Genomic DNA, 287523 nt, shown 5'->3' with positions numbered 1-287523 from the left:
TCTAAAACTATTCTGAAATAAAAAAATTTTTAAAGAGTTGCTTGAACCTTTATTCTAGCATTTCCTTAAACAAGCCTCACCATTGACCTTTCTTTTAAAACAATAAATTCCTTTTGCTTAAGTCAGTTTCTGTTGGGCTTTCTGTCACTTGCAATTCAACAAGACCTCCTGGTAAATTGACTGTGTATGGAATCACCATTACTTCCATACTATTTCAAGATTTGTTTTGCTGCTGAGGGTTTTTTCCTAAAACTATCTGATATACAATAACATTGTATTGTGTACTTTAAAATGTGTTGAGAGGGTAGACCTCATATTCAGTGTTCTTACCACACACAAAAGGGCTAATATGATGTGCCTTTGTGAATTTAGACCTGAAAGTGCTATTCTCATGACACAGATGAAAAAATATGGTTTGTTTTCATACATAGGAGAAAACTGAATGGGCTACCTTTGAAGTCCAGGGCACCCTCCTCTATCTTGTTCACTTCCTCATCAGGCACTATCTACGGACTGAGAAGAGAAGGACTTTAAAAGAGTGGTAAAGAAGGCAACAAAGACAATGACTGGAAAGACAGAAGAATTGTACAGAGAAAGAGGTAGATAGAAATGGAAGTCTGTTGTTCCCCTCTGTGTCTATGTGTTTCCATCATTTTGCTCCCACTGATACGTGAGAACATGCCACATTTGGTTTTCTGTTCCTGTGTTAGTTTGGTAAGGATAATGTCCTCCAGCTCTATCCATGTCCCTGCAAAGAACGTGATCTCATTCTTTTTAATGGGTGTAAAGTATTCCATGGTGTATATGTACCACAACACCCCTGAACTTAACTTAAAAGTTAAAAAATAAAAAAGGAAAAGCTGAGTTAAGCTATACTATCTTTGTAACTCTTCTGTAAATCTAAAACTCTATCAAAATAAAAAGTTTTAAATGTATTTAAAAAAGAAATGGAAGTCTGACTTGGGAAAGCATTATGACAATTCTAGCAGTGAACATTTAACACACATCTAATGCCCACTTTGAGCAGTGGAGACTTGCTTAAGAAAATTCCACTGTTCGATATGCAGTGGGGTATACAGCAATTTCCAAGACAGTCTTGCTGGAGAGAGCCTTCTTCCAGCCATTGCAAGTTCTCCTGATCCTCAACTGTCACATCCTATACCTGAAACAGAGTAGATTTATCTAAAGTATTGTGTAATCCCTGATTGACTTTAACATGTCTTAGCATGTCTACAATTATGCATATTACGTGAAAGAAGAAAGAGACAGAAATAGGGAGGAAGGAAGGAAGGAAAGAAAGAAGGAGAAGAAAAAAATTTTTTCTAAGCACATAATGCAATGCTCAATTCTTTGTAGATAATGGGAAGCAGAGTTTGAATTGTTCCCTTTATAAAAGATAACTCATTTTAGCTCCATTTCCTTCCTGGAGGTAGGAAAGCAAGTTTGGTAGTGAATAGGCCAGTTAGTACATTGTATCCAGGCTGGTCAGATCCTGGGACTGTTGAGACAGATTCTTGTGCACAGAACCACACAAATCAGAGATTCAGAAAACATGAGAGTAATGAAAGCTAAGACCCATATGTGAAATACATAAGGGTTAGTCAGATTTTAATTAAAAATGTATTATTTTTTTAGAGACAGGGTCTCCCTCTGTCACCCAGGATGGAATGCAGTGGCATGATCATAACTCACTGTAGCCTCAAATTTATGAGCCCAAGGAAGCCTCCCACCTCAACCTCCTGAGTAGCTGGAATAGCTGAGACTGATGCATGCCACAATGCCCAGATTTTTCTTTTCTTTTTCTTTTTCTTTTTTTTTTTTTTTTTTTTTTTTTTTTGAGACAGGATCTCACTGCACTACCCAGGCTGGTCTTGAACTCCTGGCCTCAAGTAATCCTCACACCTTGGCCCTCTAAATTGCTGGGATTATAGGCGTGGGCTACCATGCCAGGCCCCTAAAAAATATATTTTTTTATGATAAGCCACTTCTGCAGTTCAATATGTGTACTTGCTTTAAACCCTACTTTGAATCTAAATTACTTCCTTGATGTTAATTGAATTAAGGTCTAGAGGTACCCTCCTACCTGACACAGACACACCCTGATTTTCAGGACTTACGTATTTCATAAATCCTTATCGATAACTTTATAAATTAATTAGGCACAAGAAGATGATTGTAAAGTTTTCATAAAATTTGTAGAAGAAAAATAATTTGTGTTTATAAGAATATCACAGGAACTTTAGAGACAGTAGTTGCTGATGACAAACTAGAGCAGGAGAAAGGTTTCCTGAGACAAGGATGGTACAATTATGCTGACAGCTATGACGGCTCCAATTTTCCCTACTTTAACTACAACCTATGAAAACTGACATCCTATCAATATTCCCTAGCATTACTCTTGCATTTACAGCACACTGTTATTTTTAAATTCTTTAATAATTCCAATATCCAGACAAAGTTTACTTATGTAAATCTACCCATTCATTACCATTTTTTCATATTTACCTACTTTAAACAGTCAATGCTTTGGAATCTTTTTTTGTTTTTACATAGAAACATTTGAAACATTAAAAAAGAAATAGAATATAAAATATTCAGATGAGTGAACTTAGCAGCCAGGGAACATTTGAATAAGGATGATTGTTCCCAGAGACTGAGACAGTTGAAAATTATTGCTGGTTGATCACGAATTTTTAATAAACATCCCAGAAAATCCAATGGCTACTCGATTATAAACTTGAATTTAGAGGGAAATAAATATTCTATTTTCTAAGAAAGCTTCAGTCATGAAAAACTGCCTCTCTTTAGTAAGATTACTCACTATTTTGGCTTCTGAGAGAGAAGTAATGTGGAAAGTGTGTCTGAGACACTGTCTTTCTACCTGACCTTACTGTGAAGGGCACTCAGCAAATTGCCCTCTACCACTCAAAGCACTCCCATACCACTGTTACCCATATAGTTATGCATAAGCTCTGCTGATACCACCCACATGAAGGCATCTACTTCTTGGTGTGGTGAGCGGGCACAAGATAAAGTCTTAAATTAGGAGAAATTTCATGATTTTTGCTAGTTTTCCAGTGCTGAGACTATTAGAACAATGATAGCTAAAACATACTGGATGCTGTATCTGGAATGTTTTATTTGATCCCACAATATAATCCTTTGAAGCAGTTGCTGAGGGAGCAGTGAGAAAACTCAGATGCAGACAGAATACATATCCTGCACAAACTACCTTGTTTAAGCAGTGCTGACTAAGATGTCTTCACCCCTAGGGCAAGCAATTGTCTCTGATGCGAGAGGATTAGCCTGGTAATGAAGCTCACCAATATCCCTCCTCACCCTTTCCATCTTGGAAACACTTTTCCTCTTACTTTTGGTCTTTGCATACAGTAGAGAAAACCGCTCCCTTGGAAATAACCTGTTCCTTTGGGGTTAGGATGTTCTATCACATTAATCTACACTAAACTCTAAACGAATAAGAGAGTGGTGATTCAGTTTTTCTCCCTCTCAAGAAATTATCTCTTTTCTTCATAAAAAACATGTTTCCCATTTTTCATTTGGCTTTTCAAATATATTTTGCTATAAAGTATGTATAGTAGACCACCAATTGTGTAAAGCAAAGTAATATGCATGCTTGTATAGTCTTGTATACTTTTTCTTTTTTCTTTTTTTTTTTTGAGACAGAGTCTCGCTCCATTGCCCAGGCTGGAGTGCCGTGGTGCGCTCTCTGCTCACTGCAACCTCCGCCTCCTAGGTTCAAGCAATTCTCCTGTCTCAGCCTCTCAAGTAGCTGGGACTACAGGTGCGTGCCACCACGCCCAGCTAATTTTTTGTATCTTTAGTAGAGACGGGGTTTCACTATGTTGGTCAGGCTGGTCTCGAACTACTGACCTTGTGATCCACCCATGTCGGCCTCCGAAAGTTCTGGGATTGAAGGCGTGAGCCACCGCACCCGCCTCTTTCTTTCTAATTGAAGCTGATCAGAGTGGAAGGGTCAAGAATGTACTACACACTCTGCAGGAAATGCTCCTCCTCAAATTTTCTGTGTCTAGAATACCTTAACCCAAATTATTGTTGATTATTAAAACTTCTCTTACACACATACTAAAATATTTACCATTTAGAGTTTTATAATTAGATTAGGTTTTAAAATGTTAAAAATTTAAATGTAACACAATTAAAGTTTCAGAGAGAATTCTGAAATACTCTTGAAGAAAAACTTGTCTTCTTGTTTACTTACTGTTAGTATACATGGATGCACTTCTTCAAAGTAACAAAAAATCATTACCTTTTAAAAAACAAATGCTTAGATTGTAGTGACTGACCAACATTAATTAACATAAGTGTAAAAATTATTTATACCTTTAGCAGAACTCTTTTTGTACCTACCATTCTTTGGAGCAGCAATGAAACTCCAAAACTGTAATAAGGGAAGACATGTATCTTTTCAATACTGTCACATTTCTAAACCAACTGTTATATCACTGAAGGTAAGCATCAATGAGTCGGCATAATTTTTCCTGCTTTGTGATCTTTGGCATAGTCACAATATGCAGAATGTCTGGTGTAGAGCAATGGCTGCAGCTAAAGGTGAGGATCAACAATCAAGCAGGAATTATATGTGGAAGTCACTGCAAGTCATATTTAGGCACTACATATAGACCTTATCCTAAAATCAATAGGAAGCCACTGAAGTATTTAATTTACAGATTAAAATGGCCAAATACCAGGGTTTGTAACCTTAAAAAAATTATTCATAACTTATACTTTGAAGTAAAAACATAATTATACATAAATGTATATACATATATACATATATTTGTGATTATGTTTATTAAATGCAGTTTTTTTATTTCTTTTTTGTTTGCTTCATTCTTCCACATCTTCTCACCCTTCCTCCCACATCAACTCATTCCCTGCAAAGTCAATTGTTTTGAAAATATGATACATGTTCTATATTTTTCTCCATTCTCCTTTGCAGCTCACCATGGCCCCTAAATATCACTTCGTGTTCTTGCTAAGTAGGCTAGATTGCAAGGCTTATCAGTTTTCTCACACCAAGCAGTTTCTCTTGTCACATTTGTAATAACATAGGTCAAGGAGACCACGGTTTGACTCCCTATCACAACTTGACTATCTATTGGATAACTTTTTGCTCCCAGCAAGAGGGGGACTAGCTTCTTTGCTGCATACTATGGTTTTTTGTTTGCTCAAAAAGTACAGGACTCTTGGCTCTATCCATTCTATAATGCAACCCTCTTCTTCTGCAGATGTCAGGTGGCTTTCCATGTCACCCCTGTAAGACTCCAGGGCAAAGGGAACTATTACAAATATGAAAATGATCATTCTGTTTTCTGTGCCATGAGTAATAAACCTCTTAGTTTCTGACCCAGGAGTCTCATGTTTTCTATCAACATCTGTAAAACATAAGAAGGCTAACTTGTTAGTTTGCAAATAGAATAAAATCTCAGACCCTTTGCAGTATTGATATTCATATAATTCAAATATGCCTATTCAGATAGAAATAAAGGGCTTCTTGGTTATTTTATGTTTTACAAAAATGGATGACATTATATTTATCTTTTCTCCTCTTGCTTTTCTTACTCAAAAATGCCTTATAGAAAAGCATCTAAGTCAACTTGCATTAATACAGTTTATTTTTGGTGGCTATATTTTACTCTTTGATGTACATATAATGGAATGTATTTAATCTTCCCTGTATAATGCCACCATGAGCACTATCACAATAAAATTCATGTACATGTAATTTTAATTAATGATGCTTTGCTTTTTATAGTAAAGTTTCTGAGAATTACAGAAGAGCTGGATCAAAGTATGTGTTTGTTTTTAATTTCAATGGCTATTGCCAGATTGCTTTCCCCAAAAAACTATAAAACCTCACATTTTTATCTGTAATATATACACGTACAGCTTTCTCTTTAATTTTTCACTCTTCTTTGGGGATAACCTGATATCTCAATATTACTTTAGTTTTCATTCCTCAACAAATAGTGAACTACAGTGTCATTTTTATGCTTGTCATTTCAATTTACAATATTGTAAAATGTCTTCTATCATTTTCCTATTTTCTTTCTTTTTTTTGTTCTCTCCACTATTCAGTAGGGAATTCCCAAAACATAGACTTTCTTCAATTCCTCCAAGTAAAATCACAGAATTTTAAGAAATCTATGTATATTTCATTTATTCACAAATTTTATACTGACTTTATACACACTGTAAAACTCAGAATTGTTTTCAAAAGCTAGTTACCCATTATTGTAATTACTCTGTGTATATATATATATTTTTTTGAGACGGAGTTTCACTCTAGTTGCCCAGACTGGAGTGCAGTCATGCAATCTCCACACACTGCCACCTCCGCCTCCTGGGTTCAAGCAATTCTCCTGCCTCAGCCTCCCGAGTAGCTGAGATTCCAGGCATGCACCACCACACCTGGCTAATGTTTGTATTTTTAGTAGAGATGGGGTTTCACCATGTTGACCAGGCTGGTCTCGAACTCTTGACTTCTTGATCCTCCCACCTTGGCCTTCCAAAGTGCTGGGATTACAGGTGTGCCCCTGTGCCTGGCCTATTTTCTATAATATTCTTGTCAATTTGTAAATATTGATATTAGGCCTTGGCCTATCAATTCTGTTACAAATATTTCTACAATTACCATCTTGTTATTGACTTTATTTCTAATATTTTGTGAAAAGAAATAGCTTTCAAATTTCCTGTGGTCAATTGTGGCTATTTTTAAAAAATGTATACTGAGTTTACAATCTTGATTAAGAATATTTTGTTAAACCTTAGATTGTATAAACACATTCCTTGATATTCTTGCAAGGTTCTTGTATTTTATTTTTCCATATTTATGTCTTTAATTCATCTGGAATTCATTTTTGTGTAAAAGACAAAATAGATTCCAATTTCTTCCAGGTGGATAGACAATAATACCAGAAATGTTTTTAAAATAATTTCTTCCTTCTCATTGACTATCTCATTGTGTACATTAAATTTTTAATTTTATGAGATTTGTTTATGAAATATTTGTTCTATTCTTATAATCTGTTCGTCTGTTTCTCAACACTAATACCATATTGATTTGTGTTTAGTGGTTTTCAGTTTTGATATTCTGATAACTGGAAAGTCAAGATCCTTTTCTTGGTCCTTTTGCATACCCTCTTCAGCTCTTTCAGGCAATAAACATTAATATTATTTTATACATTTCCCCCTCCTAATGAAACATTTTGGGATTCTATTAATAACTTAATTAAGTTATTAATTTTAGAAGGAGTGACTTCCAAATGATAGTAAACCTTCCTAAGACATATTAGGCCTTCCTATTTATTCAATCTTGTTTTATGTCTTTTAATAAGATTTCATATTTTTATATCATGAAATATTTCCATTTCAAACATATATTAGAATAATAAAAATCACTTACTATATACCTTTTACAGAGATTAAACAAGGATTCTCTCACTTGAGAAAATATATATAACTGCCAGTTATTTTCATGAGTTCCTTGATATAGATCAATTAATTTTGTCCTATGAAGTATTCTCTACTACTTCATTTCATTTGACTTGTTTAATAGTGACTGGATTTAGCCAGTGTCCTCTAAAAACTATTTTCAGGTAAAATTCTATTTAATTTTTAAACTCATTTCTAATCAATATATCTGGATTGGTTGCTTCCTCTTGATATATTGTGCTATAAAACACCAAATAAATAACAAAGAAACATGGTACATTCAAATAAAGGAATTAATAATTTAAGATCCTGATTGATTCAGGTTTAATCATTTCATACTACCTTCTCTTCCTACAGACCCCTATAGGCTTCCATTCCTCTCTTCCTACTTTCTTCACCTCCCCGTATTTAAATTTCAGATGATTTAAACTCTATATGTGGTTTTTATGGTCTTCAGAAAAAAGAAATAGAGTCAAAAATGTAATAATATTTATTCAATACCTATGTGTTTATTTTATGTACAATGCTCAGTGCTACGCATTAGTTATAAGAGGGAGGTGGGGATTTAAAGATGAACGGTATATGGTTCCTTGTGTCAGAAAGCTTACATTCTAATGATTACTTATCTGAAAAATTACTCCAGGAAGTTACCGTTTTAGTAATATATAGTAACCATAAAATCAGACAAATGTTACCAAAACAATGACGGAGAGGGGAGATACAGCTTGGGTTGAGAACAAAATGAAGACTAACAAGGAGGAAAACAATCCCAAAAATTAAAAGAAGAAAAGCGAATTCTACAATATATAATGACATGCAGCTATATAGAATACATTTTGAAAATAAATTTTAAACTTTATGATATCATAGTTTAGTTTCTATTTAAAACTGTAATACTGATTTTATAATTTCAAGGTCAACTATCTTTCTCTCAAGTGGCTCTGGAAAGTTCTGTAAGTTTAGTGCTCAGACCAGCAGCAGCAAGATCACTTGGAAACTTGATAGAAATGCAAATTTTTATGTTTATTTCACTAAAATCATTCCTGTATTTTTATTTATATCTGTTTTAAAATAGAAGATAATTCTTCCCAATAGATCTGAAATCTTAGCAAGGAAATAGTTTAAAAACAGAAGGTTATCCAGGAAAATTATAGTTCCATACTTCACAAATACGTATATGCAAATTCAGTGAAACTGTCAGTGATTTAGCAAATATACTAGTTTAACATGCATTTAATCATTCTCAAAATATTTGAAAACCCTTGATTATCTAATCATTAAATCAGAATTGTGAATGATAATTTGCAGTTCATCAGCTTATAGTCTAGAATTTTTGAGACCACTCTCTTCCTGAGAGTCAAATTTTTAAAAATTTTAAAAATTTTAAAGTTTTTAAAATTTTAGATTTTTTAAAATAGTATTATTTCTACTTCATTTCCATTTGATATTTAAATAAATGTGTGAGAATAAACAATATGTGGTAGTAAAAGGCAAATGTACTTAAGTAAAACAAAAAATGGAGTATGCCATCACCAAATGGGAATTAGTGGTTGGTTTTGTAGAAGTTAGTATGCTGTTTTATTTATTTTAAAATATGTTTGTACTCAAACTATAACAGCAAAACAGCAAAAGAATTAACAGGCCAGGCACGGTGGCTCACACCTGTAATCCCAGCACTTTGAGAGGCTGAGGCAGGCGGATCACCTGAGGTCGGGAGTTTGAGACCAGCCCGAACAACATGGAGAAACCCCGTCTCTACTAAAAATACAAAATTAGCCAGGTGTGGTGGCGCATGCCTCTAATCCCAGCTACTCAGGAGGCTGAGGCAGGAGAATCACTTGAACCCAGGAGGCGGAGGTTGTGGTGAGCCGAGATCGTGCCATTGCACTCTAGCCTCGGCAACAAGAGTGAAACTCCGTCTCAAAAAAAAAAAATAGCTAACTTCATTTTTGTTTAAGGGGCCTTTACCTATTCCTGTACATAGGCAAGGATAACTTAACTTTAGAGCACTGAGATACTACACAAAAACAACAAAATATAGTTTTTTAAAACTAACCCTGGAATTAAAGGGTAAGTATGTAAACAACTATGTTTTGTTAAAGATTTATAGGAACACTGTGACCCGATCAAGGACAAAATGATTCCCAACCTCCTTAGAGCCTTGCTGGTGCCGAGATGTCTGTGATCATCAGTCACCTCTTCATCCCAACTCCATTCTATTCCCCCCACCCTTAACATAAAAAGAGCCTGAAATGTGTACTGACTTATTTTAGGATGCAAGTCCGCCATCTTCTTGGTTTACTGGCTTTCCAAATAAACCAGTTGTTTCTCCCACCAACTCATGTCTCTCGTGTTTAGCTTTTGAGCAGTGAGTAGCTGAATCTGGGTTTGGTTACAGTTTTATGGCACCCAGTGTGGAGCTGTGTGCCTTGGGTGTCCTAGCCTGCGGGATTTCCAATGGATGGAGAAATCGGCCACAGCAGTGTCCCAGGAGTTACCCATTCACACTATCAGGCAGATCAACAACCAGTCAAGAGTGCCAGTTGCTCATGGCTAGCTGACACCATGACTAGAATTCCAGAGACATCCCAGCAGCTGCCAATAATGCTTTTGTCTCAGAGATTCTCCCTTCTTTCTTCCTTCTTCTTGGTATCAGCTACCTGTAAAGCTTTGCTGGTGCCAGGAAAAGAAGTATTGACAGGCTCCAAGACTGGGTAAGTCACTCCAGTGTGTGCAACCAAGAACTGCCTTCCCTTCCATGTGGGCTTTTCCTCAGAATTCACTGCTTTGTTGTTGTATTTGATTGGGGTATCCTGTGGGAGAGGGAAATAGTTGTTGGACTTTTACCCAATCTGAGAACCAGGTCATTTGAATTTGTCTGTTGTTTTTTGTGGGCCCTGGGCTTACACTTCAAAGGCATGCCAGGTTTTCTGGGACTTCAGCGGGTTACATACTGTGGACTGTTTTGTGCACATTTTAAAACTAATGGGCAAATTGCAGTAAGAAGAATTCAGAGCTCAAATTGTCAATCTACAACTATAAAGTTAAGTAGTGTCTTCTAAAATTCTATTTTTCTCTTTTCTGCCTAATTTGAATCTGCTGTTATTAAGCTACTGATGTTGATATAAAACTCACAAATTTAAGGTTACTTGGAGATTTTGGTTTTCTTATAGTGTTCAACCAATTCTAGCTAAAATGGAATCATTAACTCATTTAACTGCTCTGCCCAGTAACGCAAACAGTCCTGGGACGCTACCGTGGCTAATTGCTCCATTGCTGTTGGAAATGGGGCAAGCTAGAACATCCAAGACACACAGCCCCATGCTGGGCACTATCAAATTGTAACCAAAACCAGATTTGGCTACTTGCTAGTCAAAAGCCAAACACGAGAGACAAGAGTTGGTAGGAGAAAAAGCAGGGTTATTAGGAGAGCCAGCAAACTGAGACTATGGTGGACTTGTGTCCTAAAATACCATCTTAAGTCAGTACTAATTTCAGGCTCTTCTTATGTTAAGAGTGGGCAGAAGAGAACACGGTTGGGATCAAGAAGTGACTGGTGATCGCAGAAATCTGGGCACCAGTGAGGGTCCGAGGAGGGTGGGAACTTCTTTGGCCTTGAACAGGTCATAGTGTCCTATAAATCTTTACCAAAACATAGTTGTTTATGTCCTTACCTTTTCATGCCAGAATTAGTTTTTTAAAACTACATTCTTGTGGGGGCCGGGCGCGGTGGCTCATGCCGGTAATCCTAGCACTTCGGGAGGCCAAGGTGGGCGGATTGCCTGAGCTCAGGAGCTGGAGACCAGCCTGGGCAACGCGGCGAAACCCCGTCTCTACTAAAATACAAAAAATTAGCCGGGCGTGGCAGCGTGCGCCTGTAGTTCCAGCTACTCGGGAGGCCGAGGCAGGAGAATTGCTTGAACCTGGGAGGCAGAGGTTGCAGTGAGCCGAGATCACACCACTGCACTCCAGCCTCGGTGACAGAGCGAGACTATGTCTCAAAAATAAACAAACAAAAAAACAAAAACTATTATTGTTAGTTTTGCATATCGTTAGTCTTTAAAATTATCCTTGCCTATGTCCAGAAAAGTGTAAAAGCCCCTTAAACAAAAATGTAGTTATACTAGCTCTTTCGTTGTTTCACTGTTACAAATCTAACTCAACACTAGATCTATAGAGCTACTCTAATGGTACTTATAAGGTAGTACTGTTATTAATCAGCTTGTCAGAAAATATTTTATAATTATAATGAACTCAAAAAATAAATTGTTCAAACTATTGTTAATTGAAATAAATCAATGTTATGTTAGAAATATATCAACCTTTTTCTGGTTGATGAAATTTTCCTTTGGACACAGCCGTTATTATTGTGCTAAGAAATTTTAATTTGTAAATTCTAAATATAAATTTTTTCCTTCTTCATCCATTTTGTCCATCATCTATTTGAGGGTTATAAGTTGTTTTCTTTATCTCTTCTTTTTTATTGTTTATGTATTCATAGTGCTAAGTGGAGCAATAGAAGTTTGAACTCTTACTATTTAACAGTTTCTTATAAGTTGTTTAAACACCCTAGTTGTTTCACATATGAAAGATATTGCAGTTAAACTGCCAAAAATATTGAAAGAGTGCAAAGCCTCACTTCAAAGTGATGTTCTAATGTGACCTTCCTCCAAAAGACCAGACTATTTTCTGCTAAGGCTATGGAATCATTACAACTGGATCACAAGGTGTAATTAATCTGTATTTTATTTATAAGAAATGAAAGTTTTTTACTTAGAAGAAAAAAATCTCTTTCAATTGAATTTACTTCCATAGCAAACATAGATTCAATTAAAAATGTAACATTTTCCTATTTAGAGTTGACCTTTGCTAGTGAATAAGATTCTCCTGATATATTTGAAATAATGAGTTTCGAAAGAAAAAGAGGAAGGTGGAACTAAAAATAAAAGACAAAATTTTATTCTTACCAATATAAAAATATTAACTGCTTATAAAATAGTAAAGAAATCTATATGTAATAAAATCTTGAATCAAAAAAGATGGGTTTAAAACCAAGAGAGAGCAAATCAGGAAAACATTAGAGAACATTTCAGAAAGCTAAAAATTGTAAAACTCCAGCTGTCTACAATTCTTTGAATAACATTATTTTGCATAGTCAGATTTCATAGACATATGATGTTTTACCTCTAAAAGTTAAAAAGCAAAATTTTGGTTTGTAAATGTTTCTAAAATATATTATACATTTATCTGAATCCTTAAATAAAAAATTCTGCTGAGAATGTAAGTCTGCATCCAGATGATGAAACATGATTATTATGAACATCTGCTATTTCACTATCTGTATATAAAAAGTGCATAAGACTGACCATTTTAAATGTCTCCAGACTTTGTACTTTGTGATCATAATAGCTACTTTTCATAATTATGTGGTTTCCTCCATTGTGGATAATCTGCTCTCTTACTTCTACATTTATCACTGTACCTGCATATAGCATCACTCTACAGTTTATTTTGTTGTTTCTAGTCTATATAAGACATGTTAATATTGTGTGCAAAATAATATTAAATATCCTCTGAAAGAAGACCTAATGAAACAAGTTGTCATTAACTTATGTGGAATTTCTTTGGCAGGAGGCTCTTTTGCTTACCTCCTGATGGTAGGTAGAACTTCTATTCAGGATAGACAATATTGCTTGCCGGTGAATTCTAAATAGTTGAAATGTTATTATATGAAAATACAATTAACATAAGGGAAATAATATATTTAGATTCAGACTCTTAGTGTAAACCACTTTGTGTAACCAAAAAAACCCTTTAATTTAAAGCATTCATTATAACAGTGTTTTTAAAGACATGCTGTCATAGATTCCTTAAAGGAGCCATAATAAAATAATCTTATTTAAATTTTTACAATTTGTGCACTTCCTATTAAGAGATATTTTAAAAACAACAAACTGTTCCAGTAATTTTTTTACATGTGTGTTTGAAAACTTCAGAATCTTAGAATCACAGAGTTTTAGACCTGGAAACTTTCAAGATAATCTTTCTGATCCTCTTCCTTTATAGATGATAGCCTGATAAATAGACCAATTGTGCCAGTTCATAGTAGAACAAAAAGAACTGGAAGCCAATAAGCACACATTCAGGATTTTGCTATTCTTACTAACGCATGCATTTATTAATGCTCAACAAAATAATTCTAAGGTATGTCAGCTGTCAATTCTTACACGAAGACCACCAAAAAACTGTTGATCAAGTAAAGCTGAGTGATCTTTTTTTTTTTTATTTTGAGATGGTGTCTTGCTCGGTCACCAGGCTGGAGTACAGGGGTGTGATTTCGGCTCACTGCAACCTCCACCTCCCGGGTTCAAGCAATTCTTCTGCCCTAGCCTCCTGAGTAGCTGGGACTACAGGCGCGTGCCACCACGCCCGGCTAAGTTTTGTATTTTTTCAGTAGAGTAGGAGTTTCACCATATTGCCCAGGCTGGTCTCAAACTCCCGACCTCGTGATCCACCCGCCTCAGCCTCCCAAAGTACTGGGATTACAGGTGTGAGCCACTGCAACTGGCCAAAGCTGAGTGATTAAATTTACTTCAGCAGGAAAGAATATCAATTTGACAGTTTGAGTCATCTCTCAAAGGTAGAGAGGTTAGGGAAGAATAGGAAGTTTTAGAGTTTGTGCTCATGGGGTATAAACCAGGTCTTCAAGAGGGCAACTAGTTAGAATTGGCAAAAAGGGGAACTAGTTAGAATTGGCCAAGTTAATGCCCTAATAGTTTAGAATTTGAAATGAAAGTTTTAAAGTAAGTCTTAATAAATTAATTAATACCCTGATAGATGATGTTTGTTCAGGTGACCAAACTAATGTTCTTACTAGTTATTTGCCCAGACAAGAAAACTATTTGCCCAGAAAAATTGCTTTGCAAAAAATTTTCTGAAGCAAACAACCAAGATGTTTATTGGTGTAGAGTCTTATTTAAAATGCCCTGGCTCAAGGTAAAGTAATGTTGACACAGGTGGTCTCAGATTATTTTCTGATGTTTGGTCTGATCTCAGGCACATCACTTAATTAGTTAGTGTTTCATTTTTCTCATTAGCAAAATGAAGCTAAAGCTGTTACTAAGCAAACAGAACATCTTTCATCCTTTATCAGTCATCTACTGCTACAAAAACGTGGTCTTACAAACCACTCCAAAATTCAGGGCAGACAACATATGTGTATGTGACTCAGCTGGGGTTCGGCTGATTTAGGCTAGGTTCAGCTGGCCTTGACTCCAAACTTTGAGTTGAATACAAGTATTTTCCATGTCTTTCGTCATCCTTGGACAAGGCTACACAAAGCATGTTCTTCTCTAGCAGAAAGCAACTGCACAAGAGAGCAAATATAACCACTCAAGCATATTTCAGGCCTCTGCACATGTCACACCTACTAAAATCCACATTGACAAAAGTAAAATTCAAAAACCAAGTCTAAAAATCACCTGCCATGAGGCCATTTCAAGGACTGAAGAATTGGGGCCCAGGAATTCAATCTACCAAACCTTAGGAAAACATTCTTAAGTTTAGCCTTCCACCAGCCTGAGAGATATAAGAAGACTGACTAAGGCAATATGGTTTGGAAAATGAGAAAGACTCTATGCAGGCATAGAAAAGTGCTTGAATACAATTAACATGGATAGTTTCTCCCTAACATCATTCATTATATCATTTCCACAAATCAGTTTCTTGCCTGTTAGAACTAATGAAAATTTTGGCATTGTGCCAATCAAGAAAATAGAAAATACTGAAATTCTGATTTTGCATGAGATTGCTTCCATGTTAAATTACTTAAATGTACTCAATAAATCTATCAGTTTATAATGAATATGTAAGACTCTTACAGAGTTTACAGAACTTTTTCTATGAGATAAAACCGCTCCAGTGCCCTTTGATTATTCAAGTGGCCCCAAAAGAGCTATCACTGCTCAAGTTATATCCTTCCTTCTTTATTTCTAAATTCTCAATTGCTGTTCTCAGAACTACAATGTCCTTTTGTTCCCATGAGCATACACTATGTTTTTGCTATAACTACTATAAAAAATAATGAGTACAGGATGCATTATAAAATACAAAATAAGTATTCAAAATTCACATTAAAGTAATTATTCAAGTACAAAATATCAATGCACAGTTATCGTTTTTTTTTTTTTTTTTTGAGATGGAGTCTCGCTCTGTCACCCAGGCTGGATTGCAGTGGTGCGATCTCGGCTCACTGCAACCTCCACCTCCCAGGTTCACATCATTCTCCTGCCTCAGCTTCCCGAGTAGCTGGGACTACAGGCGCGTGCCACCACGACCAGCTAAGTTTTTATATTTTTAGTAGAGACGGGGTTTCACTGTGTTAGCCAGGATGGTCTCAATCTCCCGACCTCTTGATCCGCCCGCCGCAGCCTCCCAAAGTGCTGGGATTACAGGCGTGAGCCACTGCGACTGGCCTATAGTTTAATTTTTATTTTTAAGGAAGGCAATCTTGTAGTGGTATTGGCCATAAGTCCAAATGTCAGCCTAAAAAGGATGAGGGTGTCAATATCGTACCCACAGTCTACCTATGGTCGATACATAGAACAAGCACAACTCATGACCTGGTGACAAAGCACCATAAGCTTTTTTTTTTTTTTTTTTTTTTTTTGCCAGAGTCTCAGTCTCATTCTGTCACCCAGGCTGGAGTGCAGTGGTGAGATCTCAGCTCACTGAGATCCCAGCTCACTGCAACCTCTGCCTCCTGGGTTCAAGCAATTCTCCTGCCTCAGCCTCCTGAGTAGCTGGGATTATAGGTATGTACCACCACGCCCAACTAATTTTTGTATTTTTAGTAGAGATGGAGTTTTACCATGTTGGCCAGGCTGATCTCAAACTGCTGACCTCCCAAAGTGCTGGATTACAGGCATGAGCCGCTGTGCCACCCAGCCACACCTTCAGCTTTCATGACAATGGCAGAAATTTATTAACCCCAGTTAATGAATAAATACAAAGAATAGATTGGAGAATAAGCAATATTGCTGAGATACAATCTCGTTTAAAAAAATAACTCTTCTGAAGTGACGTTAATTCTAAAAAGTTTAATGGAATTTGTTAGCCTTATAAAACAAATAACATCATTATTTCCACATTGTACCAGAATCTTATAAAAATTACTCATATCAAATGTGAAGACAGGAAAGGATGGTGTGTCATGACTGCTTTTTATCCTCTTCACATGAGTTACTATTTTTAAACCTTATACAGTATTTCTATTACATGTTAATAATACTAATAATGGAATACCCCCTCATATCTGTTAGGATGGCTATTATCGAAAAGAAAAAAGATAGGTTCTGGCAAGGATGTGAAGAAATTGGAAACTTGTACACTGTTGGTGGGAATTAAAATGGTGTAGCCACACAGAGACAAATACTGAATGACCTGCCTTATAAGTGGAATCTAAGAAAGGTAGAACTCATAATGACAGACAATAGAAGGATGATTACCAGAAGCAGGGGAATGGGGAAAATGGGGAGATGTTGGTCAAAGGCACAAACTTGCAGTCTTAAGATGAATAAGTTCTGGAAAACTAAGTATAGTATGGTGAACATAGTTAATAATAATGCATTTTATACCTGAAATTTGCAAAGAGAGTAGATTTTAAGTAGTCTCACCACAAAAAAAGGGAACTATGTGAGATGATAATATGTCAAACAGCTTGATTGTGGTAATTATTTCACAATGTGTATATATATATCAAAATATCATGTTGTACACATTAAATTTATATACCATTTTAATTTTTCAGTTATACCTCAATAAAGCTGGGGAAAAAGAAATTACTCCAGAGTTACTTGGTATGTCATCAACGACTGGATTTCTAAATAATACTCAATTAACTCTACATACGTCTGGTTATATCTAACACACTTTATGAACTAACTTTACATGAAACTTTCCTTTATGTAAATACTCAGGTTACAGAGTATTGCTGTTTGCAAAACTACGATGTCCTTTTGCTCCCATGAGAATACACTGTGTTTTCACTATAACTACTATAAAATTACTAAATTTATGCAACTAACTAAAATCAGGCCCCTATCTACTTATACACTTGATAATAAAATGAAGAGAGAGACACTTTAGCTTGCAAAAATTAAGGATATTTTACTGACTTTGTGATTCCCAATAGTCTCCTGGAACCAGTTTCTGCAATGCCTCTGTTCTTGCTAAAAGAAATAATTTTCCATGGAAGCTTATATGAACAGGCCCTTTTTTTCCTACTCATAGTAGCTTCTTGGTTTCCCTCTCAACCCAGCCCCTTCCAGTACCGTAACAACCTATTTTCAGGCAGTGTCATTACCAGGTGAGGCAGAATTGGAGCTTTTGGTGTTTTATGTTCTACAGCAATTAGGCTATAAAAACTCTAGATGCATCACAGCCCCAGATTGTTTTGTGTCTGAGTGTGCCATTACAATTCCATGTCTTCCCCCGGCTGTCGAGAACATCACAACAAAATTCTAAATTACATAAATCTCACAGAGTGGCTGAGGATAAAAAGATCTCCTTCAACATATTCCCATAAACATCAACCAGGTTGTAAAAAAAAAAAGAAAAATCTCCTTGAGGGATTTTGATCAAGTGAGACCACGAAAATTTTAGGTTACAGGGTAAAGTGTTCTTCAGCATAAAGGCATGGAGAAACAAAGAGAAACAATCCCATACAGTTATAAAATACCTTGATTATGCAAGTCAGTTATCAAATGCAACTCGCCCTGTTCTGTTTGAATATCAGGCTACACAAAATCTGCTTGAACAATATGCTTCCCTCATATAAGCAATACTTTAAAATATGAATATGATTTGGAAATAATGATAATAACGGCACCACTAGTAAAAGCAAACCCTATGAATTATAGGGTTTACCTCAGCTTTACAGGAGAGGAAATTTCACAGAGAAGTTAAGAACTTTCCTAAGGACATAAATCTACCAAGTGATGGTGCTGGAATTAGAGAAGATCAGGCACATTCAGGGTGGTATGGCTGGAAACAGTGCTGGGATTAGAAACCCAAGAGTTGGCTCCAAACAATGTGCTTCTTAGTTTGCATCTAGAAGGTGACCAGTAATCCCAGTGACGAGAGCTTCAATCTTCATCTGTCCTAGAGAATGTACTTGGCTAATGATAACTCTCTTTATTGGATGTATTGAATTCTTTCTGTGTATTGGACATCTGTATGGATTAGACTCATCATACCCTATAAATAGACAGTAATGTCTTCCATTGTACAGATTAGAAAATGGAGGCATAAAGAAATTAAGCAATTTACTTGTGATTCTTTTTTTTTTCTAGTTTAGGCTATCTCTTTTATTCATAGAACTATTAGAAAGTAAAAAACATGTCACATTTCTCAGGACTTAAACAATTTTGAAAAATAACCCAAACTTTTCCCCTTCCACATGTAATTAATATAAATTACCTCTTAGAAATGGAATGGCTATTTTTTTTAATACTTTAAGTTCCAGGATACATGTGCAGAACGTGCAGGTTTGTTACACAGGTATACATGTGCCATGGTGGTTTGCTGCACCCATCAACCCATCATCTACATTAGGTATTTCTCCTAATGCTATCCCTCCCCTAGCCCCCTACCGGCTGACAGGCCCCGGTGTGTGATGTTCCCCTCCCTGTGCCCATATGTTCTCATTGTTCAACTCCCACTTATGAGTGAGAACATGTGGTGTTTGGTTTTCTGTTCCTGTGTTAGTTTGCTGAGAATGATGGTTTCCATCTTCATCCATGTCCCTGCAAAGGATATGAACTCATTCTTTTTTGTGGCTGCATAGTATTCCATCGTGTATATGTGCCACATTTTCTTTATCCAGTCCAACATTGATGGCATTTGGGTTGGTTCCAAGTCTTTGCTATTGTGAATAGTGCTGCAATAAACATATGTGTGCATGTGTTTAGAGTAGAATGATTTATAATCCTTTGGGTATATGCCCAGTAATGGGATTGCTGGCTCAAATGGTATTTCTAGTTCTAGATCCTTGAGGAATCGCCACACTGTCTTTCACAATGGTTGAACTAATTTACACTCCCACCAACAGTGTAAAAGCATTCCTATACTCCACATTTTCTCCAGCATCTGTTGTTTCCTGACTTTTTAATGATTGCTGTTCTCACTGGCATGAGAAGGTATCTCATTGTTGTTTTGATTTGCCTTTCTCTAATGACCAGTGATAATGAGCTTTTTTTCATGTTTGTTGGCTGCATAAATGTCTTCGTTTGAAAAGTGTCTGTTCATATCCTTTGCCCACTTTTTGATGGGGTTGTTTGTTTTTTTCTTGTAAATTTGTTTAAGTTCCTTGTAGATTCTGGATATTAGCCCTTTGTCAGATGGATAGATTGCAAAAATTTTCTCCCATTCTGTAGGTTGCCTGTTCAATCTGATGATAATTTATATTGCTGTGCAGAAGCTCTTTAGTTTAATTAGATCCCATTTGTCAATTTTGGCTTTTGTTGCAATTGCTTTTGCTGTTTTAATCATGAAGTCTTTGCCCATCAAAAAGTGGGTGCTCTTAATGCAGTGGGAATGTACCCTGTGTGTCATAAGGGCTACAAAATACTGTTTTTCTATGTAAGTTTTTGACGGGGGGGTTTATTAACTTTAAGGTAGAAAATAAAACTTCTTTGTTGACTAATGCTAGGAAATTTTCCCTCCCATTTTTTAGAAAATAAGAACCCATAATTCCCTGCTTGTTTCCTGTAACCCAATATAAATATCCTGCCTAGGTATTCTCTTATCCTCTATCTCCCCCATTGTTTCCCCTGTAGCAGCAGCTATGGTTAAACGTGTTTGCTTTAAATCATTAGTGTTAATGTTTCAGGGTTCCTCATTTACACGTCACTTCCATGGCCCTAGATGATACCTAGGAATGTATTTGTACTGAAATAAAGGTTTGAAAATTTTGCAAAAAATATGATGTTTTACTGTCAATTAAGATGTCTCTGTCCACTCTAATGTCCTCTCATCACAGTTCTATCTTGTATAATGGGATATTAAGGTGGTCACCAGCATTTTTGGTGTCCTATGCCCACTCCATTCCCTTGGTGACTTACCCAGGATTGTGCCAGCAATGTGAAAAGGTACAGGTTGAATTTCTATATGAATATGTCCTATGGTGCTGAGAACCAAAAGAATGTGTGGAGTGGAAGATGAAAATGGTTTGAAATGTGTGGACCCAGAAGCTAGCCCATAGAAAATTCTTCCAAATATCAAGCCTGTAAAACTGTGAGCAAAGAATTTTATTTTCATAGTTGACAAGTGAAAACAGAAATATTCTCCTGTTATGAATAAACTCGATAATGCAACATTTACTATTATAAACATTATAATAGGTAACTATAAATCACCTATTCCCTCTGTTTTGAAAATATTAAAAATTCATCACATACACAAAAAAGTTATTTTAAAAAATCATATAAATGTTTTTTAAACATACAAAATAACATTTTTATTGAAAAAATAGGCAGCTGAAAATGTAGGCCATAGGTGTGTTATAAACAGCTGAATTTTAAAAAATTGTATTTTTTCTGAATTTCGTGATAGTTGTGTTTGTCAGCTTTTCAAAATTTGTTATTTATTGTAATTTCTTTTTTATCATTCAAAATAATTATTAAATTTTATGCTCAGTTTTATTATCATAATTTTTTCTTTTTGTCTGACAGTACCCAGAATGATATAAATTTGAAGTCCTACAGAACTGGATTCTCAAGTAAAGAATAGAAATAATACTGGAGCAGTGAAATTACAGATAAAAATCCTATGCAGTATTTCTTAATGGGAGGTGGGTGATTTTGCCCTCCAGGAGACATTGGACAATGTCTGGAGACATGTTTGATTGGCCGGATTGGAGAAAGTACTACTGGCCTCTAGGGGGCAGAGGTCAGAGATGTTGCTAAAATACGCAAGACAGTCCTGCACGACCAAGAATCATCTGATCTAAAGTGTCAATAGCTCCAAGATTGAGAACCCTTGGTCTGTGTACTGAGAACGCCAGACAGAAGATATCGGTGCTGATACAGGATATAACCATTCTGACATGAACTGGAATAAATAAAAAAATTAGATGTAGATTATCCCTAATTGCAGGAGCAGATGATTGAGAACAGGTATGATGGCAGGAGACAACGAAACCAGAATTAGCAAATCTATTTTGCTAACATTTCTGCCTGAAATTTTGACTAATATCCCAGTAAGAGAAGACTGATAGGTAACATTGAATTTACACTGGCATCATGCTGCTCTGTGATATGCTGTTGCTACATCTTTGTCTTTCTAAGTCCACTTGGAAACAGGAGCTAATAATCCTTTATAGAGGTATTACAAAGATTTCAAAAGTCCCCAGTACTCGTTCCTTATAGAGTTCATTATACTGTGTTAAAACTGGGATGGGCCGGGCGTGGTGGCTCATGCCTGTAATCCCAACACTTTGGGAGGCAGAGGCAGGCGGATCACGAGGTCAGGAGATCGAGACCATCCTGGACAAATGGTGAAACCCTGTCTCTACTAAAATGTACAAAATTAGCGGGGCATGGTGGCATGCGCTTGTAGTCCCAGCTACTTGGGAGGCTGAGGTAGGGGAATCACTTGAACCCAGGAGGCGGAGGTTGCAGTGAGCCAAGATCGTGCCACTGCACTCTAGCCTGGTAACACAGCAAGACTCCATCTCAAAATAAAAAAGCAAAAAACAAACAAACAAACAAAAAACAAAAAAATACTGGGATGGTATGAGAGGCATTAGTTGAAGTGCCTCCTTCCCATCTCATACTTCCACACAAGTATGTTATCCTAGAAGGCTAACAATCAATGTCTGAAGGAGAGAAACTATGTAGAAGAGTGCCTATGGAGGAAGGTGTTTGCTTTGTTTTGCTTTGCTTTGCTTTTCACCTTCCTCTTAGATCAGGTAAGAGCTTCCAAGAGGAGTGGAAGAAGAGAACCTACGGAGTCAACATTGACAGAATGTCACCCTGGTATGGGAAGACTTGGGTCTTGTTCTCCTTTAGGTCAAGTGGGTGATGATGGAGCAAGGAAGGTAGAGAGAAAAGTAGTAGACCGCTACATAAGAGTGCTGATCCAAGACGAAAAAAGAACGGCCCACTGCACATCTGGAACTCCTAGGAGCAGTTGCCTCGCATGTGATCCTAGTGCCAGAGTGCAATGGAGCTGGAGAATAGAGATGGCAGCATGAGATGCAGGTCACAGTTGGGTAACCTGAGGCAACCCCAGAACTTTCTACAGCCTCATGATTTAAAATCCAATTCAGACAGAAGGGAGCAAGATGAAACCCTGAACTTAACTGAGTTTAAACCTCAAATGCTTGAGAGAAACTTCAGAAATAACTAAAATCACCTGAATGTAAATAAATCACATTTTCAAGTTCATAGATTGTAAAAATCACACACTACACATGTATGGTTTCTGTACTTCTCAGCTAATCTTTTGTATTGTCTTGCTGAAGTCTCAAATTAAAAAATAAATGTGACCCAGCAACAAGAATCTTCAGGTATTTTTCAAAGCAAGGCACAAGTAGAACAGAATAATATTTTTAGGAAACGTCTTGGTCCCTAGAGAAGGTGGAAGAGAGAATCAATGCCCTGCTTAAAAGACAAGCTGACTGAGTAGTCCCTGGCAGATTAAACTTTGAAGAGCAAATTGTCAGGCTTATATAGCCAGCTGTCCTATTTAAAGCTTTAACAAATAATTTGCTGAACGACATACTAGCCTGTATAAGGCAGCATACCAGGAACAGGACACAAAGAGGGATAAGACTGTTGCTCCACTCCAAGGTACACACACGAACCTCTCCTATTTGAATTACAGTATAAAGTGCCTAAAACACCTACAGAGATAATATTCCTTGTCTTACATGGATTCTAATGAAAACAAAGAGGTCAAAGCCTTGAACTTGATAGACTTGAACCAATTTGAAATAGAAAGTAGAGATAATTTTATCTCAACAGCTCTAATAATAAGGCTGAGGCATTCAGCACCAGCTGCAAGCTATTTTGCCGCTAATACCAACCATAAATACAAAGAATAGCAATACCTATAGAATAGTAGAGTTGACTGATGCCAGGCACCTAGACAAAATGCAATGTCAGATCTCTTTTAATCTTCCTGTAAACATGTTCCACCTTTGTTTATACCATTTCAGTTTAAATACAAAATTTTCAAATCACTTATTTAAATTTGGCTTTTTCTTGGCTCTAGTAGTGGATTAAATATAATGTATAGAGGAATCATAGAGTGTACCCTTTATGCCCAAATTACTTGGACTAAAAATGTCTTTGTAACAGATAAAAGACACTCCTAGTATGTCGAAGAAAATCACAAACATGTACACAAGACCAAATATAATAATTATCTTTCACTTTTTTGAGTTAAAGGAAAGCACAATAGCAAATAAAACAAAAACAGATAATCACCCTAGAATTGCTTCCAAATAATTCCTCTATCAATGCATTATTTCACACCATTAATCAACTATGAAAATCCTTGAAAGGCAGACTCGATCCCCAAGATTGAAGCAAAATGAAAATCCTAGAATTGCAAACCCTATTTTTTTGATTGGACCAAAAACAAAAATTGCAAAAGAAGATTGACATGCCTAATTGCTCCCATGAAAGGAACAATAGCAAGTAGTTTTAGAGAAATGCTTAGAAATCCATTTGTGCCTGTCAATAATATCCACCTTTTCAAGCTGCTAATCCATTAGTGACTAATGGCTGACTTGGTATTAAGCTGGACAATACAAACAGCCCATTCATTGCAGGGAAAAGTAAAGAACTAAATTTTTGTTGTTGTTGCTATTATTGTTTTGCTTTTTTTAGGATAAAAAGTAGCAGTAAATGGATTTGGGATTGACAAAAAGAGCTGAGGGAGGTAATTTCAACAATTTGCAAGAAAATGTAAACACAGATAATCTTCCCCACAAAAATTAAGTTGACTCTAACTTTCATGATCACCATTACGTTATACATGCAATACTATTAAAGAGGGATAATAAATATCAAAGGTGAGTAAAGAGTTTTAGTATCCTTACCATGAAGAGATAGATTTTTCTTAGCATCATTTATGTAAAATGTTGTTCTGTTGTGCCAGCAAAAGCAATACAATATTTAAAATCAAATTACACATCAAAGAATTTTAGACAACCACAAGAGAGCAATTAACAGTAGAGGTGTGAAGGAAATTTTGTTCTTTTAAATGAAAGAGTGGCAAAAGAATAAAACCTTGGTGTCATTTCCAATTAATAGTGACTTCCAAGATTGATTCTTGGATGGTAGTCCTGCTTTAAAAGAAAAAATGTGCGTCTTTTGAGCTGAGCCCACTCTGACTCAGCACATTGTTAGAGAATAACAATAGTGCCATCTACTGTCAAATTATGGTATCACTTATTTCAAACTGACTTAAATAGGGGGTTCCATCCAATACTGTAAAAGAAATCTTAAAATTATATGTTAAGTAATATTTATCTAAAATATTCAAGAAAATGAAGAGACTCTTTCCACATAGGCAAGAATTTCGTTCTGTGCTTTCTTCCACTAGTTATTCTGCATGCTCTTATATATTACTTAAAGCACTGTTTTACAAGCGTTATAAAAAATAAATTGAAAATGTACCTTACATGGCACCAGTAAAGATTTCATGGATAATTTTGAATTAATTGTCCCTTATTTCTAAGTTTATTTTTTCATTAGTTTCCAGGCTGTTTCCTAAATCTAATTAGCAATGTAATTTTCCTTGTTAAATTTGGAGAATTTGTTTTGGGAGACAACGGCACAAAGCAAGATAGTAAAAGAAACATATAGATGTGTTTATAACATTATGGTATTGCTGCTAAGCACTGTCAATAATGAGTTTTAAATGGTAATTGTGAATCCCTAATGTACTTTATATATTAACTATCCTATAGAAGAAAGTTTGAAGTCACAGAATAAATAGACCCCATACATGTAATTCTAATTAAAAGGCATACAGATTAATTGCATTTGTTATGTAAGTCACGAAGACCTTATAGACCTAGACAATGGCAAAAATTAAACAGGCATAGAAGAAAGTAATAGGCTTTAAGTCAAAGAATATTTTTTTAAAAATATACAATATGACCAGAAGCAGTATACATGTTTGCTAAAGCTATTGATAACATCATTTTTACAGTTGGGCAATTGATAAGGAAATTGGTTGGTTGCAATAGTTAAGCTTGGTTTTAAATTTAGAATCAGGAATACTCTACCATAGTTTTTAAAATGCAGGATATTTTTATGGACACCAAGTTACCAAGTGATTGTGCTGAGATTAGACGAGACTAGGCACACTCAGGGTGGCATGGCCACAGGCAATGTGAGTATTAGACCCCCGAAGTGGGCTCCAAACAACTTGCTTCTCATTTTTCATCTAGGAAAGTAACCAACAGCCCCAGTGACTGGAACCCCAGTCTCAGTCTTTCCCCAGAATCTCTGTAGCTGATAATAACTCTCATTATTTCACGTATCAAATGCTTTCTATGTATCGTGCTAAACAACCCTTTGTATGGTTTAGACTCATATACTATAAATTAGACCTTAATATCTCCATTTTATAGACTAGGAAATGGAAACATAGAGAAGTTAAGTAATTTACCTGTGATATTCCCTTAAAAGTATGCTTGATACATGACTCAAGTACTTAAGTTAAATGAATATGGCCACAAAAGTTATAAACACACAGCTATGCTCCTTACTTTTTCTAGTTTGTTTTGTCTGTAAGGAGCCAGTAGGAACACCATAAGAAGCCATTATTATGAAAGATAAGACATTTTCTTACGGTGGTGCAGCAGATCTCAAGGTGAATGGGAGGGGCAGGGTGTAACTACATAGGGGTGTTGCTGACATGGAGTAGAATGTCCCATTTTTCTCTCCAAAGATACGTTTTACTTGGATGCTCTAGGAATTATAAAACCTCTCCAACCATTTCAGAAAGCTTTACCTTTCCCTAGGGATCCCTAAAGTTCATTTTCTTCCTTTATTTTACTCTGACTTCTTTAACCCCAAGCCAAACCACTACTCAGGAATGCTGGATTTGTGAAGACTAAAATTCATTTTCTTTGGGTTCCCTCAAGACTCTCCCCTAGTCCACCAGTCACAGAAGTCAACTTAAATTAGTGTGCTCGGTTACCTTTATTTCTTTCTCAAATTTTTCTGTTTACATTTTTGCTCCTTTAAATTATCTTCTGTGGTTACATATATCTGTCCTGAACGACAATAGAAACTAAAATGCAATCCTATTTTTTGTTTCCTATCTAGTCAGTTTTTTTCCTACTACAAAGTGAAGTCTAGCTTATTTCTTGGTGCATTCACTGACTGTGAGCATCAGCACAGCAATTAACTTGTTTGAAATACACCTCATTTCAAAAAAAATCAAATGCGGACAGCAGACAGCGCAAACATGGATCGTAACTGGCTCCTGTTAAGTTAACAACCTGTACCCTCGATCAACGCTAAGGTCAGACTGTCAGCTTCAGAAAACAATGAAAGAAAGATCTGCCTCAAAACTGGGCAACAATGAAATAGCCAGGATATGGAGAGGGGAATCTTTCAGATGACAGGGCAGAAGAAAATTCTGTGGTTTATAGGAGAAAGATCCTGTGATATGTTTTGAAAGTGGAAGTAAACTGTTTTCAGAGTTGTGTTTTTGTTGTTGTTGTTGTTGTTTTTGAGACAAAGTCTTGCTCTGTCGCCCAGGCTGGAGTGCAGTGGCGCCATCTCAGTTCACTGCAATCTCCGCCTCCTGAGTTCAAGCGATTCTCCTGCCTCAGCCTCCCAAGCAGCTAGGACTACAGGCGCCTACCACCATGCCTGTCTAATTTTTGGTATTTTTAGTAGAGACAGGGTTTCACCGTGTTAGCCAGGATGGTCTCAGTCTCCTGACCTCGTGATCCGCTTGCCTCGGCCTCCCAAAGTGCTGGGATTACAGGCGTGAGCCACCGTGCCCGGCCAGAGTTATGTTTTTGATAGATGATGAAGTGGAAAAGAGGAATGTCAGGGTGTGAGCACAGATAAGAAAATAACCCCATGGTGTTTGTGGCAGAGCCCAGCATGGCCTGGGAAAGGTGAAGAGGCCACACTGGGAGACAAGCAGTAACAAGCTGGTTAGGTATCGGTGCCATGCACACGCTGTGGAAGTCACGTTAGTTCAACAAGATTGGGTAATCAAGGTACAGGTCAGGTATGGGAGTGGACTGGGAAGTGTCTGCATCCAAGGGAGTGATTCAAGTCAAAAAGTTTAGCCAAGTATCAGAATCCACAGGCCCCAGTGAAACCAGATGACAAACAGGTTAGTGAAGTCAGAACATAGATCAGAAGGCTCAACAGTAAGGGAAAAGGCAGGGCGTCAAGGGTTCATATAACCTACATGATTCAGAAATGCTGGTGGCAGGCAAGACCAGGCAGCAGGAATCCTGAGCCCAAGTTGAGTCTAAACAGCAGAGTGATCAACATTTATGCAACTAACTCTGCAGTAGTCTATCCACAGCAAGAAAATTCTGAGTGGAAAAAAAAAATTAACTATATTCAGCCTCATCTCTGACGACTTTAGGCCATTTTAACTTCCTGATGCATAAATCATGAGTGAATCCAGCCCAGGTTCCCAGACATCAAAATGCATATAAATTTGTACATGATAATAAATGGACAGGTGTGGAGTGGAGATAAATGTTACCATAAAAGGAGTACATTCTGGAGGGCTTTGAAATCTCAGAGAGATCTTTGAAGGTCTTCAACAGGAAAGCAGGCTGGGCGTGGTTGCTCACGCCTGTAATCCTACCACTTTGGGAGGCCGAGGTTGGTGGATCACCTGAGGTCAGGAGTTCAAGACCAGCCTAGCCAATATAGTGAAACCCCATCTCTACTAAAAATACAAAAATTAGCCGGGCATGGTGGCGGGCGCTTGTAGTCTCAGCTACTTGGGATGCTGAGGCAGGAGAATCGCTTGAACCCAGGAGGCAGAGCTTGCAGTGAACCAAGATCATGCCACTACACTCCAGCCTGGGCAACAGAGTGAGATTCTGTCTCAAAAAAAAAAGAAAGAAAGAAAGAAAAAAAAGCAGTGGATGAGAAATTCAGTCTGACACCAGCAGGCTGAGCCACTGGAGAAAAAGAGTGCTAGGAAATTGTTCCTGAGTAAGAAAAAAAATAGGTTTTTGGAATACTAAAAAACAGTTTCCTGGTTTAGTTTGTAGGCTTCTCTCTGCTTCCTTCATAGTTGTCTTTCACAATAAAGTAAAAAATATCGCTTAAGTATTAATATTGGAAGACAGAATTCATGCTTGGCACATAAGCTCATCGTGCCACATGGGAATTCTATTGTTCAACAGGAGGGATACTTTGACTCTTGCCACGTGGGAACGTGTTTAATCCTGAGGCATAACAAGACTACACCAGGGACAGGGTGCAGGGGAGAGGGAATGATAACTCTCCTAATCTGCACTATTGTAACATTTTTAAATTCACTAAATTGCATGTCCCTTGAGAATAAGGGACATTTCTTCTTTATTCATGAAGTCCCAACACTTTCTGCCTCAAAATAAAAGATATTCATAATGTTTATTGGATTAAATACTGTAGATGACTTCCATATTTGTATTTTAGAATACTCTTTCATTACAAAGAAATGGAAGTTTTGGAGAATAATTAACTATTTAAAATCCAAACTAAGTAAAATATGTATCTCCTCAGGTTCTGAAAGCTACCACAATTTCATTTTAATATTTGTCATCCTTGAGCACATTCTAAACTTGAGTTTTATAAATAAGGAAACAAATGAAGAATTAAATCTGTTCAGACTCATTCACAGTAATAAGAACAATAAATGTTATTTTTGTTCTGATAAAACTTTTTATAGAAAATAAACTATGCATCAGACATAGTTTTAAAATTAGACATTGGAAACATTTTAATCTTTCCATTTAACTAATCTGCACTGTAAAAATAACCAATTGGAAAACTCAAGTGACCTCTCTAGAGAAAAATATTTTCAAAGGAAGAGAACTCCTTACTGTGTTGTGGGCATGCAGAAATTGCTCAGATGGCATAGAAAGCAGTTTCTATTACTATCACTATAAATCATAGCATTTATTTCTTTTTAAAAAATTGGCTGATAGCAAATGATTTCAGTATATATGTATATATAATTGCCAATTTGACGTTAATTCTGAATTACACCATTTACAACCATGGATCACTTGCACCGCCTAGTGGTCATGTGTAAGTATTTCTTACTCAAGGTGTTGGCATACCTAAGATAATATTTTAAAGGTTTGAAGTACTTTGTTTTGAGTATATTATTTTAAACCAAATTCGAATAAAATATTCATTCCTATGTAAATATGGAGTATAAGATAGACACCCAAGTATATAAGGACATGTCTATATTGTACAATATACATATGTAAATAGATCCCAAAAAATTATGTGGTTCATATAAATGTCCATAAAATTTGTGTAAGCCTGAAGCACATCTCTCAAGATTATCTCTTCTCTTTTCTATCACAAGAAAAACTAAACAGAGGCTTTTCAGCTCTCAACAGCCATGATTTTAAGTGTGTTCTCAACCCTGACTCCACATTAGAACTGCAAGGGATATTAATAATAATAATACAATGTCTAGGTGTCAGCAAAGAGCATTAAATCAGAATTCTTAAGTATAGGTATGGGAACTTATAGTTTTATAGTTTTTATAGGTGACTCAAGATACACCCAATGTTTCACACCTCTGATCTAAAGGGAGCACATAAAGATTCTTCAGTTGAAAGAGAACATACAAAATGAAAAGATGAGTCCACGTTACCTGAAAGTGTGAGGATGGTGATGTGTTGAATCACTCAGCTCTGCCTGGTTCTGCACTGGGCCTATTATTGTAGAATTACAAGAAGAAGGACACTTGTTTCCTCTCCTAGAGATTTCAAAACTTTTTTTTTTTTTTTGAGACGTTATTGGCATACCTGAGGTAATATTTTAAAGGTTTGAAGTACTTTGTTGCCCAGGCTGGAGTGCAGTGGCGTGATCTCGGCTCACTGCAAGCTCCTCCTCCCAGGTTCACGCCATTCTCCTACCTCAGCCTCCCGAGTAGCTGGGACTACAGGTGCCCGCCATCACGCCCAGCTAATTTTTTTAAATTTTTTTAGTGGAGACGGGGTTTCACCATGTTAACCAGGATGGTCTCGATCTCCTGACCTCGTGATCCGCCCGCCTCGGCCTACCAAAGTGCTGGGATTACAAGCATGAGCCACCGCACCTGGCCGAGATTTCAAAACTATTATACAAATGCACCAGATTCACTTGTTATTTGATAAAATACATTATTGTGCAGTATACTGCCATTGTCCAAAATATATTTTGGAACTCACATTTGTGAACTGCTTTCTATGCTGGAATAAATAGAGATTATATAGAAAAAGATGTGGAAGGATTATTTTTTCATGGAAAAATCACTACCAGATTTGCGCAAGATCTGTTACCATATTTTAATCCATCCCCAGGCGTATGGACAGGTGTTTGTCTTTAAGATACTCAGGTGATTAGTCTATAGTTTGAAACATTGAAAAAAATCAGCATTAAAATCTTGGATGTTTAAAGGTGTAATATGAACTTTTGGGCCATGTGGGAAAACCAAGCTTTTTAAATGAAAAAGCTAGTTTTACTACCAGTAGACACCTAAAAACATTCTGCAGTTCATATTAATAAGACTGAATGTAATTGAATGTCAGCAGATATGGTGATTTATAAAGTATTTCATACCCTGTGTATAATAAAATCCCTGGCACTGAGTCCTAATATTTGATGAAACATGATAGTGGCTTTATTTCCAATAGAAAACTTGATCTAGAACCTTCTATTATTTTTATAGTGAAGTACTTTATCTGTTTCTATCTGTACTCAAGTTTTCATCTTAAATTAAAGAAAAAAATTACACAATATGGATTTTAGCCAATTTCCTTTTTGAGCTATTTCATACATCTTCAAGACAATAAAATAAATATTTTAACAAATATATCAGAATTACATATGTCTAAATGAGTGCAAACTTTTTGAAAACAGACGCTTGAGGAAATTGACATTTACTTCACTGATACTGACTGCCCTTGTCCAAAATATATTTTGGAACTCACATTTGTGAACTGCTTTCTATGCTGGTAGTACATTTTCAAATATCTGTTTTATGAGAAAACTTTGTTTTTGATGGTGGATTTGAATTTTTTAAACAGCATTAAATGACATTTGCAGCCAAGACTAATGGGTAATTGCGTTAAGGTGGATGATAAGTAAAACAAAACAAAATAGAATAAGATGTGTGGGACTATAAAGTAAGCACGAGGGGGGTGACGGATGTCACACTAAAGACTATTTTGAAACTCTCCTTAAACCACCAATGAGACATTTCCCAAATAATATCAGCGATATCAGCACTTTGGGGATATGCATAAAGTCTCACAAAACACCTGCTTTAAGGGTAGTAGATGTGCTGTCTTGGTATAGGTTTCTTTTATCAGGGTAATGTTTACTGAACTATTTATTAAATGTTCATTAAGTTGAAATATTTATTGAATTGGAAAACAATTGTAATTAAAATGTTTTATATACACTCACAAAATTGTATATGTATCATGAACATAGAGCTTGATTAATTAACACACAAACTGAACACACTCGTGTAACCAGATCAAGAAAAAGAACATTGTCAGGTTTGTAGAGTATTTAAAACAAGCTCAGTGCTTTGTATTCACACATTTATTTAAAATAATGTTGTAAAAGAACAGCATCATCCAGCCACAAAACTTAGGAAGAAATGTAATTTCAACTTAGAGAGCAGGCTCATAGTTCATTTTAATCTATTAAAAATTAAAATGTTTTAATATGATAAAACACATAATGGGGTGCTTTTAACTAAACATGCTTTATAAATACCTTGATAATTTTATAAGAAGAAAATTGAGAGAAGTAAAACAGATTTTGATAAGATTTCTAATATTTATTCATCATTTTAAAATGTGAAATTTGAACATTAAATAAAAATTTCCTAGTAATTTTGATAACTTTAAATGTATATTTCTATTCATGTTGATGTTAAAAAAAAAAAAAAAGGTTCCCCAAACTTTACTCTCAAATCTGAATGTGCATTCTACCAGCCTGTAGGCTATTGTTAAAATGCAGATCTTGGTTTGATCTTTCTAGGTTGGGGCCCAGGAGTCTGCGTTTCTGACAAGTTCCCATCTGGTGCTGATGTTGCTAGTTCTTGTGCCACACTTTCAGTAGCAAGGGTGTAGACTTCAACTTGGATATATTTAATAGATATCATCACGTAATATTTTGTCGTCTTTCTAGCTTTTTCCCAGTCTCTGGACGTGCCATTTATTTTTGACCTTTTCTTTTCTTCCCTGTTTTTGGTTTGTAAAAAAAAGCAAAAAAACTCCTATTACTGTGAATTGTCTGCCTTCATATTCTCAGTGGCGGAAATTCCCTCAAAAACCTCTCCCTTCCCCTTGCCTTGGCACGTTCTCCTCCCACTCCCCACACCTGCAGCTTCCTGTAAGCACTTTGATTTTCAGAGGTTAGTTTCTACCTCCGTCTGAGGTTCACCTTAATTCTTCAGTGTGGTTCTGTGTAGTAAAATGAAACTGTAATATCAATGTCCTGGACCCATGAAGGCCAGAAAGCTCAATGATTCAACAGTTTAAAAAATCAATTCTGCTTAAAAACAAACAAAACCCAGAGATATCTAAGGCAGCTGGGCTGTAATACTACAGTTCATCAGCTGGTACCACTATCTGATAAATTTTGTACAATCCTGAAATATTACTGGTTTTTATGTTTTGATTAATGCAAAAAATTAGTTCCTTTATATCAATTCTGCAAGACTGAAGTGCAATAATTTCAAGAATGAAAACAACAGTTGGTGATTTCCAGTATGAAAAAAGGGTCTATGATGCTAACTTTAAAGGTTATAAGACAAAAACAGAACATAAAATTATAAATTTAATTATGACTGGATAAAGCATAAATAACTTTAGATAATGGTTGATTTTCAAATAATATAAGAATTTATCCCATATAGACTTTTAATTCAAAGACTTCGTAAATAAAGGCAATAAAAGATCAATAAAGTTTAAACCAAGACACAAAATCTCCAGAATTCTTTAATATCAACTTTGTATAATGAAAGAAAGAAAAAGAAAAACCTATCAGTAAGATGAATACATGAAATTATGTCTTATTCAGCAATTTGCTGGTAATGGAATTTTCTGACCTGAAAATCACATAATTATTAACAATCTATAATGAATCCATCTATATTCAACTCATTGAGATGTATAAATAATAATCAGAAAAATCAGTCAATTCTAAGCCTTTCCAAGACAAATGTATATATATTTTACAAGATAGGTCTATGAATTACTTCAATTTATCTGTTCCATAATCTGATCTAAATTTTTAATTCTCTTTGCCGTTATGAAACAGTAGTGACAAATGAACATATCAAAAACAATTAAATATATCTATCTGCATTTCTGATTCATTCAGATCATGTTCTAATGAGCCCTGGTGTGAGAATTGAAAACTTGGAATCTAATTTTGTCCCCAGCACTAATTAGCTTGTGATCTTGAACAGGTCAACTAAATTCTCTGACTTCTAGTATCTGATATTGCAACAGATCTTTGGTGCTAGACAGGAAGATTGTAAGAATCCCAGGAGTAAGCTCAGAATCAAGTCTCATTCTGACCTTAAACCCAGCTTCTAAAACTTAGCTTCTTGACACTTAAGACCAGATATTTTGTCCCCACTCCTGGCCTAGGATTCTGGTCTCTGCCTTTCTGCCCATACTTCTGCTTTGGTTCTCATCCAGGATTGTAGTTGCTCTAGGACTAAGATGCAGACTTATTCTTCTAACACTTGCTTAATACTTCAGATTTTCTTCTAAGCCCCAATGTCCATAGCTACCTTCTTCCCTTTGACTCTTACACTGCATAGATTTCTGGCTAATGTTTCTTGCCAAAACCCTCTTGATTCTGAGATTTGCCTATCTACCTGGTCTCCACTTGCTGCTGAATCTCTCCTCATCATACAGCCAGTGTTTTGTAGGGTCTCCACGTCCCACCCTAGCCTTCGCGAACCATGCAGTTGTTGAAATAACATTGACTTCAAATATCAGGGTCTACGCATGGGATGATGGTCTGCGGGTATAAAACTGAAAATGTTGTTGCAACAAGGCAAACAGGTCAGATGGGGGGAAAAGTGATGAAGTGTTGCATCACTTCAATAGTATGTTTTCTTGACCAAATATAATTGTCATGAAAATTAGCAGATTCAGAGAATAAATATAGCTTAGACAACTGCTTGCTAATATCAGTTCTAAAAGCATGGTAAAAGTTTATTTCCCATAGGTCATTCAATGACATGTGCTTCTAAGTTAAGTGCCAGTATCTGTAACCAATATCTGTTCTAGGAGCTCTCATTTAAACAAGTGAAAATACATCAAAAGAACTGAAACAAATCAGCAGTCACCATTCGGGATTTATTTGTATTAATCTACTTACTCAAAACACTTTTTTTCTTGATCTCTACTGTTTACTGCACCTATATCTTAAAAAACCATAAGCCATATACAACAAATACAATAGATAGGAATGTGTATAGCTGGCCAATATTAAAACATCAGGATTGCTTCGCATCTGATACCTCTTATTGCAGCAAACCCTGCATCTTCAGTCACTTGCCAGTCATTTCTGATTGATTATTTTTAAAGTATGTATCTGATTTTTTAATCGTTTGTATATTTTTAACAATAGATTCTTAGAAATATAAACTTGTCTGTGTCTAAAAATATGGGTTCCTGGGTCTACAGAGTTAGAATATCCAAGCATGGATGAGAATTTGCATTAACAAACTAACCAAGTCATTCTGTTCTTATCTTTCACAGAGGTCACTGTAGAACAACTGTTGTTTTCATTTAGCCCCTCTGCCTAAAATGTTAGGAAAGCAAAACACTGGTGAACAGTGTTTGAGAAAAATGTAGACTAAATTTAAGTACCTGTAAGCAGAGTATACCAACCTCTCATCTCAATTCCCACACCAACTTAGCAACTGCAGAGGTTACTTACATGCCTGGCTGCAGAGACACTGGAATTTGCTACTGTTGACCTCAGTTATTAGGGGAAAATTATCATTACCTGTTGTAGAAAGATACTAAGCATATAAGGCAGACAAGGTACTGTGCTGACTTATATTATTTAATTAAAGTAAGCTTTCTTTCTTTATGTTCTGGAGATCTCTATAAGTTGGAAAGGCCACTGGTCAATGTTGTTTAAGAATAAGGATCATCTTTCAATTAAAATGTTTTCAATTATAGATAGACTGAGCTACATTGGCACAATGGTTTTAAGATAAAAGTAATACAGTTTTAAACACTAATCCATGAGATCTGAAAATAAATAAAATCACTCTCAAATGCTAGGCACTATTTTAGTATGTCAAACTTAAGTATGTTTATTGAGTTTTGAATATTCAATAAACTTTTTTTAATATCTACTATTTTTAGAGATTCAATAACCAAATAGTGTGGCAAAACAAATTCAAATGAAAAATGCATGCTATTTTTAATTTCTTTTGGGTTGTTGGGAGCGTATATAAATATATAATATATGTGTGTGTACATGTGTGTATAAATAGATGTTTCACTTTTAAATGACTATTGATTTTCACCTAACAAATATTTCTCCAATTATATATTTTTTATGATGTCTTGATGCATATCTGTATATTCTATACAATATGTATAAATAGGAGCCTTACAAAAATAACGATATTTTAAAGTATAAGTGTCCAAAAAGAATAGCCTGTGAGTACTAAACAATGCTCTCTCAAAGGAGAGTTTTTTGTCTGTTTGTTTGTTTGTTTGTTTGTTTTTTGAAACGTAGCTTTGCTCTTATTGCCCAGGCTGGAGTGCAGTGGTGCGATCTCAGCTCACTGCAACCTCCACCTCCCAGGTTCAAGAGATTCTCCTGCCTCAGCCTCCTGAGTAGCTGGGATTACAGGCATGAGCCACCATGCCTGGCTAATTTTTGTATTTTTAGTAGAGACGGGGTTTCACTATGTTGGTCAGGCTGGTCTCGAACTTCTGACCTAGCGATCCACCCACCTCAGCCTCCCAAAGTGCTGGGGTGACAGGCGTGAACCACCGCACCCAGCCTCAAAGGAGAGTTTTACCTTTGAACATTCACTTATTTTGCAGGCTTAGTATTTTTTTTAAGTTAAATTAAAGTTAAAGTTAACCGAATGTTATTACATAAAGTCATATAAAAATAGAGCCAACAACTAACCAATAGTTTTTGTCTTTTTTATTCTATTTTAAAATATGTAATTATTCTTAAATCAAAACTAAAATCCTGGCAACTAATATTGTTCTGTTATAAAAATAAGCCTTCATACTTGTTCCTGATTTCAAAATATGTAGAGTAAGAAATCCACCTCGGTTTTGTACCTATGTGAGAACTTGGTGTTTACATCTGTTTCTTTCATTTATTGACAACATGCATACTAGGAACAAACTGCCTCTCTTCTTTATGTGGATAGTTCATTCTAATCTGTGTAATAAATATGACCATTTTGTCTCATTTCATAGTATTCTGAAACAATCTCCATTTTTCTAGTGTGAGTTATTTCTGGCTGTCCTTGTGTCAATAAGGCACATGATGGCTTGGTTTTAGAAAAACTAAACTTTCCAGTTTGGTAACTATAGAAAAGTTTAAAATGGAGTTATCTCAGGAGAAGGAATTACTTGTGTATTTTTGCAGCTTATGAACCTTAAGTGTGAATGAATTTGATATTCTGACTTTAATATTATGGCACTTACTCTTGACTTCTCAACATGGCTTTGGCAACACCCCAAGTCCCAGTGCAAAGGGTATTACACGTTTATCTGTTCTGATTTTAGGTTGAGCAACAAGACTGCTTTTGTTCAAAGAATAACTAACAGATGAGTAATGAAGTCACTTACCCAAAACCAAATTCCATTGTCAATAAGAGGAGATTTGGATTGTACAGTTTCATCTGACAACTATGTTGGAATTCAACTTTTTAGCAGAAGTCAGAAAGCAACTGTTCTTTCAACCAAACTGCTTTTTCTCAAGAATACACCAGCAATCTCTGAAGCATTTTCATTTGACCACTTTTTTTAGAAGGGGTTCGTAAGCTTGTGTTATACTAAAGCTTAGCTCCTCAAGCAAACTGGTGTTTTCCCTTTTTGTTATCAGTAGAGGACTTTCATTGTTGCTTTTTTTCTTCAGTAGAGTTTTTGAAATCTGCAGGGGCTTTTCTGTTTTTCTTTTGTTTTGCTCTTTTTTGCTTTTTTTTAAAGAAAGTTTTTAAATGTTCATTTAGTAATGGAGTCAAAGTGGAACCAGGAAGGCAATTCTTAAAAAAAAAAAAATTGTCCAAAATTAAAATTCCTGACCTTAATGGAAAATAAAAAATTTTACCATTAAATCATGAGACAAATGCAGTTAGGATATATCAGCTATCAAAGTGCAGAAATCAAGTCTCCATGAGAAATAAACCTTTGCTGCTGGGTATGTAATAATAAATTTATTTATATTATATATTTATTTCTCATGAAAATGCCTACTGCTTAGATAGGGGTACATTGATACTAATTTCTGTGTAGCACTCTTGGTGGGTTCCTCCCAATTCGGCAGACTTAGCACTTCTCCTCAATATAGGAATAAATTTTAAGATAAAATAGATTAAAATATTTTCAATTTTTCTTCTCTCATGGAGACATCTACAATGCTGCCCATGTAGGGCAGCTGGTTAGGAATACATGTTTACTAGACTTATATTTGTACAATTCTCAACTTCAGTTGTTACAGTAAATTAACAATTGCCCCAGCCAAAAAACGATTTTCTCTTTGTTATGATTTTTCTGTACTTTTTAAACAGATTTCTCTGCCTAATTTTATACACATTTTCTGTTGCCTTCCCAGTCATTTTTTTCTTTTTTTCCCAGAAATGATTCTTTCTAATAAATTTTGACTTTCACATAATTATGCTGATTTGGGGTGTCATGTTTCTACAAGGTACCTTTCTCGTGAACTCCAGCATCCACGACAGCCTGCTGTCTTCTCTCCACGGTATTCTGAACAAGCCACCAGCCTTGGTCTCTGATAAACAAAACTGAGGCTTAAACTGCCTTTTATTTCACTTGTGCTCTTTTTAGCCTAATTCCTTATAGTCCATATTCTAATATTATTTCTCAATTTTAAACCTTTTCCTATAATCCAGAGTCAAAGTATTATTTCCAGTTTCTAACTATAAAGTAACTCTAATTGCTTTTTTGCATATGCAGTAATTAGGAAGTGTTTAGAACATGGTGTTTTAGCACATATGATGAAATTTTAAAAACAATCTTGACTTAAATCTAGAATGTTTTTCAAGACAAGCATAACAGAATAGTCACTAATACATTTATGATAAGGGTCAGAAATGGTAGATCAATGTATGAGTAAGAACATATGCCTTTCCTTTTTTCCTATAACCATGGCACAGTTAATCTAATAGTTTTTCAGTATTCTTTGAACCCTCAGTTAATAACTATAGCTAAAGACAGCACATTAGGTCACCCAATTATCTGATTTATTTTTATATGTTCATGTTTATATTTTCAGATTCTTTCACTATGATGGCAGAAAATCAAGACTTGGAGGAGACTGTTATATAAAGTTTCTCTAACATTCATTACATTTATCTAAGGACTCTATCAGATACTTTCAGTGTGGTCTCTCCTAAGTTCATTGAAATTCAAAATAATTAATTGAAGTAAAGCCCTGTATTTGTGCATGCGTTCTGAGCAATTAAGTGGAGTGAAACACATGTATTGCTAATCTTGCATGCTGTGATTAAGATAGAAATGAAGACGTCCATCAAACGAGATTACTTCTTCATCAACAAGGCTCAGAAATATTTCTACAGCTGTTTAGATCGTTTTAATTGTATCAGAGCCTCTCACATCATGGTTTAAGTGAGGCACTATTTCCCCCCATTAAAAAAGAGACTATGAAGATATGAGAGTATACTAATCCGCATGTGAAAGAAATCACAATGCATTTAAAGGTTTCTTTACCAATAAAATTAGATTAGCTAAAGAAACAAAAGGCATTTGTGTGTTTATGATCTATTTTCATACTTAACTGCACAAACACGGAGCTGAGAGGACCAGCTGGGTCCCAGTTTTCATTATCAAATATTCCCGGATTATTCCCTCTGGCCACTCTAACTCTTTTATTTGAAAAAAGAACAGGGAATGGTACTACCTTCCCTATGTAAAAGTAAATCTAACTGATGACTCACACACAAAAAAAACCATGATACTTGTTACCATTTCCTCAATTTCCATTCCTCCTTCCAATAGAAACATAGTTTTTTTAAAGCAACTAATTATTCCAAAAAGAAAAGAACTCACTTATTCTACCAATTTTTTGGTTAGTTACTCAGAATTATTCCTAGTAATATAAACTTGGATTTTGAGTCCCTCAATGGGACTGAAGAATAAGACCAAATGTTGTCTCAGAATAATGAATGATTTGACTCAAAGTGATTTCTTAAAAGCCAAAGTTACCATTTCAGAAAATTCTTTCTCTTGTGGTTCAGCGAGCTATGAAGGAGGTGAACTGAACAGAATGAGAATAAATCAAGATTGGACTTTTCATAGGTATAGAGCCCTTTCTTTGGCTATCTCAAAATACTACAAGTAGTACCACTGTCATATCTCTCATGTAATTAATATACTGAGTTTCATCTTAAAAACCAAGTGCAAAACCATGAACTTGAGTGATTTGAGACAGAAATATATGTATTTGTATTCATAAAAGCTTGAACCAGCAAAAATACCTTTCTATCTAATTATATTACTTTAGCAATTAGTTGTGAAAAGAAGTAGTTTTAATTAACATTTATTTTTTTCACTGTTGTATATTTTAGGATTTCAATTCATTTTAATAGATCTTCAAGTTGAACATAAAAGAAACTCTCAGACTTTAGGAACCTATAGGTCAGAGTGGTTCCACTGAAAAAGCAAAGAGAAACATGCAGACCCGTGGTGACAAATGGCTGAACCTTACACTTTACTGAAATTGGACAAGCAAATGTTTATATCACTAAAAAAAAGAAAAAGAAAAAAGAAAAAACCTGGACAAAGTATTAAGTAGTGATAGTGAAAATGACATGTTCTTATAAACAGAATTCAAATATTAAAAATAATATTTTTATGCTTTACAACTTCAATTACAATCACTAAATCAAATGGCAGTGTTAATAACAAATACACTGAAAAAATATATGTTAAGTTAGGAAAAACAAAACAACAGGAAATTGGAATGTCCTATAATAACTAAAAATGCTGTTGTTAAAATGCACTTATTGACATAGAAAAACGTTTACGTTATGCTAAATTTTTAAAGTAAATTATAACAGTGTTTATATTGTATAATGTAACATAATACATAAATAACATACTACATATAATAATATTTAAATAGGTAATATCATCTATTATTCTATAAACTACGTATTCCAGAAGAATATACGATAAAATTTTGTGGTGAGGATGTATTTATGACTTTGAATCATTTCTGTCTCCTAATTTTCTTCAATAAACATATGTTACTTATGTAAAAACACTTTTCCATTTAATTCTAGAGCCCTTAGGTTCACTCTAGCAGTTAGTTAACAATATGTGACTCAGTCTCCTCTGTCTTTCCAGTGAAATATTTTCCAATGAAATATTAATAGAAACAAAACAGTATAATTTCTCATCAGCAAAGAAAATAAAGAAGCTCCATCAGCTAACAGCAGGAATTACTTGAAGGAATTACTCCTAAGTACAGTATGAATGAAACCAATTGAGAAATTATGAGGATCAGCCAATCATAAGAAGATTTCTCCCTCCGCATTCATTACCCCCTGCCTCCAAACACACCTACAACAGAGATGCAGAGCCTCAGACCAGAAAAACCTAAATACTATATTATTCACAAATTGCCTGCTAAGATTGTCAGAATCATCTCCTATTCTTGCATCAGGTCTTCTTATTTTGTACGTATTTGGCAGGCTGTGCTCACAGTGACCCGACAAGGCCAGACACACAAGAGGAACAGCAGGGAAAAGTAGGAAAGAAACAGGAAGAATACCTGGAGAGTAAGAAAAGGGAATATCAACAATGAATTAAAGAGAAATCCAGGCCAGTCAGAGCACTGTCCCTGCTCCTTGGGGGCAGAAGAAAGAGCGGAAGCTGTTTTCCCTTGGGAAGGGAAGGGAGCATAGAATTTTCCTCTCCTGCCCAGTACTCTTCATTGTTCTTAAAGCAAACCCAATGAGGTAGAAATAATTGTGTCTCTTTCACAGGGAGATCAACAAAGCTCAGAAAGATAAATACTTGGCCCCAAATCACATAAAGGAGATCTTAAAATTCTGAAGCTTCATAATCAACCTTAGTACTCCAAATAATAAAGTCAGTGTTTTTAATTACAAATGCCAAAGATGAAATTAATCCAATGGCAGCATCCATAACCAATATAAATTGAAAGAATATGTGCTTTTATTCAGTCTGTTTTCAAACTAGCAATTTCTTTATTTAACTAGTGGTTCTGATGTCTTTTAAACTAGTAAAAGTAACAAAATTATCATGATTATTACTTTTTATAGTCTCAATCATTTTTGAAGGCTTATGATTTATAACAATGTTATGATTTATTAGTAAGACAAAAGACAAGTAAATAAATAAAGCCAATAACTTTCTGGATGTGCCTCATCACCATGACCTACCATTGTTTTCAAAATAAGTTGATGGTGGGATTTGATTTGTCTCTATCTTATAGTTTTTTAATGATTTAGGAAGACAAATAATACCTGTAACCACATAAACTTCTCATATCCTGTTTTGCATACAATGTGAACTTCAAAGTATTTTTAACAGAAATTTAATTAGTCCTGGGTAGATTAGAGATAATGGTTGTGGGATCCTTTTTATTTGCATGACTTTTAAATTCCTTCTGAAATTTCTACTATACATGGTAATTCTACTTAAACTCCTTTTGATAGAAAAATCAGTGCTGTCAACCAAGGACAACATCCTTTCAATTCATACCAAATAGAGATTTAAGTACTGCTAAATCCACTGCCAGCTAAGGACAACCATAGATAAGGCAAGGTTGATTTGAATCACTTTCCACTAACTAATGGAGAGCATTTTTATTTTAAACAGGATAATCTTTGGCTGATAATCTAATATGCAAACTTAGTGTGCAATTTATGCAATTATGTCATTATTAAAGTGTAGCATCCTATATCTTCTGCAGATTACTAAATATGCCCCCTCATCTAGCAATCAGAGACCTGTAAAAAAGATGAAATTCGTTTCTATAAGATAGGTAGAAAAGTCAGTTAGCCTATGTTTTTCATCAAATAGCCTTTGATTTGATGCTTAATATTAATTGTTTTTAACTGTGTGAATGTTATGTTATTTAGTGTGTCTAAACCACAAATGGCTCCTGGCAAGACCTCATACCATTAACAATGAGATTAGCAGAGGAAAATTCAAAAACACTCATGGGGATTGTTTGTACTGTTTTTTGTTGGGTATGTTTTTGCTCTGTGGGATAGAAGACAGTTTAAAACAGCACTGCATGAAAAAAGAAGCGACTGACCGCAGGTTGCAAGTATGCTTCAGTGAAGCAGAAGTTTCTACAGCTCCGTCTCAGCAAAGGGGAGGTTTCTAACGGTCCCCTGCTGACTTCAAATGTGTTCACAGCCTGCACGCAGCAGCCACAGTGGAAACTTACCGGTGTGATAATAATCACTTAGAGTGAGACTGTGGTGCAGACCCTCTTCCCCCAACCAGAAATCCCCTGAGTAAAAGCTCTATCCCCTGGGGAGACACAGAGATGTAAAGACTTGAAAACAGGTGTACCTTTCCCTGACATTCAGAAAAATTGGGTATGAACAGCTTTTCACTCTTCATATCCTCAGAGTCCCAAAATTAGCCCAAGCACAGTGTTTCCTAATCTTTAGGCATCTAAGAAATGCCTTAAAACATTTGTTGGGACCATTTTTCACATGTAAAAAGGGACAATTTTTGTTAAAAGAAAAATAAGCCTCTGGTGAGAGAGACAGAGAGAGTGTGTGTGTTTGTGTGTGTGTGTGCATATGCATGTGTGTTTTTCTATATAAATACAGTCCTGGAGTGACACACAGTATATGTCTCTGTAACATGAGGTACAGGATAGAAGGGCAACTATTCCTTTTATTTTTCATATTTCTGCATTGCTTGCCTTTGTTACAATTACTGTTTGGTAGGTTTATAATTATTTTTAAAACTTACTTTCACAGTTATTTTGAACCGTCTCCTCGGATGAAGGTGAACTATGTACACTTTCTAAAAAAGCGAACTTAACTTTTTGCAAAAGGTGTGGTATGCAAAAGGTGTGCATAACGAACTGTTGTGCAAGGATCAACATCTTATGATTCATTAAATTCATGAAGGTGATTTTTAATTTGATTCCACTTTTTTTTTTATTATTTACAGATTACAGAGTGCTTTGCCCACTCCTGACCGTATGTTAGGCAACCCCATCCCCTCTCAAGAACAAGTCATTTTTGTTACATTATAATAACACTTATATTAAGATATTACAATGAGTTATTATATTTAAGGAGTAATATAATAAAAGCAAACCTAAAAATATCAAAGTTCAAGAAAATACTTCATAAAACACAAATATTTTTGCTACATTGAACTGAGATATCATGTACTGCTGTCAAACCATTTTCTAACAAGAACTCTAAATGCCAGCACTGGTGTATTAAAAATTCACTCAGCAGGTGGGCAAATGTTGTAAGGATCAAACAGAACAAGAGAACACAAAAGCAGTTCTAGTTTTTACATAGGTGGACATGGTGATGGGCCCTCATGAATCTAGATACTCTATTAATTATCTCCCACATTCTTATTTTTCTACTCTAGCCAAACTCACATAAGATTGGAAAACAGAATTTCTGGGGAATCAATAGCATGTTCTTTCTCCAGCTGTGCCTGCTAATACTAGAGAAAAGCTAACCTTACCTTTAAAATTAAAAGATCTATGAAAGCAAAAAGACAGGTTAATTAGGGACACATTTTAGAGTCACCTGGGGACCATTTTAAATGTATAGCTCCCAAGGCAGGCTAACTGAACAGAATTTGTGGGGACGAAGCCCTAACATGTATATACATATTAAATATATTTTATATTTAAACCTCCACAGATGATTAGAATGTCTGATTATCAAATATTTGTAGAGGAACATACAATATTTATCCTATATAATACAATTACTATATAGGATAATAATTATCCTATTATCCTAGGATAATAAAAAGTAAAAGAATCTAGTGGTAAAATAATGTAAAAATCTTTGCTCATTTATCTAATTCCAAAGTTGAGAATTAAGATCATTAACCATTAATAAAATGCATTTAATAAGACAAATGAAACAATTAATTTAAGTCCTTACATAATGTTAATCTAACTCATGTCTGCCTTAGCAACGTGAAGTCAACATGGTGATGTAAGGTAGGTATTTTCTAAATTTCTTTTATCAGTTTTCAATAATTTTTAATTTTAAAAAAGTTAAACATCATTTAAACAATATGTTAAACATATTAAAAAACTCAAAAATTCACAAAAAAGTAAATTTCCATTAATAAACACGGTTTCCTGTTTACAAGCATAGCTTTTCTGTCACCAAAGCACTTTTTTAACTGAAACATATATGACCTAATAATATAAACCTTTCTTATATACACTGCTTACTTCAAGAGAACTCAGAGATCTATGGATGCTAAATCATCACTCCAAAATTTCTATAAGGAGTTAGTTTTATACCTATATATAAGAAATTGAGGTATACACATATTAATAAACTCACAGGAGCCTATAGCTAGACCAGAAATAGAATCCAAGTTACATATTTTTAGACTAGTGCCTCTTTAATTTTCACACACAATATGATACCTACCCATATGCTTCAAAAGGACGCAGATTTTAACAAGGAGAATAGCAGGAAAGAGAGAATTTGAATAACCCTAGAAATGAATAAAAATCTGCATGGTGTTGCCATAAGCATTATTGAAGTCTTCTCTTTAAACCACCCATGGCTTCCTTCAAATTGTTATTTTTTTATTCTAAGTTCAACTCGCCACTTTTCCTTACTCTAAGGACACATATAGCTCTCTCCAGGACATAACAACAATTGTGAGAATAGCTGCTTATTCTATATTCCAGGCACCTCCTATATGCCAGACAGTTTCAGGCATCCACTGAGGCTCTTGGGACATACCCCCAGCAGATAAGGAGGGACTGCTGTACACATGTTAGAGAAGAAAATGTTAAGGAATTCATCAAGAGGCAATAGAGTATAGTATCAAAGTATTAACAGATACTCTGAGATTAGACTGCCAGTTTTAAATACTGGCTCTGCAATTTGTCACCTTTTTTTTTTTTTTTTACCTTGGGCAAATTCCTTAAATATCATTAGGTACTTGACACAAATTTTATTTAATGGTCGTAACAACTCTATAAGTTAGATATTACTACCGTTAATAGGCGAGGAAATTGAGCCTCCATGTTTTACCAAATGAAAACTTGAGTTATTTGGACACATTGGTGGGGAAAATGAGAAACTGATATTTCAATTTTTTCTATTTGATTTTGTGTTTACTTCAGTTTACTTCAGGTGAGCAGCCAGATAAGGAAGGGAAGGATAACTCAGTGGTGACCAATGGTCACCCTTAAGTTCACTCTTAATACAGTAGTTTCCTCTTCTTGGTGGTTTTGCTTTTCATGGTTTCATTTATCCATGGTTCAAAAATATTCAACTGAAAATTCCAGGAAAAAATAATTCATACATTTTAAATCGTCCGTTCTGAGTAGTGTGATGAAATCTTGCATGGACCCATTCTGTCCCAGCTGGGACGTGAGTCATCTCTTTGTTCAGCATCTCCACATTGTTTATGCTATATGCCCGTTAGTCACTGTTTAACTGCCTCAGTGATCAGAACAACTGCTACGGTACCACAGTGCCTGGGTTCGGTACTATCCACAGTTTCAGGCATCCACTGGGCTCTTGGGACATATCCCCAGCAGATAAGGAGGGACTGCTGTACACACGTTAGAGAAGAAAATGTTAAAGAATTCATCAAGAGGCAATAGAGTATAGTATCAAAGTATTAATAGATACTCTGAGGTTAGACTGCCAGTTTTAAATACTGGCTCTGCAATTTATCACCTTTTTTTTTTAACCTTGGGCAAATTCCTTAAATCTCTGTTATTATTTATCTTCTTTAAAAATGATACCAATTGTTCCTATCTCAAAGAGTTTTGTAAGGATAAAAAGAGACAATAATGCATTTCAATGTTTAGTTTTCCACGTGGCTCATAACCAGTGCTCAACAAATATCAGCCACTGCTCTTCCAGAAAGGCTAACACTGTTTGAGACCCTGGTGAGGGCCCCAGCACTACTGATTCTGATAATCTCTTTGTTATCAATAACAGCACACAGCCAATCACAAAACTGTCTCTGGGCAATCACATTTCCCCAAATAGTATATTAATATTTAAGGTAGTAAAAAAAGAGATTTTCTGCACATTTTGTTTAGACCTAAGTTGGTTTGGAGTTGTTAAAATACCTACCACTTAAAAATACCACTTACTATTATCCAGGCTGTAAGTGTATTATTTCTTTTAATTCTCCAAATCTTGCTATGAGGAAAGACACTATCATCAGAGATAGGAAGTAGATGCATAAAGAGGTTATATAACTTTACCATTTAACAAATGACAGATAACGGGTTGTGAAGCCAGGACTCAGATCCAGATATCTAGGCCATATAGTGCTCACTTATGCATTTTACTATAGTGCTTCTCACTATGCTATATATTTGATTATTTTATTCCCATAACTCTGCTTCACAGAAGTCATCTAAGACTTGCTTTATTACTCCCCATTCCCAGCATTTTAAATCCTTGAGTTCTTTTGTGATATGGATAGGCATCATGTAGGCTGAGTCATGAAAGAGGATGCAGGGTGATCTGATTTCTTATTACCTGACAGGACCTTTGCTTTGGGATTATAGCATTCCAGAGTTCCACACCTGATCCCACCATTTGCTGCTATGTGCTCCTTATGTCAAGTCAGCACATTACCAATGTCTTTTGAGTATTAAAAATTGAAAAACAGTGACCATAAAATGTGATACTGCTCATTAAATTAAATGTAAAATGAAAATCTTGCACAAATAAAATTTAGTGTTAATTCTTTCTGACTCGAAGGGTAATATATTAAGAATAGTGTGTGCATTTTAACACGGTGCAAGAATGTCGACATTACAAGTCAGGCTCCTGTTTGGATTGTATGGGGGCATCCTCACCAGGATTATTGTACAGGTTCTCCATGAAAGAGTGCTGCAACTTAATCCAAATTTCCAGCCACCTATATTATGTAGAAAAAGATTTGTTTCAAGACTTCCAATCTTATCTGCAGTTTGTTGATCATAGAGAGTAAGACTTTATCTGAATAAAGATTGTAATTATCGCTTGAACCTGAGAGGTTAAAGTTGCAGTGAGCCGAGATCATACCACTGCACTCCAGCCTGGGTGACAGAGCAAAAAAAAAAAAAAAAAAAAAATTATAATTAAGTACTCTTTCTTATGAAGCATGCATGCATGTGCAGACACACACACACACACACACACACACAGAGCTAGAAAAGATTTCTTACACTGTGTTCTTTACATAAACACAAGGCCTTAGCCTCATTTTTTCCCCTCAAACTTAAAAGTATGTCTCATCTCTGGGACAGCCAGGAGGAGCTTATGGTGGCCTAAGTAGTCTAATCTCTTTACTCCACCGCGATATCTTATACATTGTTATTTTCAATATGTATCATATGTCCTAAGTTTGGGGAGTACCAGTGAAGACATTGTTCAGTGCTCTCAATGTATAGGTAGAGTCTATATTAATCACCAGTGCACATACTTTCAGTGAACAATTGGTATAGTTTATAATTAGGGCTTTATATTATATGTCTGGATTTGCTGTTTATTTTTCAAATAATTCATTATTATTATTTTACAAAGGTATCTGCCCATGGTGAAGTTGGGGAAAAATGGTCCTTTAAACATAGTTAGAGAGGGACATGCTCCAGGCTACATCTATCTCAATAAAAGTAAGTTAATTTCCTCTGCTCTTCTCCAGTGCTGGATTCCCTCCCAAATGCTTTTTTATACTCAAGAAGAATTGATTTTAGTTTCTCAACACTCAAGCCAGGACCCACACCTGCTCCCTTGAGGTTGGAGGAGTCATAATCACTTCCTGATGGCAAGTGCACTCTTGCATGAGACCATGATCCTGGTGTGGTCACCAACTGCAAAGGCCTGGTGTTTATGTGAAACCTAGCTAGTAGAAAACATACTTCATTTGCTTCCATATGGTTAGCATTAGGGTAAGTTTTCCTTGTCTGCTGAACTTTCCCAGGGCTGCCAATGATAAATACCATTTCTGCCCATTATAGTTTTCTTAAACCTTGACTGTCATGCCCTTTTCTCATGTTACTTGGGTTGCAGTGTTTGAACTTACTAGACTGCCTCACATAACCTGTTCCCTGGTTAATAGGGACAGCATCTATTCTGTATCCTTCATGGATTATATTGCCTCATTAATTCAGAATCATGATTCTCATTCACCAACATGACCTGGTGTAGGAGTCAGCCCAGCAGCCCCATTTCTTCCTACGTTTACGGTAACTTTATCTTAGAGAGAAATTGCCTTTGTATGTTAAAAGACGTAGGACAATGCTAATCCCAGCAATTGCCACAACTTTAAATCTAATGTGGAAGAAGTTTAGGGTCTTTATCCCTTTTCTACTAAATAGCAGCTGGGTTTGATCATCTCCTTCCCCAGCAGGCTTCAAGCTTTCCTCATTAGTAGTAGCTTTTGCCAAAGAATATACACCACATACACTAATTCCGCTTCCCCGGAAACTCCTTTACATATTTTTCCATTTTTGTTCACCTTAACATTTTTCATACATCACAGTTCATTTTCGACTTTAGTACCTTTGACATTATCCTGACAGTCAGTATCATTGTAATATTTAAGTAGGTAGCCTTTCTTCTTGTGTCTCACCAATTTAAAATCTGATCTTGTCAGTTGTTTCCTGGGAAGTTACACTGGTTTCTTTCAGTACATTGCCCTGTATTGTGTTTCTTCCAGACGATATGAAAATGTATAGGCCAACAGTACCAATTTCCCCAATAGCTTTCTTCACCTTTTACTGGATGAAAACTATCAGTGAGATAAAACAAGACCTTATCAAATGCTCAGCTTTCAAGAAATTAGATTTTCAGTTAAATGTGCACTTAAAGTCCAACTTGTCATTTGCACCAGGTGAATATTATGTATTCACTTTCTTTGGTCAAGTTCTCTCTAATACTCTTCTACAGTGATAATAATAATTAATTTTTATTGAGCACCTTCTTTATGTCTGGAGATTTGCGTTTAATCTTATTTAATCCTCACAATAACCCTATGTGGTAGGTATTATCATCATCCACATTCTACAGATACGGAATTTGAAGGACAAAGAGATTAAATAAGTTGTCCAGGGTTCCACAGCTATAAGTGACATATTCAAGATAGGAGCCCAGGCAATCAACTTTAAAGTTCAGCCTGGTAACCACTGGGAGATACTGCCTAATTTTGTTTCTAATCTCTTTTTAGCCTCACACACATACCCTCCACAATTCTATAGATTTTCCTGAAGGAATATATCTTCACCGTACTGCTCTACCATACCTTTCTTAATAATAGTTCTGTTTCTTTTGAACCCAGGATCATCATATCCTATCATAGTGTATTCTAGTAGTGAATTTCCTCCTTCATGCCCTCTCGTGTCACGTGAACTTCCTTATGTCACAACCTCAGTTTCATTTTGTTTATTAATCATGTTTTTCAACTACTCTGGCCCCTAGGTAATACAAGTAAAACAGACGATCTGACCAGATGAATCTAATTTACTTCCCTCAAAAGTATATGAAATTTTGACAAATACAGAGAGGAGCATACCCTGATAGTTCCATTACTTATCTTAGATAGTTTTTAAGTGAGAACATTAAAAGAAGGGTTATTTATAAGGTTAAAGTTGGAAGAGATTTTGGAATTCATCTAATTTGACACCCGCTTTTACCTTTTAGAAAATGATGCTTTGGTATGTTAAATGATCTGCTTACAGTTAAAGCAGCTAGTTTATATATTATTTTTTCCGTAGTAATGCTTTCGGTAAGTTATCAACAGTGAAAAAAATACTTCTTTTTAAATTTATTTATATTAACTTCATGATTATTTAACATCTTTTTCCCCAATTTAATATGTAGTAAACTTAAAATACACCCTTTTATCACTTTGTATTTTTAGTTAAGAAGGTTATAGTTATTTCAATTAATGTGTAGAAAACTAGATATTGTTATGTAAAAACTTCTACTTTAATTAGGCAACACATATTTTGGAAGACACATGTGATAGCCACGTACACAAAAATTTTATAGTATTTCTGATCAAAAAAAAATTCTAAAATGTCAAATATAAAAAAATTGACCAGAAATTATAATGACAAGAACACGAAATGTCTTAATTAGTGACACTAATTAAGCGTCAAAATAATAAAAATAGTATACAGGTTATAAAAGTAATCTCAGGGAAATATACATACAGTGGAGAAACATACAGCGACATTTTCTCTGTTTTCTTTCTCCCTCCTCAGAGATTTAATGGGTTGCTTCTCTCATCCTAGTAACACTGGATTTGATAAGTATATAGCAGTTACCTATGGTTGTTTATTTCATTATTTTGCCATAAATGTTATTTACTGACACATGTTATAAAAACTATTCTGGTTTTAAACATAAGCATTATTTAAAAAATAGTGGAGCATTATGAAGAAAAAGTTTTCAAAATTTACAATTTGATGATAAAAATCTGCATGAATAGGTCAAACTGGATATGCAGGAAGTCTGAGAAAATTAAAAATTGTGGAAAAACTCAGAAGTTTCAAATGTGATTTAGCTTTAATTATAACCAAACTCATATCCTTTCATACATCTGATCTTCATATTAAAAATAAAATTCAAAGGTAATGTGGAAACTGAATTTCATTGTACATTATATACTTCATTTATGAGAATACAAGTTTGCAGACAAGGGCTTGTGGGGTGATGTGACAATGATATAATGGAGAAGTAATGATCTCAACACAGAGGAGCGCATTTCTTTTCAGCTTTTATTCTCTGTGTGTGTGTGTCTGTGTGTGTGTGTGTGTGTGTGTTTTGTAATAGTAGTCAACCTCTCTACCAAGCTTCTCCTCCTTGTAGGTCACATGATATGTAGGATTCACCTTCTCCTCCTGTTCCACTAGAGGCTTATCCTTTGTAAGTAAGAGACTGGTAGCTGACTAAAGTGACTCGCCTACATTTAAGACCTATGATTACAAAATTGGGAAGGGTTATGTTTCAAAAAGTGAATAGTTTACTTTTTCAAATACAGGATTAACACATTTAGTGTTCTGGTCACAACAAGCAACCTGGCTTCACAGCCATCCTCAGAAAAGTCGGGAGTTCCACTGAGAATAATATTTCCAAACTAGAAGTGCTTGAGCTCTAGGGCCTAAATTGTAACTTTAAAAAGTGCTAATAAATTGAGAAAAGTCACTTATCCTCCCTGTTCTACAGCATTCTTATCTATGAAAATGACATGATGCTAATTGTTGCACAGTCTTAATTGATCATTTGTATTAGTTTTATGTGTCTATTCATACCTCAATTTCATCTGAAAATAAATTTGGGAAAGCTTCTAAAATAAAAGGAAAAAGATTAGGTTAAAAAGTTAAGTAGGAAGATCAGAACAAAAGGAAATATAAGGAGAGAAACAAAAAATCAAGTCAAGGAAAGGATTGGTAGACAGTTTGCATGACTTTACATTTGAATATTAGCTTCTCCATAGCCAATGACTCTCATCTTAGTGTAAATTGACGTCCTCATTGTCAGAGATAAGCTGTTGATAGTGAGAAAGAGTAGAGAAAGCATAAAAATCCCAACTGCTTCAGGCACATAGGATAAATGTACATTTTTAAATTATATTACAGTTTTGCCTACACTAGAGCACACCCGAAAATAAATAAGATAATTTCTAAAATTTAAAGTGGGTCAGTATTGTTTGGCTCTGGCTATGTAACCAAACTGCTATATAAACTTTGGGAGGCCGAGGCAGGCAGATCACGAGGTCAGGAGATTGAGATCATCCTGGCTAACACGATGAAACCCCGTCTCCACTAAAAATACAAAAAAAAAAAAAAAAAAAAGAAATTAGCCGGACGTGGTGGTGGGCGTCTGTAGTCCTAGCTACTCGGGAGGCTGAGGCAGGAGAATGGCGTGAACCTGGGAGGCGGAGCTTGCAGTGAGCTGAGATGGCAATACCGCACTCCAGCCTAGGCGACAGAGAGAGACTGTCTCAAAAATAAAATAAAATAAAAAATAAAATGAAAACATCATAATTCCAGAAGTTGAAAGATCTTTTAATTGATGCTGACATAGGAAACAATCCTATAAAATATTTGCTTTTCTGATACTATCATCACTAAAACATGTAAAATCGTCATGGGTAACTGACCCTTGCAAATATTTTCTTTCATTTTTTGCCACTCTCCAATTTTTGTCTTCCTCAACTCCAAATTATGGAAGCAGTTTTCAAGGTCTTACAGATGCATTTCCTTCCAATCCAAAATAAGCCTTAATGATGTTAATGTCAGAAATTAGTTCCATAGCAACTACTATAGGAGCTTTCACATGCACACACATTTCTAGAGAAACGATGTTTGTAATTCACAATAGTACAAAGAATCTTAAACTAAACTTATCTTTTGCCTCTGGTACAAGAAATAGGAGTACTTCAAAGATCTCGAGGAAGTTTCTTAAGAGCTCTCCCTAGGTCAAATAAGTTGTATTATTTTGCTCCCAAGCTCATGTTATTTTAAAGCAAGATCCAGAGCCTGGAAGTGACACTAACTCTTCTATCAAAGTGATTTAAATGATCATACTTTCCGAAGATTAAAAAACTAGAATAATTTTGCCACTGTATTTTACAATTTCCTTTCTCACATATAAAATAATTTTATTATTCTAAGAAAACCTGCTGAGTTAATATGGGAGACATTTCCACTACAAGTACTAAAAAATCAGTCACCCTTACAGTTCATAGAAAGAAAATCAAATTCTATTTTAGTGAAGTTTTCATAACAGCCTTTTGGTAATAATGTTGAAGAATCATGATATATTTAAGAGATATTAATTCTAGTAATAGTCATTTATCTTTGATGTCAGAGAGAGACAAAGGCTTGGGAAATAGAAGATTTACGATGACATATTATAGACTTACTTGGTAGATGTTGGATTTTTTACTCTTCCTCTGAAATGACAGATAATGAAGCTTTATCAACTTCCTTTTATTAAGGCTAAAAATATATCCTATAATAGGATCATAAACATTTAATGAAAATCACAGCTGTACTGAATTTTAAAATTAGGTGAGGATGGGCAAGTAGTTCATAGAAAAGTAAATCAGTATAACTCATACACTATGAGTTTACAACCCAGCTTGTTTTAATTTAATATATCTCTGGCTCTGACCTCTTTCCTGTAGTCCAGATATATACTGCCAATTTCCTGAATGAAGCTGGATGTCCAAAATGAGTTGATTTTCCTCCCAAGCACATCTGAGACATGTCAGTGGAGAAAACTCAAATTTAAGAAGATAGAACAGGATGACAGATCTTCCCTTTATTCTTCCCATTGCTTTCTGGGAAGAAGATTAAAATTCTTATTGTTATATCTCTGCCTTAAGTTGTATTCCCCAGAAACAGACTCTCAGAAGATGACTCATGTGAACACGATTAATAGAAAATTTTCCCAGGAAAATCAGGGGCATGGGGTGTGTAGCAAGGAAATAGGACTAGTAAGGTAAGAAGGCTAAGGAGGGGTATATTATAAAGCAAAGTTTCATGGAGGGTAACTTTGTCTCTGTCCCATAGAGGATATCTCTAAACAGTGTGGATCACACCTCAGACTTATCCTGATCAAGCCACAGTGGCTGAAATATTTAAACCCCTGAACCTATCACTGATTGGATAAGAACTACTCCTGGAAGGATATAAGTCCCCAAATACTTCTACCACAGTGGAAAAAAGTAGATTCCGGCAGTCAGGGGCCATCCCTGCAATAAAAAGACACAGTGCTGTCAATGTGAGAATAAAAACACACGTGGAGACGGAGAGCCTGGGAATGTAAAAAATTCAAGAAAGCTATGGCAGTGCACTGACTGTCTGCTTTAATCTACATACTGGTCACAATGTAATCTTATTTTCCTAATACCTACACCTTTATCACTTTCCATTTATTTACTCATTATTTTCTTCTCCTTTATTCCTTCTATGTGCATCCTGCAGGTGGGGTGAGGTCCTGGGACATCAATGGCTAGCAGTAGAGTGCCACCATAGGTTGGCACCAAGGTTGCAATTCCTTCCTTCCTCTCTGTTCTACTGCTTAATAAAATCAGGAGATATACATCGTTGGCCAGCTCAGTATTTTAAAAACTTGAATATGAATGCCTTCAGATGAGGTCTTTTTTTTCTAGTTCACCAGAATCTCCTAACACTATCAGTTAGGATTTGATTCAACTGCATGTAACAAAAAACCCAAAGTAACAGTCATTCTCAAAGTAGGGTTCACGGACCAGTAGTATCAGCATCATGTGGCAGTCAACAGATACTACAGTTCTTTTAAGTCATGAAGAACCCAGTCATCTCTCAGCTTCATGGCATAAGAACGCTGCTTTAGCAGCATCCATCACCTCCCCATTCCAAGCAGCAGGTGTGGAGGAAGATGCAGGGGAGAAGATGCAAGGGACTCATGCAAGATGTTTTTTGTTTGTTTGTTTGTTTGTTTGTTTGTTTTTAAAGAGGATAACACTTTCCAGTTGGTTCATTGTGCAGAACCAATAGTGCGCTGGAAACATTTGACAAATAGGCCTCCAATCTTCATTGTGTAAATATACCTGCTATGGCTGATTTCAAGCTACCAACTCGACTTCACTGAACAGTGATGGAGAGAGATGTGCACAAGTGACTCTCCCAGCCTAGCCAGCTCCAGCAAACCACTGTCCATGACTAACATATAGCCATCCCTAAATACATTGGAAGTTTCAAAAAGAAGGCATTATTCCAAGGAGTTATGTGCTCAGAGTAAAATTTGAGTATACATTGTTAAAGTTGAAAAGAAGAATGGCTATTGTGCAGACATTGGCTCTTTCTGCTGCAAGATTGCTGTCCTATACCCCTTACATTTGTTTGTATCCATCCTTCTTGGACTCTGTATAAATATATCTTTGTCTGAGATAGTGCCAAAATTCTAGTCAAATGGCTTTCAAAGACAAATACAGTTGAACCTCAAACAACATGGGTTTGAACTGTGCAGGTCCACTTATACACACATTTTTTTCCAACCAAATTAGGATTGAAAATACAGTATATGCAGAATGCAAATCCCACACAACCAAGCACTGCCTTTTCATATACTTGGGTTTAGCCTGCTGATTGCAGGACTTGAATATGCAGATTTTGTTATATGCAGGGGGTCCTAGAACCAATCCCTGTGTGTTCTAAGTAACGACTGTAACTGCTCACAGAAATTGCTAGGCAATATATTATAGATGCCAAAATAGCTCAAAATACATTGCATGTGATCACACATGAAAAGCAGCAAATATCTGTAGATAGATGAAGCTTATTTACTAACTAAAAGGTCATATTTTTGCAGTAGGAAAAATAGAATATTAAATTGCCCATTTTGTGATGCTGTGATGATTCATGTGGTGTGCTAAGAAGCACCAGCTCTGTTGACTGGCCGACCTGGTTCAAACCACAACTCTTCCACTTAGACTGTACAATGTATTCATATTCTTGAAACTTGCGTCCTCATATGTAAGTAAATAACTAGTTAAGCAGAGGAAGAAACATAGTATTGGGTACATATTTAGTTCACACATATATATATATATATAGATAAATTGCTTAGAAGAAGGAGCAGCACTAAAAAGGGATGCTAGATACAGTTGCATAGTAACTTTCCAAACTAAAGGTTACTGCTGTTCTGTATATTTGTGAGGTCAGAATATGTTATGTTAAAGGGCTTTCACTAGCTCACTGTAGTTCAAGAATTTCCTCATAGAAAATGAAGCTATTAGAGCTCTCCTGCCTCTTCCTCCTCAGAACATTTTTACTAGTTAACACTTGGAGCAATCTGTAGTCCTCTTTCTTGCTACCTGTCTTAGTGATGGTGGTTCCAAATCTCACAATCTATCTGAATTTCATCTTTTTTCTATGACTGTGGCTAAATTACTTCTGTCGTGGTTATACTACTGGGCTCTAAATTCAGTCTAGCTGAATTTGAAGTCAACTCTGCCACCTACTATTTAAATAACTCTAGAAACCTTACTTAATCTCTTTTGTGTCTGTGTGTTCCAATGAAACTGTACCCTTTCTCAAAAACAGCGTTATTGAGATATAACTCACCTACCACTCAATTCACCTACTGTAAAATTCACCTACCCCACAATTCATTTAACATTGAAAGAGTACGATTCAGTCTTTAAATATATTCACAGAGTTTTGTAGATCTGACAATCTAATTGTAAAACATTTTTTCACCCCCAAAGACAATCTATTAGTAGTCAATCCCCATTTCTTCCCTCAACCCTCCCAATTTTTGCAGCCCTAAGCAACCACAAATCTACCTTCTGTCTCTGTAAGTTTGCCTATTACATACACCATACAAATGGAATCATATAATGTTTGCCTATTACATATGTCGTACACATTGAATCATATGTGACTTTTGTGTCTGGCTTCTTTCACTCAGCATAACATTTTCATGTTTCATCCAAATAGTAGCATTATCAGTACTTCACTTTTTTAATTACTGAGTAATAGTTGTTTTTTATTACTAAGTAATAGTTGTTTTTCTGTCTGGTTGTTCTATTATTGAAAGTAGAATTCAAGTTTCTAACTATTATTGTTGAATTTTCTATTTTGTCCCTTCCAACCTATCAGTTTGCTACATATAATTTGGAGCTCTGTTATTAGGTACACATATATATATATATGTACACATACATATATACACAAATACATATATATGTACACATACATATATACACATACATATATATGTACACATACATATATACACATACATATATATGTTCACATACATATATATGTACACATACATATACAAATATATATACACATACATATATTATATATATCCTTCTGATAGATTGGCCCTTTTATTATTATTTAGTGACAGTTTTTATGTCTAGTAAAATTTTTTGTTTTAAAGTCTATTTTCTCCAATATTGCCATAGCCACTCCAGCTCTTTTATGACTGCTATTTGCATGGAGTATCTTTCTCCATCGTTTTACTTTCAACCCATTTTTTAATCTTTGAATCTAAACAGTGTCTCCTGTAGACAACATATAATTTGATCTTTGTTTTGTTTTGTTTCTTTAAATCATAGCTCTACAAGTGATTACAGGGGCAGATGGTGGCTTCCCCTTGTCTTCTTGGTTTGATCTTCTCAATATGGAACTTCAACCCTATGAGTGAGCTGAGCCTGGGGAGGGGTATGCAATCAAGGCCTCGGTATGTCTTTGTGTGTGTGGGTTAGGGCTTCTATGTCTAGTGTGCCTGGGTTAGAGCTTCTGCCCTACAGGTGGGGCCTGCATGGGGAGTAGACCCTCAGTCCACTCAGCCACACCTGCTTTTACAACATGAAGTTGAAAGGAATGAGAACTTCTGGTAGCCTACTCCTCATGGGAAGATATTGTAGCCCTGGACAGGGAGTTGGAGAAATAGGGAGTTCCTGTATTAGGTGCATATGCTGAGGTAGAGCTTCCAAAACACCAAGCTGAATAATGAAGGAAGTCACAGTTCAAATGCCACATACTCTTATTGTTCTTATTTAGATTTAGTGCATTTTCTTAAATGAATATTTCTATATTTTTTGTATGTCTGTAAAACAATTTCTGGATACTTAAATGAATGCTTTTTATACTTTTCAGCAGTTAAACTGTTTCATGGTGAGACTTTCTTCCATTATTGTGGAGATCCTGCTCTCTAACCTCTTTAAGCATCACTTTTCTCATGTGTAGCATTTAGTTGATAGCAATAATGGTTATATGAAGATTAACTGATATGATGCTATAAATAATCAGAATATGCCACTCCAATCTATACAATTTTGGCATAATAATTATTTTGAGCTGAAGGCAATTAAGAAAAGGCAACAGAAAAGCACTCTGCCCTTCCCCTACTTGCCTAAAATCTGAGTATATATCTCCCTTGGGAAGGTGTCTCCTTCTCTCATGCTAGGAAAGAAAGAACAACTTTTATCACCAGAGATGGAAACAGCAACAAGAAAAATTTGCATAAACAAAATCTTATTAAATAGCCTTTGTCTTCCATTAATTTCTGCTATATATTTACTGCCTGTAAAAGTCCAAATTTATTTTCCTTTGTTTTATCACTTCTTTATTGACTTTTGTTAGGATATTATGTAATCCCTTCTATTTCAACCACTTATTTGATCATTATTTCTTTCTATGAAGGCCTCTATGCATATCAAAATTAAAATGCTAACATCAAATAAAATTTGTATGCCTTCTCTCCTGTTAATCTGTGTTTTGTCAGATAAAATTAACGAGTCTCAGCTGCTTAATATTCTTCCTCTATTTTAACAAAATTATCTATCAATACTGTTTTTATTTACCAAAGAATCAACAGCAATGTATTACAGAATAGAAAAAAATAGAAGATCTGCTCCTCAAGCTATAGAATGTTCTATGTGTGTATATACTTGAATTTTAATTTCAGTTCTGTTTCAGGAACTCCTAATGAAATTTTGAATACTCTGTTTTACTGCACAAAATCACTCCATATTTGGTCTTGTTTTTTCACTTCACATTGTACAAAATTATCAAATATGGAACTTGTTCTAATAAGGAAGCAGCTTTCTCAAGGGACAGTACTGTTTTCTTTATGTGAAAGGTAATAGAGAAAATAGTCTTGAAACAAATTCCTGGCACACGATTGAACTATATGCATCAACATATGTGACATCGAGACAAAATGTTCTACAGCCAGGAGGTAGTTCCATCTCGCTTCTTGGAATGCTAAAACTCTATTTGACCCTGGAACGAGATGGAATGGAAAACAACCAGTTATTTTTTTAAAAAAAGATTCACATTGTAGCTTCTCGTGACTCATTTAGCAATTGAACTTGACCAAACTGGTTCTGGCTGTTCCTTTTTTTGCATTAGCAAATCAAATCCAAAGTAAGCTGGTCTTGAGTTCTTTACTAGACTAAACTTGTTATTTTTAGTTATCTAAATGAATTTGTACTCATTCATCTGCAATTTCTTGCACAAACAACTTATATATGTTTGTAACAATACAATCTGAGCTAGAATGAGTTAGAAACATTCCATAAGAACTTTATGAAAATTATTTTTGTAGATGTACTCTCAACATTTAAAACAATTTTCATGAGGTTTTTGAGAAAATCTGTTTAAAAATCCTTCACCAATTTTACTGTGTTTGATACATAATTTATCTGACTTTAAACCATTTGCTCTTATTTCTATGCAAATAATAGTGGAAGAGGTATTGTATTAAGCTATGGTGAGTTGTGAACAATTTAGTTTATTGTATTATTTCCAATCATGCAACTGTTCAGAGAAGTCTTTGGTCAATTAAGGAAGTGATTAAGAGCAAAGGAAATTGAGAATAGTAGTCAATGGACTGGTCTTTCAATATAGGATAAATGGCATCATGGAAGATTATATAGACTCCAAAAAGAAAAGTAGGAATTTACCCTCTCACAACTGTCTTAGTTCAGGATGCTATAACATCCTCCACTCTCCACCAAATTCATATGTTGGAATTTCAACATATGAATTTCGTGGAGAGGGGAGGACACAAACATTCAGTTCATAACAACAACTGTCCCTATATCAATATAGAATCTCAGCTATACCACGTTAAAGTTTTGAAGTATATAAAGTATTTGAAGATATATCAAAATACCTCACTAATGTGTACGTCCAAAAAGCCTCTATGATAGTTTGTCAGGGGCATTGATGCAGTACCATTTAAAGAGAACCTGACAGTTCTTTAAAGCTTCAAAACAAACATGAATAAAATGAGTAGCATCGAAGAATCTAGTATAAGATGTAGGATTATTTTTCAACGGTACCTTCATAGGTCAACAAACACACATAAGTCAACAAACACACATCATTTATTTATTCTAGTTATGTCCCCATTTTTATTTCTAACACTGGTTATTTGTACCTCCTGTTTTTTGTTCTTAATAAACTTTGCCAGTCTCAACTAGTTTTTTGTTGTTGTTGTTAATCTTCATTTTTTATCATTCAATTCATCAGTTTGTACATTTGTACACTGTTTTCCACTTTCTTGATTTTATTCTACTGCTTTAAATCTAACTTTCTAAGTTCAATGCTTAACTCATATTTTTCTGTCTTGTTTTCTCTTAGATACGTATAATGAGCTAAAAATGTCTCATTAAGAAATTCTATAATGGGATCCCACAAATTTCTAGTGTAATGTATTCACTGAAATTCAATTCTAATGTCATAATTTACATTACTATTTCTTCTTTGATCCAAAGTTGTTTATAATTTAATTTTTTAGTTTGCCAAGATAAGAGTAAGATCTTTCTTTCCTTACTTATTTTATTTATTGGTTGCATTTTGGTCTAGAAAATCATTCTACATCATATCGATTTTTTATTATATATAGAGATTTCCCCTGAGGGTGATGGGTAGATTATTTTTGTAAATATTCTATATGCACTTGAAAGAATATGTATTCTGTATTTCTTTTGAGAGCCTATAGATTGACCATTAGAATAAGCTTTTAAGTGTGTTATTTAAAATTTCCTAATCATTACCACTTTTGTTTAGCATAATTTATTGATTTTGAGCAAGGTGTTAAGTTATCCAATTGTATTTTTTTCATATAAACCTGTCCATTTTTACTTTATATATTTTGAACCAACATTGTTATATGCCTACAGACTGAGAAATATTTTATATTTCTGGTGATTTGAAAGTTATTATAATTACGGGAGTCTCTGAATCTGCTGTGATTCTGTAATCTTCATTGCTCAATTAAACTCCTTTAAATTAATTTGGCTGAAGTTTTGTTTTTTTTTTTATCAGAGGGTGTCAGAAGCCGGATCTGAAGTGGAGCTTCTAGCGACCCCAGGAGCCCTGAGTGAATATGCAAGGCACCTGCAGGACCCACTGGTGTCCATTGATCTCTAAGAGCGCTGGAGATCGTGGGTAAGCTACCTCGTGGATTTCGCAGCTCCACGGATTCCTGTTTTGAGCTCTCCGAGTTTCTTTAAGCAAATTTCTGATCCAAACTGGGTTTGGAGTAACGACAGAAACTGGACTGGATCCAGGAATGGATTTGATTTGGGAATTAACTGGCTTGGATCCAGTTAGAAGCCTCTTACGTCTGACTGGGTCAGAAAGGAGTTAGTAGTAAGCAGCAATATTGCAGGGATTATAACATTTGTCTTTTGAAAATTCACAGGGATTTTTGAGTTCTACCCCTTTGTTTCATTTTTCTTGCACGCTTAGGTAGGAAAAATAATTGGCTAAGTTAATTGAGAGAACCTGAGAGTAAAGCCAGTATTTCAGGTAAAAATGAGACCCTTAATTTCTGGAAAACTGAGTTCCTTCTGGCTTATACATTAGGCCTGGGAGGCAGTGAAGTCTTACAGAAACAGCAAACTCCTACTGAAGATAACTTACTGTGGAACATTCCAAATTAACAACAACGCATTAAAGTACATTTAAAAAATGAGGGCGCTCGGTAAAGTCCCTTTTGGCTAAGAATGAGTTTGGCACTACAGCATGTCAAATGCTATTCTGTTTGGAATAATCTGCCTTGCAGTCTTTGCTGTCAGCTGTGGGTGACAGGATTAGGCATGTACAGGATCATGGGACATGGGGAGCTTTTTCATCCCTAAAAGGGGAAATTTGAGAGATGATGGGACTGCTGGAAAAGATCCCTTTGCTACCCAGAAGCAACCGCCTGAACTTTTCAGGGTCGCTGCAATGGGTGGGTCTTTCTTTGGCCTCCCTGATCATTTCGCCTTCCCCACCCTGCCACAGGTAATGCTTTTCTCTCTCACCTTTCCCTTTCTTAACTTTTCTATTACTTAGGGCAATCATCTTGTGTAGACACCACGTGTTGAAGCTCCTGGTCAGAGGTTGGGTTAACAATGATGGGGCCTAACTAGGGGCAAATTTAAGCCTTGCCAGTTTGATATTGGGTGCTAAGCAGAGTGGCTAACGTCTATGTTTTATCACACATATTTTACTCTGGCCAGAAGAAAAAGGTAATTTTCCTTTATGATGCGGCTTGGCTCCAGCACGATAGTGTGGCAAGCTGAGTCACTGGGGCCGCTCAGGGAAAGGGAACCCAGAAGCCTGGCATGCCAGCAAAAGGGTAGGAATTTCTTGCCAGTCAGATTCTGGCTTCTCTCTCTGTGTGCAAATGGTTGAATGAATGGTAAAAATCACTGTTTATCTCTTCTGTAAAGTTTTGATTAATGCAAAAAGTAATTCTGAGGCGAGCCTTAAACTGATGTATTTGTGTTCTTTTTTCTGGGTCGAGGGGTACCTTAGGATAAAACATGGGCTTAGGACCACATAAGCTCACTGATCAATTTGGCACAGCAAGCTGATCAATAACAAACTTTCCTGCAGGTCACTGAAACAAACCAAAAAAACTGGATGGGGTCTCCATCTTGTTTTATGTCCTTGAGAACGTAACCTTGTAACCATGTGGCAGTATTTTCTCTTGGTCTCCACCTTCCATAGCACAGGAATTTTTGGGTTTATATCATAGCTAGCTGTAAAAATTATCTTGAGTAGTTAAAAGCCTTCACAAGCTCAAAATTAACTACTCTAGACTCCTTCTGGGAAAGACAATAGATATGACCCTGTGCTATAGCTCAGTAGCTATGATTTTGGCCTTGTACACTGGTGGTCCAGGTTTGGTTCCCTGCTTAGGAAGTAAGTCCATTTTGGTTTAATATCTGCATAGCCTTGTCTAGTCTCTTCTCTTCCACAGACTATCTTAAATTTTCCTTTCTCTGAGCACCTGGAAGGTTACATTTGGTAAAGTTCAAAAGCCAGAAATATCAGCTGTTTGGCCTGGCTAAAATCAGGTAATAAGAAATTTTGAAAGGACTTCATTAAAGAGTGCTATGGTTAAAAGTCAGCTTAATTAAAAGTGAATATTCAAGCTCTAACTTCCTGGAAAAACAGGAGGCAGCAGATACCCGTTTCCTGGCCCTGTTCTTCCAAGGGCTCCACCCAAAAGCCAATAACCAATTAAGAAACTTAAAAATTGGCAAATGAAAAACCTTACAATTACTGTACTAATCTTCTTCTGTCTGTCTGGGTAACTATATATGTGTTGTGTGTAATGTTTATATAAAATAGCTCTAATTAATGAATTGACTTAAACAAAAATAAGCACTTAAATAAAATATTTTGCAAGCAAAATAAAACTGTAATGCCTTTTAGTTCATGTAACTTTAGTAATTTTGGGGAAATAAAAACAGATTTAAAGATTATTGATAAAATAAAGACATTTTTATCTAAATTATGCAGGTCAGATATGAGGTTTGCTAAATGCTCTAAGGTCATAAACTGCTTCAACTTTTGAAAATTGTTCAATTTATTTTGGAGACATTAAATTCTAAATAAGTCCTGGGGATATATGGAATTAGCCATAGCCCTAGCTATACAAAGAAGGTTATAAAGAAAAGAGATACTATATAAGAAAGGATGTTGTATGGTAAATTCTTGTCCTAAAGTAAAATGACTGATTGTTTAAGAAGAGGGATGTTTAGAGCAAGTCAGAAAGTCTAAACATGTCATACATTGTCTGTGTAAGTCATGAAAGAATTTATTAAAAGAAATGTATCCCAGAAATGTCATACAATTTAAAGGTGATTATGCTAAATGCTTCATAAAATGCCACTGTGACTCTTAACTATACAGCTTGCCTGTTTTACAGCTAGGTAAGGCCTGCAACACGTGGAGTTAGATCCTGGAAAGAGTCAGACCTTATCTGCATTTCTGCCTGGGTCCTAGGCTCCACACCTAGTACATAATAAAAATCCCTTATTTACCAAAGTTTTCACCAAAAGTAAAAGTCACTAAGAGTTAACATTGTAACATGTAATTGAGGCTACTGAAAAAATAAGTTTACATGCAAGGTGTGTAAGGAGAATGAACTGTGTTTTTTGTAAGAGATTATAAGAAAGTACAGAAATGTAAATGTTTGCCTGGGTTAGAGAGTTAAAGGATTGTTTTAAATTAAATAAAGTTTGAACAAGTTGTGGATGGCTTATAAAAATTAATTATAAGAGATTCTGTGTATGAACATTTTGGCTAAACTTAAAATGGCATTATTCAGATTTTTTCCCATAAATTGGAAATTGGAATAGAAGCACAACAGAGTTTTCTTAGAACATTGCTCTGCTCTGAGAAAAAAATTGTAAAGGGTTATAAAAGGTTTATAAAAATCTTACCTTATGGTCAAACGAATTAAAACTGAATAGATTTATAAAATGTTATTTTAAAACTAGCTTTAACATGAAAAATACACTAAATGGAAACACAAAATTTGGTTTTCTCTTTTAAAAAGGATTTGTATGTAATATTAAAAGATAATGAAAGGTTTTTGTTTACCTTTTAAGTAAACTACAAAAGAAAAAGGGGGAAAGGGAAAGAAAGGAGACAGAGTCAGTTGGTTTCATGCTATCTCCACTTGGTCTTATTTGGAAAGCTGAGTCTCCTCTCTATCTGAATAATGTTTTCTCCTTTTAAAAGTTTTCAAGTTATCATTTTGGTTAAATGAATACCTTTTGGTAACCTAAGATTATATTTTGTAATATCCAATGTTTTATACTTTTGGTATTTAACAAACCTTTCAAAATCAAGCTCTAGATTATCATGCTAAATCAGCCAATACTAAAATTGTTTAAATATACAATTTGAAGGAAGTCCATGGCCTGTCAAATTACCTACAATAACCCATTAGTTATCAGTGCTATGCACCTAAATTGGAGAAGCAACTGGTATTCAAGAGGATATAATTCCAGTGTTAAGCATGGACTCATGAAGAATGAGGATGTCTGCCTTGTCCTTCCTGAGTCCTTAAAACTTTTGTTATTAAAGGTTCTACATTCCATGACCTGTCATGGAAAAGATAAAATAATCCAAATTGAATATATTGATATGGTGACTTATAAATTGCAGAGATGGTTTAAAGCCAATGTTTGGTTCCATATTCCTGGGAAGACAATCAAAGCTTCAGGTACATTTAGCTACCTCATGGGCCATTTTAACATTTATAAAGGGATTTCATTCAATTATCATTTTCAGTGCATGTTTTCTGGTTGTATGAAAGCTTTCTCATGCAAGAGGGCTGATGTTATAACAGTAGATTATTATGATACAGTGTATTTTCACCAGGTAAAGAAAGCTTTCTATGGTACACTGAGGACAGTCCTTTCACAATCTATAACCCAAAAATTGGATCTTCTGAGAACATCAGAGAAAGACTGTCCTTGCTGCCCACACTACAGCAAAACTTTGGAGTTTTGAACCTTGGGTTCATAATCTCACAACTGAGGAGGGTCCCTCCACACTCCTGGAACTGTAAACCCATTGGAACCCCTAAGTTAAAACTAACCAGGAAAGTTTTTACCCAGAAGAAGATGGCATCCTTGATGTGAACAGCTTTTCCCAACATCACGGATCAAAACTTGTACTATCACAAGACTCTTATCTTTGAATATTTTTTCCTTGTTTATGTGTCTATGAACGATAGAAATGAAAAGGGGGTCTATTATGTGCACTTATAGGGCATACTTTTATTTGTGAAGAATTTTGCAGACAGCCTTATACATGAATAAACATATATATAAAAAAACTTACATTTAAGTTTATTCATGAATATATAAAGTTTATTCATATATATATATATATATATATAAATTTTTTTTTCTTTTTTTTGAGATGGAGCCTTGCTCTGTCACCCAGGCTGGAGTGTAGCAGCATGATCTCGGCTCACTGCAAACTCTGTCTCCCAGGTTCAAGCGATTCTCCTGCCTCAGCCTCCCAAGTAGCTGGGACTACAGACACACACCACCGTGCCCAGCTAATTTTTGTATTTTTAGTAAAGACAGGATTTCACCATGTTGGCTAGGATGGTCTTGATCTCTTGACCTCATGATCTGCCCACCTTGGCCTCCCAAAGTGTTGGGATTACAGGCATGAGCTACCATGCCTGGCTTAAACTTATATTTTAATAGATAAAAGATGAAGGCCCAATATGGGTGAGAAACAGGTGGCACAAGCATTGCCTCATAATCAGTCAAAAATCCTCTCAACCCACATCATGGATTAGAGAGAACATTGTCAGGAGGCCTTCACTCTTCTAAAGTACATCATTTGTTAGGTCCTTTTTCCATCGTTTAGAATAAAGGACGCAATAATAAGAAACGTCACCCTCACAGTAGGTTCTACAGCAAATTCTACTTTAAAGGCTATAGATACACAACAGACTTTAAATTATCTTGTGAGAGTTATGCTAAATAATAGAATTGGCTAAACAGAAAAGTACCTGCGCAGCTGCTTACACTTGTGGCCTATGGAGAAATACATCAAATGTAGATGATAAAAATTCAGTTGAAGGGGATTAATGAAAAGAGCACTTAATCAAGTGAGTAGATTCTTCATCTGGCTCATTCTTTAATCTATTTAATTTTATATGGTTTGGTTTATGGGGAACCTGGCTAAGGAGCATACTCCAAACTCTTGGTATTATCCTCCCAATAGTCATAATAGTCTCCCTGGTGCGCTTTATTCTCTCAAAGGTTTTAAATGTTTGCATGCAGCCATCTGTAGAACGTCAAATGGTCTCCAACTGGAACAACAAAAGCTGAAAGAAAAGTGTGATCACAAATACACCATAACCTATAAATAATGTGCTGAGACTGGAAATCCAAAATGATGGTAACTGAGAGTGGTGCTAAGGCCCTAAATTTTGGTCAGATTTTCATCTGACAACGTGGCCAAAAAGGGGGAATTTTTTAAAAAACAAAATTATGGGAGGCCTTTAATTTGGACTGAGCTCATGCACTAGTTCCCAACAAACTAAACAAAACTAAAATGGAGTCACTCATGCTAAATGTGATATTAATCAAACTAAGACTTTAAGAAAACACATAGATCCTACAATAGACCAGGTTTTGTTTTTCTTTTCCTGTAAACAGAATGTTCCAGCATAAGGAGCTACTCTCTACTCAGTCCTTATTCTCTCCTTGCAAAACCCACTGTTCTACTGTTTCCCAGTGAGTTTCAAAACCATGTAAGTACATTTACAATAGTGATAGTAGCATCAATGACTAAAGTTTCAGTCAGTCTCTCAAAATTGAGAAAATGACCAAAAGGGGGGAATTGTTAAAGCAAACTAAATATGACCTGAAAAGGACTCTGTACTTCTATATTTGAGTCCTTGTCGATGTACTGTAAACTAGCTTAACAGTCAGACAAAATTGAAAACCTAAGTTAATAGTATGCACCTGTAACAATGGCTGAGTGTTGGCCACCAGCGGCCATACTTCAACCACTCACAGACTGCTGAATGCTCAACCTGCATTCAAATAAGGCAAACGCTGAGCTGTAACCAATCTCACTATGTCTGTACCTTACTTCCGATTCCTGTACATCATTTTACCTTTTTTGTCTATAAATTTGTTCTGACTATGAGGCACACCTGGAGTCTTCGTGAATCTGCTGTGTTTCAAGGGCTGCCCAATTTGCAAATCATTCATCGCTCAATTAAACTCCCTTAAATTATAAAAAAAGAAAGTTATTATAATTACATACCCTATTAACCCTAATAATTTCTTTTCTTAAGGTCTGTTTTCTCTGATATTAATATACCTGTGCCAGATTGTTTTTGATAATTACTTTGTGGTATCTCCTTTTCTATTCATATACAATTATATTTTAAGTGAATGGTTTATACAATCAAAGTTTAAGTGTCTCTCTTATATATAGCTGGGCTTTCATGAAACTCTAGGTTGAGAATCTGTCATTTAGTGAAAAAATTTTACCAGCATACATTATCATGGTGCTATCCAGTGTATTTGGATTTATTTCTAATATATTATTTGAACTTTCTGTTTACCATGCATTTTTGTGCCTCTTTTTTCCACCCTTCTTGCTTTCCAGTAGGCTGATAATTTTTATTTCTTCTTTTTTTACTCCACTTATTGTTTAGAGGTGTATTAGTCCATTCTCATGCTGCTAATAAAGATATACCCAAGACTGAGTAACTTATAAAGAAAAGAGGTTTAATTGACTCACACTTCTGGGGAGGACTCAGGAAACTTACAATAATGGCAGAAGGGGAAGCAAATATGTCCTTCTTCACATGGCAGCTGCAAGAAGAAAGAGTGCCCAGCAAAGGGGGAGGCCCCTTATCAAACCATCAGATCTTGTGAGAACTCACTATCACAAGGACAAGATGGGGCAAACTGCCCCAATGATTCAATTATCTCCACCTGATCCCTCCCAAGACATGTGGGAATTATGGGAACTACAATTGAAGATGAGATTTGGGTGGGGACACAGCCAAACCATATCAAGAGGTATATTATTTTTCTATACTTTAAATGTTTATTCTTAATATATAACACATTTACTTGCTTAATAATATTTAAAGGTAATCATTATACAGAGGGGATACTTAGTTCATTTTTATTATTTCAAACAATAGATTATGAGGTAGTTCTATATGTACTACACTTAAGCAGTCCTATATGTTCTGATACAGAACAATCTCTAATTATGGAGTTCAACAAGAAAATTCAAGGAACATTTGTGTGTGTGTGTAATATGTTACTTTTTTGCATAGATATATATACACACACATAACTATATGTGCAAATAAATGAATAGGAACAAAATATCTCTCTAAAAGTACACCTATGAAACTGGTAACAGTGTTTCATTGGGAACAGTGTTTGCTTCTGGAGGGAAGAAATAGGTACATATGGGACCAGTGTAAGAAGGAAAATGCTTCTCACTGAATACCCTCTGTACACATTGAATTTTGTATAACATACATATATTACATTTACAAAAAAGGCAATAATAATTTTTTACGAGTTAATATTTCTTCTCCAGAATAATTCGGGGGACTTAAAATGTTTTAAACTCAATTTTTCTTACTTTTACATCCTTCTTAGTATCTAATGTATCAGTTAGAGATTGCTGCTTATCTGCAAATCACAAAATCCCAGGAGCATTCAACAAGAAGCAATCATTTATCACTTTTTGGCTCAGCTGGGCTAGGCTACACATGGCTGGACTGAACATTGGGTCCAAACTCTGCAATGGGTCCAGGTCTGTTTCCAATATCTCTCATCTTCCTTGAACTAGTGGTTACCTGAATCATACTCTTATTGCAGAAAGCTGAAGAGTAAGAACAAACGCAACAGATATGCACATTTCAAGCTTTTTTTCTCTCAGTACTTCTGTTAACATCCCATTGACCAAAGCAAGTTACAAATTCAAGTCCAATATTTATGAGTCAGAGAACTATATTCCTCCCATGGCTATGAAGGGTGGAGAGTGAGCGAATACTTGCTGAATAATAATCAAATCTATCACACCTGGTATTATAGCTCTTCTTTGCTTTGAAATATCCCCCAAATTAGTCTCTTTTCAACACTTGATATTTACTTTGATTTTCCTAAATCTTTATCAATCTATTTGCCCAGGATTGCTCCTTGCATTCTATTTTTTTTTTTACTTTATTCAATTTCCTTCTTAGTAAAATAAATATTTTAGTACAAAGCCTTTTCTGTGAATCCTTGAGTATTAAACTCTCACTGTATTTGTCTAGAACTATGTCTTGAATGATTACTTAGCTACAAAGCAGAAATGGCTAGAACTTAGACTTAAATAATTAGGTAGGTAGTTAATAGTACTAAAACATAACTTGAATTCATAACACTGCCAACTTCTTTGTGCGAAAGTTAGACGTAGGGAATGAATGAACCCTAGAACATGAAATAAACACATCTTGGTGTACTCAGACAAATCTGGGAACTTGAACCCTGTCAAATTTCTCCGAACCTCCCTTCCCAGCAAAAACACTCACTTCTCTCCTGTCTGAGAAGACAACCATTATTTTGTTTCTAGGCTTTAGTAACATCACTAGAGTAGTTACTTTGCAAAATAAAGCCCATTCTTCTCAACACTTACCTTCCAATAGTCTTCATTGCCTCCAGACCTATAACTAGAGGCAAATCCAAGCATGCCCCAGGGGAAAGTACAAAGTGTAACCACACCTAATAATGTCTGAAATTTTGCTAATTTCTATTAACGAAGTTCTGAGGAATACAAATTCTAACAATGTCAGGCAAATGAAATGAAACAAAACACTGGACCAGACCAAAGTTATCAGTATAATTTATGTCTCAGAAATTCTGAGTGTAATGTACAAGCTTCAACAGCAGATTCTAAAAGTCAGATTTTTTTAATTTTTAATTTTAATTTTAATTTTTGCTTAACTGAAACTTGGATCCTTGACAGATTATGGTTAATGAGGGTGAGATTCTAGAACTTTTCTTTCATAATATAGAGGAAATAATTGAAAAGCTTAGGAAGATGGGATGTGGAAGTACATATGTTGTATGTATCTTGCATACCCACCTTTCCGTGATTTCTCACAGGAGGGCCCAGAGCATGCTCCCTTCTTTAAGACATTGAGAAATGCAAGACAGGAGATCAGTGGCATCTTTGAATAGCTCTGTAAAATCTGGCCTATGGAGGCCTGGGAAAATGGTGTAAATGCCATCACTATAATGTACTTCCTGATTTCAAAGGGTATAGTGGGATCTCAAAGTGCCAGATAGGTACAAATACCTCAGAGAAAGCAAAGATACAGATTGGGTGGCCAACACCAGACATGCATCTTATATTTTAAGACCCCTGAGAGTTTTCTTAACAAGGTACCATGACCCCAATACACACACACAGTCTGATTCTTGCTCTTAAGATGGCATTCTTGACCCTGTTACTGATGTGAAAAATACCTCAAAGGAAATATTGAGACAATTTGGCAACTTGTAATAAGATCTTAAGTGGTACCCTCTCTGTTGCCCCAAAACTGGTAACTAGGACCCAAAATTTAGGGGAAAAAAGCCTTAAGTAACCTTATTCTCTAAATATCATAGCAATAATTGAGTCCATTGTAAGAACTAGATACCCATTTTGAAGATAAGAGGCAGCTGAACCAGCAATCCTCTCTCTTCTCCCCAACTGTTATCCCTGCGGCATCCTGCCTCATGATCTGTATAAACAGAAAACACAGGAGGATTGAAGCGTGGTGGCTTTCATGTATCCTCCCCCACCATAGGTGGAAGAAGACAGTGGGATGGGAGGGGCGTTTACCTTCCCAAAGGCCAACAAGAGAGGAATTCAAGAAAAATCACTCACGCAAAATTAGAAATACTTGCTGGAAGTAGAAAGTGACATCTTAACCAGTTTAGTCAATGAATTTGTTGTTGTTCCCTGAGCCTACCAGAATCAAGAAAAAATATTATTGGAAAATAATAATAATAGGTTAGAGACAAGGAGGCAACATATCAGCCAGCTTTTCATTTCATTTCTTTTCTTTTCTTTTCTTTTTTCTTTTTTTTTTTTAACTGTTTTTCATGGCAGGGATGCCTAAATTTCCTGAATCAAGAAACACAAATAGAAGATAGCCAGGTTCGAACTATCTTACTGGTGTATAAGAAAACCTGCCAGATGGGGGGACTATTAGCTGAAAGCGGTCATAGGGGATAAACATGGGCACTGACCAATGTCAGTGCAAGGAGCTCCAGAAGGATGGAAACTTCTCCAAATGTCATTAACACTTAGCAAAGTTTTGACCATTAGTTGAAAGCAGTGATTCAAAAAGAAAACTTTTTTCTTTTTTTAATGTTTGTGCCAAATTGACTTCAGAAGCTTCTGCTAATACATTGTAAGTCTATAGAATGTTGAAAGTGGGTGAGATAGAAAAGAAGTAAAGAAGAGTCTGAGAATTCATATTTGAGTGATTTGGAGAATGATGATTCTCCTGACCAAAGGAGACGGAGGGAGAGGCCTACTTAGGAGGGGACTGGAAAAAGTTGGGTTTTAGACATTTGACTTCAAGGAGTGCTGAGATATTTCCTAATGGAAATATCCAGAAAGTAACTGGAAATGTACTTTTAAAAGGGGTAAAAAAGAGGTCAAGAAGGACAGATATGGTAGACATTCAGAAAGAGATGATCACCAAAAATATAAAAGAGAATAAAATCTTCATGGTAAGGTGCTCATTAAGCACACACAGACATCTCTCCAAGTCATAATACAGGGTTCCTTTTGTCTCCTTTAGGACATAACAGAAAATTAAAATATTTAAATAATGCATTAATGATGGAAAAATCAAAACAGAGTGGCCTGTGCCCTTTAGCTATTCTGATTACTTCATTAATGAAACACTAAACTATTAATGTTTGATGATGGGTATTGTGTTTATAATAAAATCTCCTGCTTGTTATGAAAAGGACATGCCTTTCTTTTCAAGAAAGCCAAACTTTGTTGAAAGATCCTGTCACTTGATAACTCCAGTTTTGCTATTTAAACAGCCTGGATTTGTCCTTAATGACCAGACAAATGTCTGTCACTGTAAAATTAGGCAAGTCAAACTTTTAACTTTTGGAAAGTTCAGGTTAACTTCCCGAGAACCATGCTTCACAGGACTGAGAGGACAAAATGGATAAGGGCCTAATTTCCTAGACATATAATTTCTCTCCACCAAAGATGTTGTATTTATTTTCTTCTGTAAATTTGGCTTATATGACTTGAACTTCATTCATAAAAACTAAAAAAGATTAGGGTGTCCATTCCAAACAGGACAAGTGTGTGCATCTGGATGTTCATGAGATTTAACAAAGCATGCCCTAATGTGAATAAAGAAAAAAAAAATCATCTTTAGTCTGAAAGCATGGGTGTTTTCCCCCCTGTGGCACTTTATGACACTTGGCAGCTCATTATCACACTTCACAGAGTCTCGTGTCAGCGTGTCAGATTTCTCTAAATTTTGACAGAATTAAAGTAGTGCCGTTTGATATAATTGATATTGTACAGTTAATCAGGCAGTGGCTCCATCACAGAGTAACATTCTCAAAAGGCTTAATTACTGAACTGTGAAGATTTACTGCCATCTGGAAGTTCCTTCCCAAAGTTCTGTTCCTGGATTTTATGTAGAGTTCACAAAAATAACTTGGTCCATTTAGAAATCATGCCCTCGATTTGGAAATTAAAATTGTTATTTTTGGAATCTCATTTGGCCTAGAGATCATAGAAGCCTTATGAAAAATAAAGGAGCAATGGCAAATGAGAAAAAAGGAAAGAAAAGTGGAAGCTCTGGAAATTATTTTCTTTATGTAACGTTTAAAAGGGCAGACACTGGAGCCAGATGGCTTGATTTCAAACCCCATTTCTGCTACTTACTAATCATGTGACCTTGGGCAAGTTAGTTAAACTGTCTGTAAAATAAGGATATGAATAGTGCCTACATGATAGCATTAGAGTCACAATTAAACGTATTAACAATTGAAAAGTAATCAGAACTGTGCCTGGCACGCTGTAAGAGCAATGTTAAGTGTTTGCTGTCATTATTATTAAGGCTTTTAAATTACTTTGTCCTCAAGATTGTTCTCACTTTAAGAGACAAACATATCATTTGAAAAACTTCTCCTGAGATAGTAAACTTCTTGTGACTGAAGACTAATAAATTAAGTGTAAAGCAGCACCATCATTTGTCAGGAATCTTATAGCTGGGGTTTCTTTTGAGTAAAAGCTTGAATTGGATTCCCTCTAAATTCATCCTAATCTAAGAGTTTTTGATTTTATAGACTCTGTAAAATCAATTATAAGAAATAAGGTAACTGATAAGAAATTTCAGAAATAGAGGCTTTAATCCAGAAGAAACATTTATTCATCATCTTCTATTCTGTGAATCAATACCTATAAAGAAGGAGGAGGAGGGGGGAGGAAAAGGAGGAGGAAGAGAGAAGAGGAAGGAGAAAAAAAGGAAGAATCAGTGTTATGATGGGAGTTCTCTATTGGTAGGAAGGTAGAAATAATCCCTAGAGAGGAAATTATGTCTTTTATAGCCTGAGTAGAACCCCAGTAGAATATAGTGAGACATACAGAAAAAAAGAAAAGATAAAAAGAGGTATATAAAATTTATTCATTCCCAATAATGAGGAAAATATTGATTTAGACAAAAAAGAATTGGTTTTATAAAATCAGGTCATATATTGACAATATCGCCAGATTTGTCCATTTAAAATGCACTGTGAATATTTTGGTATCATTATATATTCTTCTATTGTATTATTATTATTATTTTGATTAGGGATTCATAGTGTTTCATTGAACAGACATACCACAACTTATTTAACAAATCCTGAATTGATGAAAATTTGCGTCGTTTTTATTAGTTTAATGAGATGAATGTTCTTATGACTATAATACTGGACACCTTTTAAGTACTCCTTTAGATCCTCTTGACCTTACATGTCTTTATTTCAGACACTTTGTGACAATCAATACTGCAAAAGCTCTGACCAGCTTCTTGGCTCAGGCACCTATGATTAACCTCTTTCCCCTCATCCCAGGAATTCTCCATTGACTCAAAGGCATTAGATTCTAGGGAACTAGTTGGTGTCCACAGCCCATGGGGTGGAACTTTGACCAATGGGAATGAAAACTGAGTGATACATGCTTATTACCTTTCTCTCCTGGGATGGACAGACCTGATATGCATTTTATATGGTTTCTCAGATGGTCCCACTGGATTTAGCAACATATGCATAAAGCCCTTGTTTCAGGTTCTTCTCTCTGGGGAAACAGATCATGAAAGATGGTACCAGGAATAGCCTTGGAAAGCAGACCCTCAGAAAAGGGTTTTGAAACTGGATTACTTAATGGTTAGACATTAATAAGAACTCCCTCCTCCCCTACTGGTGGTAAGAACCTCTGTTATTCAATAGCATCACAATTATTAAGACTTTCTCCTTCAGCTGATTAATATGAGGTATAGGTAGAAGGTGAGACATCTGAATGGTATGGGAGCCATGATAACTAGAGTGATTATAAGGATTTTGGTATAGGCTAGTTTTTATTAAGTGTGTTGGAAGCCTTGAAAAAAAAGAAAATGAAGTCTCAGAAGAGCCAATCATCAACGCTAAACAAACTGTGAAACCCAGAGGGCCTATGTGGAAGCTTTGAAGGAGAAAGTTGTCTCCTTCAGCTACAGGGCAGAGTTGACTGAAAATTGGGTTTGGAATACAATCATAAGAATGGCAGAGCTTAAACTGGATTAAGATGCAGCATCTGGATAGATCTTCTAGATCAGAGTCAGATGCCATATAGGTAAAGGGTTGGACTTGAGAACTGAAATGAGGACTTTAGGGTGGACAAGCCCAAGAATCACAAACTCCAACATTCTCCTGAATCTTTCATTTTGCTGAAGTAGGCTCTTTGCCAGAAGAGAGGAGGTTCCCTTGCATGGAGAACTTGCAATGACCTCATCTGAGGCTAGTGCCTTGCAAGATGATGCAAGACTTACCCTTGAAATACCTCATTGCCTCCAGGCCAATGACCAAGGTCAAATCTCTGAATAATTACTATGTGCAGTCTCTGCTCTTGGAAGAAATACCTTAAATAGCATGGAATTGCAAGAACTAACTAATAGTATTAGCAGGATTTAGGAGACCATGTATGAATGGACAGTTAGTGTAGATAATGAGAGTGTTGGAATAAAAGTCTAGATAGGGGAGAATTTTTTGATCTGGGATTTCTCAACTGTAACTCAGGATTCAATGCCACGTCAGAACTTATGGACATGATCCTAATACTCTTCTGGGATGACTCCTTGAAACTTGACCTAGAGCAAAAGAGATAATTGTAGAAGCCGGAACTTCTTGGAATAGATTGAGAAAGTGGTCCAAAGGTTCATGGAGGTGGGACTGTAAGAATGGATATTTATTATGAGTCCAGAGAATGCATGTGATGATTATATTTTTCAAAGATAGCCACAACATCATATCTTACCTCACAAGTTATTCTACAAACTTACCACTCTCTCATCAAGAAGTGGAGTCTAATTCTTCTCCCGTTGCTGGCATTTGCCTATTTCTATTAATAGAACGCAGAAGAATTGACGCTATAAGATTTCTGAGGTTAGGTCACTGGCTGATCTACTATAGAGATGACATCACATTAATTGGACCAGGTGAGCAGCAAATGGCAAGTGACTTGGACTTCTTAGAAAGAACCATGGATGTCAAATGTTGCCAAAAAAACTCCCCAAAAATTCAGAAGGCTACCACATCAGTAAAGTTTGTAGGGGCCCATTGACCTGGGCATGGTGGAGCATCCTCTTGAAATAAAGATATGAACATGTGGCCCAGACACTCCATCTCAACCACTCTGTTGTACCAATACCCTTTATCGTTAGGTTAGAGTGGTATTTTAGTGTTAGTTAAGAATGCACTGGTGCTGCATTATAGCATGGCTTGGGGATGACCCAAATTTCCCAGTGGTAAAGGGAAACTATCCAAACGGGAAGGCTGTGAATGGTACATTTGGCATTCAATTCATATGGAAGGAAAAGAGATCTAGGATAAGGATATATATATGGAGCCCTAAGCGTTGGCAAATGGCGAGGCTGGTTTTTGGTGATCTAAAAAGAACAAGATTATAAAACCAATGACAAATCTGTGAAAAAGGTATGTGATTGGACCTGTCACACTGGGCACAAAGCATGAGGATTTGTGTCTAACACCTGTGCATACCAGAGCATATCCACTACAAAGAACAGTATGACTTTTCCTGTGGATGTCAACTGACCGACTCTCTCTTCTTAGCCATAGTAGTGCAAAAATGATAATTGTCATGGTGGAGTCTGTACATGCACTCAACCGTATAGCCTCCCTCTCAGCAAGGATGAGGATAACTACTGCCACTGCTGAATGATCAACCTGCCAGCAGCAGACATCAACACTTGATACAGCATCATTCTTTGGGGAGATAAGAAAGCCATTCTTGATAGGTTGATTACATTGGATCTCCTCCATTCTGGGGGCCAAGTGCTGGCCAAGAGTAAGGAAAATCTTGAATTGATATTGAAGGAGGTAAACCATAAATAGTAATTACAATCTCAGGAGCAGCTGTATCTGCGGAGATGGTAGGTTTCTGTTTTGTTTTGCTTTTATTTCTCACTCATCATCTTATGTTAAGTCTTTGCAGAGACTGTGGCTGTCCTCCATCTTGAAGGAGACTCTGGCACATTTGACTTGTACCTCTCCTCTTTCAGGGAAGAAGTGAAGGAAACTTATTCTGACCAAAAATGAAGGCTCCATTACATAGTAAGGGAGATGCACGCAAATGAGGGACACAAACCGATCATTGTGTTGCAAGGGATGGACTTTATTGGATACCTCATATGCACCACTTCAGATCCTCTCAGTCTTGTATTTCAGACACCTCAAGGGCATTGATGCATTCTAGACATGTGCAAACTGACAGCACCTCACATCAGACTCAGACAGAATGACCCTCAAACAGACACGTGGGATACTGTGAAGTGAGGGATAGGGAGGAGCTGTTCCTGTGTAACCAGGAAATGTACTAACTTTTGTCCAATGGGGATGAGAAGAGGTACATAAATGTGCCCCTTTCTCCTTCAGATGGAAAGCCTGAGACACATTTCCTATGACTTCCTGGACCATCCTGCAATAACAGGCAACCTCTTGCCTATGATGGTGACTGAAGTGATAATGCACCCTTTCTGGCTCTCTCCTTCCTCATTTTGCTTCCCTGTCCTAGTGCTTGCTCCTTGGGGTTGACATTCCAATATAGGACTCACCCATGTGGCTTCGTTTCAGGTTTGGCTTTTGGAGGACACAGGCTAAGAAACTAAATTTCTTCACAAATGTATGTTTCTTAGGATAAATTCCCTAGATCTGGAATTGCTGAGTCAAAGCACATTTTTAAGGCTTTGATGCATATTGCCAAAATTGCTCTCCAGAAAGATTTTGCAGTTCCCTCTCATGTGTTTGCTATCATGAGGAATATATAAAGTGGCCATTTCCCCACATACTCGTTAATGATTGGTGTCATTTTTTTACTGTTCTTTAATTCAGTATGTTTTAAAATGGCATAATCTTGTTGTAATGTTTATAATTCTGCGTAAGAATGAATTTGAACTTTATTCAGTATGCTTATTGCCCACTTGTTTATATTTAGAAAAGTTTATATGCTTGGTCATTGTTATATCCAGTTTTCATGTAATTTCAAAAGATCTTTTTAAATTAAAGTTATGAATAAACCCATTATCTTTCCTACATGTTGAACGTGTTTTTCCAGTTGTTTGCCTTTTAATTTTGCTTATGATGTTTTTAGACATGCAAAAACATATTATTGTTGCTGTTGTTTTGGAGATCTGACCCATAAAGCTGGCTCTTTCTACATGAGAATCATATTATTTTATTATGATAGTGGTATGGTCATTATATTTTAATATAATGCAGGCTTCCAATATGCTTTGTTCATTTTAAGAAATATTGATGGCTATTCTTATACAGTTACGGTCATCTGATGTGCTTTGTTTGTTTTAAGAAATATTCAAGGCTATTCTTATACAGTCATCCTTTTTTAAATCCCATTAGTTTGTTGAAGTTTAGCAATTACTTTGGATATCTGACATAAGTGTTCACATGTCATTTTCATTTTGACTTATTTACATTGTGAATTATAGAAATGTATCTCCAGATTAAATAACATTTTAATCTCTTGTATAAGCCCAACAGAGTCTCTTTCTATTTCCACTGCTGCTACCTTCGTTTGGAACTTTAGCATCTTGTTTATTTGGAATTTTAATATCTGGTTTATTACACTATCATCTCTAAAAGGCTGAATACCCACAATGCCCCCTCTCCAAACCATTCAAATAATCAAATCTGATGTGTCTGATGTGTTTTTCTGGTTCTTGATATTCTTCAGTGTGAGGTCCATTTAATATAGCACCCAAGCGTCTTCATTATCTAGCCTTTTCGATATCTCTGCTACCTCATCCCTTGCCATTTCTCCTGCACTTTCCAACCCCAACTCCAAGTGTTGTTCCCAGGATGGGCAATATAGCCTGTCTCTGGTGCCATGCCCAGGCTGCTCTGCAAACACTATCACATCCTTTTACTGCTCATCTTTACCTGTCTAACATCTATTTATAATACTTGACTCAGGCCTCACCTTCTCTGAGATGCCTTTCTTGACCCCATTTTGCATGTGTTTTCTTTCATATGTACTCTCTGTACACCTCATATTTACTGCTATCTTTACAATGCTCATACTCCATAGCCACTGTTAATGAATCTTTAAAGTCTGTCATATAATAAAAAATCAGTTGAGGCCTGGCACAGAAGTTCACACATGTCATCCCAACACTTTGGGAGGCTGAGGATCACTTGAGATTATCCTAGGCAATGTAGTGAAACCCCGTGTCTACAAAAAATACAAAAATAAGCCGGGTGTGGTGGTGCGCACCTGTAGTCCCAGCTACTTGAGATGCTCAGGTGGGAGGATCACTTGAGCCTGGGAGGCTGAGGCTGCAGTGAGCAGTGATTGTGCCACTGTGCTCCAGTCTGGGTGACAGAAGAAAAACCTTGTCTCAAAAAAAATAATAATAATAAAAGGTCAGTTAATACATGGTGATAGATGGAATGAATAACTCAGCATCCACACGTAAAAAATGAGGATAATATTTCAAATGAACATTATATAATCCTAAAATCAGATAAATATATGAGAGGGCTTTAAACACTGTAAATTGGTATATAAATACAAAGTGAGAACCAAAGAGGAAAAGTTATATTCCCAAATGATTGGAGTAATGGAGCTTTTACTTCATAGATTGAAGAAGAAAATGTAGTGATTTACATATTGAATTCTGTTTAACCCAGTGATACTCAGGAACAACTTTGAGTTTTTAAATATTTCATTTGGGATTTTTTTCATTGGTACTTGGAAATGTGCTTATGATACATAATCACAGTTATTTCTACCTAACCTTTATATTTTGTGACATTCTCAAGTTTAAAATTTTTCTTTTGTTAAAAGGTTATATTTTACCATTTTTATAAAGCAGTTTTATCAACTATCTTAAAGGAAGAAATCATAATTTTTTTTTACAGTCTAAAAATTGTAGATATCTATATTCACTTGAGAATGCCTTTAAAGGGCAAGTGTGCATCCTAAATAACAAGTTAGGTATATTAAATGAGTATAGTAAAAGTCAGAAAGACCAATCATAAATGTCTAAAGTTGCTGACATTCTTACCACATAAAAAAAGAGCATTCAGTGGAAAGCTTTTTAAGTGACTCATTAAAAAGCAGTTTATAAATGGATTCGGAAACTGTGATCTTCTATAACTTAAAGACAAATTTTTATGTTAAAAAATGTACCAAACTGATCTATGAAGGCCATTCCATTTAAATGTTTTTATTTAAAAATATGTTTAGCTAGGTGCAGTGGCTCATGCCTGTAATCCCAACTACTTGGAAACCTGAGGCGGGAGGATCACTTAAGCCCAGGAGTTTGAGTCCAGCCTGGGCAGCATAGCAAGACCTCATTTCAGATATATATAAATGTATATCTTAATATATATACCTTTATATATGTATATTTTTATATATCTTTATATACCTTTATATATAATATTTATATACCTTTATAAGTATATATATATTTATCAGTTTATCAGTTTTGAAACTCTGATATACATATTAGGAATAGACTTCCACTTTAAGAGATACATATAAAGATATATAAAGATACATAAATATATATAAATGTATCTCTTTACATTTGTCTTAATATAATATAAATTTTATTTTATAATTTTCAGTTATTTTAATGCAAAATGGTTGTAATAAATTTACCAGCGGTGAGGTTTATTTAAACACTAATATGTATCTTAAGAAATAGGCAGAGTAATCTGAATCTTGTGCTCATTTAACTCATATTCAATTTATTGACTAAACATATATCTAAATATTCACAAAATTTTTGTAAGTGCTCACTTCCAATTTTATTCAATTATAATCTAAAAGTATGTATGTTTTAGCATATTAAATTATTTTTGGATTGCTTAAATTACTGTTCTAATTCTGCATCCTTTTTAATTTCTTAATACTGACACTTAAAAAGCCAACATTGCTTTGATTTCTCCTGAATACTTTTACTAATTTTAAATCTATATAAAATATATTTAAGGACAACTTTTTTCTTTCTTAAAAGTAATATAAATATATAATGGAAATTTTCGGTACAGTGCTTGACTCATAATATCATGAATTAAATAACACATTCCATAAAAAAAAGCACTTCTGTTGGATGTTTGTTAGGGAAAAAAAATGGCAGTAGTTGCCTTTAAGAAGCATTTGAATACAAAACTTCCCTTGTACTTAGCAATTTTCACCTTTAAAACATTTTTTCCATTTTTTGTTTGTTTTTATTCTTCCGGCTTCCAGGGCTGGAAGTTCACCTTCCACAGAGCCTATACTCCCTTCGCACTTCATTCTCTCTCTTACAAAGTTCTCAGCTCTTTCTTTCTGTACCCTTAGTGCCAAAACTCTTCATTCAACAGATACAAAAGCAAAGTGAAGGTGAGGCTCCATACCTGCATATACCATGTTTATAAAGGAAAACAAAACAGATGGGATGGTATGGAGTAGGACATGTGACCAAAATCCAATAATCATCCCTTACTTGTTGATATTGTTCTTGACACTAAATGCTAAAGTCATACATGTTGGTGCTTAAATGGACTCATGATAAATGAAAATATATTTTTTCATCTTTTGGCACTAGGCTTGTTGAAAGTTGTGCAGTATGCTGTTTCACTCCCATTTGAAATGCCAGCCTAGAATTTTTAGCATCATGAGTATGTTGTGGGATCAACACAACAGACTGAGTATTGAGTTTGTAAAAATTGAACTTTTCGTATTTTAAAATACACTTTTTACTTGGTAGGAAGTAAAAAGACAAAAAATAAAATTAAAAAAACACATCATATTAGGTATAATACAGATTGTCAGCAAAGAACTTCCTATGCCATAAGTAGTATGAACATATTTAATCTTTTAAATATGTCCATTAAAGTGTCCATTAAAAAATTAAATGTCTATTTTAAAAAACTAAACAATTCAGAAGCAATGCTTTATGTAGTGAGAAAACAATACTTCATGCATAATGAAAGAGAGAAATTACTTAAAACTTTCTTTAATCCTAAATTGTTTATCAGTTTTGAAACTCTGCACATAGTAGGGATAGACTTCCACTTTAAGAGATACATTTTGGGGACAAAATTTTAGTTTGGCAGGGTGTTCCTCTTCCACTATCCACATGTTTCTTAAACTCTTTTTCATCAAGTGTCGAGGGGCCCTTCTTACTTACGACATTCCATCTTCAGACAGCTTAAAACTTTCCCAGGAAAGCTCTAAGTCCATGTTTCCCAAATGTTTAAGCTGATAGATATTATAAGACTTCTTTTCCTCTATTTTCTGAGCCCCCTCATCAAGCACATGTATTTTATCTATTCCCATTTTATGTTATTTTTTAAATATCTGTTTCTATATATGGAATATGCTTTTCATTTCTACAAATGGTTGTTTTTAAAAATGAAAATAGCTTGCCTTTCTGATTAGCAAAATATTCTATGCTCAGTGTAAATAATTCAGATCATATATTACTACTTTTCATCATGTATACTTCTATTTATATTTTTTACATAAATGGGAACATACTATAATTTATTTTTTTCACTTAACATAACATGTTAAAGATTCTAGGTCCATTCCCGGAAAACTGATTTACTATGTATTTCCCTAATGACTAAAAAGTATTCTACTGGGTAACTGGTATCTTAATTGGCTGATCTAATCCCCTATTTACTAACACCAAATTTGTTTCCTATTTTCATTATCTGATACAATTTACATTCTTGCACATATATTTCTACTCACCCGTTGGACTACTCCTTTAGGATACAAATCTAAGAAATGGAGAGGAAAGACATTCTTTTAGTATGTTACAAAACCCAAATTGCCCTGCACAGTACTTATATCCATGTTCTGTCCCACCAACAGTGTGGGAGAGAACTTATACTGCCCTGTATCCCCATAATCTTACTTATGCTAAGACATCAATTTTTTAAAAATCAAATCAATAAAAAATGAGATTTGTATTATTTTAAACACCTTTGATTTCTAGTAAGATCAATGACTGGTCTGTCTTTGAGGTGATACTTAGAAAATACTTCCTGTTACAGACTGAATTGCATCCCCCAAAATGTGTATGTTGAAAGCTGAATGCCAGTGTGGCTTATTTAAAGATAGGGGCTTTAAAGAGGTAATTACAGTTAAACGAAGTCTTAAGGGTGAGGCCCTAATCCAGTGACTGGTGTCCTTATAAGAAGAGGAAGAGCCACCAGGAATGCACATGCTCAGGGAAAAGGCCACCTGAAGACATAGGGAGAAGGTAAAAGGCCTCAGGAGAAACCAGCCCTGCTGACACCTTGACCTTGGACTTCCAGCCTCCAGAACTGAGAAAATAAATTTCCGTTAAGCCACAGGTTTTTTTTTTATATTAATAGCAGACCTGGCAGACTAATACACTTCCCCATTTCAAGATTGTAGCATCGTTAATCTGAATTTTCTCCTCATATTTTATAATCTTATTCTTTTCATTCAAATCTCTGTTCTGTTTTGTTTTGTTTTGTTTTTCTTAAAGACAGGATCTGGCTCTGCTGCCCAGGCTCTAGTCTAGTGGGTGATTATAACTCATTGCAGCCTAGAACTCCTGGGCTCAAGGGATCCTTCCTCCTCAGCCTCTCAAGTACCTAGGACTACAGACGGCACCATCCCCCTGGCAAATTAAAAAAAAATTTTTGTAGACACAGGGTCTTGCTATGTTACCCAGACTAGTCTTGAACTCCTGGCCTCAAGTGATCCTCCTACCTTGGCCTCCCAAAGTGCTGGCTTTTCTGGTTTACAGGTGTGAGCCACCGTGCCCAGCCTTAAATTTCAAAATATAATTAAGTGGGAGGCAGGGTTCTCTTATATTTTTGCAAACACTAGCCATTTGTTCCAAAACATTTTTTTGAAAAACCCATTCAGTACATTGATTTGAAATATCACCTCTAAATTCCCAGGGACTTACAGCTATGTTTGCTTCTTTACTTTTTAATCTCTTCCATTGATCTGCCTGTTTACTCCGATGCTGTTACTCAAACACTATCACAGTTTCAATTGTCACACCTTAAAAATATGGCTTAAGGCCAGGCGCGGTGGCTCACGCCTGTAATCCCAGCACTTTGGGAGGCCGAGGCGGGCAGATCACGAGGTCAGGAGATGGAGAACATCTTGGCTAACGCGGTGAAACCCCGCCTCTACTAAAAATACAAAAAATTAGCCGGGCGTGGTGGTGGGCGCCTGCAGTCCCAGCTACTCGGGAGGCTGAGGCAGGAGAATGGCCTGAACCCGGGAGGCGGAGCTTGCAGTGAGCCAAGATCGCGCCACTGCACTCCAGCCTGGGCGACAGAGCGAGACTCTGTCTCAAAAAAAAAGGTTTACTACACCACAGGCAAATTCCTACTTGTTCCTCTTTTTTTCTCAGAATGTTTCTGGATATTCCTACATTTAGTCTTCCAAATAAATGAGAGTTATGTTGTCATGTCAAATGCAAAATGGATCTCTGTGTTATACTTACAAATAGTTTGCAGAAAATTTACATCTTTACAATATCTGTCTTTCCAAAAAGACATGTCATGACTCTCCATTCATTCTATTAGTTTAGGCCCTTCATTTGGTTGGTTGGTTTGTGTTTTTTTCTTCATACAGGTTGTGTATATTTTTTGTTAAATTTATTCTTAGCATCCTTTTTATCGGGCCTGGACTTTGCAGAGGAAGATAAGATGCCCTGCTGTGTTGGTTTAAGCCTGAAACTCATCCCTCCTTCTAAGGCTTGGCTTATTTCTAAAAACACCATTCTCGAACTTTGATAGGCTTCCAATCAATTTTGTTCTTGCGAACTCCATGGTTTAAAATACAGAACCAGAAATCTTGAAATGAGAGGCTTCTCCCTGCATCGCTACATCCACCTTGTCACTGATTCTCAATAGCTGCAAACGTGACCCGACAAAGCTTTAGTCGCTTAGCAACAAATGGGACTAGCTCCTCCCCTCCCCATTCTTCTAGAAAGAAAGGCTTAAACCTCAAGGCCCTGAAGGGAAATATCAGTCAGAACTCACAGTAAAGGCCCTTTCTTCCTTAATCTGCCTTTGCTTATTTCCAAAAGCCAGTGCTGCATTCCAAGCTTTGGTCACAGGATGGACTTAAAAAGGGATGTCTCCTCACGTGTGGGAGGGAGCTTGCATTGGTAACTGCCTCAGAGAGGCTCGAGTGCCAAGAATTCTCAGCTCCCCATCCTGCAGGATAACCTTATTCACTGTCAGGATCCCAACCTTATCCTTAGAAACATAGCTAGTAGAAGACTCTACTGCTGTCATTGAGGGCTCTGAGGGCCGAAATCAGGGGCAGAGACGGCTTCCTCTGCACAGATACCTAACACCTTTGCAGATCCGGGACTGTTTCCCACCAGGCAGCCCAGGGCAAGCTTGAGTTCCTGTGTTCCTTTTCCCGCTGTACTTCATTTAAGGCTACAAAGAGTTACTGATTCACACTTCCGTTCAGCTCATTTATTTAATTACCCAAATTAAAAAAAAATTTGATCCTCACCAGAGCCTTTTTCTACCGGGACATAAAGCACAGGGTGACTGTCCTTGGTCAGGTGTCTGTCCTTGATCCAATCAGCTGTAGCCAGAGGTGGGGTAGAGTCAGAGGAAAAAGAACGTGGCCTTTATTCCTGTCTTTGGATACTATTACAAGGAGACAATGTGACTAGGCAATAGTGATTAGCGTTTCTAGCAATGTCCTTTGCTATTACCTTTTGAGTTGCATTATTTCAGCTCTCTTTTACATATCATATGGACGACTTTTGATGTCATTGGAGGTTTTGTCTATTAAATAAGTTGTTTAATCTCACTTTTATGTAGATTTAGTAATAGCAATATTTAATTTAATAACAAAGTAAATGTATTAAATGACTTAATTTAATAAAAGCAATCAGCATTTACAGAACTCTTGGTATGTGCCAGGTATTGCCATAATCCCTTGTGATATAAATAACATATTATCTTTTAATTCTTACATGTATGTTATTATCCCCATTTTATAGATGAGAAAACTGAGGCACAAACAGGTTAAGAAACTTGCTCGGTAGCACATACCAAGTAAGTAAACAGTGCACTAGGACTGGAACCTGGGCTAACTGCTTGCAGAGTGCAAGCTTTCCCCGCTCACCTTAGTTTCAGTCTTCTGTTATTTATGCTGTTTCTTCAACTTTTAATGTTTTGCCTCCTGTGGTCTCCTTGGTACTGTTCCTGTCCACTTCAGACCTCCCCTCTTCAGATTAGGGTTCTCCCTTACTTCATCTGAGGGAACTTGGTAACTACGAAAATGTCAGATCAGAGAAGCAAAGTGAGGAGGGGCAGAGTGCTCACTTTACATTCCAGAGATGCCAGCATGGCCTAGGAATGTTGTTGAACTCTGGTGGGAAAGAGGCTCAAGGCCCCGTCATTCCTCAGAGCCTGCCTGCAGCGCCAACCTTTGTCTCTCTAATATTAGGATTTCCCAGAATTTCCTCACTTTCCTATAAGTCTGTGCTACCCTGAAAAAAAAAAAAAGGTATATGGGTTCTAAATGCTGCCATATTTGGAAGAACTTCTTTAAGATTTGTGGTCTGTGTTTGGTATCATTCCCGACATCAGTATTACTCCCGTGTGCACCCTGCATCCCACTGCACTGTACCTGTCATTGATTTACTTCCAATCAAAGAAGTACATTTTTGTTCGGGGGTGGAATATGTGCCCTCATGCTGCCATCTTTCTGGAATTGTTAACTTCCTTTTGATTCATCCTACATTCCAGCAACATGAGGAAAATTTTTCAGCTATCCACTATAGCCATTGAAACTAGGCCTAAATATTTTAAGAATAAACAATCAGCAAAAATTTATTGTTTCTGTACATAGGCTGCACTTAACTGGGGTGCATAAAAAGTAAATTTAAAGGAAACTAAAAATAATGATAATAATAAGCAGTAATGTTAATATTTTATGTAAGAAAATCATTTAGCATATGTCTCTAGTATAAGTGAATAGCAATCTACCAGGAATCTAAATGTCATTATAAATGCTATTTATTTATAAAGAAATCTTATTGAAACCAGGAAAAACATTAAAAGAACATTACCCTGCTACCTGGTACAAAGTTAATCAGTTTCTCGTTTGTAGTTTGTATTCTGGGATGTAGCAATGAATTAGATTCTGGATGTCTGACAAAATTTCACAGACTCGAGTAAAGTCAATGGAAGTTTTTCATGAGTCAGATCATGTTCCTTAAGTTATTTAAACCCGAAGTACGGATTTGGACTAATAGATGGATGAGAAATCAATTAAGGTCAAGCAGTTTATAATTAATGTCTAGGCCAATGAACATTGCAGAAAGCTCATTCCAAAAATTATGCCAAAGTAAGACAAAATAATTTTTCAAATAACTGAGAGAGTGCTCATTGAGTCTTACATTTTATTGGGAAAGGTAAACAAAATGGAGCAGTGATGTCTCCTTTTAAAAGTAATTTAAAGTTCCCATGCTGGGATTATTACACATTGTACGCCTGTACCAAAATATCTCATGTACCCCGTAAATATAATATACCTACTATGTACCCACAAAAATTAAAAATGAAAGTAATTTAAAGATTAGCTGAAAAATCTTTATATTCCATGAGAATCATCTGTCACATCTTTCTTGAAATCTTACCAATAAAAGTAAATGTGTGTGTGTTTGTATTTCATTAATATTCCACAAACTAGTATAAGAAAAAATTTCTGAAGTATTTTTTCTGCTACAGAAAAAAGTCTAAATATAATACCTACTAAAACTCATGAAATACAAAATCCTTTCTCACTGCCAGAGTCCTATAAGGGGGATGCAATATGATCAGAATTATTTCTGGTTTTGCAAACATCATTAGGATTGTGTTTTTACCAGTAACTGCTTACCACATATCTGGGAATTTGGTATACTTTTCACAAATGAGGGAGCTAATGCAGTTTTATGTTATAACTTACCTCAAAATAGTACCATACCTCTCAAGGCACATCCTAGGTCTTGGAGATACTGAGTGCCCCACAGGAAATTGTATCTATGCTCTGAGGGAAGAAGAAAAATATCACAAGACATGTAAACTCATGCAAAGGAAGGGGATAGAGCAGAGAGAACAAAGAGAACAGAGAAAGGGATAAAAATTTTAAAAGAGGAAATTATGACTGCTATTTCACTACAAAGTAATGATTCTGGTTTTAATGTGAAATTTTTTATTGCTTTTTAGTTATACTCCATACATCTTCTAGAAAAGAAAAAAATCGTTTAAAAAATTATGGCATATGGTTGAAAGCTAACCTTATGCCCTCAGTGAGGGGGCAATTAATTCAGTCAGTGTTTAGCATCCAGTTGTAACCCTGTGACCCTTACAATCCCTTCCTGACAATTCTGGTTTGTGGGCTATTCAGTGTATAATCTTTCTACATTCAATCATTTCTGTAATAAATTTTGTGGCTCTTTTTATTATATATGAAATTATCACTTTACTTTAAAAAATTAAGATAAAATGAGTCTTCTTTACCATATTTTGAAAAAAAAGGATTTTGAAAATGTTTTGACCTTTTGCTCTCAACTTTGAGGACTGATCAAAACTAATATACTGATATTCATTGCATACTGACATTGCCTTCTCTAAGAAGATGCCAAAAACATGTATATTATTATTCAAGGCAACCTGGTAATTTTCCCTTGAAAACACAATTCCTGAGCACCCACAACCCAGCAGCTACATGCAGTGTGCCAGCTTCACAGTTCAACAAGAAGAAATTTTAAAATTTCAAGCAGATGAAGAATAATCTTTATTTGCATTGAGAAATATCTTTAGAAAGTGGAGTATTTTCCAGCTTGTCCTTTCTCTGCCGTGACTGACGTTGGCCTGGATCTAAGGAAGCTGGGACTAATGATACATGATTTCATCTGCCATGTGACATTTGAGACAAATAGCTTGTAATAGAGCATGGAGTAAATAAATAAAATGGAAAGAACCTAGAAAGAAGGACTACTGCTGATTAACAAACTCCAATGTCAAAGGAACAGACCAGTAATATAGATGAGTGACAAGGGCCCATGTGAGTGCAGATGCATAGCTGAGTGGGTAGAGGGGACCCTGGCAAATTACAGTGAGTGAGTCCTGTCTAGAGGGATAGAATAATCTGCTGATATATATACATATGTATGTATGTATGTGTGTGTATGTTTGTGTGTATGTATACATATTTTTAGAAGAGAGCAATTCCTTAGACATTTATTAGCATACCCTGATCAACACTTGTTCCTGAGTATCCTCACTCAGCCCACGGCTTTAAAACCATATGCAAATAACGGACAACACCAAACTATTCAGCTGAACTCTATACTTTCATACCCAGCTTCCTGTCTGATATTTTCACTTGGACATGTACCAGCCATCTGAAATATCACAGGTTCTTGATTCTCTCCATTGAAATCCAAATATTAATAGGATCTTCTCTCATTCTTTCCCATCTCAATGAATAATGCCAGCAGGTGCAGTTTCTCAGGTCAAAACCTTGAAGTCATCTTTCTCTTTTTCCTATCTTCAAATCCATTAGGATACCTGTGGCTCTACATTCGAAATATGCTCATTCAGGCAACTCCTCACCATGTCCACTACTACAACTTTAGTTTTATATCTGCCCTAAAGAATTGCAAATCATTCTCTTAACTGCTCCCCTGCTTCCACTCTAGCTTCCTCATAGTCTCTTCCACAAAGCAACTAGAGATTCTTTTAGATAATAAAAATTAATACATTTTTCAAACATAAAGTGCCCCAGAAATATTTAGCTTTGAGATGATACTACTGCAGAAAATAAAAGGCTATTTAATACACCTCCACCTTGAAGACTTACCCCCTTTTTTCTGTATCTCTGAATACTACTAAATATGCACATCAGTTTCATCACAACCGTCACTCCAGAGCATTTTATCATCATCTGAAGTACTATACTTCTTCTTTTGTTAATTATTTTGTGCCTCTAAAATAAAAGTTCCAGAAGGGAGGCTTTGTCAGTGTTCGCTGCTGTATCCACAGAGGCAAGAACTATGCCAGGCACAAAGTGGTTACTCAAAAATGAATGGATGGATGGATGGATGGATGGATGGATGGATGAAGAGTTCAGATTTAAATGCAGGCGTATAATCTCAAAACTTATGCTTTTGCCAGTAAATAAGTTGACTCCTAGGATGGTGCTAGGTCACAAAAGGCAGTAGGAGTCACAACAAAGAGTTTCAATTCTATTCTCAGAGCAAGCAGTTATTGAAGGGTTTCAAATGAAATAATGGTGCAATTATATTCACACTTAAGAAAGATTGCTTTGACAGCATCCAGGAGAATATTTTGGATGAAGGAAAACCAATAATTCAGATTTGCAATAGCCTAAGAAAGAGATGCTGGGGACTGGAATTGGATTGTGGCAGTAGAGATTAGAAAGACGGACCACTAAAAGTTATTTATAAAATAGATTCATCAAGGACTGGTGACTGACTAACTGTGGGGAACAAGCAGACTGGAGTTAATGGTAATTCACAGGTGCCATTCTCTGCTCTAAGTACTAGCAGGTTTGGAGAGATGATTAGTTCAGTGTAGACAGGTTGAGTTTGGATGTCAGTAAGACATCCACTTGGAAGTATCCTAAGGCCAGCTAGATACACTCAATATAGAGATCTAAAGTCTTGTGCCTTATGTTTTTTATTCAGTAGATAACTTATAGTTGGAGATATTGAAGAAGAGTTCATCTAAGCAGACCATGAAGATTAGGAATTGAAAAGAACGTAAGATAGAATCATAAAGAAAACAAGTAAGAGATAGGCAGAGGAAGAAAATCTTGCAAAAGGCAGTAAGAAGGAGTAATTAGTGCATAAAAGCAAAATCTACTGTTGTCTGCCCAGAAAAAACTAAAGCAGCTTACTGAAGTGCCTAACATATTCTCAAGAAGTAGTATGCACCAGGAGACTCTGAATCCAATTACAATATCATTCAAAAGAGCTAATGTGTAAAGCCATCAGAATCGAGTAGATGGACAAGCTGGAAAGACATAATGGGTTGATCAATACAATGTCATGCTTGGTATTAAATATGGTATATGATAAATAAGCAATAACAATAACAGATAGCGAGGTGCTGGGAAATGTCTAGTAGAGGAATGTTGACAGAGGAGATAAAAGAGAAATGAAATACCATACAAAGCCAACAGCTTATATACCCATTCTACCTCAATTTTCCCTCTATACTCAACATTTACTTGTAAAATTTAGCAAAACTCTGAAATCTCTGTAGATTGCCCTTCTCAGCATATATTTTAAAAACTCACTTTAGTTAGCAAACTTTTATGAGTTTCATTCTATTGTACATAGCCAGCCCTGTTGCTCACTGTTAATTCTCATGATAAAGAAGTAATTCTAATGCCAAAACCAGCTAATTGTCCATGGTTATCTCTGAGTATTATAGCAAGATCTCTTATATTGCTGTTTTAACAATTATGAAAGATTTTTTTCAATATAATTTTATATATCAGGGTGGGTACTCAGAATAAAAGTTGAGATTGCGACTGAAAACATGTCTTATTTAGTAATAGCTGACATTTATTGAAATAATTATTATATACTTGGGAACCTTTTAAGTGAAATACGCATATCAGATAATTTAACCCACACAACAACTAGAAAGTAGATTCTATTATTATTGTCATTTTGCACATGAGGAAGCCAACGCCCAGAGAGTTTGAATGTTTTGCTCATCAGAGCCAGGAGCTCTTGCCTTCTGACTCCAACACCTAAGATTGTTTTCTTTTCAGTTATTTTGCTTCCAATATTTTATCATGTTGGCCATTCACTTAACATTTATTTTGTGGTTAGAGCTAAATCTCATACAAAGACTCATCTCTGTCATTTTATATGATGTAGTACTAATTTTTTACAATTTGCAATAGAAGCAAATTCTATTGTGTTGCTATTTGAACTGAACAATCATACAGAAATTGAACTCAATAATGAAGCACTTACATATAGATTTTAATATGAAATAAATATAAAATTCTGATCAATATTTAATCTCTTGCAAATAATGGGCTTATTTCCATTTCCTGGTGAGAAAACCTCAAGAGATCTGATCAGCTGACAGAGCAGATGACTGGGAAGGGAACACAGCTAGGTCAAGTATCTTCAAAGTAGTTCCTGAATACCTAGTCCCTTTGCACTGAGATTATTTAAAGCACGCACAGCACACCTTCTGAGTTCATCTTGCCACATTTACCCTTTGTTATCATAAATTTCCAGTTTTCTGTAATTTCTTACACCTTCATCAATATACTTGTTGACTGATAGGCATTTCTGACTAATTTTACTCTTAGAAGACATTAACAATCTAGAAATAATTTTATTTTTAATACTTATATTTATTTTAGCATTTTATATTTAAAATACAAATAAAACACCACGTGTTTATATTTTAATATTTTCCATAAATGGACTTTAATGTCATATACATCTGATAAACATAGGTAAAATGCTATATATAAATGGTGAAATTAAATCTTGGAGTGACCGAACCAGACAGCAAAGTCACGAGTTTGATTTAATAATAATGAATAGATTCTTATAATTCAAACAAATGACAATGGAGCATGGAGTAAGTAAATTAATGAGACTTTGTATTCTCAATTGCATTCTAGACAGAAAGATAAATAAGTATAGAGATGCTACAGTAATATATATACAGGCACAAAGATACACAGTCAGTAGGGCATGTTAATGAGTGTTGCTCAGGGAAATTTACATCAGAAGTGTATGACCATTAGCAAATGAACCTGGACCTTTGTAAGCTAGCAGTGGAAATAGCAAGCAATAGGAGTGCTTGATTCATAAGGATTTTTTTGGTTTGTTATTTATTTTTTTAAAAAACACAACTAATTTTTAATTCAAAAAGTAAGTACAGAAAGGATGAGAGGCGGGTGTTGTGTTGGAACTGTTCAGTATCTTGACTGGCAGATACAGGCATAAACGCAGGAAACGAAATTGTAAAGAACTTCACACACGTATGTACACAATACACTCAGGCATATGCATGAACCCACAAATGAGTACAAATAAAAATGGGAAGTCTGAATAAGATTGCTGGATTGCATCAATATGGTTGTAATATTATATTACGGTTTTACAAAATGTTACCATTGGAAGAAACCAAACAAAGTATACAAGGAATATTTATGTATTATTTCTCACAGTGTCATGTGAGTACATGTACAATTATCTCAATGAAAATTTCAATAAAAAGTAATTATATAATTCTAAATTAACTTTATTAAACAGTGAGTTAAAATGAAAATCAAATTAATTTTTTAAAAAACTACTTTTTTAACATGAAAAACACTACAAGTATTTCTCAACTTGGATGATAATAATAATAATATCACAACAATATCATAGAAGAACAAGAAAAATTGCCAGCACTTGTTAAGTATTTAATATATCTGACATTGATGTAAGTGTTTTGGTTTTATTAACTCATTTAAACCTTATAACAATCTTATAAGATTGATATTATTTTTATCACCATTTTATAGATAAGAAAACTGAGAACAAGAGAAATGAATAATTCTACCCAGATCAAGTGTAGTAAGATGCATATATATGATATATAAAGTAAATATGGTAAGATATAGTATATCAAGATCAAATATAAGTGTCAAGACTTGAATTAAAAGCAAGACAAATTTCTTTCTTTCTTTCTTTCTTTTTTTTTGAGACTGAGTCTTGCTCTGTCGCCTAGGCTGGAGTGCAGTGGTGTGATCTCGGCTCACTGCAACCTCCGCCTCCTGAGTTCAAGTGATCCTTCTGCCTCAGCCTCCCCAGTTGCTGAGACTACAGGCGCCCGTTACCACACCTGGCTAATTTTTGTATTTTTAGTAGTGATGGGATTTCACCATATTGGCCAGGCTGGTCTTGAACTCCTGACCTTGTTATCCGCCCACCTCGGCCTCCCAAACTGCTGGGATTACAGGTGTGAGCCACTGCGTCCGGCCGGCAAATTTCTTTTGGCCTTTGACTATCTTCAATGTACCCAAATCTTAATGCAAATCCCCCCTTACTCACGATAACAAAATTAAAGAATAAAACAATGATGTTTTTATGTTCAGTTTATTCAACAGTTTTAAATTATTAATAAGTGTTAACTACAACATGGTGGTAGTGAGATCAAATGCACAAGTTCACAAGTTTGATTTACTCATTCTACAAATGTTCATTAAGCATGGCTATATGGAAAGCAACATCATGAAAGCTAGGAGAAATATGAAAATATGTAAACTATAGTCCTTGCCCTCAAGGAGCTCAAAGTGTGTGAGAAAAGATAAGAAATGTAAGTAAACAGATTTAATGCAAGACAACATGTGGTAAGATTGAAATAAATGGGAAAAATAAAATATTTAGAAAAATAAAATATGAGTACAAAGGTAATTCAGAAAGGTGTCTCAGTTATGATATTTAACTGGTTTCAAGGCAATAAAAGGTAATTTATGAACTTATAAACTTAAAAGGTCACTAGCGGTGGAAGTTGCAGGCAAGGCCTGATCCAGCAGCTCTATGATATTCACCAAGGAGCAGTTTTGTTTCTCTAAGTTTCTTTCTATTGTGGCAAGTTTATTCCAAGGCTGGTTAACCTTGTGGTTGTAGAATGACTACCATTTTGGAATACACAATTTTGCAACGACATATTGGAATGACAACCATGATAAGAGGGTAGGTGGGCATGAGAGAATGAGAAAATGGTTGATAGATTAAATTTCTTACCCAAAGCATCAACTAAAGTCTTGGGCTTCCTTCTAACTTGACCACATAAGCCCTGTGCTGACCCTTGACTAATCTCTTTAACCAGGAGAATTCTGTATATTAAGTTGGCTTACACCCTGATTCACACGTCCTGTCTAGGAACGTATCTCTACTGTAAGGGGAACTGTGACTGTGTCAGTCAGATTGGCATCAGCTAATCAGGATTCATCTTAGGGTAACTGGATGGCTTAATTCCACCCAAAATATGCGGCTGTTTGACAGTGAGGGTGGTGTAGAAGGGATACTAGCGGGCAACCAACTATGTCCGCTGCAGCCCTCTCCATGCATCCATACATATCCTCCTTCCCATATGAAGGCCTTCTTGGAAGAGGTGGCATTTGAGGTGACTGTTGAACAGGAAATAAATATACAATTCACACTTTTCTCGGTGATTTCAAGAAGCATTTCAAGATCTTTTAGTAAATTAAGGACATAATTATATTAAATTTATTGAAGTGAAGAAACAATGAAATGTTGGTTAGTCAAATCTCCCAGATGAGTATCCCGTTTCAAATAGAGAAAGCTGTTTCTAGAGGTAAAGTTGTTTTGGCTCCTACATTCTATGAAGAATCTCCCCTTCCTCTTGCCCTTTCCCCAACTAACATCTGAAAGTCAAGTTTTCAAAACTGAAACATGATCAGTTTCATGGATGAAGGTGGGTGCTTAATTCATGGGGAGACAGTCTATTCCAAATATTGAAATGGATTTATATGTTCATGTTTGTGGAGAGGCTTGATATCCCTTGCCTGGAAATGTCTTTGATGTTCTGCAGAGGCCTCTCAACCAGCTTCTCCCAAATTCCTGTTATTCATTCTTTCTAGCTGAGGTCTGAAACTCCCCTGCTACTGCTTCCCAACTCCTAAGTTTGAGTCTACCCTTCTATGTTTCTGTTTCCCACAGTGAGTCCAGTTTTTCTAGTATGTCTTGTAAAACTTTTATTTCACTTACTTAAACTCCCGGCATAGTTCCTTATTTATAATTGTCACAAATAAATGTTAAGTAGATTGGAGTCATCATTTTCTGACCTTATTTCATTACTCACTCTCCTTAAATGAGACTGGATTTCCTCAGAAAATACCACAGTACATATCTAGTCTGATAGAAACTATACCTTTGCTTGCCTTTCTCATGCCTACTTGATGGGGAAAAGAGAAAATAACTGATTCTTGGATCTCCAGATTTTTCACTCACACTTACTATTCCGTTTTTTTCCTTTGATGTTTAGATATCACAATATACCACTTTTTAGCCCTTTTGCATTTCTACTTTTCTCTCTGTCTCCACCCCCCAGGAAAGATTGGCTCTTCCTCGTTATTTTCAGAATTTCATAATCTGCCTCATGTTTTTCTCCTGGTATTTAAAATTTGGTTGCTATCCTCAACAATGTCAAATTATTGGTTGAATCTTCACATGATATAAATAATTTAAAATTCTTGGCTTTCCTTAAATCCACCAGGCTATGTGTCTTCTCCATAACGTCTCTCCAGCAATCTGACCAACTCCTTGCAAATGGTATCCTCACAAGGTTCAGATTCACTAAGATTCAAGCCTTAATCCCTTTCCTCTTTGACCATAAACTTGCCTACTGCCTGTCTCTCTTCCACTGTACTGTTCTCCCTCTCCATACAGAGCTTCCATCATTTCATCCTTTCCACATAAAACTTAAATATTCAGTTGACACTTCTTGCTACAACTTCCTAAGTCTGGAAACTACTCCTCAATGCTTCAATCTCAAAGAAACTAGGTTTCCACAGTGCAGCCCCCTACCTTAAAATCCCTTCTGTTTTTCTTTTTCCCATCTCAATATCTTGACCCCATCTTATATACAAAACCTGTTTCATGGGGAGTACTGCTTAATTTAAGGCTTTGCTCATCCAAAGTCTACAGTGATTTTCCATTACCTAAAATGATACTAGGTTTGTTGAGCAATCACTCAGTGAGTGCCACACTATGCATATTATTGATAATGCACAAGTCTGACACACAAGTATGAGGAAACCACAGCTTTGGGAGAGGTTTAAAAGTTTGCCTAGTGTTCCACATCTAGTGAATGCGGCTGCTGAAAATCAGCCCCAGGTCCTGTCCTTTGTTCCACAGAGGGAAAGCTTTGGCTGACCCTTCCAGGCTTTCTGTAATCTGTTTCGAATTTTTAATTTCTCCCTCATTACTCCTCAGTATGAATTATACATTCAAGTTAAACTGGTTTACTTGCAACCCCATGGACAAATCAGTGATTATTTTCACCTTGTATTCTTTGTTCACCCTATTTCCGATAGAAAAAAGTAGGTGTAGAAACAGTTTACTCTTACTTCTGTATTTACTCAAATCCTTCTGAATTTCTAAGGAATCACTCAGCTTTCACCTCCAGAACACTTTCTGCACACAGTGGTTCCTCTCTCTTCTGAATTCTCACAGCACTTGTCTGTATAACTCACTTGGAACTTTATCATGTTGGTTTTATATTCAAGTTGTCATATGCATATATGGGCTCTTATTGTTAAGAATATATGATCCCTGAGAACAGAGTCTGTGTCTTATGTCTTTGTGTCTTCCATACAGTGCTAAGTATATGAGAAGGTCATAGCCCAGAATGTTGAATAAAGTAAACTTAAAAAAAACAGACTTGGGTCTAAGGTGGGAGATTTTTGTTTGCTTCTTGGCTTGTGTATGTATTTTCCCTGCAGGAACACAAGTTTAAAAATAGGGTGCTTGTGATGATTAATTTTATGGGTTAACTTGACTGGGCTAAAGGATGCCCAGATAGCTGGTAAAACTTTATTTTTGTGTGTGTCTGTGAGGGTATTTCCAGAAGAGATTAGCATTTTTGTAAGTAGACCAAGTAAAGAAGACCACCCTCACCAGCCTGTTGAGGGCCTAAATAGAACAATAAGGCAGAGGAAGGGTAAATTCTCTCTCTCTCTTTTTGAGCTGGGACATCCATCTTCTTCTGCCCTGGGATATTGGAACTTCTGGTCCCTAGGCCTTTGGACTCTAGGACTTACACCAGCCTTTCCTCCTACCCCCAGTTCTCAGCCCTTCAGACGCAGACTAAATTATAGTCATCCTTTGGTATCTGCAGAGGATTGGTTCCAGGACTCATGGAAAGTACCAAAATCCACAGATGCTCAAGTCTCTTACATAAAATGGAGTAGTATTTGCATATAACCTGTGCACATCCTTTTGAATATTTTAAATCACTTATAGATTACTTATAATACCTAATAAAATGTAAATGTTATGTAAATAGTTGTTATACTGTATTTTTTAAATTTGTACTTTTTTAAATACTTTTCTTTTCTGAATATTTTCTATCCATGGTGGATTGCATCCATGGAACCCACAGATACAGTGGGCTGACTACACCACCAGCTTTCCTGGTTCTCCAGCTTGCAAACAGTAGATGGAGGGACTTCTTGGCCTCCATAATCATGTGAGCCAATTCCCATAAAAAATCAATATATCGATGTCCTATTGATTCTGTTTCTCTGGAGAACCCTGACTAGTAAATTCAGTGCTAGAGCATAAATTTCTTCTTCCTAAGCCTTCTCTGTTTTCTTGGCAACTCAGTGGCCACTTCTTACTCTTTATGCAGAGTAAAAATTACCAAATTTCTTCAGAGTCAATTAGTTAACAAATATTTGTTGAGCACCAATGTAGTTTCTTTGTGGAGTTTTAGGACTTCTGCTTCCAAGGGCATGGAGTTTAAGTGTTAAAGGGGCAGTCACACTCCGTCATTTTGAGTTTGTTCATTCTCCTCTTTGGGTTATTGGGCAACAAGCTTCTAAGTTACTATAGACTCATCCAAAGACTGGTGACCTTCTCAGACTTTAAAATGTTGTTCTACTTGCTCCTCAAGATGTACCTCCTTTTTTGTCCTGGAGTTGACAAGGAACTTCAGTGGATTCTGGGTTCATTTTTATTAAACAGTAAATAGAAATTGTCAGTCACTTGGGTATATTGATGACAAGCTATATCTTAAGTGAAGGTAAATGCTCATCAGCCCCTAAAATATTTGCCCAGAGGGCAGCTTTAAACTCTCCTGTATTTACTTAAGAAGACCAGAGGTCATGGCTCTGAATTCTTATTCTAATTAAGCAGGGTGTTTTTATTACCCTAAATCCCTGGAATATGGCAGTGTTATCTCCCTACACAAATCTTGGAATTATTGCCCTGAAGTAACATTAAATGCATGTGATTTCAAAAAATGAAAAGCAAACCAATCCCAACAACTAAACAAGTAAAAAAAAAAAAACTTTGAAGGTGGTTTTGGAACTGAGAGTGAATTGTAGAGTTTAGTTGTACAATTTTTGCAACTTTTTTCCTGTAAATCTAAAACTAATCTAAAAGTAAAAGTTTATTTAAAAAATAGATTCTAACAACAAAAAAAGGATAGAAGACAGCATAAATGTCATTAGTCTCCCATTTTAGTCTTTTCTGTTGTTTCAAATTCTTTTCTTACTATGATGACATTGGAGTAGGAACAGAAAATTCTATCCATTGTATCAACTGAATTGTAAGATATTTCTACTTTTTCTTTTTAAGACCTCTTTCTTGATTTGCTGAGAGTCAATCAGATAAAAAATAAAAGCCATTCCAACCTTCATGAGAGATAAAGACTTAAGTGAATTGACATAATATATTGTCCTTCATATATAATCATAAGGCTGACACACTGTCAATAGCAGTCAGTTTCGAATTAAGTAGTGATGACATGTTGATGCTGAGCTATTCACAAAGAGCTAGAGGACATATTCAGTGGAAGATGGGCCTGGAGCTTGGTTGGAAGTGGTACTGGGACTAAGTCAGATTCCAGGACACCTGGATGAAAGTCAAAATAGTGCCTGAGGCAAATTTTGCCCACAGTATGAAATTCTTCCCACCTTTGGCCAGGATTATTACCAGGAACTGGGCTAGAACAAAACTTGCCAATAGTGGTCCAATAGTGCACATTTCAGCCCAACAGCTTCAAAAGTGGTATACCCTAAGAGGTCTGCAGAAAAATCTCTCAGGTTAAAGAAAGAAAACATTACAACTTGTACTTCTATTTATTTTTATCTAAAAAGAAATACATTACACTCTATTGATATTTAGTATATGAGTTGACCCTGGTATCCTCACTGGATCTGCTCGTTAGCCAATCTTCAGTAGAAGGGAACATGGTTTTCACAAACCTTGTTTCTATTAGAAGGGACTTTACTAGGCAAAGTCTTGGTCTTTCCACCCCTCCAACCCGATACTGTCAGTCCTCTCCTTGGACTACTGGAATTCTGTCCTCTCCCTGGGGGACACCTGCCTCTCTATAGCAACACCTAAATGGATTGGGTAAATTTGCTATATCTGGGGTCTTTGTAGCAGGCCCATCTGGTACTTATATTAAGCTACATTCTTTAATCTAGATTTCATAATACTAAACATGAGAATTTGCCTTCATATGTTACATGTTGCTTCATTTCTCAGTTTGTTTAGAAAAGAGGCTCCATTAGAGACCCTAACAGTCTTTTCTCACATATGATTATATGAGTTTTTTTGAGGGAAATGGAGGAGTTCCATAACTGGAGGGCTTGACAAGGGTAACTTCATTCATTTATTTTCTTTCAGTCTCTTACAGTTCACCCATGTGTGACTGATTTTATGTGTGTCAGATATCTTTCATTGGCCCCTCTAGATTTATTTTTCACTCCTTCTTCTTAGCCCTGAGAAAGGGCTTGATTGTCAGCTTCTGGTTGGTGACATTTTCTGTCATAGCCAGTGGCTATACTGCCTAATAGATACCTGCAAAAATATAAATAAGCAATTCCTTAATGGTAGAGGTAATATTTTAACAATAAGTGAAACAGTAATTACTTTCAAAAAGAATATACATTTTGAAAAGGGATTTTGGGGATGGTCTCTACTAGAACATTCTTTTACAGCTGAAGCAATGTAAGTAAATCTGCCATCTTTAAAAACACTTTTCATATTCTGATAGCTAAAAAATTTAAATACAAAATTTTCTGACATGCCAAAAATATTACAGTATGCTTGAAGTACATTTGTCAAAAACAAACTAGCCAATCCTTTGATTACTTTGTAAGAACTACTAACATTAAGACGGAAATTGAAATTTATAAGTAAAATTTCAAAATCATCTTTGTATAAATTGGTGAGTAGGACTGAAAACAGAGTATTATGATGTTTTCAGTGCAGACAAATATATATTTCTTCCATTTAGTTCTACCTCTGATTGTAAGGAGTCTTTAACTATGACAAGCACTAAATCCAAGCATTACAATAAACCAAATTACTTTTTTATTTGTTTTGAGACAAGGTCTGGCTCTGTCACCCAGGCTGGAGTACAGTGGCGTGATCCTGGCTCACTGCAACCTCCACCTTCTGGACTCAAGCGATCCTCCTACCTCAGCCTCCCTATAGCTGGGACCACAGACGCACGTCACCACACCTGGCTAATTTTTGTATTCTTTGCAGAGACCAGGTTTTGCCATGTTTCCCAGGCTGGTCTTGAACTCCTGAGCTTAAGTGATCCATCCACCTCAGTCTCCCAAAGTGCTGGGATTTCAGGATTGAGCCACCATGCCCAGCCAAACCAAACTTCTAAACAGGTCTTTTAATTGCTGCAACTAAAAGTTTTAAACCAAGATTTTCAAAAATATAAGTTTTTGTCATTCAAAATAAAATAAAGATGGAAGAAGCCTGGTATTATAAACTCACAGTAATACGTTATGTCAATAGAAATTAACTATTAGTATATTAAGGCATTGAGATTTTGGTGTTTGGTTACAGTAGCTATTCCACCTTGCTAAGTACAGAAATTGATACTTTGACATGTGCTACTATAATCACAATATCCAAAAATAAGTGGCATTAATTTAGTGGCTGGCCAACAGAAAGTGAGGCTATGATAGAGCAGCCTGGCTGTTTGGAGAGTTCTGCTGTGTCTCAGCAGGTTTTCAGTAAAGCTGTCATGGGAGAGCTTGGAAAGCAGACCACACATCTACTGAATCTGTGGCTCTAGGGCAAGTAGTTGGAACTGTCAGAGGGTTAGTGAGTTGGCCACAACTTAAGCAAGAAAGATATGCACTCAGGTGAGCTCGAGCTGATTTCCAAGCAGAGAATGGACAGAAGAAAGTTCAGAGATCAAGGGCCTTACATGGTTGAAAAGTTGATAGCTTTTGGACCCCAAATAAAAAATGGTCCTGAGTGACAAAGAGCCGGTGAGATTTCTCAAACAACTCAGCCCTTCAGTAAACATCAGATTAAGAGAGATACTTTTCCACTGTAGCATATTGTTTCAGATAGCCTCAAGGTACCTGCCATCAAGCTGAAGAAGAAACAGGACTAAGAAACAAAGAGTAAGGAGAGTTGAATAACTACATCTAATAAAAACCTTGGCGCATGGAATTAACTGGAAGCAAATAGATCAGAAGCTTACTAAGAAATTTTTGAAGAAATTGTAGTGCCAAAGAAATCATGTGTTAGGCTAAAAAGGCCTTAAAAATAACCCATGGGAAGGAAGAGAGATATGAAAGCTGTGCAAGCCCCAAGAAGATAATATTCCCCAACAATTATTTCAGATATTGCCATGGAGGGCAGTAATGGTTAAGAAAGAAGCTGAGAGACAGTAGCCAAGAGCCATGGAAAGAAGAATCATGAACAGACAAGAAACTACCTCACATTTTGGGTAGTTGCAGTGCCTACACAGAAGGATTTAATAATTTCTCTGGGTCATTGACTGCTCTGTGTATCCTATTCTTCCTTTTTCTGAATGGAAGCTTTTATTACAGTTATGCCAGGGAGACAACATAGATCACCCAATTGAGGTCTGGCTAAATAATTTGCAGTTCAAATTGAAAATGTAAGAACTCTAGTTCAAAGAAGCAAAGAAAATGTGCCATTAAAAGTACTAAAATATAAAACTTTCTCTTATCTTCTGTTGTATGTTTTGAGTGGTAATGGTGTTTTATATTTGTTACTTATTGCCATTCTAAATAAGGGAAAATCTAATTTTAATGTTCATCTTTATCTTGTGCAATGCCAGTTTTAAATACAAACACAATAGCACTAACTTGAATGTAGAATTACTGAACTTATACAATTTGTATTTCTTGAGCTTATATATGCCTACACATTTCGTTTTTCCCGGAACAGTGGAGATGCTGCACACAACTAATTTGGCTATTTTCATTTTGCTTCACAATGTGTGCATAGTCTAGCAATGCTCTCTACCTTTGGCTTACGTTATTCCTTCCTAAGGCAGGAATAAAAGGAGAAGGAACTATGATTGCTCTATCATTCCCTTTCTTTCCATGACATCATTTTAGTGTAAATGGTTGGCAAATACAGGGAAATATAGCAAAAGATTCTTTGGACTTTTGTGCTTCTTAGAATGCTACTGCCTTCTTTTTGTGTCTGAAGCATGTTTTCGTCCCAATGGAAAAACTTGGTTTCTCGAAGCTGTCAGTGCCCTGCTCACTCAGTCGTAGAAGTCACATGGTTACCTTGTACTCCTTTTTTTTTTTTTTTTTTTTTTTTTGAGACAGGGCAGTGGCATGATCACGGCTCACTGCAACCGCCACCTTCCTGGTTCAAGCAATCCTCCCACCTCAGCCTCCCAAGAAGCTGGGACTACAGGCGCACACCACCACCCCTGGCTAATTTTTGAATTTTTTTTTTGCAGAGATGGGGTTTCACCATGTTACCCAAACTGGTCTCAAACTCCTGAGCTCAAATGATCCTCCTATCTCCACCTCCCAAAGTGCTGGGATGACAGGCGTGAGCGACCGTGGTTTTCATTTGCTAAACTCCCTAGCATCATAGGTCTACTGGAATTCTGTGCTCATGGGACATTAAAAATGCTAATATATGAATGGGACAGAAAGGAACAGCGGACATACTTATTGCAGATATCTTTTCTCACATGCATACTCCGTTATCCCATCAGATTTGATTTAAAAAAAAAACGAAAAACAAAAAACAAACAAACGAAAAACCCCACAAGCTTAAAGATAAAATTATTGGCCAGGCACGGTGGCTCACACCTGTAATCCTGGCACTTTGGGAGGCCGAGGCAAGTGGATCACCTGAGGTCAGGAGTTCGTGATTAGCCTGACCAATATGGTGAAACCCCGTCTCTACTAAAATTACAAAAATTAGCCAGGCATGGTGGCAAGCACCTGTAGTCCCAGCTATTCAGAAGCATAGGCAGGAGAAATTTGGAACCTGGGAGGTGGAGGTTGCAGTGAGCTGAGATCCGTGCCACTGCACTCCATCCTGGGTGACAGAACGAGACTCCATCTCAAAAAAAAAAAAAAAAAGATAAAATTATTAGTAATTTCAAGACATTGATAACAGAGCATTAAACCAATTCCAAGGACCCACCTAAGTAGGCCCACCTGATGATTTCACTTGGGTTGAGGATAAGTAAATTCTTTGTGTGGACAAAAGAGTAAAATGGATGTTTTAGGTGAATAAAAAGATTAAGACTTTTGACTCACCAAAACCTATTTCTTTTTTTCTTTCAGAGCACACACACCTATTTGCCAGCCCCCCTGACCCTTCTCTTACTGTTAGGTATGCCATGTGACTGATGCACGGCAGTTCCGTGCTGGACCCCTAGAAACTCCCCCTATGATTCTCTGCTCCCTTCCCTCCTTTGTCTGACAAGTTTATGCAGAGGGGCCAGGGGAGGATTCAAATCTTCCGAAGAGACGATTGATCAACAGTTTAGAAAGGTCCTGAATCTCTCTAAAAGCTTTGGGCAATATATTAAGAGATTTAGGGGCTTATTTGTAACAAATACTAGTTCTCTCCTTACTAGAAGAAACCCCCACCCTCCTAATATGTGATTTGCAACTCAGGAACTTATCACTGAGGGCTTAACTGGCAACAAGGCAAATCAGATTAAGGATGTCAGCTAATCTTGGAAACTGGACAGACATATGAGGTAATTCAGGAGTGTAAAGGAGATTTTGGTGGTGAGAATCACTGGGTGCAGGGGGTGTCACTGGTTGATAACAAAACCTGGGAATGGGGCTAACCCTGGATATATGTGTTAAGTAGCTGTAGTTTTAAATTTGGTGGGCCACAGAGCTGTGGGTGGAGGGTGAGGTAAAGAATTTTTTTTAACCAATGTTCTATTCTCCAAGTGGCCTTAGCATCCTCCATAGCATCCTCTACCCCATTGCTTTATTCCTTTTCATGTCATATTTTATCCATGACACATAATACACATTGTGATTGTACATGCATTTGCTGAATTAATTATTCATTTTCTGTTTAACCCAGTTTAATGTGTTTCATAAGGTTAACTTTGTCGGTTTTATTCAATCCCTGTGTCTAATAGAGTGTTTATCACTGAATGACCAAATAAATTTTAAAAAAATCTGGCCCTCCATATTTATGGGTTCCATATCTGTGGGTTCTGCATCTGTGCGTTCAACCAAACATAGATTGAAAATATTCCAAAAAAGTAGAATGGTTGTGTCTATAATGAACATGTACAGACACTTTTGTTCTTGTCATTATTCCTTAAACAATTATTTACATAGAATTTACATTGTATTAGATTTTTTTTAGTAATGTAGAGATAATTTAATGTATCTGGGATGATATGCACAAGTTACATTCAATTACTACAACATTCTATATCAGGGACTTGACCATCGATGAATTTTGGTATTCCTGGGGAGGTCCTAGAATACTAGGATACTGAGGGACACCTGTATATGAATATATGCACATGCTATGCTCACTCATTGGGACGTTTACTACTTTAGACTGTTGTCAATTGATTCCTGTCTTGTCCCTTTGTACCACGGTGAATGGATACTCTACTTCTGAGCTCAATTTTCCTTGACTGGGGCCCTGATTCCTGCAACTGGACTTTCCAACACTGAACACCCCACTGCTTAGATCTCTTTCATTTGCCTGCCATTTTGACCATTGCAAAACACCTGTCCCACCTCTCCTTAGATAGATCACCTGGGCTTTCTTCCCTTGATTTGGATGGTTTGTCCTTGTTTCTCATGCTGATCCTCTCATTTCTGACCTTTCTTGAGACTCACAATTCTGTGTGTTTGTTACCTCTATCACCGATATTGGCTTCATACTCAGGTCCAAGATCACATATCCAATTGCTGCCATTCTGAATGCAAGTAAACCCAGTCAACATCTGCCTCTGAGTTCTATATCTCCAATTGTTCTTAGTATTCAACACAAAAGAGCTTACTTAGGCCCAGTTAACCAACTCTCCTGAACTAATTGTGGTTCATATCAAACATGTACACTTTTAAAAATAAAATGAAACAATTTAAAGGAATAAGGATTTAATTAAAAATATTTTGGTAGTGCTGGAAAAAAAATAGTGACAGGAATAATTAGACATTAATCTCAAAGAAAGGCTTAGGAGGTCAGATATTGTGTCTATACTACTGTTATTTCACACATGACCCCCAATACAAGTACTCAATAAATACTTCTTTATGGATTGCTTGACTATTGTGTCTAAAAATTCATAATTTTAACAAATATTGATGTAGTAGAACATGCTACAAAGTCTATTCCTAGTTCCGGTGCTTTTTACCAGCCTTGGCTGTCTGGCTATCCAAATGATTATGTTCTGAGGTCTTTCATAGCCACATTTCATCACACTAGTGACACTACTAAAGTGGTTGAGTGAATGTAGTGCCTGTTCATAAAATCATTTCAAGTAAAGGGCTTCAAGATTTTTCCAGATGTTATTCAAATCGATATAATTATTTACAGTAGGACATAAAACACCAAGGTCTCACATATTTTTTTTTCCCTTAGTGAACTAAGCAAAGCCATGTGACAGGGCATTAAGGTACAATAAAATTGGTCACTTCAAAATTCGTTTCCTCAAGCATTCTATTTTTTCTCTAAATTGTGGATAACAGGAATTGACAGTCACATGAACTTTAAGGGAATTAAACACAATAGGCTAAAGCTTTGGTGCCTTGTAATGAATGGGCCACACAGTGGGTGCAGATCACTAAGAAGTTATTATGTATCTGTTTTGAGATAAACACTTTGCTGCTGCTAATGTTCTGTAACTTTTTATTACATTTTCAAAGAAAGTAAGCCAGACTGGTTGCCATGGAAATGATTATGATGTCACAGAGGATGATGACTTCTCCTAATCTATAAGCAGCAAGAGCAGATGTGCTTGTAAGAAACAAAGATCTTGTTTTCATACAAATGCGCTCAAAATAAAACACAAAGGAAGAAAAATACCCAGAGCACATAATGCAAAGAACAAGAATTGCTTCTAAATAGAATGTTTTACAAAGTTTTCCATAAAGCCTCAGCTGCTCCTCAAGCCACAACCAGCTTGAACATGGATGGCAGACATGAAATTACAGTATTCACAAAATTAGTATTCAGTTTGCAGAATCTCTCTTTCCAAAGCCTTCAGGCATACTTTATGCATGCACAATTACAGAAGCAGGTAATGAGAGAGATTCTGATTTCTTCCTATTGTTGTTATTGTACTTAGCCAGATAAGTCTTGATAAAAAATTGCTTTGTTAAAAAGAAATCTAAGCAATAATTTATTAATTCTATTGAAAATATCTTTTGGCTCTTAGTACAAGATATACTGGATGATTTCTCTAAAACACACATTACTGTGTCTATGGAGACGGGTGGTGACATATCAACTTTTAGTAACGCATCAAAAAGTTCCATAACAATTAATAATCTGCAAGCTACACTAATTTTTTAAATAATTTTATTATTTCATATCACAATTAATTTCACCTCAATTATTAGAGATTTTAAAAAAGGATATTCACAGTTTATGACTATGACCTCCTGAAATACATAGATATGATAAACAATATATCAAATGAATGGGTTGTGTCAAAATATATTACAATGTTTTCATTACATCACATTGAATTTAATCTTATATGCCTTCTTGGTCATTGACACTCTCCTAAATTAATTCTTTAGATTCTCAAATATTTCTCACAGTAACTTCAACTATTCTTAGAATTAATCAAAGTTTAAATGACAAAAATGAATGACTTATAATAAAGTTCTCACTCCCTGCAATGAAAAATAAACTTCCATCCAGTTTGCAACATGGATTTGCAAATAAGAATTTTAAGTTCTGCTATAACTAAATGAGAGATTTGAACTGAGTGAAAATGAGATAAGTTAACTATTTTGATGGCTCCTAAGATCCTGCTCCTAAAGAAATCTACCACCAAATAACCTTTTACATGAAAACATTAAACATTAAGACTAAGATACATTGTGCTACAATTCTGCATTACTGTTAAGTGTATGTATGTCCAATTTTACATTCAATTTATTGTCAAAATTAATTTTTTATTTAGAAATAAAAAATATTATGAGAATTATATGATAGAAAAACAAGTAAAAATAAACAAGAAAAAAGTAAAAGTTCACTATGTTCTGTAGCCTGAGTTAAAAGAAATTGAGAATAAGTTAACAGGTGTTTCTGAATGCTGGACTTTAATCCTAGTTTTAGTTCTGCTATCATATTGAAGTCATATACTATTTTAAGACATAAGCTCACTTTTTTTAAAGTACATAGTATGAAGATAGTACTCTAAATGAACACCAGTGTTTGAGTTGTATATTAGGAACTGAAAGACTATGATAATATAAATTCTGAAAAGAGGCTAAAAACACTTGACAGCCTTTTTATAAACACTGAAAAGATTTAAGAGACACCAAAGAGATGTTTGTTTAAGAACTACAGAAGACCATAATAGCTTGGTCAATTTAGACAAAGTGCAAAGGCCTAAATTTAAAAAGAACGTCGGTATTTGAATTTAGAAAAAGAGAAAGGAAACTGCATTGAAAGTGCTTTTTAATGAATGAATGATTAGACAGCAGTGGAATATTTTATAACACTTTATTGATGAAGGGTTTTATCTCTATGATAATTTTTATTACAAAGATAGTACCAAATCTGTTTAAAGCACTGTATTAAGAAATAAGAGCACTATAAAAACAGTTGACTGAGTCTTTCTCTAAAATTGCTCTAACATAGCAGTGTAGATAAGATACACATACAAGAAAAAATATATTTTATTGAGATAAATGATAACATTATTGATGTAGATAGTAGGTGCTAAATAAGTTAACCTAAAGGGAATCACAAAGCATTCATTTATAACATATGGTATCAGCATAGTTCAGGGGCAAAAATAAAAATGTGGTGTAGCAATTTAACAGAATTAAAGCTGTATATAAATAAAGTGTAACAGACTATGTTGTCTTTCCACATACATAGGTTTTTGTCTATAGTTTTTTCAAGCATATTTGATCTGATTTCATTTAAAAATGCTTAAGCAAAAATTTTTCATTTTAAAGACTCCCAATGAGGGCAAACAAACAAAAACTAGGCAATTTTTAGTCCTTGGAGGAGAAAACTTAGTTGGCAGGTTGTCCTAAACTTTGCACTCCCTATGTAAGCATAGGTTAGTTCAGCTGATTGTTGCTATGTGAGGTTTTTCTAGGCACTTACATTATACAAATGCTCTAATTTAGAGTTGACCAAGGTCTGGATAGAAAAATTTGAATCTGATATATGTTATTTGGGGTACTACATTTTGAAGAGCAAGCATAAGAAATCGGTACTCTGATGTGGAAGAAAATATGTTTTTCATTAGTTTGATTTGTTCGTTTAAAAAAATGACATCAGACATTTGGGAAAAGGTTTTTAAATATTGGGAAGGAAATCAATATAAAGTTAAGGTACAAGCCTGAGCAACATAGAGAGACCCCCATCTCTAAAAGAGTTTTTTTAGAAATTAGTCAGATGTGGTGGTGCACATCTGTAGTCCCAGTTACTCGGGAGGCTGAGGTGGGATTATTGCTCAAGCCCAGGAGTTCGAGGCTGCAGTGAACTATATAGTCACAACACTGTACCCCAGCCTGGGCAACAGAGAGCTATCCTGACTCTCTTAAAAAAAAAAACAGAAAAGAAAAGAAAATTAAGTTACAAAACAATGATCAGCTTTTATGTCACTGCAATAATTAACTGTAATAATTTCAATCACACTAATTTAAGAATGTTCTTTGTAAAACTGCTATTTAGAATATTCATTTGCTTATCAAAGAAATGCAAATAAAACCCTTAGCCATGAATGAGGCATTTCTCTAAGCCTTGATTTGATCAACTATAAATATTAACTCATGTAAACCATATTAAAAACAAAACTTAGGTAAGTTTTATTATTTTCATCTACTATTAACAGATGAGAAAACTGAGACTATTAAGAAACTTGTCCAACTGTTAAGTAACAGAGTAAATCATAGGAGCCTGGATTTGACAGCAGGCCTCTGGATTGAAAGATCTTAATAATTATATAGCCAATGGTACTTTTGCCAGTATCCCCTGGGTCAAATTCCTCTTGGAGTACTGACCTGGAATTTTTTTTTTTTTTTTAATCTGGGCTGATGATTTCACAGGCTTCCCAGACAATATGAGCTATGTAACCAACACTGTGTTTCCTCTTTTATCTGATTACTATGTTTGCAGAAGTAAGTTTTGTGTTCAATTGTGGCTTTTTCATAACCAAGATTTCTTGATATTTTTCTTTCCCCTTTGCATCTTAGTTTCTCTTATTATTTTCTGAATTTACCATGAATTCGAATTCTTGTAGGAAGTACTGGTGGATAAATCAATCAACCAGCTTCAAAAGTACCCACAAATCAGTCTTGAAAATAACTATTTCATGTTTTCCCATTTATAAATCAAAGGACTAGAGGCTACTATCAATTATTTAAGATAAAACATAGCTAAACTAAAGGTTCACTTGACAGTGATCTTCACTGCTTTTAAAATTTAACAGGGAAAACATATACACATTCGATTATATTTGGCCTTTTCAAAATATTCATTCTCTCCTTCAGTAGCATAGGTCACAATGCCCACTTCATATAGTAAGATGAGGATAATGGTAATCTCTTGATTTTACCATCCTACATAAAATGATGCCATGTCCTTTTATCTTTCATCAAAGGCATAATTACAGGGTAGAGAATGAAACACTATGATTCCAGATGACTTCTCTCTATCTAGCCTGAGTTCTACCATTAGCTAGCTGGTTAACTTCGAGTAATCATTTAAATTCTATGAGTTAAATATTAGATGAGTAAATATTTTCATTACACAAATCCACTTCTCCTTCCAGCCTGACTCTTTGATCATTCTCTGGTATTATCCCTTCATTTCACATAGGAAGAAACAAGGACAAGAGCAATGAAGTCACCCAATCAGAGTAAAACAGTCAGGTAATGGCAGTCAGAATTAGAATAAAGGTCTCCTGTCTTCTAGAATTGTGTTTATTAAGAAATCAAACGTTGCAGATGCATCTCATCCTCCTCTCTCTCACCCTGGAGGTTACTGCTATTCCAAAAGTGGTGTCTTTATGTTTTATAATACTTTTACTACATATACATATGTACAAAAACAATACATATTGTTTTCTATGTTTCCAAGAATTAACAATTTATATAAGAATCCTTTAACAATTCACTTATCTTACCCTGTATAATATTTTAGGGATTTTTGTGGTGGTATTTATGTATTTATATATGTATTGATTTATGTAGTACATATATATGTATGTGTGTATATATATGTATTTGTTGTAGTATTTAGTTGCTGTGAAATATTTCAATGAAATGATACACTTCAATTTGTTTATCCATTCTCTTGGCCAGTAGCTTTCAGTCTTCTTTTGACCATGTAATCCATAGGGAGTAAAAATAGCTTTTACATGGTGAGCCAATAGATAGATAGATAGATATACCTCTGATACAAAAAGTTACCTTTTATTTATCTTTGTTGTGTGTGATAAACGTACTGTATTCGATTCTGTTTTTTTTTTAGATGCTGGTTATGACTGACTAAATACACACAGCCTGCTAATGGGTTATAACCAGGCATTTGAAAAATACTGTTCTAGGGGGATAGTTTTCAAACTGCTATAACATTTCCAATACTCTGATATTCCTGCAGAACATAGTGGGAAGCTAGTGGGGGGTGAGTCCAGCTTAGAATTTTTTCTGTCAATGAAAGATGGAATTAAATAGGAATATATTTAACATGTGGATCATTTAGGTACAAAAAACAAGTTTGAACCATGGTTTTAAGCAGTGAGGCTGATTATGAGGTAATTCTAAAAAAATGTGTGCAGATTTTTAAACAAATGATTCACATTTTGAATTCATGCTGCTAGCTTACTACTTTAAGAATTCCTGTGGACAGTCTATTTGTAAACTGGAAAGAATATTTTTTAGAAAGTGAATAAAAATCCCCCATTTTATTTGTCACAGTCATTGAAGAATACCCCTAACTCAGAGAAATGGCTTTACCTACATTTCCATAAAGTACATCAATAAGCTTTATGCCTTCATTGCATTACAGTGATATATTACTTGCAGACTAAAATACAAATGACCTCATTGACTTAAAGGTCTCCTGTGATGATGTCGTAATGAAGCTTTCTGTGTTTAGTGAGTTGGGATCATTTCGTTTTAAAAAAGGAATCTTCAATTACAATTTGGTTACATGTTATACTGCTCTTTGAAGGTGCATTTTAGCCTATGGTTGTGACTAGAGACATAAGAATATTTTGCTTTTAGCAAGGGTGGTTAATTTCTGCTTCCTTTTTGGCATTGGCATCTGACTTGAGTACTCTAATCCTTTCGTCATCAGCTCTCAGTGTACAATGCTTGGCAAAATCTAGTGACTTCGATGAATAAACCAGTCTTCGTATGATCCAGAGGCCTTAAGCTGCCTTGTTTTTTTACCCTGATTTTGAAGCAAGTAATGGAGTTGGCAGAGACAGAGCTGAATCTGCCAAAGCTCAGAATAAAGAACACTCAAAACATAAGTGCAAAAGAAAGCAAATAGTAGGAGGTTATCATCTCAATTAGGAATCATTGTATGGCAGTGATCTGGAGGAACTTGGACTCTGGTAAACGTTTATAAAGTTTTCTTACCTGTATCTGTCAGTTTGCAGTACAATAACTGCTGCAATCACTTGCAACAATGCAAAGATATAAATATTAGTAGGCATATTTCACCTATGAAGGCTTGATTGTCCACTTGACTCCAGATGGAAAGAATGAGAAAGTTGACACAAAGATTGAAATGGAAGATGGGAGCTAAAGCTGAGGTTAACTCCTTTCTTCTGCACTTTCAATTACAACACTGCTTAGAACCTCCTTTCTCCTGAATCAATATCTCACTGCTCAATATGCTCTCAAAGCTTTTTCATTATGGCCCCTGGAACTCCTCTTTTAAGAAAAAAAAAAAAAACAAAAACAAACAGGTAAATCCATCTATAGCCTCCTACCTCTTTAAAAAAAAAACATTGCCTAGGCTGGGTGCGGTGGCTCATGTCTGTAATCCCAGAACTTTGGGAGGCCGAGGAAGGTGGATCACTTGAGGTCAGGAGTTCAAGACCAGCCTGGCCAACATGGTGAAACCCTGTCTCCACAAAAATTACAAAAATTAGCTGGGATTACATGCCTGTACTCCCAGTTACTCAGGAGGCTAAGACAGGAGAATCGCTTGAACCCTGGAGGCGGAGGTTGCAGTGAGCCGAGATTGCGCCACTGCACTCCACCCTGGATGGCAAAGTGAGACTCTGTCTCAAAAACAACAACAACAAACATAAAAACAACATTGCCTAAATGAAAAAGGTCTTCTTTGAGGTCATTACTCCTTCTCATCTAGGATGAATATGTAATGTCACACAGAAACCAAGACCCTTAAGAATAAAAGGGGGTACTATTAATAATGATGCCAGGACCACAGGGGTAAACTGAGACAGTTCTTGGCAAACCAGCTCATATGGTCAACTTACCCATAGTCCTCTCAAGTGAAGGCTTTTCATTTTCTATTGATTCACCTTGCTCAAGTTTAGACTAAGGAGTCAGCATCCCCTATGTAGTCCAAAGACATTTTCAGAACATACACACTTTCATGTAAAATCCCGGTTCCTCTGATGCTCATGCTTTCCAGCTACCACCTCACAATTCTTCCTCCTCGCTTTTATTTATCAGTTTTCCAGGGATTCATTCTTCATAGACTTTTGCACCTAGTTCAGTATTTCCGTCTCTTCCCCAAGAGCTACATCTCCCGATTATCCTTTCATGTTTCTGATATTCCACCCCCTAGAGGCCATGACTACCCAACCTCCATTCTGGATTCTGGCACCTTGTTCTCCATCAGAAATTTCTGTTCACAATCTTCTATACCTTCCTATCTCTCACTATTCCCTCTTATGCAAATTATTTAACCTCACTGGGACCCAATTGAGGTCTCTGTACCCCTCTACTTCTATCTGTCAGTGCCCTCTCTGTTTTGTATAGCTTACTTGATGATCCATTACTCCAATTCATTTCTTTAAGTCAAGCTCAACTTCTTTGATTCAATGTCTTCCAGCTCCACAGCCAGTGGAATTTTTTACACTGGATCAATCCTGTGGTTCATTCTTTTCAAGATTCTATCTGGGCTGTGAGCCCAGTTACAGTTATAGCATTGAGCTTATTGATGGTTTATTTGTGGTCACCAGCCTCAACTGGGTCCTCTATTCAGCTTGCCTATTTTTCTACATTTTTTTTCAGTTAGCCTCTCTCTATTTTTATAAAAGCAACTATTTCAAATTTATTCACTCTTCTTACATTTTCAATCCAGTGGCTTTTCAACCTTAATAAATAACATTGATACCTTCTTCATACCTTTCCTAAACTTCCCACCATGACAACGCGCAAAATTACTTACATCTTCAACCTTCCTTTCTTACTTATCCTAAGCACATGAGGTATGTCCTCTTCTAGCTGAAGCTACTCCTGCCAGTTGCGCAATAGATTCTTTTCTTTCCTATTCCCTCAGGGACCCCACTTTACCAATTTTCTCATTAGCACTGAGATATGTCACGGTCTTACTTAAAAGACAAAAGAAAACAAACAAGAAACTTCCCTCAATCCCACATCTTCCTGTAGCTACTAGCTTTTACCTCTCCTTTTATAGCAAAACTTGAAATTACCATCTATACTGACAGCCTCCATTCCCTCACTTATTCTTTTCTCAACAACTCTGCTGTCATTATTACAGGCAGAATTTGATGGTGTTAATCTCTCCTTTTCTCATTCTTAGATCTTTTGGGTTTCCTCTCAGATCTCTGCGGGGCTCCATTGAGACAGGCTGTTTCAAAAATACTGCTGTCCCTCATGAATCGACTTAAGAAGGCTGTCTTGCTTATGAATCCACTGACATTCTAAAGCAGGTAGAAGGATGGTGGCCATATTCTCGAGGGTCAGGAGAGAAGTCTGGCCAGGTGACAGGGACAGTGCTGAATGGCATGACCTTAGTGAGCTCCACTTTCAAGAGACTGGCTATTAGCCTTCAACTCAAGTTTACAGATGCAGTACTGTACTGTTCTTAGAAAGGAAAACCATGCATTTCTAAACTCATAAGAAATAGGTGGAAAAAACCCAGAAATATCATTTGTTTTTAAATAAAAATATAATGATCATGTATATTCCCTTCACATAGGAAAATCACATGGAGAGTGAAAATATCAGAAAGTTGCTAATGTTGGGCTTAGAACTGATCAAAGAGTTTTGTGTATGATAGACTGCCTAATGGTACCAGGCCTGACAGCCTGCAGTGTCCCCCTCACATCAAGAATGACCTCTGAAGGCAATATTTCCAAAGACTTGGGGGTAGGGTACTCCTCTGTCTTCCATATTACGTTGTGAAGGAACATCATTCCTTCCTTTTTAAATATTCAACCAGTCTGATGCCAAACATTCATCTAAGATAAATATGGGAAAATGTTAAACAATATATTTTGAACATACCAGATACCATATTCATTTTATTTGTTGGCTACTACCTGATGTTTTAGGAAGCTCTTCTGGGTTAGGTTATTCAAAATACCCTTAAGCAGAGTTCCCCTAAAATCACTGATTGGCTTTTCAAATAAATAGTGTCTTTGTTATCAAATAAAAGCATTATTTCTTTTTGTTTTTGAAAAAATAACCTGTAATGAGAGAGCAAATATGTAACTTCTACACGCATGGGATAGGAAACCCTAATTAAAATAATATAGTTACGTTTCTCTACTCCAGTATTCACTGTATTTGTAAATTAAAAACAAGAGAAACATTCTAATTTCACAAGCTTCATGTATAAACCCTAGCAAAATGTTCAACTTGACTTTTACTATAAACTGAGAGCTGTTCTCCACTGGAAAAAAAATCTGTTTCCTGAGAAATATCGTTTAAGAATGCCGTAACCATTTACAATTACAGTGTTTATCACAGAAAGCCATGCATTCATTATTTACACATGTAGGTGAAGTATGTCTACAAAAGGGAGCTGTATGATCCATCTGTTTCTGGGAGTAATAAATCTGAAATGGTCCCCTTTGAAATAAAATGTGCAAATATGCTTGGTGACCCAGACTTTAAAGTTATGTTCTTATCTGGATCTCTGTGTCACCATTGATTGTTACTCAACTCTTCATAGGGTGACTTTCTTTCAATTCACTCTCAGTGATTCTCTCATGTCATCCACTTATTGAGAAGAGCTCTAGATATTAATAAACATCTGATATTAACATACTAAATGCCAAATAGGTAATGTTTCACACATAGATAAGTACTGGGTTTGGTAAAAAGTTCTATGTTGATACCACATTCAATTAACCTTCTTAAAACACCCTGGACATTCAGTATGCTTTCAAGAGATACAACAGTGGACTGTGTATTACTCATGAGGCTGGATTTAACTACAGTAAGACGTCTGTATGATTGATGAAAATAATTGGCAATTTAGAGAGACTATAGTATGATGGTTATGAATATGGGCTTTCTAGAACTTAAAATATGTGTTTGACACTGTCTAGCTCTGAAACTGTGGGACCAGGGACAAGTTAATACTGTCTCCAAGCTTTCTTCATGTGAAAAATGGGGTAGTATTACCTCTCTTAAAATGACAGTGGGTGTTAAATGAGATAATGCATGTAACATGCTTACCATGGTATCTGGCACGAAATAAATGGATATAATTATAAAAATGATATATGTGACTTTCCTAGTCCCACTGATACTCTAACTTCATTGAAATCAGTTATATCATCAATTTAAAATGCTATAGATTCTTCATATGGATTTATTTCTCAATAATAGTACACTTCAAAAGTACAGTCTTCCAATGTGGCCATTTCTGCAATATAGTTTACAGGACTTAGAGTGATATTCTTAGTCTACTGAGTGGGACTTTCCCAGGTGTCTAGTACCTCACCATGACGTCAGGTTTTAAATACTTTTGTGAAGCTTTGGCACAGCTGCTGGGGGAGATACACTGATGGTGTTACTCTCTCCTTTATCATGTCTTACGACAGTTCAGAATGCCACCCTAAGTTCTATATTAAGCTAACCTTTTTCTAAACCACAGTCATGAAAATTGGGGGAGATGACATTTGACTTTACTACTTGTAAATGACCTTTCTTTGATTTAATTCCCTTTTCCATAGCTCACGCCCTCTTTCAGAGTTATAAAACAGAAAATGGCTCCCCAGTTCTATCCCTATATGGTTCTCAATTCCCTAGGTTGTAACCATCTGGCTATAAAAATGGGGAAGGTGAATTCTCTGGATTATTTCCTTTACTATCTGTTGGTAATGTGTTCCTCTATTTTTTTTTTTCCAGCTTAACAGGATTGTTAAGCAAGTGATTAGACTTTGCTTTACTGTGAAAGAATTTTGGTTTATAAAGAGTTGAAGCTTCTCACAAACACTGGGTATGTACTTCCACAAGCTTTTCACAGGATTAAAAAGACAGTATCATACTGCTATTGGCACTGGTTTAACCACCAAATGTTTCCCTTGAGATGCAACCTGTCATCACTCTGCTTTAGAGTATGGATCTCTCTTGCAGAATCCAACCTTTGATATCACAGATCTTTAGGTTAATCTGTCCTATTTTCACCTCCCAATTCCAAAGTCAAATGATTATGTTTGGTTTTCCTGCTGGTCCCCAGCAAAATAAGTTTCTTTTTAATCTCTTGCATGTAGCTGCTGAAAAATATTCCAAATAATAAGAGTGGTTTTTTTTGTCCTGTATCTAAATTAATGCTCGCCAGGCGTCTTCTCCTTTGTTACCCTCTTTTGGTAAGTTATTTCTTTACAAAGTTGAATCATATCTTTTTCATTTCTTGAATTAACACTTTATTGAGGATTCCAATAACTTCCCTGTACTTTTTGTGCTCTAAAATTTTAGGGTTTCTTAGAAGAATGGTCTTCTCAATCCTTTTCAGAGTTGACTTTGAGCATCACCACTTGACCCAGTTCAAAATTCCCTTGTTTTTGCATTAATGGAACTCATTTTATCAAATGCTGAAGAAATCTGCATTTTAAAAGCAATTATGGTGGATTTTAATGACATCTTTAAAAATGTGTGCTTTCATTTTTTTCAGGAACCTCTCTGGTCCTCACCCCACTGGTTTAACGCCCGTAATTTATCATTCTCATTTGGGATAGAGTAGCTTATCACCTGCTCTACATCAAAACACTCTCTCTGGAAGAAATCTGATAGTATTCTATCAACGTGTGAATTTAAGTCATAATGTTACCTTTTTTAGGGACATGAGTATTTGCATAAGAGCCTTATCTCTAATTGCAAAGTGACACTCTTAAGACTGTTAAAAGAAACTATTGTTCAAGGTAGATGGAATTAGAAGACCCTCAGCATGTGGGACTTATATGCCAGCTGAATAGACCCCAGACTAACAGTGCACTCAGGGAAGTAAAGTTTGACAGTATTTATATGCTTTACTTATGAACTGGATTTGGTATCTTAGAATATTTTCTTTGAAAAGGTAGTTCCATTTTTGGCTTTCTTGCTTCTTCATAGTGCCAATCTAGGTCAACAGGAGTAAGTGAGACCATTGTTCCATATCCCGCTTAAAAAGAGAACACTACTTCAAAGACAAGAACAACATCACCTGACAAAAATAAAACAAGTTATCGGTTTTAAAACATTGTGCTTATGTGTGCCTGTTATTCTTAACTTTTTCAGGGATTCAAGTTATTTTAGGGTACCTATTCTGGTTGATTATATATCTAGCACAATAAAGCCATTTAAATAAAAAAAATAGAATTCATTTCCAAAAATTTCTTCGATTTTAGGAAAGAATTATAATTTTCCAAATTGTCCCCTCCCATCTTCTGCTAAAAAGACCCCCCAAACTTAAAAACGTACAATTAATTCCTTGAGCAAACAAAAGGGGATTTTACCCAAATTCCTTTAAAGGGTACTTAGGGCTTTTAAATCTAAAATAGATAAAACAAACTACCTAAAGAAAACAAAACCAATACTCCATAATGTACCTTTTAGCTATATTGCCTTGTAAAATTTTTCTTTTGCTGATCACACTTAGTGATTACAAAATTAAACCTGCTGCATTTCTTGATAGTCACCCTGGTTCATGAATTGTCAGGTAGTAACAGGAAATAATTCATTTTTGAAACAGAGGCATTACATAAATGTATTTTATCCCAAATTGCATTTTATATACAATGTTAGCCACTTTTCATATTTATATTTGCAAAATTAATATATAAATGTTAAAAATATATATTTATATATAATTTTATTTTTAATTTATATAACATTTTATTTTATATACATTTTGTAAATATAACTGTTATCTACCAAGAGGTTCAGATCCTTTGTGTGGCTTGTAAGCCAGAGCTGACCTGTTAAAGATATTTGTAATATGACTTATGAGCCAAGATCTGACCAAATTCTTTATGAAATCAGCATGTATCTTGGAAATGGGACCCTTTTTGTCCTTTGAAAATAGAGTTTAATACATGAAAGCTAGCTGAGTATATAATTTCCTCCATATTCATTCATTTAATAAATGTTTATTGAGTACCAACTTGTACCAAATACTATTCTACTTCTGAGAAAACAATGTTATGAAGGAAATATTCAAGGTGCTACAATAGAAGTTGGTGCAGGAAAATGTTTGGGTAGGATGGGACAGAAAGGATGAGAAAGAACCAGCTACGTGAAAAATGGTAAGGGTTGAGGGGTCTGTTTCCTCCCCACCCTGCCACTTCTTCCCTAAAGTAAAAACTTAACTCTCCAAACTGGATACAGTGGCCAAAGAACATGGTACTCCACTTCCCTAGTGGTATATTTTAATGTACAGTATAGTTATATACGTACCTTAAAAAAAATGTGTACAGTCTATGTCTTCTGGCAAAGGACAGAAATAAATGCACTCTCTAACTATCAAAATACTACCCAGAGAGGCCAGGCGCAATTGCTCACGCCTGTAATCCCAGCACTTTGGGAGACCCAGCACTTTGGGAGATCACCTGAGGTCAGGAGTTCGAGACCACCCTGGCCAGCATGGTGAAACCCTGTCTCTACTAAAAAATACAAAAATTAGCCAGGTGTGGTGGTGGGCGCCTGTGATCCCAGCTACTCAGAAGGCTGAGGCAGGAGAATCGCATGAACCCAGGAAGCAGAGATTGTAGTGAGCCGCGATGGCGCCACTGCACTCCAGCCTGGGTGACAGAGTGAGACTCTGTCTCAACAAAAACAAAACCAAAACGAACAAACAAACAAACAAAACTACCCAGAGAAATTCTGAACAAAGTGAATTACAGTTTATGCAAGGGTTCTTTCCCATGAGTGGATTGCATTGTGAATCTTAGGACTATAGACTCCACAGGCATGAAATAATACCCCCAAGCTTGGTATGAAAACATAATCTTGATTTCTCTGGATGAGTTAGATACACCATAACCTGCAAATAAGAAAGGAATGTAGGATGTTAAAAAGAGGGAAACATTTGCCAAGATGGTCCAATTCTCCCAGGTGGTCATGAGATCTTTGTTATTCTAAAATCTGGGATCCATTCAGGGGGAGGCAGGGTGACAGAATGTAGTGTCTGAAGCCTTAGCCACTAGAGGGAGAAAGTGTGCCTCTGGTGACTAGGGAGCCAATGAAAGTTAACTCTTGAAAAGGACCGGCTTCAAGGAAGCTAAATTAAGCTTCAATAAACCAGGGGCAAGGACTACATCAACTTGGTAACTGTGAGGATGTATCTTTAAGATTTCACAATGGATCCTCTTCTACCAAATAATTACATTGTGTAAACTATCAGACATTTCATCTTAATTTCGATTATCTTTATTTCATATTTTCAAGGATCTCTATAACAGTACAGATACCTAAACACTTAGGTTCAGTTTTTAGGAAGGACTTATGACAATTTCGAGAACTTATGTTATCCTTTACATATTGGGCATTTACATATTATAAACGACATACAGATTTTTTGAGGTAATTTAAGACTAAAATATTTGCTCTCTGTTGGGATGATTAGAGTGACTTACTGGTTCTCTACTCAGACTTTCCCAAATACGACTTTAGGAAAACTAATTTTAGCAACTAAGTGTTTAAAAATCTGCCGTATCAATATATAACTCACAGGAACTGCAATTTTTCTTAAAATCATCATAATGTTATTGCAAGCCTGAGCCCAAATAATTTCTCTCCAACGAAAATTTGTTAATCTTGTTTGCTGTACCACACTATCTACCATTTTCTATAGTTAAACAAAAAGAGACTATCGTTACAATTGTTTAATAATACATTGTATAGGAAAAAAACTTTCAAGAAGTAATTCATTATAAAAGCTACAGTATCACACAAGTTATATGGTATCTATTACTTCGTTTGTGTCGATGTGAATTAATTCCTTCCCTATATCAAAATGTAAAGAAAAGACACTATCCAAAATTACCTACAGAGTGGTGCTTAAGGTACTGTTGATGACTTAATTTCCAATATATCTTTTTTTCTCAGCAGAAAAAAAAACCTCAACAACTATTTCTGGGATTCTTCAAAGGAGTAAGAGTACGGTGCCTGTTCCGACTCTTCTAGCATTGATTTTCTTCACAATCTGTGATATGGTTTCTCAGAAACACCGTTTGGCAGTCCTGATAATTTCATGTGTTTTCAAATTTCAGCCACCCAGACTACACAGTTCACTATTTTCAGCTCCTTTCATTTTCCTTTTCCCTTTAATTATAGAAGTCTCTATTCCCTCTTTTCGCAAATGTGGTCAGGAAAGATACTAAATGCTACTATTTGTAGAAAGAATATGCATTTGTTTTTCTCTTGACGGTTCACTTAAGTTCTTTCCAAATAAACAAGCTGTGATTGATAGTGATAGGTAACACTTCAAGGGTAGCAACTTTTTGTACTCTCATCCGTTCCTTTGACTTTGGAGGACGTGGCACATGCCCCGGGGGAGAAAAAGCAAGTCAACACTTTAATTTTAAACTTGCACTGTCAAAGCACTTTCAAAATAGTAATAGTTGAGCTTCATCTCAGACATGAATGTCTTTCTCAGTCTATTCCCCAGGACCCCTCTTATCCCGCTTCATGTCCCGGTCAATGCGGTGCGCTTTTCGAAATGGGGCCGCAGAGTTGCCGGCGGAGACTAGTAGGTGGGAGGCTCCACGCGCACTCCCCGACTCGGCCGGGACGCGGCTCCCAGACTCCGCGCAGGGCGCCAAGATCGCCGCCCCGCTCCCTTCCCCCGGCCTCCCCACCAATCCCAGTTTGAAAGAAAACTTCACGCGGCCGAAATGAACGTCACCTCACCGCTCCAAGCCTCCAGCCGGCAGAAAACGTGAGATTTATTATGACACGGGGAGGGGAGATGGGGGTCGCCGTGGCACACTCGGAAGCGGGTTACCTGGCCCCCGTCGGGGGCGGGGTCCGCAGTCCGGGTACCAACGGGCTGGGGGCGACGCGGCCGGGCGCGCGGGTGGGCGCGAGGGAGTGCGCGCGTCGCGGAGCCTCCGGGGCAGCACTTGTCCTGTAATCGATTGCCGAGCGCGCCGAGCGGCTGAGCGCGCAGACACGCGCACACGCGCCCGCCAGCCCGCGCGCGCGCGCACACGCGCTCTCATACACACACGCACAGGCGCTCGGGCCCCGCACACACGCACGCGCGCGCACGCACGTCCGCCCGCCCGCGCCCGGGGCTCCGCTGCCCGCCGCCCGCCGCCGCCGCCGCAGCCGCCGCCAGCCCGCCCTCCGCCCGCGGGCGTCTGCGCGAGCCCGGCCGGCGGGGGAGATGTGCTCGGGCTCCACCGGATCGGTTTCTCGGGGTTTGACCAGCTGTCCCGGGCTAACCCTGCTCCTCGCTGAAGATGGAGGAAGTAAAAACAGGATTACCCTTAGCTACAGATCCACTGCCTTAGTTTCCACCACCAACTGCAGTGCACAAACACACGTTAGGCACAGGAAAGAAAGAAAGACAGAGGACACATTAACAGTAAACACAAACAAAAGGGTGATGGGATTATTTTACTGCATGCACTGCTGAGGTAAATCTCCGCTTGGCTTTTGCGTGGTGAAGAACAGCTCTTGTTTTGTCTTCTGATTCATAGATTATATATAAATATGTGTATGATTTGCAAAGGGGGGAGTGTTTTCAAAGTTAAGTGTAATTATATAGCATCTCGTTTTGCACTGTGATGTGATCAAATGACTTGTTGCTGTTAACCAGTAATAATAATAATAATATAGGTATTTTTCTCTGGGAGGGATGGATTGTGGTTCTGATTAGGGTAATGATTTTTGTAAAGGACGCTCAGGGAATCGGGTTGAAGATGATGTCCTCTGCCTTAATTTATCGTCCCCTCCTTGTAATCTGTTTCTGGGATGTTAATCGATTAATCAGTTCTCATCTCTATAGCTGTCATGAATTTGGACTTGTTTTGCTTTGTTTTAACTTGAATTCCAAGAAGAAAGATTGGGTAGGCTGGAATAAATTGAAGCTGTCCAGATAGAAGGTAATATCCAGATCCTGTTGGAATTAAAAAAAAAAAAACCAAAAACCCTGGTATGACACATGTAAACAGGCAGCAGTTAAATCACTTTGACAGGTTCTAGTATGGGCGAAAGAGATGGAATTAAGATTTATTTATTTTTTTCTTTTTTGCCAAGGGCCAAAAACAGTCCTGTGAAGTTGGCCTAGGTTCCTAGCTGGGTTCTGCCTGACTGTCCCTCCCCTCTACCCGCCCCCCCCTCCTCCTTTTCTTTCAGTTTTCTTGTCTTAGCTTTTGGTCGATTCTTAAGGAACCGGTGGATCAAGTTTTTTCTCTTGTTAATCGCATTGCTATAGCACTGACTGACCTCTCTCTCTCTCTTTTTTTTCCTTTCCTGAAAGTACGTGGTGCCATTCCTGAGTGACTTTTCCTACTAGACCATCCCTAAGGGACGAGGGGGAGGGGTGGAAGGAGGAGGAGGAGGAGGACGAGGAGGAGGAGGAGGAGGAGGGGGGTGTTCCTTCTCTCTCATTTCTTGGTTTTGTTTATCAGCCGATCTGTTTGCTGGATTTGGGCTTGGAATGACCCACCTGTAAAGTGCTTTTCCTTCCTCCTCCCCTTGAACTCTGCAGGGGGCTTGGCTTGGAGGGGGCAAGGGAGGGAAAGAGAGAAGGGGGAAACACAAAAAACTTCTTTCTTTCTCCCTCCGTTTATCTTCAGCCCGACATTGTCACCTCCTCTTTGAGGGGTTAGAAGAAGCTGAGATCTCCCGACAGAGCTGGAAATGGTGATGAATCTTTTTTAATCAAAGGACAATTTCTTTTGTATGTACATTTCGTTTCTCTTTCTCCTTTTTCTTTTTCCTTCTTTCCTTCTCTGAGGGTTAATAACCATTTCATTGATGGGGCAGCCTTCTTTCGCTTCTCCCTGACGTTTCTTTCTTTTTGATATGTGTGTGTTAAATGAGTACATTTTTAAAGAGATAAGCTCATTTGTAAAATATCCGAAGAAACTGCTCCTCTTTTAAACTTTACGGATCTCTTTCTTTAAAGCCTTATGTAATCATAATTTAAAAGAATGTGATAACAGTACAGCAGGTTGAAATTTAAGTGCTATGTAGTGACTGAGTTGGGAATTTGATCTGATTATTCCATAAAGAAAGAAATAAAAGTTTTTTTGGGGGGGGGTAAGGGAGGGTGGTGGTGAAGAAGAAGGGGAGGGGAGGGAGAAGGGAAGTGGTTTTGGAGACAAGAAGTGAAGCTGCCTGTTTTCCAGTAAGTAATGGAGAAATTCCAGGAGCCAGGGCTAAATATACTTGGCGATCAATACAGAAATGGCTCATTGTGAATAATTTAGCTGCTGGTGCAGTGAGAGTTTTGAAACTAAAGGCAAAAAGGACCAAGGCCAAAGGGGGAAAAAAAAGTAAAAATCTTCTCAGGACTTGTCAATTCTTAAACTTTTTTCCCCACAGAATACAGTTAGATTATCGATCTTTTCATTATGTGAATCAAAGCTAGGGGGTGTCATCTCATACAGTTTACTTTTGTTTCTGAGAATTATATTCTGTTTTGTGGCATTTGTGCATGAGAATAATTGCCCAAAGTTTTTTTTTTTTTTTAAATGATTCTCTCTAGCACAACCAAAGTTCATGAAATTTTCAAAATCAGACTGTATTAAGTAGGCTTGGCATTTGTATCCAAGCATGGTCTGGCAGGAAATTAAGGTTACATTGAACAGGTGCTTACACAGAACTTGGGGTAGGCTAAAATGTCAATACAAGTCAGGGAGTTGGCCAACTGCTGTAGAAATCTTCAAGACACCGTTGGGCACTAAGTTTTTTGTTTTGTTTTGTTTTCTTATGTTTGTTTGTCCTCCCCCTCCCTATTAGAACATGATGAACCAACTTGCAACAATTGTGAATAGAGCTATCTGTATACTGGGGAAGTCCTCAAACTGCAGTGTGATTGTGGGAAGTAGTGAATGGTAAAACACTTAAATCCCAGTTAAAGCTGACACATTTGAGCTATACCCCCTATTTTTTCTTAAACCCAATAAATTTTGATTAAGAGAGTCATTCCCTTTTTGCTCTAGCCCATCTCACAGCACACTTATCTTTCCTATCCTATCTCCAGCAGGAATCAGATCATTTGCAGAAAGAGTTCAGTGACTTGCAAATGAGCACATACAGTACACTGTGTATGTTTCTGGGCACAGGTGGCAGCAGCAACATGGACTAACTGCTTGGAGCTTCAAATAAGTTAAGAATTTAATGGCAGATACTGAAAGGAATCATTGTATTAAGGGTATAATATTTTGTTTTGCAGCATTGCACTTTGACTATGGAAACAGAGGCTATTGATGGCTATATAACGTGTAAGTATTAGTTTTCATTGATTTGTTATTGGTAATAAAGTTGCCTTTGTATTACCTGTGTTTTAATTCCTGGATTATGAAACTTTATTGAGAATTCTGTACTCTTTTTTCTCTCTGTTCACAATTTCACCTTTGAATGCGTTTGAGAAAATGACAGCACTGAAGTGAAATAAGAAGGAAATATAGAAACATACTAAGTTAAGTAGTGTACTTAAATCAATAGTAGCTAGCAGTTCAACACTTTCCTACTTTTTATAATTTACTTTGTTGTAAGTTGAGAATAGGCCAGGTTTCATATATGTCTATTTATATGGTGTGTACTAAATGTTTACTTCTCTGTAACCTAATTTTTCAGACATATTATGTGAAAGAGAATTAGCTTTCCTAACTTGACATTTCTTTAGCTACCTGTCTTTTCCATCCTCTCTCTGATAGCCAGCATTTTGGAAAATGCTCATTATAAATTCTGTGTGCTTAACAATTAAATTAGATGTTAAAAGAAAAGTTATTTCTTTCAACTGAAAGATACTTTAGAAATCAACAACTTATGTATTGAGATAATAAAGTTTTGTTAATTTTTTTATTGTGGGTTGATTATGGCTTCTCATCATTTCATTCAACTGTATATTTCTAAATGATATTTCCTTGTAGTTTCTAAGGGAAAAATGTATTACCTTACAGTTTGAAGGCTATGAATGCCATTGCGTGTATAAAGCAAAGTTAGTAATTACATCTTATGTGACAATGAATAGAAACCAAAAGATTATATTTTGTGAAAGCAGGTGACAATGAGCTTTCACCCGAAAGGGAGCACTCCAATATGGCAATTGACCTCACCTCAAGCACACCCAATGGACAGCATGCCTCACCAAGTCACATGACAAGCAGTAAGTCTTCATTTTATGATTTTTTTTTTTTTTTTGTATCTCTCCAGCAACAGACTTTAATTTGTTAGGTCTGTGGGGTCCTCTCACATTGTGGTATAGCTACTGTTATAGATTTTGCTAAAGAAAGAACAACACAGATTTATTCCTGTTCATTCTAGTATTATAAAACATGAGCCTGCTTACTAGTCTGAACTATCCCAAGGTGGCATTTGGGAGCTGGTGCTTACCTGTATCAGGTAAGAAAGGTTAGAATTTGCTGGTTATTGTTTGACTTGCCAGGTTTATGTCTGGATTTTTTGTTGTTGTTGGGTAAAAAATGTGGAAACGTCACTTCCAAAGGACTCTTCACAGTTAAAAAATGAAATAATTTTATGTTGCCTTGGTAGAAAGCTAAACCGTCAGTGATAAAATTACAGTGTTACTTGCTTTTAAAAAATGTGAAAGTTTCTTCTCCAAAACATTGGAAGTGAAGTGTAATTGAAAATTTATAGAACTCATTTATATCCATTTCTGTAGCAAAGTTGAAAGGCTTTTGTCCAGAGAAGAACTGATAAAATTTGGAAAGATGTTTTGAATTTGTAGGAAAAGACAGTTTTGGCTACTGTTTTTGATAAAGGGTCATTTACTGATGTAATATACATTGTTTTTATGTAATAAGATGCAACTTACATGCTGTCAGTGACAGAAGACAAAATACTTTATTAAGAATATGGTTGCTTTTTTCTTAATTATAATATTTTATCAGTTTAGTTATCAAGTGCAAGTGCTTTATTACTCTTACTCAAAAGTAATTTGAAATCTTGTTTTCTTTATACTTTCGATTTATATTTTATTCTTACATGTTATAGAAAGGACATTGGACTTACATGTAAATATAATTAAATTTACAAGTTTTCTGTTTTGGCAATATGTGAAGGAAAGGCATTTTCTTTCCTTTTTTCCCCCCCCTGAAGATTTAATAACTAAGAAAAGTGAATCATGTACTTAATTATAAGCATATTCGTAAATGTATTCTGACTATCCAGAGAGAGCAACTTTTTCCTTTTACTTCTAACAGCTCTCGAAACTGTAAGTTATTATAAAACTACAAGCTTAGTAATTAGTAAATACTACTGAATTATAAGCAATTTATATAGAATACTATTGAATACATTTTGCAATTTATTAACTTTAAGTAATTTTAGCTATTGACTTGAAATTATGATTGAGTTTGAATTTGCTTTATTTATTTAAAAGTTGTAGTTCTTTTAAGTAATGAGCACTTCCTAAGAAAATTTAATTCTAGAAGCAGTCCTTACAATTCCCGTATCAATTAGAAAGAAAAAACTAGTAAAGTTAGCAAGTGAATGTATACTGAATTATCATACTAATCTCATAATGAATCTTTTGCATTCATGTTTTTTGCTAGTTGATTTGATAAAAAATATACTGTGACTACAATTTAGGCAATATAATTTTTACATTTCAATATACTAGTTATTTGGTGTAATGTTTTTATTTCTCAGATAACTCACACAATTTCCTAAAGAGTAAAAAGAGATAATATGTAGTTTCTATTAGTTAGCTATTGGCTTTAGAAACATTGCATATATAGAGTAGGGAGTAACTGTTAATCAGAGACTTGACTGTCATCCCCTAGACACAACCACAGGAAAATGCTTGTCAAGTGGTTAATTGGCTGCTTTATTTCTGAATTTGATTCTGGTTTTGCAAGTACTTGCTTCAGAAAGGCAGTTCACTCATCTTTTTAAATAAACAGTGCAGAGTGTAGGCATGATCAATTTGAACAAATAAGAACTGTGCTTTTGACATTTGAGCTTTTCTCACCCAACAACAGTAAACTTATGTTTGGTAGAGAGTTTTTTAACTTACTAGCCTGTGGCAATTCCATGTTAGTACAGGTTTTGGCTAAGATGCACGTGTTTTCAGGTTCTTTTCCAAAGAGTTGCAGGTTAAATATTTTGGCTCTCACTTCAGAGCTGTCTCTTGCATCCTTTATGTAGCCTCTATTTACAGTATCTAGGTTACCCACTTAGGTGTTAGATGGAGAAGATACCCATTTTTCCTCTCTGTTAGATCTAGGAGAATATCAGCATTTTAGATTGCCAAAGCAAATAGTGATAGAGAGGAACTCTCGTCTATTAATTAGAACAAGAGACCTAGAATTGGTCACTCTGATGTTTTTCTGTGACTTGGAATAATTTTTGTGTGCATCTGGCCTGTCAAATCACTTGTGTCTGAGATCACCGGTTTTCCTAAATCCCTTTACATGCATTGTTGACTTTGTTAAATGAAAAGAACTTATTTATTTTCTGCATTTTTTAATATCTTCAAATATACTTCCTGGAGGGTGCCTGCTTCCAAAAACAGAATTGCAATTTTGATTGAAAGTGTTAAAGCTAAAAGTAAATGTGAAAACCTTTAAGACAGTTTCTAGTAGCAGGAAGGAGAGGATGGGAATATATGTGTAAGGAGGAAAAAAGTTATTTTTAAACGGTTAAAAAAATAAAATAAGTAAAAATTTTTTTAAAAAAAATAAAACAGCTAACATTCTGGCCAGAAAAGTATCAATAAGGCATGAGAGCTCACTTATTTTGGCTTTAGGAAGGTGGTCAGTACTACTGTAAGGTCCCAGCATTTGTTTAAGCTATTTGGTAACTCTTCTAAGATGAAGGGTTTCTGTGCAACTTGCTGCCAGCTATTGTATAAAAATAATGACGGCAGCTATCATTATTTGACAGTGCTAGAATAGAGCACTGGTGACTTGGGAGGGAGAGAACTAAAAATGTTATAATGCCTGACAGTTTTTGGTTTTAAAATTTAGCATCTAAGATAAACTTAAGAAGAAGTAAGAGGTATTAGTGATCCTAACATTTTATAATGACTACTTCCTATGGTTTTGAATGAATTTTCTTAGAGAACTTTAAACTTTTTCTTCTGGAATGAGGATGTCTTTGATAAGAAGATGGACATTGTTGCCTGAGATCATTAGTGTACATACTGAGTCTGCTGACAATCTTCGGTGTCAGGGATGACAGTATATGCCTTGATGGCTATTGGAAATACACAGTGTTAAGTGATTTTTAAAAATAGAATCTGGGAGTTAAGAATCTGAGACAGACATCTCAGACAGAACAATATAAAAATAATCCATATTGTATTTCGGCCCATCAGATGAAACTTACTTTGTGATTCCTTCTGTTTCTTGGTTAGCTCATTTCCAATTCTTGCATAGTTGTTCAGTATTGGTTTCAGACTGTTCTATACTGGCAGGTGACTATTTTGAAAATTGTTTAAAGTTCAAAATTTTTAAATTAATTTTATTTTTCTTATCTATTTTTTATAATGTTTATGTATAAATTTACTTTGCCGGTAGTTACTTAAATGGGTATGAAAATACATCATGATGCAAAATTTGTTTCTATTACTTTAAAGCTGTTAAGTGGATCAACTGTACAGTCAATGCTATTTATCAGTCTGATGGCCAGGTGGCATGTATGGAATCGGAAGAAGTAGTAAGTCTAGTTTTACAAGGCTCTGACCAATAATCAGGTCAGGGAATCTAGTTTATTCTTTTCAGAGTACTTCACATTAATTTTTTTCTTAGCTAGTTTCCATTTTTAGAACCTAGTGAAGCAGAAGTATATTATGATTTCTATTTTTCATATGTGGAAATTGAGGCTTGAAGAAATCAATTTACCTCTTAGAGAACTTAGCAGAAAGATGAAGTTATCAGGATTGGGACATAAAATTGTGATATTACCTTGTGGGTTAGTTAGATAACTGCTATCTCTACAATGTCACCTTCTCAGGGTGTCTGCCGTGTCCAATACTGGCCCATATTTTTGTGACAAATATCTCAGAAATAGAAGAGTTATTATGAGGGTGGAGTGATATCAGATAATCTTTTCAGGCGGGTGTTCTAATGCACTTTTTGAAATAGAGCCTATGTTATGGGACTTACCAGCTTTCTGAGTTGTCTTCTTTAGCTTAGTTTGGCAGTCACCCTTGCTTGGATTTCTGTAGGACACACCCTAATGTAATACCAGATGGGCTTGATATAAAATCTTCTGTTTTAAGGCACCGTACTTAGGTTTGTGTATATACCCAATGTACTTTACATTTAGTTCTTATTTATTAGGGAATTAAATACAAATAGTTCTGATTTAATTTCTTTACAGGTATCAGAGATAAATGTCATAACTATGTACCAAAAGAGAAAAAAAGGGAAAAAAAAGGAAAGTAAAAGAGGTATAGATTTGTTGGTAATTAACAGCAAAAGTGCTATAATTTTTTCTTTGCACCTCATTCCACTCCCTCCCTATCTTTTTAGTCTGCTTAGTACTGAGATTTAAAGTCCGTTTTCAAAAAACAAAACAACGTATGGCGGAAAGATTATCCTTATCATCTCTATCTTTGTTCAAAATCTGTCTTTCCCACTAGAAGTACTTTTTTAAAAAAAGGTAACACCATCGATTGTGTTCTATTGAGAGTCTTCCTGTAAGCCATAATGAATTTTCATCTCTGGGTTCCGTGCTCTTCTCTCCTAACTTTTGATATGTTGATATATTTTGAATATTTACATATTTTTATCATATTTGGAAATATCAATAGCAGAGTTCCAGTCCTAAAATGAGGTAGAATATGTTGTTTTTCTTTACTTTTTTCCCTTCGTATCTGTTTATGTTAAATGTATTTGTTGGCCTGTTAGTATTTTCCTTTTGCAAATTAATTGAGACCCAATATACCTCTGTTTTGATATAGGTAAGGAATATTTAGGGATGGTTTCCTTTATTATAAATGTTATAATCACCACTAGAGCGAGAGAAGGTAGAGGGGCATCCTTTATTGAGTGCACTTAGTATGCTAGATGCTTTACTTATTATTTCACTTTGTCTCCACATCAATTCTGTGAGGTAGGCATGTAATTACTCTATTTTTTAACACTTAAAACTGAGGCTCAGAAGCAGTAGATTGTGAGTGGTTAAAAATATGGGCTTTGCAATTATGCTGGCCTGGGTTAGAATTCCTGCTTTGCTGTGTGACCTTGGCCATGTCACTTCACATCTCTGAGCTCCAGTTTCCTTATCCGTAGAATAGGGATAAGCAATACCTACCTCAATGGGCTGTTGTGAGATTTCAATAAGGCAATACATGCAAAATGCTCAGCACAACTTCTGGCACATGCTAAGACTCAATAAATAATCACTGCTGCTATTACTCAGAGCAGTCAAGTTACTTTTTTATGGACCTATGACTTGTAAGAAAAAGGGTTTGTTTTCAAATCCAAATCTATTTGAAATCTGGGTCTTTTGCTCTTTTCTGTATATTGCACAGGTCCAGGGAAGAAAGATAGGGATTTCTGATAATTTAGGGTAAAAATTGAAGCAGGAACCCTCCGTTATTTAAAGCATCTATGAAGATTTTGGTTAAGAAAGAAATAGAGTTTGTCTATATGTCAGAATTGGGGAGGGGGTGGCGCTCAACATTCCTGAATATAGTTTTGTGGTTTTGATTATATGTAAAGCAAATCACTGCATATTATTGGTGTTCCAGATATACCAGTCATTACAAATAACAAAAGAAAAAAATTCCCTTAATAGAGTAACCTATTCCTACAGAGAATCAATTCTTAGAGAGTCCTCATCTAAAATCTAACCTCATTTGATGCTTCTGGTAGTACCATAAATTCTCACTTGATGATACCTAATAAAATTGTTGGTTTAATTGTTGATTGTGCACTTCAGGGGTAGTAGTTTAGATGTTCTAAATTTGAAGTAGGCTTAAATGCAATTATTAATTATAAGCATTTGACATTTTGCTGTTCAATTCTAGTTGATCAATTCAATAAATATTTGTGGGATACCTCATATGTGCCAGGTATTGTAAGGTGAATCCAAAGGTGAATAAAGAGTATAGAGTCCTTTTCCTCCAGGAACTCATACTCTAGTGGGACAGACAGACATTAAATAGGGCATTTTACTGTAGTAAGCTTAGTGTCTTGATTATTACGGGGGATGAGAGGTGGTGCTCATTTGGAAAGATTTTTTAGAGGGAGAGACTGCTTGAGCCGAGACTTATTAAATGAATAGGATTTAGGGGTAACTGGAAGGCCTTTTCAATAAATAATATATCCACAATAAGAGGTGAGAAATAGCATGCAATATTCTGGGAAATACAAGCAGATTGGTATTTCTAGACTATAAAGTTGGAGTCTAGGAATTCGAGGCCAGGAATGACTTTGGAGAGTTAATCAAGGCAGGATAATGGAACATCTTGTATGAGAGGAAACTTGGCTTTTATTTTCATGGAAGTCAATGGTTTTAACAAAGTAAGTGACTTCAGTCTTTTGACTGACATGGATCGATTTGATTACAATGTGGGGAAAAAGATTGTGGATGGGGACCAGTCTCTAGGCAGGTGCATATTTAACAGGCTGTTTCAATGATTGAGTGAGAAGTCATGCAAGCTAGCAGTAGTGGGATAAAAAGGAAGGAGAAGGATCTAGGTAATATTTAGCATCTTAAAGTAGACAGTACTTGGGTAGTAGAATTAAGGAGAGAATAGAGTCAAGGATGGCAACCTTTAAATTACTGGATAGATGGTGGTAGGTTCTGTCAGTGAAGATAGCAAATACTGGAGCAGGTTTCCTGGAAAAGATTTAGCTTAGTTCAATTCTGGTTTGAAGCACCCGCAGGGTACAATTTGGGAGGGGGATAGCAATTAGGCACATGGATATAGACTGAAGTATGAATTTTCCTAATTAGTGAAAACTAATATTAGCCCATGGTTTGGTTACTTTTCTGCCCATATTACTTTAACAGTAGTTTAATACCATATTTTGAAAACATTCATGTCTAAGTAATTCTCAGTATTTGATCAGTGGCCTTATTTCCTCAATTGCCCCATTAAATCAAAATTCTATATTGAGTTTTATGTACACAGGCTTTAATAAACTCTTTGCTTAATGGAATCCTTTATACTGGTCTCAGAAGTTGAATTAATTGATGTGATTGACCCACTGATTTTTAAACAAAAAGCTCTTCCACATTTTGTGGTATATCTAATATCATAACTTCTGTTTTTTAAAAAAAAATCATAAGATTAATGTATGCCATATACTCCAGTGCCTCTATTCTAATGATCTGTCTTTATTCTGTAACCTGTTTCCTTATAAATAAATATGCTATTGAAAATATTACATACTTATTACAGGTTGTTAGCTAAACACTGGTCAGTTCTGCCACATTAATAGCTAAGGAATTTAATACTCCTCACCAGAGCCTTTTTGAAGACTTTGAGATAAATATGCAGATACAATATATATTATTTTGAAATGATTTTGTATAGAATTAATATTTTAAAAATATAATATCATACCCCTTGGGATGAGGTTACCTAGATGGGACAGTATAGCATAGATAACATATTAATTAACATAATTATTCTAAAATATTTATTACAGAATTCCATCTTAAAAATGTAAGCGCTGACTACCCAAGACACCATAGAATTCCAAATGAATGTTAATGCTAGAAACACTTCTTCTGAGATTTCCTGTATGTGGAGATTCAGAACTCCTTAGAGAGATATTTTTCATCTTTCGATCATTGATCCAGCAAACATTTATTAAGCACTTACTGTGTATGATGCATTGCTGGTGCTGGGGCTCAAAAAATAGGTTTGGGGTGTTTTCTAGAGAAGGATGTTATCTTCAAGGGTCCAAATGAATTGATATTTTGTGTGAGATCGTAATACTGCTTATTGCATTTAGAAGTAAATGAGTGTGATGTGCTAACTGTGACTTATATCCATTATAGATTAATGAGCTGCTTCTCACCTTTTACCTCCAAGAGTTTTTCAAATGTGTGTAAATTTGAGGATGTACAGTGAAACAGACAAAAGGGCAACCAGCCACTTAGATAGGTTCTCAGAGGATAACATTTCCCCACAAAATTATTTATAATGCAGGATTTGGCACTCATCCTTGCAAGTTCTGAAACTAGATTTGTGGCACACTTAGAGTGGATCTGTATCTCAAGGTTGACTGACATTAAACAAGTTTACAAAATTGATATTTAAAATCAGAATGCCAATTTATGTTTAGATATTGATTAAAAATAAAGCACACACACACACACACATGCAACCAACAAACATAGGAGCTGGATCACTCTAGTTGGCTTGACTAGATCATTTTGTTCTTGTGAACTGACCTATATGGGTAATCAGTAAAGGTCATTTACTGAGCAAGGAATCTGAATAAAGGGAGTTAGTTATATAATTCAAGTGTTTAATGGCATTAGACTAAGAGAATCTAATATACTCAGCATCACAATAGAGATAGCATTGCTATTTGGATAATTATGGTTGAAGTCCTTTGTCCAGTTCCCTCTCCTTTTAATGGACATGGATTTAGATTCCCTAGTTCAACCAAAATACTTCTGAGATTCATTTTTTTTTCCCCCTTGGCTTCCTAGGCTAAATCCCCCAGATTCAGTCTGTAACCTATATTAATACATACAATCAGGTTACAACGAGTTCTTTCTGGCCTGAGATCCATTCATTTTCTTTAGTGTGATTTATATTTCTGCTTTAATTTGTAAAATGTTGATTTTATAGCCTAACTTTATGAAGACAATCTTATAGTGCCCATAAAGGATACTTCCTTCAACTACTATTGCCATAAATTCGAACTTCCATTCACAGAAATCTCGACAGGTGATGTGGTCAGCAGTTTAAGAGTTCTTAATATCTATTTTAGATGAAGATGGAAAATAGCACTACCACCTAAGAAAGATCCTTAAGTTAGCTGGTGATATAGAGGCACTTCCAGTTTATAGGTCAGAAGGAAAAAAAACACCAAACCAGTCTCATGAAATTATTGAAGTGATCTGACCGCAGCAAATGAGATTTTATAGTAAACTGTTGTATTTCATGTTAGTTAGTAGGAAAGCTGTCTTAATTACTGAGTGTGAATTAAGTAACTTTTCAAAGCATATAGATTTATTTGGGGGCCACACCTTGATTATAAACAAATTAATCAGGTTTTCCAGATGTGAATCTTTGGGGAAAATGGTCATACCTCTTCATCCCTAGCATATGCATTGTATGCATTGTAGGAGCCCTGTAAATATTTGTTGAATGAAGAAAATACTTAAGATTAGCATAATACATATGTCTGTTTAAGTAGTATGCTTCTGATCTACTTGAAAAAATTTGGAAACTTGATTTCTTAGTTGTTGAAATAATCCAAAAATCCTAATTTACTTGTGATTTTCTCTGTTTGGGGATGTGTTATTTTTATAATATCTCACTCCAAAAAAGATTTTGTAATCTTCAAATTGGTCCCAAAAGCTGATCTCTGAGTTTCTAAACAGTTCTTATGTTTTCTGATTCTATACAACCATGTTCAGTGGAATCCACATGAATGTTAATGTAGATGTTTCTATGACACCACCATCATCATCTTCATTACTACTATTAATATCTTGATATAGCACATTTAAGGTTACAGATTTAATTCCATATACTTGTAATTTTAAAGCCAGTTCTCCATCACTTAAACTGTTTTTAGTAGCATGTGCAAGATGGAATGCTTCAATTAGCTTTTCTTATGCACTCCAGATATTTTGATGAGTGTATAATTAATCAGTGTGAAGTCACGTTCTAATAAATTAACATTCTGGGTGTCTACACTTTTGACGTTTTTGTCATTGCTCTCATTATCATTGAAGCTGTAGTTCTCCTTACACTTGTCTATGTCAGCTCTACCTACTTCTTACTAAGACATTCAACATGCAGGGCTTGATCTTATTTTGAAGTGCTAGGGTACTACGTTGCTGTGTTTTCAGTTGAATTAACAGTGAGAATTTCTGGTTGAGTTCTAAAGAGGCATAATTTCTTCTACAAGTATATAAAACATTTTCTTTGATGGCCATTTTCGTAAATGTCCTTGTTTTGTTGTTTAAAAATACACATTTTAACAAGTAATATTTACGTATGGAAATATCTTATAGGTCTTCTAATCAGACTTATGCCAATATGCTTATTATTCAGATGGTCTGAAGTAGATGACTTTATTTTCAATACATCTGTTACTTTTTAGACTGAAAAGTGGCATTTCTATAGTTTTTAGGGCTGAGGATGTATGTTTAATTCCTGATTGTAAAAGGTCTATTTCTATTAGAAATGCTTGCTCAGATCACCCAAATAGCATCTAAAGCTTGAAAATTGAGCTATTCAATAATTTTTAGGTACTAAAAATAGGTGGTACCTAATCATTTTTGTGTACTGCTTTAAAATGACTTACGCCTTAAAAACACTGACTCGAATGTAGTATTTGGAAATGTAAAATGACTTCTATTACATTATTACATTTTTGAAAACTACTTGAAAGCAGCAATAGATTGTGTCTGGACATAACTGAGAATTATAAAAAGAAATATGAGATTTTTCTGTGAGTCTGCTGTTTTTAAGTTCTCGAAGCATGAATTTACACACTGCCATCTGTCTGAATTATGACACATTAATGACCTAATGATAGTTTTAGATTTAATTTTTTTTTGGAAATAAAAACAAAAAGAAACACCCCCGTACCTCAACAAAACACAATTTAAAATAAATTATTTTTTACATAAATAAATCATAGTAACGCTGTTTGTATAAATTTTTGGGGATGCATTTGAATAGTTTTAGTTGGTGTTACATTTTGAGTACAATACCTGTAACAAATTTGAAGAGATATTTTTTCAGCCAGAGAAGCTATAGTTAACTAGACAATTGATTTCATACAACTCTATGTATATGATAATACCATTTATGTTTTTAAAAGCATATATGTGCATGTGTATGCATGTGAATGTGTGAAAACAAATAATAAGAACAAGAAGGAAACATCAAAACTTGATATAGTTGACTTTGGGATATCGGAGGGTAAACAGGGTGTTTTATATTTTATTCTAAATAGTTCTACATTCTTTAAGTCTCTTACAAAAAATAAATTCATATATTATTTGTGTGATTTAAAGAAAAGACCAATGAATTCAGTCAACTATCCTCTAAAAGAAAGTATGGAGCCAGAAAACTGATAGTAGCTCTGATTACATCCATTTAACTTTGAAATTTCAATAAAATTATAGACTCATAAAAATGATCAGCTGTCATCAATGATAAATACTGAAATCAGGCATTTTCATGTACAAATGATATCTTCAGATTTATTGAATACTATTTTACTATAGATTTACTCAAAATATAAGGTATTTTCTTTTTCTTTTATTCTTTCTTTTTTCTTTTCTTTTTCTTTTTCTTTCTTTTTTTTTTTTTTTTTTTGAGACAGTGTCCTGCTCTGTCACCCAGGCTGGAGTGCAGTGGTGCGATCTTGGCTCACTGCAACCCTTCACTCCCAGGTTCAAGCAATTCTCCTGCCTCAGTCTCCCGAGTAGCTGGGATTACAGGCGCCCATCACCACGTCCAGCTAATTTTTTTATTTTTTAGTGTAGACAGGGTTTCACTAAGTTGGTCAGGCTGGTCTCAAACTCTTGACCTCGGGCTATCCACCTGCCTCAGCCTCCCAAAGTGCTGGATTACAGGCATAAAGCCACTGCCCCCGGCTCTTTCTTTTCTTTTTTCTTTCTTTCTTTCTTTTTTTTTTTTTTTTGAAACGGAGTCTCGCTCTGTCGCCCAGGCTGGAGTGCAGTGGCGCGATCTGGCTCACTGCAACCTCCGCCTCCTGGGTTCAAGCGATTCTCCTGCCTCAGCCTCCTGAGTAGCTGGGATTACAGACGCGCCACCATGCCCGGCTAATTTTTTTTTGCATTTTTAGTGGAGACGGGGTTTCACCATGTTGGTCAGGCGCTCTCGTACTCCTGAGCTTGTGAGCCACCGTGCCCGGCATTGTATTCTTTTCTTTTCTTTTCATCTCTTGTCTTGTCTTCTCTTCTCTTTTCTTTCCTTTTCCTTTCTTCTTTCTCTCTTTCTTTTCTTCCTTTCCTTTCCTTTTTTCCTTTTTCTTTCCTTTTCCTTTCCTGAGATGGGGTCTTGTTCTGTTGTTCAGGCTGGAGTACAGTGTCACGATTATAGCTCAGTGCAGCCTGGAACTCCTGGGCTCAAGCAATCTTCTCAAGTATCTGGGGCTACAGGTGCATGCCACCATGCCCAACTAATTTTTAACAATTTTTTTTTAGAGTCAGGGTCTCACTATCTTACTGTGTTGTCCAGGCTGGTCTTGAACTCCTGGCCTCAAGTGATTCTCCCGCCTCAGCCTCCTGAGTAGCTGAGTTTACAGGTGTGAGCCACCACACTTGGCTAGGTTGTTTACAGTGGCATTTCCAAATAATGTTATATACTCTGAATTGTTTTATGAGTAATATTCATTCATAGCATGAAGTGTCATACACTAAATAATGTACATATAAATATTAAAATGACATATCAATATTAAGGAGACATTGTGGCATCTGATGGCAAAAGAAATCTGAGTAGAATGAGTTAAAACATAGATTTTCAATTCTATCTTGCATGTAACCAACAAGTTTACTTTTAAAAAAGAGCCTTAGTCTCTTTTTCATATTCATCAATTTAAAATTCCATCGAATGTTGCTAAGTTTTTACATTAAAACTATTAAAGAGAAACTATTTTTAGCAAGACAATTCTGGTATGTTGCTAATGGAGGTAGGACCTGTGAAAATAACTTAAGGCCTATAAAAGAAAGAGCAGAGCTGTGAAGTATAGAGAGCATAGAAGAAAGCTGGCAAGAAGAAAGAAAGAATAAAAATAACAGATGCAGAAGTGGAGGACAAGCCACAGACTCCACTTGATTTAGTAGATCCACTGGAGAGAGCAATAGAGCAAATGAAAAATAGCGTCTTTTCCTCCCCTTTTTCTTTCTTCACAAAAAAATAAATAAAGAGAAATCAGAATTTATAAGTGAATCAAGGAAGCTGCCTGCTTAAGCGATGAGGAATGTGGCAATAAGATTAGAATGGTTTCTGGTAGAAGCTAAATGAATAAGCATTTAGAGTCGGTAGAAAGAAGCATACTTCTTCAGATATTTGAAAGCCAGGGAGTAGGAGATGGGGGTAGATTGGTTAAAAGAACTGGGTCCTAAGGGATTGATTCTAGAACAATTAGCCAATTAAAGCAGGATAAAAGTTAGTGGTGCCTAGTTATTAAGTTATATTAGTTATAAACCAGTGCTATTATCAGTGGCCATCTTGGACTAATCTATTGCTTTTATCTTTTGCAAAAATGATTGTGTACTATACTGTGTGTGTAAGAGATATCCTAACTGGTCGTATTCCTAAATTATCGTGGATGCGGTAAACTTTGATCTTGCCCCTCAGTTGTCTTTTTACTTTAGTTTAGTGGGAAAGGAGATTGGAAGGGGGTTAGGGAGACTGTAAGGCTGCCAGAAAGAACTTTCTCTGCTTTTTTTCCCCCTCTTGGGAGATGGCAATGAAGAAGGAACTTGATATTGAGCAGATGAGATGGGGTTTTGCATCCAGTTTTTGTCCTCTGATCGCTGGTTTTTCCATTTTCCTCTCGAAGTGTCTAAGACGCAGGCACTGAGGGTTCCAGAAGACTTTCTTGAGATCATACTCTGTTATTTAGAAGGCTCAGGTTGGCTTTTACCCATTGAGACATTTTTAAAAAATTAATCTGTTTTAATACTGTAGTAAAAATTTATCAGTTGTGAGATAAACTTTACATGTGTATCATTGTTGAAGAAAAGGTTTACTAAGCCCATAAATAATAATAATAAAAAGATCAGGGTATATGTTTAACTTGCTTAAAAAAACAAATTTTAAGTCTACTAAGAATACCATTTTATTTGTAAGGTACTTTTTTCAAAATGCTTTGACATCTAGCATAGAATGTGCTGATCAAAACTTGCGCTTAACATTTATGCAACCAGTGTCAGAGTAATCTACTCTTTTTGATAGTACTTAGCATTTTATTACTGGAAAATAGTGAATATTTATTTATTTATTTATTTATTTATTTTTTCGAGACGGAGTCTATCTTTGTCGCCCAGGTTAGAGTGCGGTGGTGCGATCTCGTCTCCACTGCAACCTTCGCCTCCCGAGAAGCTGAGATTACAGGCACCTGCCACCATGCCTAGCAAATTTTTGTATTTTTAGTAGAGACTGGCTTTTACCATGTTGGTCAGGCTAGTCTTGAACTTCTGACCTCAAGTAATCTGCCTACCTCAGCCTCCCAAAGTGCTGGGATCACAGGCGTGAGCCACCGTGCCTGGCCAGTAAACATGTTTTTAAAAATTACAGAATTGAGCAAGTTTTCCTGTTTCTCTCCCTCTGTGGTATATAAAGAAGTGGGACCTAATATATGTCAAATGTGAGGCCCCTAGACAGATATTTTATCTCTTGGAAGCTCAGCTTTATTTGTAAAAAGGGGATATTGCTCTCTGTCAGAGGAGTGGTAAGCATTAGACACAATATATGTAAAGCTTCCAGAACAGTGACTGGCTCATGGTAAGTTAGCCAGAATGATAGCTCCTATTTTATTGTTAGATAAAAAGAATATGAGAAAAAAGTTGAATTACATAATAACTAAGAAACAGGTCCCACAAACATATATCAAATAGTCTTCTAGGAAGGACATGCTTTTAGTCTGCTTTTAATCAACAATAATTTTAAAAATTAGTCCAAAGCATTGCATGGAACATAACATATCTGGATCACTTATTGAATATTTCTGCTTTTCATCTGTTTGAGTGCTGTCAGGTAGACAGACTCAGAATTTTTGTTTGAAAAGAAATGTGTATGCAGATATGAGACAATTATTAATTCTGTTGTATTCAAATCAATTACTGAAGAAATGAAAGTAAAATTACCTAATTAAATTGAATCACACATAAACCTACTCTGTTTGTGAGGGGTATAATTGAAATGGTAATTAAGTGGTAGTAATGCATTTCATTTGAGGATGGCAATTCAGAAGATGTGTTTGCTGGCAGGTCTTGGCTGCTTGGTGTACCTCCCTAGGTGACCTTGTCCAGAGTGAGTTTTTAGGATGGACTTATTTACTTATATAACTAGATGTGTTGGTGAATGAATTCCTAGTATAGCTCTGAAATTTTATTAATTTCCATACTTACGGTGCTCTATGTGTTATATTAAATTCATGTATCTGTTGCATATCTGGAATTCTCAGAACCACATATACATACTCCAGCAGTGTTCTTTTTTTCTCTCTTATCTTGTGTAGAATCAAGGAGAAAACAGAATATTCAGTTTAAAAGGATTTCACATTAGAGTACACATAAACAGACATTTTCATGAGTGAAGTTTCACCTTTTTTGGGTCAGAGTTACTATTGTTATAGGCACAGGACAGTCGATCCCTAATTCCAAATGATCTTTTTTTTTTTTTGGATGCCTTTATCACCTCCTATCCTGTTTTATCATTGCTTAATTTCTTGAGTACATCTTATCTCCTCTGTGTGACTAGGAACTCCTTGAGGGCAGGGAAAATGACTTTGTAATCTCTGCAGCCTGAGGGTAGCAGACAGAATATGACTTTTAGCACCTAACCAACTGGGATAGTATCTTTCCTATGCTGTGTTTTAGTTACCTCATTTGTAAAATAGGGAAAGTTAGTGCTTGTCTCTTGGAGTTGTTGTGAGAGTTAATAAACTTAGTAAAGCTTTTATCACAGGGCCTAATACATTTTAAGAAATAATTTAAGAAATATTCATTTATCTTTTCCACAGAAGCTAACACAGTGCCTTATACATAGTAGTCTCTCAATTAAGAAGATTTGCTGTTTATTTTAAAATACATTGTGAGTTAATATCCCTATGTGTTGGTTATCTGATTGACTGAATGCATTAGAGACATCTCTCAGTTATTCCAGACATTATTATTCAGATTAACCCCACAGGTTACTTCAGTTATGCTATCTGTGTTGAGGATACCAGAGACCAAATCACCCAGCTAGTCTTACCCAGAAGGCAGTTTTAAAATAAATGCTCTAATGATGGCTCTAGCTTAGACAACTTTTAACTCTTTTCTCAACACTCATTCAAACAAGACTACATTGAACTAAAAGCTTCTCAAGTACATGACTTCAAAAGCTTCACATGGCTTCAAAATATACATCTTTTCAGCCAGTGTCACTCTAGAATTTAGAGATGGATTTTATAAAACACTTTAAGGGATACCTAGAGAATCTTGAAATGTATATACAAACAGGTCAGAGGTATTATTGGAAAATCTTAAAGATACAATTTAAAAGTTATTGTTACTATTATTATTTTGAGTAATGAATATTTCTGATCTTTATGATCCAAATCTTTCAAGTAATAAATCAGTCATTTAGTAGATATACATGAAAATGGCATGTAATTCTAATGTTGTTTTTAATAAACTTTAATCCAGTAGCTAAATCTCAAAGATCATTTAGAATCCTATGAATCAAATGGCTCTCCCTTAAAACTGTTAAGACAGTTCTGTTGATGCCAGATTGTGAGCCAGACCTCCATTTTCTTAGAGGAGTTGTGATAATTATCACATTTGTCTACAATTATTGTAACAGTACCTGGGTTCATATACACAATCTTTACAAAAGATATTTCCCCCAGTTTTATCCCAACATTTACATTCCCCCTCAGTTGAATTCTTACTAGAAATATTTGCTTAAATATGTCCAAGCAATTTGTTACATGAGCAATCATTATCTAGTTTTACAAGCATTTGTTTGTAATCATTCCTATAGCTGCAAGAAATAAGGCAGTATATTTAATAGCTTGAAGAATACCATGTATTCTCTTTGTTTACATTGTAACAGATCATCTTCTTAAGAAGTAATCTTTTATTGTATCTCTTTCACTGTTTTTTTTTCTTTAACGTTACAACAAAATTTTGTGTTATTTGGAAGCTCATGAAATATAATTTGCTTGGCGTACGGTTCTGTGAATTAAGCCCATAATATCTAACTGGCATATATAGGAAAGCAATGTACTTAATCCTAACTGAACTGAAAATTCAAGCTTGTATCCATATATTTTTAGTAGCAATTTAATGATAATCAAGTCATATGCATTTATGTGCCAAAAAGAACTGTTTGTGGTAATCAATCTGTAATTTTCTGTTTGACATTTTTTTCCTTTGAATTACTGTAAAATACTTTCAGCTACTAGTAAGATTATTTTAAATCACAATTAAAATTGATTTTTCCCTGCTTGGGTGGGTCTTAAGGTTGGTGGGGAACTTCAGTGCTCCCCCAAATGCTTCCTTTTCAAGTGTGAAGTTTATGGATATTTTGGATCTTACTGTGTTCTCAGGATCACGTCTCTAGGTAGGCACAGCTTTGATGACTGATGTCTATTAATTGTGTTTGTCAGTTTATAACAAAGCATTTATTGCTCTAAAATGCTCTCATGCTTTGGTATTTTGACTTCTTTCCTGCCTGTGAGAGACCCTAGCTTGGTGATTAGTTTTTGTTTCTGAGTTTCTGTTTTTACCAAGTGTTTTTATTTTCTAGATTACTGGCTATTGCGATAAAGGAAATGATCCAGTTAGAGGACATCAGAAAACTAGAAGCTTTTGATAGAACAATAAGATCTAGTGTCCCTATCTAAAGAGAAGAAATAGAGAAGGTGTGGCTTCATTAGAAGTGTTACAATCAATAGCTGCCAATTACTTAGTGAGCAGAAAACATCTGGTACTCACCTTCATCTGTTTGCAGCCTGTATATCTTTATGTACAGGTCGTCTTCTCTCTTTCTCAGTTTATTTCTTTAGATACTGTAGATGCTTTGATGACTTTCAACTCTGCATCTAGCACTGTTTCTTTCCTCAAAGGAAATCCCACATCCAGTCTATCAGAAATCCTTGGCTCTGCTTCTAAAATACATCCTGAATTTAAACAATTCTCACCAGGCCCGCTACTGTAACTTTAGTCTATCATCATTTCCTAGTACCTTAAGCCTAAAATATTGCAACAGTTTAACCGGTCTTCCTGCTTCCATTCTTGCTTCTCTGTAGTTTGTTTTCCACACAATAGACAGAGCCTGACTTTCTAAAACCCAAATCAGATCATAACAATTCATTGCTTTAAACACAAAAGCTTTCCACTGAAACTAGAATACAACTAAAATTCCTTTCCAAAGTCTATAAGGTCCTAAAGGCTGTGGCCCTGCCTCCATCTCTGACTTCCTCTTCTCTATTCTTTCCCTGTTCACTGAACTTTTAATACCTCTTCCCTTTTTCTTTTCCCGGACATGGCAAGTTCATTCCTGTCTAAGGACCTCTGTACTTGCTGTTTCTTTGGTTTGGGACACGTTTTCTTCCTAGTTTTGCATGAAAGCCTCCTTCTTTTCTTATTTCCATTTAACTGTCGCCTCTTTGGCGAGGCTTTGCCTGAGCATCCTAGATAAATAAGCCCCTCTCCAGGCATTCTATGACATTATCCTGTTTTATTTTCTTTATTATACTTAATAGTATCTGAATTTACTTAATTTGTGTGTTTATCTCTTCTCCCAACACACAGTTGAGGAACATTTGGCTTGTTCATTCATGTAGTAGGGCCAGGAATGTAATAGACAATAAATGTGAACTCACAGATGAACTGACTCCTTGTTCTTTCCCTTCCATAAATAGAATTCTCTGTGTGTGTCTATAAAGCAAACAAAGTGTTTTACACTGTAGTGTTCATTCTAAACCCTCTATTTTAGAAACCTGTACATTGAGGCTAAAGTCACATGGGGAGAGAGTAGTACAACAACGATTAAAAAACCTTATCTTGGCCAGGTGTGGTGGCTCACGCCTGTAATCCCAGCACTTTGGGAGGCCGAGACGGGTGGATCACCTGAGGTCGGAAGTTCGAGACCAGCCTGGCCAAAATGGTGAAACCCCGTCTCTACTAAAAATACAAAAAAAAAAAAAAAAAAAATTAGTGTGGTGTGGTGGCCTGCACCTGTAATCCCAGCTACTCTGGAGGCTGAGGCAGGAGAATAGTTTGAACTTGGGGGGTGGAGGTTGCAGTGAGCTGAGATCACGCCACTGCACTCCATCCTGGGCGACAGAAAGCGAGACTCTGTCCGAAAAACAACAACAACAACAACAACAACAACAACAAAACCTTATCTTCTGACTCTTGGCTTGGTGTTCCTTGCTTTACATGATACACTCTTATGTTTTGGGGTGAGGCCCTGTAGAAGTAGTTAAGAGTACTGATTTTCATATTACATAGACCTGGTTTGGAGTCCTGGCTGTGCACCCTACTTTTGGGTTAAGCCGTAAGGGATTACTGACACTCCATTGTTTTTCAACCTAATAGCTGTGTGACCTTAGGAGTGTTCCTTATATTTCCTAAATTTAGTTCCTTCAGCTGTAAAATGGTATAATAATAATAATACTTGCCTTAAGGTTTGAAGAAATAAATGTAACAATTGCATAGAGCACTTAGCTCATTTTTTGGCACGTTTGCTTTTGTCATTTATAGACTGCATATATTTGCATATAGCTTTTTAATATTTATTAGATAAGGCTTCTAGGGTTTGAAAATTAATGAATACCAACCCCATTCTAAAGTTACCACTTGCATTCTAGGAAATACATTTGTTTTGCCTTGTTTTAAGATTTAGAATACCTTTTTTATTAAAGAGACAAACAAAACAAGTTTGCATCCTCACATTTCACCATTTCACAAATCTATTGTGGTATTTCACAAATCTATTTTATTTTATAATGATAACTTTATTTAGCTTTTTCTATTTGCTTTTATATTATACTTAATAGTATTTTAATTATTATGGTTGATCATCATGGTAATTTAATAGCCTCTTAGGAAGGGAAATGCTTTATAAAAACAATCAAATCTAATTTCTTTAGTTCCTAGGATATTTTGGAAATACATGTATTCTTAAGTTAGTTAATTGGGTGGAAAAATTGCAGTTATAATTCTTTAGAAAAGAATGTTGACATATCTAACCAAAAATTCTGATGATAGATAGGACTTAAAGAGAAAATGTAAACAAGTGTGTTATTGATTTCAAATTACTTTTATTTGGGTTGGATTAGCTGTCTTTATGCTAGGACTATTTGTGTGTAATATAGATCAAATAAGGTGTTCAGAATGGGATGAACTATCTGGAAGGAAGTGGTGTTATCTATACTACTACAGCAGGAAAATATGACAATTACAAACTTAATTGATCAATACTGTATCACATCATTATTCAATGATTAAGGACTGCTAGGTGAAACTGACATAATGTGGTTTTCTTTTTGGAAAATAGTATCTTAGTTGTATTGGTATTCCACTGGATATTTAGTAAAAGTGCTATTTACTGAGAACATCCTTAGGATTTAGAAAGAGAACTATGTAGTTTTATAGTTACAGAGATTCTGGTGCAGATTTGGGAAGAGGTTTGAAATTAGTATGTAAAGTCAGAACAGCATGACCTCAACTAATGTACTGTTTGCTCTTGACCCCTTCTCCACAACCTGCCACTAATGAAAGGTCTTTGATAAGTGTAACTGCCTTATACCCATTTTATTTACAGTTTTCATAGCTAATGAATAATAAGAAAATTCCACCAGGACCTGATTGTTTACCTCTAATAGCAATTTACAAATGGTATATGCTGTGGCTGTTACAAACCGTGTCCTGTAATAGCTTTTGATGTAAGTAGCTGCTCACCATTCCGTATTGTGGTTGGAGCTGGAGAAATAGAAAACTGGTCATTTCCCAGCAGATAGCAGTAACTTTCAATTCAGTCAGAATGCTGTATGGGCTGTGATAGGTTTATAATTATTACCCAAAGATTGATGGTTTTTTGGTGTGTGTAAATTTGTGCAGCAGTAATCCATTAAGAAATCAATAATCATTCCATTCTGATGCGTAGTTCCTATTCACTGTTATAAATGTGTATCATGAGCTGAAACCAATGTGTTTTGCTTTGTTTTTTGAAATTGTATTTGACAGTATTGGAAATGAGGAAATTATTATAATATTTTTTCTTCAATCAAATTTCTTTTTCTTTGTGTTCCCTTGTACCATATGACATACCTATTGCAAGTCTGCATTTTTTTTGAAAAATTTTTTCTTTGAAAAATTTTATTTAAAACTATTTCTAATGTTTCTGTCTCCTTTTTACCATCATTTACTTTGTTGTTTAATAATTACAAATTATTTATAAGCTTAAAGTATCTCAGTTGTTCTTTCTGTAATCTGGAGGTGATTTATTACCAACTCTATATGGTCAGGAAAGTAGGAAATTCTTCTCTTGTAAAGTACAATTTTAACCTTAAAACGATAATCTCATAAAAAACAACTCTAATGTTTATTTATTACCGGTACCTCCTAGGATGCCATTGTGGGAAGCTAGGATTAAGGCAGCATTGACCCTACTCTCAAAGGAGCTTAGATTTTAGAGAAAGAAAGGCAGAAATCAACACACATAACATAAGGATGTGAAGAAATGGGAAAAGTGGTAGGGGAAATGTCAACCCTGAAACCATCCATTACGTAAGTTCTGAACTGGAACTTTGGTGTTATGGCATGATAGTGCTAGGGATGATGGGGTGTGGGTGATAAACTTCATCCCACAGGGGATGTGGCCAGCATTACAAAATTCTGACATAGTGTGGGGCTAAAGAGCAGTCTAAATAGAGATTCTAGATAAAAATGATATAGGAACATAGTATAAAGTTAAAACAGTAGAGAAAGATATAACATGAAAAGTAAAAGCTCCACCACTCAAGTACCCTAGTCCTCAGTTTCCTGTGCTACCAATTCCTTAATTATCTTTCCATAATTTTTTAGTGTATACTAGTACAAATCATGTGTCTACATATTTTGTTTCCTTTCCTATTAATAGTACAAATAGGGTTGCATGGTACATACTTGCCCTATGACTCAATTTTTCATTTAGGATTTTTTTTTAATACCAACGTTGTTCTTGGGTGCATATAATACCTTTATACACTGATGATACATGGTGATTTAATTTGCTCTTCATTCACTGTTGGACATTTAGGTTGTTTCTATGTTTTTGTTATTATGTAGACATTGTTTCAGTGATATTCTTGTTCATTCATTTACCTTCTTTACATCCTTAGGATAACTTAGCTGTATATTTGCTATGTCAAGAAGTCTGTGCAATGAATATTTTAGTAGATAAAGTGTGGCCAAATTGCTCTTTGGAAAGTATAACAATTTACACTACAACTAGTAATATGTGAGTGTCTGTTTTCTCCCCTTGACAACAATGCATTTTATCCATTTTGGTTCATCTGAATGGGGGAAGATGGTATCTACGTATGTTTGACATTTCTTAATTACGGTTTTTTAAACATAATTTCAAATGTTTGTTGGTTGGAAATTCTGTATTTAATTTTTGTTGCTGAAGAATATTTCTGCTTCAGTGTCTGGGAGAAATTATAATTAAAAACTCTATTAGGAACTAGGAGAAAGAGAAAAAAGATTTTATTCATGATTCATGATTTGAGGCATATTTATTAAAGAATAATGGCAGGGAATGGATGATTTGATGTTAAGTAGAAATTTTCAAATGTTATACACTCTAGAACAGAAGATGTGACTTTTATTTCTGTATCTGCTCTAATTTCACTAGTTATCTTGGTAAATCACATAAGAAACCCTTCCAAAGTATTTAGCATAGCAGTTCAATGAAGTTCAGGGGTTAATGAAATCTGAATTCTTATATCAAGAAACCTTGTCATCCATATAGCCATTCTATTAGGGGAAAAGATTGTGTATCTAATAAGAAGTAGCAAACAAAGAATACAGAAAGAAAAATAAACCTTTGCTTAAAAATTATACAATTAATTACATTTAAGTTGCTAGGTGAGGTATAAGGGAATAGATACCTTGTGCAGGATGTAAGGAATAAGGACCTGATTTCTTTTTCTTTCCTATTTCAAGACTGGTAGAGAACTCTGAGTCTGTCAATTGATTAGCAAGTTGAATTCCTTGGAAACACATAGGCAAAGCCTACCCTTGAGAAAAGTTGAAACCTGGTACTTTGTTGTTGTTGTATACTTATTCAGGAAATAAGTTGTATTCTTATTCAGGTTTAGACTCACCCTGTACTTTCTACACATGGGAAACTGAAATACTCTTGAGAGCAGAGAAAGTTCATTGCATGACATATACACTTGTACATGAAAAATTATGCATCCAAGTGTGTCGTGTAGTTTTGTAGCTCCCGGTCTGTCCCGTGAATGGGATGGTTTGCAGACTGTTAGAGAGTATGCTGAAGGTTACCTAGAACCTGGGTTTGTTCTTTGACCTGAAGATAATCCCTAGGCAGAAGGCTTGTACCTGTATCCCTTTCCCCCTTCTGCACGAAGGCAGTTTCATGACAGAGCTGATTGATCTTTGCTTTTTGCCTGTAAAATCACATTTAAAAATATCAGGCTTCCAAGTTCTTTTGTGTGGCTGTGTGTGTGTGTGTGTGTGTGTGCGTGCGCAAGCGCATGTGTGCGTGCACACAAGGACATGCACCCATGCCATTCATCTCACTGAAAATAATCCTTGAATCAGTTACTTGGAAGTGACCCCAAAGGTCATTTAGAACAACTTCCTTAACAAAGCAAGAATATCCTTGACAGCATGCATGACAGGTGGTCTCTGGGATTTTGCTTGACTGCTTCAAGTGCTAGAGGAAAGGAAGTTTACTGTTCCATTGCTGATCAGCTCTAATTCTTAGAAAGTTCTTCCTTATATTGAGCCCTCATCTGCCTGTCTGAAATGTCACTGCTTTTTTTTTTTCACTAAGACTCAAGCTAAATATCTCACAAGTTTTAGATGCTTTGTTATGTATTAGTGCTTGTAGAGCAGGCTTTCATGTAGGTTTTTAGAGTGTTTTGCATTGGCCCTTGTATTTAGAATACTATCATCATTTCTTCTGAGGAATGATGCTCTAGGTGTAGTGCTTAACATATATATTATGTCTTTTTCCACCTTTGTACCAACAGCTGCAAGTAAACCATGTTAAGTATGGTAAATAACAAAACCAAACCAAACCAAACCCTGAATTTATTTTCAATAACTTGTATCTTATTAATGTTACTTTTAAGCACTTTACTCTTTTTATTTATTTATTTTATTATTATACTTTAAGTTCTAGGGTACATGTGCACAACAAGCAGGTTTGTTACATATGTATACATGTGCCATGTTGGTGTGCTGCACCTATTAACTTGTCATTTACATTAGGTATATCCTTTTAAGTCTTTTATTCGACAATTCAAATAACTTATGGTTAAAATAAAATTTTGTACAAAAACTATGCCTATTTTGGAAACAGAAATCCATTGCTTATGTTTCCATTTACATATACAATTTTGACTTTGCGCATAGAATTTTGAGCAGATACTATAAAACCTGATGCTTTGAGGCTTAAAAGTAGGACATAAAGTGAAGAAGGCTATAGGGAGATGTTACAAAACTCACATAAAGAAAGTATGATCATCTTTCAGGATTTTACTTTGCTTAGGTTGTGGAAATTCATCACGGTTTTCCAGCTGACATTTCTTAAGAAAGATTCCTAGGTGAAAAAGATAATATAGAGTCTACTGAAAGTGGTTGTAGGCATCCACATTTGTTCCTCTGAGGATATTAGCAACATTTGAATTAGCTTATGACGTCTTATTTCTCCCTTGCCTGAGTGGCAGTTTTACTGTGCCTTTATTGGATTTACTGTTGTAATTGGATATGGAATTGTGCCGGGAAGCATATATTTCAATATGTGCACCTTAGCAATCTAAATCGTTAGGATGGTGACTCACTCACATTTAACAGGGAAATTAGCTGGCTTCGTCTTTGTGTGAACATTTGAGGAGGAGCTGACCCTAGCTGCAGAAATATCACGTGTTCCAGGTCACCTGTGGCAAAATCTAGCCATGTGAAGGATTGGAGTTTCTTTTGATTATCTAGGCTAGATTTTGTCATCCACCTCTTTACTTTAGTTTGGAGAATTATCTAAGTAGGAGAATCACTGGCTGAGAAATGATTGGATATAAATTTAAGAGCTATGTTAGCCCATTTAATTATGTCACTGCAGATTTGGTAAGAGTGTTTCAGCAAGGTCACGTAGTACTTTTCTGGTCTGCCATCATGGCAAGAGACATTATGAAATTCTTAGGAAAGAATAATCCTTAAAACCAATTTATTTTTAAAATAGTTATGTCATAGGGTCTTTTTCTCAAACTTGCTTGATCGTAAGAATCATCTAAGGTACTTGAAAAAAATAAACAGTCCCAGACCTCAACTCAAGTATACTGAATCAAACAAAGTATTCAAGGGAGGAGGAGCCTGCGACTCTAATTCTGATAATCAGGCAAGTTTAGGAAATACTGTCAGATAGTATATGTGCAGGGACTTGGGAAAGAAAATAGTGGTTGCTCCAAGGAGCTAAGATATTACAGCATTTTACCATCAATCACTAAAATATTCTCTGCTTTTCAGAAGATGGTAGAAGAACGTGACTGAACTGCATCTTTAGGGTTGGGTGGTAGGCAGGGAGAGTTGTAGCTCTTCTCAAGAAAAAACTAAAAATATAATCATATATGCATAATTTTATTATTGTGGTTTGCCCTCTCTCTCTGTCTCTCTGTCTGTCTTTTCTTTTCCTCTACCTGCCTTTGATAATTTTTCCTTTGCTTGGCTTTCTAGGTCTTTTTGATTGAGATGTTTTATAAAATCATGTGAATATTTTCACACTGTATTTTATTACTCTATTATTTATTTCTGCACTTCTCTCTCAGTTGTATTCCTTCAGCCTGTTTACACAAAATAGACACATGTTCCTGTTTCAGCCAGGGAGTTTGTGCATCTGTTGACACTTCAGAAATAATCAGTTTAGATTTCAACAGCTGATTAGTGTGCTGTTCTAACCAAACTGAGAAGGAACTCTTCAGAATGGAAACAGATATTATTCCATTTAGTTTTTTGTACAAATATGTAATAATGGCCATTTTAAACCAATGCTGTGGTTATAAAAGGCCTTTGCTGAAGTTTTGTTTTTCTTTATTGTACCTCAAAGAGGCTATCAAAATGTTTAGTGACCAGTATTCCACAAGTTGTAATATGCCAGGAGTAATCACAAACATTTCATAATGGTCCTTGTATTTATAGCAACTCAATGAATGTTAGAAAGAATATTGGTAGAATTCCAGGAATATCATACATGATCTGCTAACAGTTTCAGAACTCCAGCTTCCACATTGAATTACTACTGAATGTAAGAAATATAGCTAATGGTATCAGTGTAGCACCCAAGTACTGATTTGCCTAAGATAGGAAGCCATATCTCCATGAGCTGGAGCCAAAAAGAAAGAAGAGCTGAACATTTTAAATGCGCCTGTACAAATACTTACCTGGTTGACCTTATATTTCTCCAACAGTCTGAAGAAATAGATCAGAAATAGGATCAGGGAGCATAATAGAATCAGGAGAAATATTATATAATAGAAACGGAATCAGAAAGCATAAAACTGGTTTCTAGAAAAGATCCTATAGGATAACTATTATGCATCTTGATCAGTCAGCAAGTATCTATTTAGTACTTTATGAAAAATATTGTGTATAGGACAGAGAAGAAGAATGCATTTTTTCCTTTAAAGAGAATCAGATTTCACAGTTACATCATACATAAATAAAAAAATTAAATAGCAGTTTAATATTTTAGATGGGAGTTTGAGACATTAGGCAAACATAGTAAAATTATTTTCATATAATTAAAGTACAGCAGCTTGGGCAACATGGCAAAACCCTGTCTCTACAAAAAATACAAAAAATTAGCTGGGCGTTGTGGCACGTACCCGTAGTCCCAGCTACTTGAGGGGCTGAGGTGAGAGGATCACTTGAACCCAGGAGGTTGAGGCTGCAGTGAGCCAAGATCCTGCAACTGCACTCCAGCCTGGGTTACTACGAGACTGTCTCAAAAATGAATAAATATATAAAGTGCAGGATAAAGTGATTTCTTAGGACTAATTGTAGGTCATCTGCCTTCCAGTTAGAGTTATAGAATTAATCATTGCCTTTCTATAGTTTTGTCACCTACTTCTATTACAAAAATTTGTTTGCCATTCTTTTTTCTGATAACCTGAATGGCTCCCCTTACCTGAGGAATGCAGTCTAATAAGCTCTTTAGTATTTTATACTACAGCCTTTACTAAACAGCCCAATCTATCTTTTTGTCTTCATCTCCTGAAATTCCTTTTCACATATACTGTGCTTCAGCCACAGATACTTGCCATGTCTTGAATATAACATATTCTTTCAAATTGCCTTTTCTTTGCATGAATCCTTCTCCTTTCCTTGGATTTCTGTACTTTTTCTCAACCAGGCAAACTCTCAATCCTTTTCAAAGGTCCAGTGTAACTGCTTATTTGAATTTTTAGTTATTCCCCATATTTCTACAGCACTGAGTATGTACATGTATCTATTATAGTATTCACCACATTGTATTGCTATTGTTTTATGTCTTTGTCTCCCATATTAGATTTTGAGCTCCTCTGGGGGCAGACTATGTCTTGTTCATCTGTGTACTTATGATTTTGCCACTGTACCTGGCAGAGAATAGGTGTACCACTTCCCATTGTTTTATGAACAAATGACTAAAAGGAGAGTGAATGAACTTTCATGAAGTGGATGGGAGTAGGAACTGCCCTTGAAGAAAGAGAGATGGAGTTGGCTGCTTTACCTGGGGAATGAAAAGAGGGAGAGACCTGGGCTCACATAACATGTAGTCTGCCTTCAACAGCAAATTCTTTTCTCCAAACAAACAGATACTATCTCACTAAAGTCGAATAAGTGAGACTGCTTCTTTCTTTGCCAGGTACTTACTGACTACTAACTAATTATTTTTCTTCCCCTTCAAGATTGCTAGTAAAGGCCAATTTTAATCTGATATCACATGCCCTTATGCACACAGGATGTGGTAGGGATCCATATATGATGGTGACCTCTGAACCCGAGTCTGTAGAGAAAGCCTTGCATTCAGTACCCAAGTCCATTCAGCTTGGCTTCAGGTGTATTCTTATAACTCAGAGCTGACCAAGATGGATATGTCTGTAGCTATGCCTCATCATAGGGTAGAGTATTAATACACAAAATTACTAGGGACTTCCTTATGTGTGTCATCTGTAACAGAATAACAACAGAACAGTGGTACATCCTTTCTTTTTTTTCCTCCTTCTCATGTTTCTTCTCTGCCACACTTTCATCTCTTGTTTATGCTGGCTCGCAGCATTAGATTTCTTATGAAACTTCCTCTGACTAAAGTTAGGGAAATTTGTTTCATCTCAGTCATTTGCTCTTTGTCGAGCTGACCTATTTCATTAAAAAAAATGAGGTTGTGGTAGGATGAGTACTTAGAATGCAGGAAGGGGGCATGCCACCAGTGCCCTAGCAAAGGTTATACAGATAGGGCTGGCTTTAGAGAATTACCTATGAATTGTTTTGGGGCCCTTTTTACTATTCTTTTTTTCTTTCTTAGCACTTCCATTTGCAAACCCACTTCCCTTGTGGTACTTGCTTGTTGCTTCACTGTCCTGCTCAGTCCTGCCTGCCTTTCAGAGTTGCGTGATTCTGATACGTGTCTTCACAATCTTTCTTTATTCAAACCAAAACCTGTCTGCGGACACTAGGAACCCTTTCCCCAGCTTTCCATCCTGTCATAGAACAATTCAAGTAAACGAATTCAAGCTAAGGTTTTTGAGACTGACATAGTTTAATAGATTACTGTTGTTTTATAGTAGCATAAATGCTTTAATAGAGATGTCTCTAGAAATTGGTTCCCAAGCCATAGTAGTAAATTTCTGATAATGGAGATTTCAGGTACCAGATTATGCTGGAGGGTATGGAGAAGAAGTTTGGGAGAGTGATTATTTTTCTTTTGTTTTCTGTCAAATTAATACCATTAAAGTAACTGTCTTTGCAGCCCAAAGGTAGTACCAGACCTGAGTAGAGACTCTTTTTTCACAAGCATAAAATATTAGCACTAATGACTGACTTTGTAGTTACAAAAGTGTTCGAGAATATTAGAATCTGAAAGTGACTCTTTGGCCATTCGTTGACCCTGTTCCAAAAATTTTTCTGGGAAAAAAAGTTTTAGGTGGCATCTGTAAAGCTAAACAAGAACTTTGATTAATATTCTTTCAACTACCTTTTCAGTTTGTTAGAGTTAGTGTTTTTTACTTTTGTTTTGTTTTAATATAGGAACTTCTAGTTATAGTTTTACAAATATAGAACACATTTACAAATGTCTTTAAATACCACATAACATATACTCGATAGTCTTAGAACAGAGCCCTCCACCTAGCTAGTCTGTTCTGGATAAGCAGTTCTCAGTCATGTGTAGTGTTGAAAAGGTGTGCTCATTTAATTATTTCCACAGTTGTCAAAACTCTGCCATGGAAAAGAATTTCAACTCTTTTGATAAAGCCCCTATAAAACCACAGCTTCTAAATATCCTTAAAAATGGAAAGCCACAGGTATACAAAATATATTTTGCAAAAATATACCAAGTGTTTCTATTGTGGTGTCCAATTCACTTATTCTAGAATAGAAGGAAAGCCTGGTGTGTTGGAAGACAGAGTAAAAAGTCATTAATGTAACAGAGATTGTCTTTTAAGTCCATTTATAAGCCATCTCTCTTTTTTTAATGAGAATGCCTTTTTGTTCTGTATCCTGATTATGGTAGTGGTTATAAGAATCTATGCATGTTGTAGAACTGAATGCTAAAAGGAAAAAAATGCTCATGTTTTTTGTATGACAACTTTAAAAATAAAATGAAGGGGTTAAAGAATGTCCTTTTCACTTGAAACACTGCTAAAAATGGTGGTTAAATTCCATTGAAAGAAACAACAATAAAAAGGCTTAGTTAATGTGGCAATTGTAGTAGGGTTAATAGTATTATACAAACTAACACTATGAGGAAATACATTTTAAATCACAAATCAGAACTTGGGAAATACACTTTCCCCTGTTCATTGTCAAGAGTGGGAAACAGAAGTATTGTAATTAGCCTTCTGGTGCAAGTGGCAATAAATGCAGTTGCAGTGACTGCAGTGATGGATGTAGGGACTCAGGATCAGAATTTGAAGAGGGTAGACCTAGAGTAATTGTTAGAGCCCCTGCCCTTAGCAGAGCATGTCTTGACTGTTGTGCAGTTAGCAGCTCCTTGTGCCTAGCATTTTTTCTGGAGTAGGTGTTCAATAACTACTGATTAAATTCTGGGGCCTAGTTTCAAATCTTGGCTCTACTTACCAGCTATGTGATCTTGGATATGTTACTTAACCTCTCCATGCCTCATTCCTCTCAGCCCTAAAGGGTTGAAGAACATCTCTCTCATAAGGCTGTTGGGAGAATTAAATGATATTAAGCTTTTAAATCTCTTAGCAAAGTATGGAGCATATAATAAGCGTTCCAATAAATGTGAGATATGATTATTCAGTAACTGTGGGTTGAATGGCAGTATCTCGTAAGGCTTGTGTTGGAGAGGCAGTGTTGAATGACAGTTGCTCCTTTCAGTGCTGGTCTGTTTATTGGGGTCAGGAGTTTTTGTGAAATTAATTTCTTTCGCTGTTCAGCACAGAATACTCAGATGCCTAATATTTTAATATTTGTTTCTTCTCTTCCTTATATACCTCAAATTCTGGGCTTTTTACCTACGGAATTTTACCCTAAGTGCTGTTGAGTACAAATTACGAGGTACAACAGTTAGATGAATTTTTTATAATATGGGTTAATTTTTCCAAATTGTGATTATTGGATGTGAAAATTGTGATTTTTATAAATTATATTTTAATGATATATGTTTTTTAATAAACATTTTTGATAGAATGAATGCAGGTTAATTAAGGAGAAGGGGAGCATGCACAAGTAAAAGGAAGTCAGGGCTAAAGCAGTCATAATTGTACATTCAGAGCCAATTACCATACAAATTGATAATAGCTGATTTTTGTGTGTGAGACAGGGTCTCACTCTGTCACCCAGGCTTGAGTGCAGTGATGCGATCATGGCTCAGTGTCAACTTCGACCTCGCAGCCTCAGGTGATCATCCCACCTCAGCCTTCCAAGTAGCTGGGACTACAGGCACAGGCCACCCTGCCTGTATAATTTTTTAAATGTTTTTTTGTACAGACAAGATCCCACTGTGTTTCCCAGGCTGGTCTTGAACTCCTGGACTCAAGCAATCCACCCGCCTCGGCCTCCCAAAATGCTGGGATTACAGATGTGAGCCACTGTGCCCCCAGCCTGCAGAAATTCTTAAAGAGCATTTACTGTGTATTAGGCATTGTTCTAAGTGCTTTGCATATAATTCACTTAGCAACTCAAAGTATATCTGTTTAGATTATTTTCTATGACCATGTAAACATGGAAATGGATGGGATTGTATAATAGAAATTATTTATGACATAATTAATTTTCCTTTAACATTGTACGTCCTCAACACTGTTTCATGTTTCTAAGCACATACATACATTATAATTATTAACAGCTACAGAGTAATTCTTTCTGTGGTAATGGACTAACTGGTATCTCTTTTTTGTGTTTCTGTAACCAAGAAAGAGTTTAACATTTAAGATGGTAATAATATGATTTTTGTTTTTCTAAAAATAGTGTTATTAACTAGAAGGTCAATAAAGTATAATCTGTTATCCCTTTACATTAAAAGAGGTTCAAACAGTGCTTTGCTATATTTAAGAGTTTAACCTTGTTTTTGCCTTGTTTTCCTTGTTTTACCCATACACAAAATAAGAAAGCTCTGATGTTACACAGCTTTTTTTTTTCTGTCATACACCCATACATTGTAATAATGTGGTGGCTATTTATTTGCTAAATGCTTTAAAGTAAAATAAAATCCAAGTATTTATTACACCGTGTGAATATTTTGACTTTTTTGGTTTAGTGACATTTGGTGTTTAGCATTTCCATTGTCTTTTGGTTTTGACGGGAAAAACTTGGTCTAATACCAATTATGACTGTTCCAAGATAGTAAATGGAACATACTTGTGAGATTCACATTGTTTGAGTCATGCATTGCCTTTACCTATCCCTTTAATTTATTTTTAAGGCAGGAGTTCAAATTATGGACTGGTTTCAGGGTGTGAACATCAGTCTCTGATTATAATTCAGGAGATATGTGGATCTGAAGTTGATGGACAGGCTGCCTGGTTATCCAGGCAAGCTCCCATTATCTCAAGAACCTCTGCTGATTAGTTTGCTATCATTTTGAGAGACCTCACTATGAAAACAGACATTTTCCCAGGGTGGCAGAGAGATAAAGGAAATATTCACTATGTGGTTAAATTCTTTCGTTGTTTTATGCCTATGGAATTTTATTTAATAGTATAGCATATTTATTCAGGAGGAGACTAGTGTTGTTTACTCTCTAGTCACTGTTTTCCTTCCTCATACCTCAAATTAGGATCGTTTCATATTTAAGACATTATGAGACATGATACTACTTTCTTAGACCAGTGCCTGACATTGATTAAAACTTCAGTAAACATATCGAATACTGAATGAATGGAATTAGGTTTAGACCTGTGTAGGAACATGCAGTATGCTTTATTATAATGTATGTGATTGTATATATTTATTATCCAGCTTTTTCACAGCTGCCATCATCCAGCATTACCTACTATAGCTGTGATTCCGCCTTCTTTGAGCCAGATGTAAAACTACACTGTTGTAACTTTTAAGGGTTAACGTGCATTTGCCTTCATTCTAGAAATAGGTTTATGCTTTTGTTTCTTTGTTTTTTTTTTTTTGAGATGGAGTCTCACTCTGTCACCAGGCTGGAGTGCAGTGGCACCATCTGGGCTCACTACAGTTGCCTCCCGTGTTCAAGTGATTTTCCTGCCTCAGCCTCCTGAGTAGCTGAGACTACAGGCGCACGCTACCATGCCCAGCTAATTTTTGTATTTTTAGTAGAGATGAGGTTTCACCGTGTTGGCCAGGATGGTCTCGATCTCTTGACCTCGTGATCCGCCCAGCTTGCCCTCCCAAAGTGCTGGGATTGTAGGAGTGAGCCACCGCACCTGGCCTGTGCTTTTGTTTCTTAAGAGGTTTTTGCATTGATCAAAATCATATTAAATCAGTTACTGTTCAGGTTCACATCTTCACACTTTTTGGAAGACTTTTGGAAAAATCTCTTACCCTGAGTTTCACATTCTTTTTCATACACTTTATTTTGGGAAGGCATTTGGTTCATTCAGTGTCATACATCACATGGCTAATTAAATAATCACTATTAATTCCATTTCTCAAGTCCATCCAACAGTAAATAAATGGAAGAAATAGGAAAGGAAGAAAAAACTTGGTCTTTTTAAATATTTGATTTAATTCAAAATAACGTTTTAGATGTTTCTGTAACAATTTACATTTAGGATCGCTCAAAGTCAAACTATCAGAATACTTGTCAGAGTAAAAAAAAAACCCTTTGCACCTTTGCCCCTATAACGCACACACATCCACACCTTTTTATTATAGAGGAAGGTTTGATTTTAGATTACTCTGAGGAAGAAAATATTTTTTTCAGGAAAACCTATTGTTATCATTAGCAAATATAAACTCTGAAAATATATTGAAAACTTTCAGTCAGCTATTATTTGAACTTAAAATTTGGAGTTGGGTGTCAATGTTAGAGATTTTAGGAAGATGTTTGAGGCAGAGAACCAGGCTCAAGAGATGTATTAGAAGTAACTGATTATTACAGGTATATTAGGAGGAGTTTGGGATTGCAGTTGCAGTGGGAGATAGGCATTCTGGCCATTGCTAGCACTTGTCATCCTTGTGATGAGTATAAAAATAGCTATTTACCTTTATTTCTGTCAAACTTGTGTATCCTTGCCCCTCCTTGCTCAATAGATGCCAACTTTAAGAATATAATCCCAGGCACATTTAGAAACATGCTAAAACAAAACAAACAAACACCTCTCTCCACTCCTTCCCTAAAACAATTAGAAAAAACGTATGTGCCAAGTATCAATAGGTACAGCTGAAGAAAGAGAGATAAGGGGAAAAAAACCAAGCAACAACCAAACTTCTTACCTCCAAAGTAAATTAACTTTGAAACATGGTTCTTTGTTTTTTAGAGAAACAGACATTTGCAGAGTTAGGGGATTTCTTGAGATTGTACCTGAAAGTAGGTAGTATATTTACTAGAGGTAATTTACGTTTTAATACCATTTGTTTTGTACAATGGATAAATCCCAGCAAGCTTATGTAATAGTAAAATTATGTGTAAGAAAAAGCTATTCTCCATGGGCTCTAAAGTTAACTTTGAAGAGGCCCCAAAAAACTGAGTTAAGGAAGAAATAAGATCATTCTTTCCTCCAGGCTGATTTTAAGATGTTTAAACTCCTAAATACTGTAAAGATTAGGCTACTCTCTGCATATCATTTCAGAATGAGTTGGAGTTGTACCATTATAGATCTCCACTAAGTCTCTTAGTGTTATCAACTTCTTTGATAGTCATTGGAGCAAGGGACATCCATATAAAGTAGGAATAAAAGAGACACCTTAATGATTACTTAACTTAGCTAATATTTACTGGTTATCTCAAGGTCTTGAAAGAGAAGATCCAGTTCAGATTCACTTTAAAAAACAATCAGATATTTAGAGTATATTGGCATGCTCATAATTATTTTTATTAGATGATAGGAAGTCTGTATATTTAATGATTTCTCCACAGTTTTTGTATTTTGGGGATGCAAGTTTTTCCTTTTTTTAGCAACTGTAGGATCAAGGGAAATGTTTTGTCAAACAAATCAAATATAATATTTCAAACATATATTTATATGTATTAATTCATTTAATCTCAATAAAACCCTATGAGGTAGATACTAGTATTGCCCCGCTGTTATAGATGAAAAACTGAGGTGCAATTAAAAGCCATTTAGAGGTAAAGCTGTGATTCAAACCTAGGTTGCCTAGTTCCAGAATCCTTCATCTTAGCTAATATGATATTTCTAACACTGTAAATTTTAATTTATTATGGGTTGGGGAATAGGTGTAATGTATAGAAACCAACACTTTAGTAAAAATGATATGGAATAGAAAGCGTTGGAATATGAAATATTGAGCTGGGCCCAGTGGCTTGCACCTGTAATTTTAGCTATGCAGAAGGCTGAGGCAAGAGGATCACTTGAGCCCTGGAGTTCATGGCTACAGTGAGCTGTGATCGTGCCACTGCACAATCTGTCACTGGGAGACAGGGTGAGACCCTGTCTTAAAAAAAAAAAAAAAAGAAGGAAAGAACTGTGATTATGTATAGTATTGTTTCATTAAGCCATTTTCATAAACATTAATATGTATTTAGACATACATAGACATATGTATATAGTGAATTGCAATAAAAATATATTTTTTATTGTCTGTCTGGGTCAAAAAAAAGTTTGCAAGCCACTGAACTACACAATCTCAATACCTTGAAAATAGTTGATGTTCAGTAAATCTGTACTAAGTTGAATTAATGTATTGTTAAATAAAAAATAACCCATAAACAGTGTTAGGATAAAATACTTCTGCTGAGCATATAATTTCCCTATGGAGTAGGACTGAAAATGTTAGTCTCACAGTTCTTAACCAATGAAACTGTAATTATCAAACATAATCTATTCGTTTATACCTGCTCCTCAACCTAAAGTTCTCCTCTGCAAATCTTTCTGGTTGGTAATTTTTTATTGCTTTAAGGCTTGGCCTCTTGTCCTTTAACAATATCAAGTAATAATAGTCCAAAAAGAAGAGGCAGTTTCTAAAAAAAAAATTACAATTTGAATTCCCTGAAAGTAATAATTTGTTATTAACAAAAGGAATTTATTTCAGCAGTGCAAGGATGGATCAATAATAGGAAATCTAATATTTATCATATTAAACTAAAGAGAACAATCATATGGTTTTCTCTATAGACAGTGAAAAAACATAGGACAAAAATTAACAACCATTCTCTACACCTAGTAAACAGAAATAAAGGGAAACTTCTTCATAGTGATCAAATGTATGTATGTGAGTCCAAAAGCCATTATGATTCATAGGAAAACACATACGCATGCTCAGTAATTTCAGAAACTAGGTAGATTTTGTTTGTTCTCTTTACTCTTTTTTAATATTGTGCTGCACGAAACTGCCAATGGATTTAGATAATGAAAAATAGGATTATAAAAATTTGATAGGTAGAGATAAAATAATCACTTTTTGCAGATGATATGTTTTGTATCCATAAACTGCAGAGAATCAGCTGAAAGACAAATAATTCATAAACAATAAAATAATTTAGTAATAGGGCAGTTTAAATTAACATGCAAATATTTAAATGTGTAATATTTGTATTAAAGAACATGCAGAAGCATACTTAAAATGGGGAAGATATACTGTATTCTTTCACAGGTAGATGCAATATTGCTTATATCTTATACTGAACTTCAGGATAAACTCTGAATTGGAACAAAGATATATACATGAAAGTTAACCATATAAATAATAGAAGAAAATGTGAAAGTCTTATTATGGTCTTACTATGGGAAGCTCTTTTTAATAAAATTCAATATCTAAAAGTCAATTTCAAAGGATTAATTCATTTAAAATAATACAAATTTCTACATGGCAAAAAAATAGCATAAATAAAACCAAAAGGTAAACAACAAGCTGGAGGTAAAATTTGCAACTCATATGATGACTTAAACAGTTAATCTCTAATACATAACAGCTCCTAGTAATTCCTGAAGTACAGTAACTGTCTAATAGAAATTTGGTTAAATTATTCTAACACACAGTTCACAGAAAAATACCATTGGCTCCTACACATATAAAGTTTTTCTTAACTTCACTCAAAATAGGAGGTATATAAAACTATACTGACATAGCATGTCTAATTCATTATATTAGCAAAAAACTGAAAATTTTGTGTCATGCTGTGTTGGCAAGGCTGCAAGGAAACAGGGACTTTTATGTATTGTTGATGGGAGTATAAATTTATATAAATGTGAATTGGAACAAATGCTTATAAACTTTGACTCAGTACTCCTGTTTCTACAAATTTATCTTATAATAATTTGTCAAATGTTGAATGCATAGATTTATTCATTGCAGCATTGTTTTTCATATCGAAAGATGGGAAACATTGTGCAAACAATGCTCATCAGTAGCGGATTGATTAAATAAATTAGGTATATCCAATAATTGAATATTATGCAAGTATATAAAAAATAAGAATCATGAATATGGAAAGATTTCAAAAATATATTGCTAAGTTTAAAAAAAAGGAAGGGGCAGAAGAAAATAAGTTGGGCAAAAAAAACCCCAGAAATGTTTACTAATAATTATATTTAAAAATTCATAGGATAAGCAAGAAAGTAATGAAATAATTAATTGTTTGGGAGTGTATAGATAGAGGGATGACAGCTGAGCAGATGAGGGGCTGGGATGGAACAAGACTCTTCACTAGATATACTTTTATACTTTTTGATTTTTGAACCATTCAAATATCTACCTATTAGACAACAACAAAACAAAAGGAAAAAAACACTAATAATAACAACTAAACCACAGTAAATATTAGTTTTTTTGAGAAAATATTTCTATAGGGTGAGACTGAAAGTGTCAGCCCTTCAACTGTTTGCCAGTGGAACTGTAAGAAACTGGTGTAATCCATTAATTTGCTTCCCCAACACCCAATTTAGATGTAGATTCCTTACACTCAGATCATTTGTTGATGGTTTTATTTATTGTGTATATTTAATAATTTTAATTGCATTTTATATCTTTGTTTCCTACACATTAACTCCATCAAACAATTAATATTGAACAATGTAATTAAGTGGTAGTTTTAAAACACCAGTTGTACAAAAATCAAGACCAGTGTTCATTTTAGAATTTACCATTTTTATACAACATGCAACTTTAGAAATGATAATATTATTTAAAATTTCTATATATATTTTACCTTGCTTATGTTTTTCTTCTTGAAATATAGTATTGCCAAATTGCTGTACTATAACATCATGATAATAATGGTAGTGTTAGGAATTTATTTTCATTAGTGGTCATAGTACAGTTAATATAAATATATAGCACATAAATATAAATGAGAACACTAAATATCTGTTTGGAAATGGGATTCAAGAGCTGTGTCTTAAGTTTTGGTAGGATTCATTTAATAGCTGTGTGAATTACTTAACCTTTCAGAAAGTTAATTTCTTAATCTGTTAAAAAAAAAAAGTGATACTAATACATGCCTTACAGGGTTGTGGTCAAGGTTGGAGTGAATGACTTTATAATACCTAGTATAGTATCTTCAATGCAAGCATCTATTATTCCTGTGGTTGTGTTACTTATGATATGTAGCCCTAAAATTGCAAGATGAATATTAACAAGACAATATGCACAGTTTGCCACTACCTATAAGATTTGATTTATTTGAGTAAAATAAAGGGGAGGTGGATTATAAAATTTTCACTGCTATAATTTTGTGTCTGCTTGCATGTTTTACTTGCTGAGAATTTGGTAGGGTCAAGTGTCAAAATCACTTCTAAAATAAGTCTCCTCAAAGTGATTATTTAATACGGAGAATTAATTACTAATTTGAAATATTTTAAATAGTGGTCAGTTATTTAAAAAATAATATATTAATTGGATAGAATAAAATGGAGCTGTTAAAAACCATGTGCTTTAAGAATGATTATGGCATAGACATTTTTTGAAATACATACATTAAAAAGGTTATACAAGTTTATATAGTAGGATCTCAAATATGTAAAGAAAAGCCTGCCATATATAAATAGATGTATATTTCATAGAGGAAAGATGAGATGAATATACACCAAATGTGAATAGTGGTCATTTTTGAGTGTTGGGATTCTTTGTGATTTTTGTTTGATTTATACTTTTATAGATTTTACATTTTTTTTTACAATGAGCATATATTACTTTTATATTAGCAAAAAAAGCAATATGTTGTTGTATTGCTTTTTTATGTTTATGTATTCTTCGAGATTGAATTGTAGGATGAGTAGAACCTAAATATATGTACCTTCTTTTAAAGAAAAGCACTTTAAAGCTATATCAACTTTGTTAGTTGAATTTTATTCCAGAAGAGTAGAAGTTGGCACCTGGAAGCACTCTTGGACCATTTTCCTATTGAGGAGGGGTTTATTTTGGTAAAGTAACACTACCACTGTAGCCCGATGGCTACTGCAGTGGGATCAGATCTCAGGTCATATCAGTTCAGTAGCTCAGCTTGTAGCTCTGCTCTCTCAAACTGTGGGGCACAGTGAGAAGGGTTTTTTAGAAGCTGGTCCCTATGTCTTTTCATGCACACAAATCTGCTTATTATAACCACAGTTCATTGGGGATGGCAGAAGTAGTACATAAAGCTAATGTAAGCATAATATTTTATATTATGTAAAATATTTACTTCGTGTAGAAGAAATTTTTTAAAATTTGTAAAATTTTGTCAGAAAAACTTTTTTTCCTCAATAAAAATCACCTACTTTCCAATGGATAATTCTACATCTTATATAGTCCTTATTTCATTTTTTCACAGGTTATCCTAGTTGACATCAAAGCATACACCCATTTTGAATATTTCGGGAACTCTTATTAAACACTGAAAAGGATAATGCCTTGTGGGTTGCTCCATAGTAATTTCAATCGTTTTTTTCCCCAGTTTACATTGACTCCATTCTCCTATCAACTCAGTAGGGTGTCACGGCTGTTTTTGCTTCCTTTTGCCTAATTTAGCATCATGCCCCTGATTGTTTACATTTCACTTAATCATAGCTTTTGAGATGTAGCACACCTCTCTTTGTTCTAGAGATATGAAAACTAACCTACACAGTTAGAACACAGGTAAACTTCAGGTCTTTTGATTTCGAATTCAGCATGTATTGTGTTCTGTCGTGTTCCAGTATTCTTGATAGTTCTCTAAAATGTTGTCAAGAAGGGCCTAAGATCTTTGTGATCTCGCCAAGGAGTTTAGAAGTATGTATGTGTGTTGTTTGTTTTTCCTCCTGCAAGAATTCCTGAGATAAATTATCCAAATTTTCACTGAAAACTCTAATACATGAAGGTAGTTACACAGTTCCAGCAATGACTGAACTTGAACCATGATTTACATACCTTCCCTATTAAGTGTCAGTCAGGTTCTCGCTACAGATGAGCAAATCTGCTTTTTCCACAGTGAGAAAAACATTTAGAGACAATTCTACAATTAGAATTTTGTGATACTAATGGAAAGTGCGTGTATGTACACATACTTAAAATGAGCTATACAATTTGTTGGGAGTTCAGTGATCCCTCCTTTAAAAACTACAACTGTGAAGCTATAAGACCTCACAGTGATCATCTCTTTGTTGACATAAATGTGATAAATCTTGCCCAAGAAATATATAATTCTTTGTTTGTCTTGCTAAGCCTTAAAGTTCTCATGGGCAAGGGATGAGAAAGGGTCTTCTGAGGACTATTATTTGATTGTCTTTTGTTAACAGCCTGAGTGCTTTGTGATGGTCTTTCACTGTGTGTCTGAGGGAACCCTAAGTGTTGTTTCTGACTCTGAGCAGGCTAATTTGCTCATCATAGACAATGGACCTGTTGACAAACAGGTACATTCTCCTTACCCTGTCCTTCTATATGTGATATAATTGATTTCTAGGTTTATGATTTTCCACATTATAATTAATCAGCAGCATGATGTATCTGCTGTTTATCATATAATGGCTTTCTTGATGGGTGGCATAAGGAATATTTTAAATTAAAATTAAAATTTTTTTTGACTTTTGCTCTGAATTGGAGAGATACTTTTTGGTACCTTTGCTCAAGATTACATATTAATCACATGTTAAATATATGTATTACTTAATGTGTTCATCATAGTACAAAATATGAAGAATAGAGTTATGAGTGAGACTTGAGATGTTTCACTTTTAGATTTTTCAAGTGGCAAGAAACTTTTAGATATTTAGTCTCAGAAATGGAAAACCTACTAAAAAAAACATTTTTTTCTTCTTTTCTTTTCTTTCTTTTTTTTTTTTTTTTTTAGACAGGGTTTCCCTCACTCTGTCGCCCAGGTTGGAGTGCAGTGGCACAGTGATCATGGCTTATGTGGCAGCCTCGAACTCCTGGGCTCAAGAGATCCTCTCACCTCAGCCTCTGGACTAGCTGGGGCTAGGGACATGCGCCACCACCATGCCTGGCTAATATCTCTCTAGAGCCGAGGTCTCACTATGTCTCATAGGCTGGTCTCAAACACTTGGGCTCAAGCGATTCTCCAGCCGCGGCCTCCCAAAGTGTTGGGATTGTAGACGTGAACCATTGTGCCTAGCCATTTTTTTTTCTCGTAAGAGTAGTTAGACCAACTCTTCCTTTAAAAAACAGGCGCAAGGATCTCTTAAATTAAACAGAAAAATAGATTGGTGCCCTCTTTCCATAATTTTCTTTTCAACCACAAAAGAGATTTTTTTAAAAAAAGATTGATTTTAAAGATATGTAAATACTAATTATTTGGATTATAATTATTGGTCATTATGGTAATGCCTTTTTTAAAAAGAGAAGTAGCTAATCATGAAGTCTGACAATTTAAATAAAGACAGTTTAGGTAAATGTATATCTTAAAGTGAAAAATGGAATCACTTAATTTTGTTAGTATATTTTAGGTCATAAAAATATACTGATTGAAGAAAACGTTTTCAAACAAATTGTACATTTATCTTTTGCCCAAGAAATCTATTTTTATCTGAGCTAGGTAAAACTTAAGTCAGTGTAAAACAAGTTGCTTGGAAACTCTTAAATCTTTTTGAAAACATTACAGCGAAATAACAAAAGTTTTCCAGAAGAGTCTGGTTAAGCATTGAACTAGAGCACAGCATTTTCACAAGAGAAGTTTTAAGCAAGATGTTACCCTATCAATAGTTGTGGCTGAAGAAGTTCTTTGATTTTTGTTTGTTTGCAGAATTCTGATTTGTAGCATTTGATAATCACAAATTTAAAAAGGATCTTTGCACTTGTGTTTTGATTTTGGTCACAATTTTATAAATTGGTATGTTTCGATGTTTTTGTTAGGAAAAAAATGTAATATACTGACATACCACCCCCCCTTTCCCCCCCGCACACTACACTTCTTTAAATGTGCCAGATAAAATCATTTAATCAAGCTTTTTGGGAATGTTTGAGTGTGTCAGAGGTGACGTATTGTGTATAGACAAAGGTAAGAGAAAACCAGTCCAGGAATGAGAACATCATTCCTGCACTATATGTGCATGTGTGTTTGTGGTGTGTTTTTCCTTTGCTCTAATGGTATTCCTCCCTTCCCCCAAAACCTCTGGTGTATTTTCACTAATAATGATGTCAGGTTAGGTACTTTCGGGAACAGTTGGAAAGGAAAACAGCAAGGGAGAAGAGGATTGGATCTTCGGGTTATGATTGGGAGGGAAGGCAGTCTAGGGAACTGGTTTCTGTGGGTAGCTCATGAGGGAGAGCTTTGCAGTAGAAGAGGAGTCAAACCTTTTGGGAGGGTCAGGGGAATAAGTTGGACATTTCAGGGAGTCCCTGGAATTGAAAGAAGCAGTCAAAGCATTGAGAGAAGTCTTTTTGACACTACTCAAAGGAAGCCAGTGAGGGAAAGCAATGAGCTCCTTTGAGAAAATTCTGGGATAGGAGCATGGGGGCCTGGGAGGGGAGGGAATCTCTGGAGTACCTTTGTTGTTGGCTCCACATAGGTCCCTGGTGTGTGAAAGGATCTAGATAGGTGTAGTTATAAATGGGTTGGCCCTGTAAATCTGTTCATATATGTGAATGTCTTTCTGATTTCCTCTTCTTTTTACATTCTTATCTGAGTATGGGAATGGCTGAAGGCTTTATTGCTATCTGTGTGTTGCATGCTATGTGGATCTTTTAAGGCGTGACCTTATCAAAGTTGGCATCTAAATGCAAAAGAAAATGCAGGGCAAGCTTGTTCTAGTTGGGGCTCCTGTCACCAGACCATAGCAATTTGGAACAATGGATACATTACCTGAATTCACTGGCAGCAAGCAGAGTCCCTGCTTCTATGCGTGCCCTTATCAGTGTTTAAAATAGTGCCTCGTACTCTGCGTACTATCTAGAAGAGAACACCTCCTTCCCATTCTCTTCCTTTCCCTATTCTTTATTAATATTTTGGGGGGAATGCTTTCATTTCAATAGTTAGAAAATGTGGAAAAACAAGATTGCAAGGTTGAGGTGAAAGTAGTACAAGATTGGAAGAATGAAACTCTTTTTTCTTCACTCAGTAAAATGATACTTTTGGCTCAGTGCCTGGGGAACATAGGCGAGTTAGGATGGTGCAGACAGGACTAGCAACAAGTTTGTTAAGGAATGGGCTGAGAACCCCTTGCCTCTGCCCTGTGGTTTACTACAGAATTTGAGTTGTAACTTTTTCTTTTTTTTTTTTTTTTTTGTCCGTTAGAAGCAGTGGTAGAGAGATTACACACTAAGCTTTAAAACCACAGCAAAACAAAACTTTTAAAACACTTGTGCGGTAACCTCAGAAGACAGGTTAACACATTCTGTTTTAACTGTACTATTAATGTGTTTTGCAAGTTTGCAATACCTCTAGACATGGAGGTCTTTTTCCCCCTTACATTTTATGTATACTGCAAATCGAATCCGAGGTGTGTCTTGTGAGCATTAAAATAATGAAAACAAAACACAGTTTTATCCAGGAAATATATAATTCTGAATACTAAAAATCTTTTTAATTGATCATTTATGTAATATATCATCACTTTTATTCAATACATTTCAAAATATACTACTCTTTTTAGCAAATTCAAAGTCCTTTTAACATTTTCTTATAAATCTGATATCACTATATTTGTAACTAAGAAATTTTATGGTGAGATTATTTGAGCTTTGTTTATTTCTGTAACAGTTGTTCTAAGTTATAAAAATAAACATCTTTAACACATCTATATAGACTTTAAAATAGCTTATTTGTAATTTAAACTATCTTCAAATATTTTGCTATATTCCTATTTCCCCTAATTATTCAAAGTTTACAAAACAAACATTTATTGACGATCAGTGATGTCACAGTTTTATTGTAAGAAGACATTTCCTTTCAGAGAATTAACGTAGAAATAAGGAAGGTTAAAGAGATTTCCTATCCTTTCCTTAAAGAAAAAAAGCCTATTTATCACTTGCCATCTTATACTCATTCATTCATTCTCTCATTCACTATACATTCAGTAAGTGCCCACTAAACTTTTATTAAGCCTTTCTTTTCGTTCAGTCTGTTGATTTGATAAATCAGAAGATTATCTTTGATAAGTATTCATATAATACTTTTTATTATCCTTTTGTGATTGTTTATTAAGCTATCTGTCCAAGCTTTGAAGACAGTCTGCAATGGTTCAAATCTAAGCATTGCCATTAGTTGTGATATATGTGTATACATGTCTGTTGGTCTCTCTATCATCATTTATCACAATTTATCATTGTTTACCCAAAGGAATAACTAGCTACTGACTGAGTGACCTTGTATGAATAAATTAATATCTCTGAGCCTCAGTTGACTTACCTGTACAAAGTGAGAATACTTATATTTTTTAAGATTGTTAGATTAGTTGTATATTTAAGCCCCCTCTATGGTATTTAGAACATGTGAGTAATGTGGTTACTTATTATTGTTTATATTGCCATTATCCTGACCACTATATGGACTTGACCCTCCAGTTATTTCCTTGGGTCCATGCCATCTTACCTCTCTTATTTTTCCATTACTGCTTATCTCACAATATTCGAGAGTAAAAAGGAACCTTTTTACAACGAAAGGCTGCCCATTTCTCACATGTGCTTTCCTCTTGATGCCTTCATGCTTGCTGTTTTGCTTGCTGTTGTAGAGCAGCAGAATATTACTGAGGAAGCACTTCTTTTTAAAAAAATTTTCTGGTACAGCTGGAAATATGACAAGAAGAATAGAACAATTGATTATTAGTTAAATCAACATATTATTCTATAAATTCAATAAAATTGAGACCCCCCCTTCCTTTAAATGTTATATTTAGTCTTATTAAAATTCATTTTGCTATATGCTGTGGATTTCTATGCATTATTTTTGTTTAATTTCTAATGAAGAGTTATTGAGGTTTTATGAGATTGACGTCTTATTTACTTAAAAAATTTCCTATTGCTTGTACATTGGGAGCAAACCAAGAACAGGTGCAAAAACAACCTCCCAACTTGTCTTGGTGAATTGTGAATTGCTCTGGTTTATTCTTGTTTGTATTACATTTAATGGACAAGTCCTGTATGGTACTATACATTTTAATTCAGTTTTGAAAATTATCAATTTGCAAATTTTGTCTTTTTCCACTTTATTTTTCTATTTCAAGAGCTTATTACCTTTGCTCCAGCTGGATAAAAGTTGGGCAAACAGATACCCTGACAACTGCCAACAGCACCACGCCTTGGTTTTCCCGGGTACAGAAAGTAGTCAATATTTCTGGGACTATGCATCTGTCCCATCTCAAAGATGCCGCTCACAAATTCTAGTTTAAATACAGAATTATTGAAAACATGAAAATCACCACTTCTTTAAAAATATGTATTGTATGTGCTTCTTTCCTGGTTTTACCAAAACAAGTAAAAAAGATCCATGTAGCAGATTTAGGTCTACAGCCTGCAAATTGCTTCCTGTTTGCTTGCATGGTGACAATGTTCTAAGTGCCAGTTTTGAATACTAGTAACCTGTCATGGATCAGTTATCTGAAATGGCAGGTTTATTTGTTATGGGAGGAATGACATTATTTCCTGTCCTTTAGACAGAGCTAAAGTGAGAATAAAGTAGTAAGAAAGAATGTTTCTTTGCACTCTAGGTGTGAGTGTACTATCGTTTGTGCTACTGATTTGATTGCCACAGCTACTATCATTAGCATCTTGGACCAAACATGGAACAAGCTGTACTATATTTCATGTATGATGGAATACAGAGACTGATTAAAAATACTCTTAAGGTGCTGGATTATTCATTTGATAGCTGATTGTTATAAGACGTTAGGGTCGTACTTTCCTTTGTGGACATAAACATTTTTAATAATTGCTTTTTAAAATTAAATTTAATTTGGAGCCTAGGTAAGGATTTCCTTCATTTGAACTAATTTTTTTTTTGTAATCTCAGAATTATCTTAATAGTAGGTAGTGTCAGTTGCCAGAAAAACATCAATGTGAAGGAAATTTGTATATCATAATTCTTTCCTAGTGTTTTCTTTAGGCAGACTACAGTGAACGTATCTATTCTAATTCTCATTCCTTTTCTGGATAACCATAGGTAAAGGTACTTTTAATTTGACCTCTGAAAGAAGAAAAAGTTTTTCCAGGTTGGAGAAATAATGAGTAATTCTGGTTAGAGACTGCCTCTCATCTTCTTCTCAAATCTTAGTCACTACCTATTCTAGTGTTTAAATAACTAATGAAAACATTTTTATGGTTTCTGAGATTTTTTTTTAAAGCAGGCTTGAAAGATATGAAGTAATTTACTGATAAACCAAATTTTAACATTATAGACATAAGAATGTTGTCTGTCCATCTCATTTTGTTTCATTGTAATATTTTTCCTCATAGGTATAGGTAAAATAGGGGATTTTGTTTAGTCAACAAAGGGTTGTCTCTTCTCTCTCTGTCTCTTTCTTTCTCTCTCTCTTTCTACCATGGCAGCCCAAGTAAGGTTCAACCGTGTAGGTAGGATCTGTATTATTAATTTTCATTATGCCAAAACTGACAAAACATTATGTTGAAATCATAAAGCACTAGAAAAGTAAATACCTAGAAAGTATTATCTGTTCTGTAAGAAAAACAACAAGCTAAACATTTTAATATATTATTGAGTTTGTTGGATTTATAATATTGGGACTTCTCTTTATACAAGTACCTGGCCTTTAAAAAGAAATACTACCTAGAGTAGCCACAGGTACTGTTAATGTTGCCAAGTATTCCTAAGTATATTGTAGTTAGATTAGTGTGAGGAACTTCCTTAAAAAATTTAAGTGTAAACCTGTAAGGTTACTCTTACTGGTTGTTTTTCATAGTTTATTTAGTGACTATTGCACGGTAATGCTTTGTATTAAATCAACATTAAGTTAGAATTCAGTGGCTGTATTAAATAGCCTTTTAAGACAGTATGTTAAATACGTGGCTTTCACCAAGGGGCCCCTATGGTATTTTGGCAATTTTACTATTTTTTAAAATTCATACCTAGTTTGAATTGAGATTCATGTAAGTGAAACACCATTAATAAGGATTTTTAGTTTTAAATTTTAGTTTGTTTTATTATAAAATAGTCAATATCTATCATTCTTAAAATCAAGTATTCTTTATAATAGTCCTACTTAATATGCAGTCTGTAGGCTGGAAAGCATTTGTTACCAGTCTGCCTTGAAATTAAATATAGAAGTTGAGTAAATGCTTAAAACTGTCACCAAAGTTTGATAGAGCAATAAAAATAGGGGGCTCGTATTTTGTTTTTGTCAAATTTGACTTGATTATACAAATGTGATGAATTAGAAATTTAAAAAACCAATTGGTCCTTCCCACAGAAGGATATTTCATTTGAGAAATATCACTTTAGATGACATTAGAAGAGTTATCCATGTGCTTAGTGTCAGTTAGCTTAAATGCCATACATTAAAATATAAACATATCAAAAACCCACTTATATTAGTAACTTATGTGGATAACCATATGATTTTTATAAAGTAATCTCAAATGAAAATGAAAGCCAATTCTTTAATGAATCTAAAGCAGTAGAGCCTTTACTCATATACCTAGTGATAACTATCATTTATTAAGTGCTTACAATGTGCAATAGGGTGTCTTTTCTCTTATTTAATCCTCTAAAAGCACAACGGGATAGGTTCCTTATTACCCTCATTTTAGAGATGCCGAGCTAAGGGTCAGAGAGGTTAAAAATGTGCTGATGGTCACTGAGCTAACTAAAAAAGCTAACATTAAAACATGCTTTTGTTCATAATATGATTACACATCTTGTGCTTCACGTTTTTTCTTTTAAATGAGGAGGTAATAACATGTACTGGGTAAAGAATGTTGTTTTGTGCTTGTAGGTAAAGCTGTGTACCATGCTGTGTATCAGGAATTATTTAGAGCTAGAAGAGGAAAGCTCAAGCATGCAAATCTTCAGTGCTGAGTTGGTATAGGGAGTAAGATGAGGCTTCATCACGTACGTTGCTCTTGATCTCAGAGTCTGTTACTACAAATTGTTGATGAGCACAAAAATTTAAGGACATCATGTTCAAGTTACACTTGATACAGCTTATAAGAAAGAATCCCTTTTCAAAAAAAGCAGATGAGATGTGATTTTTAAACGGCATCTCTCTGCTCTTCACGTGTACATAGATACTCAACTTTCAGGAAGCATGTATATAATATTGGCATCTTACAGTAATATTTACAATATTTGTTTCCTTCAATCTCTTCAGTTATCTTTATAAAAGAAAGGAGGATGGGAGGAGGAGGCTGACTTTTGTCATGTAGCTTCCTCAACTAAAGACTTCAGATCTTCATCAGTATATGAGTAAACTCAGTTTACTAGATGCTTCCCTTCTGTAAAATTCTGTAAATCAACTAGCTAATATTTAATTGAATTTTTATATTGTTTTCTTCATTTGGTCCATTTGATTGCTGATCATTGATGTTCATCTGCCTAATAACCTTTGCACAGTGTCTAAGGATTGAGGATAAAAACGATCAAGGGCAAGATTAGAAGAGGTGACTGACTCCCTGATTCTCTGCTGCCCTTGAAGGCACTGGATAATGGAGAAACAAGTGCCTGCATGTGTTGGATTTTGTTAGTTGGATCTAGCTCCAGCAGAGTGACAACTGAGGTCACGTCAGCACCTTGGAAGGCCGGGAAGCTGGAACTGGAGCAGCTGAGCCAATCCCCAGACAAACAGGTTTTAACCGGGACAGAGTGAGAGAATGCTTTGCTTTGGAAACTGTCTGCCCATCACCTAAGGCAGTGATTCTATTCCTATATTTTTTTTTTCCTGCTGTCTGTTCATTTTTGTATAGAAAAGATTAGTTATGAGGACTTCTTTCTCTTTATATATGGCAAAAAGTAATTGCAAAGTAGTTATGTTAGACTTTGAGATTTTTTTGTTTTCTTCAGATTCAGAAGCAAAGAAAATGTTACTTTTGAAATTAAGATGGTGTGATGGAAGGACCATTTATGGCATTAGTAAGGGTGATCATTCATTGATTATCATCATTTTGTGTAAGGTTGAATGCCAATTAAATGTCATGGGTGCCTCCATATGTTTAAATATCTTCATATTATATAATGTACATTCAAACCTCTTTTGATTCCAGGAGGAGATTTTCTTGTAAGTCCTAAAATTGGAAACTTGGATTCTAGTCTCATTTTGCGAGTTGCTCTACTCTGTAATTTATTTCTTCTCAATATGTAGAATGGTGGTTCTCAACTTTGGCTGCACATTAGAATCATCTGGATATGTTTAAAAAATACTGGTATTTTTACCCCATCCCATACCAATTTAATAAAAATAGGGGTAGGGCTCAGGCATTGATAATGATTTATTAATTTCCCCAGATAATTCTGATGCACAGTGAAGGTCTAGAGCCATGGGTATAGAATGATATCACTGACCTAACTTCTGTGACTTTTTTGAGGTTGATTAATTCATGTTAACTGTTTTAATCACTCTTGTAAAAAGTTTTCTCTAATTTATAGGGTCTTTTTCAAAAATATAGAATTAGAAGTGTCCTTTGATATACTTCTGTTCCTTGCCAGATTACATTCAACCATTAATTTAAGGTAAGGATGTTTGACAATAGATATTGTAAATATGTAATTATATTTTTTCACCTTTTAATTACAAATAAAATTTGATTTGTCAACAAGTACATATTGATAGAGAGCAGAGGGGGAGAGCTGGAAGTTAGGGGAAAGGGAATGGCATTTATTGAACACTTCCGTGTGCTGTGTGTCAGGTTCTATGATACAATCACCCGTAATATAGGAGTCACAATTTCTGCTTATATATGATGAAATCAGTTCTTAAAGAGTTATTAATTAAGTTTAATTATATTTTATAAGTCATAGAATCTCAAGGGTATGACTGATCTTAAAAGTCGTTTGAATAACTCATCTACTGCACATAAAGGCTAAATGTGAAGGTTTCTGAATACTTTAAAATATGAAATCAAGAGTGAATGTTAGGATTTTAAATGTATGTCATCAAGAAATATGGGGAAAAAATAGCCCAGAGAGAGATATTTGGTAATATGTTATACAGGTTATACAGTGTAACTGTTTGCTTCATGGTGTTGAGTTTTATTTTTATTTTATTTTTCAATTATGGCAGAGATAGAAGTTTAATTCTTTAGATATGATTATTAACTAATAAAACATTTTGAAATATTTTATATCAATTTATATTATTATAAATCTGATTATTTCCAACTATTGCATATTTTTTAGAATCACCATAGTTAACTAGAATGATTCCCAGTTGTACTAATTAGCATAAAAAGCTAATTAATTATCTCATTAAACTGCATGCTATTAGCCTTGATTTTACTGCATATTTGATGTATTATCTCTTGGTCTTTAAAAATATAGAAAATAATAGTTTAGTCTTTCAATAATTGATTTTAAATTGGCGTTTTTCAAAAAAACTTTTGTAATCTCAGGAATTAATAATTAACGTGACAAATTTATTTTCAATCAATGAAATAAATACACTTTAAAATAATAAAATACCATGTTTTACTCACCATATTATAAATGATGAAAACTACTGAGATTGTTTAACATCAATAACATTGTATTGGTTTTATTGATAGCATTACATTGGTAATGTTGTTTTGACACAGTACTCATGCAAGTTTAAATTGACACCTCATTTTGGACGGGAGTTTTACATATGCGAACTTTATAATGCGCTTGCCTCTCTTTTCACCTAATAATGCCTTCTTTAAGACTTCAATTTTAAGAAACCTGTTAGAAATGCAGACAGATTTATCCACAAAAGTAGACACTGGAGTATTATTATTGGAAATTACTTTCGGTACAGTGCTTAGGTAAATCACGGTTATTCCATAAGCTGAAGTATATATAGTCTTAAAAATTATGCTGTTGAAGAATTTCTTAATGACATGGAAATGCTTAGGTTATTATAGAGAGGTAAATATAGTATATTATATATACATCCATACATTATCTGTTTATCGATAGATAAAATCTCAACTTTTTTTGAAAAGAAACATGCTAAAATGTTAAAAATAGGGGTAGGTTTAGGTACTGGTTTAAATATCTCTGTAAATTCCCGTTTTTATATAATGAGGCATTGTTACTTTCATAATCAGAAAAAGAATAGAAAACAAAGTTTTTACATATAGTTAGCAGCTTTATTTTGGTGGGGCCATGCTTGATTTGCTATTCTTAGACATTCTAAGACATTTTTAGAGTCAATATTTCCTATTCTCTGGCTATTAAGTTTCTTTCATGTGAAATTCGCATCAAGTTTAGAGTATGATGCTCTCTTGATCAAGTAACATATCCTTAGTGAATGGGTGCTATTTTTTTGAGACTTCAGCTATACCCTCTTCTCCAGTACCTCTTCTAGGCTCTTTTGGACATATCTTCTGGGTTACCTTCTCATAAGCTGTATAATATTTAGCGGTTACTGTAACCCAGAGATGGGTTACTTATGACTATCAATTATTGTTAAAGATACTACAAATGGGAATTTTTTTTTCTCCAAGTCATACTACTTAAATTTGATTTCAAATATCTATAATTACCTCTTTAGTAGATAGAAACAATATCCTTAGATGAGCTAGAAATACCAAATTAGGAATTTTCCCTGAATTTTGCTTCTGCAGAAATACTTAACAATAACTTATTTTTCTTTAGTTCTAGTGAAATAGTGAAGTGTGCTTCTTAGCATGAACAGAAATGTTAATTTGTTCAACTTTTCATTAACACACATTTCTACCATAAGAAACTTCAGTAAAACTAGATTTAAAAAATTTGAAAGACATATTTTTACAAAAACATATTTTAGTCTTTAAAATGTTTACGGTATACCTGTGGTTAAATAACATATGCATGGTTTTAAATTTTTGATTCTTCTATGTTTAAACTCTTTTCAGTGTCTAGATAAATCTTTATTTTTTAAAGCTCTTCATTGAAGATTATTCAAATTTTTTTCTAAGACATTTGACTTTACATATGTTCATTTTACAGACTATTTTAATTCAGTGATTCCCATCTAATTGGTCAACCACCAGTATGATGGTAAAAGTTACCCAAAGAGTCTAATATGCACCCCAGTTTGGGGATCACGTTTTAAAATGAATCTTGGATATTTAAAAATGATTTATTTCGTATATTTTATAACATTCTAATTTTTAATTTAATGATATGTTTTGGCCAATTTTAATTTACTTTATCCTAAAAGAAAGCTATCTATATGCACATTTATTCAGGATTCATTTTAATGTTCACTTACTTAAAGAGTTTATTTACCATTATCACATTTATACTGACATTTGCATAGTTTTCCCCAAAGTCTGTAACTTTGAGTTCAGATCTGAACTTAAGGTTTGTACTTTTAGTTGCCTTTATGGATGTTTATGAACAACTATGAATAACATTTTCAAGTAAATAATTTAAAAACTCATAATTCTCATATATCACTTCACTCAAATTTATTCTGTTTCCAAAATACCTTATGTCTGTCATTAATATAACACTTTCCCCTATATGGTTCTTCAGACTTGAAATCTTGGAATCAGATTACTTAATATTCTTTGCTTCTCCTAGTCTGTCATCTGGTATCTTGTTCTTTTTCCGTTAAGATTTCTTTTGATTCTGTCCTCTCTCCTCTTGCCAGTCCACATCTTATCTAGCCTTTCTTTACCTGTGGCTGATATTCACCCAGCACTTACAGATATGATTATACTAGTTGCTAAAATATTAAAATGCTTTTGTACAGGTTTGAGAAAGAGACTTTTCCTCAAGTCCATTGAGTACCTGTACTCCATTCATCCCAAGAGCTTTGTGGGTACCCTGCTTAATATGCTGTCAACTGGCTAACCAGCCTGTGTCCCAGCCTGCGCATCTCAGCCTCAGTGTGCTCATGGATGTTCTCTCCCAGGCTAGGGGGGTCTCAGATTCTTCCAGGAAAGATGGTACCCTGGTGTCAGTGCTGGTACACCAGCAAATAGTACTTACATGGGCCCCTGAAGCTATGGTAGTCTCTTGCCAGCTCTCTCTTGCTATTGCTTGTGGGAACTGCAGCCTCTCTGCTGTTGCCAATTTATAGAATTGTTAAATACGTAGATATCACCCTATCTTTACTCCAAGCTTCATAGCTGTTATGGTAGATTAGTAGCCCCTTAGTTACTCTTTACCTCTAGCTACTTATCCTTCTGACATACTCAGCATAGTCAGATGAATCTCCCTAATTTTATCACTCCCCTAAAAGATGGAAATTTGAACCCAGTTCAAACTTTTTATCAACTCACTTTACCATGTCTGCTTAACCTGTTAATCCATACCTTTCTCAGATGAACTCAGGTTTACCTTTTCCCACAAGATGTTCTTATTTACCTTTTTATGTTTCCCTTTTCACATGTTCACATCTCTGAAGTTCTCTCTCGTGCAGTTTCAAATCAAACATTTCCTCTAAGTTGTATCTCCATTATATTTCAAGTAATTCCTCCTTGAAACTTTTACTAACTTCCCAAATAAGAATGACCTTCTCTTCTTAGAATCCACATAGCAGCTTATGTCTTATAATGTATTAGTTCCCGAACTAGAAAGTTCAAGGTCATGTAGTTGATCTTTCTTCCCAACTTAGGAAACCTTTGTGCAAAGCATGCGATTTACAATGAAGATTTCTTCCAAGACAATAAAGCCAGTGGTTCTGTTATTGGGTATTTCTAGTTATTCCTTCAATTATCTAATAAAATATTTCTTGAGGCTTACTTTGGGTCAGGCACTAAGCTTGCTCTACAGCAGTGAACAAAACAGACAAGGCTCTATCCTTATAGAGCTTACAGTGTGAAAGAAGACATTAAAAATGTAAGCACATATATAAGTCTGTAATAATTTATATTAGATGCTGTAAAATAAAAATAATAGGACATTATAATTAAAAAGAACATCGGGTCCTTAGTTTATATTGACGATTTAGAGTAAGTGAAATTTAAACTATAGAGGAGGTAAGGAGTGGGGGCTACTCAGATAGCAGTAGAGTATGAGAGACCAGTGTATATGTGCAAAGGCCCCGCAGCAGGAGAAAGTTGGCTTTTATAATATGTTCACCAAAGAACTGAAAGAAGGCCTGTGAGCCTGCTATGGAGGGAGATGGAGTGGCTCATGATGTATCTGGAGAGGTGAGAAGGAGCCATGTAATATACTTTTTTTTTTGAGGATTTGGGGAAGAATTTTGGATTTTTATCCTAAAAGCAACAAACAACTATTGAAATAGTGTTGAACACTGACTTGGTAGAATTTGATTTATGATTTTTTTAGGTGTTGGGTGGGGAGAAGAGCAGATATTTAAATCTAGAAGTGCTTATCTTCTGTATTACTTGAATAACTTTCTTAGTTTAGCAAATATAGAGCAGGTACACAATCATTGTCATAGAGCAGAAAACTTTCTGACTTCATTAATAAAAGTCTGCCACTCCCTGAGAATGCACTTGTATTCTGCTCTGTAAAGCTGGTTCCCGGGGAGGAGATCAGTTTACACAAGATGTCCAGTACCTTCTGGGAGAGAAAGAACTAATACCTAGTCTCTGCTGACATAGAGCTGTGTGGCACTGACTCAATCCCAGTCTCTGGAAAAGGCAATGAGATTCCTGAAATGAAGTTACATTGAGGACAGAAAGGGGTACCCCACCTGGCAACCAACATTCAAGAGAAGCCCTTTTGAACTCATGGGGCTGATGATAGAAAATTTTGTATATGCTGTCATCAGTGTAGTTAGTACCTTAGGGAAGAACAGCTGGTAATGGTAGTTGCAAACACAGAAGTAGAGCACCCTTGACTGAGCTGGGCACCAAAGGAAACAGGATCATCACTGTGGCTCGAACAGGGCGGCGGGATGGTACCATCGCAGGGGGGACTAACACTTTTGGGTGATAAAAGACCAGTAGCCTTGTGAATAGCAGATTAATTATGGTTTACCAACTCTCTGCGTGGCATGGTATGTAGACTGAAGTTCTGGGGCAAGTGAGAACTCTAGCCAGCTATATTTGAAGTAAAAATTTAAATATGACCATAACTATACATTGAAATGGTAGAGGTTATTATGGTTACAGTTTATAAAAGATAGCTTATAGGCCAGGCACAGTGGCTCACACTGTAATCTCAGCATTTTGGGAGGCCAAGGCAGGAGAATTGCTTTAGTCTCGAAGTTCAAAACTAGTCTGGGCAACATAGGGAGATCTCATCTCTACAAAATAATTATTTTAAATTAGCTAGGTGTGGTGGTGTGCACATGTGGTTCCAGCTACTCAGGAGACTGAGGAGGGAAGATCACTTAAACCCAGGAAGTCGAGGCTGCAGTGAGCCTTGATTGTGCTACTGCACTCCAGCCTGGGCAACAGAGTGAGACCCTGTCTCAAAAATAGTATGTGTATGTATACAAATACTAGTATAATAAATAAAATAGATAAATTAATAAAAATATAATAAACAAAAAATAATAAGTAAATAAATTAAATAAAAATAGTATGAGTACACACACACATACACACACACACACACACATGCACACACACACATACAGCTTATACTCTCTTTCACAGAATGGATTGGAAAATGTAAGGGAAGAAATGGGGAAGCTAGTGGCCATGGAGAGGACCAGCAATAATTAAGTAAAATATATTAGCACTAGAGTGACAGTTACACAGAGAAATAGAATATTCTTTCTTTTATTAAGTTTTCACATCTTTTCTGCATAAGCTACTTTGATCCCACATCTTTCATAAATCCAGCCTTGATCTTATATCTACCTTTCCCTGTTGTTTTTCTCTTGGTTAACATCTCTAATTCCTTTCTTCTTCAGACGGATGATTTCTGGAATCAAAACTCAGCCATTGAGGGGATCAGTTATCCTTGTCAGCTGTGTGTCATGCACAGGTTTGATAAACATGCCTTGCAAGTTTCTTTTCAATCTTGTGAAAATAGCCCTATGGCACACAACCTGAGATCTGTTTTCAAGTTAACATCTTGTCATTAATCAATACTGTTTGGGTGTGGTTGTTCAACCTGTTATGAATGTACCTCTCATATTATTTCCTACATATTTCTCCATTTCGACCTCAAGAACATTATGAGAGCTTTCTTCAGATATGGAATTAAGTTCAGAATGAACAAAGTCCACATTTTTAAACTACCAGTTTAATAATTCCATCAACAATAAAAATATTTTTAGTGAACCCATATTGGATCATACTTTTTAAAAAGTTGTTACACAAACACTTACCTTCCAATTTTAATGGGTTCATTGTAAGCGTATTTATCTTAGATTGACAAAATTCACATCCTTTGCCTTTAAAAATCGTAAAACTAGCCCGTCTCTGGTCCTCTGGCACCTTTCCTTTCCTCTGAAGGACTTCAAAATGTTCTTGCTGTAGTGTCCCAATCACTTCTGCATCTCCTTTCTGGTTCCTAAAATATATCTCATCTGAGCCTGTATTAATTTCCTTGGTTTGCTGTAACGAACTACCACAGACTGGGTGGCTTAAACAACAGAAGTTTATTGCCTCACAGTTCTGGAGGCTGGAAGTCTGAGATCAAGGTGTAAGCAGTATTGGTTTCATGTGAGGGCTGTGAGGGAGAATCTGCTATGTCCCTCTCTCCTGGCTACTGATGGCTGCTGATATTCCTTGGTGTTCCTGGCTTATATCTGCATCACCCTCATCTTTGCCTTCATGTTCACAGCATTCACCCCGTATGCATGTCTCTGTCTAAACTTTCCCTTTTTGTAAGGACACCAGTCACAATAGATTAAGGGCTCACCCTACTCTAGTACGACTTCATCTTACCTTAATTCATTACATCTGCAATTTTTAAAGAACCTTAGTTTTTAAATTGGCTTGTTTTTTGGTGAAAAGAGTATGATATAAAACCATTTTATTGTATAATTGTCTTCTGTCTGTCTGTGTATAGTCAAAGCATCAAATAGAAATGTGAATGCCAAAGTAAGTGAGCCTGGAGTTAGTGACAGAAAAGACCATGTTTGTTTAGTCTCCTTTAGAAATGTTAGAGGAAAAGAAACAAAATTGGACTTAACCTAAAGGCAGAACCAAGATGTTTACAGACCTTACCAGCCTTGACTTCTGCATAAAGACACATATACTTTAGTGAGCAGATTGAGATAGTTCTGACTCTCTACTACTGGCCGCACTGGCCTGATTCATATAAATTCACCTTCTTCACCATGTTCCTGTGACCCTCTAGGAATCCACTGTCACCTCACATATGTCCAGAGACCATTCTCTCAGCTGTCACTAACACACTGCCCACATTTCTCCCCTAGTTCCCAAATGTTTGCATCCACAGCTCAGGAGGTCCATTGGCAAAGACCCTTTGTTGTTACTTCCTATCAGGAGAAAATCAGTGCTTGAGTCAAGGATGCTTCTGGGTGTTTTGGCAGGAGGTCTCTCCCCAGCTGTGCGTGATATTGTATTGTCTGGGCCTTAAAGAAGCTCTGCTAGTGCCCAGAGTATCAGGAAGTGTCTCTTGATCAATTTCTGGTCATAATCTTTTTTCCAGAATTTCATTTCAGTTCCATCATTTTTTGGCTGTCATTCCTTTACTGTAAGCATTTAATCTCAGGCAAGGAGTCCAACGAAGAACAGATGCTAGGCTGTACTTTTTTCTCTATACTTACCTTTTACTAACCCTTCTCCCCCTTACAGAATTCTCCCAATTTCCTCCTCCTTCTCCCCCTAACAGAATAAGGGTTGCCATGCATGTACATGGTTACAAACCAGATTGGGGCTGGAGAGTGGAGGTTAAATTTTTGGCCCATGATCTGTCAGCCAAAAATGTTCTATTACAAAAGCAGTGGATTTTCTAGTTAGAATCATTCTTGGGAATTGTGACACTTTGCATATTTGGTGTACTTGAGGAACAGCAAGAGTACCAGTTTGGTTTGGTTACAGTGGTCTGAAAGAGGGGAGAGATCTGTAGGGGGTGATCATATATTTCATAAATTATCTGGGTCCCATGTGGAGAGTGGACAAAGGGAGAGGACTGCAAGCAAGGTGCCCTGTGAGGAGGCCTGCACAAAAGTAAAGAGGCCTGTGCTGAAGTGAGAAGGTCTGCGTGAAAGTGATTTGTGTGAAAGATGGTGGTGGATCCAACTGGAGCAGGAGCAGTGGGGGTGGTGAGAAGTGGTCTTTTGTAAGTAGAGCCTGTTGGACTTGCTGATGGATTGGAAGCGGCATGTGAGGGAAAAAGAGGTCTAAGGAGTGACTGCTAGTGTTTGGCTTAAGTAGCCTGGTGAATAGTGATGTCACTTACTGACTTGGGGAAATGAAGAGCTCTGTTTTGAACAGGTGAAGCTTGAGAGTCATTCCTAGAATCTCAAATCAAGATGAGTCTTAATCAAAATGTCTTAGCCAAAGGATTCGAGAGCCAGGATGCTCCTGCAGAGTAGTGCAATTATGGTTTCCCTTACAATGCAGCAGAGAACCAAAGCTACCAAACAGTTTTTTAAGACTTAGTGTCCTCACTTATAGGTGGGGATATATTACTTATTTCACTGGGTTCTTTGAAGGTAACATTAGATAATGTTTGTGAAACTCAGTGTAATTCTTGACAAGTAATTAGCACCTAATAAATATCTTCCATTATTGTTGTTATTAATTTTGGTAAGATGAACTTTATTTATTTATTTATTTTGAGACAGAGTCTCGCTCTGTTGCCCAGACTGGAGTGCAGTGGCGCAATCTTGGCTCACTGCAACCTCCGCCTTCTGGGTTCAAGCAATTCTCCTGCCTCAGATTCCCAAGTAGTGTGATTACAGCCGCCCACCACCATGACTGGCTAATTTTTATGTTTTTACTAGAGAGGGGGTTTCACCATGTTGGCCAGGCTGGTTTCAAACTCTTGACTTCAAATGATCCCCCTGCCTCAGCCTTTCAAATTGCTAAGATTACAGGTGTGAGCCACTGTGCCAGGCCAGGAAAATTATTTTTAAAGCTGTTTTTAAATATCAGCCTTGGAATGAAATAGGATATAAATTAATACTTAGTATATCCAGAATCTACAAAGAACTTAAACAAATTTACAAGAAAAAAATCAAACAACCCCATCAAAAAGTGGGCAAAGGATATGAACAGACACTTCTCAAAAGAAGACATTTATGTAGCTGACAGACACATGGAAAAATGCTCATCATCACTGGCCATCAGAGAAATGCAAATCAAAACCACAATGAGATACCATCTCACACCAGTTAGAATGGCGATCATTAACAAGTCAGGAAACAGCAGGTGCTGGAGAGGATGTGGAGAAATGGGAACACTTTTACACTGTTGCTGGGACTGTAAACTAGTTCAACCATTGTGGAAGACAGTGTGGCAATTCCGCAGGGATCTAGAACTAGAAATATCATTTGACCCAGCCATCCCATTACTGGGTATATACCCAAAGGATTATAAATCATGCTGCTATAAAGACACATGCACACGTGTGTTTATTGAGGCACTGTTCACAATAGCAAAGACTTGGAACCAACCCAAATGTCCATCAGTGATAGACTGGATTAAGAAAATGTGGCACATATACACCATGGAATAAATACTATGCAGCCACGAAAAAGGATGAGTTCATGTCCTTTGTAGGGACATGGATGAAGCTGGAAACCATCATTATGAGCAAACTATTGCAAGGACAGAAAACCAAACACCGCATGTTCTCACTCATAGGTGGGAACTGAACAATGAGAACACTTGTACACAGGGTGGGGAACATCACACACTGGGGCCTGTCATGGGGTGCGGGGAGTGGGGAGGGGAGAGGGATAGCATTAGGAGATATACCTAATGTAAATGATGAGTTAACGGGTGCAGCACACCAACATGGCACATGTATACATATGTAACAAACCTGCATGTTGTGCACATGTACCCTAGAACTTAAAGTATAATTAAAAAATAAATTAGTAATGGATAGTCATTTCACATGTGTATATACATATATACACACACACTAATGTAAATAAAACAACTTTTTCTTTTTAAATGAGTTGCATTTTCATCCTCAGAACTACAAAGTATTAAAATCAGGATTTTGAATTTTATGCGTACGTGTGAGGAACTTTCTGAATTATAAATGTGATTAGTGACATGAGTAAATGTTTGCTGCCTCTTAAGATCTGCCATGCCTTTATGCAAATCAAAGTTCCCACAGAAATAATGAGTCAAATACAGCAACAGGCAGTGTTTAAATTAGCATTTTTTTTCCTCTGCTCTGCTTGGGTCAATTTTACTATACATTGCATATCAAGACCTTTGATTTGCTCAGGTTTTCCACTGATTTGACTTCCCCTACCTTTTGTTTCAAAACCTAAGATTACCACTTTAAGTGTACTGGTATTGTGGAAGGTGTTTTATTCAGAACAGAGTAAGTATATATTAGAGAATATTATATTGATATTCTCCCTATTGCATTAACAGAGAGATCTTTATGGAGCAAAGGCCAGATCACTTAATAAAACCACAGTCTGTTTTTTGGCAATAGTGTTGAACCTGGAGGAAAGCCAGTCTTAGCCAGTATAACGTTAGATTCCATTCCATCAGCATAATAGTTAATAATAGTTGATTGACAGGGATGTGAAGGGTGCCCTCTTTTCCTCCCCCCTCCACTCCCATTCCACACTAAACTCTCTAGGGAATGTGCCATTCCTTTACCCATTCCTAAAATTCTTTGCTTGAGCACAGCCAAGGGCTGCTGGACTGGTGCCTGACTGTTTGGAGGCTGGAGAGTAGAGGGTCTCTCTGAAAGAGTTCCTAGTCCCTGTAGTCGTTGCTGAGGAAGCCTAGCAATCTCTGGACATCTTTAGGGATATGCAGTAAAGGTGAGTTTCTGGGCTAGTGTTTATGTGTGAAAAATAATCATACTCACCTGAACTACCTTAATACCATGGGATCAGGATCACTTTTGCTTCCCTTCAGCCACACACATTCATCTTGTCCACTGAAATTTAGAGCTTATTTTAGTCTGTTTTTTGTAAATCATACATCATATCATATATTATTTTGCATTGTTAAAACTATATTTTGTTGGTATTTAGTACTGGTAAATTAGTAACATTTGCAGCTTTCTTCCAACTCTTTTTTCTTTTTGGATGTAGGTATTTGCAGGATATGAACTATTCAAACAGTTACAGCATTCCAGAGATTCTTTCCCTGGATTCTACATGCTCACATGGAGTTATATTTGAATACCAAGAAGTATTGTTGAATATTGCTGAACATAAGGTTCACTAGTACAGTGTTTTAGGTGAAAATTCAAAAGTTTTTTTCCAAGTCCAAGTAATTTATGTTTTTAGTGGAGTAATGATTCCTATACTAAGCAGTTTTGTTTTCTTTAATTTGGTGAAGTTAGCATTTGGTGTTGCCCTCAGTTTGGGTTAGCAATTATTCTTTACCCCACGTCTCACCACTGCAGAACCACTTGCTAACTTTTAATCACCACCTTCTCAAGTTTAAGAACTTGGCCAGAGTGATCCCGGAAAGTCTCAACATTTTCCAGTGAGTAAAGTCCATCTCTTTTGGAGATCTTGACACCTATCATTAACAAGGCTGCAACCTCCTTAAGGATAATCGAGAAAGGAGACCTGCTCTTCTGTATGTATAGCAAAACATAAAGAGGTTATACAGCAGGATGCGATAGTTCTTAAATAGAGTGCATGCATTGTCTGGCAGGCTGACCCAACATCATGTTGCCTCCTTCATTCTACAGATTATGTTATGGGTTTCAGGTGTTTTTCTCAGGTCAGTTTCCCTATCATTAATGCTGCAACACCTTCACTGAGTAGATATCCACTCTCTCATTCTTTTATTACACCATGGTGAAACCAGCACTGCCAACTCTCATGAGTTGATGAATAAACTCTAATTTTACTGCATTTATAAATGAAACTTTAAAAATAGTTTCTGGAATAAGATCATGGTGAATAAAGTCCTAACTAGATTTTTTAAACAAAGCCATGTTTAAATGAATCATATTGAAATACATTAATATATTTAGTGTTGGTATGTTAATATATAAGCCATTTATACCCTAAGATGTCAATAGTGTCACTTGCCTTGCTGGCAAATTTGGCTCATAATAAGAACATGTGTCCAAAAGGCTTTTTGTTTAAAAACATACATAATTTGAAAAATATTTAATTGCTCTTTAGTGCCTTTTAATAAAAGAAGGAGCTCACCTTTCGATTTTAAAAATGCTTACTAAAAATTGCTTTTAACATCATCTGTTTCTAAGTGTTTCTAAGTGTTTTAAAAGAGAAAGATGACTTGGGAAAGAATTCAACTTGATTCTGTAAATATTTTTTGAACATTATTGTGTGCCAGCCACTGTGTTAAGTGCCTGGAAGGCAGAGATGAATAAAATTGTTCTTGGGTCATAGCGTACAGTGTAATAGAAGTGACAGTTAAATTATATTTGCGGTGTAGATTCACTATTCTGTTAGGAGCCATTAATTTCACCAAAATTGGTCAGAAAGGGATATTCTTTTAGGAAATCACATTGAAACTGGACCTTGAATCATGAAAGCTAGAAAATGAGGACAAATGAGGACATCCAATGCAAAGGGATACTACATGAGCAAAGAGAGTTGTAAGTATGTGATGGGCTCTAAAGGTTACAAAATACAACTTCAACAGGGCTTAATGTTATTTTATTCTTTCAGATTAGAGAAGGCATGATAATATTTTTTCATGTGTAAAAGGCCTTCAGATAATGCTCATCACCTGATATTGGGACTTAATAGTAACAGAAAATACTTAAGAAAGGGAGAGTTGAAGGAACCTGTTTTTTTTTTTCAATTTCTTTTTTAGAGTGACATAGATATATTTTATCATCTTATGATTTTTTTCAGAAACCTTTTTGTAGACCTTGTTACTTCTGTAAGATTTCATATATGTTCATTTCCTTACCCCAAAGCCATAATAAAAATGATTACTAAGCACTTTTCTAACACTGACCATAAGAATGAAATTAACATTGCTGTGAGTAAACTGTAGTTTAGGAGAATCTTTTGTAGTGAGGAACAGAACTATTATTTATTGAGTATCCCTATGTTAGGTACTGTGTGAGGTACTTTCATACAGTCTATACAATTTACTCCTTAAAACTTCCCTGGAAAGTTATTATCTCAAATTTCTAAGCCAGGGAAGCATTCTAGGGAAACTGAGGCTGACTAATATGCTCTGTGATATACAGCTGGTAAGTGACAGGTTTGGGATGCAAAATCAAGGTGGTTGAATTCCACATCATATGCTCACTTTACTGTAGTTTAGACAGGTGTACTTGAATAATTGGCAGGTGACAAGTGTCAGTTTGGGTATTTAAACTGAGGCCTGACTTACTCCAAATAATCTGTATTCTATCCCCAACCTTTTTGGCACCAGGTACTGGTTTTGTGGAAGACAATTTTTCCACAGCCTGGGGGTTAGTGGGGGATGGTTTCAGGATGATTCAAGAGCATTACATTTATTGTGCACTTTATTACTATTACTACATTGTTATATATAATGAAATAATTCTATAACTCATCATAATGTAGAATCAGTGGAGTCCTAAGCTTGTTTTCCTGCAACTAGATAGTCCCAGATAGTCTGGGGATGATGGGAGACAGTGACAGATCATCAGGCGTTTGATTCTCATAAGGAGCACACAACCTAGATCTCTGGCATGTGCAGTTCACAATAAAGTTCGCCATCTGAGGCTGGGCGCAGTGGTTCACACTTGTAATCCTAGTACTTTGGGAGGCCGAGGTGGGCGGATCACCTGAGGTTGAGAGTTTGAGACCAGCCTGACCAACATGGAGAAACTCCATCTCTACTAAAAATACAAAAAAAAAAAAAAAAGTTAGCCTGGCGTGGTGGCGCATGTCTGTAATCCCAGCTAGGCTGAGGCAGGAGAATCGCTTGAAACTGGGAGGCAGAGGTTGTGGTGAGCCAAGATTGCGCCATTGCACTCCAGCCTGGGCAACAAGAGCGAAACTCCGTCTCAAAAAAAAAAAAAAAAAAAAAAAAAAGGTTCGCCGTCCTATGAGAATCTAGTGCCGTAGCTGATCTGACAGGAGGTGGAGCTCAAGCAGTAGTATGAGAGATGGGAAGTGCTGTAAATACAGATGGAGCTCACCTCCTGCTATGTGACCAGTTTCCTACTGGTTCCTACTGGTCCCTGGCCTGGGGTTTGGGGATGCCTGCACTAGAACTTATAGAAGTTATTTGAACTTCAAACATTGCAAAAGCAGAGTGTTTTCATTACTTAAAGTAGTGTTTAATTTTAGCATGTCTTACTTTCTGGCTATAGTTTTTAATAGACTTTTCAACTATATGGCTCATTTTAACTGAAGGTTTAAAAAGTCATTTTGTTGTCTCAGAGGTATAAAATTACCATCAAATAAGCAGACATATGAAGGAAAAGAAATATAAAATGCTTTTCTGGACCTCTAAATGAATTGTTAAAAACCCTGCAAACCAAAGCAACATTTCTCCTCTGAAATTATATTTTAGAAGGAAAACTTGAACTGTCAAAAGTAGTGAAATGTCTCCAGTGTTTATGGATGTAATAAGTGAATTAGCTGAAACCCCATCCAAAAAAATTGTCAGTGAAATTTATGAGTCTTTTTGCTATCTGTATGGAGTTGACAGCAGGTGTTTCTTACTCACACACTCACCAAACTTTGAAGAAGAGTATTTTTAACCCTTGCTTTATAATAGGCAAGTTCCGATGATCTAAATATTTCTTCATATTCTGTATACTGAGTGCCTTGAGTAATTTGAATGATATGGGATATTGACTATATATGTGTTAAGTTCTAAATCCAATAAACTTAGAGTTTTAAAGTTGACTTAGTCAGAGGGTTTGCTTCATTGCTAACATTAGCACAGATTCTTTTGTGCAAGTGTACCTTTTCTTCCTTTTATCTATGTTTTTATCATTATAAATCTTATTTCTTGCATTAATATAACATCACAGGATAAGCTAGTAAAAAGTACATTGGTTTATAAAAGAAGGGACCTATTGACATTTGCTGTACCTTTTATATTTGCTCATATTTCTAGATAGCTGTTTTATTTCCTTAATTTGGCTGTAAACTTCTTGAGAGTAAGGATCATTCTTTATCGTTATTTTTATTCCTCAAACTTAGCACAATAGTTTTTCTATTGCAAGCCTTAAGTATACATTTATTGCTGCTTGATTTCATGAAAAACTGTTTTAACATATAGCACATAACAATGTATAGAACAAAACTAGAAAAATTTCTGTTTGACATGTTATCAAAATCCTAGATATTTCATCACTATTGGGTAACTTGTAGTCAGCCTCACTTGCCTTTAACTTGATCATGAGTCCCACTTGCTCTTCAGAGACCTTTCTTTAGGTCTATAAAGTTCTTATTAAAATATAACTAGTTTAGTTCTTATTAAAACTTATTTAAGGACCTCCCTGACTTTGCAGCCAGACCTCTGACCTTTACAATTGAATATCGTTAATGGACTCAGATTCTGGACCCTACCCCCAGAGGATATTAGGAGGGGTGTAGTAGCTCACTAGTTTAGTACACAGTCACATTTAATGTCAGTTCTGGTCTGACCTTGGTACCTCGGTTCCTCAGGGCATGATTTTATGGTTTGCTCTCAGGGTCTTGAGTTTCTTGCCCTGAAAACCCACTTTCCCCATGACTGGTACCTGATGATCATTCCATTTTTCATACTCCATTGCATTCGCACATGTTATTCCCCCTTCTGGGATATCTTCCCACCAAGTGTGACTGGTGAAGTCCTCTTCATGTTTCAAGGTGGAATTCAGTCATCTTCTTTGAGAAACCTTCCCCAGCCTACCCAAACTTCTTTGATCATCCCCTCTTTTATATCTTCTCCTTATACCTGAGTCCACGCATCTATTAGTGCACTCATCATGCCATATTCTCATTATTTGTTGACTTTCTGTCTATATTGGACTTTGAGCTCATTGTAGTTCAATAAATGTTTAAAAGAGTGAATTACTTCTGTGACTTTGTTTTGGATCATTGCCAATCACCTGTCCTGCATCTACTTGGAGGATATTATAGATACTGGATTTAATTGAATCTACTAATGACATACTTACATACCTATTCTTTTTTTTTTTTTCTTCTGTTCTGGCTAATATCCTGATTTCAGTGTACCTACCTTTGGGCCATGCTCCAGTTTGTTGATTGCTGGGATAACCACTGGCTAGCTCTATATGCTGTAAGTCTTTCTGAACTACCTCCTATACTCTTCCCAGGCCTGGTATGTTTCCACTTGACCCTCATGGGCCTTACTCATCTTCCTAGACTCTAGGCCTTCACAGACCTAACTTAATACATGTTGGACATATAAATAGAAACTCTAATTGCTTTTTTATTAGTTGTAATAGATTTATACTAAAAAAACTCAACCTAACACCAAATTTTTTTTTCTTTATGAAAGGGATATTTAATGATTAGGACTAATTTAACAATAGGTCAAGATGGTGCCAAACATTTCATCCCTTATTAAATGGATTAGAGAAGGAGCTTAGTAAATAGCCTTTTTTTCCCTTCCATATGTGTTGCAATTGTCAAACCTATTAGAATTAGTTAGGATTTTGAGTCAGTGATATGTGTGGTATCATTAAACCATTTCTTGCCATGGCTAGCCCATGTCCTTTATCTTAAATTTGTCAGTGATTTAAAGATTAATGTTGTTCCTTTAAAAATATTCACTAGATACATGAAAATTTACTAGTTGTAAGAAAATATTTAAAAGTCTTTTCTGAACATTTAGTTCTCATTTATTTTGAACTAGTCTTAATCACTTGCATTTTACCCATGTCTCTTACTGTCATACATTATTAGAGGGTTTTTTCACTTATTTTCTATTTCAACCATTTTCAAAGTTTTCTGAATTATAATAGTTGCAGTTTCATAACTGTTGCTCCCCCATTCATTGATTGATTTGTTCTCCTCGTTTTCTCTTTCCTTTAATGTTGAAAATTTGGATATATAGAGAAGTAGATATTTAATGAACCTTTGTGCCTCCATATCCCAAAATACTTTCCCTCCCAAATTATTTTAAAGTAATTTCCAACTTTAGAAGTTCACTGACACAGTATTTGTAAATTATGGGTGGGCAAAAGAATCTCCCTTTCCATATTATCACATTATAACAGAATATGACAAGATATCCATATCTATCTATCTATCTATCTCTATATAGATTTTTTATATATATACTTCAGGGTAAATAGAAGCTCAGGCTTATCTCTTTTTCTCTTAGGAGAGTGTTTTTATTTCTTTTGTTCCTTTGAACTTTGTAGTTGTAAGTTGTGGGAACTGGAATTGGGTACATGTGTTTTTAAGTATTAGTCAAATTTCTTGCTAAATATTGCTCAGCAGTTTATCAGATTAGGTAATTGGTTTCCTAAAAAGCTTTTGGCAGGGTTCCAGGTGATAGGAGAAATGAAAAGTGAATTTTGATTGGGGGCAGGTGATAGGAAAGCAAATACAAAGTGTGGTTCATTTAGGGTATGTCATAGAAAGCTGGGCATCAAACTGGAGGGTGGAAAAACAGTGGGCACTAATTAGATGCCTTAAGGTGGGTAGCACTTTGGGAAAAATGGAAGTTGCTGCTAGGAAAACATAGAGAAAGTAAAAATCAGGAGATGACAAGCTTTGCCTATTTTAATCATATTTTTACTTGGGCTGGCAAATGTATCCTGCCCAACTGTGGTGGGACAACACAAGCTTTCTCTCTTGGTAGTATACAAGAAATTTATGGAGATGGTTTATAGATGGAGATCTTTTCTTTTCTTTTCTCTTTCTCTGTCTCTCTCTCTCCCCTTTCTCCTTCCTTCCCTCCCTCCCTTCCTGCCTTCCTTCCTTTCTTCTCTCTCTCTCTTTCTTTTTTTCTCTCTCCCCCTCCCTCCTTCCCTTCCTTCCTCCCTCCCTCCCTCCTTTCCTTCCTTCCTTCCTTCCTTCCTTCCTTCCTTCCTTCCTTCCTTCCTTCCTTCTTTCTTCCTTTCCTTTCCTTCTTTTTTCTTTTCTATTGTGTCACCTAGGCTTCAGTACAGTGGCACAATCATGGCTTACTCCAGCCTTGAACTCCTGGGCTGAAGCAATACTCCTGTCCCAGTCCCCCAAGTAGTTGGGACTACAAACACACACTACCACACCTGGCTACATTTTAAATTTTTTGTATAGATGGGATCCCACTATGTTGCCCAGGCTGGTCTTGAACCAGTGGGCTCAAGTGATCTACCCAGCTTCCCAAACTGTTGGGACTACAGGCATGAGCCACGACACCCAACCAAGACTCTTCTTTATAGACCTTCTCCCCCTTCTCCCTCAACAAAAAAGAGAAAATTAGACAGCAACAACAATAGCAGCAACAACAAATGCTGTATTCAAGGTTTATTTTTCAATAGATTTAACGTCACAATGATGGGCTAGTACTATTGTCATATCAACCTGACATATCAGAAGTTAGTACTCACCATGCCGCTATTGTTTCTCATAGGTTTGGAAACAGAAAACTCAGAGAGCAGTTTGGTTGTGAACACAGTTGGTTAACATGGGAGAGAAGAATCACTTTGGTTTGGCAGGAAATGACAGCAGAATTTCTTTCTATATGGTGGGTTGTCCATCTGGTCTGTCCATGCTAATGAGACAGATAAATGAGAACTGTCAGAATTAGGTAGCCACTCACTCTATTTCACTAAAATGTAAAATTACCCTTCTGGGCTCACTTTTCAAAGGGATGAAGAAACACAGTATTTAGAGGGCAAAGCAAAAAACAAAACCTAAGCCCTGCTCTTCAACTTACTTATTAGCTGTGTGATTTTGCTCAAATAATTCTGTTTTCTGCGATTCAGTTTTCTTGTACATTTACTGGGGATAATAATAGCACCTACTTCATATTCTAGTGTGAAGATCTATTGAGATGGAAGATTTCAAAACTCTGAACTAAATAAACTGTTTAGGTATGAGTTACATTATAATATAACTCATAAAGAAAAGAGTTTCTCATAACCTCTGTAGGATACTGATTTTGTTTCTGGAAAGAATATAGTAATTGTTGCTGTGAATTGAGAACTAATTTAATATTAAGAAAAGGGAAGAAAAAACTTTATTAAAAATAGAAAGTACATTTTTAACATTTTCAACAGAAGATAAAATATTACTGTCTACATTTTTAAGTTTTCTTAGCAATTTCAGCCAATTTCTCTACCCTTCTAAAATAATATAGCAAAACATAAATCTTTGTATTCATGAATTGTTTTTTTTAAAGGCCACATAATCTGTTTACACTTGAAGAGTTGAGGATACAGGAATATGTGCATTTATCAGTGGGATCCTTAGTAGGATCATAAAGCTCTTAAGACGGAAAGGAATATGCAATCTTCTACTCTAACCCACTTGTGTTATAGATTAAACAAAACTAGATTTTAGAGAGAAATATAGATAGAATTTTATCTTCCAAACTAATGTAAACATAATTAAAAAAAATAAGTACATAGAATAGGCCGGGTGCGGTGGCTCACACCTGTAATCCCAGTACTTTGGGAGGCCGAGGAGGGTGGATCACGAGGTCAGGAGATCGAGACCATCCTGGCTAACACGGTGAAACCCCGTCTCTACTAAAAATACACAAAAATTAGCCGGACATGGTGGCGGGCGCCTGTAGTCCCAGCTACTTGGGAGGCTGGGGCAGGAGAATGGCGTGAACCTGGGAGGTGGAGCTTGCAGTGAGCCGAAATTGCACCACTGCACTCCAGCCTGGGCGAGAGAGCAAGACTCTGTCTCAAAAAAAAAAAAAAAAAAAAAAGTACATAGAATAATATCAGAACTGGAAGCCCAAAGGTCAATTAAAAAAATTTTAAAAACAAATTGCAAAGATGTTAAGATTGTTTCCCATTTTTATAGTTCATACTTACTTACTATTTTCATTCATTTTGTTGATTGACAGCATTCACTATAGATAAGAGGTAGTTCGTGGCAGTGGTTTAATATAAATTATTAGAGAAAATTTAAATACAGAAAGTTCAAGAAATTCATTTTTCTGTGATGGAAAAAAGACTAGTATTATTTTACTTGAGCTATGGAATACTACAATTTAATATCTGTAACACTTGTGCTTTTCATGGATACATTTTAAGAACCACTGATTTAAACAAGTGACACATTAATACACTTATTTGTTCACTATTATCATATTCATTTGGTGTTAGAATTCTGTAAGTGTAGAATTAAGTCACTAGAAAATCCTTAAAATAAGCCTTCTCTATACCAGATTCAGTGAATTTCATATATATAAGATGGATAATTATTAAGCAGCTTGCATAAAGATATTCCACAGTCCTTTTGGTAAACTTGTACCTGTGTGTAACAATCTTTTATTCTGAGGAAACCAAAATTTTCCTTGAAATGATTTGTATATTAGTTGTATGTCTTCAGATTCACTAAGTTCATATACTTTTATTTCTTTTATTTATTTCTTTTTTTTGGAGACAGAGTCTGGCTTTGTCGCCCAGGCTGGAGTGCAGTGGCGCGATCTCCGCTCACGCAAGCTCCGCCTCCTGGGTTCACGCCCTTCTCCTGCCTCAGCCTCCGGAGTAGCTGGACTTTCATTTCTTAATAGTGAATTGTAGAATTTGGATGTAGAATTTGGAAGTTGGACATCTCTCAAGCTTCTTTTAAATTAAAATATCATAATTTATCCTAAACAATTGAAGATAAATAATTATTCCATGGTATTAAGTATAGGGAAATGACAATATCTCATTTATTCTCTTTTCTATATTAAACATTTAATTCCAAAAATATTATAATAACTAGCAGTGAATATATGAATTTAACTTTGGAGTTAAAAAGCACTTCACATACATATTTCATTTAATTTAAATAAAGTACAACTGCTGAAGATAGATCGATAGATGTTGTATCAGTATAACTGTATCGCAAACCACCATGTTTAATTTTTGTGTTAGGATTCTATGCCTACTATACATTATTTGTGTTTAAATAGTTCTCTGTCTTATTCTTCTCTTGTTCATATTACATGTTTAGGAATTTTGTGTTTATTATTTTAGAAAATGAGATTATATAGTAGTTTTGTTTCAGTGTTTTAGAATAAATGGAATTTCTAGAAAAAGAGTTTTCTATTTTTTTTTTCTAGTGGAAAACTAGGTGATGGTGCATATGACTTTATCCCTAGGAAAAGCATTAGTTTTGTAATGGGGTTTCATGAAGTTTACTTCCGTTCACTTTTTTCCCTGCCTGTTTAAAAAAAATCCTGTTTAGTTTAAATGATGTGTAGGAAAGCGTTGGGAAAACATTATTTGTTTTTTTACAATTAGTGATTTAAAAACATAGTCATTAGTGTGTCTGTGTGTTTTAAATTTGTATATGAATTTCTGTGATGCCTTATCTGCTCTGCTCTTTGCTATGTGCCATTAACCTAAATTTGGTAGAGTGTGGTGGTGGTGTATTCTTAGTATTTGCTTATGATTATTTTATGAGTTCTTTGATAATATTATTCCCAAGCAGAGAAAAATCAAAAATCTTCTTTCCATATTCTTTAGTTTGAATGTCAGTGCTTGTATAATATCAAGGTAGAGGTCACATGAAAATATTTTATCTTCATTTCTCACCCAAACGAGGATGGTTAAAATACACTGGGTGTGTTTAATATAAACTACTTAATGGTTATTATGTCAGTATATATCAATTAATGAAAAATTAATCAAGTGTTTCCTTTGAGGATTCTAGTTTCGTTAAAAGAAAACTTCTATGTGACCTCAGAAAATTAATACTTGTATTCAGATTCTCAAATGAGAGTTGATAAATAATATTTATTTAGGTGACACTTGGAGCAAACTGTCGCTTTAAAAAATAAACTTCTACTAATGACATTATGACAACATCCACATTGGGGGAACTCAAATATAGGATACGATATATATTTTTTCTACTGAGTATAACTTGAAAATACTTGGAATTTGTATTTATTTCTTGGTTCATTTTAAATATTATGGCAAAAACCACAGTTACTTTGGCATCAACCTAATATTTCAGCTGATACCCTAATTTGAAGTATTGCAATGGCCAATTTGCTAATGAACATAAACACAGACAGCAAGTGCCAATAGATTGTTTCTCTAAAGCAGCGATTAGCTTTTAGAAAACTTTTCCCAGTGAGATTTACTATTTCATATTTAATGTTAATAAATGGGAATGGGACATGTGTTGAAATAATGATAAGGCCATATTAAGCCAGCAGAACAGAACAAAACTTTAACTGAATGAAATAAGGTAGTATAGACTTCAGCATTTCTCTTTTATTGAGACTGTCTCAGTATCTGTATAGTGTATAGCCAAGGAACAGTTTGAAAGCCACTTTAGAATTGTCTTCTAGAAAAGTACACACATAGTTGAAATCTGAAATAACTGGAAGTTAGTTTTAAGAAAACAAACCGCCTTTTCAGGATCCATGCTTGTCTGTCTAGCCTGAATAATTTAGGCTTACGTTTAATAACCATTTAAATACAATTGTAATAAATTCATCATCATATTAATAAGGTTTGATGAATCAAATTTTTATAGAATGTTTAAGAGAAGGTTTTTTCCTAAATGAAATAATTGCAGAAAATTTGGCATTCTATTACTCTAGCAAAACTTGGCAAAGACCAAAGTACAGAACAGAATCTAGATTCTTAGTGAAATTTGAATCACAGCTTCTATGTGGTAATGCAATGTCAGTCTTCTAAAAAATATGTATGTAAGCATAATCCATTGATTGGATTTAAGAGTTTTGTTAGGCTTTTGTTATTCTAACTAATGTTCCATCTGGATTTTAATATTTGACATAAGTATGTACAGTCATGTGCATGCCTGATAACTTTTCAATGATAGACCACATATACAACATATACAGCGGTGATGCCATAATATTATAAATAGGGTATTTTTAAGGTACATTTTCTGTGTATATATAGATACCATTGGGTTACAATTGCCTACGTATTCAGTACAGTAACATGCTATGCAGGTTTGTAGCTTAGGATCAACAGGCAATATATACCATACGGCCTAGGTATGAAGTAGGCTATCCTATCTAGATTTGTGATGTACACTTGATAGTGTTCACAGCTAAGGACACATTTCTCAGAGCACATTCCTGTAGTTAGGTGATAGTTGATTTTATATAATAGTTATAAACATGTCAGAATAATATATTTTCCTTGACTTAGTTTTATACGGGGTTAAAAAGTAAAGGGCAAAATACTGCTACTCTGTTCATGTTTTTAGTCAGAGATGGATGTGTCTCTTCAAAGTTTTTTCTTTTCACTCTTTTTCATTTGTATGATATTTAAATCAGTGCTCTGGATATTTGCAACAAAATAATGAATATTGTCACTTTTCTCAGTTTGAGAGGATAGTAAAATACATTCAAGGGACCAGGGAAATGTGATTATAGGAGCTGAGTCAAATAGGTACAAGTTTCTGGATCCCAGGGATTGTGAAATGGAAATTTATCTTTTTCTACTTCTGGATGTTACTTTAGAGATAATTCTTCACATCATTCTGAATTTTTAAAATTTAGGTTATTTAGAGATGTGGAGGTTGCAGTGAGCCAAGATTGTGCCACTGCACTCCAGCCCCGGCGACAGAGCAAGACTCCATCTCAAAGAAAACAAAAATTATGTTATTTATAAGTTTTTATGGACTTCTGATTCGTTGGAAGTTAACATGGCTTTCACTTCCCTGATTTTCATTTTATTTGTTTAATATATGCTTTACATTTTGGAAAGGTGAAGTGTACATTGATTTTTCTGTTGTTTTTCTTGTAGTGTTACATCTTTCCAAGGTGTAACATGCTATTAAGCATTTGAATAACTGTCATACTCTAAAACATTTTTATGTTTATGAAACATAGATCATGTCAATAATGGATTACTATCACTTGTTTAATATTTTCCTGGCAGTGTTTTCTGTTTAATTTTTGTATACTTCTTCTGTGGTAAATATGGAGTTAGTTTATTTCTGGTTACTTATTGGGAAACTGAGACACTAACATTCACCTCCACTCTTACTCACTGAACTCCATCACTAACCAGCAGTAGAACCTAGGAATCTTACTTCTAGTTCAGTGATTGGTTTATTGTATCTCAGTTTCTAGTACCAGATTAACTATATTAGCTCCTCGTATTAACTTTTATTTGTGATGTTTTTCAAGGAGTGGAAAACAGTCTTCATTTTCCACTTCCCCCAAATCACAAAGAATATGGACTTATGACGTATTAAGTAGACCTTAAGGTTTTTAAGTAAAATATTTACATCTATTCCTGTAAACCTTCTGCCTTCTTGCATCCGAGACAATACTGTACTTATACTGGATAAGTATTCTGTCTGAATATTTACTGAATTTATGCATTATTAAATGAATGAAAAAGGGAAACATTGATTGACCATCATTTGAGAGTATTGAAGCAGCTTAAGCAGAATAAAATTTATAAAACAGCATAAATTCAGTCTCTAACTGAATGGGTTCCAGTGCCTTAGATTTCGTGTTCATGTGTCATTTTCGTTGAATTTTTATTTCTTCTTCTAGGCCATACTTAATTTTTATTGAGTTGCTGTGTTTAACAGTTTTCAGCAAAAGCTTAAAATAAAACACTAGAAAAATATAAAGTTTAATGTACCTAATATGCAAGGCTTGATAATGTGCCCTATAAATGGGGAAACAAATAAATATGGTCCTTTCTCTTAACAGACTTACTTTCAAGAGTGCTGAAATTCACTAAGGCTTATAAAAGTTTGTAACTAAAGTCAGTATGTAGAAAGGTATCTTTGCCTTGTCTATCTTTGAATGAGCTGCTTGGTGACATTATTCCACTACAGGGATAAGTTCAATACCCACTGAGCGATAATGATAATAAAATCTGCAGATTGTAGACTGTCTACTGTATTATTCCTTACTATTGTATAACACTGTGTATTTTCAGTGAGTTTTACTCAATATATTTGCTGGCAACAAAATGAGTTTTTAAAGAAAAGAATTAGCTGACTAGTAACATTTAGGGAGATCATCAGTCGAAACAGAAAAAAAAAAAAAACGAAAGGAATCTGAAAACTAATCTTTTTTTTGACCAATTAGTGACAGAAATTTCCGAGTTACTCCTTTCTTATATTTCATCGTTAGCTGATTTGATTGGGAAGAGAAAAGATATTTTAATATTACCCCTGTCATGCTGGGCGAGAATTCACTGTTTCAAAACAGAACTGACAAGTTAATTTCATTAAGACTGATAATATGGCAACATAGTGAAAGCTTGCAACTATTATCAGCATGTAGAAATTTTAACCAAGCTATTATTTTTGACCAATGTTCTATTACTTGTCGTAGCGATCTTGTATCTAATGATGGTGAATATAATGGGTTGAAGAGGTTTCATGTTAGGTTTTCATTCAAAAATTGTGTGTGTGTATGTGTGTGCTTCATTTTAATATTTTTAGGTTTTGCTTGCATTGTAGGGCTACGGTCATAGTGAAAAAAGACAATTATATAATTTTGTTTATATTTGTCATGGAAACAGGCTAGGAAGTATTAGTGAGAACTACCAGTTGATACTGACATGTATTTTCAACAGTAAATATTCTGCTTTCTGATAAAGGGATATATGGTAGGGCTACAAGTCCTTAGTTCAGGAATTTAAGTGAATTGCTTTGAGCCTTGCTTCTTCCCAATTCTGTGCCTTTATACTTCTCCTTCCACACAGACAGACACTTGTAGTGGGATTGTGATCTCTTCTTGTCTCCACCTAATATAAACAGAATATGAAGTTAGGACTATGGCTTGATTGTTACTGTATCTTTAGTGCTTAGCAGTGTGTCCGGTACAAAAGTCTTACCCCATAAATATTTGTTGAGTGAAGGAATGAACACTCACATTTTATCACCTTGAAACCGGGAGTAAAACCCAGTTCTTAAACTCACTCGTTACATTCAATTCCTTTTCTCTGCAGATTCTTTGCATTTTTCTGTTTATTTTGTTGCATTTCACTTGTTTGCCTATTACTTAGTAAATGAGCTTGTGTTTTTAAATGTTGTATATTTTATTCCGTAATATTCAGATATCAGTTACTAATAAATATTTGTTTGTATAGTATCTAGTAAAATATAAATAGCCCCATTAATGGAAAAAGACTTTGAATTCCCATATTTGTAGAAGCATTTTCCCCCAACTTGGTTTCTTTTATAGCCAGTGATATACATTATGAGGGTATTTGGCTGGTTCAGACACACAGTATTATTCAACATTGTGATGTGGTCCTGATCCTCAGCTTCCTTTTGTATAAAATGAACCTAATACTTACTGGAAAGATTTGTTTGGTAATTAAATGGCTAATGTTGAAGGACGCCCAACTAAATGCACCTTCACTAAATGTTAGTACTTTTCCCTCTCTGTTCATTTGTTCCTTCCATTGCTATCAATTTCACAAAACTAGCCCACAGAATAATAAATTCCTGTGGCCCCATTGGCCCTGGATTTTAACCTTTAAGGGCCTTAAACCTTTCTTTTCCAGCAGTATTATTTTGAGAGACCTGGACACCGTCGTTGACTCTCCTGTCTTTTCCTTTTAGTTCCTCTCAAACAGTGTATTTTGCACTGAGACCGTGCTCCCATGTGGCATTCTGTACTGTCCTTGTCTGAGAACTGCTTACCTTGTTAGGTTTGTCTGTATCCCCAACCAGACTATAAGCCTGTCTTGTCTAGTCCTATAGATCCAATGCTTAACAGTGTCTAGTGTGAATACTGTACTCTATAAATTGGTATTTGATAAATTGATTTGCTTATTTGTTTTTCTGTTATTATGGGAAAGTGATGATGGGAAGAGGGTATCCTGAAAATCAGTGAATTCCCTGATCCTGGAATACAATCCAGTGACTTCCCAAGTCCACACTCTTTATATATTAGATGTAAGTAGTAACAGGAGTTTTAATATGTAAAGGAAGAAGCTAAGTTTTCTATCTCTAAAAGCTATTCTTCAGGATTCTATTCCTTAATTTAATTTTGCTGTGTAGTTAAAGATAATGCCATTTAAAACTTAACTTGATCTCTTAATAATGGACATCTCTTTCCCATAATTAAGCATAGTTAAAATATGTCCTGTGTTTTCCATATTATTTGAAAAACTATCAGGATTTTACTGTATTCATATGAACCTTGTAAATTGATAATTCTTGTGTCAGCTGGAAGTTTAAAGCTTCCTGAGTTTAAGGAAGTTAGTTCAAATTTCTGAAAGGTATTTTTTTTTTCCTCTGAGTATAAAAGTCAAACCAGACATTTGAATATAAATTTAATCTCAAAATGCATGAAAATAATGGAGTATGTTAGGTGTTTATTGTTAAAAATATTGCACAATTAAAGGCAGGCTACCTTGCCACTAGGTAAATTAGTCATGCAATAGGTTTAATCTACTTAGAAATAGCACTGTGAGGAAGAAAATAAAATTAATTCAACTGATAGTGTCAGATCATGGAAAGAAAAGACAAAAACAGCTTACTCTTGCCAAAAACATATTGCTAACTTTGTTCAGGTTGCAGCTTTTGTGTTTCATTTAGGTTTCAGCTTGTCCCAGGAGGTGTTGCTATACTGTGAAGGTGTTAGGCAGTGTAGTAATGGAACAGGAGATAAAATGGAAGGCACATAAAATGTCTTATCATTTGGACCTTCCTGGAGAAACATAGCTTGAATTTCTGAGTGGTCAGCTTGACATTTTAAAGCAGTGAGAAGTTGTGTCATTATTTCTAGAATACTACAGTAGTTAGAGGAAAAAGATTTAAAGTTCATTGCGGTAATTGCTGACAGCTTCCATGGAATGAGAGGTGCTTTTAGTAAGCATGTGCTGCCTTGAACAAAGGCAACCTGCTAGGAATGTGAAAGAAGACAGTGGGCTTTGGAAGATGAGAGTGACAAAAAGGTAGATTCGGGCATTCTTGTGCTCCTGAAATAATTGCATTCATTTGAAAGGTGGAAGAAGATTAAAACAACTTTTAATGGTTATTCATATGTTTATAGCCTTTGAGAAAAGAAAGACTTTAGGCTTCTAAAACTAATACCTTACATAATTTCAGTAACAAAGAGTACAAAACCTGGTGGCTAGCTTGTCACAGGGATCAAGGTAGCTGGTATCACTAGGCTTGGCACAATCCATGTGAAGTGCTGAGGTGATCCCTATTGTAACAGCATTCCCCTCCCTGGAAACCTGCTATTTGCCTCTTAGTCCCAGATGGGGAGGAAACTCCCAAACAGCCGCAAGCCATACATAATGGCAGGGTTCACATCCTGACGGGGACAAAGTAGAAAAAAAGAAAAATTCAGAAGAGTCTTCATAACATTATTTGAGTCAAGGACTTTATGCTTTTTGTGAAGGTTGTAGCACTTCTTTTTTCTTTTTAAAGTTTTGAGTATGTTGTGTGTGTGTGTGTGTGTGTGTGTGTGTGTGTGTGTGTGTGTGTGTGTTTTCTCCCTCCTGGATGCTAGCCAACATTCAACTGAAGGAAACACATGGGGATGGCACATTTATCACATTGCACTATCTTTTGCCTAAGTAGCTAACATTTATTGCTTAATAAAGAACATCCTGCACACATACCAACTAGGTTTCCAGTATATTACTATGCATATGTATAAATGTACATTCACATTTAAACATGCTTTTACCTATGACCCTCAGAAACACCTGAACACATAGAATTAGGCATGCCCAGAGGTTTCAAATATATGATCTAAAAGGTAGATCTTTACCCCAGATTTTGTATAAATAAATTTATACTATTACTTATAATAGTGACCAATAACTATTATCAATTACACAAATTGTTATTTATGGAAAACTTAAAGAATAGTCTGGTTGTATTCTGTAATCATAGATAGATACCATAGATTGAAGGGACCTTAAGATCCTTAACCTCAGGCAGGTAGGCTTTTAAGCATTTTACCTGCACAAATCGGTAGCATTACCTTTATTTCACAAAAAAGGAAGCTAAGCCTCTTAGAAGGTAACTTGTACAATTACAGGTGACATAGATGTGATCTTCAGTGCTAAATCACCAGTTAATAGAAGAAATAAAACCCAGTTTGTATAAATTTTGATCTACTTACCTGACCAGAAAGCATCAAGTATTCTAAAAGAAGAAGTATTTTTTAAATGGATAAGGAACTCTCTTACATCTGATTAATGTAATATCATACATACACAAGTGTTAAAAGAAAGCCATTTATATGCCCTTTAACTATACCTTATATGTCTGTCTACTTTGCTTTCTATGGTGCATAGTCATCACCTTAATATGTTTCACATACTTTAGTTATGAGCTTTAGAAAGCTGTTTAAATGGTGATTTAGAAATGGAGACAGATAACTCATTGAATAATCAAGACTTCAGTTCACAAATACAAGGATGGCATGCTTAAAGTAACTACTTACAATGAGAAGTTATCTTTTTGAATTAGTGATCTTATGAGAATATTTGTTGATTATTTATGCTCTATATTTTGCACTGAGGTTTTATAGTAGCTGAATATTCTGGCATGGTGGTATGGGGCTTATGAATCCTTGTATTGCTCATTAAATATTTTACAGTGCATAGTTGCTTATATATATAAAAAGACAGACACATATATCTATATGCATACCTTTCACTAGTGCCATAAAAGCAGGGAATATATCTGTCTTGTTCACTACTGCCTCATGGTGCCTGGTACAGAGCAGGTGCTCAGTGAGTAATTTTGAATGATTTCTTAAGAGTTCTTCATACTTGGTTGTCCTATTAATAAGTTAACAGCATTTGTCTTTTGAAATTAACTGCCATTCAAGCATTAATTCTCTTGTACTTTGCTCAATTTTAAATGCTCTGCGGTTTTAGAATATGTTCTATTGTATATTATCCATTGAGTGTATCCATTCCGGAAAAAATGGTGTCATTCACAACCAACATGTACTCATGCCTTTTTCCTCTCCTCATGCTTGCCCCTATCTTGAGTGCCACCTAGTTCTTCTTTTATATAAGTCATATCCAACTTATTAGTACTATTTTACATGCCATTTCCTTCATAAAGCCTTCTGCATCTTCCCTGTACTTCCATGTAGTAAACATAACCCCAGATTTATGTTTGTTTGATGTTGATACTTATGAAATGCTTTCACCTAGATATATTAATAAGAAGCAAGTAGTTCCAAGTGTATTGTTTATACAATTTTATTTAATACTCAGGGCAACCCTAGGAGGCAGCTGTTGTCATTATTTTGATTTTATAGATGAGAAAATTGAAACTTAGGTTTCCTAAGGTCATGTGACTTATAAATGAATGAACCTGGCCTTAAACTCCAGGGTGCTGGACCTAGAGCCCTTGCTCTTTAACCACAGGGCTATGTTGCTTGCTTTAAGTGATTGCATGCTTTTCCAGTCTTCACAGTTTTAATGTAGAGGATATTATCTTCACTTTATACAGTAGGAAGCAGGGAGCTAGCAAGTGGCTTCCTAACATTTATATATGTAAGCATTTAAACATAGATGTTATAATCTGGTATTTCCATGATTTAAATACTTCATAGGATGCTTTGTAAATGTTTTTGCCTTTAATTATTTGCATTCTGTAATCCTACTTAAAATGTTCATTCATTCATTAGGAGTAGAAAACTAGGTATGAGCATTGTGAAGAAGAAGAAGAACAACAACAACAACAACAAACTGCTGCTGCTACATTGTGGAAAATAAGTATCTGGCACTGATCTGTCAAAAATTGCTTTAATTCCCCTTAATCACCACAAGTTTTCTCTTTCTCACTACTTGATAGATCTTACTGGTTATTAATTTCTAACTGACCAATCCTGCATCTCAGGGCCAAATGCAGACTCTGTTTAATTTGACTCAGACCAGTAGTACAGTGTTTATGGAAGAACAGCAGGGAAAGAACTTTTGTAGCCTTGATCTCAATGTGTATGACCCAGGGATGTTTGAACCTGGGGTATGGAAACCTGTTGGGTTCCCCTGTTGCTTCACTTCAGAGACCCGGTAAAGCTGCTGAAGAGTGTTGCACTGCTTTGGCTCCTCCCTCTGTTGCCGTTGCCCAGTGATAGAAATCCTGCTCTCTTCCTTATCTCTTTCTGTTGAGCCGCCAGCAGCCTTGCCTTCTGACCTTGTTTAAGCGTCCTTAGTGACCTCAGGGAATCCTTGTGGGTCCCTTTGGGAACATACCCACTCAGCTGGATTTTACTTCTTACAGAAGTTAGGTTAAGAATTTTGTACTGCTCTTATTAAAAAGATAATTTCACAATGTAATTTGCTTCACAAGCCTCTTACAGTTACGTTAAGCAGATGGTTGCCAAACACCAGTTCAAAGTAGATTGCTCTTATATGAAATGAAATCCACGCTCAGGAAATTTGGCAGTGTAAGCTGGTCTTCTTCCAAAACAGGCTTACTCAGACAACTTTCTCTTTACCTCAAACTGGCAATCTGCTACACCTGTATTCCACTGTGGAGTAAAAAACATATCAGATTGTATACACTGATTCAAAGGTATCATTCTTTAACATATTGACATCTGTTTTTTTTCTTTACTAACTATTACTAGCTACTTTGCTTTTGGCGTCATAGGGAAATAGCAAGAATTTGGTCATCAGTTCTGAGTTCCAGTCACAGCTCTGACTCTGAATATTTGTATGAATTGAATGTGTTACTTCACTGATTTTGAGCTTCAGTTTCCTCATTTGTAAAATAAGGATAAAATTACATACTTCATGGAGTGGCTATTTTGATTAATTCAGTTGATATATATAATGCACCTAAATTCTTTCCTGTCATTAATGGTTCTTTAATTAATGTTATTTTGATATTGATGATTTGTGTTTAAAACCTAAATCTGTATTGTTATATTTATTCATCATGTGTGTTTGATTTATGTGAGGTCTTCGTAATTTAAAAACAGAAATATCATACGTAAATCAGCAGCACTGGTTCAACAAATACATATTGGGTGCTTTGTATGTGTAAGGATAGAATGATTTTACAATTATGAATAAAGGCAGTATTTCCTCTCAAGGACCTTACACTATAGGCAGTGTAGAGGTAAGGCAAATGTTCTGATGAAATCACTGTAATGTAAAGTGAAGTAAGTTTCATAGGAGAAGAACTTTTTGCTCAGAAAACACTCATGAAAAAGGTAGCAGATAAGTGATCCTTTAATGATGTGCTAATTTTTATAGAAATAGGGGAAGTATCCCAGAAAATAAAAGCAGGTGCTTGGGAAAAAACAAAAAAACCCAGTAAGTAGAGATGTATAAATGTGTTTCTGGAAAACTGAGGACAGTGCTTTGACTGGAAAAGGTATGAGTAACTAAAAGACTCATAGGACATATGGCTGAAGGATATGATGGGACTACACTTTGGATGTTCTTAAATTCCACACCAATACCTTTGTATTTAATGTGTAGGCAGTAGGCAGTTCTTGAAGACATTTAGAAGAGTAATATGAACTCTGCAATAGGAAGATTAATCTAACAATTGAATATAGATGCATTGGGGGAGAAGAGTGTGGCAAAAGTTTGAAGGAAAGAGACCAGTTAGAAAGTTTTTGATATTGTTCCAGGTGAGAGGTCATGGGGATCTTAAAGTAGTTGTATTGCCCAAGAAGATGCAAAAACAGTTACATGTGCAAGACATAGAAGATATTGAACCTTTAGGACTTGGCAAATGAAATCATTCATCGAAAGGATGGATAAAGGGATAGACTGCTGTTTGGCTGAGGCATTTCTATTTAAAGTAGGTTTATTTTCTCTGCATTGTATAATTCTCATGAACTAGTTGTCCGCCAAAAAATAGAAACTCCATCCGTGGGCCACAATGGTGCTACTGTGCTAGCTAATAAAGGTGTGTATTTTGATGATGTGCACGCTATACAAGGTTTCATGGATTGTGGAGGATCATCAGGAAGTTAGATATTTTGCCCTCCATTCGTTTACATTTTTTTTCCATGAAAGTAGGGAGGAAACTTTTTGGTCTTTATTTTGTTGCCAAGATCTGTTTAAATGTAAATAAAATTCTACATTACCAACTCACAGGTGTGATTTATCTTTATATCAATAATTGACACAAGACTGTCAAAACATGACCACAGAGGAAATCCTGAAATGCTATCCTTCATAAACTATTGGTTTAGAGATTAATATTGATAATATTGACTTACTGCTCAAATTGCTGCCTTGACCTACCACCGATAAGTCATAGCAGGACAAGGAGTATAGAAATTAATGTTAAAAAAATAGAGAGGAGGAGGAAAAGATTGAATATTGACAGATTCTTCAGCAACTAGGTGTACTGCATGGACATACCCTTGATAACACCAAAGCAAATTTTGAAATTATGAGGTAGTTGTTTTGAGTGAGACATGCATCCCAGTTTTGATAGAAAGTCATAATTCAATAGTTTGGTTTATGGAAACTTAACATTTCTTTATCTGACCATTCGGGACTTAAGTTTCTGGTATCGTCTTCAACTGGTGGACGTAGTTTTACAGCTACCGTAAGAACTGTTTGCCTATGACTGATTTTTGTCCTAAATATAATACTAATGTAAGTTACTTGTTTCATTGGAGAGCCAGTATCATGTCATAGAAGGATGGATAGGCTACGAGTCAAAAGATCTTGAACTGATATCAAGTTCACATTTACTAACTTGTATCCTTTCAATAGCCACTTAACAACCATGCTTCAGTGTTTATCTGTGGCTACCCTTCCTACAATGCAGTCATTTTGAGTATCAAAAAAGAATATGTCAGTATTTTATAAATCATAAAAACTGTTTTATTTTTCTATTATTATTATCATTATTATTACTATTATCATTAAAAGGATTCTAAATCTGTAGTCTACCAGAGATTATTTTATCTAGCCTGCTGTTTTCAGGAACATCAAGTGTTATTTCCCCCCATATTTTAGATGGTACTAGTGGCTGAGTCAGGATAAACAAATTTCCCAAGGTCCCATAACAAGTTAAATGGCAGAAGAGGTGGTAGAGACCCTGGTTTTCTGCCTTCAGGTGCAGGGTAACTTTACTACACTATTGTTGGAATAATAACAGTATTTCAGAAATCAGTACTGTCTTGATCTGGAGTAATTCCAGTGGGTTTAAGAAATACATAATATAGCTATATTGAACAGAGAAGAAAGAGGATGGAGAGAAAAGTGAGGTGATGTGATATACAGATTTAGAATGCTACCCAGAAGTGGCTCAGCTGCAGCTCAGTGACACCAGTGTCTGGACATGTCCCACCATTTATAAAACAAATTCTTTAAGGATGTTGTGAAGAAACTGTTTTTCAAGACTCATCCACTTATTTATCCACAGTCAAAAGGAACAAATACATTGCATGAAATTTTGCTGAGGATATTAAAAAATGATTGCATATACCTTTGTTGTGGTTTTACTTTAATTGTTTAGACTGTTGGTAAATTCTTAGTAAATAATTGGGCTTTACATCACAGTTTTGAAGGCACTTTGTTTTCCTAACACATTATTTAAACAGCTGTTGGGATATTAACATGGATTTAATCATGTTTGGTGTTTCTGTTTAGAAAGTTTACATGAGAGAGAGTTATATTAGTGTAGAAGAAACTTCAATAAATTATTAGATAGCCATATTGGTTCAATTAGTGTATATAACACCATTTCAAGTGTCTGGCATAGACTGGGAAATGTTCATGCTTATAAGTTATAAAATCCCTTAAGTGCCCACTTGAATTGCCAGGGAACAGAAACCAACCATATAAAAAGTCCACTTACACATCACACCTGAAATACACTTTTTTTCATTTGGTAAGTAAGGATGGTATTTTACTATCTTCTGTTCCACACTGTGAAAAAAATATTTCTTTAATTCCCATAATATTTACTTCCTTGAAAAATTAAATATTAAAATTAAAATATACACTTTGGCAACTAAACAAAAGTAAGTCACCAATTTCATAGAAATTAAACTAGAAAGCTTATTTTATACTCTATAAGATCAATAAATATATCACTTTAAATAGAGAAAATAAATCATAATCCCTCTGCATTATTTTCCTGGTTAGGAAACTTGACTAACTTGTTTGTAGATTAGTAGAATCAGGTCATATTAATAATAAAGTTTTAACTTGTAGAAAGTTTAATATGTATATTTAAAAATGTCTTAAATTGATATTTTCAGTTCTCATTACTATGTATGGTGTTTCCAGAACTTGACATTTAAAAATTATAGCAGTTTGTGAAAATAAAATTCTAATGATGAGGGTAGAATTTATTATCTTAATTTGAAAATTTAAAATTAATATATTTATCATGCATATAAAGTGATCTTTTTCTTAAAAATTTTAAAAATTGAGAATTCATATTATTGAAGAAATAAATTTCCAGACTGCAAAATCATATGCTGTCTTGCACAAATGGGTGACTTTGTGAAGTTATAGCATAAAAAGTAGTAAAGTAAAATGTCCAGGTTTTAAAGAAGTGCCTTTTTACATTTATATATTGTTCAGTTCAATAAATTTATTATGTAACCAAATTACATATGTTTGTAAAATATTTCCTGTATTCGAACTCATGAACTCTTTTATGGCCATTTTTGGAGTACATACTCTTGTGTTAATATGGGTTACTTATTTAAGTTAATAGTATTTTTTTTTTGCTTTAGGCTTTAAACCTTTACTATTATTATTGACAAAGTATTAGGCATGTAGTAGATACTTAATAAATATTTACTGGTTTAATGGTTTTTTAAGAGAATTCAGTGCTGTCTTTGTTCCTTATTGGCTAAGGTAGATGAGTTCTATGAATGAATGTAAGGTCTACAAATGTATGTAATGACTGTTGTGCATTTTATTATCCCTTTCATTCTTACGTGAGTAAAATTTGAGTTTTGATTTTTTTTTTACTTTTTCAAGTACAATGGTGGCAAAGAAAATGTCCATTATGACATTGATTGGATTAAATTAATTTGTTTTTAATAGATTCACAAAATAACATGATTTTGCTCCATTTGGTTTTAGATTCTACCTTTTTTTTCACAATGATCTATACCTGTTTACCTGTGTAAAGGCTTTTATTCAGTTATCCTTTTATTATCATATTAGTGAATTAAAGGCAAGTGTAGTGTAACTGTCCATTCACTATTATGTATCTGGAAGCAATGACTATTGTGAAGCCTTTGATTGTAGAGAGCCTAGAATGGTTACTGAAGGAGCTTTTATAATTGAAAATTGTTTGGCTTGAAAGTCACTTTAAAAAAGAGTATCTGTGCAAGTGTCTTTACTTCTTGTCATTTGTAAATGGAATTGCTTAAACTAGGTGTTTTTATGGCATCAAGATTACATTCTAGTGTTTATAAATAGTATTTTGAAAGCATAAAGAAGAAGAGGGGAAAAGCTTGAATTCATGAGAATGTTTATATCCTGAAGCTTTTTTTTTTTTTGGAAAAATATGTGGCACTTTTTATCCTGAAATATGTTCAAAGCTTTTTCTACATAAACTTGACCATAACAGTTTTTTTCTATTAACTTATTCTTTCCTTGTGTTCACAAACCTGAGTCTACTAAAATATGGATGTAACAGTTATAAATATAAATGCTAAATAGAAGTGCCATTACAACTGAAGTATAAGAAACATCTTTATCATCAAAACTAAAATCTTGTCTCATATCCCCTTTTCATTGCTAACAGTTTGTTCTGGCAAAATTCTTTTTAAATTAAACCATTATTGCTTATTAGCATATGATAACATGTGTACATTTACACAAATATGCCCAAGTTTTACATTCTTTATTTCATATCAGAGAAACAAGCTTGAAAAATAACTCTTGGTATTGAGAATTGTAACAGTGATTTTTCATTTTACTCAAATGAACAAGTTTTCATCTTTATAGCCCATTCATGAGGATGTCTTTGTGTTACCAAATTGTAAAATAAATTTCATATAAATCTAATTTCAAATATTTGAAAACTAAAGCACTCTGAATATTATTGTACAGTGGTTAATAGTTGTAATTCAATAGTTGTAGCATCATATAGTGTAGCTACAAATATTATAACAAAAGTCTTATATATATATAAGTTATAATTTAGAATACACTTAAGTTTACTACTTACATTTAATCATTAATAAGTTAAAATATTAGGTGTTCTACATTAATTGCAAACATCTTAAATAGTGAAAATAAACCATGGGAGAGTTTCTATGAGTGGAGAAAACTTTTCTATGTAATAGTTAAGATTCAAAGAATAATTGCTTTTATTCTAGAATTTCAACCTAATTGTAGTGAGATGGGTGAAAGATTAGTTACACTGGGATTTTGTTTGTATATATGCACCATGTAAATGCAAAATTTAATGTATGACATGCGTATATTAAAATGTGTTGCACTTTATTGATTTACTATAGAAGTACAGCAAAATTATATACATTCATATATTCTAAACATACTTCTTTATAGTATTGTTAGAGAATAGATTACTACGGCTTTACTATTTCTTGTCTATTTTGGTTTTAGCAAAATATGCATTTTTTCTGTATTTATTTGTAGTATATTCTTCTATAGATAAAAAGTTCTAACTATATTTGTAATATCTCACACTTTTAAAAATCACATTTTTATCTGTTTCATATTATGTTTTAATTTCCCAATTAAACTTAGTAGTGTAATGTCAGTCATATTCTTCATAATTCTGAGCTATTTTGAAATTTAAAAGACTCATAGTTTCAGGTTCTAAAACTACACTTTCAGTTATGTATTTCTTCATTCCTGAAATGGAATTCTGATACACTTTATGCACACTAAGTGGTATAAAGTCATGCTGTATAAAGTTACACTTTTCAGTGATTTTCTTTCTTAATTTTAATTTTAAATGGCAATTATGAATGGAATATAGCACTATATGGGATAACCAATAGCATTTTGCATTGATTTTAAAAGTCTCCCTTACCAGAAAAAATATCATGGAAGAATTTACTTAGATTATGGAAAAACCTGTTGATGCAAGATATAGAATCCAGGAGCCATAACTGAAGTCTTTAAAAATTCAACATGTGAAATTAGCATATATGCCAAAAAATGCCCTTGAGTAAAGAGATAAACCAAAATGTTTGCAAAACATATAAACACTGGGCTAAGTTCCTTAATATATAAAGAGCATTTAAATTCAGTGAGAAAAGACTGACAACCTAATAGAAAAATGGGCAGACAACTTTGATAAATAATTCTGAGAAAAAATAAAGAACGTTTCAACATAGAAAAAGATGTCTAACTTCACTCATAATTTTAAAATGCTTTTTAAAAACGATAATAAAATACCAGTTTTAATCTGTCAGATTGACAGAACTATGTGGTATTGTAAAATAATGTCTGTAATAGCAAGAAACAAGAAATAATTTCAAATTTCCAATGATTAACTGGATGAACAAATGATGCTAGATTTATAAAATGGATTCAGACTATTTGGAATTTGAAAATTATGATACTGGTTGCTTTTGAGATAGGGCCTGAAAGATAGTGAGCTTGGTTACAAAAGAACTTCATATGTAATTTTTATTCTTTATGTTTTTTGTTTTTTCTTTGCCATGTTTATGGGTTCTTTAAACATACAAAGCAAGTTTAAAGCAATAAAACTCTTAAGTTAGTAAAACATCTCAGTGAATACTACTTGAACATCTCCTATATACCACAACATTCTTGAGCATGCTGGCAATATAAAGATGGATAAAATACTGTCCCAACTCTTTTTAAAAACTAGTAAGGGAGTAACAATTTGTAAATAGGGTAAAACTCAATATAGTTGGTACTCTGTTAGAAATGGGTCCAGGAAGGATGCATATCACTTTGTAGATCTCAGAGTAGTTTATGTACCATAAGTTGATTGATCTTCATAAAAACCTTATGAAATAGAACACTATATATCCAGGAAAAAAAAGATAAGCACATTTCCTATATTTACTCATTTAATGCTCACAGCAACCATAGGAAGTTGGTACCATTATCATCCCCGTTTTATAAAGGACATGGTGAAATTAAACCTAAGTTCCTCACTGTCCTCGTTCTTAATACCTAAACTGTTCTGCTCGAACTTTATTCAGTAATCTGAGTTCATCTGTACTTTGCAAACATGAGACTCAGTTTAAATAATTAGTTCAAGATTATAATGCCAGTACTTTTCTACCACAGAGCCATTTTGATAGTGCACCCTCTTGTGATAAGTACTAATGACAAATCACAGGCTGTGTGGTTTCTCTAAGAAAACAATGGCAATGAAAAGAACTTACTTCCTTTTTATGAAAATATTTCCTCTAATCAAGTAGTACCAAATAAGTTGTTTTGCTTAGTAACTTTGATATGACTTCTTAAGAAATTTTCTATATTACTGGATAAAAAACTGATACTCACTTAAAGCTTGTTTCTGCTTTACGAAAAGACTCTGTCAGCAATCCAGAATGAAGGCTGTGCTAACAAAATTCCAACTTTTCTGTGGGATGATCCAAAAACAGCAAACAGAAGGCATTAAATTTCTTAACAGTGGCAAGTGTGTACATGCATGCTATGCCATTACTGTGATTAGCTGCTTTTTGGTGTGCATAGATTAGAGTTGGAATACTTTGATTTTCAAACAACATGTTCCATAGGTAATTTTTTAGATAGAAAAAATAGGCAGAGTAACTTAAGAGCATGTGAGGTCTGTGTACTACATTTATATAGCTCTAAACTGAATATATGTGTTTAGTTTGATTTTAGAACATTGCCTTGACAGTGTATCTTCATATGTCAAAGACATTTGCTGGATTAAGATCCTGAATTGTTTCTCTTGCCCTGTTCAGAAGCAGGTTTATACAAGTACTCTGATGTGAAACAGAGAATATGAAGTATACATAATGATCATTAAATTAAGAGGAGGCATAGTTCAGTGTGTTAAGCAATATTTAATCTTGTTTCTTCCATAATCCTATCTCAGTCCTAGGAGTCTTAGTGACAGACTCAAAAGCCAATACCAGGATTATTAAAAAAACTTTTTTAAAAAGCAAATGTCTAAGTGAAAGAAACAAATATGTGCAGAAATAGTCATTCTGTTTACCTAGAGTTTTCCTGAGCTGTCTTCACTTCCATGACATTTCACTAAAATATCATAGAACACAGTATGTATTAACATGGCATTCGATGATGAACTCTATTCTACTTTATATATCATTTTCATCCATTTAGTAGAATGACAATGAGTAGAAAAGAGATGTAGGTGAGAATACATAACATGTATTTAAAATTTATTTTCTTCTTTTCAAATTACAGCAAATTCAGTAAAGCTAGAAATGCAGAGTGATGAAGAGTGTGACAGGAAACCCCTGAGCCGTGAAGATGAGATCAGGGGCCATGATGAGGGTAGCAGCCTAGAAGAACCCCTAATTGAGAGCAGCGAGGTGGCTGACAACAGGAAAGTCCAGGAGCTTCAAGGCGAGGGAGGAATCCGGCTTCCGAATGGTAAACTGAAATGTGACGTCTGTGGCATGGTTTGCATTGGGCCCAATGTGCTTATGGTACATAAAAGGAGTCACACTGGTAAGCAGCTGAAAGAATAACCTGATGACTGCCTGTGACATCTGATGTTGATATTACCTGACATCTATTCTCTTTCCTTTTTATTCAGGGGTGGCAGTGGTGAAAACTACCTTTTCAGAATTCTGCTAGTATTGGATTGCAGAAAAACAGAGAGTAGCCTGGGTCTTGACTTCCAGCCTTCAAATCTGAATAGCATATCAGAAAAGAAGTTTGGGATTCAGTTTCCACAGTTCTTAATATAGCAATAATATGATAAGGGTTCAAAAGGTATAGGAGAATTTCATTGTGTAACTTAATCCTTTTGTATTTCTATACATATTTTACCATACCCATGGGCAGGTAATATAGTTTGCTAGATAAGAGTTTATACTACAAAATGGCACTCATGCATTTATGTAAGTGAATAATTTTCACTTTATCCAGTTAACTCCTTGAAATACAATTTCTGATTGATCTCTGCCTATCCTACCACAGGTCTCAGTAGCAGGCAGGTGCTTTTGTAGTTCAGGGATGCTACCATCTTTCTGTAATTGTTGGTTATAACTCCTGCAAGGATATATGTAGGATTGAATATGACAAATAGTGGCTGGTGTGTAGGTTGGAATATGTAATTCTGGGATAGAGTGAGGAAAAAGCCCACAGATTAATTCATACTATATTTTTAAACATTTGAGAGGTGAAAAGTTTTTTGTGAAAACTAACCAAATGAGAAGGTCTTATTTAAATCTTTTTAAACCCTTTGCCAATTTTTTTTTCTTAAAAAGCAAGAGAAATGAGATAGTAAGTGGTAAGCTAGGAGGATCGTTGACTCTTAACAAAAAAGATTCAAGTTCGTATGAAAATTGGTTTAATGGTAATGATGGCTTTCACTATAATGCAAAGTAGTGTAGTGTACAGTAAAATATTAATAACTAATATTCTCAGAGTTTTAAAATATACTTTTTTGGAAGAAATATAAATCACAATAAATTTATTTAAAAGTTTTATTTCTAAATAGTTTAACAATTACATGCTTAAAACATTAAAGATACAAGGTAGGTCAAAGTCTTTTTTAAACCGAACCTTTCATAATACACATGAAGAAACAGTCAAGTGATTTGTCCATTATCCCTTATGTAGGTAAAGGCATTGCTGAAGCTAGAACCAGGGTTTTCTGATGCCCATACTGGTTTTGTTCAGACACGCTATTGCTTGGTATGTCAGTATACCAAGAATTTATTATAAGGTATGACTGTAAACTAAGGCTGATATCTTAAAAATTACAGTGAGAAGTTATACATTAAAATCAGTGTTATCATAATCAAAATCATCAGCTTTAGAACATATATACTTATTCCAATCATACAGTCAATTACATTTTGCTTTTTGGTTTTTTATCTCCTTTTTAAACAGCACAATGTTTTAAAAATATTTATATTACTAGTGTAACTTTTTTCTTTAATTTTTAAGTGTCTTAGAAAAGGTTGAAAGATCAAGCTTGGTATCTATTTGATAAAAAGTAAAGGGAAAAGACTATAAAATAATCTACTTTTCATCTACGCTCATGAACTAATTCTAACGACAGTTCTAAAAACAAGTTCCACAAAGTTATAATATATTCATTATGTAAGAGTGATTGTATTAAGGAAGATAACACTCATTCAAATGTGTAACTTCTCCTATCTAGTAAAATACAAACAAAACACAGTCAGTCTAATGGCTTTTCAGTTGAATTGCATGCAATGTTAAATTTTAAGCTAAAAAATAAACTAAAAACAGTATTTAGAAGATTTTTAATTGATCTTTTATGTTCTGAATTAAGAAAATTCAAAGAACCAGAGTACAGTTTTTAGAAAATTTAGGTTAATCAGTGATTCACTGTAGCTACAATAATATTCATGAGGATTGTTAATTTGTAAATACAATAATAATTATATACCTACTCTACTGTCCTTTTGTTATTTACTAGTATGGTAGAGTTGAATTATTTTATTTTTGAAAATAATCTAATTGGCATAATGAAGTTTATAAACAGTTATACAGATTTCCACAAATCCTAGGAATACGAGACTCACTCAACTCATAACAGCAAGGAGTATGTTAAAGTACACTTGCAACACTATCTTTTTTTGTCAATCACTGTTCATTGGAGCATTGTGCAAATTATTATACTTTCTTCAGATCCAGATTTTTCTTAAAGTTAATAGCCATTTACGGAGAAGCTGTGATACCTGTCATGCTTTGTCAACTTTGAAATTGTGGATATGATATCTTTAAACTAGACACTTAAACATATTTCTGATGATCCAGTTTATACATCTGAGTGTGTCCTGCCATTTTCAACACCACTTTAGTACCATTTTGAGACTAGAAAGTCTATTTGCATTTCTTTAATTTAAACTAGATTGAGAAAAATGTAGTCAGAATCTAGTCATTAGCCAAATGTTTTCTCCTTAATACCATGAACTAGTCTGCATTTTAGAACTTCCCACTCTTATCAATTGTTTATCTCTCATATTAAAGATACTGTCTTAAAACCTTATAATGCCTTTGAGAAACATATATTTTATTGTTTTTAGTTCATAGAATATCTAATATAATTTTTTTTTTTGAGTTGGAGTCTTGCTCTGTAGTGGTGCAATCTTGGATCACTGCACCCTCCACCTCCTGGGTTCAAGCGATCCTCCTGCCTCAGCCTCCAAAGTAGCTGGGATTACATGTGCCCACCACCAGGCCCAGCTAATTTCTGTATTTTTAGTAGAGACAGGGTTTCACCATGTTGGTCTCAAACTCCTGACCTCAGGTGATCCACCCACCCCAGCCTCTCAAAGTGCTGGGATTACAGGCATGAGCCACCGTGCCCAGCCTCTAATATAAAATTGATAGTGAAAAAAGATGCACAACCATCCAATTCATTACAATATCATGGAGCATCAGATCGAATCCACTCTTCTTCTTTCTCTGTCATACTCTACTAAAGTACCAATTGCAGTGTCTTATTAATGGCTTCATTTTATTGATTTGGTATTGCTACTTTAGTAAGTAATCAGGTAATATTGTCATCAGATACTCCAGGCACTCTTCACTGGGAATATAGAGAGAAGAGTAAACAAATAGGGAAAGTAAATCAATTCATGCATGAACACATATCGATTGGACATTATACATATAGAATTCCCTAATTTTGCCTCTCCTTAATCTACTCCCATCTTGTAACTCAGTTTTCAGCACCGTATTTTGTACATTGCAGCTTTGTGCAGCCATCCTCTTGCTCAAAGGCACTCAGCAGATGCTTGAGATTCTGCATATTTGTAGGTTGTTCCACCCAACATAGGAGCACCCTCTGTCTTTGATTCACCAAAGCAAGTTGATGCATATATATTTGCATTTTAATTGAATATTTAAATGCAGGTCTAGAAATAGGTGTTTATGAAGGTACATAAAATATTGAAATATAAGATATTCCATAATAAAAATAATATATAATCTCACCCAGTCAATAAATAAAAATGGACCAGTAGATTGTTCTATTGTATTTAAAAATAAAAACAAAACAACAGATTGAGATATGGACATGAAGGACACATGACCATACCTTAATTATTTTCCTCGATCCAGTTTTGTTAGTCTAGATTTTTGTGCCTACCAGGGGAAAGATTAGTCATTATGGTTATAACAAACTACTTAATGTTTTCAGCTTGGATTGCTCCATTAATGTAGTTAGTAAATTTGTGAGATTTTCTTAAAATTTGCTTTGATATACATATGAAGAACATGATTCATATTTTTTTCAGACAAAGTCTAAACTGACTCAAAAAGGGCACATTGATGCAGTCCATTTAAAGAACAAATTATTTACAAGAAATAATTGAGATATGTTGTTTTAAAGTTTCATAGACAGTATGGAGTTTTTGCATATGTACCATTTGCATAGAGAAAAGATAGTTAACTGAATCTTTTACTTAATTATCAGATAATTTTACACTTATTCTGTAATGCCTAGGCCAGGAAATACCCCACGACATTGAATAAAAGGGTTGCTAATGTTTTATAGAAATAACTTTATCAAAAATTGAGTCAATTCACTTTTATTTGTTATTAGACAGATATGGATATTACTTCTATATTTGGATTATTCCTGGAATATAACTATGTATACTTTTAGAAATCTCATAAATTACCCTCTGTTTTAATCCTTGTTTCTAACAGTATTGTCTTTGAGGGTTTCATTATGATTCCAACTAACTTTAGTTTGGAACACAATAAAACAAGTGGACTCTTGAAATGATAATTATCTTTTCATATAATCAAGACATCAACAGGAGTTAGGCAAATAAAATGAGGAAAGCCATAAAATTAGTATCCAAATGTAAAAAGCATCTATCAAGACTTATTCATAATTCAAATCAATATCTCCCAAAGCCTTATCTTATTGAAATTAAAATGTATTATTTTCAATGCCCCTTTTCTCTTACCAAAAAAAGGAAGAAAACTAGTTACCTTCATCATGCCTTTTTCTTCTTTACTTCCCATGTCCTTGGGAACTTACCAAAGACTTCCATAGTATGATTTCCACACTCAGCAACAGGACAATATTTCCAGATGTACCTAGACTACCTTTTGTTTCTTCTATGCCATTTGGGGATGATCATATAAATTCAGAAGTAATTTCTTATTAAAAAGATTTGAAGATATCTAGAGTATTTTGTAAATGTAAAAACTAAATTACCCTTTCATTAATCGCATAAAACTCAGTTAGGTGAATTTTAAAATTCTTTTTAAAAAAGATATTGTTTCATTTTTAGACTAGCATTATTTTTGAAGAATGAACTACTCTAAATTAGGGATTTTGAAATATTTCAACTCAAACATTGTAGGAGGTTTAAAGGAAATCGGAGTCAGCATGCTATAGGAGTATTATCTAAAGGCAGACATGATTTCAAATTGTTTACCACACTTAGTAATTTAACTCTTGTAAAGTTATTGTGAACGAATTTGTTACTTGCTTGGGAAACCTTACGTAGACATATTTTAAAAGTAAAATCAAATTTTTGGAGTGAAAAGTATAATATATATTTGCTATTTTCCTTTTTCTTTAAAAATTTAATTTGTGAAAGAAGTGCCTCCATCTTTCCTTTTATTACTATGGCAGGGGTTGGGAGTGGAAAATTCTTGATTTAAAAAGTTGCAGCCTGTGATTCCATTAGGAAAGAGAATCAAATAATCGAGTTGTATATTGTGTGTAAAAGTAAAAAAGATCTGCCAAAATTCAATTTATTTTAAAACCTTATGTTGGAAGACTTTATATGAGGAGATATAGATCTTACCAGGTTAATCAAACTAAGAAGATACCACTTAAGGGAACTTTAACATTACAGATTTTTTTCGATCCAATATTATCAATATAGGACCTCTTGTACATGTAGCTTGTAAGAGCTCCAGATTTCTTAAGAAAAAACCTTAACCCCCACCGCACCCACAGATTACACCTTTTTGGTATGTACCTCATTAAGTTCCCAAAACACTAAATACTACAGAATTTGAGATATACTTGATCTATCAATTTTTAAATTTATCTAGGTTTTATAACAAACCTATATGATAGAATTTTCAATAGCTGCTGCCAGAAAGTGACCATAGTTTATCTTATTTATACCTCTTAGCTTTCTTTAATAAAAGAATCATTGAGTTTGCATTATGTCAAAGGGCCAAAAAACCTTGAGTTTTTATTATTCATTATTATGTGTGTTTCAGTTAAAGATATATGAAACATGACATTTCAATGTAAGCTTTTTGAAAAACTATTAAAATTACAATCATCATCTAACTGCAGGTAAAGAAATGGTCCAGTTCAACCAAAAGGGAATTGTTTTGTAATGTTCTTTTTATTCTAAACTTAGAGCTTTAGTATGATACATTTTTACTATTTACTTATATTTGAATTTTTATTTTATTTTATGTATATCTTTAGTGATAGGTGAATTTAAAATAATAGCATTTTCTTTATGGTTTGATAAGGCTATCAATTTGATCCTACTTGCCAGTTGTACTGCTTCATTGCGTACATGTTTTTATATTTGATGACATTGGTGAGCCAGTTGATGGCAACAGACCAAACTTATAATTGAGGCTTAAAAACTTCATAGCAATATCAGTAATAGAAAAACGGGGAGAAAAGATTCCTTTCAAATAATAATTTTCACAAAAAACGTGTACAGGACATGTCTGGATGAATAATTTTATTTGGAAATTTTGCTAAAGGTTTTACTATTAGTGACCAGGAGAATCAAGAAACCTGGCCTGTATTTGAAAATCTTGTACTAATGAGCTTTGTAAGCTGGTTCATTTGCTGTAACTTTTAGTTGCCCCTTTACATATCAGCTAAATGAGGGAATTAGACTGAAGGTCTGTTTCAGCTCAAATTTTCTGCCAATTTTAAAGAGATAGCATGGTAAAATAAAGAGAACAAGATTTTGTAGCCAAACTGACCAGGTTCATTTCTCACCTTGACTACTTTCTAGCTCTGTGTAATAAAATACTTTGATCTATGGACTTTAATTTCTTCATTTGTTAATTAAAATTAAAACAACCTAATTATTGTCATTGTAAGAAAGGATTGAAATATTCTATGGAAAGCATCCAATTGTGTGTAAGGCCCTAAAGTGACAGCACCTCATTGTTCAACCAATGATAAATGCTATTATTGTTATTCTTCTGAGTCAATGATAGGACTTTTGTCACATTTATACATAGAAGGGGAAAGATCATTTGATGTAAAACTTAAGACTTTGGTAACTGTATTGGCAAAGCAAATTCTAGGAAGATAAATGTTTAAAAGACTTATGAGGGAGATGAACATTTTTAGCATAGAGAACTGGCTTTGGTTAACAGTGGATGGCAAATTAGTCACTTGCACATCCCCTAGTTGATACTTCCCATTTCTTCTCTTTACTGCAGGTGAACGCCCCTTCCACTGTAACCAGTGTGGAGCTTCTTTTACTCAGAAGGGCAACCTTCTGAGACACATAAAGTTACACTCTGGAGAGAAGCCGTTCAAATGTCCTTTCTGTAGCTACGCCTGTAGAAGAAGGGACGCCCTCACAGGACACCTCAGGACCCATTCTGGTAAGTGTCACCAACTCCTTGAGAAGAAAAGTAAAACAGGAAAACTTAGAAGAGTACTATTGAATGATAGTAACATGGCTTTGTTATGTAGTCAGTAATGACCAAGACAATCTTGTTATTGGTGTACATTAAATAATTGATAAATCTTGCAGGATGCATGTATCTTTCATTTTTAGACTTTACGGCTTGGCAGAAAGGAGCACTGTCAACTGAAGAGTATCTTACTTCAATATATTAGAATAAGAAAACAGCTGTTATATATTTTCTATAATTTTAAAATTTTACAATTAAGAATGCAGTCATTATGGTTAATCCAAGATAAGTGAAGATCCAGTATAATATCAGTTATGTTTCGAGTTACTGTAGAGGAAATGAAAACTGATTTTTTTTGACTGATACAGTGCTCAGGCTGGGATCTCTGTGGAAAATAAAATTGTTTCTTTTAAACTTGAAAATATACTCAGAAAATTGGCTTTTCGGGTATTTTGTATTCTAATTTTAACTCTCCTTGTATCTTTAGCTCTCAAACAATAGTCACTGGGTACTCTGAAACTTTGCTGTGTTTCATAAATCATTTAAAAAATGTAGAATATGACAAATTCTTGGGAATAAAAGAAAAAAATAAATTTAATGTTTTTAAGAAATGCCAGAATATAACACAAAAAGAGAAAAGAATGATCAGAAATCCAAATGAATCTCATTTGACTTTTAGCATAAATTTTCATAACCAAGAAGTTAAAGGTGGAAAATTAATATAGAATACTCTCAAGCCAGTTTTATTTGTTTCTTCTGTTCCTAATGACATACTAAATTTTAATTTTAATATGAAGATATGATGGAAGTGATATTTTAATCTACATTGACAAATCGTATTAGAGAGTGCTGAGGTTGTGAGATAATGCTTATTGTATTATCTCTCTTTACATTTTTCCTTTTTATCCTTAAGGCTGTACTAAGTTTTTAAACATGAATGTGAATCATGTAAAACTATTTTAAACTTTAACTCTTAAATTTGGGGCAGTTACAAAAAAATTAAATTAATGCAAACACAAAAACAAAATATTTTAAGTATATATTTTTCTTTCCTCCCTGAGTTAAAGGAATTCACTTACTTCCAACTACAACATTTTATGTTTTATTTTAAAATTGTGCTATCAAAATTATATCTTAAAGCAGTGTTTTATTATGAAAAGTTCTTTATTGAAATATACTTTTAGGACATGATAGGCATTTCCATTAGCTTGTCATGTACTCTAGCCAGAGTTAAATTATTATTGAGTTGTCCAAAGATTATATAACAAATAGATCTTCGTGAACATATAGTTTTGCCTCAACTTCATGTAATAAATAACTTTAAACATCCATCTTATTTTTGTTGAAATCATGTTGTTTTTAATATCATGGTTTTGTGTGTACATATTATGTTATCTGTCTTCATAAACAAAGACATGGTCCTTATAACTGCCATCGTGCTCATTTTGCAATTTAGTATATCAAGTTATGATTTTTGCAGATATATAAATAGATATATTCAAATTGGGTAATTCAAGAGAGTTTAATGGAGTCCCTATTGGAGAGGGGGCATCCAGCTACTGCTTCACCAAGAGCTGATACCAATTCAATCATGCTTCCAATTGGAATCTAAAATACTAGCCATCCCTAATTTTCTTCCTAATAGATAGAACATAAAACAGAGTTGATACAGTTTTTGCTCCTCTAACTTGCCAGAAAGCTCAAAATTGATCATTATAGTGTTCTTCTTCCACTCAAATACATCTTCCCCTTACTCTTACTCTGTTTAGCACATCGGCTAAATAAGGTTCTTTATCTGATAGGTGACTAAAATTTTATAGGTTCTGAGTCTTCAGTGGTCCTGTCTTTCTTATATTACTATAATTTTTCAATAACCAAAATTATTAGGTAAGTATTTCTAAAGAGATGCCCCAGTAAATCCCCTGAGTTCCAAGCATAGTTCTTCTTGTCCTCATTGTATAGCAACAGCTCCAAATCATTCTGGTAGTCTGGAAAAATTATAAGCCAGTCCCTGTTTATTTAGCAGCTTGACATGCCCAAAATAGCTAGTGAGTATTCTCAGCTTCCAATACAACAGGACCAGATCTCTGAAACCTGGAGAAAACATTCTTCTTTTGGGAACTGAGATCTCCAAAACCACCAATCTGAAGGTTTCAGGACACAGAGTAAAAAGCCTTTAAATGGGTTATTTGATGTTATTAGAGTGGCCACCTCTACCTTAACCTCTTTTTTCTCAGACTCATGCCTTCTGGCTATGGAGGAGATGATGTTGGCCATATATAATATCCTGTAGAACACACCCAAACTCCTCCCAGCTGGAAACCATACATGAACCACTCCTTTGGTAGGCCATTTCACCACTCCATGTAGCCAGCTGATTCTGGGTGGTGATACATGGGGTATGTATGACCCATGCATTCTATAGATTTGCGCTAATTCTGTTTGTCTTGCCATAAAAAGGAGTTTCCTGGTTGAAGGCAGTATAGCAAGGAATACCAGGGTAATTGGTAAGGCATTCTGTTAAATCCATATTTGAGGGAGCTTGCAAAAATATTGAAGAGAAAGGGAAGGCATATTCTATTAGGATATATTTCTGCCTCTTCCATGTTGAAAAGAGTCAAATGTAACCTGCCTGCCACTACTTGCTTGGTTGTTCTCTCTCAGGAATGGTGCCATATCAGAGTCTCAGCACTGGAAAATTGTGAGCTCAGCAGTGGTGGTAGTTAAATCAGTCACAGAGAAGAGGAAGTCCATGTAATTGAATCTGTTCATAGTTTCTGTGTCCCTACTCCCATTGTCACTTTGTACATTGGCCCACTGAGAAAGTACCAGGTAAGCCTGGTAAAGAGTCTGAGATTCATGAGATTACCCCCTTCAGATTACTAACAGCCTTCACTACAGTGAATGCCCTCTGGAGAGAATTTACATAGAATACCATATCATTACATTTTGTACCAATTCTGAAGGATATATCCTCATAACTCTTCCCTAGACCTTCTGTCACCAGTCGTCCAATTTTGTTCTTTGAAGTCCTTGACCATATGGCCATGCCATATGTCATTACCTCAACTATCTCTTCTTCCATGCAAAGTGTGCAGTTAAATGTACTAGCTGAATGAAATTCTGTCTGCTGGAGGGATAGCCACTGTATTTCAGGGCCCTCTCCCTTAAGTGGACCTGTAAACACCACAGTCATAGCTGGTATTGAATTCCAGACACTCTATTTACAAACCAGATCCACACTGTTTCATCCTCATCAACTAGTCACTGAGAATACCCCATGAGGCCATACATACGGGTTGAAGCAAAAAGATTGAGAAGCAGTAGTAGCAGGTATTAGGGACCTCTGAGCTACTTGCTCATACAGTATACTTGGGCTTCCTCAACTAGCATAAGAAGGCTGCAGGGAAGGAAAATATACCAAGGAAATGCTGTTGTGTACATTTTTGATATGTTGAATTAGATAACACCTAGTTCATGATGCACGGTTTGGGCTACATTGTCATTCCGAGTCCTATGGCCCAGTACACAGTCTTAACCAAAGTTCATTAGCAAGTAAGGAGCGGCTTTTCAAATGGAGATTAGTTATTGTTAGAAAACTGCATGTCTTTACTATAAAACCATGAGGGATCTACACACTGAGGCTTCCATTGACAGAGATGTCATACAGCATCTCCATTTGCCACAGACATTTCCAAAAATCATTGCATCTGCTGAATCTTAGAGTCAAAAGTAGAGGGAGCTTTCATCATGGCAGGGTATGATGTAGATCCTTTTCTTGCCCCAGGCTGCTCTCAAAATGGACAGCCTGTGGATTACCTAGTATATGCACCACAGAAGTATACCCAAATATGGTCTATGTTGCTTCTAAAATCTAGAGAGGCCACCACATTTTGTGCTTCATTTTCACGAAGGAAGGTGCAGGGTGCAGCAATTTCTCACTTACAATGGAGGATCTATTTCAGCATGCACAGATCAGTGGCCTATAAAATTTTACCAATGCTGAAAGTCCCTGAACTTTCTTGGAGTTTATCTCCTATTCTATAGCATATATCTCTTACTGAGGCATCTCAGGTATTTACTATATCCTGCTCCCAAGTTCACTCAGTGTAATGTCATGAATATAATATTCCAGCTTGATGTTTTTTGGAATGTCAAGATGAACAAGATTTCTCCAGACTATGTTATGACAAAGAGAGCAGAGTTGACCTAGCCTTAAGGTAAGAGAGTAAAAGTATGTTGCTCCTCTAGTGTGAAGGGAAAAAACTGCTTCTGATTATCTTTGTTATACAAATTACCTTAAACAGAAATCAAGTTCATTGCTTCATACCTAGTGTCGGTGGCTATGTTAATATGCTCCAGTAAAGATTGTACAGCTAAAACTGCATCTATAGTTAGCATTATGAAATGATTAAGTCTGCATCAATGCCATGCATTAGCCTAATAAACAGTTTGAATGGGTGTATAGTATGAATTATCACCCCTAACATCTTTCAGTTTTCTGATGGTTTCACTACTGTCTGTTATTCATCCATAGAATTATTATTTCTTTTAGTTTGCTGTCTTGGGAGAGGTGATAGTTGTAGGGCTACGCTGTCCAATATGGTAGCCAGTAGCCTCATGTGGTTACTAAACACCTAAATATGGCTAGTGCTACATGTTGAAATAATATTTTTTATTTTTCTTGTTTTTTTACTACAGTTTTATGTATATTAACTATACCTCAATGAAGTTGTTGAGGGGGAGGGAGAAGATACTACCATCCCATGTTTCTCTGCTTTCTCATCATTGCCCCACTACCAAAAACTAATGGTCTTAGTATTGTCCATTGTATTTAGCATTGCAATTCTATAACCCTTCAAATCAGATTCTGGAGTTGGTCTTCAGCCTTATTTGCCTTAAGGCTTAAGTGGATAAGGGACCCTTTTAAAGCTGACATAAATTTCTTGTATTTTGCCTGTATTCTGACTTGAGTATTCCAGGCACTCAGTTTGTCTTTCACCTTTGTGTGCTCCTTAGGGCCATCAGCCATATCATGCTATAATCTTTATACACTACCATTGCTGCTTTAGCAAGTAATGCCATGGCTCCCAAAGCCTTACCCTGCATCGTACATCCTTCCATGCTACCACCAGTGACAATTTGAATAATCATCTTGCCAGCACATGCCTTGGATCACTACTGTCCCATTAACTCCGTGGTAAGGAGGCTATCCTGCTATCCTTGAATTCCATTTTGACTGGAGCTTTGGGCCATTTCTGATATCAGTAACTCTTTATCAGTCAGGATCCTGACAAGAAAACAGTAAGACACTCAAGTGGGGAAAATTTGGGGACATGCATGAAAGACAAATATTCACAAAAGAATGGTTAGGAATAAGGGTAGTCTACAAAAAGATGGTTGGGTTTACAGTAGTAGGAAGCCATTTACTAGCTCTAGCCTGAAAGAGAAAGGGGATCTAGAGGTCACTGGAATTAAGAGAAATAGGAAAGGGTCTTGAGCACTGACCTTCAGTAGAAGAATGTAGCCTTTGCTAACCTGTGACTTGGGGAATAAACACCCTGACCTCACTCTTTCCACCCTTCAGTCTCTTACTGGTGCCTCACATTGACTAAACTTAACCAGAAGCCAGAGGACAAGGGAGCCTATTGATTAAAGCCAATAAAAATTAGCTTTTGCAGGAGCAGAGCAAAGAAGTGTGGAAAATGGCTATGGCAGCCAAACAGAGAATGTGCCACAGATTAACTAAAATTTAAGAACTAGTGCTTAAAATTACTAGTATAGAGCAGGGGTCCTCAACCTCCTGGCTGCAGACCAGTACCAGTCACTGGGTGGCCTCTTACAAATTGAGCCGCATAGCAGGAGGTGAGCAGCGGTGAGCAAGCATTACTGCCTGAGCTCCTCTTCCTGTCAGATCAGTGACAGCATTAGATTCTCATAGGCACGCACCCTATTGTGAACTGCGCATGCAAGGGACCTACTTTGTGTGCTCCTTATGAGAATCTAATGCCTGATGATCTGAGGTGGAATAGTTTCATTCTGAAATCATTCCCCCACCACCTGTCATTTGTGAAAAATTGTCTTCCATGAAACTTGTCCCTGGTGGTGAAAAGGTTGGGAACTGCTGATATAGAGTATTAAGGGGAATATAATGATTTTAAATTTAATCTCTGTTTTTATGAATATTATTATTGGTAGAAAGTATTAGCCTCCCTTTTTCCTCCAGATAATAACTGTCCATTGTTTTATTGTATTGTTATTTATCATGTTGGATATTAATACCACATTTCTGCTTCCTATATTGTAGACTTAAAAATTTCTCATCTTGATTTTCATTTAGTAGGTTGGTAACAACAAGCCCAGCACTGATGTGCATGAATACGTTACTGTGATAGATGTTACAGTTTAAGAAATGAAAAATACTTTGAAAAATATCTGGAATACAATATGTATTAAGTAAATACTAGGGGTGTGTGTGTGTGTGTGTGTGTGTATTTCATTTACCTTGCATGATCCCTGTACAAGGTGGTATTTTTCTGCTTAGGAACTCTTCTTGTCCTCTAGAGGACACCAAGTAGTGTCTTGGTTTTTATTGCATAGGCCTGGTAGTTAGGTTATTTATCTGGAATTTCTTGAGCTTTCCCTAGACAGTAGACACTGTACTAAGCATTTTCCATGGTTTCTTTAATAAAAAACCTTTTTATCTAACATAAGCAAAAAGAGATTGTAGATTAATAGCAATAAGTCTAGTAACATGGAAAATGCAGTTTTGAAAAGTTTTTACTTTAAAAAATATAAATGTAATATATATTTTATTATTTATTTTTTTATTTAAGGCCAAGCTCTTTTCTTTCAGTGAGAAATTTGGTTGTTGAATAGCATGTAATTTTTCTAGTCTAAACCATACCCATAACACATTATCTTTAGTTACATTTTCAGTGTCTTTAAGAACTTAAAGATCCTGTGAAGCAGTCAGACTTCTATTCATTTTTAAAGATTTTTTCACTAATTTTTATGATTATTTTTGCCCACATTCACTTCTTTAGAAATATTTTTATCAGCTTATCTTTATTGAATCTTTTCAAAGTGGTAAAATTTGGTTTCATAGAAACAGTATTCTTTTTGTAATTATTTCGTTGGAAATAATTATAGCAGGTAAACTGGCATAAATAGGTTTTGCTACAGTCATACCTGACTCTTAGTGACTATACATACAGCTCAACTGCTAGAAGTATACTCGGACATACCAAAGAAGAACCTATGAGCTCCAAGAATTCAGTGTTTTTGGTTATCCATTAGTATGTTTTACAAAGAGAATGGAGAGGCAGGTTCATTATGAGAACCTCTCACTTTGGTTATTCCTATTGTACACTGAGGCAGAAAAGAAGTCACACAGGCAGACCCTGGATTTAAACTAAGGCAGCAAACTCCACAATTTGTGCTCATCACCACCCTGCTAAGCGATAAATGACACAGCTCGTATGTTTATTCTATAAAGCTTTAACTCTACTGAAGTAACTCCTAATGATTGAAAAAAAAAATGTACTGTCTAGAAGTCAGGAGATCAAGGCATGTGGGTTTTAGGGTGGCCTTGCTGCAAATTAGCTATGGGACGTTGTCAAGTCACTTAATTTACTCTTTAAATCTCCTGGTGCTGCTATTATATGATGCGAACTACAATGTGTTATCTTTTCTCTCTGGATTTTGCTAATCAGTCACTACTACCACACCTTAAAGAGTAGTCTCCACTCCCTCCAAATTACTTCTTTTTGTTTGTTTGTTTGTTTGTTTTAGTATTTTGCCCTAGTTTATTTTAAAATAAGTTTTCATGAAACCGAATTAACATCTTAAGGTTTATATTGAGTCTTCACAGTGCCAATGTTTCTTGTCTACTAATGTCTGATATCCTACATCTGATAGCCTTGAAGTGTCTAAGAAAGAAAAAAATAATAACTTTTTTATGTGAAATGTAAATGACATTTTAAGAAGGGGAAGGAGAAGAGGGAAAGGGGAGACAAATAAATAATTGAAATGTTTTATGAACAAAGATCAGCTAAAGATTACAGTCAAGTTGTGGCCGGGCATGGTGCCTCACACCTGTAATCCTAACACTTTGGGAGGCCGAGGTGGGCGGATCATGAGGTCAGGAGATCGAGACCATTCTGGTTAACATGGTGAAACCGTGTTTCTACTAAAAATACAAAAAATTATCTGGGCGTGATAGCACACGCCTGTAGTCCCAGCTACTCGGGAGGCTGAGGCAGGAGGATTGCTTGAACCCGGGAGGCGGACTCCAGCCTGGGTGACAGAGCGAGACTCCATCCCCCCACCCCCCAAAAAAAAGATTACAGTCAAGTTATTAGCCCACTGAGAAAGTGAACTGCACTTTTAAAAACATGTCCCAGAGATACATTACATAAAGTTATAGGAAAATAAAAGGTATTAGTCTATACTTGAAACTCTTGCTATTCAGTAATCTTGAGATTTACTATACAAATCATCTACTTTGCATCATGTAAACTTTTAACATAGTATTTAAGTGACTTTTTTTTTTTTTTTGAGACAGGGTCTCACTCTGTGGCCCAGGCTGGAGTGCAGTGGCATGATCTCGGCTCACTGCAACCTCCGCCTCCTGGGTTCAAGTGGTTCCCCCGCCTCAGCCTCCCAAGTAGCTGGAATTACAGGCGTGCACCACCACGCCCAACTAATTTTTGTATTTTTAGTAGAGACGGGGTTTCACCGTGTTGGCCAGGCTGGTCTTGAACTCCTGACCTCAGGTGATTCGCCTGCCTCAGCCTCCCAAAGTGCTGGGATTACAGGCGTGAGCCACTGCGCCCACCCTTAAGTGACTATTTAATGATGAATCAATGCTTCTGCTACAAAAATGATTTTTATTAGTTTTGTCTCAGATTTTTCAGTTTTATAGGTGATTATAGTTCTTGCATTCTTATAAATTTGATTACTATACTTTGTACATTATATATATTACACCTTTTACTTTCTTTATTATACCTAATACTCTGAGGGGATAGTGTTTAAATTAAGCCCTGGACCCCTATTAGTCAAAATAATATTTAGCATACTTGTTATTTTAAAAATTCTAGGAGGAAATAGAATTACATGTTTTTTCTAATTAGCATTTCAGGTATATTTTGTATATACTCTTATGCTGTACCCAAATTAAAGGTTTAAAACAGAAGAGTGTATAATTTTAATATATGAGAAACATATGTGTGTTAAACATTTCTTTTTATAAATTATAAAGAGAAAAATGATGAGTAAGAATGTGTCTCCATAGAGGGGAACAACACATACTGGGGCCTATTGGAGAGTAGAGGGTGGGACGAAGGAGAGAATCAGGAGAAAATAACTAATGGTGCTAGCCTTAATACCTGGATGACGAAATAATTTATACCAAAAAAAAAAAACCCATGACACAAGTTTACCTATATAACAAACCTGCACATGTACCCCTGAACTTAAAATAAAAGTTAAAAAAACAGAATGCATCTCATAGAGTCTCAAAATATTTTTCTACCAGATGAAAAATTCAATTTTGGCTAAGAATTATACTGGTTCAGATTACTATGAAAATTATGTATTGCTCAAAAACGGAATCATCCAAATACATTTGAAAATTAAAAATCTTAATTTCCCAAAGACATTTATTCATTGTCTCTTATAATTCTAAAAAAGCCAAATACTTATTAAGAGAACCATATATTTAAGATACTTGTTCTAAAACTAAGTTATTTTTCAAAGATTTATAAGTAAAATGTCCTTAAGTAAGAAAATAAGTAAAGGAATTGTTTTCTAATATTTTTGTTCATCCTCATTTTAAGAAAATAATTATTTCATATTTTCAATAATGCTATTAAATTCTAAGTAAAACCTCAGCTTTCAATTGAACCAGCATTGAGCATATGATATAGTTATTTATTTGTGTATATCACTTAAAAATAACTACTTTGTAAAATTAGTTATCTGTATCACGTAACTTTGGAGTAAGAGAGATTTGAGGAACCTTACAAAGTTCTTTTGACTTAGGGTTGATATGCCTAAACTATTCTGAACATGTATCTATCTTACTTCCAAACACTTTAGGAATGTTGATTTTTACAACACTACTTTGTGACCTACTCAGTGTTTGACAATTTTCAGCTTATGAAGTTTGTTGTTTATGTCTAATTGTCAGTTTAAAGCTATTCTGTTCCATAAAAAGGAACTGGACCAGATGTACCATATAAATCCCCATCTGTTAAAACAACAACTTCCTCCCAACTAAAAAACATTTTTAGTATATATATATATATATATATGGACTATCTTTATTTTTCAAGTCCCTATAGTTCCAAGGACTATATTTTATCCACAAAAATAGCTCAGAAATATTGAATGCTTATACTAGTTCCTAATATTAACTTTTAAAAATCCCAATTAAATAGCCTAGTTTATATTTTGTTCAGTTATGCCTTCACCTATTATGAGAAAATTCCTGTAAAGTATTATGACTCATCCTGTGTTTAAATATATTTGCACATTTATCTTTAATAGAATTTCAAACTAACATGCATTTTTAAGGTATATGCTACATGCCCTCAGAGAAACTGGTAAGACAAGATGGTCTTCTTCATATCTTCAAATTTCTTAAAAATAAAAAAAAAATTACCATGTGGCTTGGATCAAGATGGAGCTCATCTTTGACCATATTGTTTAAAGAAACAACATAATGTTAGTTGCTCTAGTTTTAAATCTCATAGAAATAGTCTCTTAATTTGTCATGAGAGTAGTATACCCTCAAACGCATTGTTGTCTCTTACTAAGGAATTTATTATCACAATCACATCGTTTCTTTAAATTGACAACTGATCAGTGATTTCATAAGCTAAAGTATTTTCTAATGTACTGTAGCATTTGTCATCACTTACTCTCTTTTATAATACACCAGTTTCTATTTTGTTTTATTTAAATTATCTTCCCTTCTTCTTTTGAGTGTTGTGGTCTGCTCTTTCTCGTCTTTCTTATAATTCTTTTTCCCTCAATCCTTCATCCATTTGCTTCCACATTACTTCACTTTTTTTTTGTAATGACTTCCAGAAAAAAAGTACATAAATAACTTCTTCAGTGTATGTATCATGCAAAATGTTTTGTATAAGATGGGATAGCTGCAAGTTATACACCTTTGGATATTAATAGTAGTGATAGTTTTGTGGAATGATTGAGGACAAAAATTTCTGAAAATTAGGTACTTGGCCAGAAGATTATGATAATCGGTTGTTTTCATATTTACATTATTTTAAAACCAGACCAGCTGGACACGGTGGCTCACGCCTGTAGTCTCAGCACTTTGGGAGGCCGAGACGGGCAGATCACGAGGCCAGGAGATCGAGACCATCCTGGCTAACACGGTGAAACCCCGTCTCTACTCAAAATACAAAAAAATTAGCTGGGCGTGGTGGCAGGCCCCTGTAGTTCCAGCTACGGGAGGCTGAGGCAGGAGAATGGCGTGCATCTGGGAGGCGGAGCTTGTAGTGAACAGAGATCCTGCCACTGCACTCCAGCCTGGGTGACAGAGTGAGACTCTGTCTCAAAAAAGAAAAGAAAAGAAAAGAAAACACAACAAAACAGACCACCATGACTTTTTTTTTTTTAAGGATAGAAACATTGAATTAAATTATGCTGGTTTAGAAATTGAATCCAGTGCAGCTCATTCATAATAGTGATGGTGCATTAAATGTAGTATAATTTGTCTTGCAGGCTTCTCATGAGAAGGAACTGTTTTAAACTGATTGTAGACCTGGCACCTGGCCCACTTTCTGGGTGATCTCCCAAGTGTGAACTTTCCCCACCCTCAGCCCCTCCTTTCCTTCCTGGAGGTGGCTGATAGAGGTGGATTATACTGATAATTACACAAGCAGTGTCAGTTGCACACATGATTTGCATAACTGTGCTGTGCTGATTTCATCCATCAAATTCTGATACTGATGCCTTTGGTGCCTCACTGTATGCTTTGCAATAAACACTGAAGAAAGGAGATGGGATTAATATTTTCATTCTTGACTCTTAAAACACACACTTGAGGTCCTACTCATTGAAATTTACCTAGAAGGTAAAAGCCACTTTCAGTCAGGCCAGCTGTAAGACAGCCCATTTGATTTCCACCAGGTAGAACACCTCTTTCCCCCTACCCCAGACCAATAACCATTATGTATCTACTCTTCATTATATGTTTCTAATAAAAGAAAGTAAAACTTTTAATAGCATATACAATTGCATCTTTTATGAATTGTAGTAGTCATGCTTCTTTCAGACCCTATTTCTAGAAGGAATTAATAAGCCTTTCTTTTATAATTCTATGCAGCTCTTTTCACTTTGGTGCAAGTTATTTAGAAGATCAATTTATTGTAGGAAGCTTTCCTTCCTCCTTTATTATCAGGAGTTCTAAAGAAATGGACAAGATTCTTAGCTGCTTTCTCATTGTTCTAAATAATCTACACTGTCCTCATTCCAAAGCTTGCTACCACAGTTTTGTACCGTGCATGGATTTAGTGTGGACAGTCTTAACTTTGGCCATTTCACATTTTCCCTTCCACACCATGAATCTGCAGGCCTGACATGTTTGGAACTCCACAACAGAAGTGGAGAGGCTGCACGCAAACTTTATTACTCACCTAGTATCCAGAAGGGCATGACACACTGGGACTTGTGTGTGTGTGTGTGTGGTGTGTTTTGTTTGGATGTTTTTTTCTAACCTAAACTTTACCATTTCTTTCCATTTTTCCTACTTGATCTGTGTATGTGAGTCAAAGAAACCTGTTCATCCACAGCCTATACTATCTTGCCAAATACTGTAAGAAAACTCTCAAATGGTAGAAAATCAGACAAATAAGAAAGATGAAAACCAAGTATCATTCATCATAAGCATGTAAAATATATTTAGAATATAATTAAAATTTTATGTAAGGTGTCAGAAATCTATCAGAGTGGAGTCCTTTTAAATTGTATAGAAATATGATGATAATGATTATAAGCATCTGGATAAGAATAAAAGGTCCTAGATCCAGCATCTCAAAGAAGAGAGCTTATTCTGTTTTGCATCTTCATCCCTTATATACCATATTGATTGAATGAATTAATGGACAGATTATTTTATTTGAATATTCTTATATTAACTAGAAAGGTTTTAAAGATTCATGGAGGTCAATGGTGGTTGAGTATGTTTCCTAGTACATGATAAGTATTAGTCTATTACAAAAATTAAAAATTATGGGTATATTTAATAAGTTCTTATTTTGTGACAAGCATTATTTTAAGGGCCTTATTTTGCAGATAAGTAGAGTCAAGTTTAAAGAAAGAGATGTTACCTAATGTCCTCATGCAGTCATTTTACATATTACATGTATGCCTCCTCAGCTTATACAGATTATACTTTCACCTTATTTTTCTTTTATTTTCCATGGTTTGGCAACAATGTATTATTGGATTAGATTTCAAACACACACATACACACCCACAGCACAATAAAACAAGAATTGTATCATGCTCTTATAAACAAAAATCTATCATGATGCTTGAAGACATATAGCAGCTTAGAACAAAATAAATCTAACAATAGTATAAATTATATTTGTGAGAGTACTTTAAAAATTATGATCTGATATAGCAAAAAAATCATACCATGATAACTATATGTTTACATTTTATCCAACTTCCAATATACTCATGAAAGCTGAGATATAAGCTCTGGTCTGTCTGAATCTAGGGTCTCTGCTCTCAGCCACTATACTCCTGCTTCCCAATCTATTCTACAGATAGCAACCAGAATGTTACTTTAAAATCTGATTTAAATCATGTCACTCCTCTTCTTAAAATATTTTAATGGTTTTCCATTGCTTTTATAATAAAATCAAACTACTAATCATGGCCATTGGTGGTTCTGCCCACTTCTACTCTCTGATCTTCTACTACTTTACGCCTCACTCTGGGTTCTTTGCAACCCGAGGTTTCTTTATTGTTTCCTACTTTTTGAACTAATGGATGATCCTAGAAGTCAACAACTTCAGCGTTTTCCCAAGATCTTGGCATAGTTGCCTTATTATCTTTCAGATGTTAGTTTAAATGTCATCTCTTTGAAAATAGTGGCATCCATAAGCAACCTACCAGAAGCATCCCCTTAGTTCTATTTTGCTATCTCTATCTTAATAAAAAGCTTGAATCAGAATCTGTGGTTATGTTGGTGTTTAGTTTATACACATGTTGTCTGTGCCATCCCACCTCACTCGAATGTAAGCTCTGTGAGATTGTGGACTGCAAGACTGTCTTTGTGGAGCTTACATTTTAATAAGGGGAGACGGGCAAGAATCAGTTAAAAAATCATATAATATGTTATAAGATGTTGACTGCTACAGGGAAAAAAAAAGATTTTCCACTTATTGAGCATTTATTGTGTGTTAAGTACCTTGAGTTTTCCATATGGATTAAAAAAATATATACTCACAGAAATGCTGTGAGTTAGGTACAACTATTTCCTAATTTAACTTAACCTAGGCTTCACACACAACTGGCATTAGGGTTAGAATTTGAGATCCAAGTAAGAAACCACATTCTGGATATACAAATACATATTCTTTATATGAATATTCCATAAGTTAGAGCAAGCTATTTGCTTCTGAATTGATTATTTTGGGAGCTGTTTGCTATCCAAATTATTTGCTTACTCATAAGCCTGAGTTATTGTAATATAGAAAGCCAGATGAAAGGAAATACAAGCGTAACTTCCCTTATTGTGCCTTACTTTATTGTACTTCACAGATACTGCGTTTTTTACAAATTGAAAGTTTGTGGTAACCCTAATTCCAAGCAAGTCGGTTGATACCATTTTTCCAATGACACATGCTCACCTCATGTCTCTCTGTCACATTTTAATAATTCTTGCAATATTTCACATTTGCTCATTATTATGTCTGTTTTGTGATCTGTGATCTTTCTCGTTAGTATTATAACTGTTTTAGGATACCACAAACCACACATATACAGGCTGGCAAACTTAAATGTTTGTGTTGATAAATGTTGTGTAAGCTCTGACTGCTTCACCAACTGGCCAGTTTCTCTGTCCCTCTGTCCCTCACCTGGCCTCTATATTCCTGAAATGCAAAAATACTGAAATTAGGCCACTTAATAACTGTACAATGGCCTCTAAGTGTTCAAGTGAAAGGAAGACTCACATTTCTCACTTTAAATCAAAAGCTAGAAATGATGAGGCTTAGTGAGGAAGGTATGTCAACAGGCAAAACATGCCAAAAGATAGGCCTCCTGTGCCAAACAGCCACATTGTGAATGCAAGGGGAATGTTATTGAAGAAAATTTAAAATGCTACGCCAGTGAACACATAAGTGATAAGAAAGCAAAACTGCCTTACTTCTGATTATGGAGAAAGTTTCAGTGGTCTGGATAGAAGATCAAACCAGCCACAACATTCTCTTAAATCAAAGCCTAATCCTGAGGAAGACCCTAACAATATTCAATTTTCTGAAGGCCACGAGATGTGAGGAAACTGCAGAAGAAAAGTTGGAAGCTAGCAGAGGTTGGTTCATGAGGTTTAAGGAAAGAAGCCATCTCTATAACATAAAAGTGCAAGGTGAGGCAGCAAGTGCTGATGTAGAGGCTACAGTAATTCATCCAGAAGAACTAGCTAAGCTAATTAATGAAGGTGGTTGTGATAAATAGCAGAGTTTCAGTGTAGACAAAACAGCCTTCTATTAGAAGAAGAGGCCATCTAGAGAGAAGTCAATGCTTAGGTTAAAAGCTTCAAAGGACAGGCTGACTCTCTTGGTAGGACAATGCAGCTGGTGACTTAAAGTTGAAGCCAATGCTCATTGACCATTCCAAAAATTCTGAGGTCCTTAAGAACTATGCTAAATCTACTCTGCCTGTGCTCTATAAATGGAACAGCAAACTCTGGATGACAGCACATTTGTTTACAATATGGTTTACTGAATAATTTAAGCCTATTGTTTAGACACTGCTCAGAAACAAAAATTCCTTTCAAAATATTACAGTTCATTGACAATGTACCTTGTCACCCAAAACTTCCGATGGAGATGTACAAGCAGATTAATGTTGTTTTCATGGCTGTTAATACAGCATATATTCTTCAGCCCACGCTCAAGGGGTAATTTCAACTTTCAAGTCTCATTACTTAAGACATACATTTTATAAGGCTAGAGGTGCCATAGACATTTCTGTGATGGATGTGGGCAAAGTAAACTGAAAACCTTCTGGAAAGGATTCAGAATTCTAGATGTCATTGAGAACATTTGTGATTCATCTGAGAAGGTCAAGATATTAACAGGAGTTGGGAAAAAGTTGATTTCAACCTCATGGATGACTTTCAGGAGGTTCAGGACTTCAGTGGATAAAGGAACTGCAGATGTGATAGAAACAGCAATATAACTAGAGTTAGAAGTGGAGCCTGAAGATGTGACTGAATTACTGCAGTCTCGTTATAAAATGTGAATGGATGAAGAGTTGCTTCTTACAATGAGCAAAGAAAGTGGTTTCTTGAGATAGAATCTTCTAGTGTAGATCCTGTGAATATTGTTGAAATGACAACAGAGGATTTGGAATATTACATAAACTTAGTTGACAAAGCAGTAGCAGAGTTTGAGAGAGTTGAATCCAATTTTGAAAGAAATTCTACTCTGGGTAAAATCGTATCAAATAGCATCACATGCTACAGAGAAATCCTTTGTGAAAGGAAGTGTTGACTGATGTGGCAAACTTCATTGTTGCCTTATGTTAGGGAATTGCCACATCCATCCCAGCCTTCAGCAACCACCAGCCTTATCAATCAGTAGCCATCGACATCGAGGAAACGCCCTCCTCCACCAGTGGAAAGATTATGAGTCTAAAGGCTCAGATTATCTTTACAGTGTATGTATGTATGTGCAGTGCAGTGGTGCAATCACAACTGACTGTAGCCTTGACTGTCTGGGCTCAAGTGATCCTCCCACCTCAGCCTCTCAGCCTCCCGAGTAACTGGGACCACTGGTGCATGCTACCACACCCTGGCTAATTTTGCTAATTTTGTATTGTTTATAGAGATGAGATTTCATCATGTTGCCCAGGCTGGTCTAGAACTCCTGGGCTTTAGTGATCCTCCTGCCTCCACTTCCCAAAGTGCTTGTATTACTGGTGTGAGCCACTGCACCTGGCCTCTTTAGCATTTTTTAGCAGCAAAGTATTTTTAAAATTAAGGTATATACATTGTTTTTATACACAATTCTGTTGCACACTTAATATATTATGGTATGATATAAACATAACTTCTATCTGAGTGACCCACTTTATCAGGATATATTCTTTATTGTGATGGGGTGGAACTCAACCTGCAATATCTCCAAGATATGCCAGTGGTTTGATTAATTGAAATCTCATTAAAAGGAAGAGTCTATATAATTTGGATTATTCATTTAATCCGTATGCCTAGCAAATTCTTACTAGCCTTTCTGTTTACTTTTTATTCCCCATAATGAATATATCTGCTGTTTCTCTTGTGTCTTAGATTTTACTGTACCATCTCCTGGCCACATTAAAACTTTTTGCACCTTTATACTTTCTTTCTCTAGCTCTTTTTCCTAAATTCATCAACCAATCTGTTAAATGATTTATGTTACACTTACAGTGAAAGAAGTGAGCATCCCTAGGGGTTAAACGGTTTTTGAATATAATGTTTATTATTATGATTATATATGCCACATTTTAGGCAGCTGGTAAATACATGTTGTATGAATAAACAATTGATATGTATATGTTTTTAACAGAAGTGTAAAAATTTAGAGAGATTAAGCATCTACTTCCGTTTATTGTTTAATTATTTTATTAGCAATGTTCAAAATAAGCAATAAAATACTTTATGTGATAAGGAAATGCTGGGGAAGCATAACTGTTACACTGCCAAAATATGTTACAATGTATATTTTGCTTCATCCCATTTTGCTTCCTTATTTTAGGTGTTAAGTTCAAGAAATCTGAGGAAATATGTTAACTTAAAGTGATAGAAAAGTAGATGCCAACAACTTAGACTCTTATAAAAATAATCTTACATAAGACATTTTCTTGTTTGAATTGTGCCTGTTTTTCTTCCAGAGTGCCCGAAACAATCAAAAGCAGTTTTCTTTTGCTTTCAAATGTCTGTGATTTTACTTTAAAGGTCCCATACATACTTTTTTATATACAATTTTTCCTGGTGTTTGTGTCCTGTATAAGATTTTCAGTTTACTTTGAGCATTGTTATTACATTATAAAACAAATGGCAATATTTGGATGGTTAATAATGTTAGCTCTGTGGATGCAGGAATGACATTTGTCTCATTCAGTGCTGTATCTACAGCACCTAGAACGTGGACATGGAATACTGGAGGTGCTCAAGAAATTTATGTTAAAGGAACTAGATGTCTTTGCTCAACACCTGGCATATCCTGTTAAAGAAGAGTAAACAGTATTAACGCAGCCTGGCGCAGTGGCGCATGCCTGTAATCCCAGCACTTTGGGAGGCCGAGGCGGGCGGATCACTTGAGGTCAGGAGTTCAAGACCAGCCTGGCCAACGTGGTGAAACCCCGTCTCTACTAAAAATACAAAAATTAGCCAGACTTGGTGGCGCATGCCTGTAGTCCCAGCTACTCAGGAGGCTGAGGCTGGAGAATCATTTGAACCCAGGAGGCGGAGGTTGCAGTGATCCGAGGTGGCACCACTGCACTCCTGCCCTCCAGCCTGGGTGACAGAGCGAGACTCCATCTCACCAAACAAAAAAAAAAGAAAAAAGAAAAATACTACTAATGCTGGCTTTTTGTGCCTCTTTTATTGTCATAATGCAGCGTTCTTCACAGTAGGTTCACAAAAAATTATTTACTTGTGAAATTAATAGTTGCTAAAATAAAAAATTGTACTATATTTAGTTTTTTTGGAAAACATTGGGTTGAATAAGTTTTGTCTGTTTGCTTTTTTGTTCTTGAAGCTAAACATCCAAAAGAACCTCTGATAATGCTCATATACATTGTAAATCTCTAAGAAATCTGCATTAAATATAAACAAGTCTCACAGGCTTGTTTAAACATTTAACATTCATCCCCCCAACCTCAACTACTTTAGTAAACTGTCCTTAGAGAGATAAAAGTTATTTTACTGTAATGATTTTTGACAGACACCTAATTATCCTGAAATGATTTCATATAAAGAGATTCTCTTTGAAAGATATCTCACTTTTCAGGTAGAGATCTGTTTCCTTTCTAAAATATTCTTTTCCCACTTAATCATTTCATTAAAAAAATAAACCTAGAGTCATTAAGACTTCTAAAGATTTAGAAAAAAAAAGTAGGTGTGGATATTTCTAAAAAATTCCGTATCAGGCAGAATTTTAAAACTTAAAACAGTAAAGAAATCACAACGTGGGAAACTACCAACAATTCTGACCACAAGAAAATGTAAAACCTCTAAACCTCAAAAAAAGCATAAGTCAAATAGGTAAGTCAAGAAATAAGTCAAAGGCATTAATATATACAGAGATCAATTTCTGATCAATTTATTCAGAAAGACGCAGTAAGACCATAATTTAAAAATAGGTGAAGGCATGAAATAGATCATTTGAAAGGATAGCATACAAATGTCTAATGATTTTTTTGTTTAATATTTAGTTTCACTAATGCAAGTGTAAAAGAAATACAAATTACATTTTATTACCTAGCTCAGTGTTTCCCAAACTTTCTTGGTTCATTGTGACTGTAGTGTCTTAATAATTTTGTCAAAGTGCATTTAGGGCTAAAAGTAATACTGAAAAGTTTCATTTTATTAAGTAGTAAGGTCCAAACAACTTAATAATGATTTGTGCCCTAACAACTTTTTATCCATTTGGGAAAATTATAATATATAAATTGAAACCCAAAACAGGGTTTCGTTTTGTTTTTTCATCCTTAGATGGCCACAGTTACTTACTAATGGGATGGTATGCCTTGTTGGGCATACCATTAGTAAGCGAAATCGAAGACTGATTATATGAGAAGATCAATAAAATAGATAAACCTCTAGCAAGATCAATCAATATTAAAAGAACATATAATTTGGCATCATCTAGAATAAAAACCGGAAATCACTAAAAATCCTGTAGCCATTGGAAGCATAATATGGGGATATTGTGAACAACTTTATGTCAAATTCAGCTAGATGAAATAAAAAATAGAAATTATTGACTCTCATTCAGGAAGAAATACACACTCTGAATAGCCCACATTTATTCCAGGAATTGAAATTGAAGTTAAAAACCTTCCCACAAAGAAAACTCCAGATGACTTCACTGGTAAATTCTGTCAAATATTTAAGGAAAATGTAATTTAAGAAAAACATTAAAGGAACAAATTCCTCCAGACAATAGAAAAGGGAGGATGGAGGCCTCCAAACAAATTATTATATTCAGCATTACTCTGACACCAAAATCAAAGACATTGCAAGAAAAAAATACTGCACAACGGTATTCTTCATGATGCAGATGCAAAAGTCCTTAAAATTTTAACACATTGAATCTGGAATATATAAAAATGATAATATATCATGACCAAGTGGGATTTATCTTAGGAATTTAAAGTTGGTTTAACATTGGGTGAAAAAAAATCACAATGTAATTTTCCATATTAACAGACTAAAAAAGAAAAGATTTTAGTCTGTCTTTAAAGTTTCAGAAAAAGTATTTGACATAATTCAGCATTCACATATTATAAAAATTCTCTGCAACAGAGTAGAAAAGAACTTCCTTATCATGATGGTTATCATTTGATGAGTGTAATAAGAAAATATGGACACTTAGGTTGATTCCATATCTTGGCTATTGTGAAATGATGTAATAAACATGGTAATGCAAATATTTCTTTGACATACTGAGAATAAATCAAATGTATTTCTATATGCTAGGAATGAACATTTGGACATTGGAATTTAGAAAGCAATGCCATTGATTATAACATCCCAAAATGTATGAAATACTTAGAGTTAAATTAAGTAATATGTGTAAGAACTGTGTACTTAAAATCATAATACATTGCTGAGATAAATTAAAGACTTCAATAGATGCAGAGATGAGACATTATCATGATTTAAAAGATTCAGTATTGTTAAGATGTTGGTTTCTCCTGAAATTGAGTCTGTCAGTTCAGGGCAATTTCAGTCAAAATCCCAACAAGCTTTTTAACTTCTGCAAACTGATTTCAAACTTTGTTTGGAAATGTAGACCTAAAATAGCCAAAATAATTTTGAAAAGCCAAATTTGGATGACTTGCACTGCCTGATTCCAAATTTATTCCTAAGACTTGCTCTGTTGGTTTAAGGATAGACATAGAGGTTAATGGAATGGAATAGAGTCCAGAAATAGAACCCAAATTGATCAGTTGATTTTCAACAAAGGTACTGAGATAATTTAAGGGGGGAAAGGATAATATTTTCTATAAATGGGTCTAGAACAACTGAATACCCATATTTTTGAAAAAAATGGTCCAAGACTCTTATGCCATATATAAAAATTAAGTTGAAATAGCCATAGACTTTTGACAACTATAGTAATTATGTGAATCAATGTTAAACACTTATTTATATGTTTTATCTGTATATATGTAAATATTCTGCAATATGTGAACTAGTATATACTTATTATATATAGTACAGACACATATTTCTTGAGAGGTAAGGGACAAACATCCAAATTAGAGACTTTAGACCAGAGACATACGCTCATATTTCAGAAATTTCAGAACATCAAGGACAAACTGAAGTTACTAAGAGCTTTCAGACAAACAGGCCACATATAAAGCTATATTTATATAATACTTTTAAAAAGAAACTTTGGAGGTTAGTAGCCCAGTGAAAAAAAGGCTTCAAAATGTTAAGAGAAAATGACTTTCAACCTTGAAATTCTAAACCCAACGAAGAGGAAAACATGGGATTCAGGCAGCAGAAGACTAATCATGAGGGGGACAAAGGAAAGTTCTGGATAACAACTCTGTAATAAACCCAGGGTACCATCAGTTCCAACTGGAGAAAGGGGTGCCAATGGTTGTGAGAAGGCAAGAGGAAAGTGGGATTGGCAAGGACCTATGACATTGTTTTGGACTCTGAGTGTTTAGAACAGTTATCAGTAAGATGTGAGAACCTCAGAGGAGGGGGTAAGTGGCACTGAATACAGAAACACACGCAAAATAAAAAGTGAGACGATTATTAACTCTAGGAAAAATTAAAAGCTGCACAAAAAAGGAAATGTAATCACTGTTGAGCCAAATAGTATGTTATGATTAATATTTCTATGACTACTGGAAATTTCCATTTCTATACTATTAATCAGAAATGACTATGTAACTATTGAAAGACCACAGAAGTGAGAATTGAGAGGGTGTTTGTAAGAGAGCTGAATCCTTAACTACCAGGACAGAGAAGCAATAGATTATCTCTAAACCTGATGAATAAAAATAACCCATGTATTATTTAGAAATATGAATACAATCACCAAAAGAAGGAGCTGAAAATGGTTGCTTTTTGGGATTTTGATTAGATTGCTTGGGGGCAGGTAGGGCAGCATGGGGAAGAGACTATGTATTTCATTAAATGCCACTTGGGACTATTTGATTTTTTTTATGGGCATATCTAACTATGGTAAAAAGAAAAATAATCATTAACGTAGTAAAAGAAAAGGACTCAGAATGCTAAGCAAACTGAATAATTCAGCATTACCATAAATCTAGAATCTGGGAGAAAGTGTTACCTAACAGCAGCAACAAAAATGTCATTTCATAATAATGGGGAAATGTTCAAAATATATTGTTCAGTAAAATAAGCAGGTTATAAAGTAACAGTGTATAAAATAACTCATTTTCATACCAAAATTTATCTTTGCATGCATTAAAAAAACACGAGAGGATGATACAGAAATACCAAAGACAGTTATTTCTAAATGACATAATTATGGATTTTACTGGTGATTAAAAAAATTTTATATGAATATTTTACATTTGAAATTAGAAAAAGATTTAAGAAAAACTAATGAGAAAAAGCTATTTAAAGAGTTTGGAAATTATATCATTCATAAAAACTCCACTTATTAGTTCTTTCTATGAGCAAAGCACCCTGCTAAACTCTTCGGAAGTTACAAAGACACATAAGATATTGTTATAATTTCTCAAAAAGGTCAAGATCTCCAACATGGAGATGAAAATTAGTGTGTAAATACCAGTATAAAAGTCACAAATAATATAAGATAGAATGATAGAGTGTTGGAAGTGTTCTAAGCATGAGGGTCAATACAGGAATAGTTCTTTAGTGAGAAAGATCACGTTAAAATGGAACAGAGTTAAGGAGGTTGGAAGTGGAAGGATGTGGAGGATTTCAAGAGGTAGAAATCATGTGAGGCAATTACAGCAACAAACAAAACTCAGAAGTGTAGGTGTAAAGTAATTTTGACTGGGGCCTGGGGTAGGAGTGGGATGTGTGCTTTGGGACCAGTTGTATAGGGTGCTGAATGCCAGGTAAAGGGATTTCGACTTAATTCAATAAAACTTAACAGTTATTGAAAGTTGTTGGAGAGAGGAATAAAATAATTACACACGGGAAGAGAAAGCCTATTTGAAGTCTATTATGCCAGGCCCAGGTGAGCAATAATGAAGGCCTGAACTAGGATGTTGATTGTGAGAATGAAAAGAAGGGATCAACTTGAGAATCATTTTACGAGTCCAGTATATAGAATTTAGCAGCTATTTGGAAGTAGGAAAAGAGGTAGAAGGTAACAGAAGTGGGTGCATTGTTGTGAATCTTGAGTATTAGAACAGTGGTAACACTAGCACAGAAGGGCAGTCAGAACAAAGAGGGAGTTTTGTGGAGGAAGATAGTTTTGGGTATCTTGAATGTTTGATTTGGTTTTGGGGGAATATCCATGAGGCAAGACTCAAAAGGCAGTTGCAAGTATGGATTTGAAGTAGTCATTCAGCAAATACATATTGTCTCCTGTGTTTAATAACTCGGTATGTATTATCAATTTAAAATTGAGTAAAACAAGATCTCTCTCCTCATGAAGCTCATCGTTTGGACTAGGGAAATAAATAGGTATCAAATGGTTAATTACAACACAGTTGTTATAAGTAGTGCATCAACAGAGTACGAACAGAGTTCTGTGAGAGCAGAGGAGACAGCTATGTCCTGATGCTCTTCGTTTTGGTTGTAGGGAAGGGATTCACTCAGACATTGAAAGATGTACATGGCCGGTTGGAGCTTACAAACATGGGAAATTATTCTTGACCTGATGTGGATGTTTCATAAAAATGAGCACTTCATTTAGAGAGCAAAGAGGGAGAACATTGTACTGAGAACAATATCTGAAGGGATGCATATAACATATTTGCAAGTTAGGAAAAAACTGAGAAGCAGTGAGGGGGAATGTAGGATCTGATCTCAGACGCTAAAACAGGAGACCCAAGACACAAGAAAGCTTGATAGTGGCCAAGAGATTAGGAAGACAGAGGATTAATAAAAGCCTATGGATTTAGTGATTCAGAGACCACTGACTTTTCAAAAATGTTTCAATAATACCAGAAAAAGTCCGTTTCAGTTGGTAACAATATGAAGTAATAATAATAATAACTATTATAAAAATAAAGGTAGTGAAATATTGGTCCTTTTATATGAATATATATGTTATATGTATTAATTATATATTACTTTAAAGATAAACTCATGTACAGATAAACACATGTATAGGGAGTAAGTATAAACTATTTTTATGAACTTTATTTTTAAGAAATAGTATGAAATGGATAGGAAATGGTCTTGTGGAGATAGTAGAGCCATTGAATTTGCAGGGATTGTTGGCAATGTCTGAAAACAATTTTCAAAAGAGTAGTAAGGGCAGAATGTAGACTTTGAAGGAGCTAAGTATATAGAGGAAAATAAATGACTACAGGTCTCAGAAATCCTGAAATCCTGCCTTTCCACCCTCACTCCCCAATTATATAATGACTACTTTTTCTTCAGTTGTCACCTGAAATGTTCCTACTTCAAACAGACCTTCTTGTTCAACCTTTTCAAACTAGTTTCCCCAGGTTATACTACACCACCATTCTTTTGCTCCATGCAACTGCCCACAATTTGTAATATATTGCTTGTGTATTTTTTAAATGTCTGTCTGCCTCACCAGACTGTCAGTTGCATACGGATAGGCACCATGGGAATTTGTTTTCCACTTTACATTTTAGCCTCATGAGCATTGGTACATAGTAGTCTGTTATTGAATGAATGAGAGAGGTAAAAGGATAGATTGTCTCCAGAGCAAATTTATTGGAAATAGAATAGTTTTAAGAAATGTCCAAATCCAACATGTCACCTAATAATTGGGTTGCTGGAATAGAATGGAGATGAAGAGTTGGGAAAATTAGGGTTATACATTTAGAACAAAGCCCAACTCAGATCCCTGTTGGACTCAATGATGGGATGAAGAGGAAGGAGTGATGCTTTAAAATAGAGGACAAAATGGGAGAAGCTGAAATAAAGCAGATGGGATAGTAATGAGAGTAGTAAAAAGTGGGTAGAAAACATAAAAACTACATGTCTCTTCCTTCTTATCAGGTGAGTTGGGACTTTTAGAGGGTTGTGAGCCAAGGGGAATAGAATGAAAAACCATGTTTCAATTAAATTGAGAAGGTATAATGATTGCTTACAGAAATAAGGGGAAGAAAGTATAGGAGAATATGCTCATAGTACAACAGAGGCATCATAATGTGATGGGACTAATACCAGGGCAGACCTGGAAATGACTGAAGTAGTTTACAGTGGGCTATTAGCTTCAATGTAAGTGCTTAATAAGTATTAATTGGTTAATAAACTTGTTCAGTGTAAATTCATTACTATTTCTAGAGAAATATTACAGAAGAACCCAAAACTGAGTAATGCTAATAGCAAACAGATACTTTTTGTTATGTAGCCCCATATCTTGGAACATAATTACATATAAATTTATTTATAGTATTTACACTAGATGATTTCAGCAAAACTTATTTTTTGTATTTTTAATGCTGTCACATGGTGATACAAGTTCTGCACAGTATTCTCAGCTACTTCCCAGAAATCCATGGTTCCAAAAAATAGAAGCTGGTTTGCCAAGCATTTTTAAAAAAATGAATAATCACTCCATAAATAGCTTTTATGATAGTTTACAAACAATTATGATTATGAAATAACTGATCTTAATTTATGTGTACCTCAATTACAATCTAAAGGTTTGGTGTAGCTTTCTTTTTCATCAGTACAGTGAAACTTTCAGGCAGCCACGAATACCTTGCCTTGTTATAGTATTTCAGTTCCTCTTGTGACCAGTGTCATAGCATGGGTTTATAAGTTAACTGGAGTTAGGGATGCTATCTTTGGTCATGAAAAAGAGTTGTCTGTTATTCTCTGAGCAAAACTAAATAATTCCTATGGGAGTCAAATAGAGACACGGGCCTGGATCACACGGTGCTTTACTATTGAGGGCTTTGGCACAGACCACCTGGGGTTTTATGTTGTTCTGTATTCATTCAAAACCAAGAGTCAAAGTGCTCTGTGATGTCCTTATGAAGAGTCATGCATTAAAACATGCTTCTTTCCATAGAGATTATATTTTTCTTCTTTGTTTTTTAAAGTTTTTTTTACTGAACATCTTAGTATTTTAACAGATGTATTGAGATAATGACACTGAGATAATGGCTCCCTAGCTATTAGGGAATAATTCATTTCCTGAATGTGAGATGTTTTGGAAACTATTACTGTCATTTTGTAACTACGTATTGTGTAATAATCCTGACTCAAAGAACCTAGTAGGTTAATTCTTGGTATTATAAAAGCTGATGAGGGAGAATATACTTACCTGCCACAAAATTTTGCATGTGTGAATAGTTGTTACCAAGGTGAAAGGAAAGGAAACTCTACTTTCATCTGTACTTTTTCTCACCACTTGAGTTCTTTTTAATCTTCTTGGTACCCAAGAATAATCTCTTTATTAAACTGTGACATTTCAAGTTGTTGCATTTTAAGTTTTCTTCTGTAAAATTCTCTGCCCTTACCCGAAAAGAAAACAAACAAACAAAAAAAACACAACTCATGATGTATCTAGGATACTCCTGATTTGTCTTTTGAATGAGTCAAAGCTGAGAGTCAGTGTATTAAGAGTGAGATAATTTGAAGATTGATCATCAGGCCCTCAAGGTCTAGAATACAGTCAGAGCAAGAATTTGATTCAGTATTTCCCCTGTTGCCAGAGGTACGATCCACCTGTCTTCTTGTCTTTGTCTTGGTAGAAATGTATTATCTTTTCTTACCAAAATTGGAATGTAAAGGAGGAAGAGATTTAAGTCTGAAAATTATATGAGTGCTTCCTCCAGACTATCAAAAGTTAGCTATTGATTTTGCTTTGAATGTTGATAAGACTAACAGCACACTGACCTTGAGTTCTCTTCACAGTGGGTAAACCTCACAAGTGCAACTACTGTGGACGAAGCTACAAGCAGCGCAGTTCACTGGAGGAGCACAAGGAACGCTGCCACAACTATCTCCAGAATGTCAGCATGGAGGCTGCTGGGCAGGTCATGAGTCACCATGGTGGGTAGAAACTGGATTCATCATTTTTATTTCTCCCTACTGCTTTTGTAGTTCAACATGAAGATAAAATCTTATGCTGTTTAAAACTATTTTAGATCACTTTAACTTAAATGAGTTGAGCTTTGGGATACATTGCAAATAATCTGTATTGAAATTTTGCAATACTCCCAAATTATTTCTGATAACGTTTGAATTAGCATAATAATGACAACCAACCTTTCGTATACCAAAGGAAGGTACTATTTACTCTTCTTTTTCGTTTATCTAACCAGATAGTAAGAGCTGGTTCCACATTAGTCTGTAGGCTGCCTAAAAGAATGAATTGGTTATTTGAATATTTTCATCTCTGTTAGGTAAGTGATCAGTCATATAATTTGAAATTTCTCCAATCGGCCGTTTAATTTTTATGAGAAATTACTGATTTTGCTTTCTACAATGTGCAAAACAATCTAGACCAAAATTAGACACCATCTCTCTCCACAAAAAACATTCTCCAAGGAAAACATCCTGATCTCTAAATACACTACGGCAGGTAGGAAGGCAATCCCTAGGGTTTATCAATGAATAATTCTCTGTTCCTGAAAAGTTAATTTTAATAATCAGCCTTATATAGGAAAATAATGAATTTCAGTTCTTAAGATTTGTAGTGTCTATCTTGTCTTACTAATTAGATTTGTCTACTGATAAGTTTTATTTATACAAAGACAAAAATCTCAGCTTATTAGTACATGTATATCTTTTATTTATTTTTTTAAATTATTTTTTATTTTATTTTATTTTTTTTGAGATGGACTCTCACTTTGCCACCCAGGCTGGAGTGCAGTGGCACGATCTCAGCTCACCACAACCTCTGCCACCCCGGTTCAAGCGATTCTCCTGCCTCAGCCTGCCGAGTAACTGGGATTACAGGCATGCACCACCAGGCCTGGCTAATTTTTGTATTTTTAGTAGAGACGGGGTTTCGCCATGTTGGCCAGGCTGGTCTCAAACTCCTGACCTCAGGTGAGCTGCCCGCCTTGCCTTCCCAAAGTTCTGGGATTACAGGTGTGAACCATTGTGCCTGGCCACTTGTATATCTTTTATTTAAAAAAGGTTTGCCCAGTATTAAATGGTATAGTTGGGGATTGCGACAGTCACTTTTAAAATATAAATATCTATGTATTGGCTTAGATATAGCCAGGTCAAGGATTATTTCTGGGGTTTTCTGTTTGTTTTATAGAGTATATACTATGGAACTGTGTTTGTTGGACAGCTAGTGATTATGTGTTGTTGAGTTGGGAACTTTTTTAATTTAAAATTTTTCTTGTTATCCTGAACAACTGAAGCATTTCCTTCTAGTTTCTATAATTTAAAGAATCTAATTCTATTGATTTGTGATCAAGTCCATTTATTTTTGTATTATCATTATTAACATTTTTTACAAACCTATCTGTGTATCAAGTCTTGGTAAATTTGATATTTCAAGCTTGCATTACCTGGGCTGATGATAGCATAGGATCTGGAACATAGAGATTACAAAATGGTGTGTCTCGGAGTCTGCCAAACCTGCTCTGGCTACGTCGTGTCTGGGTGTGTCACTCATAGGCTGGGTGTGAGGATTAAATGTGACTGGATATGTAATAAATGCCCAATAAATGGTTTGCTTTACTGTTAACATTTGAGAACATTAAATAACTGAATAACAGTAAATGTGCTATTCCCTATAAATTTGTTATTTACCAGCAATAACTTAAGCATTAGAAGTTTCATTTGCTGACCAAATACACTGTTACTATTTAAATTGATGGATTTAAGGGTAAATTGAGGCTGGAAGCTGATGGAAACTTGGGGGAATACCAAGTCTTCCCCAGAACACCTTATGGCATTGCTACTAGTTTTTCTATATTATATTCTCCCATTGCAGTTCTGACATTTGATGGCATTATGCATTTCCAACTTTATTTATTATTTTTGCATTCCTAGTTATTTATGGAATTCTGTATTGCATACATACTCCTAAAAGACTATATGGTAATAGGGAGGTAAAATGTAGATAAATTATTATAATCAACATTGAATTATCTGTTGGCAGATTGAACTTTTAGAGAATCAAATGCTAACGAAAAATTTAAACAAGTATATTTTGGGAGAAGCAAAGACATGTCCCCTAAACAACTGGGGTCTCAGTCTTAACCCCTATTCCCCAGATTGCTTAGCCCTCCACAGGCATAGGCCCTTTACAGGTGGTGCTGAAGCTGGAACCAAGTGGGGGAAAGTGGGAAAGGGGCAGGGGCACTGGGTAGGTAGAGCAGAGGGTAAAACCAAAGAGGAGAAGGGATTGAGGGTAGCTTCTGATACCATTTATAGAAACAAATATTCTTAAATACTGGATATCATTTTAACCACATAAGTTTACATTCATGCCATTTCATACCATACTTTTTCTGGGTTTGTTATAACAATAATTTGAGATTATCCTTAATCTCCTCTATCTGTTATTAACATGCCTAATGGGAAATTGGCCATACGAGGTAGGAGTTGAAAAATACTGTAAGAGAAAAACATGGTTCTGTAAAATGCTGCTAGAGTTCATCATTAACATACGTCTCATATAAATAGCTTGGCATATGTCTCTTTTTAAACAGAACCACAATGAAACTTATATCTATTCCCTTCTCTTGCTGTATGTTATTTATTTGTTTTCCTTTTTTGTGGTAGATATGAGAGTTGCTGTCATTTTGGTTGCCATTAGCTCCATGAAATGATTTAACTATTACTCGTTTTTAAAAAATATCTGACATAGTTATATTTCCTAGTCTTTCTTTTCTAAAACATGTTTTTCCCTGTGTTGTTCTTCTAGTATGGAATTTTTTAAAGGAAAAGAGGCATTTTCACTTTACTCAGAAAACATTTATCAAGAGCTTACTATGTGCCAAGTTATATAGAACATTCTGGGGTATAAAAATAAATGGACCCAGTTTTTTAATACACTTACTTTATAGTCTGGTAGGAAATACATACTTTAAAAAAATAAAATAAAATGAAACAAAAGCTCTAATAAGGATGCATACACAGTTCTCTGGGAACATAGATGTAGAATTAACCTAACTCTGGAAAAGTCAAGAGAGGCTTCTTACATGCAGGAGTGTTCAGTCCAAACATGAGGGATGAGTAAAAATTGCATATATCAGGCAGGATACAGAGAATGTATATTCAAGGAGAAGAAGAGGCTTGGAGATATAAAAGATAATTAACAGCTTCCCTGATGTTGAGTGTAACTGCAGTTTAAGGAGTGGTAGGAAATGAAGCTTCTGAATTAGTAGGTTGTGATGCAAAGACAGAGTCTTCTCTGCTAATCTAGTGTTTGAATTTCATTGTGTAACTGATGGGGGGCCACTAGGGTAACCAAATTTGTTATTAATGGGGTAATCAAATCAAGAAAAATGTCTCCAATGAGGATACATGATAAATGCCTACCTGGGGCAGGGGGTATGGTGTGAGGAGAGACTGGAAATGAGAATGCCAAAAAAAAAAAAAAAAAATGAAAAGGCAACTGCAGAAGAGAACAAGGTGAAATATTGAAGACATATTTAGGAGGTAGAATAAAATGGTCTTAGAAAAGTTGATTGAGTTTGAGGAAAAAGGAGGAATATCATGACTCATAGTTTTGGAAATAATAATTGAGTTTTATGACAGATTATTTATATAATTAAATTATTTAATTGGGTTTGATGAGCTTATTTATTTTATTGGGTTTTAGGGCAGATTATTTATCTTATTTAATTAGGTTTTATGGCAGATTATCTTGTTCAATATTATCTTTATGTTGCTTTTTCAAGTCTGCTCAGCTTGAAGAAAAAGCTTTAAAATCAAACTATGTTATTACCTGTTTTACCTAAACCTAAAGACAAAAATGAAAGTGCAAAGCAGAAGGATAGCCAGCTTAAAATCTATATATATTGTTAGGTTTATGCTTTGAATTGTTTAGGAAAGGGAGGTTCTTTTTCACAGTATAGAGGCGTTATTGGGCACCCCCAAACTTTGGAGTAAGCTTTTTTGACTTATTTCTATTGGGTGACATCATTCAGTGAACATCCATTGAATATTATATCTCTCTTGTATCATAAAAGGTATTAGAGACACAAATACAACAGAATGCAACCCCTGAGGTTATTTACCAGCTATTGGAAGATAGACCAGTAAAACAACAATTATAGTACTATGTGATAAGCATTATGGAGACAGAGAGGACATACCTAAATCAGCAGAACATCCAAGAGGAATTTCCCGGGATTGAGCTTAGTTTTAAAAAGCAAAAATGTGAACTAATAAATGGAGAAGGGTGTTTCCTGCAGAAAGAACAACATATGTGAACAACTACCAATGTAGCATCTAAAACACTTGGGGTACCTCCATGTGTGTTTGTAAAGAGATGTGGTAGGGAGGAGGAGAGGCAGAAGACTGGATGAAAGGAAGAAATCTAGGATTTTCCACAGGTGACCAGCATGGCTGATGGAGTAAATAGTAGTGTCATTCAGTGATATGGTAATTAGTAGTGTCATTCAGTGATATGGTAATTAGGAAAATAGAAGAAAGAAAGGTAAATGGAGATTTTACTTCTTTTACTATATTCTTTTATGTCTCTATGAAATAGCCAAATAAAACTGTCTAGGAAGAAGTTAAATATATAGATCTCAAGCTCTTGAGAGGGGTCTGAGTAGGAAACAAAGATGCAGGATCCATCATAATTTATGTAGTGGCCCAACGTAGTAGTTTTTAATAAGGCAATATGGATAAGTACAGAGTGAGACATCAAGAAGGCCAAGAACACACTAGCAGGAAAAAAATTTCATGAAGATGAGTAACAGCAGAGTAGGAACATGGAAAGAGTGATTTCACAGAAGCCAAAGCAAGTGTCAGCACTGCCAAATGCTGTCAAGAAAATAACTAAGATAACTGTAAAGTTTTTTTTTTAGATCGGGTAACATGGAGAAAATTTGCAACAATATAGAAGACATCTGTTGTTTTTGCCTGCCTGACATCCCTTCCTCCTTCTCTTGATAACAAGAGTGCCCATTTACCTTTAGAGAACTTTCCTGTTGCATGTAGCTGTGGTGGGACCCTCAGTCAAGGTACTCTGCCCTCTCCTGCTCAGGAGCTAGACATGTGATCTAATCTAGGTCCCTCAGACTTGGAATTTGAATTTGGGTGAACTGTTTGGTTTTTCAAAAGGATACATTGGGAATACACTTATGGTTTTGCCGTTATGGTTATCAACGTGATGAAACAGTGATCTAATGGAATTATGTTTTTATCTTGGTTATAACCTCAAATATAAGGTCAAAGAGGATGTTTGGTTATAAAGTTTGTTCAAACAGGGGAAGTTACCTTATTGGTATATTTTTAGCCCAGATTAATGTCTATGTGATTAATGCATTATTGAGATATCTAGAGAATTTGTTTTATGTTTCTAGCAATGTATACACAGAAATATTTTGATGAGTTGCACCCAGATCCATGAAGCAAAACAAAATCAGATTGGTTACATAATTAAGGAAAAATGTATCAGGTCTTTACCCAATGGCAGACCTTACAAATATGTCTGACTGGTTTACAAAAAGTCAATGCTCAAAATACCTCTACAAAGAGTAGTATAGCGTAATGGTTGAGCCAGGCTCTGGAGCCAGACTCCTAGTAGTAATAACATTCTCTACTAACTAGATGTAAACCCTGAGGAAATTACTTAACATCTCTGGGTCTTTGTGTTCTCATCTGTACAGTGAAGATGGTATTACACCTATTTCATGGAGTTTCTGGATGAATTAAATTAATTATTAAATGCAAAGCCTTAAAACAGCACACAGCACATAGTATACATCAGTTATTATTATTGCCGATGTGGTAGAAACAAGATCAATTTTTGACATGAAAAGGGCTACTGTAAAGTAGAAATTAGATCAGAACTCTGCCAAAATCATCATTTTCAGTTCACATGAGCTTCATTGAACTCGGGACAAATCATCTGAATTGAGGTGGATGTGGTGTGGGACAGTTCCCACACCCAGGTTTCGTTTTGAGTGTTAAATGCGTTCAAATATGAAAATTCAGGGTGAAACTTAGAGCAAAACTGCCAGGTTTTGGACTACTCATTTCAGAACAAATTAGCATATTCAATTTTGGGGGCAAACCCGTTAACCAGTTTTGCTAGTTTTTTAGCAAAATTTACAACAACATTTTTTTTTCTTGCCAAATTCTTTCATTTTGGATCTTGGTCTCTGACATATTTTCATCTTTGGTCCATACTTGGACTGCTTTTTAGTTTTATTGTTACTTCTAATAATGTAGTAAGTGCTTGTAAATCCATCATCCAAACAAAAAGTTAAGATTTTGACCACAATTTGTATCTCATTACCTGGTTCTCCACCACACCACCACCACTGTGCCATTCTTCTGACTCCCCTTATGTGAATTGGTCATCCTTGAATGTTTTTGAAATTCTTTGCTTTTTTGTGGACTCTTTTACTTTTGTGTCACTTTTTTAGTTGTTACTAAAAGAGAATATAATATTTTATACATAATATCTTGGGACATACTTTTTCAATGTGATAACATCATTAATGATATAGTGCAGACAATGATCTGTTTCCTTGTTCCTCAGTCTCACCTTGAAACTTTTTTCCAAATTAACATCCAATAATTGCACAATCCCTTGCTATTCATAGCCAGAGGACTTCTTATTAAATGTAGATTACAATTCAATTTTTTTGACCCATCTATAGGTTAATCAAAACTTGGATGGAATGTTGATTTCTTTAAACATGTCCAAATCATGAAAACATTTTTTCACACTATGTTTCATTTTCTTCAAAATTGGTAACCTATTGGTTATTAAATACATCAACTGAATTGTGCACTGAATTTTCCTACCTTTCATCTCTTGCTTTCTCACTTATTTTTGTGTCTGCCAAGAGGATCCCCTTATAAATGAGAATACATTTTTTTGTACACAGTGGGACTATCTTATACAAATGAAAGGATCAGAGTAAATCATTTTTACAGGGCATACTGAACAAGTAAATTTATTCTAAGAAATGAAAGCTTTAGGTTTCCAAACAGTACTGGCACAAGTGCAACTGGAGAAAGCAACAATAATCAACAAGTAATAAGTTATGTTCTTTCCTGAGAACACTGTTTTTAATCAACTGATTCGCCTTATCTGAGTTGTTACCCTATCCTTAATTAAACATCCTTGGGCAGTATTTCTACTCAAAAAACAACTGTTTTAAGTTCTTTGTCTGCACTATGAATGTCAGTGTCTAAGGGCTAACAGATTAGTCCATAGCAACTTAGAAAAAAGGGATGAATAGGGAACAGCATTGGAGAGTGTATGTCAAATGAATTAGGGCAGTAGTTTAGTGAGCCAATGTGCCAATTTAGAAATGGATTCTTCTTCCTGCTGAAGAGGTCTTTTTAAAATAAATTACAATCATAAAGCTGCCACAGTTTACTGTGCATAGACATGTTCAGAATTGGCTCTTCTTCATGAGGGCTGCTTGGTGCAGGTATTTAAGCTACTGCCAATAAGGCTAACAGCTCATCAAATAGAAAATATGCTGCAGGAAAATACATGGGTTAAGAAAAACAGTTAAATACCGTGCTGTTATTTTGTATGTCTGTTTAAGCTTTTCTCTCAAACAAGTTGACTTACTTAAATTGTTTTTTAAAAATAAACTCTAAAAGCCTTGAAAATAGTGCAGTCTTAAAAGTAGTATTGATTTTAGTCAATGCTAAAAACACTTTCAGGGGAATAAGATGAGAAACCACATGAACAAGTTTGCCACCAATAGTGGCAACAGTGTATGTATGTCATGGATTTAAGAGAGACTCAAATAAAAACAAATCCTCTGGTGTATATGTGTGTGTGCAAATTTAAAGAGTATACTTTCACACTAGAGGGTATTCTTTCTACTTGCTTCTACTGAAGCATACTAGCTTTTATAACACATATCGAGATGGCATATCCAGCTTTGTATCATCCAAAATGTTGAAGAAATTATCAGATTGCGTTTTTCTATGGTTTGTATAGTACCTCCTATGGAAGATTGTAAGGAACAAGAGCCTATTATGGACAACAATATTTCTCTGGTGCCTTTTGAGAGACCTGCTGTCATAGAGAAGCTCACGGGGAATATGGGAAAACGTAAAAGCTCCACTCCACAAAAGTTTGTGGGTAAGCATTACAAATGCTTTTGTTTCTTTGCAAGGTGATGTTAATAGGAAAAGGCAAGTTCCCATGTATTAGAAATATATATGGTGTGTTTCAGTTCATCAAATAAATACCCATCTCTTTTCTTCATTATTCTTTTTTACTCTCTGACACTCTGTGTACACCACACTTACACCAACACACACAAATACATATGAGAGATAAAGACTGATAGTGGTCACCATCTCAAAATATGATGATATATAAAGTGAAATAACATGTAAAATAGAAAATATTAATTTCTTTAAAAAATAGTCATACAGAAGAGAAATGGTCCAGCCTATTGGCCAGTTTTGTAATCTGTTTTAAAATTTTCATTAGTGTCAGGTTTTTAGCTGTTTTTTTTTAACCTATTAACATTTATGCCTAGTGTTCCATTATTGGAACGCTAAGCATGTGGGAGTTATTTATATCCTACTGCTCAAGGTCATCGCCAAGGTCTGATTGCAAAAATTAAAACAAAATTTCAACCTCAGGCATAAATGGGTTAATTATTTTAGTATTTTATCTGGAATGAAGAGAATTTTTCTTTTTTTCAAAATTCTGCATTGGAAAAATAATGCAGCAACCTACATTCAAGATGTTTCATATTTGGATCTTTATTTCATATTTTGGTCTTTGTTTTTTCATCCAGCCTATGATTTTGAACTGAAAAGATTAAATATCATATATTTAGACTTTCCCTTTTCATTTCCAAACCCTTAGATATTCTTTGATACGCCCAATGTTGGCATCATTCTGGATGCATGCTGTAAGTCATAGATTGTCTCTGAGGATACAAAAAGCATGGACTTTTTAAAAGAAATATGAATAATAGAGATTCAATAAAAAGAATTGTTAAAGAATTGTTATTCATTGTATATATATCTATTAGGATAAAAATATTCAAACAGATTCTGACATTCTAGTGTCAGCATTGTGGGACATCCTGATTAAATGGTGATTGAGACAAAAATCTTTGCTTTGGTTATTTCAGGGAGGAGAGGATAACACAATTCCATTACTTCAATAAACACTTAAAGAAGGTTTCCTTTCAATCTGAAATTGAAGAACTAACACATCACCAAAATAGCACTCTAAGACTAGCTGGAGGGATTTATTGAGAGCTCATTGAAAGAAGGCTGAAGGGTGACTGTAAGGGCCATAGTTTATATTATGTCAGTTGAAGCCCCTGAGTTATACACAAAGGACTGCCTCAGGCCTTTGGTAACTTTTTTTCTGTTCTTGTGGGTAACTTTGAAAAAAAAGAAATAAAGAGCCAGTTTACTTATTTTTAATATTGATTTTTTGTTGGATGTCATTAAATGCTTAAATCTAACTAGACTCTAATGTAGTTGGAAAAAATAAAATATATTATTATTCTTTCTGTCTTCTGAATTTATATAGTCTACTCTTTGTAACATTTTTTGTCATGTTTCCTGACTTAGAGATGTTACTCTCAATTTTATTTCACTGCATTCCTTAGAAAAGAGGGACAGCTTTTTAGAAAATTACATTATGATTCTAAAATATTTATATTATATTTTTAATTAAGAATTTGAGAGAATATTTTTCTTTATTTGGATTCTATCCTAGTAATATATAACAAACAGTAGCCATAGTAACTACTTCTGTTATTGTTCTTGAAACAAAAAATTTCATCATTCCACACTTATTATAAATTGCCTTCTCCATGTGCCTCAGTTAAATACTATTCTTTGACCTTATCAAATTCTCCAGACCAATGATCCCTGAACTTCCTGCATATCTACTTGTCTCTCCCTCTCTTTTCTTATTCAGCTTAGATTCCATGGCTCATCACTTCTACATCTCTTTTGCCAATATTCTTGCCTTTCTTGCCTTGTTGGCTGATCTATCATCCCCTTCTCCTGATGAAACCCTACTGTCTTGTAAAGCTGACTGAGCATCCTTTCCATACTTATATCTCACTAGATGTGCACCCCAGCCTGCACATCTGGTACTTTTGGAGAAAATTCCACAGGCTGATGAGTTGGCATCAATATATATGAATGAATAACTGATCCCAAATATCAGCTGGCCTATCCATCCTATGGAGCAGCATCCCTGAAGAATCATCTCTCCTGCTCTCCACCATGACAGTGCCAACCTTCTGTACTCTCTGCAAACATGCTGTCTCACTCCTTGGTGATCTTATATCTATATTCACAGGGGATAAAATCGCTGGAACTGATTTCAACATAATATTACCAATTCTATAGGATTGTATGCATCCATGTAAATGCTTTTATCTTTTTTCCTTATTTCAATGAAACAACTATCCCTCTTTCTAATTAAAGTTCATTCCCCCTCTTGTGCACAGGAATTCTCCTATCCTGGCCCCCCAGATACCTCACGCTATTATTTTTTCCTCTTTCTCACATTTTTAACCTCTCCCCTCTATTGGGCATTTCCTATCAGCATTTAATGCAATAAATTCTCATAATTAAAAAAAATCTTCCTTTAAGCCCCATCTCCTTCCAGGTACACCTGTAGTGTCCTTTTCTTCAAAGACGAAATTGTTGAAAGAATCTCTGTGCTTGTTTTCAATGATTTTTTTTTCTATTCATTTCCAAGTCCATGCAACCTGTTTTTCTTTCCCACACTCCATTAAAATTATTCTCACTGAGGTCACAACTAGCTTCTGTAGTGCCAAATCGAGTAGACTCTTTTAAGACAGTATCTTACACAGCTCCTAGAGAGTATCTGCCACTATTGAATAGTCAATTCCTTTGGAAACACACTCTTTTCTTGGTTTTTATGACATTGTTCTCTCTCTCTGACTGTGTTCAGTATTCTTTCAGACTTATCCTTAACAGCTATGCAAGTTGGCCAAAGTACAAATGGAGACCCCCATTCATATGCCTAAATATTTTTATATTATAAATCTAACTGTAAAACTTATTTTCTACGCTTCCAACTTGACTAAGTTCAAATAAATATGCAATTCTCAGATTTCCTGTAGCTCTACACTACACCTTGGCAGCACGAGCAGAACCACCCACTGGCTTACAGCTAGGCTCCTCTCTTAGACCCACTCCTAGTTCTCTCCATTACCAAAGGGGGTCTCACACACACATGTATGGACACCCCAGCCTGCATATCCAGGTTCTTTTTACATTGCACATAAAGACGAGTGCCTTGGCCATCAGGCCTAGGTGTGTGCTTACCAGTAGCACAGTTGGTATGAAGTATTATGGACCCTATGAAGAGGACTGTGTAGTCCCTAGAAGCAGGCTCAGAACCATTTGGGCAAGGAATTCTGGGGTCTGAGTGAGCTTCAGATCAGCACATTCCCTTGGCCCTAGAAGCTCCTCATTTCCTGAGAAGAAAGGCCCAGGGCTCCCTAAACATGGGGCCCAGTGCAAACCCCACTTTCCCTGATCTATGAGTAGGCAGAAAAATCTTAGTGTTATTCCAGGTTCTATTTTTGACCCATCCCCTTCACACTCTACCTGGGCGATACCAGTTATTTCCTTGGCTTCAGAAGTTGCTTTCTATCAACTGATGACTCATTTCTACATCTCAAGCCCAGGTCTCTCTTCTGAATTTGAGACTAAATCTTACTGGACATTATTATTACTCATAGTCCTCCCAAACTGAATTCATCATCTTTTCTATCTCATTGTCATCTACTAAATTTCCTAGGCCAGAAACCTGGGCCAGAAACCTAGAGCAGCAATTTCCTAAACGCCTTTGCTAAATGAATACCTTCAGGGCACTTCCCTGTTTATCCCCTTCAATCTGTATTCCTTTAGGGAAATATTCAAATTTTTAGCATATTTAGCCTTATATTATCTAACTTGTCTTTCGCACTTGTTTCTACTCTCAGCCTTATTGAAGTATAAGTAATTCCTCCTTTATAAGTGATGCCCTCTTGCCTCTGATCCTTTCTACCAGCTACTCCACCTCATGTTTCTTCACTTGGCTATGTTTACAATCACATTATTGTCCTTGATTCCATTTCCTTCAAGAAGTGTTCCTTTAGTCCCCTGGTATGAGCTAAATATTCCTCTTATTTGACCCCATCACACATATCACACTATGTTGTAAATGATCCTTAAATTGCTACTGTTCCTTCCAAACTGTAAGTTCTTTAAGAATATAGATCAGGTTTGTCTAGCTTAATTTGGAAATGTTTGACACTGCATATATCTTAAGTTGAGTGCCATGAAATAATTTCTCCTCGTTTTATGTTTCCATTTTTGTTACTCTAATCATTACACTGATCTCACGTAGGGGCCATTTCTTCCGATCTGAGAGTATCTGCCAAAATTACAAGTTAAGCATCCATCCACAACAACATATTAACCATTTATGGGAAACCCACATATGTTTTTAAGAAGCATTTATCTGTAAGATTTACCTATGAAAGTAACTGGTAAATAGAGACCACATTGTCTTAGGGACAGAATTTGTAAAAGACTAAATATTCTGTTCAAAACCAGCAATATCTAGCTAAAAATCAAAACTACTTTTCCCGTTGCAAGCACCAAAACTCTTTTATAGTTAACAGTCAGACATTATGTTGATGTAAAATATTGGAGTAAAATTATATTTGTTGAGGTGTATATTTAAGGAAAAACTGCAAACATGCTTCAATCAAGAAAAAGTATGGGAAGCTAGCAATGGGTGTACGTACCAGCACTATCACATACACATGTCTAAATAAGAAAGGATGATATAAAAATGAATATTAATTTCAAGAAGCAAAACAATGAGACAAGATTTTCCGAGTTTATGAGCAAATACTTTTTGAAATAACTCTTAATTTTATTTTTAAATAACCCTACATTTCATTCATTTTTATTAGGTGGTACTACTTTTAAAAGTATTTTAATAATGACTTTTAAAAAATCTCCAGAATGACATATATGGGTTATATATATTTTTTCTGAAATAGTGGCCGAATCAACTAACTTAACCCTACACAACAGTGAGGTGCCATATGTTATAACCAGATCACTCTCACTTTTATGATCTTTGTAGCTTGGTCACTAATGTTTAAAATATGCAAAATCAAGCATAGTCTCTGACTTATTTTTACTGGGTATTCTTCCTCCTATTCTCCTTGAGGTCTATTCAAGTGAGAATTTTAAAAGAAAATGAAAATATGATAAAGTCAATCATATCTTTCAGACTAGATCCATTCTCATGATGGCATCAGAACAAATGCAAATGGCTTACAAAATTTTTATTGCTTTTATATTTTTTTCATGTCAAGAATATTTGTGGCCAGACCCAGTGGCTCATGCCTGTAATTGTAACACTTTGGGAGGCCAAGGTGGGTGGATCACTTGAGGCCGGGAGTTCTAGACCAGCCTGGCTAACATGGCAAAACCCTATCTCTACTAAAAATAAAAAAATTAGCCAGGTATGGGGGCGCATGCCTGTAATTCCAGCTACTCAGGTGGCTGAGGCATGAGAATCCCTTGAACTGGGGAGGCGGAGGTTGCAGTGAGCACAGATCACACCCTGAGACTCTGTCTCAAAAAAAAAAAATGTGTGTGAGCATCAGCAGAATTGCCCAAATACTTGACTTATAGAATAATATATACCAAATTATGAAAAATGGAGGCAATCAGTCAACTTCGTACCCTTTCATATTTTTAATCTGATACTAATGTTGTTGTATTTTTTTTTTTTTTTTACTTCTTTCACCTCCCACTCCCTTCCAGGGGAAAAGCTCATGCGATTCAGCTACCCAGATATTCACTTTGATATGAACTTAACATATGAGAAGGAGGCTGAGCTGATGCAGTCTCATATGATGGACCAAGCCATCAACAATGCAATCACCTACCTTGGAGCTGAGGCCCTTCACCCTCTGATGCAGCACCCGCCAAGCACAATCGCTGAAGTGGCCCCAGTTATAAGCTCAGCTTATTCTCAGGTCTATCATCCAAATAGGATAGAAAGACCCATTAGCAGGGAAACTGCTGATAGTCATGAAAACAACATGGATGGCCCCATCTCTCTCATCAGACCAAAGAGTCGACCCCAGGAAAGAGAGGCCTCTCCCAGCAATAGCTGCCTGGATTCCACTGACTCAGAAAGCAGCCATGATGACCACCAGTCCTACCAAGGAAACCCTGCCTTAAATCCCAAGAGGAAACAAAGCCCAGCTTACATGAAGGAGGATGTCAAAGCTTTGGATACTACCAAGGCTCCTAAGGGCTCTCTGAAGGACATCTACAAGGTCTTCAATGGAGAAGGAGAACAGATTAGGGCCTTCAAGTGTGAGCACTGCCGAGTCCTTTTCCTAGACCATGTCATGTACACCATTCACATGGGTTGCCATGGCTACCGGGACCCACTGGAATGCAACATCTGTGGCTACAGAAGCCAGGACCGTTATGAGTTTTCATCACACATTGTTCGAGGGGAGCACACATTCCACTAGGCCTTTTCATTCCAAAGGGGACCCCTATGAAGTAAAGAACTGCACATGAAGAAATACTGCACTTACAGTCCCACCTTTCCTCAAATGTTGACATACCTTTTTTTTTTTAAATATTATTACTGTCGATAATTCTTATTTTGCGGAGGCAGTGTCGTTTGCTCTGCCTAATTATGATAAGGAAGAAACAGAAGAGAGAAGGGGCGGGAATATTGTTTCTTTATCACCTGGCTTGTTTATTTTGTGGGAATTTAAGAGCAGTCCATTTCTACCAAGGCATATCATGCTTTGAAAAATCACTTGATTCATAAAGATTCACCTAAGAGATTCTGATTTGCCACTGATATTCAGGATTATGATGGAAGACAGGAAAGTTTAGAGTTTTCTGGGTAGGACTTTGGTGGTTTAAAAACGGTATAAGTAACTTTATTCTTGAAAGAAGAATGTGTTTCAAACTGTAAACCAATTTTTTGTTCTTCAGAGATCATGGAACACAAACACATTGTTATTTTCAGTGATAACTCCTAAGAGGAGCTGAGTTGTTGTGGGTTCTATGTTTACTTCCCCTATGGAATTTATAATTCAGTATGTTTTACACTGTACCATATAGCAAAACTTTTAAACTACAGGTAGTTAAGGGCCACCTACAATACATCTGAGGTCCTGTGATCTTATTTTTCTAAACGTAAGCACTGTTTTTCCATAGTTTTGATGACTGGCATTTTATAGACACCCTGGCAGCCTTACTTTTAACACCTTTAAGGAATAGTATTTTTATGTAGTTTTCAGAATAACATATGGTCTAAGAGTGGATAAAAGGCAGTCAATAATTTCTGGGAGGGACTTCTACTTTCATAAATTTGTTTGAGAGGTTTTCTTTTAAAGTTGTAATGTGATGGCAGCATAGTATATGTATTTGTTTCTAAAAGTATGCTTACGATTGTCACTTTATCAGCATTTAATCAGTGTTAACCAGTCAGCAGAAAAATATAATTATGCTAACAGTAGGGGGAGAAAACCCACTTAGAAATCCCTTTTCTGGTATTTCTCTTTTCACTAGTTTTTTTCAAGATGTGACCTCCCGGTGTTCTGTCCATAGTTCATTCATCCTTTACTCTTCGAGTAGAAGGTCTTAAAAGTCTTCCTGTCGGCTATTTCTTTCAAAATCTCCTCAGAGCAATTGCTAATTTGACCTGAATCTGGTAACTTGAACCCTGTAAGGTTACAGAACTAGGGCTATTTATTTTAGCATTTCTTCAGTAGTATTTACTACTCTTGCTGCAAAGAAAAGGGAATGGGACTTCTTTGTAACCTGTACCTTGGACAACAGATAAAAGAAACAAAAAAATAAGAAAGTTTACTTTTACCCTTCTTGGAGTCTAGAATGTGACAGAACCCCCAAAGGAAGGTCCTGCACATTTTTCTGTTTCCAAAACATTTAATTGTGTAAGTCCTTGTCAGAAATGAATCTCAATCCCTTAGTATAGAATTCCCCTTACATGGAATAGGTTGCCATATTTCATGTGCAGATTTTAATTTCATTTATGTGGGTGCTCTGTTTTTTCTTTGCAGTCCAACCACATTAGAGGGGAGGAACCGAGTGATATTGATTCAAGTCATTTTAGGGGGACATACTTGGAAGGCAGAACTTGCTGCTTCTGTTTGGGGAGGACAGGCCTGACTGTGACTGGATTATCTGATAACCATTTGTGAATACTGAAATTCTGTTAGGCAGTAACTGATAACTGCTTTAAAAGATCATTAAATAGGATGCCGAAATTATGTATCTTAATACAGTGTGGTATGAGAATTACCAAGTCAAGAGAATTGTGGACATAAGCAAGTTTGGCCCCAATACTGCTCTTAACTCATTTTCCAGCTTACCATTTGCTATTTAAATGGTAGGCACCAGCTAAGCACTTCTAAGCACTAACACAGCTAGAACTAGGCAAAAATGGTTAGAACTCAGCTCTCTTCTACTAGTCCCTATCATAATTATTTTTGGGAAAATGTCCAAACTGTCCCTTTAAATCTAAGGGAATGCACCAAAACAGAGATATATAGAATGTCAACCATTTCATTTTTTTTTTCTGCATGCCTTGGTACATAGTGAACATACAACCTATTTAAAGATAAAGCATGTTTTTGAGACTCGCTCACCCCCCCTGCCCAACCACTCCCAAATAATAATTGGGATGCCATTTTTTTTCCTTTTGGATGAGGTAAATAATTTTAAGGTTCACAATTTTGTCTTTTACTGCAATTTAAGGAAACATTTGGATGTCAGTCAATATGTTCATAATTTTGGCTGCGTGCGAATTTCTGCTGGCATTATCTATGAATTTTCTTCCTACTTATTTTTTTTCAGTATATGAACAATCATATATCTACCTGCCCCAGGATGAAACTAAATTTAGGTGGACCCTAAACCTTATGAAGACAGTGCTGAGGCACTTTCCTTTTCTGATTTCATCTTTTTGGGAATCTGTTTTATTGAAGGTAGTTAGTAGTTGAGAGTGCATTTGCTACAAGCATATATTTGTATTTTCCTAGCTTCATGAGGAATAGAAAGAGGTGGATATGGCTCAGGGTGTGGCAGGGACAACTGAGGACAAAGTCAATTCAAATTTGTGGGTCAGAAAGAATTTTTGTGGACATAGTGTTTTTGGAGAAACTCTGGATGGTTATATTTGCATGCCTTTTCTTCAAAAGGAAATACGCAAGGTTGTAGCATCTAAAAATAAACATAAGAGTCAGACACCAAATAAATCAAGTTTTACATAACAGTTGTATGCCCAGTTTGTTTAGGTGAGATTTCACATTACAGAAAGTATTTGAGGAGCATGAAAATGGGTTATCTTCTGTATTTTCCAGTTTGGCAAAAGTTCAGAATTTCATCACATTGCTTTGCCCTAATTTTGCCCAGAATTTTATCTTAGCCTCTCTCTGACAGTGATGAATCATGCTTAAAAAGCCATTCTAATTGGACCTTTTTAAGACAGGGAAAGGGATTGGTGGGCAGATTGGAAGAAATTTCAAGTCATTGAAATATTCCATTGAGATTTCCTAAAGGGACAAAATTGGGAAAATAAGAAACTACGACTTAGATTTGGCTACGTAGTAGAAAGTATCTCCCCTACATACATACAGGTAATTGTATGTATGAATCATAGGGTATATGTGTGTGTATACTACACACACATTCTTTTAAAGAGAATTCATGGGAAAAAAAAGCAGTTGGAGTGATCAGATATATTGCAAAAACATACAGAGAATTTAAACGACAGTTAATACCAAGAAATTAGTTGGGTTTACTTTATCAGGTCGTAATAGGAATCACTAAAGAAGTTACTAGTGTGTCTTTAGGACCAGTGGCAACTCTTAAACTAAAACTTTGGGTCCTTATTATCTACTTACAGAACAAAGTGAAACAAACAATGATTAAGCTGATTGGATATACATTCAAAGATATTTAATGTAAAGTTTTTTGGAATAGGAAGAAAATTCAGAAAATAAATATTATCAACAGTTACTTATTGGCAAATAGAGAAAGACAAGAATAGTTTAGTGAGCCCGGTATTTTGTTTTTATAGTTTTTATCTCGGTTGTACAACTCACAAAACCATGAAGTCTTTGGTATTTTATAAATGTTCAACAAAATTTACATCAGATTAAGGCATTTAGATGAAAATTATTATGTTCTCACTATCTTCCAATTTTTATTTCATCCTATCTCCAAAATGATTTCTTAGGGTAGAAAAAGAGCAGACGGGGCTGTAAAAATACAAGCAAAAAACTGTGTGCCCCTAGTTTCAGGCAGAACTTAAACTGTCAGAGGTACTAGCTACATGATTTGTTTTTTAACTTTGGATTGTTCACGTCCAAAAATGGATAAATTACATTTGTGTTTATCATCAGTTATATTTTATGTATTATTTTAATAAATACTCTCTGAATGAAGACTATTCTAAACCAGAAAATTCCCCAAATCCAAAAGAAAAAAAAAGTGGGAAGGGGTGAAATTGAAGTTTGTGTATATGAAAGTTATCTTAGACATATTTTTAATTCTCCAGTTTCTGCAAAATAATTAAAATATACAGTAACTGGTCTCCTAAATCCTGAATTTAATGTATTAAATACTTATGTTCTTTATATTGGTGCCTTTTTAAAATGCATTGAGAGTGTTGGTTAGCTGTTGCAGCTGTACAACACTTTTAATATGGATTTTTAAAAATCACTTAAAATTGAGTACTATATAATTCATCTCTGCATTTTTAGTGCAAATCTTTAGAGCAATTTCTAATAGAGAAATTTTCAGCTCAGCTGTTAAAAGGAAAAGGAAACTTTGAAACTAGGCTTTAATACCTTTTTAGTTTCATAGTATTTCTGAATATGATTACAAGATTATGCAGGTAAAATATAGAGTCAAACTTTACCTGTGAATTGAATTATAATTTGTGTTTTTGTTTTGTTTTTAAGGAAGAATAAGTTCTGTATCAAACAAGAATTTATTAGATAATTTTTTGGTCAATAAAATACAGTATTCATTTGGATTTTCATCTCCAGACTAGTATTGTTCTAGTCTTGGAATCTGTATTTTCTAATCTGTTAGAAAATAGAGATTGAAAATTGATGGAATAATGTGAAAAAGCAGGTAATTAATTCTCCTTGAACAAAGCAAAACTGAACAGTCATATCACATTGCTATTCTCCAAAGCATAATCTCAAATGGTTTCATATCATGATTGTGTATTACTTGCAATGGGTGTGTTAGGATATGACAGCTTTTTAAAAAAATGAGCTGCTGGTTATACAAAGCAAATGGCATATGACCAAGAAGCTGTGATATGCTAGTGTTTCTTTTTATCATAGTGTATTACTAGGCCAAATAATGACACCTTGAATATTTTTACATTTATTGCAGAAACCTTAAACTTTGGAATTTCCATAAGGTTTTTATGTAATATTCTATTTCTAGCTTTTTAGTTTTATCTTGCTGTACTGTAAGTTTGAGGATATTTTTCACATGCACTCTTAGGAATAAGTTCATAATTCTGTTTATGGGGCTTTCCTCCCATAACACTGCATTTGTATATTTTCTGTATAAAATATGTGTTGTGTATTAACCTTTATCCCATACAGAGAGTGGTACATGAATGACTAGTTTTCTAAGATGTCCTTTTTATTGTGAATAAAATATAAAATTTAGAGGCCCTCTGCTAAGTCACATAAAGTACAGCATATAAGTTCATATAGGTACAAATAAATGAGTTTGCAGTGAATTGGGCCTTCAAATTACCTCAAATGACAGATAGTAAGAAAAGCTTCTTGAGCAGGTGGAGGTCACTGAATCCCCTACTATGCACTTATCAAGATTTTACTTACTTTAATTTACTGGAAATTGATTTTTTAAAAAATGACTACACTGTAACAAGGGAAGGGATCTGGGTTTTTTTGTTGTTGTTTTATTCTTGTTTTTTTTAAGTAGTTCAAATTCTGAAACTGTGATTTAAAAATTTTTTACAGTCAAGCATTCTGATTTTGAACATAACTCCCTTCCCTTTCTGTGTAACAAAGGTCTCTCTGTTATCTCTTAAATTTTGTTACATCTCCCTCAGCCTCTTTCTTTGTCCGTCTCCCTTCTGTCATTGTCTATGGATGTTTACCTCTCTGTTCTCCTAAAAGTTTGAAGATTAGGTCAACTCGTATTTCTAGTTAATTGGTAATTTAATCTTAATTTTTTTTCGTGATTTTTGTTGGTTGTATAATCTGCTGACGTATTTTTATACTCAAGTGTAGTTTTCTATTAAAAAGAAAAGTGGTTGGATTAAAAATAGTAAGCTATGTAACCCTAATGTTACTTTCACTTTCAAATATTGGGTACCTAAAACATTACTTCAGAGATTATGTAATCCTATTATAGTATGTTTGCTTTCCTTTATTGTTGGATTTTACATTCTGATTTGGCTTTCCTCCAAAAAATGTATATCATGAAAGACTAGACAGTTATTTGCAAGTGTTTAGAAAGTTGTTAAAAATGTAAAGCAAAGAGTCTTAACTTTCTCCTAATTGGGAGAAAAATGCTTTAACATTACTATAATAATATTCCAGGTTTGGAGGGGGTCTCCAGGCCCCATATTTGCTGTTAATAGTTGGACCTTTTAGACCATGTGTTATTTGCAATCCCAGAATGATTGCTTCTGCTATTAGTTAAAAAGATACTATTCTTTTCTTTCTGTACAAGTGCAATACTCCCCTTGAAGTCTTAAAAACTATGGTGATTTTTTTTTCTTTTCTGACCTATTCTTCCTTTAGCTAATGACAAAAAGAAACTCATAAAAGTCATAGTATGTTAAAGGACACAACAAGCAAAGAGAAAAACACTCCACAATCAAAAGATTACAGAATGTGGAAACCACTAGTCTGATCTCATGGTATCTTTATTTAAGCTAAATTTCCATGGAAATTAGTAATCTTTTGCTTGAAAAATGTGTCCTAAAGTTGAACTTTTTACAGATTGAATCTTCTTAGACCCTCGCCCAATGCTCTAAATTAAGAACCTAATACTTAATATTTTTATTTTACTTCTCCCCTTTTAGAAATAAACTTTTAAATAAAAGCAAAGCACTTAGCTGAGTTTTAAACACTTACATATCACCTATTGGAGAAAATTTTTTTAAAATATTTGGAGCAATCCTGTTTTCATACAAATTTAAGTAAGAGGTATTTTTCTTATACATATTTATATGTAGTGTGCTAATTTTCTTTTTTTATACCTGTGTCCCTGTAGTAAAACTGCTGTAATATAAATACATGTTTTGTTAAAAGATAACATTTCTTTGGCATTTCTTTTAAAGGCAGTTACTGCATTTCTGCATTTGTACAGTATGTGTCTTGGCCATTTTAGATATTCTTTCTTTAACAATACCAAAGGTAATTAGACTATTTTAAAGACTAATTGCTTGACAGTTTCTAGGGTATTTTGTGTTTTAGAAGCAAAAAAAGAAAAAAAAATAGGTCAAACCAGTAAACCTCATTTTTTTTCAAACTAATAATTTGGGGAAATAAAAACTATTGTTTAAAAAAGAAATATATATATATATATATATAAATATATATGTAAAGTTAAAATTCCATACCTTGTATGTCAGGTTTGCTAAGTGTAATGTAGTTTTTCTAAGGCTCAAATACCATACCTCAGAAAATGAGGTTTACTATGGAAATACTGAAACAGTCTTTGCAGCTGTGTGACAAGTCACTCTACTACATACTGATTTGGAGACCTCCGCTAAATAGTTTTATCACTGCAGACTAAAATGTGGGACTTGTATCTTCTTTGTTTTTAATGCACACACATACATGTTCTGTGCATGTATGTGGTTACTGTGTATATGTGTATGAGTGTTGTATATGCATGTGTGAGTGTGTGTCTATGTGTGTACAACTAAAGAAGCTGCAGAAACTTTGTAATACTTTGTGAAAAGGATTATATTATAAAGGTTTGTACTGTCTGAGTGCACAGCTACTGGAATAAATTTAGGGAATCTCAGGAACAAGCATATAATTTGTCCAAGATTTATTTCTTCTCAGAAGTGTAAGTGCAGTTTTTAATTCTGTATATTATTTAATATTTTACCAATAAAATAAACTTCTGACATAAAAAGTTTGCTATAAAAACTTTCTGGTGAAAATTCTGTACACAAACATGTCTTCCAAATACAGAAGACTAAATTGTTGACTGTACCAGGCTTAAATTATCATTGCCATTGTGTATTTGTCACACTTCCAGTTCCAGAGGTTTGGATACATGTGATATCTGCAATCTACATCTCAATCGTTAGTCATCTCCATCATTCCTATGTAGTCCACCAGAGCAGAAAACAAAGTATTACATGATTTGTTAAGAATGACATCTCTGCTCTTTAGACAGCTTTCATACATATCTTATTTCACTTTTAAAAAAGAGGAGTGTACATCAGAGCCTATCCCCTTTCTATATAAGAAAATAGACCTTAGGAAAGAAAATTGTGACTTACTCCAAAGAGCGTAGTAGTGCGCTTAAATTACACAAGAGGTCTGAGTGCTCTGATATGGTCAATAACACTACTAGAATAACACTACTGCTATAGAAACCAGTATTTCTTAGAAGTCAAAGATAAAATTAAGAAGTCATAGCGATTGTTCAATCACACTGGCAAAAACTGGTTGCCAGTTCTGCTTCATGTTGTACAATCACTACCTGAGTCATACACATCTCTTTGTTTCTTAGATTTTACAAATGTAATTTATCTTTTGCCATGAGAAGTTTGTTCTGTTATAAACATCTTCATAACCAGAAATGCAAAAGGGCATATATGACTGCAAATTCATTTTATTGAGTGTTAGCTATCCACTATCCTTCAGGCCAATTTGAACTCCACCATCACATTTGAGATAGCTGTTAGAGTTTTTCCTCACTGATATGTATTTATAGAATTTCATGGATACTTACCACATTCCCCAGTAATTTCACTTCCATGTGTCACACAGAATGAAAAATACCATAAATTCAAATGAAATTTTCCTGCCTTGACTGTATCATAATTCAAAATACTAACCTAATTTGGGCAGGGGAGGATGTAAAGCAAGTGAAATAGCAAAGCAAAAAGAAGAAAAATTTACCAAATCATCCTCCAGTACTAAGTTTATAAAGGATTCCTTCAAGATCAGCAAGGAATGTCAAATTCCCCTGGTGTATTATATCAACAGGAGCCAAATGAAAAGGATTTCTTGAAAAATGTGCCATATGCTCTTGACTTTTCAATTGCAATATGGTCAGAGAAATTATAAATAATTTAAATCTTGATACGATTGTAAGACTTTTTATCAGCATGCTCAAGCCAGAAGACTGTTCCTGGGGTGTGAACCACATGGTGAAAGGATTTCATCTAGCATTTTAGCAACCCTCCCTCCTGCTATTAGGGGGTTCCAAATGGACCCGTTAAACTTCCAGGAAAATCCCCTTTTTTGTTAACACCCCTACGAAATTTCCTGGTGTGTTTATTTAACTTCTCACTAGAGGTTCCAGTGAAGGTAACAATTGGTGAATTTGAATTTTCCTACTTTTCTCCTGTTTGGCACAATACCCAAGGGAGAGGTTTCAATAAAATAGCCTAACTGGCAAATGGGAGAACTCGACAAAGAAGACAAACTTATTTGGACATCCATAATCCCGTATAAAAATGGGTAAAACCTGGGGGAGATCCTGGAAAATAAAGATGTGTTCAGTCTGATAAATATGAATGTGGTAGCCTTTTTCTTCTTGCTGTTATTGCTGCTTTGTAATCCTAAACTGTCTTGGATCAGACCAAGTGCTTCTAACTTGAAATTTGTCAGGCAAAGGACAAATCCCTCAAAGCAGTGCAAATGGATACTGCCCATATTGGTGTTGAGTTGTTTGTTCTAGAAATCCTTAGAAGAGCTGTATGAAGCTGATCATCAAACCAAATGGAATGTCTGTGAAGAAGCAAAAGGAAGAACCAAAGGTAAAAAGGAAGTAACCTAAGGGTATTTGTGTTGGGTTTCATTGGGCCTTTGGTAAGCCTGTGGTAGAAGAGGGAGGAGTCACTGTGTTGTCATTTCACCTCACCAGACGGAGTTGGGATCAGAATCAACTGTCTCCACCGGGAGGGAGTACTTAGTGAAATCCCTTGATCAGGAAGTAGGAGAATTTGGCTAAGAGGGAATGGCAACAGAGTTCATTTTGTATCAATGCCCTGGGCCCACATATTGGTTCTGGTTTTGTGGACATAAAAGCTTAAAAGACTTTGATTAACATCTATCTGTTCTCCTTGACCCTGTCACAATTCTGATTACTCTAAATAAAACACAGTCTTTTTCAATGTGAGAAATTCGATGCAACCACAATATGTGAGTTTTAACCATACCCCTCTTTTTTACAAGTACTTTGCAAATGAGCACGATTGTTCCTGACTTTATCTAATTCACTCTCAAAACACTCATGGAAAATGTAGGGTGTCTGATACTTTATCTTCATTTTATTGGCAAGGAAACAGATTCAGGTTGGTTGTGATTTTGTTCATAAGCACCCCAATCAGTGAAAAAGCTAAAACTAGACTCTAATTCCACATACACTTAGTTCAGTGTTTTAATTTCTAAACCAGTTTATTCACCATTTTATTGATAAACCCAATTAATAAGAGAATCAGCAGGCATACTTTAAAAGTAATGTTTTGCTTTTCTAATTTTTAAACAGAATTATCCCAAATGAACTCACTGGCACAGTCATTAGGACTGAGAAATACAGTATTAAGTAGCAAGGCAAAAATCATTTGAAGTTAAAATATTGTTGCAGAAATTTTTTTAATGAATAAATTATCCTAGCTTGGTTCTTCTAAAGACCCCTTTGTGACCGAATTTAAATAAATGTGGGCTTTTGATTACTTACAAAATTTCCTTCAGAGTTGATGGAATTCTTTGCCGTTTTTTAAATCACTAGATCTATATCCCCATACTCATTTTCCTTAGTTCTTTCATTGCAGAATCTACTTTCTAATATTTATACTTTGTTTTTTGCCTCTTCTGCATTTGAAAACCTTCACCTGACTCATCATTAAATCTATGAGTTTATTGGTACTGGAAGTTCTGTCAATGATATCCTAGTGTTTTCAGTGATATCATTGTCATTATGTCTTCCAAATTCAATTAGGTGCTAAAACCTATTACTAATTTATCTCTTTACTGTTAATTCTGTAGCATAGAGCAATATCAAGATTCACCCTCAACCCCAACTCTGTTCTTGTGAAATGAGTGATATATTTATGGTAAAATCCAACCTTATGTTGTCTATCCTTAGGAATGAGACATGTACTACCATTTGGTCAAAGCCAAGACAAGTTTCCCCAGTCTTCAAGGGATGGTTGCTGTAGTGACACCTAGCATTATGTTCTCCTTGTCTTACTTCTCCAATGTAAGTAAATAACATTTTTTTGGCCTTCAAACAGTCTATTCTTTGTCTCCCCACTCCTCCTCACCCCACCCCTCTGCACAGCCCCTCCCCACCCCACCTCCCTTCGCTATTTGTTTCTTTATTTGTATCAGATTGTAACATGCATATATATTACTATCATTTGATGACACTCAAGGGGAAAAAAGAAACTGGGGCAGCAAATGACTCATGTTTTTCCAAGCTCTTAGCCAAATTACTTTTTAGTCATCCTAACAAATATGGGAGTTTGGCTATACCATAACACTAATACGTTTTCCAAGCTGCAAGTAGAAGCCCAGAGTCTGCTGCTTTCTTCTTTAATGTCTTGACAAGTCTGATTATAGCTAAGAAAGTGATCACTTGATCACATAACAAGCATGAGAAAAATTCTGCTACAGGCAAGGGTAAAGGAAAGAATTTATTCTTTATTTGCCTTGAAGAATTCAAGTAGCTTTCTTGGGTCTTTAAGATATGAAATGGGTCATGACCTAATTCTTTTGAAATACAGATGAGCTCTGTATTAGATCCCTTATGCTTTTTCTTGTTTTTACTTGAAATTCCAAAAATGAGTGCACAATAATATAGTCAATTCGAACTACAGTATACTGACACATTGTCTGCTCTAATTAGAAAAAAAGTCTTTTTGACTCTTAAAAATTATGATTAAGCATCATATTGAGAGACTAGCCACCATATTCAATATGATATCTCTCAGCTTTAACTAAATGCCCGTTTGTGTTAACATATTTTGAATGATTAATTTATCCTGGTTCATAGTTTCTAATCTATAGAAAACAAAATCTTAACACTAAAGAGCTTGATATGGTGTGGTGAGTTTGAGCTATATAAAAAACGTACTAACATGTCCTTCCATCAATGTAGATTATCTTAATGATGTGGGATTTTTTAATGAGCAATCTGTCATAAGTATGTTAGGATACTCTGTATGTTTGGGTTAATTATATTATACTCCTTTATCTGACTCTTAGAATATAAACATGGCATGTTCAGCCCAGTTTAAAAAAAAGAAGCACTTGAGAACTCCCAGAAATGAACAAGATAATGAAGGGTATGTATTTTCCTTTCTGTACTCACATGGTTCATATGAGTATCAGTAGGTCTTGCCAGCCACATTTCCAATGTGTGTATAACCCAAGTACAATTATTAGTCATCACATGGAAGTTTAGAAGTAGCTTTGGGCAATACTAGTGTCCCATGGTAATTAGGCACATCCAAGTATCATGTATTAGTAATGGCAACCTGTCAACCTGCCACTGGACAGCAAGTGTCACCTATAATAATACACCATCACAGCGTTAGGGAAAAAGTAGTATAATTTATTTACTTGCTATGTTTTTATTTATTTATTTATTTATTTATTTAGAGACAGAGTCTTGCTCTGTCACCCAGGCTGGAGTGCAATGACACGATCTCGGCTCACTGCAACCTCCATCTCCCAGGTTGAAGTGATTCTCTTGCCTCAGCCTCCTGAGTAGCTGGGATTACAGGCTCCCGTCACCACACCCAGGTAACTTTTGTATTTTTAGTAGAGATGGGGTTTTGCCATATTGGCTAGGCTGGTCTCAAACTCCTGACCTCAGGTGATCCACCTGCCTCTGCCTCCCAAAGTGCTGGGATTACAGGCGTGAGCCACCATGCCTGGCCACTTGCTATGTTTTAAATCTGCAGACTTTTCATTTCTATTTATCTGCTGTTTGTTCTTTAGTTCTCTGTATGCTGGGTTATAAGTAACCCTCGTATTTCTCAGAAGCAAAGCCTTTTTTTTGTACTTTTTTTTATTTGTAAGACTAATTTTCAATATTTTGAGACCATGTAAATTACAAATGCAATAGTTGGGAGAATTGGCCCAGTGACTGTTTTACACTTCTAAATTTGTTTTGGTCTATGAGACCTAAATTCATTCTGTTTGTCCAGACTATTATGGCAGAACTCCATAATAAAACTTATTTGGAGAAACAAGGACAGCTCCATCATTGGCCATCTGAATGACAGTAAGAGTGAATGACTTATCTTACCTCATTTATCACTATGTACCAAGCAGGCCTGATTTATGTGTAGCAAAACCTTTCATGACAGCAAGGCCTTTGAATATTTTACTATAAGTAAAGTAAAACTATAATGGGCCTAAGTGTAAAAAATAACCTTATCATTTTATTGAGTAATATAAAACAGAGTATCTCAAGATTATGAAAGAATGTACACATTTTAAAACCTAAATTTAAATCTAAATTCAACCTAATTTTAATTTAAACCTAAGTTCAAGGTGAAGGGAGTAAAATATTATCCTTTAAAGATATAAGGTTTTTGCTTTTTTTCTTTTGAGAACCCTGAAAACGTTACCTGATAAATAGTACTAGAGGAATGAATAAAAGACAAGTAGGGAAGGACGTATCCACATATTCTTTCTAGGATTCTGGCTCAGCGACATTATTTATTTTGGGATTCCTAGCAAGGCCACTTTGTGTTCTTGGAGAAATTTAAGTAAAGTCTGCAGAATTAGCCTGTAGGATGAGACAAGGATAGAATGTGCAGATGATTTATATCTCAACATTAAATTTGAGTCTACTTGGAAAATTGGGTAGATCGTAAATTTTGTCCTTTCTTTCGATACTATCTCTTTCTTTCTGAATGACTGGTTCCTGTTACAGTGTCCACAAAAAAAAATTATCTAAAATTTAGGAAGTAGAGTATTTATTGCATGCAAGCCCCTTGACTAAATACTGTAGGAAGTTCATTCATTTATTCAGTACTTCCAATGTGCTGGTCTAGGTGCTTAGCACATAATATTGAATAAGACACAATCCCTGTATTCAAGGATACAAAAATCTTACAGTGAGGAAGCAAACAAATAATTAGGCATCATAAAACATGGTAATTATTACCATAAATATGAAAGAAATATACTGTGGAAACAAATGAGTGGGGAACCTAATTCAGCCTGAGACTAAGAAAAATATATCCTGGTAGAAGTCACAACTAAGCTGAGTTCAAAAAGATAAACAAAAGTAAATTTCACAAAGAGGGAAAGATGAAATGGGAAAATGGGAAACATGTTCTAAGCAGAGGAAAGACATCTACAAAGTCCTAGAAGAGACTGTGGGGCAGACAGGGAAAGACAAGAAGAGTCCAAGAGAAACAATGACAGAAACAGAGAGTGAATAAATATGAATGGTTCCATTCAGAGAATTGAGTGTTCAGTATGGCTTGAGTGTAAGATGGGAACAAGAGATGAAATTGGAGAGTTGAGTAGAGTTGCATGTTAGGGCTTTGTTTTTCAAAATCAAGGAATTTGAATTTATACCAAGGGAAACAAGGACCAATGGAGGCTCTATTTGGAAGTGATATGATTAGATTTGCAAAATTGTTTGGGCTTCAATATGAGATGAGATTGGAGGGATGCCAGACTGGAAGTAGAAGCTGCTGCAGAAATCCTAGAAAAAGATAATCGTGGTTTGTGCTATGGGAGTGGTCTGGAAATGGAGAGATACAGATTCCAAAGATATTCAAAAGGTGGAAAGTACTGGACTGCTCTGTGCTGGATGTATGTGGGTAGTGAGGAAGGGGGGTTAATTAAGGATGATATCCTGGTTTCCGACTGGGAAGGTTAGGTGCATGGTGGTGCCATTTACTCACATCAAAAAACACAAGGGGAAACATAGATTTAAGGAGTAGAAAGGTGATGAACATGCTGAACCTGTTGAGTGTGAAATACCAGTATCACATTCAAGTAAAGATATCTAGTAGGAAATTAGAGATACCAGGTTAATATCAGGAGAAAGATCTGGGCTTAGATCACACACACACACACACACACACACACACACACACACACATAAATGCATATACAGTCATGTGTTGCTTAACGACAGGGATGTTGTTAGGCAATTTCAGTGTAAACAGTACAGAGTATGTATGTAGTTCTTATGAAAACCTAGATACTATAACCTACTGCTCCTAGGCTACAAAATTGTACAAAATAGTGGTCCTAGAGATGCCTATATAAATAAAAGAGATTGTCTAAAAGCTGTGTGGGGATATAGGGTTGTTCTATAACTGTATAACCTGCCTCTTAGTGAGAACTTACGCATTACTATATGGAATACAGTGGTCAATTGTGATACAGATCACTAGGCAATAGGAATTTTTCAGCTCTATTATAATCTTATGAGACCACCATCCTATATGTGGTCTGTTGTTGACTAAAATGCTGTTATACAAGGTATGACTATATATACATATGTATATTTATGGTAATTGAAGCTACAGATTTGAGGAGATCAACTAGGGAGAGTACACTAAAATAGAAAATGTTAAAGTCAAACTCATGGAGTTTGTAAAGTATAAGAAAAGTTATACCAAGGAATTCCTTCAGTAGAAGGAATAAGATTCATATGAAAATTAGTATAAAGAAAAGCTGTCACCGAGGGTCAAAATATAGGTACTGGCAGTATGAGGTGGCTCACAACTGTAATCCTAGCACTTTAGGAGGCCAAGGTGGGAGGATCACTTGAGGCCAGGAGTTCAAGACCAGCCTGGGCAACAAAGCGAGAACCCATCTCTACAAACAATTTTAAAAATTAGCCAGGTGCAGTGGTGCACACCTGTAGTCCTAGCTACATCAGAGGCTGAGGCAGGAGAATCGCTTTCATCTGGGAATTTGAGGCTACAGTGAGCTATGATTGTGCCACTGCACTCCAGTCTGGGAGACAGAGTGGTACCCCATCTCTAAAAAAAACAACAAAAACAAACAAAAAAACCAGAGGTACAAGTTACCTGGGACTCCTAGTAGGAGAAGGTTTGGGTGGTAAAGAATAGACTCATGGAAACAGGGGTATTGAAGAGAGATTCTAAAATTGTATTGGGAAGTTTTCAGAAAGACAACTAAAGACTTAGGTGGAAATCAGGGTACAGAGTCATTTTAAGAGAACTGTACCTCAATTTTCAGTTCCTTTGAGTATGAATGTGTATTAGAAACAGAAACAAAGACCAGAACCAGAGAGCCCAAACTTCCGCTGAGCACAGCTTGGTCCAGAGAGTCCCTGAATACCTCAGCAGAGGTCTGAGGAATCTAGGCATGTCTTTTCTGTCATAAATGTTCATACAGTTTCTTGTTTTTTTTTTTTTGTAAGGTATAGGGTAAAGTAATACTTAAAATTATTCTCTTTATAAATGTGGCATATACAAATGTAAAAAGTAGGGATATATTTGCACTTACCTGTTTGAATGTGTCATGTATTATCATCTCCTTTTGAGCTGGAGGTTATCAGAGAGCATCTCAATTTATAGAAATGGAATCCGAGGCCTTCAGCATGAATCTTTGGGTGAATTTATTTATACAAGCCTGTTTTCTTAACAACTAGTTGGTCACATGGCTAGAAACTAGGGTTTCGTCATAGTCCATGATGCTCAAGGTCACACTGAGAGGCAGGATGTACAGTTATAGAACAACCCTGTATCCCCACACAGCTTTTAGACAATGTCTTTTACTTACACAGGCTTCTCTAGGACCACTTTTTAACCACAATCTATTACTGATCTTCTGGTAAACTGCATTCCTTTTAGCAAAATTAACTAAGTTTTCCCATCTATTATCATACAGGTCTTCAGTTACCCCCACATTTGTATATTAACGGGGTGTATAAATATATGATACCCAAGTAAATCTTTATTTTTTTCACAGCCTACATAAGGAAGATATCTTGCAAATATGATATAAAAAGAGCCTTTATATCAAATTATAATATATTAATGTCATTACAAATTAACAATCCTGAGAATATCTTCTATATATCCTATAATAAAATATTTCAAAATATTTTACATGTCTATATAAGAATTTATAAGAGTTCATTATGGGTGACAACATTTCACATGGGAGAAAATTTATGACAAGATTTCTAAGTAAAAGTAAACCCACTCATGGGTTTATAATTATTATTATTTATAGCAGTACTGTACAGTAGAAATGTAATGTGTACCACAAATACAAGCTGCATGTGTAATTAATTTTTCTAGTGGCCATGTTAAAAATATTTAAAACATACAAAATTTTAACATATTTAATTTAATCCAATATATCTAAAATATCATTTCAACATGTATGCATGTAAAAACTTATTAGTGATATGCTTTACCTTCTTTGTTTTTTATACTAAGTCTTTGAAACCCAGTGTGTATTTTACATTTATAGCATATCTCAATTTGGGCTACATTTCAAGGGCTCAAAAGCAGATCTATGGTCTATCCTAATAATTACATTGAACTATGTAAATACTCCTGCTTTATAACAATAACCACAGCTACCTTTTATTGCCTTGTTATGTGGTAGTCACTATAATAATTTCCATGTTTTTCTTATTTCATCTTCAAAGCTATGATGGAAATTCCATTGTCACCCATATTTTCTAGATGGAATAACAAGAGACTTCAAAGGGTTTAACGGCCTTGCCTAAAGCTGTGGAGTTAACAAGTGATGGACCAGGGATTCAAATACAAAGATTTATATGTACATTGAAATAAGGTATATAAATTATTTATATTATAATTTATTATAATATATAATTATAAAATATTTAAATTATTATTATTTTATGTTTTTATATGATTTCATATTTATAATTTTTCAGTAAAGATAGCCAATTCAGTTGTAGGAGAAAGTAAATTTGTGGTAAAGTGATTTGATAGTTGGAAAAGTTAGACCACTGCCCCACTGAACTTGTGGAACAGTAAGAGAATTTATAAATACTAAAATAAGAAAAATAAACAAAAGAAATTATGTTGCAGAAATAATGATTTTGAATAAAGTAGCTATAGGGCCTTATTTCCTTGCCAAGTAAAACCAAAAAAAATGAATAGAGGTGGGAAGAATAATAGTATGTCCTGGATGCATTTCAATGAGATGATATAGAAGACAATTAATATGTGATGCAATGCACTAAGTTGTTGAACCTCTACATTATTAAGTGTATGGAAAGAAAATCAGTAACAAGTGTTTGGAAAACTAGAGAATTGATTTTGGTCTGAATTTTCTAAAATAGGAAGTTAGGAATTTGAGAGCTAAGATATTCGGCACAAGATATGATGTCTGAAGAACTCAGATGAAAATTAGCCAATCTGATTTGGATAAAACTAAAGATGAATGTGATGGTCAGTGGTATGGAGTTGGAGGTCCAGGAAAATAATTAACAAAAAGATGTTCTGTCCTTCTCATGATTCTATGGGGTTTCTCTACTCTTCACTATAACATCACAATGGCTTGTTCTTGCTTCAAGTATGCCTATTTTTTATTTGAATCAGCTCCTTCAATCTCACTGGCCTTGAAGTCTGCAAATTAGATCCCTTTTTCCAAACACTAAGCCATATTTTCCCTACCATTCAAGATACACTTGGAATCAATCTACTCCAGGAAGTCTCTCCAAACCACATATGGGAAATACGATATCTTATATGGAGGAAAACAATGGCATGGATAATTCATACAAATGTTCTCATTCCATGGGTTAAGTATTGCCATAAGATAAACCAATATCCTTGGGTCTGGTTTGCTTTACCATCACTTTCCCACCTCCGCTTCCACATACCTCTGCTTCAGACCATATAATCCTTATTGCGCCAGTTTGTATCCTTTTTTCTGAGCATTCTGGCCTCTGCCTCTCTTGTTTACTGTTTACCTAGGAGTCTACTTTTTAAAATCCAGCGAAAGTAATATTAATATTCACAAGCAGGTGGCAAGTAAAAAGAAATTGATTGGGGCCAGGAAGTCTTTACTTCCTAGAAAAGGTTTCATCTTACTAGCTGATTCAAAGAGATGTAATAGAGTTGAAAGAGAGCATGAGCTTTGACATACACAGAGCAAGGAGGTCCCAAGAGTTATTTGCTTTGTTAATAT

At 35.2% G+C, this 287523-nt stretch overlaps 1 protein-coding gene across 2 annotated transcripts; it reads left to right on the top strand.

Moving 5' to 3' along the window:
- Positions 1-124313: 124313 nt before the first annotated feature.
- IKZF2 (IKAROS family zinc finger 2) lies at positions 124314-275447 on the top strand. 2 transcript variants are annotated; one of them, XM_055109073.2, is made up of 9 exons: positions 124314-124567; positions 125732-125835; positions 127336-127384; positions 128167-128271; positions 218929-219195; positions 226132-226299; positions 253847-253984; positions 262050-262193; positions 267905-275447. In XM_055109073.2, the coding sequence occupies exons 3-9, from the start codon at positions 127351-127353 to the stop codon at positions 268627-268629; spliced, it is 1581 nt and encodes a 526-aa protein (XP_054965048.1). In that variant the 5' UTR covers positions 124314-124567; positions 125732-125835; positions 127336-127350; the 3' UTR covers positions 268630-275447. The 2 variants fall into 2 exon arrangements, with proteins under 2 accessions (XP_054965048.1, XP_034810958.1); XM_034955067.3 differs by lacking the exon at positions 125732-125835.
- The last annotated feature ends 12076 nt before the right edge of the window (positions 275448-287523 follow it).

This window comes from Pan paniscus, chromosome 13 (assembly GCF_029289425.2).
Source record: "Pan paniscus chromosome 13, NHGRI_mPanPan1-v2.0_pri, whole genome shotgun sequence".
Taxonomy (NCBI): Eukaryota; Metazoa; Chordata; class Mammalia; order Primates; family Hominidae; genus Pan; species Pan paniscus.
This window is presented reverse-complemented; position numbering and strand designations above follow the sequence as displayed.

What these genes read in the sequence shown, in the direction of transcription:
- IKZF2 (XM_034955067.3), top strand. Translation starts at nt 127,351, where the DNA reads ATGGAAACAGAGGCTATTGATGGCTATATAACGT. An exon ending in GCAGGTCATGAGTCACCATG is followed by an intron (nt 253,985 to 262,049) that starts GTGGGTAGAAAC and finishes TGGTTTGTATAG; the next exon opens with TACCTCCTATGGAAGATTGT. An exon ending in CACTCCACAAAAGTTTGTGG is followed by an intron (nt 262,194 to 267,904) that starts GTAAGCATTACA and finishes ACTCCCTTCCAG; the next exon opens with GGGAAAAGCTCATGCGATTC.